The sequence below is a fragment of the Python bivittatus genome, unplaced genomic scaffold (genome assembly GCF_059951505.1).
Source record: "Python bivittatus isolate LINGU-HERP-01145 unplaced genomic scaffold, Pbiv_v1 ctg000690_np1212, whole genome shotgun sequence".
Lineage (NCBI taxonomy): Eukaryota > Metazoa > Chordata > Lepidosauria > Squamata > Pythonidae > Python > Python bivittatus.
Window position 1 is genome coordinate 18208007 of NW_028277096.1, and position 253910 is coordinate 18461916.

General features: G+C 42.4%; 4 protein-coding genes and 1 long non-coding RNA gene across 12 annotated transcripts; 3 read left to right on the top strand and 2 right to left on the bottom strand.

Annotated features, from left to right (window-relative positions):
* Positions 1-3576: 3576 nt before the first annotated feature.
* On the bottom strand, positions 3577-8159 carry LOC112541037 (uncharacterized). Of its 2 annotated transcripts, none has more exons than XR_015798153.1 (3): positions 8083-8159; positions 6366-6670; positions 3577-5676 (listed from the first exon to the last, which is right to left on the bottom strand). It is a non-coding gene; the product is annotated as an uncharacterized LOC112541037 (long non-coding RNA). The 2 variants fall into 2 exon arrangements; XR_015798152.1 differs by having other exon boundaries at positions 8079-8159.
* Positions 8160-8230: 71 nt separating this feature from the next.
* HNF1B (HNF1 homeobox B) lies at positions 8231-93547 on the top strand. Of its 2 annotated transcripts, none has more exons than XM_007431484.4 (9): positions 8231-8872; positions 32627-32826; positions 42373-42637; positions 48904-49142; positions 73758-73927; positions 78260-78392; positions 80764-80940; positions 83165-83283; positions 92437-93547. In XM_007431484.4, the coding sequence occupies exons 1-9, from the start codon at positions 8487-8489 to the stop codon at positions 92455-92457; spliced, it is 1710 nt and encodes a 569-aa protein (XP_007431546.1). In that variant the 5' UTR covers positions 8231-8486; the 3' UTR covers positions 92458-93547. The 2 variants fall into 2 exon arrangements, with proteins under 2 accessions (XP_007431546.1, XP_007431547.1); XM_007431485.4 differs by having other exon boundaries at positions 42451-42637.
* A 20531-nt stretch (positions 93548-114078) lies between these two features.
* On the top strand, positions 114079-133604 carry DDX52 (DExD-box helicase 52). Its single transcript, XM_007431486.4, has 15 exons — positions 114079-114219; positions 116420-116648; positions 117666-117805; positions 118952-119137; positions 120258-120401; positions 121573-121684; positions 121769-121841; positions 122043-122246; positions 124266-124356; positions 125372-125494; positions 126251-126401; positions 128738-128813; positions 129267-129338; positions 130664-130756; positions 133437-133604. The coding sequence occupies exons 1-15, from the start codon at positions 114133-114135 to the stop codon at positions 133516-133518; spliced, it is 1863 nt and encodes a 620-aa protein (XP_007431548.1). The 5' UTR covers positions 114079-114132; the 3' UTR covers positions 133519-133604.
* A 1847-nt stretch (positions 133605-135451) lies between these two features.
* On the top strand, positions 135452-210416 carry SYNRG (synergin gamma). Of its 5 annotated transcripts, none has more exons than XM_088152517.1 (23): positions 135452-135796; positions 142634-142671; positions 143443-143561; positions 145761-145891; positions 146654-146759; positions 147076-147187; positions 148157-148459; positions 149765-149998; positions 152768-152845; positions 153476-153672; positions 156670-156918; positions 157342-157478; positions 161943-162043; positions 164554-164616; positions 172614-173561; positions 186456-187049; positions 190270-190415; positions 191202-191255; positions 192865-192961; positions 195160-195308; positions 200625-200735; positions 203633-203668; positions 205405-210416. In XM_088152517.1, the coding sequence occupies exons 1-23, from the start codon at positions 135651-135653 to the stop codon at positions 205534-205536; spliced, it is 4281 nt and encodes a 1426-aa protein (XP_088008643.1). In that variant the 5' UTR covers positions 135452-135650; the 3' UTR covers positions 205537-210416. The 5 variants fall into 5 exon arrangements, 2 of the variants coding, with proteins under 2 accessions (XP_088008643.1, XP_088008644.1); XR_015798228.1 differs by adding an exon at positions 139316-139547 and having other exon boundaries at positions 135658-135796; positions 200625-203668; positions 205405-205542; XM_088152518.1 differs by lacking the exon at positions 149765-149998 and having other exon boundaries at positions 135456-135796.
* A 5352-nt stretch (positions 210417-215768) lies between these two features.
* On the bottom strand, positions 215769-231886 carry DUSP14 (dual specificity phosphatase 14). 2 transcript variants are annotated; one of them, XM_007438795.4, is made up of 2 exons: positions 231757-231886; positions 215769-217132 (listed from the first exon to the last, which is right to left on the bottom strand). In XM_007438795.4, the coding sequence occupies exon 2, from the start codon at positions 217011-217013 to the stop codon at positions 216417-216419; it is 597 nt and encodes a 198-aa protein (XP_007438857.1). In that variant the 5' UTR covers positions 217014-217132; positions 231757-231886; the 3' UTR covers positions 215769-216416. The 2 variants fall into 2 exon arrangements, with proteins under 2 accessions (XP_007438857.1, XP_025029320.1); XM_025173552.2 differs by lacking the exon at positions 231757-231886 and adding an exon at positions 231248-231378.
* Positions 231887-253910: the final 22024 nt, after the last annotated feature.

Sequence of the window (253910 nt, forward strand, 5' to 3'; positions counted from 1 at the left end):
CCAACTGCCAAATTATTGCAGTATGAGTTTCGGGATTTATCCCCCAAATAAAGAATCAAATAAACGGGTTAAGCTTCTGATAGCCATGTGTTTTGCTACGGAGTGGGGTGGAAATCCTTTTCCTCTGCAAAACAAAAAACAAGCAAAAATTCTAGCCCTCTTCCTCCCTCCAATATTACCATATCTCTTGTAAATGTTAGGGGCAAAAAAAGGTGAAGGCGCTTTACCATTGATCTGCTTACCAAAAGAACGTTGCATGTTGCAGAAGACAAAATGCCTTTCGAGCAAGTTGCAAAAACTCTCAGCCTTAACGTGGTTCACAAACATGCTAAAGCACGGTTTATTTCACTGGTGTATTGAACAAGCCACAATTGGTTATGTCATGTATGCTAAACCATCAACTATATCACTTGTGCCAGAGGCCCACTATACACCCTACTAAGCTGTAAACCATAAACCCCAAACTAAGATACGGTTTGCTTGATTCGAGGCTAGGGTGCTGGGTGAACTTAAACCATTTTGTCATAAGGACCTGATAAAAACGTGGTTACCTGGGCAGGTTTGCCCCATGTTTAGGTGGAAGTGGGAGAAGGCCTGTTATATTTGTTGAAGTCAGAGGGCTGTGGCTTACAACACTGGTTGTGAGTTGAGCAGGGTGTTATCGTATTGCTACTTGTGAATTTTGCCGAGATTTCAAAGGACGAAATGTATGAAAAGGAGCACTTTTTAAGTGGTTAGTTACTTTTTCAAGGGTTAAAGAAGAATGGGTTGCAAGCATAAGATGGCATGAAGAATATAACGTGAATGATGTTCATGGAAACCAGATTTTAGCACATTTCCTTCTCCTTTCTCTTATCACCTCTCTTGAATTCCTCTGCCTCCTATTTCTTGCTCCTTGTTCTGCACCACCGTTGAAGCTACGCATACGTCTACTCACATGAATATAGGAAAAAGAACAAAAAAATCGTAAGAGGCCCTGTGGTATTCCCCAACTTGGTGCCATCCAGGCATGAGGATTTCAGCTCTGACTGATTGTTCTTTCGGGGGTGGGAAAAGGATGAGCATTGGCTTCACCGTCTGGAGGGCACCACGTTGGGGAAGAAGGATGGTCTTTCTTAGCCTAACCCACTCCTGACCTGTGTAAACATCCCTCTGCTATGAATTGGTCCTTGGTTTAAAGCACCAATATTTACTGATCCTAGGCTGGGGTCTTTTCGACTCCCCTCCCCAACTTAGTAAGGAGACAGAAAGCCAATCTTGCCGGTTGATCTTGATTAAAAAGGCCTTGCTTTTTTTTCTGTGAGTGCTTTGATTTGATAATTGGGTGGAGAAACAACATGATTCTGAGATTCCATTGTATGGTTATCTCTTAATTTCTCCCTCTCTCTCTCTCTTTTTTTACTCTAAGCTCTAGCTGTTTTGCAAGGCCTGGGTGATTTTCAAATCTGTTTCAAACTTTGGGGCAAATATTCAATACATTCTCATTTTATTTATATATATTTTTAAGAAAAAAATAAACCAAAGAGGCCCACTCTTGCAGATTTTCTAAAGGTCTTCCCATTTATTTTTTCCTCTGCCAGTATTCAAAGATATACTGCAATGAGATGTGGAGGTTCATATTTAATCAGCCTGGCCAGGTAATAGGTAGCCTTGTTGCTCTGAAATGTAGCTGGACATTGCTTATATTTTGCTCGGTGCCCCACAGGCTGCTCTGTAAGCTTTTACTAACTGGGTTCATGCAACCCTTTGAACCAATTCAGTTAAAGATTTAAGAGCTGCGTTTGCACAACATGCTAAGTTTGGTTAGTGTTAACCTTCATTCATGGTCTTTGTTGGGGTTTGTAGTTGGCTAGTTTCTGGTTCAGTGTACTGTGGAAGACCCAAATCCAGTAATCAGGCAGAACAGTTGTGTGACAATCCGGCACTATGTCATATGCATGTCAGGTGTCATACTATGTCATAAGTATATACAAGCAAGCTGCCTGGGGAATTCTGGGAGTTGAAGTCCACGTGTCTTAAAGTTGCCAAGTTTGAGAAACACTGTTGTAGCTCCCCAGTTCATCCAATCTTTACCATTTTCCTCTGCTGACGGCTCTGAGATATAGAACTCCTAAACACGGAGGGTCCATTTGCTGCATTATTCCTCTATCTGCATCTCTGTCGCCTCTAAATCAGCTGCCCAAAGTTGGGAACGACAGGCAGCGAAGTCCAGCAGATCCAGATAATGCTCGGACATCTCATATTATTAAATAATAACAGTAACCCCGCACGACAGCAGGCAATTTAGATGTAAGCAAGCAAGCAAACAAACGGGGTCTCGCGCCCCTAGGATCTTGCAGTCTCAATGTTGACGGTAGAGCTGAAGTCCACAGGAAGATGAGGCAACAAAGAAAGGGAGATCTGAAGATCCACCGATAAGGAAGAAAAGGGGAACGGCGTGCGCTCTTGTTAATTGGAATGTGTGTTTTCTTCTGCAGACGCTGATCAAGGTATGCCTCTCACACTGATTATTCTCTATTCTGCAAGCTTTCACATTCCACAGAAGTCTTTGTCAAGGAAGAACAATGGGAAGTCACTATGAGACTTGAAAGGTTAGCAGATTGATTATGCCTACTTGGGTGAACTAAAGCCTTTTTCTTCAGAAGTAGAAAATGTCTTGACTTGTTCACCAGACTCCACGTTTTAGCATTTCAGCTGGATGTATCTAAGTGTGTAGATTTTTTTTACAGATCTAAAAATATAGTCCCTTCAACTGATTGATTGACTGATTGATTGATGTGCCATCAAGTCGTTTTCGACTCTTAGCGACCACATCGATAGGTTTTCTCCGTGAAAATTACCTAAATTACTCTTAAATGGCTTGATAAGAATATGCATGTGACAGGGAAAGGATTTGCATCTGTGGCTGAGTCACCGGAGCTGGTGGTGACCCCCCCATCTGTTGGAGTATCTCGCTAGACAAGAGCAGGTAGGCTTTCAAGGGCTCCAGCAAGATTAAAAGTTTTGGGCTGGAGTGGAAAGTTGAAAACCCATCCTGGCAGGAAGAATAGCCAGAACGGTTTTGGTCCTTTTGCCAAGAAGGCAATGCAGACATCTCGGTGAAGTCACCAGAAGTCAAGACTGTCGTGAAGGAGACTTTCCCTTTTATGTGCAAACACACTTGGAATGTGGTTTATTAATAGGAAAATCATTTGCAGAGGGAGATCCTCCGGGAGCCCAAACGCCACAGCCCCAGTACGAGGAGGAGATACCAGGAAGCAAACACAGGGGGAGCTCAAAATTTGCAGAAGATTTGGGGAACCCTAAGCAGTCAAGTAAACAAGTATCAGAAGGAGTCTGCAAACATGGAAACTGTCACGAAAGCTTCTGGCTTTGAATGACATTTGTTAGTTGGAAAAAGTGCAACCTGACACATTTTTTACTACCATAGACTCACAGCTCTCCTCCTACCCTGTAAACAAGTAAACAAGAAGGATGGAATGCTGGTCTGGACCAGTGTTCATCAACCTCAGCAACTTTAAGATGTGTGGACTTCAACTCCCAGAATTCCCCAGCCAGCATGGCTGGCTGGGGAATTCTGGGCATTGAAGTCCACATATCTTAAAGTTGCCGAGGTTGAAAAACACTGGTTTGGACTATGGAAAAATCTGTGGATGAAAGAGTGCATATTCTGAAAGGAAATCTGGTTGGTCCCTTGCACAGAAGCACTTTGTGCTGCAACATTTTGTTGCAGATGCCAACTGTTTACAAGGGCCAGAACCTGTGTCATTTTGCCTCCTTTCAGAGAAGAATCTGGGGAGGATAAGGAGAGCAAGCTCTGTTGCCTTTTGAACCCACTTCAAGCTCTCCCAGGACGTAAGTTGAAAAATAAAAATAAGTTAGGACATCTTCGGTGTTTCCTGATCCTAGCCTGATTTGCCCAATGAGATGGTATCGCTATAAATATAAATGTGTATTGCATCACTTTGCAGAAGCTTCTCCCCCCACCTCCATAGAGAACTGAACCCCACGTGTGATCTGCAGAATTCACCAAAGGTTTCTGAAGTGTTTTTTTCCCCTCGACTTTCTTTCCGTTGTATGTTTCCCCGCTTCACACTGACAGCAGGGCCTCCTTAATCTTCAGCATTGTTTCCAAACAACCATTTTTGAACTTGCTTTTCATGTCAGTCCACCTTGAAACAGTGACTGTCCACTCGGTGGAGTTAAAACTTGCTTTCCGTGGAGAAAACAGCCTGACAACTTCAGGTTTCGGGCCATTTCTTTATTGCATGCTATGTTAAACGGCTTCCTTTCCCACCACGGGTTCCTGCCCTGGTCCCCGCCTTCAGATAAACCTGAAGTTAACACTGGAAAGCATTTAAACAAACCCCGCTCAGATTCTTTGCTCTGCTTAGATGGCCTTGAAATCAGCTATGCCCACATAATGTCTCCCCCTTTTAGGCTAGGTAGGTAAACATACCTGAAGCCAACAGAAATTCATTTGTGGCTTTGAAACTTTGTGCTGATCTCTGTTTGTGATTTAGGGCAAAAAAAAATTTTTTTTAATCACCAATCCTTTTTCAATTCTAGAGTTGTTGTTGTTTTAATTGGGAAATTGAATCTCCGTTCCCAAACTGAGTGCATTCTAATTGAAGGCTGTGTGATTTTACACTTGGATTTTTCTTTTTCTAAATGTCTCTGGGAACTACAGGTGTTTGTGAGAGACGAGAACACACATCTCTCCAGCGGCTGTCCAAAAAACATTCTATTTTATAAACCAAAGGGCTCAACAACAGCAGACTGGGCTCAAATTATAATTATTCATTATCTATCTTGATTTGATTTATCTGCCGTCTTGCAGCAAACCAAATGCTCAAGGTTGCTTGAATTCTAAACAATTTTAAAAATAAGGACATGGAAACACAAAGAATTTCCTGCAGATGCTAACTCTTGGATAGGTTCCTTAGGCTAAGACAGTCCCTAAAGTAATCAGGCCCTGGGCTATTTGGGGCTTTAAAGGTTAACTCTAACCATTCTGACTGTGCCCAGAAAGAAATAGGATTAGCATTCTGCATTCTCTGTACCTTAACCTTAGCCCTAACTCTATTCCAACTGCAATTTCTGGAGAATTTTCCAGGGTAGCCCAAAATAGTCAATCAAACAGTGAATCACTAAAGGTGATCAGCTCAAGGAATGGTTGCAGTTGGTGATGATGCACTGAAATTCTGCAGTGCTCCTAGCCTTCGCTGCCTCCCCCCTCCCCAAAATCCCATCAGCAGCTGAAAATCAGGTATAGACTCGCTCTTTTAGAGGGAACAAGGTCCCCTCTGACGCAGCCTGAATCTCTACCCCAAATACAATGTCTTATTCGTCAACAGCATCTCTGTTTTATCGGGGTTAAATTTCAGCTGGTTCTCCCTTATCCCACCCGTGGTGAACATAGTATCCTTGAACATGGCTTCTTGGGAACTGGATGGAAAGGAGAGTTTTTTTTATTCATTTATGTATTTATATTTCAAATTTAGATACCGCCCATCTCACCAAAAAGTGACTCTTTTGGGTTGGGTGCATCCTGGTGCTCCAAATGGCCTTGTCTTCTTGCTCACCTTCTAATTCTTCCAACGAAATTGATCCAACGTGTTTCACAGGCATAAGATCTCCTGGCAGGGAGTTCACGCAACATGCTTATCTTTAAACCTAAGTTTACAAAACACAGCAGTAAACTGTATTACGGGTCAGCGTGAGGGCAGGATGTCCATAAGAGGCTAACGCAATGGCTCAACTACAAACAACTCAGCCTGACTTTAACCTAGCTTAACAGGTTGTGTGAATCCAACCATTGAGATGAAAACAATGCATTCCTCCAAGAAGTGCACCTGATTGCAATAAAAATGTGCAAATATTCACCCAGGACTGCAAGAACCACATGGGAGAGAAAAACCACCCTTACTTTTTGTGTACAGAAAGTAGACAGCTGCATGCATCTATTAGTGCTTTTAGACTGAAAGAGATATTCTACCCCAACCAGTACATCTTTGCTTGCTATCTTCCTTTAAAAAAAAAGAAAAAGACCTACCTTTAAATTATAAACATTTTTCTTTGGGTTTCTCAGTTAATATTGAGAAATATTGGGGGGAGATAAATTTAATAAATAAATAAATAATATCTGATGCTTTGTTAACTGATTCAGACTGTAAATATTTGTGTATGTAAAAGTAAAGCCTCTTTGAGGTGAACTCTCCTCCTGGTGAATTCATGGACACATCCATTAGATTTCTTGGCAACCTCTTTTTGTATTGTTATCATCTTCCAGGAAGTATCTGTATTATATATTATATAAATAACATATTTAACATATTCAACATATTATATATTGCACATTATACCTATTACATATTGTCTATGGTGCGTGGTACATTATATTCATCAGCTAAAGATTGCTGCCCGAATGGTAACATTTGATTTCCTAATCCTGCAGCAGCATTTACTTTCAGGGAAGTATTTTTCGAGTGGCTTCAGAGATGGACGTGAAGTCTGTACACAGCTTTCAAAAGTAGCCTGGCAGCAGTTCACATGTTGCGGTGAACCTGTTAGGCACGCCCATCACCTCTTCACCCCTGGCATGACCCTGCCATCTGTGGCCACATGGAAGGCTGAGCCTTTGATTTATCGCTGTTTTCTAGATAAGCAGCTGAAGTGAACAAAAATAATTGTCAATAATAATAACACCAGCAACTTAATAACAACCCAGTTGTTCTTTGGGGCACATTCAGAAAGGAGCAAAGAAATCCAAAATTAAATTGCACAGTCCAATCAAATTCAACCATTTTAAGCATACGTGTGCATATACCCATATACACACCTTGAATTTCAGTGGAACCCACTGAAACCAGCTGTTGCAGAGCAGACACGCACTGATTTCTTCTGTCTCATTCATTTCAATAGGAGGAAAGTTAAGCCTCACCACATACAATGGGACCAATTCTCATGTAAACTGACACAGGATTCTAGCCCAGATCCATCCTCTTCATGTTTACTCCGAAGTGACTCAAGGAACTATACAGGTCTTATTTCTAATTACACCCCCCCCCCGCCCCAATTCAGGTAGTAAAAACGTTTAACAATTTAAACAGGCTGTGACCTGAAATATTTATTACAAAGAAGAAGAAATCCAGAAGATTAAAATTAAAATGTGCAACACTGAGAAACATTTTTCTAAACTGAGAAATATCTTTCTATACGTGAACAAAAAGGTTATTTTAGGAAAAACAGGAACATGTTATGGACCTGGCTTCTGAATAATTTTAATTTTAGAGTTGTACCACAAATCCATTCTGTAGTTTTTAGAAGAAAAAAAAAAAAGATCAGCCTGGATAAGGAGAAAGGGCTGATAAATGAAATGGTCCAATAAATAAAAACTAGGACCTTCTCAGTCACGCTGTGTGTGATTCATTACAGTTCAAAGTTTCCGTCTGTAGAAAGGTGTATCTCTTACTGTACTGATCTTATCAAATTAAGTCTAATTCTAGATTATTTTTCCCCAGAAGGGCACCAGGAAATTGAAAGAGAGAATCTTACACAAATCAACAGAAAAAAGTCCGATCTCCGATTTTGTCGAGAAGAAACCGAGAAGAGGGAAAGAATCGGAGGGAGGGAGCGAAACGGCGGACAGTATGGATAAACACAGAAAGTGAAATTAACCAATTCTCTCCCTTAAATCATTTCCGAACTCTCCGCGTGCACGCCGACGACGGATTTAACCCCAACCCCGCTTTTTAAAGCAGGGTAATCACGGAATTTGACTCTTCTTGCATAGCTCCAATTAGTTTTCCGGCGAAAAAAAAAAGAATCAGAAATCTGTTTGCATGTTGCAAAGAGGAGGCAATTTAAACCGGCTTAATTCTTCTTACTGGTTTCTAGGTTCGCCACCCCTTCTCGTCCGGGACACACAGAGTTCGTCGTAAAGGCGAGACGCCCGAGCCCTTGGGAGAGCTTCCCCCCTCCCCAAGCCCGCTGCCTAAACAGGTTCAAAGTGCAGTGAAGAAGGAAGGAGGGGGACCCGGCGATCTCTAGAGACAACCCCCCCCCCCGCTTCTGACCTACAGCCTGAACGCCGAGTCCACATCCCGCCAGGCGAAGGGAGCCCACGCTCTGCAGTCTGGACGACCCCTCCGCGCCCGTCTTTGCCCTCCCCTCCCCTCCCCCCCGCCCATCATTTGCATCCTGCGCGAAGGCCCCCGCCTGCCCACTTCATTTGCATATCTTATATGGCCTAATGGAGAGCATCAAGAAGGAGTAGAGGCCCGCCGAGGCATCTGCAGTGCAGACCCGCCGCAGAAACAGGTGTCCGCGGAGAGCTTTGGGGCTTACCGTTGCAAGCCGAACACGGTGGTCTGGGGAGGGAGGTTTTTTGGGGGGGCTTTCCTTCCCCCCTTCCCTATCCTCCCCCTCCCCCTTTTCTTTTTCTGTCTCTCTTTTTCCTTTCCCTCCCTCCCCTTGGGCTTAAAATGGTGTCCAAACTCAGCGCTTTGCAACACGAGCTCCTCAACGCTCTGCTCACCTCGGGAGTCACCAAAGAGGTCCTGATCCAAGCTCTGGAGGAACTGATGCCTTCATCTAGCAGTACGAACGCTCCAGCAGCCGGGGGCGGCTACGGGGTGAAACTGGAAAACTTGCAGCTATCTCCCGGCGGCGGCGGCGGCGGCGGGACGGAGGCGGACAGCAAGCCCATCTTCCACACCCTCACCAACGGGCACAGCAAAGGCAGGCTGTCAGGGGACGAAGGGTCGGACGACGGGGATGACTTTGACACCCCGCAGATCCTCCGGGAGTTGCAGGCGCTCAATACCGAGGAGGCGGTGGAACAGAGGGCCGAAGTGGAGCGGATGATCAGGTAAGCGAGGCGGGAGCTTCGGGAGAAATAGAGCGAGAGGCCCCGCGGGCGCGCAGGGGTCGGAGGAAAGAGGGGGGAGGTTCTCCGTAAGGGGGTAGAACGTTCGGAGCGGAACGTTCGGAGTAGAACGTTGGGATAAAAGGAATGGAACGTTCCGGTAAAACTGGATAGAATGTTCCAGTGACGGAATGCTCGAACTCGGTTGCAAAGGTGCGTTTCCGCCGCCCTCCCCGCCTCGGTCTGGCCACCCCTCGCCAAATAACACCGCGTGTGGTTTAAAAAAATGAACCACGGGTCAGGTTTGTCTCCAAACGTTTTCGCCCGACGCCCCCTTTACTTTGCGCCTTTCCATTAAAAGAATGAATGACTCTCTGTGTGTGCGTGCGTGTGTGTATGTGTGTCAGGCGAATGCATTCACTCGTTTACACAACTTTGTCCGTTGTCCCCACGTCGTTAGGCTTGGGGAAAAGGATGACTGAGCCACGTGAGAGTTTCAATCGATTTTTATCTCTTTCTCTCGCACACTCACAATCAAGGACAATTGCCAGTTTAAAAAAGTACATAGCACGGAGATAAATTTCGTTTTAACTGATTAAAATAATCCCAGAAAAACGAAATCAGGGTTTTTGGTCTCTCAAGAGCAGCGCAATCCTTTTAAGTATTTACTCGGAAGGACTTTTCGGATTGCCACCATCCCCTGGCAGAGAACGTGCCGCTTTTCATGTTCCCAACGATAACACCAGCAGGAGGTTAAATAACAAAATTAAGATTGCAGTGGCGCTAGAAATGGGTCGTACTATAATGATTATTTTTTTTACTTTGTTTTTACTTTATTTTATCAAACGGGAGCAAAAGAGTCCTTGGAAGGAAGAGGTGAAGAACTTGGGGGTGAAATACCGTTTTGTAGAATTAGCGCTTGAAATCATCTCAGACCCACTAAAAGTTCGAGTTGCCCCCTTTTTTTTTTTTTTTTGCTGCTGAGTTGGTTTCGTTTGTTTGTTTTTCCTTATTTATTTTTTTTACCTAAACTTAGAATTTTTGTACTGTTATCTTGACGCAAAAACATTATTAGAAACTGTGTAAAAATTCTCTAAGGTAAAGATCAAATCAGTGGAGGGAGAACCCTGGGGACAAGGTTTGAAATACAGGATGGAAAGACACCTTTCATGTGGGTTTGTAGAAATGCACAAAAGTTCCATAATACAATATTTTATACAGAAAAAGAAAGTGGATGGATAAGTGTGTAAATTAAATATTCCATGCCACACAATCCCTCAAACACAGGCTGTGCTGAATTTTTCTGCTTTGAGAGGGTACTAAACTGCTTCCCTTCCAAGCCCCGGCCAATCTGGAGGCTGGCCGAAAGCAGCCACATCTTATTCCACCGTTCAGACGTAACACATGCAGACACGGTTGGTTGCCTTGAGGCTTTAATCACCGTGGGTTCAGACGTTCCTAAAGCTCTCTCAAATACTAACTGGCCATATATGTGTGATGCGGTGTGTGTGTGTGATGCTATAATTCTGTAATATCCTCCATGTGTATGCGTGTTATGATTCTTTATTGCATGCTCTCTAGGAAGCAATTATATTTTTCCTTCAAATAACAGTTAAAATATAAAGCTAAGGGGGAATGACTTCGTATTCCCACATGCTCCCGTTTAACGGGCCATTGACTTCACTGGTGCTGAATAAATAAATAAATAAATAAATAGACTTGCATTGACATAAGTTGCAGTAGGGGAAAAAGGGGGTGACTTCAAATGAACATTTTGAGGGCAGGGCTCTTCAAACGTCATCTATGTATTCCCCCCCCCCCCCCACACACACACACAATATCACATCTAGCCAAGAATCATTTTGGCCAGAGTAGTAATAGTAGTAGTAATAGTAATATTGGTCACATATGAATTTCTAGAGATAGGCTTTGTGGAGAGAAAGGTGTGAATTTGATGAAAAGGAATCTAATAATAATTAACTCCGGGTAAACCTTTTTGCTTCCTAAGATTATTTCCCCCTCCCCCTAGTATCTTTTGTCCAGTAAAAAACTTTCATCGGCTGCTGACTCGCCAATACGAGACACCCTTTTTTTTTGTTAGTTTAGGTCCTAAACATGTGTGCGTGTGCGTGCGTGTGCAAAAGCGCTGGCGCACACGCACATACATATGTGTCTTCCAACTTAAAGAGTTGAACGGCTTTGACAAGTTGGTTACTAATTATCCCTCGCCGTTTTACGGCGCGTTTCCCCCCTTCCTGCCCTCTTTTAGCAAAATATCAACTAAATAAACTGCTATTTATTAACCTACCGCTCAGTTTAAAGAGTGGCTGGGGATTTATTCCTGCTTCTTCGCAAGTCAGTTTAGGAAGCCGTCCGTCAAAAACGGCGCTTTTTTTGGCCTTTTTTTGCGCAAGCGAAAGGTAACTTTTCCTGTCTCTTTAGATATCTGTTTCCAGATCGATCCTGTTTACAGAAACTCTGATCAAAATAATTGGGGTAGGAAGGAAGAGAAAGCCAGAACGAATCTCTCTTTTAAACTCTCCCCCTTAAAGGGGGAAAAAATGAAAGCTAAAAGGGGTTTTAGGATTCAGTTTGGTGCTCCTAAACCCATTTACCAGAGAGTAAGTGCTCTTGAATAAAGAAGGGTTTAGCTTCTCAAGAAACATGCTCCGGACTAGGGAGGCTCTTAAACTAAAAGAGATGACGGGGGGGGGGGGGAATTCTGGTTATTTCCTGAGTTCACTCATGGAAACTAGTTTGCAATCGGGAGGGGGACTTACTTTTCAAAGGGAGGGATTGTTTAGGATCGAAACCGGCGTCCTTGGCCCGCTTCGTACGGAGTTGCTTTCTGGACTCAGCGCGGCCCAGAATTTTGGCCCGCTGATTTGGGGAGCGGGGGGCGCTTCAGAGCAAACCCGGGCAGGACCGGGCCTCTCTTTTGGTTCTTGGGAGTCTGGAGAAAAGAGGACGCGAGCGTGTCTACTCGGGAGTCGCAGGCGTGGATTTCCTTGGCTTGGCGCCGGAGGTGGGGCGGGGGGGAGGCTGCGATCCTGTCGCACGCGTTGAACAGACCAGCTTCGAGGGCTTTCGGCTTAGGGACCCCACTCCCAGAGCTGGGGACCGGAGGTTTGAAAACCAAGGAGGGCAGCGATTGGGTGCCAGCCTTCCCGTTCTCCTTGCTTAGCGCGATGCGACAGGAGTCTGCGGGCGTCGGAACTGAAAACACAAGCTGGGCCTATAGGATCGCCTTTGAATTGAACTGAATGGGTTTATTATAGGCTTTGCCCATACTCTTCTGTAACAACAACGACGACGACAATCTTCTTCTCCTTCTCCTTCTTCTCCTTCTCCTTCTCCTTCTCCTTCTCCTTCTCCTTCTCCTTCTCCTTCTCCTTCTCATTATTATTATTATTATTATTATTATTATTATTATTATTATTATTATTATTATTATTATTATTATTATTCCTTCTCCTTCTCTCCTGAAAGGCTGTAGAAACATTTAGATTTATTTTTTTTCAAAGCCGGTTCTCCTTCAGCGGGGGTGTCTCTGTCTCTGTCCCTCTGTCTCTCTGATGCTTAAACGGTGTCCCTGAGTCTTAAATCGGTTTATTCAGTGGAGACAGCCTAATCGTTCAGATAAAAATTGCCCTGATTTTAACGCCCTAAAGTTCCTCGTTCGGGGGGAAGAGAGTGAGGGGTGGAGGAGAGAATAAAAACAGAAGAAAAAAAAGTAAGTGCCCTTCTCAATCCGGTTTCCTCCGGATTAGTCCAATCACCTTAGACGGAGTGAGGGAATGGACTATAAATCGTCTGGAAGGGCCCCTTGAAATTTTCCAGGGCTTGCCAAATGGAAAACTTCTGAAAAGACACACTCTGTCTCTGTCTCCTCCCCCAACTCACACTTCGCATTTCCTCCGTTTACACGGCTCCCTTATACCGGAGGGGTTCCGGAATCCTCGAGAGAGTTTTTCAAAAAAGGTCCGGAGGGAATTCATCCCCAGTTCGAATTCAAGGCGACTCGGATCAGCCACACCTTTATGGGTGGAGTAACTGGGGAGCCTTCTGGGTGGTCTTGGACTACAGCACCCATCTGCCACTACCGATGCAATCCGTGGCAAGGTGGGCAGGGCCCTCTAGTGCAAAGCATCTGAGAACCTTCCTGCCGCGGTCTTCTAATGCGCTGAGGCTTTACTTCTGAATAGATGCAGTGATGGCCGAGCGCAAAAGGGTTGCTGTTGTTTTTTTACAGCCACTTTGATGAACTCTCTCACCTTATTTACATGCCTGATTTTCATTACCTTTATTCCCAAGGGTGCTCTGGCAGCTTCTGTACGTTTCAGCACACCCTTAGGTAGGTCAGCTCAAAAGTAAACCCCATTGAGATCAAAGAGCCTCAAGTATTTGTTTGTTGAGGACAGTCTGCAACTCAAGATAATAGGATGGAAACCTTCAGAGAGGTATATCTAGACTCCCGGTTGGGTGGCAGCCACAAAACCTTCAGCCAGGTCAGTTTGCCCAAGGTGTGCAGTTTGGTTAGCTTTGACTTTTTAGCTTGGTTTGTCGTTGAGTGGCTTAATGGGTTGTGTGAACCCCGCTGCTTAGGTTATGCTTCAGTATGCTGTAAGTTGAAAATGGCGTGTCACCGGTTTGGAGTAGATCTACTGACCTCACTTGATTGAATTAAATCTACCCAATTGGTTTTACTATAATTAATCTGGATTTAACTTATTGGTTTGAATACTATCTCTACTTTATCAATCCGTGCAAAGCCATTCCTTGACAAAATCCCAACCTGGTACTGCATTTTAAAGCCAAAAATACTTAAAGGGGTTGACCATAAACCTACTTTGAATCTTAACACAGCCTACAATATCTGCAAAGGATTAATAATCAATTCAATTTCATCTATAACTGTATCTTGAAATTCCTCTTTTGCTTTATTTTATTTTGACCCATCCTATAATTAACTTTTAAGGTTTAAGTCTTCCTTCCCTTTTGCTGTTTATAATCCTTAAAAAAATGCAGACACACAGCAAACATGCTGTTATATGGGGGGGGGGGGATAAATAATATAATGGGTGTAAAACTGAAGAATAGGGGGAAAAATAAATAAAAATCAACCTAACATTCCCTTAAGGAGTTTTCTGCAATTAGACAGGGTCCACCTCTGCAAAAGCATTTTCCTTCTCAGGGACTTTCAATTATATTTTTATTCAAGCATTTAATATGACTTTTTTTTTTTTTTGCCAACAAACCCATTGACCAAAAATAGCAAAATAAAACATAATAAAAGATGTATTTATTTTAAACATTTTAATCCCATTCCTCAATACTTTGAAAGGCTCCCAAAATGGCATGAGAATATGCAAGACTGGAGAGTTCCTGCCTTCAGGTTTACAATCTCACCTTTTCAAAAAAAGAGAAGATAAAGTTGGGAGGGGGGAAGGGAAGGGTTCAGGCACTCATTGTTAAAACAAATAAAACACACATCTGAAAATCAAAAGGAACCAAGTCAAACAATCATACGTTTAAACAAGCATCCAAAACTTAGGGGAGTGAGAATGATTTAGCATTGCGGATGAGGCTAGTCCACAAGATTGTCATTTCTATAATGCTTTATTCGAAGGCTGTGCTTACCCCTAGTTAATTCAACTGTGGTTTACTTAATTAACCCAGCCTGTTTCTTTCAAAATCAGAAAATGGAAGGCAATATAGGCTTGTGTTCTGATTTGAGTAGCTTGGCTAATTGCCTGATACAAGTAAGTGTTTAAGAAGTAAATTTGTCTCTTGCGTACTTGAATCGCACCATATAAACTTCCAGCACGTGGGGATCTGGCTGTTATTAATTTATTTCTATAAATCATCAACAGAAAGATACACAAGAACTGTGATTTTTTTTTTTTTTTTAAAGTGAACGATTCATTTGCAAAGTTGTAAATCCAAACCAACCAGAGGTTGTATACACACAGTGTATGTATATGTGTGTCAGAATGTTGATTGAAAAGGAAAAACTCCAAAGAAAGATATTTTCCCTTTCTAGCCTTAGATAAATAAATCATCTGTTATTTTATTTAACTCTTGTACGCAGCCCAGAATCGCTTTGTGTGAGATGGGCGGCTATATAAATGTGACATATAAATAAATAAATAAATAAACCAACAGAAATGTGATCGTTTTTGGTACTATCCTGATGAGAATCGCCTCAAATATAGCCTCAGCCTGACATGGGAATCTAGCTGTGTTTTCCCAGGACAGAAAAATTACCATGCAATTGATTCTTAATCCAGGTGGTGGCGAAGCTCATGCAGTATCAGGTCTGGACTGGAATTCAGGGATTTGACAAAAGGAGAATCAACTTCTGGTTTCCAGGGAAATAGGAGAATGCTTTAAACAGCAATAGCAGAATCTAAGAACTCCGGAAAAGGCTTGGTTTAAAAAATATTGCAAGCCACAAAGCAAAGGCAGGCATATTGCTTCAGATGAAAATCATCCAGAATCCATATGACTGGCTGCTGGGTTAGTAAAAGTCGAACTGTAGGGAGTAAATTTTTGAGTACCGCAGAACACTTCGACTAGTTAAAGGTGGCTTTTTCGCACATACACGCTTCCTTCCCATTTCATTTAATATCTAGCGGGATGTAGAATTCTGCCAAACACAAACGCTTTCTTGTTACAGTATACCGTAAGGTTAAGTTGGCCAAAGGAAAGAAATTCTGCAATTTGGAGTCCCAACAGATTTAAAAGGTGCCAGGTTGAAGGAGACAATGACAAACACAAAAGGAAATTTCATGTTTTGATTGCTTCCAGTCCTGTGCTTTATTTGATTCATAATGTCTGAAGCCAAATTAAGACCTGTCGCTCTTGAGATCTGCTTGGCCTGCAAACACTGGTCATTTTCCCTTGCAGAAGGGGAAGAATAGAGGATCTCTTTGCATTCCAGCTTTGAATTATTTATGCAACGGACTGTGGCTCAAAAATCCATGGTACTGTATAGCATAGTATGAAAATCCAGTTTTTGTATTAATGGATCCGGAATTGTACGCTTTGTGTGAGATGGGCAGCTCTATAAATATGACAAATGAATAAATGAAAAATAATTTGTGGAAATGTCCTTCATCTTAAGGGAACATTCTGTCCCTTTTAGAAAAAGGGATACATTTGTAGAACAGGGTGAGTTGGGTGTGGTGGGAGCATAAGGGGCTGACTTATGCCGAGACAGACCACTTGTCCATCATGTTGCAGAATGATGGCGTTTGAGCAAGGTGGTCTTTAAATTGGCCCCATTTTTCTGGGGTTTCACTCATCCCCAGTCTGGACTTTGTGACAAAGCTTGCCCTCGGCACTGAAGGGGGACAGCCTTGCCCGTAGCGAAACAGATCAGTGCGTGATGTTCTTTCTTTAAAATGTAGATAGGGTAGGACTGATATTTCTTAGGCAGCAACGTTTCAAAAAAGAAAGGTTGCAGAAGAACAGAAAAGGAGATTCAGATCAAAGATTGATTTGCCCTGATCTCAATCCCGTGGCTGGCTATTCTTAGGCTGACCCAGTGGGCCTTGGAATGAACCAAGTATCAAAAGCCATTGTTCTATTCACAGTTCTAAATGTTGATTATCATCTTCTGTTAGTTGCTTTGAATAAGTGTTTAAGGATACCAGGGATCAGTGCAACGGTATCAGGCAGAGCATGTGTCTCAACCGATGTTACGATAGAGTTATTTGCAGAAACGCTCTCTTGTTTTTCCTTGTTCGAAATCAGTCCCTGTGTGGGATAGTAAGACTAAACAGGTGACCCATTTTGAATCTGAATATTGAATATTCAGCGGGTGACTTTCCTGGCTACTGTTTCCAAAGAGCTAGTTATGCTAATCCAGACGCATACCTGGGCTAAGCCCAAATCTGGTTTGTTGGTTTGCAGCTGAGTGTCCTGGGTAAACCCAGTTTGGTTTGTAAACCTTACTGATTTATTTTGGCTGGGCGGGTTACCTAAACATGGTCCCCTGTGATTTGTTCCATAAATGATGGTTACATTGAGGACCATCTGTGACCCAGGTCTTCATTTCGGACCTTTAAAAACTTAGAAGTCTTGTGCATGTTGGAGACTGAGAAGAAACTGAGTTTTCTACTTTAGACCATACAACTACATAGGATAGCCCCATAGGAGGTTATTGCGGGGGGGGGGGGGCTTGTTTGCTGTTCGCCATTTGTGGACTGTGATTGCTTATCTATACCCTAGATCAGTGTTTCTCAACCTTGGCTGCTTTAAGCTGGGTGAACTTCAACTCCCAGAATTCCCCAGCCAGCCATGGCTGGCTGGGGAATTCTGGGAGTTGAAGTCCACCCAGCTTAAAGCGCCAAGCTTGAGAAACACTGCCCTAGGTAAACAGTGCACCTTTTAAAACTTCCTTCCAGTATCTCTGTCAGTTTTTCAGCAGGGCTGGGTATTACAATTTGTGCAAAATTTTAAATCCTAGCAAAGCAAAGGTATATGGAGGTTTTGCCACCTGTCCTGGGCACCAAAGAGCCCATAAAATGGCTGTACTGAATAGTATTGGGCTCTCCCGGCGATTGCATTGTATGGATTTTTAACCATTTTCATGTTTTGTATTGCTTGTACGGTGGTTTTATTTTTGGGGTTTTTTTGGCATTGCTCCTGTTTTCATGGTAAGCCGCCCCGTGTCACGAATGCGAGACGGGCGGCGATATCCATGGAAGAAGGAAAGAAATATTCCCCCCTTTTATTTCGAACGCCATGAAATGCCGTTCAGCTCCTGCAGAATTCAGTTGGCGAAGACAAAGGGTGCCCTGCTGATTGGAGAGGGACCTCCTCCGCATTTTACACTCAAAAGCTCCAACTGGAAATTTACAATAAGACGATAGCCCTAAGCATGTTGATTTAACTCCATTGCTGTTAAAAGGACACGTTTCAGAAAAAATACCCTTCAGGGTTAGAGCCTTCAAGGGAAACGGAAGGTAGAGATGTTTTGTCTAGCAACCATCACGTAGAATGGTCCGTTGGAGACTCGAGAGAGATCTCAAAGCCCATCTAGCCGAACCCCCTACTCAACGCAAGGATGAACAGCACAGGATGCGACGTGCGTTTTGGCCTCAGCGCTGCCCCTCAAGAGGCTGTCTGCTACTGTCAAATAGTTACCACCAGTCGTGCGTTTCTTCTCATCTTTCACTGAAAGGTGCTTCCTTCTCATTTCTGCAAGACATTGCGATTTGACTGGTTCCGCTCCCTGGACCGACAGAATTCTTTAAAGTGATATTATGTTAAAATCACCCCTTCCCCTTGCCCATCCCACTGTACCTTAATCTTCCTTCCTGGCAAATATGTATTTTAAATCAAATAATTCCCACCTCACTTTCAGTTCTTTATAGTAATGCCCCCTTGCCCCCCTAGTAGATAACATTGTGAAATAAATTGGTTGGATGACTTAGTTCTTCCACTATCTAGCACAGTTTTCTCCAATTTGACAACTTAAAGGTGTGTGGACTTCAACTCCCAGAATTCCCCAGCCAGCATGTTGGCTGGGGAATTCTGGGAGCTGAAGTCCATTCATCTTAAAGTTGCCAAGTTGAAGAAACACTGTCTAGCAATTTGTGATTAGGAAAGGCATGCAAACCTTGGACTATTGTTTCATGGAGTTTGTTGGGAGATGTTCTGCAACTAACCCAGTCTGTAACATGATCTCCATCAGACCCAATTCTAGGGCCTGTAGGGTTGCCTCTCAGTGCTATGGGATGGTTTAGAGGGGACAAGGGCAGAGGGAGACTTGTGACATTGGAGGGAAGAAACCTATATTAGAGGCCTCTTCCTACTTGCCTTTGAGAACTTATTTTGCCAAATCCTGGATTTTAGGAACTTAAGATGAACTCCCTGCATTCCAAAAGTCAGGGATTTGCTGAATCCTTGCCCTGGGATGGGGGGTTGCCGTGCCCTAAATAAGTTATGAAATTAATCAGATCAGATCAAGACCAAAAAGAGGGGTGGGCTTTCCCCCACTCCTTTTTCCATCAAGTTAGATGAGTACCCCCTACCCCAAAGCTGGAAGAGCAGGGAGTGCTGTTTAGATCTATTGCTAAATGCTGGTTTGTTTTTGACAGAGCTTTATTAATTGCTTTATGAATTCACTCCAGCCGAGGCTCTGTTCTGTGCTTCTGACGGCAACAACCCTGTTGTATTCCACCCATAAGCAACCATCAACCGTCTTCCAAAGGCCCTTAAAAATCAATAGCAGTTCATTCTGCAGAGGCCTAAAACTCAGTAGCTATGCCCAGGTATCACTCTTAAACAGGTTAGGTAAAGACTGAGCCAACGCCCAACTAAGTTCGTTTTAAACTTGATTCGATTTGTGTGTGTGTGGTTTACTGTGCTGGGTGACTCCAAGCAATTTGGTTAGTAAACAGCTCCATGTATTGCATGAACTCAGAAACTGGGTTAATTAAGGAACCAGGTTCCACACGCAGCCAGTTTTCATCGTAGTAACCGAGGCAGTATAAAAAAGCTTTATACTGTATTCAGTGAATCAAGTGGAGCCAACTTCTGAACAAGTTCTCAATGGTATTGCCTAAGGGAGAGATTTGATTAGGAAGCTTGGCGGTTTAATGATTATCCCCATTGAGTTCATACACTGCCCACTGGGAGATTTATTTCAGGCCTGTATAGTGCTTTAGGTTCAGTTCCAGAAAGCAGGTGCCAGCTTTCAAGAGTTGCGGCCAGGCGCTATGTTCACGTCCCTACATACTCCAACAAAGCAGTTTTCTGCAATTAAATCTGAAGTCCTCCACAGCCTTGGCACGATCTTTCCACCCACCCCTGCAGCCTCTGGCTGTGAATAAGCCAGCGCATGATGATTTATTCCAGAAAACAAAGTTTTAAAAATCATAGCTTAATGCAGTGACCATAGTAGGGGATAGACACGGGATTTGTGTTGATAGTTTATAAATTATAGTCTTTCTTAAAAAAAAGAAGAGGGTATATTATCTTGGAATTACAGTTCGGATGGGGTATGCCAAGTCTTTGGGTGTCAAAAGCACTGGGTCAGTGCAAACAATTGTTACCATTCCCTGGTTATTAGAAGCTAAAATTATTTATTTATTAAATTTATAAGGCCCTCTAACTCACAGTGACCCTGGGCAGTGTACAGATTAAAAACAAAAGCCAGTACAGGAGGAGGAGGAGAAAGAGAAAGAGAAAGAGGAGGAGAAGGAGAAGGAGAAGGAGAAGGAGAAGGAGAAGGAGGAGGAGAAATATAATCCAGTCCAGTTAGACATACTCTTCCACCTAGTCCAGAACCAGGGAAAAACTATGTCTTCAAGGCTTGACTAAATCAGAGTTGAGTCAAGACTATTTGAAACTCTGGGGGGGATACTATTCCAGAAGGCAGGCACCACAACACGAGAAGACACACATCCTAGCCCACATCAGGTAGCACTGCTTAACAAACAGGACCCGGAAGGTGTCCACACTATTGGTTCTTATGGGACAGGCAGAAACAGTGAGATACAGGCAAACCAGAGGATTTGTGTGTGTGGTTAAATAGTGCTGCTGTGGTCAATTCTGGGGATATGAATTCATCATAACAGCTTCTATATCCATGTCCTCAAATATCATTCGCATTGTTTCAAGCCTGTGTCTGTATGACTTCTTTTTCTATTTAATGATCAAAGGAGCCAATGCTTCAGTTGAAAACTCCCCCGTGAAATAGAGACACTCAGTACAAAGACATAAAAACTCAACCACATTTTCTTAGCATGGCTACAGTTCCATGTGGAATAACATGGGAACAATTCCTTCCATCCTGCCACCTCGATTTGCTCAGGTGCATCCTGGAAGACATGGACCAGGTTTGTCTGATGTGGTCAATCGAGGGAAACCCTGGATTCCCTCAATGAATTCACTCTCTTTCCACACATGATCCAGAATGGATGGGTTGATCAGCAGGAAGCCACATTTGATTTCTTTCTATCGGAGAGGGAGAAATAAAAATAAAACTCTTTGGAGAGGGTGTTTTTTTTTTTTTTGAATCCATGATGACATGATTGGGTACCACTATATGAAAGTATGTTCAATCTGCACATCTTTTTCTCTCTTCACCTCCCTGTGTTGGATTGCTTAGGCAGTACCCATTTTTCAGGGCCTCTTTATGTCTTCATCCCAATCATGGATATCAGATGGGAGAACTAACCCTCATTGATGGCATATAATCAATCAGTCGATCAATCAGTTAATCATGCAATGTGCATGATATGGGGAGAAACAACTGACTGCTCTAGCTTCAAATAAGTTTAGAGCAGTTGGAGGCTAAACTTCATCCCTTCTAAAATAAATAAATAAATAAATGACTTCCTAGATCAGTTATCTGGGTTTTAAAAGTTGCACCACGCCCCTGTTATTCAGTTAAGCATGTCATGCGAACAGACCCACTAAATATGAAAGGATGATTTTCAGCCAACTGAAATACAAATACTCTTGTGCAGGAGACACTATCTTTTAAACTGCTAGCCTGAAATAGTTATTCCATCAAAGGGATCCTTTGTATCTGCCTGATGATTTCCTCCCTGCTAACCTCTCCTCAACAGTTGCAAAACTTGAAAGCCGCATTAGTACTCCATTCAAGGAAAATGCATCAATGATGTCACCAGATGATAATGTACCTGGGGTCTCTGGTACAAACAGAGCCCTTAAATCAAAGGTGGGCAATGTATGACCTTCAAAAGATAATTGATTGCAATGCTCATCATCCCTCACTAGATCACACATGGTGTCCAATGTAACCATCATTTATGGAGGCTGGTTAAATTGAGCATTATCTGGAGGGCCACAGGTCTTCCATCTCTACTCTCGAAATGGGTTGGGATTTGGAGAATTCCCACTGGGGATTTGGGGAGTTGTTGTGCCAAGCCATCTGGCTTTCTCCTGGTTGAGGAAGACAAATGCAATCTTTAAACCGAAACTAAGCTCCTGTCTTAAAATGCCTAAACAAAGCAACGCTAAACTTTCCTTTGATAATCTGTAAGGAAGGAGATTCCCCTGGGTTGGTTATTCATTAGTCACACTGATAAAAGGTCTTTCCTTGAAGTTTAAAATCTCCATTCATTTATATACTTGGGTGTTGACCAAGTTAAACCACAGAAGATAATCATGCCAATTTGAAGCATGGTTTGCGTGCAAATTGTTTGTGAACTGTTGCTTGCTGATTTGCTTCCTTTTGTCCCGTCCATTTCTTGAGCATCTATTTGTCAGTCTGCCACCATCTGTGGGAGCAGAGCAGGTGACTTTTTCAGAGTCACATGGCCCAGGGTGGTCATGAACTGGATTGGACTGGAGATGCTGCAGACCAGCCACCTGGGGCAGCTGAGTTTCAGAACCAATTCTAGTGCTTGGAGAGGTGGGTGGGGGGTCACGTCACCTCTTACGACGGAGTGGTATTCTCATGGCTCATAAAGCACAGGCCAAAACAGCCAAATCGACACAACATCATTGAAACACAAATGCTTGTGATTCAAAAGCCATCCTCAGATGTCCCTTCCTGGCTCTTGAATCAAGAAGTGGAAGAGAATGCCAAGGTCATCTGGACCAATTCCTTACCAATGCTTTTGAAATTGGTCATGTTTATTTGGGGAGCGGGTGTGACATTAATCAAAGGAGAGGGCTCGGTCAGTCTAGGTTCCAGGTCTGGAAGGCTTTGAGACAAGATGTTTTGAGTGGACCCACCTTCTTGTGATTGTTCTCACAACTCTCTAACCGTTGCAGGCATTCAGCCTGCTGATTTGGTAGCTGAAAATGGGAAGGGGGTGAAATCCTACATGCAAATCACCAGGAATACGGACTTATCATCAAGGAAAATTTGTGGCTTCTTTCTTCCAGCTCCTCCACTTAACACAGGCATGTGGGGGAACCAAAAGGATGGACCATGCCCTCATTTGTCTCTCATATGAGCAGGCTGAATGCCATCTAGCTCTCTGCAGGTCTGGATCCACGGGACCAGGAAGAAGGAAAGCACAAAGCAAAATATGTTGCTTTGTTGCTCCATTACTGCTAGCATACTTTCTGCACATTGCACGTGTGCCAGCCATGATACATTTAAATTGGCTAGGGTTAGTCCGGGGATCCCCAGTGTGCAGCATGGGGTATCAATGTGTCCAGAAAGATTTTCTTGATATCTACCTGAATGCTTTCATTTGTACAAACACTGAAACGTGGCAACTGAAGACTAAAGGGGCAGCCCCCAGCATCTTCCCCATTTCTCTCTGGGACCCAAATAGGTTCCAGGGATTTTCTAAAAAAAATAAAATTGACATGCCGTTGCCACTCAGGGCTTAGCTTGGAAGGATGTCCGCTTGTGCAGAAAAAGGCTAAAGAACAGCTGGCGTGGTTGTAAAGAAGTTTGTGGCAGATCAGATGTGGGTAAATCGGTGGTTTGTAATGGGAATGTCTTCCGTGGTCATTAATTGGCAAAACTCAGCTACATTCTTCAAGAATACCCAGAACATCATGACCAAAATTTCAGATAGGTCCACCAGATCTGGAGACCTCTGGTTTAGCCGCTTGGGCAAACCAAACAAACTGTGATTTGTAAACTGTTTTACGGTCTTAGCCACAATGTGATGCCTTACGCTTTGCACTAACTCAACACCATGTTGATCAAAAGCACATGTGAATCCAGGGCAGATGAACAGACATTAAGAGCAACAAGAGAGAGAGACTGCCTACAGAATGTATCTATTTATCTAGCTGGTTTGCAGCAGTTTAGCAAAGATTTCTGCTCCATTTTTTTTTATTTTTAACCATAGCAGGAAGAAAAAGTTTGCTTTCCTTAAATTATGCTGGGGAAACAAAGAAGGCTTGGAATAAGCAGGCACAGATTTTTGTATAACAAGACTGGCAGTCTGATTCAGTTTAGTCATTCATTACAAATTCCTTTTTGCCAGTCCTCAGCAAAGTTGGATAAGTTATAGCAAAACCTGCCCCAGAGCAACATTGCTGCAGAAACTCCTCCTTTGCCTGCCTGCATTGTGGTGCGGATGCATCCTCAGATATCACGGAAGCACATCTTGTTCCTTGCTTGCCAGCAAAAAACAGGCCGGCTGGCCCATCTGGCTTGTTTTTTGCTGGTAATTGTTGTTTTATATTTGTTTTAACTGGTTATTTTATTGTATGCCACCCCAAGTCACATCGGTGAGATGGGAAGTAAAGTAAAGTAAAGTAAAGTAAAGTAAAGTAAAGTAAAGTAAAGTAAAGTAAAGTAAAGTAAAGTAAAGTAAAGTAAAGTAAAGTAAAGTAAAATGGCAAGTGCTGGCCAAGAGCAGGCCAGCTACAGCCTTCTGTTGCTAGCCTGTTTTTTTACCAATGTGGAATAATCAAAGCACCATTTTTATTTCTACCTTTTGCCCCCCTCTGCTTGGATTCTTTTGTTTTAAATTTTCTGGGAAACAAGTTACATCCAATGACTTTGCAGGCTATACTGCAGCAATCCTTGCTGGATGATAATCTTAGAGTTTTAATTTTAAAGAATAAATCCCTGCTTCCGGATTATTCTTAACCTTGTTTTTCCGAAAAGCAAACCATACATAGATATAGAAAGTATGATCAATAAGTAGTATTCTGATGTCTAGGCAGAGACGTATCCCAAAGAGGAAAATGGCTTTTGAATTTGTGAGAATGGTACCCTGTTGCATGTTACTTTGGAGTAAGGGGAAAAATGTGTCTCACTGCCACCTGCAAGGATGTAATCTGGATTCTCAGCACCTATTTTTTAATTTCCCCTGCTTGTTCTTTAAATGAGCTTTTCATGCTACTGAGCGACGGTTTCTTTTTCTGCTGTAAGAGCCTGACCTCCCCATTTCAGTGTGTTTTTTGTGGCTTGGCTTTACTTTGTTGATGGTGACTTTCATCTTTCCTTTTAGGGAGCCGACCCTGGGAATGCATTGAAGGAGACGTTAGAAATCCCCTCCGTAAATAAATAAATGTAAACTTTAACTTGGTGGTGAGGAGAGGGGAAGAGAAGTCGGAAAGGGAAGAGATGTTTTCCTTAGCCAGAATATCAGGAGGGGACTGGTGGCCCTTTTTCCAACTAACCCGTTTTGTTGGAAGCCAGAAGTTTTCGTGAATCTTTAGCCTGGTGTCCTCTCTTACCTGACAAGTTCAACCCTTCCCTGTGCAACCAAGACCTCAGCACGTGCTTGTTCTCCGAGATCCAGGGTTGCAGGGCAAAGTTTCTCTCCTGTGCAAACATGAATCATGGCCCTGAAGAGACTTTGCTCTCAGCTTGCTGTAAGAGGGACTATCGCTAATGTGAGAGTGGCTTTGCCCACTGTATGCTGCGGTGTTTCTCAGCCTTGGCTACTTTAAGATGGGTGGACTTCAATTCCCAGAATTCCCCAGCCAGCCATGAGATGGTGGGGGGAATTGTACTTTCAGACTTGCAAGATTCTGTTAAGTAGCCTTAAAATAAAGTAGAATTAGCTCATTTCATCGTGTTTCCTGTCTGGTCTACCTGGGAAAGCTGACATCAATCTTGCAAGTCTGAAAGTACAAATCTCCCACCGTCTCTTTTACAGCCTGATAAGTTAGGGAGGTTCCTTTCTGAGTTTCTTTCTCTGTCCGTTATGCAGCTGCGGGCTATGCCCCCTCTTATCTGATCATTCCCTAGGCAGCATCTCTTCTCCCCACCTCCCAAGGTCATTCCCACATACCATTACAAATGGGCAAATTCTATTTTGGCAAGGTCTTGCCTGATGTAACCCGTTCCTACACCATAAAAGGCTTTAAAGAGGATGACTAGCACCTTGAATTGGGCCCAGACGCCTACTGGACGTCAATGCGGTGACTTCAAACCTGTTTCATTGTATACCAGTGTTTCTCAGACTTGGCAACTTTAAGACATGTGGACTTCAACTCCCAGAATCCCCCAGCTGGGGATACACTGATGGGGCTGCTCTATCAGCAATCCACATTTTTTCTAACTCCAACTTCCAGGTTGTCTCCAAAGGCAGTCCCTCATGGAGTGCTTTACAGTAGCCTTAACCCGGTCAATTAAAAATTAAGCAGCCCCATTCTCTAATATGCTAAGTTTCATTGGTGTGTTAACTTTGTATGGGGGTGGGTGGAAGGGTTGATGGTTTAGCATGTTATATCAGCATAGCCTGTTGGGTTGATTTAGGTTCAACATATTATACACATCTTGAAAATGGGTTAATTCAGCAACCAGGTTGTGAGAGTTCAGGCAACCAGCTTATTTGTCCATCACTTGTCTATTATTTATTTGTCTACTATTATTAATAATATGGCTACACTTCTCATGAATGGCTCAAAAGAATAGCCTAAAAAAAAAAGCTTCTTAAAATAGACTGGCAGGAAGATAAAAGGGCTGGTTGGTTTCCAATTTTATTCCAGGTATATAAAGTAACATGTCTTAAAACGCTGCCTAGAATCTGCTTTCCACTTCTAAAGTAACATTCCTCTCTCTGCCACTCTAAATCTGGAAATGGTTTCCATGTCTTATACAGCGATTTTGCAAAAGCCGAAATGAACAACAGCTTGGGTGGGACAGTTTTAACAAAGAGTAGGGTGCAAGGCTATGCATGTATTTATTTTTAAAAAGACACGATTGAGTGTGATACCCCAGTGTTGTTCCTCTTTCCTGGTACTGTGCCTTGGTGAACATGTTTTTGCAGGACTGTATTTGAGAATTCTAGAATTGTTTGTTTAGAATTTATAGACTGCATCCATCAAATTATTCTAAGTGGTGGTTATTCAAGAATATAGGAAAGACCAATTTAATTTAGATCAAACTAAAGGCTTGTCTGTGACTGCATTTTGTCTCCAAAGCAGTTAATCAGTTATCTCTAAGAGGATTCATTCATTCATTCATTCATTCATTCATTCAATTAATTTGTATACTGCCCAACTCCCAATGGCTCTGGGCGGTTCACAAATAAAATTCATGAATATTCCTTAACAACTGTTACTCAGAGGAAAACTTTCTGGATACAGAAGATGTATGTCTTCCTGAATTAAATTAGTGTTGGTATTGCTGACACTAGGATTAACCTTATTTTAGGTATGTCTACTCAGCGGTAAACCCCACTGACTTCAGCAAGGGATTGGATCTTCTGCCTGCAAAGATATTTCTGAAGTTCCATTGAAAGACTATTGCATATGGAAAAAAATTCTCCCTCTCCTCCCTCCCTCCCTCCCTCCCTCCCTTCTCCACCAAAGTTTCTCCCCCTGGTTTTTCTTCATTCAATACCCAGACTGAGAAAGGATTTTGTAAACCCAGGAAGTACATTTATTATTTTACAATTTTCAGAAGGTTATAAGAGAGAGATGATGCTGATGCTGGTTTTGAAATCTATAGTGGACCAATATGCTTATCTATATATTTGTTTTCCAAAATGCTGTAACAAATCTCTTAACTAGACTTACATGTTGCCCTAAACTGTTATTTGTTTTGATGATGATTTGTTAACGTCATTGTAGCCTAGTTCACACACATTACAAAGCCATCCAATACGGTTTATGGTTTACCTTAATATGTGAACAACCTCTTGGGTTCTGTAAAGTGTAGGGACCAATTCTCACAACACACTTAACCTGATTGTTGACTTAACCCATTTTGGGAGTTTATATAAGTACCGTACACTGAAACATAAACCAATCAAATGGCTTGTGTCCATACGCAACATAAGAAGATACAAAAAACAAACCAGGGTTAAAACTAATCAGTTTAGCATATTGAACAAATGCATTTACTTGGTCAGGTAAAGAATACTGTATTGTGTGAACACGGCCAGTACATTCTGAAATTGTTCTTTCTCCCTCAAATGCACAGCATAAATGCCATTCTCCTTTCCTTCTTAGATCCACTGCTATATTGTCACAATACTCCTGTGAGGTAGGACAAGTTAAAAATAAGGACAGGTCTAAGGATACCCAGTGGATGAGTTTGCAAAGGTGCCAAACTAAGCCCAAATTAATAGTTTATAGTTCAACATGTTGCAGAAACTAATGTCTAGGTCTGATCTGGAAACCAGGCATCACATTAAGTATATTTATTTGGGCATAGTAGTTCATGCAAATACAGCTACTGTGCTTAGTTAAACTGGGTTTAACACATTTTGTGAACCCAGCCATTGTGGTTTATAAACCATGATTGATGGCTTACCATGATGTATAAACTAAGTCACTGCTGTTAATTCAACAACCCATGGTTTAAAACATGGCTGAATGTGGTATGTGCAGGATATACACATCATGCTAAACCCAAACTAAGCAAATCACACTATTGCCTGGAGCAAGAGATCTTATCTACCTTTGACCAGAAGGCAAAATAACCTTCCCACTACCTTCTCTTGCTTCCTTAGATGCTTTCTGCGACCTCTGATTACCCGTGTCATTTTTTCCACGCAGGAGAGAACACTTCCAAACTGCGTCCTGCATTTCCCCATCCTTTCATTTTCTAAGGATGCCTCGGCGTCTCACACAAGATGTGCACCCAAACCAACCGTGTTATAGCTTAATGTATTCTGTGCATTGCTTGTGTCTGGTGGCCCAAGGCAGAAGCGAATTTATTTTTGCTTAGATGCATGCAAGTTATGGGGAAGGGAAAATGGGACCCTGAGGGGAGGCAGATGAAGGGGGTGGCCGTGTGGGGCCTGGCAGGACCCCCTTCGTGTGTGTACAGAGAGATACAGATTAGATTGTTTGTTTTCACCGGAGAACTGGGGGGTTTATAATCCAAGAGAATAAATTCTTGGCATATTTCTTGGAGGGATGTTGCTGAGTTTTATTTACCGACTCCAGTGCTGAAGCTGGTTAAGTGGAGAGTGGAAGAGGAGACCAGGTAAACTTCCATACCAAAGGGACCTTTTTGGAAGAACGGTTGTCTGTTTTTGTGACACTGAGCATGGGAGTAATCACGTGTTTCAGTGACTCAGCAAACACCTAACTTTGATCCAGGAACCTGGGTACACAAGGAAGACAACAGTTGCATTTTTTTTAAAAGGCACCACTCTAAACTATGTACACAGTGGCCGCATGAGGTATTAACCCTTGCTTTATGCTCAGAGGTGACCTGACATGTCATTTCTTCCCATCTCCCCTCCAAACGTGCACATTGCTTAGAAAGGTCCAGCTGTATTATTAAGTTGCAACAGCAGCAACCCAAGAATTTTGTGACTCTATCAGTGACTAATATATTCATTGCGACAGGATGTTTTGTTTGCTGGTTTTTATGTGAGGTAGTTGGGAGGTGACAAATGATGCCGGAGGTTAATTGAGTTAATTCTTATATGGCATAACAGATACTGGAGGTAAATAGCCAAGAGTTGCTCTCTCTTATTTAAATAAGAACAATGCTTAGAAAGTATCTAGTATGGGAGATGATAGATAGATAGATAGATAGATAGATAGATAGATAGATAGATAGATAGATAGATAGTATTTTGCTCCAGAAAGCTTCAGTGAAGTCAAAAAAACAGAAGGTGTTGCACCCCAATATTTGTCAGTTTCTACCACAACGGTTCATTCCAGCTTCTTATTTAACATTTATTACCATTCTGAAATTTTGCAAAGCTTTCACCCTAGCTAGAATGGACGCATTGCCCTCAGCAGTCCTTTTTGGACGTTTTAAGGGCATTCCCATGCACCTTCGATCATGTCCATGTGGAGATGGCTCAATAAAAACATTAAGCCAGTGTTGTCCAAACTTGGCCACTTTAAGATGAGTGGACTTCAACTCCCAGAATTCCCCAGCCAGCCATGCTGGCTGGGGAATTCTGGGAGTTGAAGTCCACTCATCTTAAAGTGGCCAAGTTTGGACAACACTGCACTAAGCCATATGCTTCTATATTGCTCCCTATATAAGGATTCTAGACAGATATATATATATATACCCGATATTGAAGAGATTTCCTGGCAGGGAGTGTGACTTCCATCTAATGCTACTTCTTTCGGACAAGGACCTGGAAATCTCCTCCCAAGTTGCCCGGTTCTGTGCTACCATCTGTACAATATGCTCCACCATTATTTAGAGTTAAAATTCCACAACATAGTAGCCTACTTTGATATATTTTAGCACTGTTATTTTAATTACTAGATTAAATAATATTGTTTTGTTTTATAGATATATATCAATGTAAGATGGTTGTTATTGTATATTTTGATTGTATCTGGCCTTAGGGCTGTAATAAATGTGTGTGCACCTCAGTGCATGAAAGCGTATGATTTTAATAAAATGTATCATTCAGAAAAGGGGCTACCAGACTCCCCTTGATTTTTTGCCACCCAGACTAACAGGGCTCTCCTCCTACAGTGTCCATGAAGTTATGAGTCACGGAAGTTATGATATTAAAGGAGTAAGCAGAACCAAATTTTCAGGTGGTTTGAGGGAGAGGGATTGAGATGTGAAATGACAGCCTTAAGTATCTTCATGGCTTAAAGCATCCTTATTGCTCCTTGATCCATCTGCCTCTTCCCACCAAAAAGTTAAAAAATAGAAAAACTAGGGATACTTCAGGGATTGTGAAAGGGATGTTGGGGTCACAGGAGGCCTTGGGCTTACCGCTTGTCCACCTGTGCTTGAGTCTCCAGTCGGGGGCGGGGGGAGAGATTTGCCTCTGAGTTTCAGTTTAAGGCATTTCAGTAAAAGCTGCAAATATAAAATTCTGGTTTTGTTTGCTAATATTGATATATACATGGTATTTGGGCTTCCTTTCCTTTCCTTTCCTTTCCTTTCCTTTCCTTTCCTTTCCTTTCCTTTCCTTTCCTTTCCTTTCCTTTCCTTTCCTTTCCTTTCCTTTCCTTTCCTTTCCTTTCCTTTCCTTTCCTTTCCTTCCCTTCCCTTCCCTTCCCTTCCCTTCCCTTCCCTTCCCTTCCCTTCCCTCCCCCTCCCCCTCCCCCTCCCCTTCCCCTTCCCCTTCCCTTCCCTTTCCTTCCTTCCTTCCTTCCTTCCTTCCTTCCTTCCGTCCTTCCTTCCTTCCTTCCTTCCTTCCTTCCTTCCTTCCTTCCTTCCTTCCTCTCCCTCTCCCTCCCTCTCTTCCTTCCTTCCTTCCTTCCTCTCCCTCTCCCTCCCTCCCTCCCTCCCTCCCTTCCTTCCTTCCTTCCTTCCTCCCTCTCCCTCTCCCTCTCCCTCTCCCTCTCCCTCTCCCTCTCCCTCTCCCTCTCCCTCTCCCTTCCTTCCTTCCTTCCTTCCTTCCTTCCTTCCTTCCTTCCTTCCTTCCTTCCTTCCTTCCTTCCTTCCTTCCTTCCTTCCCTCCCTCCCTCCCTCCCTCCCTCCCTTCCTTCCTTCCTTCCTTCCTTCCTTCCTTCCTTCCTTCCTCTCCCCCTCCCTCCCTCCCTCCCTCCCTTCCTTGCCTCTATTTTCACTGATTCAGAGAACTGAAATTTGGCCACCATGGTGTCTAGGACATACAACAATGGTTAGGATATTTAGTTTTTAAATAATTTATTTTTCCAAATGTATCATTCCAATTATTTATTTTATTTGCGCCTGACAAACAGGTTGCTTATAGGTGTAGATAAAGGATAGATGATTACAAGGAGACATGGTGATCCTTTACTGAAACTCTGGTATGGAATTTCCTATATGTGTATGAGAAGCCTGATATGTACCATTTTGGTTCTTGCTGTATTGTTTCCCCCCCCCCCTTTTCTATCCCTGCATCATGACAAAAATGCCATTTTATATATACACACACATACACACACACACACACATGTGTACAAACACACATATCTACGTATGCACCTGTATGTCTGTGTGTGTGTGTGTGTGAGAGAGAGAGAGAGAGGGAGAGAAAGAAAGAGAGAGAGAGAGACAGAGAGATTGTAATTCCACCCCTTAAAATGGTGCATGAAGAAAAGCAGCATTTGAGCGTGGAGCAAAAATGGCCACCCTTGAAGAGAGACCTTATGCTGTCTCTTTTCCATTGTCTCTTTCCCGCACTTGAGTTTTTCCTGGCTTTATTTAAAGGAGCCCTTAAAACCTGGCTGTTTCTCCAGATCTTGGTCTCCAGTGGGCCACAGACCCCTTGTGGAATGGTTAGCCTGGTGGGGTTACTTCTGGATGTTTGTTTTTGCATGATTTTAAATTATTTCATTTTAATTCTTTCATGCTGTACTCCCCCCAGAGTTGTGATGGAGCTGGGTGGCCCATCAACTTGATAAAAAAGAATGAATGAATTAATGAATTTTTGGTAGCAACTGGAGACATGACTAAAATCATTTACCCACATAAGCAGTATAATTACAGATACTAAAGTGAACCAAAGATGGCTTAGCTGGGGAATTCTGGGAGTTGAAGTCCACCCCTCTTCAGCTTGCCAAGGTTGAGAAACATGGCTTAGCATGTTGTGTGAAAAAGGACAACCAGTACTATCAAAATGACTTCTTGGTTTATTTTTTCTTTTAATGCCCTGATTTTGCAGATTATAAATCCACCTCTCATGGCTTCCATCACTGACTGATTGATTATGCACCATCAACTTGGTGTCTACTCTTAGCGACTACATAGAGATATTTTCTCCATGAACTTCCATCATAGTCATTTTCAAATAAATTTTATATATATTTATAAACACACACACACACACTTTCATGGGTGGGGGAATAGGGGAAGAAAGCCCAATTTCTCTTCCATGTCCCCAACCCCCCCCTCCTGAATTTCCAGATGTTTTACGTACTTAAATGTGGTTCCTTCCACACCTCCCACTAACCAAAGACTAACTCTATTTCTTTCCCTCCTTTTAGTGAAGACCCTTGGCGAGCTGCAAAGATGATCAAGGGTTACATGCAACAACATAACATCCCCCAAAGGGAGGTGGTGGATGTCACTGGACTGAATCAGTCCCACCTTTCTCAGCATCTCAACAAGGGGACGCCTATGAAAACACAGAAACGGGCAGCGCTCTATACGTGGTATGTCCGGAAACAGAGAGAGATCCTCAGGCGTAAGTAATATTGCGGTTCGAGACATTGGGATGGATGTTGTACGTATGTGTGGGCATAGATCACTTATCAGTATCTTCCCATGGACGCATCTGTGAATCTGAGACTCTTGTCTTCTGAACATGAACATGGAATGCTTTTCAGTTAAGGAAACTCCAAAGTTGTTTTTATTGCAAAATATCCATAAAAGGTTGAGAAGTGTGGGTATGAGAGACCATGAGATAGACAGACAGACAGACAGATAGAGAGACATGGGTAAATTAAAGCTATGAATCAGAATCCAAGGTATATCTAGGAATATAGGGTGATGCATTTTCCTAGCTGAGTAAAAGTTGATTTCGGCCTTGCCCACCAGCAACTGGTAGCCCCTAACAGAATGCCCTCAAATGAAACACCAAATCACATTGATTAGTTTCATACAGGCATAGTTTTATGTACGTATTTAATCCAATTTGCACACCATCCAACTCCCATCAACTCTGGTTGGTTTTCATCAAGAGGTGGTTCCATAAACTGGAAGAGCTGGGTTTGTTCACCATCCTACACCAAAATAAAATAAATCTTATGGAGGTAACACGTCAAATGAACTCAGTTAACTCATTTAGTATGATTTCCCTGATTAGTAGGGGCCCCCAATTTTTCCCAAGCATACTTGGAAAAGCCAGAGATATACTGCCAAGCATGCATTGTATTGTTGAGCTGTGCCCTCTTTAGCATAGATTCCTTTCCTTTCAATCTGGTGACTTCATGCACAAAGCTTGTGTGGTTTTCTTGGCAATAGGATAAAATTAATTTGTCATTCTCTTCTGGGATTTTTTATTCTTTCCCAGTGTAGCCTAGAAAGTTGGGATTCTCTGGAGCAGTGTTTCTCAACCTTGACAACTTTAAGAGGTGTGGACTTCCACTCCCAGAATCCCCCAGCCAGCCTGGCTGGCTGGGGAATTCTGGGAGTGGAAGTTCACACCTCTTAAGGTTGCCAAGGTTGAGAAACACTGCTCTGGAGGTTTCCCATGTACTGACCAGGTCTGACTCTGCAAAGGTTGGCTTTGACTAGTTGCTGTAGTTTTGCGTGACTCCCTCTCAGCAAACTTGCTCCGGTTCTGTTTTTGAAGGTGAATCATCACAAACATTCAACATAAAAGAATCGTAACAAACATTCAGGAAGCCGATGGCTTCCATTCTGAGATAGCTGGCAACGTCCATTTTGGGGCAAATGGGAGGCACCGTTTTAATTCAGAATAAGGTGTGCAGTTAAATACATGAGTGTGTACGTGATTATGCAGGTGCAGATTAATATCAGATTAATACATGACATATAATATGACATTAATATATTACAGGATCATAGAATCCCAGTCTTCAAATTTTCTAATAACTCTTCAGGATTACCAGGGCTATGGGTGACAATTCCACTGGGAATATTCAGTAGTTGTTTAAAGACATAAAAATAGTGGGCTGAATTAGACTAAAAGCAGTTCTGCTCCTTAATTCTGTTCTTATGTAATTCCTTGTTCTGCCCGTGCCCCCCCAACCCCCAGTCTTGAAAGGGTCTTGCCCAAAAGCGGAAGTGCCGAACTTCAATGTTTACTTATTTAATTAGGTTTAGAGATCAATTTCTAATTCGTAGATAACATTCATGATCAGTAAAAACAGAAAAATCTAAGTCAGTCATAAGCAAACGCCATACAAGAGCCAGGGACCATCTAAAGAGGCACACAATTTAAACGGCTTGAAAATAAATGATTTGATCATGTCAAACCAAGGCATTATGGCACCGTTATCAGAACAAAATGAAATTATCCTCCCCATACTTGATATTTATTAACCGTGGGGTTAGTTGCTACGATCAATGCACAACAATGGCTGTGATCATATACCACACTGAGCTATGGTTTGCTTAACCTTGGTGGATAACCGGTGGCCCCACACCACATGCATTCCCAAGTCCCCTTCTTGTGGTTCTGGAGCTCTTTCTCACCATGACTCTTGAAAAGTGAAGCCATCATTTCCTACCCTTTCGATATGGGAACTAGTTGAAAACTGCCACAAAAAGCCTGAAATAGGCCCAGCAGAGTTAAAAATAGGGAGGGAAACAACAATAACCCACAATTTTTAAATAATAATAATAATTATTATTATTATTATTATTATTATTATTATTATTATTTGGATTTCTCCCCCGCCCATCTCCCCCACAATAGAGGACTCTGAGTGACCCCTATTTCCCGCAGCCGAGCTTTATTCACATGGATTAAGGCAGTGAATACATTCATAAATAAATAAACGTGATATGGTCCTAACTTTACTTCCCGAATGTTATATGTGTCCAGCAAAGATTGTCCAGCTCTCTGTTTTTTCCCTTTTTCCACAAACCATACTTGGACAAGTTCACACAACAGGCCATTAATCCATCTGGGCTGGATCGCTCTGAGATTTCAGCTAAAGATTTGAGATTTACTCTATTAATTGGGGGACTAAATTCTAAATTCCTGTGTATGTATGTGTGCACACCAGTGGGTCAGTGTGGACGCCTGGGCAAGTCTCTGTAGTTTTCTTGGCAACCTTTCCAGAAGGCTGTCTTCTCCTTCCCAGGACTGAGAGAGGAAGTCCAAAATGGCTTCATGCTAAGGCAGAACTAGAACTCAGGGTCTCCTGGTTTCTAGCCTGGTGCCCTAACCACTACGCCAAACTGACTCTCAATTTCTGCAACTTAGAGGTTCTTTATCCCCCATCTCTGGAAGGTGTCATTTCCACCCCCACCCCCCACCCCCCATCCTCTTTCCGATTTCTTTTCTTACCCCGAGGAGGAACCGGAGAAAGAAGGAGCTTTCCTTCTCCTTAGAAATGTGTCTCCAAGTTATGGGTAAACTTGAATAGGCTATTGTGTCAAATGCAGCCAGCAATCCTTGGGGGAACAATGTCGCTAGGACAAAGTGATCCAGTTAGCTGGCTACAGTCTTGCACATCCAAAGATAAACCTGTTGACTTTTTGTTTATGGCGCAGGATTTAAGCTGAATGCGAGATACCAGTAGGTGTTGCATAGTCTAATTATCACTGATTTGATGGGTGAGTCTGAGGTAGGGCAGAGGTTCCCAGCTGCTGCACGTATGAGCTCTCCTCCCCCCACCCAGCTTCCCCTCTTCTCCTTTGTAAGCCAGCTTCTTGGTCTTTATCAGCAGCAGAAAAGGTGAATTTAGAAATCCCCGCTAGTGCATTTTCTTGCCCAAAAGAGGTTTATCTGTTGAATTTCTGGGGTAGTCTTAGGCCAAGGAGGGGAGGGGAGGGGAGGGGAGGAGAGGAGAGGAGAGGAGAGGAGAGGAGAGGAGAGGAGAGGAAAGGAAAGGAAAGGAAAGGAAAGGAAAGGAAAGGAAAGGAAAGGAAAGGAAAGGAAAGGAAAGGAAAGGAAAGGAAAGGAAAGGAAAGGAAAGGAAAGGAAAGGAAAGGAAAGGAAAGGAAAGGAAAGGAAAGGGATGACTTTAGGCAGTACTGTGTTTCAAATTGAGACTTGACTGAGGATTGGTGACCTAAGCCATTTTACTCTCTCCTTTTTGATGCTTTGGGAACGATCCTGCCTTTCTCCATCGCTCACAAACTATTCTAGAGAGTACAGTGCCCGGTGGAACTGTAGGTTGCATAAAAAGGTCAGTCCAGTCTTTGTTAGCAATGGGTGCTGGTAACGGGTTGCCCTCAAGGCGCTTGATGAATTCAGGTGATGGCGCAGAGCTGGGTCAAGGTTCTTTTCGTTTGGGGTGTTCCCCATATTGCACGGCACATGCAGAAGAATCTGGGCACAGCCCTACAGCCAAATGCTTTCTCCACTTTCACCTGATCATGGCACCGAATGCCCACCCCCCTTTCTGTTCTGCCGTGTGCCCATGATGCTGTTTTCATCGTGTCTGCAGGCCAGGAAGGAGATGGCCTTTAATCGTCCTTAGCTGTGCAGGTGTTAAAGTAGCTTTTCCCCACCTTATTTCGATATCTAAGCCCTATGTGAAGGTATGTAGAGACTCTGTTAGGGTTTCTTACCAATTTCCTTGGAGGGGACTGGCAGTGACGGGGAGCAGAGACAAGAGAGATTTGGTAGAGATCCAGCAAATGTCATGTTGGAATAGTTTTCTGACAACTCTCAGAATGGCTTGAGATAGGGGTGTCTGCAGGGGGGTCAAAAAAGTCAAGATGGTGCCCATGACACTACAATTGAAGCTCCAACAGTTTTTTATGGGCATCTGGCTTGACAGCACTGTAGCTCAGCAGTGTCAAAAGACCTCAAATGTAGATGAACCTACAGTTTGAAGCTTCTTTGTAGACTTATCCAGCCATAAATCTTTTCCTAGGCATTCCTACTCTGCCACTCATTTTTGTGTGGTGCCAGGGAATGAATAATAATACTAATTAGTTAATTAAATTTATATGCCACCTGACTCCCAGTGACTTTGAGCAGTTATGGAATGGCACCATGAACTTCCTGTCCATACAAGGATTTAATGTGCCAAAGCCAAGGGATTCCCCCTGGTCTCTGTGCCTCTCTCCCATTCAGGAAGCATTCATTACAACCCTGAGACAGAGAATTAACTCTCTCCCAAAACTATAATTCTGAAGGATTACTGATTAACAGCCACGCTGATTAAACAAGGGACATATAAGTTGGCTTTGGACATAACCCTAAACCAGTGTTGTCCAAACCTGGCCACTTTAAGATGAGTGGACTTCAACTTCCAGAATTCCCCAGCCAGCATGGCTGGCTGAGGAATTCTGGGAGTTGAAGTCCACTCATCTTAAAGTGGCCAAGTTTGGACAACACTGCCCTAAACCATAGTTTATTTAAGCATAGTTACTGAATACAGATAGACCTTGTTTAACGATCACTCATTCAGGGACTTTTCAAAGTGACAATGATGCTGAACAAGTAGTATTTACAACTGGTCCTCAAAGTTCTGGCTGTTGCAGCACCCCTGTGGTCACGTGATCATAATCCAGGCGCTTGGCAACAAGCTCGTGCTTAACAACGGTCATGTATCCTGCGGCCATGCGATTGCCATTTGTAACCTTTCCTGCTGGTTTCCACAAGCAAAGTCAATGGGGAAGCGGGCAGGGAAGGTCACAAGTCAGTCCAGTAAGTCGCTCACCCGGCAGCAGTCACTTACCCACCTGCTCGCTTAACGACCCATGATACTTGCTTAACGACTACAACGGAGACTGCTGAGATAGCCATTGCTAAGCGATGTGGCCATGTGACATGCTTTATGACCGCATCGCTTAGCGATGGAAATTCTAGTCCCAATTACCGTTGTTAGCCAAGGACTACTTGTAAACCACAATTCTTTGGGTATCCGCTACCTATTACACCACAAGCCCTCATTTGCAACCATAGCAGTTGGACAACCACAACCTGCTAAGTCAAAATCAAGCAGGCCACATTACGCCTGCATTATAAGTTTCTTTAATGTTTTATTCTTTCCTCCCCATCTCTAGCATCACACAGGACTTCTGCTTGCACTTAACAATGGCACAATACTCCTTCTAATGTGAGGGAAGGGGCTTCGACTGCTCTATTACAGCCGCCATCTTGACTTTTTGGACACTTCCTCTCTGGATGCCTCTGCCTTCTCCTCTCTGGTCCCTGGTCATCCTCTTTGTCCCACTGTTGTCTTCCTAAAAACCTGCACCAATCTGGGCTGTTGCCGTGTCAATGATCCATTGGATTAGTGCAACAGCAGTAGGTCACTCTATCTGGTAGTGCTTGTTTTACTGGTTTTGTGCAAGAGTGTAATAACGCAACAGTAAAAGGTTGGGGCCAATTCTCTCTCCTTTGGCTTCTAGAACACAATATCTAGGAACCCACGTATAGATGGAATTCTACAGAGAAAATAAAGGAATGGGAGAGCGATCCTAAATAACTATGCTCCCCAAAGAACCAGTATTAGCAATTCAACTCTGTGATTCTTTCTCCTCTTTAATACAACTTGACTCTGTTAGGAGAGAACAGGATCCAGGAGAAGGGCAGTTCTGGGGCCAGACCACCCCGTTTGTGATGCAGCCTTGTGATTAGTGGAGGTTTTTCCCGCTGGCTGGTGACATGCTGGAGAGGAAGGGCAGCGAAGTCAGGCAGCTTAGAGGATCGCTTGGCCAGTTATGCGCTGCGCATGCAACACCAAACAGCAGTTATGTCAGAAGAGATAGAATAGAGCAGTGTTTCTCAACCTTAGCAACTTTAAGACGTGTGGACTTCAACTCCCAGAATTCCCCAGCCAGCATGGCTGGCTGGGGAATTCTGGGAGTTGAAGTCCGCATGTCTTAAAGATGCTAAGGTTAAGAAACATTGGAATAGAGGCAAGATAGGGAGAGTCAAAGGGGGTGACAAACTGCACACGGGTAAAGTTTTTTGTTGACTCACGGATGGGTGGATAGCACTGTAACTTGGTGACAGGGAAAGCCTTCCATCTGATTTTAATTTACATTAAAACATCTCTTTTCAATATCTGTCTATGTGGTCGCTAAGAGTCGACAACGACTTGATGGCAATTAATTTCAATATCTATTAATTCCATGTATCAATTACTGGTTATGTATCTCTTCCGGCAGTCTATTGCCATTTGGTACCCTCTGTTCATGCTTAATCCTGGCTGGAATTCCTCTACATTTCTTTCCTCCCATAGATTGACATTTTTGCAAATGTTGAGAATTTACAATCTGATCATATGGTTTTCTTGGTCCTGGGTGGTACCATTTGGGCCAAATTAGGATTTTTTTATTCACAGGATACAGAATATGTCACATTAAAAGACAATACACCCCAAGCTTTGGAAAGTACGTGAAGAAATAAGTCCCAACAATGTGGTTACACCTCAAAAGTCTTTCTAGAATTCTAATCTAAATGTTGCAACTTGATTGATACATCCAAGCCTGCCTGAGTCTTAAAGTCATTTTCTCAGACCCATCTGGTACTTTTCTACCCTTTCCCCATTTGAAATTATGGTTTTTTTGGTGCCTTCTGGCAACTGCCTGGACGAGTCCCTGGAGTTTTCTTGGCAAGAATTCAAAAGTGGTTTGCCCTTGCCTCCTTCCTAGGTCTGAGAGAGAGGGCCTGGCCTAAGGTTACCCAGTTGGCTTCGTGCCTAAAGCAGGATTAGAACTCACAGTCTCCCACTTTCTAGCCTGGTGACTTAACCATTACACCAAACTGGCTCTGTTATGATTAGAGACAGGATATTCTTCATATGTGGGTTTTTCACTCATGGTACTCCATATTCAGGAGCATGCCTGTTACCAAATCTGATGTTCTCCAGTGTCTGGTAGAGATCTCTCTTATTTGTTCAGCATATCATTGAAGGCAATTTAATCAGTGTGATGTGGTTTTATTGCTTTGCTGTATCATGGCTTTTCCTTTCTAACGTTTATTATATATTGCAGATTCTTTGGTCATTGTTTTGTTTTCTAATATGCCAGTCTAAGAGTTTTTAACTGTAGAGCAGTAAACCAACTTCCTACATTGAAAACCTAGGAAATCAATAAAATGCACCATTCAACATATCTTTGAGCAATAGGCTCCCTTGCTAGATTAGAAGTTTTCCAGAAACATTCTTACACTGATGGTTTTCATTGCAATCAAATTTATACCATGGGAAATGTCCATGGAAAGAGTTGCTGATGGAAGAATATAAGTCCTAGACTCTTCCCAGCGCTTGACTCCAATGGGTTGCCTCCTGGCTAGGCCTTGTGTGACGGAGCTAGTCAAATGCACAAGAGGTTCGACCTCTATACCTTAGAAGCAGAAGGAACTTTAGCAAGCAACATAGAATGGAATCTCCCTCTTCTCAGAAGCATTAAACATTCAGGTTTTTTACAGCTGTGGCCCACCAGAGGAGTAACCTGGAGGGAAAACTGGTGGTGTGAATGCAAATTAGTGGGCAGAGAAGAGAATTGGGTTCTTCCTGGTACTTCATTGGCAATTGTGTCCCTTCCTCACTGCAGTGTGTTTAAAGAATCATCATATGTTATTATCTAGGAGATCTTGCCTGCAAGGATTCAGATGGTAGATGGCAGTAAAGGGATACAAGGGGCGTTTAACTCTTTGCTGCCATCTAGTGGTCATCTGGATTCTGCTTTTCTGAAACCTTAGTGCAGGGTTGCTCAACCTTGGCTGCTTGAAGATGAGTGGACTTCAACATGGCTGGTTGGGGAATTCTGGGAGTTGAAGTCCACCCATCTTCAAGCAGCCAAGGTTGAGCAACCCTACCTTAGTGTATTTCCTTAATATTTTGATGAAGATTCTCAGTCATCCAGGTGGAATTATCTGGAGGTTGAGTCATGGTAACTGGACTTCTTTTCTTTTGGTTTGATACATTTCACTGCTTGTCCAAGCAGCTTCTTCGGTCTAGAAAGTTGGTTAGGGGGAACCCCATAAATGTCTTCCAGGGTGGCTGTGTTTCTCACTAACATGATGGGCTTGTTGAAGGGACAAAACCCTAACCCTGTTGTCCCTTCAATGAGCCCATCATGTTAGTGAGAAATGCAGCCACCCTGGAAGACATTTATGAGGTCCCCCTAACCAACTTCCTTAATATTGCAAATCATATGGAAGGGGAATAATAATGCTTATTGCATAGCGAGCTACTGTAGGTTCGTTGCCCAATTGGATTTTCAAAGGTTGCTTTTATGCATGTAAAAAAAGGCAAGGCTTTGATCGCATGGTTGTAGATGCCATATTGACTTTTTTGACCCCCCAATAGATATTCCTGATTGCTTCCTGTTTCACATTGTTCCCACTGAGAGAACGTTATTCCCCCACTGAGGCAACTGCTAATGCCTCTCTTCACAGGGCTGCAAAAAATCTAAACAACTTTTTTTTTAGATGAAAAAAAAGAGATGTAGAAAACTCCCGCAATGGTGTTGATTTTTGCAACCCAGATAGGATAGCCTTAAAAAGTTGGCATTAAAATAGGACATTATTTGAAGTGATAAAAGATCAAGATTGTTAAAAGTAAAAGGAAGGAATGTAAAGTTGGTTTATTTGATCAAGGTTAAAATAGATATGTTGTTATTTCTGGTAACCCTTAATGGACTTTTGCTGATCAGGACTGAATGACAAGGTTTTAAGAATGTGTTTATAGATAAGAGATGAAATATGGGAAGAAGAGATCATTTGTTGTATTTTAAGAGGAGGTGACAAGTTACTAAAATTGTTTATAGCTGTCGTGATGAAGGTGGAAGTAATTTCTTTATATATTTCTTTTCTTTTTCTTTCCTATATTCTTATTTTCCTTTCTTTTTTATTTTCCTTTCTATTTTTTAAATTCTTTTATTTTTTTTATTTTTTTTAGTTTGTATTAGTTTTTATCTTTTTAATTGTAGTGCTTAATAAAATTATTACCAAAACATTGGCATGAAAATGGCTGCCGAGTTGATGGCTGAACCAGCCACGCATGCAAAGAAAACTCGTTCTAGGGCCCTGAGACGTTCCTTAAAGTCAACTAAATCTCTTCATACAGGTGTCTGTCGCACAACCCTGCCTACAGGCCCAATCAAAATCTACTCCTTTCTCTTTCAGAATTCAACCAGACAGTCCAGGGTTCTGGAAATATGACAGAAAAAAGCAGTCAAGATCAGCTGCTGTTTCTCTTTCCAGAATTTAACCAGCAAAACCAGGGTGTGGGCCACATAGACGACTCTTGTGCTGAAACGCCCAGCAAGAAGATGAGGCGCAACCGCTTCAAGTGGGGTCCTGCTTCCCAGCAGATCTTGTACCAGGCCTACGACCGGCAAAAGAACCCCAGCAAGGAAGAAAGGGAAGCGCTGGTAGAGGAATGCAACAGGTAAAAGCTCTGAAACAGAAACGAACAAAACAGCATCTTCCCTTCTGGTGCGTCGAATCAACCAACAGCTTGTTGGCAAAGAGCAGAGCCTTTGTTGTTAAACCAAAACCCCTATTGTGTGAAGGGTCTAGCATGTTCTGGGTCAAAGGGAAAAGAACCTGCTATCCTCACCATCTACCTAGGCAAACAACTGTGTGTGTGTGTGTGTGTGTGTGTGTGTCTGTGTGTGTGTGTGTGTGTGTGTAAGAGGCCTGCACAGTTTGGGACTGAACCTGCCAACTAGGGAAGCAGAACCTACCCTGGGCATTGTTGCCTCTGTTGGAGACTTAACAAAATCAAGAGAATGACTGCTTCTCTGGTTGACTTGGTTCAACTTGGTGGTCACCATCTGTGCAGGCTTTGGGTAGGTCACAGACAAATGGGCAACCTTCTTGGAGTGGAGACTCATTTGGGGTTTTGAGAACATAAGGTTGTGCGTTATAAGATGACGGCCTGGGAGACTTGCCTGCTCACAACATGATCACCATGGTGGGCACGGGCAGAGACAAGACACCATCTGCTGGAAGATAAACTTCTCCCTACAATGCACTTCACGTGTCACATTCTAAATAGGATTTTTGAGGGGCGCAAGGACATTCTTGTAAATACATATGATACTAGACGCTGGTACTTTGCTTTGTAGCATGCCCTATTTAATTTTTAAATTAAAGGCATATTTAAAAAAAAAAATCAGCTGGAGCAGGGAGTCTGTTGGGTGTCAAGAAAGATGGCAAAGAGGCACATTAGTGGGTGTGGGCCCATATTTCCTTTGTTTAAGATAGAACAGTGTTTCTCAACCTTGGCAACTTTAAGATGTGTGGACTTCAACTCCCAGAATTCCCCAGGCTGGTCCACACATTTTAAAGTTGCCAAGGTCGAGAAACACTGAGATAGAAAATCAGCTTAGCATGTTATAATTGGGCCCAATGAAATAATTGTGTGCTGTCTTCTTAATAAAGTCCCCACTGTCAGTCTCACTGCTCACGTTCTTTCTGTAGACTAGCAACGCCCCCTCCCCACCAGACCTGTTTTAGGTGCCTTAGTTGGAGATCTGTAATACATATGTTGTTAATACATTTATTAGCTAATAATATTCAGTAGTTCCTGAATCAGTAGTCGTAACTGAACAGACTACAGGTAGTCCCTGGGTCAAGAACACCCAGGTTACAGACGACCCATAGTTAAGAACAGAGCCTATTGTAGCAAATTCACGTTAAATACACCATGGTTTGACTTCATTACACGGTACTACTTATACAGTATTATACAATAATACTGTTCCAGCTTACATACAAATTCGACTCAAGGACAGGCCTTGGGAACGGAACTCATTCTTAAAGTGGGGATTACCTGTATTCTTCTGGGTCCTGCAAGAATCTGGGATCCGTCTAAGCATCTATATTGATTTGGTTTAACGCTTTGTATTACCAAGAGATTGCCCTCCCTCCCCAGAGTTAAGTTATCTTTAACTCTGGTGGTGTTAAAGTCACGTTTCCCCCCTTAAGGGCAACACAGGTTTTGCGTGTGTTATAAGAGGATGCTTGGCATAGTGGTTAAAGGCACTGGGCTAGATGTCAGGAGACAGAGTGTTCTAGCCCTGCCTTAGGCAGGAAGTCAGCTGGGGGCCTTTAGGCCAGTTGGTCTCTCTCTCAGCCACAGGGAGAAGGCACCAGGAGCTTGAAGGCACTGCACTCACCAACCATTCTGTGGGTGCCAACATCCAGTGGAGTTCTAGGGGATGGGATCAGCCTGGCATCTATTGGCTATTTTATGCTCCTTTCCGAGTCCTGCAAGCTACCTTCCAGGCAGTTCTGGAAGTGGGAAAGTCAGCTGTCTCTCTCCATAACATGGGATGGTGCCAGAGGAGGAGGTGAGTTTTGATAGAGAGCTGGACCAGCATAGAGTTTATTGCTATTCTAGCATTACAGGTAGTCCTCATTTAGCGACCAGAATTGGGACCAGCAACTCGGTTGTTAAGCAAAGTGGTCACTAAGTGAAACTGCAACTATGCTTATGATCTAACTTCAGCTTTCCTTTGCTTTACAAACCTGCAAAGGCCGTAAATGCAAGGATTGGTTGTAAAGTTAATTTTTTATCACCGTCTTAACTGTGAACAGTCACTAAACAAGGCAGTCACTAAATGAGGACTACCTGTATTCCAGAATAGCCCTAAACCCATGTCCAATGAGAACTTAACTATCAGTCTTAGTTTTAAATCAGATTTTTGTCCTGTACTCAGGAAAACTCCAGCTCTGAAAACTGGATATGCTTAAACAGCAGCTAAGTAGCAATGGTGATGGGTGGAATGCACATCTGGGGTATGTGTGGGGGTCCTGCTTCATGGCACAACTCTCCATGAACCTGTCAGCTCTTATGCCTGCTGCTTCTGAGCATGGGTTTAGTCCCCTTGTGGAATAGGCTGGGTTCGTTTGGGATGCAGAAGCAGTTTAGTACTATAGTTGATATCAAAACTCACCCTGATGTTGCACAGCTGTATTCAAACAGAGCTGAAAGTCAAATCCCCTTTGGATACTGGTTTAGCCTTTAGCACTATTCCCAGAATAGCAATAAAGCCTATGCCAGTCTAGCCCTCTATCAAAATTCACTTCCAGCTCTATCCCATGTTAAGGAGAATGACGGAGAGCTGCTTGCCACCTGGCTGGTGATGTTTGGTGAGAAAGGAAGGGAACAAAACCAACAGAATCCATCAATCCATGTCCTTAATGTGTGCTATACAGTATAAATAAGAACAGTATAATTTGCATGCTTCATGCCTATGGCAGGGTAGGGATCACCTGTGGGTGAGCAGATTTTATGCTGATGTAATTTTCTAATTAATATCCATGAGGAAGGGCCCCAGATCACCAAACAAGAAATCACTTAACCCAGCTCACCTAGAAAGAACAGTGCTGCATAGCTCTGCGATAAAAAACAAAAACAAAAAACCAAGTATTAACCAATAACGGACCAAATAGAATTAAGCCAACAGGAATCAACCTTTACCAAAAGCCTTTCTTAACACAATTTTCAAAGTTTCTTTTCCACATTAGCTTTTCAATTATAGTAGTCCTTGACTTATGATCACAATAGGGACCGGAACTTCCATTGCTAAGCAATGTGGTCATTAAGTGAGTCATGCCTGATTTTACAACCTTTTTTGCTGTGGTCATTAAGCAAATCTGGCTTCCCCCATTGACTTTGCTTGTCAGAAGCCCCCTGGGAAGGTTGCAAATGCTGATCACATGACCCCAGGATTCTGCAACTGTTGTAAATACATGCCAGTTGCCAAGCACCTGAATTTTGATAATGTGATCACGGGGATATTGCGACAGTTGTAAGTATGAAGACCAGTCATAAATCACTTTATCAGTGCTGTCATAACTTTGAACGGTCGCTAAATGAATGCTCATAAGTCAAGGACTACCTGTACAGTATTTCTCCCATTTTCTTATACTTCTTCTCTATGTTATATTGAGGACCTTCGTGCATCTCAACAGAACTTCACTGAGGTGTCTAGATATAATCTTCTGTATTTTCAGATGACATCTGCACCCATCCTTGCAGAGACATGATAGTTCTGTATTCCCCATAACAGCTTTTGAAATCTGCCCAAGATACAGATGTTTATCATCAGCCCACCCTATCCCATTCCATCACCAAATACTCTTTCTCTTATCTGGCCTAGCTTTCCTTTGTATCACCATACCTCCTTCATCATTTCATATCCTGTTTATTTCTTATACATCCTTTTTTCACTACCTCCCCAAGATGGTTTGCAACAACTATAGACTAGAGTTCATATGCAGTGTAAAGTCAGAAGTTGTAATAAAAATAGTCCAGTACGAAAACGAAGAAGATAGTAGCTAGGAACATCCAAGGTGTACAACCGAACCAACCATACTTCTGTCTCATATCTCATCCCTAAAAACCAGCAATGAAAGAGAAGTACACATCTTGAGTAGGAGATCATTCTACATCTTAGAGCAACTGATTGAAAGGTCTTGCTTTAAAAGAAACAACTGATGTACCATAAACTAAGTCCAGGGTCTGATTAAATGGATTTGATCAGCTTTGATTAAGGTTCCATGCCTTTAACAAAGCACATTTTAGGGGCATCTGCAGGGGGAGTCAAAAATGTCAAGACGGTGCCCACAACCATGCAGTTGACCCCCCCCCCTTTAATATGTGTCACCACGCACATAAAAAAGGCATGAACTTCCACTGCCTGGTTGAAACTGCCATCTTAACTTTTTTTACCATTCCTGTAGAAGGCCTTACAAGTTCCAATTCACAAATGATTTGGCTACAATCTGTTTGAGATACCACTCAAGTTTTCCGGGTGTTATTTTTTAGTTTCATTTTTAAAAATAAAACCCCTAATCTGCTGTTGCTTGATAAAACAATCCGGGTGCAAGGATACCAAAACAATCCAAACGGTGGAGGATAAAAAATGCTTTAGAGTTAAACCCTCTCAGACATATCCCACCTCTTTAGAAAGGATAAAGTTTAAACACCCACAAGACAGGACTGAATCAACAGCACACAAAGCAGAGTGTAAATTAAACTCCACACCTTGGTGGACAAACCTATTCCTGAGAGGTTCAAGGAATATAGCAGGCAGGAAGAAAAAAAATGCCTTGGCTACCTTCTGAAATTTATTGCAATATTGGTCTTTTTGTGACTTCTGCAGTGCTTCAGACTCAAAAGAAATTCAGTCGTGTGTTAGATGCATAAATGTGAATGCCACAGCCAAACTGTTGCAAATCAAACAACTGAGGCAACATTGCTAATTTCCCCTGTGATGCTAGAGTTAATCTGTAACTTGCAATATTTATTTGCAACAATAAATCATTAACATATTTTAATTAGCTTAATGTTCTCAGGGTCAAATGAGACTAGGGGTGCACAACCCACTTAGACTGGGTGGTTTGCAGTTTAGCGTATTGTGGGAATCTGGCCATTATTTGAGCCTGTGGTTAAACCCTAATATGGGTATCACCTCTTAGGTGAACACACAACTGGGTTTTGCTAACTTGGACTTGGGGTTTAGCATGGTGGGTGAGGTCAGCCACTGCACACCTCATAGCCACAGCATATGCTCTTTTTTTTTTACTTTTTAAATTTATCCCCTTAATTTCCTGATTTTTCTGCCACCCAACCAGACTGAAAAATCAGGTGTCTGGCAGCACCTTTTTTGACTAACAAATTTTATATATAAAAAGAAAGCTTTGGGGAGTTGCAAGTACAAGAGGCAGTTGCTAGAAAACATTACGGTGCAGAGCACCTCTGTTCAAGCTTCCAGTTACTCCCCTTCATTCTCTCTTGCTGATGTTCTTTTTCCTGCTTCCTAATAGTCTGCATTCTTTGTCCAATGAGATGTTCATTGATTTGGAACTTCCCTTCTCCCCTTTAGTTCCCCCCCCTAAAGATATTGTTGTTTTTCTTCAAACATTGTGGCTCTGCTATCCCTAGCCAGCTTCTGAGATTTCCCTTCTTGTTTCGGTGATTGATGAAGAAAGAGATCTTGGAGTAATGGTAAACAGTTCAGTGAAGGTGTCAACCCAGGGTGCATCCACTGTAAAGATAGCCAACAGCATGCTTTTTAATTAAATTCATTAGTTAGCTTTTTTACCTCCATAGACTACCACATCTCTCCTTCTACAATGTCTCACCACACTAAGAATTCTAGAGAACCTGACAGTCAGTGTGGTCCTACAAACTTTCAGTTTCAACTAGAAAACTGAGCATTAAATTAAAATTAATTACTAAATTAATAATAACTAAATTACTAGGCTTTTCCCAAGTAATCTTGAGAGCTGTGCTTTAATGAAGTACCATGACTTATTTAAACAAAATAAATGTTAGCTCACCTGCCCCAGCTACGGATTGGGGATGAGATGAAGCCAGTGTAATGAGGACACATCATGTAAAAATAGTTACCGAATTCTGTTACTGCAGCCAGGGTGATGTAAGGACAAACCTTTAGTGATAGGGTATATCCTTTGCATGCAGAGAATTCCTAATTTGATGCCTACTTTCTTTTTTTTAGATTTCTCTTTTTTGGCGACAGATCATAGAGAGTTGCTGCAAATCAGAATAACAACATTGAGTTAGCTAGACAAATTGCTTAGCCTGGTAATAGTCTTAGCAAGTTCTCCTCCTGTATTAGCCCAACATCCCATTCCAACCAACCCTTTTCTAGGAATCTTCTTAATTTTCTCCTCTAGGGCAGAATGCCTCCAGCGAGGTGTGTCACCTTCTAAAGCACACGGCTTGGGTTCAAATTTGGTCACAGAAGTCCGCGTCTACAACTGGTTTGCAAACCGAAGGAAAGAGGAAGCTTTTCGGCAGAAACTAGCCATGGATGCCTACAGTACGGGGCAGCCTCACACCATGAACCTCTTGCTGTCCCATAGTTCACCTCACCATGCTCAACCCAGCTCTTCTCCGCCCAGCAAAATGCCAGGTAAGTCAAAACTAGAATCTCCTGTATCCAAAAGAGGTCAAACGTGGTTACCATTTTACAAGTGGCAGCTGCTAGAAAACATTATGGTGTGGAGCGCTTCTGTTCAAGCTTCCAGTTACTCCTCTTCATTCTCTCTTGCTGATGTTCGTTTTCCTGCTTCCTAATAGTCTGCATTCTGTGTCCAATGAGATGTTCACCGATTTGGAACCTCCCTTTTCCCCTTTAGTATTTCCCCCTAAAGATATTGTTGTTTTTCTTCAAACATTGTGGCTCTGCTGTCCCCAGCCAGCTTCTGACTTTTCCCTTCTTGTTTCGGTGATTGATGAAGAAAGAGATCTTGGAATAATGGTAAACCGTTCAATGAAGGTGTCAACCCAGGGTGCATCCACTGTAAAAATAGCCATCGGCATGTTAGGGGGAGAATAAGAAACAGTATTGAAAATAGAGATGCCACTATCATAATGTCCTTACGCGGTATGACTGCATCTGGAATATTGTGTGTGATTCTGGTTGCTGCAGCTCCAGAAGGAGATAGTGGAGCTAGAGAAGTTTCAGAGGAGGGCAACTAAGATGATCAAAGGGCTAGAACAGCTTCCCTATGAGGAAAGGTTGTGACATTTAAGGTTTTTAGTCTAGAAAGGAGGCAAACTAGAGGGGCCATGATGGAGGTGTACAAAATTATGCATGGTGTGGATAAAGTGGACAAGGAGAAACTATTTTCCTCTTCCCAAAATACTAGAATCAGAGGTCACCCAATACATTGAATCCTGGAAGAATCAGGACAGACACAAGGAAATGTTTTTTTTTGTACAGTGTGTAATTAAATTTTGGAATTTGCTACAGTGAGAAGTGTTAGCTACTAGCTTCGTTGGCTTCAAAGAGGGTTGGACTAATTTATGGAAGTTCAGGGGTTATTAGCCTTGATGGCGTGGGACTGCCTCTGAAGGCCACTGGGAGACTAGTGGACTTCCTGGTGCAGTTGGTTGGCCACAGTGAGCACAGACTGCTGGACGAGATGGGCTAGGGGTCCAGTCCAGCAGGCCATGGCTTCAGTTCTTATGACTGGGTAAAACCATTTATTCATTAAGCAACAGAGCTTACAAACCCAAGCATTGGAAATAGAGGGAATGAAAGACTTTTAAAACAGTGCTGTCAGGACACGTTTATTTTTCCTTATTTATTTATTTATTTTGTAGTACTTTTATACCACCCACTGCAGTTAAACTCCCAGCAATTTGCAAAATATAAAAAAGTGAGGATGGAAAATAACCCAAACAGAAACAATACAATATGATGGTCACCCATATAGTCACCTAAATCATCTAAACCCCAAATACCTGTTCAGTTAAGCTGGGTTGATTTCCTGCAGATGTTTCATTACCAGGCTAAGTAACATCATCAGTTGTGGTGTTATACTGATGATGTTACCTAGTCTGGTAATGAAACATCTGCAGGAAATCAACCAAGCTCAAAGAATACCAAGAACCCAACAGTTCAACCCTGACCTACAGAAGGTCTCTACAGTGTTGAAATAACTGTTTTAACTAACTTGTAGAAAGTAAGAGGGAGGTTGCTAGGTGAATCTCCAGGGGTAAGATTTCCAAAGCATGGGGGCCACCACAGAGAAGGACCGCCATCAAGTCCATGGTACTTTGTATTCAGCTGAAATAGGATATTGGCAACCCCTCCTTCCATGCATACCTGAGGATGAACACCATGAGAGTAATTAAAAAAAAAAAAGCAGATAGTTCCTGTCTACACTCATTTTACAACCCAAACAATGGGGAAATAAGAAAGAACAGAGAATACAACTTGGTTTGCATTGTTATTTCTTTGTAATGATTATTTATCTTGTTATCTCCCACTTTCAAGGAGCTTAGTGACATGTATTGTCTTCCACTCTATTTCATCCTATGACAGCTCGGTGAGGTGCACTGGCCCTCTTCCCACAACACACACACAATCCAGTCATCCCCTAACCAGCCACACTTCCTTCCTGCTGGTTGTGACAGCACACAATCACACACACCAAGCAAAAAACCACAATTCTGGAAATAAAAGCCCTCCACTTCTAGGAAATGCCTACTGTTAAGGCTGTAGGCTACAAACACCTAAGCAATCAAAACTGATAGTGAGAATTATGAGTTTTCCAGATCTCTTTGCTGCCATCTAGTGATTCTCTGGATTTTTGTAGCTCTGCCTGGTATCTAGTGAGCCAGGAGACTCCTGGTAAGACTTCGTGATGTCACTAGCCCCATCCTTGTTGGCCAAGCAGCAGCAGTGAGTGGCACTTGGCCACTGCAGCCAGTCAGGGTTAGGTACAGTCCTGGTACAGGTGTCATCTGGACCTGTTCTTCATCTCTTACTCTTTTGACAGTGTAGACCAGAGTTTTCTCAACCTTGGCAGCTTGAAGATGCGTGGACTTCAAATCCCAGAATTCCCCAGCCAGCAAGGCTGGCTGGGGAATTCTGGGATTTGAAGTCCACGCATCTTCAAGCTGCCAAAGTTGAGAAACACTGGTTTAGAGAAACCAGTGGGCTATGCTGCAATGTATCTTCCCTCCCTTCGGCCAACCAGTCATGCTCCCTGAAGAGGGCTGTTCTTCCCCCTTCTCCAATTTTCCCCAAGTGACTCCAGTTTCTGGGACAATTTAAATGCAGTTCAATCCTCAGTGAGAGTTGGCCTCTTCAGAGTTTGTTTCTTGGTAATTTGCACTGTGATTATATTTCTGTCATCCTATTTATCAACCACCTGAGTTCACCGTTCCAGGGAGTGGTAGTGCCCCTTTCCATGAAGGTTTCATTGAACTAGGATTAGTAAAGTGCTCCCCTCCTCCATATTCAGATTGTGCAAGAGAACAGGGGCAGTTGACTTGTGTTTAAGATGCTGTTACTTCTCGCTGATATGCTACTGATTGCCGAAATGTTCATTTCTGCTGCGGACATTGGCTGAAGCATTTAAATACAGTGGTACCTCTAGTGACGAATTTAATCCGTTCCGTGACTCTGGTTGCAACTCGAGTTGGTTGCAACTCGAGGTAAAGTTTCCCATAAGGTTCAATGTAAATACGGTTAATCCGTTGCACCCTCCAAATTTGGTCGCACCCCGAGTTAAATTTCCCCCATAAGGTTCAATGTAAATACGGCTAAACAGTTCTGAAACATATGCATTTTATTTTTAAACCTCAAAAACCTTCCAAATGCCACAAAAACCTTCCAAACGCCACAAAACACACCACAAGCCTCACCGAACGTCTCCTTGCTACCGCGATCTCGCCCACAGGAAGCTGCGACCACGTGGCAGCAGGGAAAATGGCTGCAGATCTGGTTCATAACTCGAGGCGGAGTTCGCAAGTAGAGGTAAATTTTTGGGGCCGGAGCTGGTCGTATCTTGAAAAATTCGTAAGGAGGGGCATTCGTAACTAGAGGTACCACTGTACATCTAATCTCAAAATTCTTCAATGCACGAAGGCATTCCAGGGTAAAACCAGAAGGCTACCCAACCAAACAGATTTGAATGCCAACAGGGGGCCTGTTTAAATACAACCCAGCGGAGACAGAATCAAATCAAATCTTTCTTACAGTCATAGACCAGCATAAGGAAGGTGGAATACACTCATTAAAAAAAAATAATAAAGGATACGTCAAGAGTGAAAATAAAAATCTAAAAAAAACATGAAAAGCTGTAAGATATAAAAGATATATAAATTAAAAACTAAAAGTATATATTGGAGTCAGTTTGGTGAAGTGGTTAAGGCACCAGGCTAGAAACCAGAAGACCATAAGTTCTAGTCTCGCTCAGGCATGAATCCAGCTGGTGACCTTGGGCCAATCAGTCTCTCTCAGCCCCAGGTAGGAGGCAATGACAAACCACTTCTGAAATCTTGCCAAGAAAACTGCAGGGACTCATCCAGGCAGTTGCCAGGAGTCAACACTGACTCGAAGGTGCACACACACACACACACACACACACACACCTATATATAAAAAACGAGAATCTAAAATAAGGGGTAGGAGCATTAGATGGGTGTAGGGGAGCATAAAAGGTTAGTATGTGGAAGACTGTATCCAGTGACAAAGCACTGTAATATGATGAACTGGGTGCTCATTAAATCTCAGTTATAGCACATCGTCTGACAAATTTTGAGTGCTGCTGCACAAGACCTGGGATCATTGTATGTTGTAGCAGGGTTGGTATCTGAAAGCAACAGGGTGGTGTAAAATTGTCCCACGAGCCCTGGGTATTTATGCCTTAATGGTAAGATGAGGCTAGTACGAATGTCTCTCTCATACAGGCAGTGGTGAAGCACATGCTTTGCTGGCTGGTGTGGGTCTTCTGGGCTGTGTGGCCGTGTTCTGGAAGTTTTGTTTCCTAACGTTTCGCCAGCATCTGTGACCGGCACCTTCAGAGAGCAGGAGCAACAAAACTCCCAGAACACGGCCACACAGCCCGGAAGACCCACACCAGCCATCGTATTCTGGCCGTGAAAGCCTTCGACAACACATGCTTTGCTGTTTGTGTGTGTCAGTCACAGGAGCATCGTCTCTCCAACTAGAGAATCTTCCTGTATCGGCCTTCAAGGACAGCTGTGGGGAGGGCATGACATCGTGCCAGAGTAAAGACCCCTTGGGGTTTAGATACTTCGAATTTAGTTAGTCATGCCATAGGGGAGGCAGAGTACCTGTTAGAATAATTTTATTTTTTTGCATAAGCACTCTTCTTTTCCTTCCAGAGGAAAATGAAATAACTGGAGGAGCGTGTATTCATGGTAACTTTTTTCTCATGTAGAGCCATGAGGATTGTCTCAAAGGCACGCTGGCAAAGCCGAATTAGATACAGTAAAAAGGACAAAGCTTAATCTGGAGAGAAGCTATCTGGAGGGAGTGGTGTAGAGCTCTGAGCATTGTTGGGGAAAACAATCCCCATTGTTCTTCTACCTGTAATCTACACACCAAAGTCCCTGAGCAAAAGGAAAATCAAGCATAGGGTCGCATGGGGGTCAGTGTGGGGTCACCAGCCTTTTTATGTTGGGTTTCACCGCTGGGTCTTTAAACAATGAAGCATCCTCGATGCCCCCCTACCAACACACACACTTTAGAAACTGTGGAGGGAGAGACCAGGCATGCAAACCAACCTCATCTTGGAACGGGAGGCTGCCAGACAGGATGGAAGAGCTGCAGAGAGTCCCTGGCAGCGCTGTGGTCCTCAAATAAGGAAGAACGATGAAAAGAGCTTGACGTTTTGTGAGCTGCAGTCCCAGGACAGCTGATATGCTCTTGGTAGCCAAAGGCTGATATGTAATGCCTCTTTCTGTAGCTAAGAGTGACAGCTTAACTCGATCATTGTAGGAAGAGAGCCATGTTTATCTATGGTAGCAGAAAGTCAGGAGTCCGGTAGCGCCTTTTCTGACTAAGATGTTTTATTGAAACACAGAAGATTGTGTGAAGGGTGTGACTCATTCTAACTTAATTCAAAGAAAAACAGGCAGTGTCAGTGACTGTCTATGGAAAGGAACCCTTTGCTTTTCTCTCCAAACTGCACTTCCCAGCACCCTATGGATGAAGCCAAGTCAACGAGATGCTAAATTCATGGTGGCATAAGGTTTTATGGGCCAAAAAAGCCTATTTCGTTTGAGGACATCTTCATAGAATGTGAACTTAGATCCATTGCTCCATTTGTCTTTAGGTGTTTCCCACTGATGAATGAAGTGTTCTCCACACCCCCACGGGTCTGTCAAAAACAATACTAGCATGAAAAAATGTGCTGTCCCCATTGTCGACCCTTATCCGTCCTCTCTTGCCTTTCTTCCCACTCAGTTCTGATCATCTGACTTCCCTCCAAGGTAATGGGTGATGAAGTCAACAGATTTTATTCACCTTGAGGCTGCCCTTGGATGGTGTCAGAATGAGTGAGAAAAGAATATTTAACTTCAGTACAGCTCAGGATTACATATGGCTTTCTCACCTATGATCTGGAATGAGATGAAGGCCACATCATGGGGTCACAGAGAACAAAGATGTAGCCAGAGCAAAGGCCCTTGATATTAATACCAATGATTAATAGCAGTTCTCCAAAATTTTAGCTTTAATTATTCTTTTTTTTAATGTTTACATCTCGCTCTTTAACTGAAAAGATGTCCAGAATGGCTTATTGTTCAATCAAACAAGCAAATCTTATAATTTTGGAGAGGACAACACAGAAGGAAAAAGAACAAGAGGGGAAAGGAGAAATAGGCACCAACTCTTAACCGAAAGACAGAATTCAGAATTTCTTGCATGCAAAGTATGTGCTGTTGCCTTAAGTTACTGTTCTTAATTCAGACATTTCATTATTATTTTTTTTAAATGGCTGTTTCTTGTATCAAAAGTCTCTAATTCTCTACTGTCTCTCAGAGTATGAATGCATATTGTCTCTGTGGGTTTTTTTTTTTTTTTTTTGGTGCTCCAGTGATTGAAAATTCAGGACAGGACTTGTTCTTCTAAGGCAGAAATACATTAGGAAAAGCGCTCTCGTAGTTTGAAATATATACCTCTGAAGCTGCTGCTTATACAGTGATGGGCTGTAAGAGACTGTTTGATGCTCATGGCTCATATGCAAGGCTCCTGAGAAGTCAGTTCCATTAATTTCAAAGGAATTTACTCTCAAGTAAAGTTTACATGGAATCCTTCCCCAACCAATGTGTTAGGTCTGCCTATCCCAGAACCGTATGTGTTACCATTGGCTTTAGTAGGAATTCTAGGATAGAGGTCCAACGTATGTGGAGGTACCAGTCTCGAGAAGGCTAGCATGTAAGGTCATAAGCTCAAGATGCATGGACATTAATTTGTAGGCATGTGTGCTAGAGGCTAGAGGCAATGCCCCAAGATCAGGCCAATCCTATATTCCTTCTCCAAGATGCACCTTCTCAAGACTTTGGAACAACGGCAAACGAATAAGCTAGGAGATGCAAACTGCCTAGCCTAATTCTTGGCAAGACATTTTCCAAATGATCAATAGGCCTTGTGATTTATCAGGGACTGGCAAAGGCATACAAAAGTCAGGGCGGCTCATTTAGAGCAGAAGCAGCAGCAACATAAACATCTGAATGTACTTTCTAGCAGTTGTCTTCATCTGCTTCACTCTTCCCACTGACCACGAGGTGACCCTTGAGGTGGAATGTCCTAACAATGCTAGTGGCCGAGTGGGGAGCCAGCCCTTCTGTCGAGGCCTGATTGCTTACAAGATGCCCTACGAGCACATTGTCAGCAAAATCAGCTGTTTTCAGTGTTTTCTCCCGCCTGGCTTTACAATAATACACCAGCATGGAGTCTGGGGGTTGTCATGGAATTGTTTTCCTCCTATTCCCAGTTATGCATCCTTAATTGACAATTAAAATGGGGCTTTGAACCGTTCCGGGTGCCTTTGATGTGCCTTCTGTGTTCCTCCAGCATCCTATGATGCTCTTTTGTTTTCCTCTATTAGAGGCCACTGGGATTGTCCTAACCAACGTCCATTTTATTCAGAGGGGGTAGAAAGGACATTAAGATTGGGCCTTTTGGTCCACTTTCCCCATCCCTCCCCCCACCCTTTTAGTTTAGCCCTGGACTTTGGGTCAGGAAGAATCTATCCCTTGCTGCAGACTGTACAGCCTCAAAAGTTAATTTGCAAGAGAGTTGATGACTCTCTTGAATGAGTCGTCCACTGAAGGTAGAAGTAAACATTACAAGAAAAGTAGTAGCCATTATTGTAGTCTTTTTCTGGGAAAACAGGACATTGCCTTATATTGTACCAAAGGACCATTGGTCTAGCTAACTCAGGGCTCCTCAACCTCAGCAACTTTAAGATGGGTGGACTTCAACTCCCAGAATTCCCCAGCCAGCCATGCTGGCTGGGGAATTCTGGGAGTTGAAGTCCACCCATCTTAAAGTTGCTGAGGTTGAGGAGCCTTGATCTGGCTTAATATTGTGGTCTAGTGGCTGCTAAACTGTCTATACCCACCCACAGACCCACAAATACATATGTGTTTCAGGCAAAGTTTCTTAATTCCCTCATGCGGGGAGTAAAATATGGAATGTTGTGCAGGCAAAATGCACCCTGCCATGGGCTACAGCAATTTTCTCTCCCTATCCCCCCCATTCTTAATAATATCTATTCAATTAAATTTGTGCTGGCCCTTCCATGGAATATTACCCTCAAAAATTATTTTAACACCATACATGATATGTTAATGCACTTATGTGCTTCACCCCTGTCTCTGATACCCTGGAATATGAGGTGCAATGCACAAGAGAAGTACACATGTGTTGCTTTGATCTGGGGCATGGGAAGATAACAGACACAGCACACACCTGGAATTATTGTATTGTGTTGTGGGGGCTCTCACAAAACGACAAAGAGCAAGGCCAGTCAGAAACCCTTCTGTAGCAGAAGGACACCACTGAGTTTGCTCCTAGCTTCTCAATGTATCTCAAAATAAAACACGTTTTATTTCTGAACAGGAGGAAATTGTGCTGAAATCATAGCATGATTTGTCTAAGCCTGTCTACAGGGTCTAAGTGGATGCCCTGGGGCAGTCATTTCAAGATACCACCCCTTCTTGCGATCTTATTTTGTAGTATGCCAGCATCCTATTTTCTTATTTTTGATTAAAATAATCCTTAAAGCAAAGTAAATTCTTTTCTAGGGGTGGGGGAGTAGCCTGGGCTAATGTGCTAGATGTTACCAAAAAAAAAAAAGGAAAGATCAGCTATGGATATTCTACATTTCTAAATTCTAGTTTTGCCCTGAAAAGAAAGAAAGGGAAGTCATCAAGAATGATTACGAACTCCTGGCTGAGGAACAGTGGCTAAAAGTTTGGAACTGAACTGAGGGTTGGACTGGTGACAATTACTAATGTGATATAAAAAGCTGCATTATGCAAAGCAGACTCTATTTCATCTACCTGGGGTTTTTTTTTATTATGGTATTTGTTTAACTGGAGACATCAGGAAACTCTATTTGTTGGAGACATCAGGGACTGAACCTAGGATATTCGGTATGCAAAGCATGTGCTCAGCCAGTAACTGGCAGTTCCCCATAATGGGTGCATAGCTTGTAAAAGTCATCACGAGATGGATTTTACATTTATGTGTATGAGATTTGCTGCCGTAGGATATGAAGATGCCCCCTAACTCAGGTGGCTTTAAAGAAAAATACATCAGTGAATAAAGCAGGGCAAGGTTATCGTTTTGATTAACCATCATGTGGGAGCTTGATAGATTAATCTTCATCCAGCGGTATCTGGCAGATGTGCCAGGACATTCTCATAGGAATGTTGAGGCTTGCCATTTGAATACATCTGGAGGGCAGCCGGTTGGCAAACGTTGCTTTCAATTGCGTCCATCTCTGAAAGTTGGAATATGGTTCTCTGCTCAAAAAAAAGCACCCCAACTTTGCATAGGAAAATGCATACCTTGACATGAAGTGCACCCAAGTACATTTCAGAATAAAAGCTGTGCAGCGAGGTGCATTTTCCTTCATTCCAAATGTTGGTGCACTTTTTCTTTTGAAGAGTTATGTGAACACATAAGAAAAGGGCATAGCCTTTGCCGCACCGACTACAAATAAATGGATCTACTGAACCCTATGAAACAAGAGATGAGTAAATGGGAGAGACCCTTGACTTAATGCTCTAAATTCTCTGCAATATGCATGCACAATTTCCAGAGCAGAAAAACTGAGGTTCAAGAGATTTCAGTGTGGCTGCTCTAAAAACCATCTCTTCAGCGTCTCCATTGGAAATGTATTACCCCAGCTTTAATATCCTCACGTGCACCGTGTGAGGCAGAGTTGATTGAGGGAGGGGTGTGCTGCAGTTTCAGCTCCCCACACCAGCTGTTTTCTGACCCCACTGATGATTCTCCATGCTGGGATTTGAACTATCCTTGCACTGTTTTTGTAGTTTTTTGTCTGGAGCACTAAATTCCTTAACTGTTTAATAGCGTGCCTCAAACAGTAGGTTGGCAGGTCTCTCCACCCACTTTCGTTTCAAACAATTGTAACTCATTAAAAGTTATGTGCATTGGCAGGACACCGAAAGATTTTAATCGAAGGAGAAACTTTAGAACGTTTTTTATTGATACGCACTTAATACATTTTTGTGGCATCTTCCTGAACAGGAAAAAAGAAGGGCGTCATTTATTTATTGCAAAGGCAATCTGGCAATCTTTATTGTATTTATCATCCCCATAACCCAGAGCATTACAGACTTAGTTTTGCAGACAGGGAGCTAAGGATCCAGAAGTTCAAAGTTAGTAGTGCAGATCTAACCTAAGATACTTTGTGCCAGATGGCATCTTGTGCCTTCATGCATGCGATTTATCATGACATGCAATCCCTAATACATATTTTATATGTTTTAAATGCATCAGTTCCTACATTTAAAAAAAGTTTAGGAGGAAGAGCTTTCCAGGAAATCAGGCTGGTGGATCACATTGGCTCACTTTCCCTGACATTGCTAAAGGCATTCAGAATCTTAAGATGGTGTTCCTCAAGCTGGGATGGTCTCTAGTGGAGTTGGGGCTACAGCAACCAAAAATCTGAGTAGGTGAGGAAATATCAGTACAATTTGTAAGACTAATCTGAGATGTATCGTTTCACAATGCGAATGGGGATTTCATAATTAAAGGCTCCTACAGTATATAGAAGAACTGTACAAACCGCTCCAAATATCGGAGGAGTAGTTAGCCTAGAAGCCATCTTCATGGAAGAGTTTTCTTTCATTCAGTTCCTGCAAACCCCCCGCCTTCCCATGCTATATCTGGATGGGAAACCCAGACATACAGTATCTTTATCAAAGCAATGATTAATTGTTTTGGAATTTTAGTTATGCTCTATTTGCATTCAAGATCATGAGAAAGTCAGTGTAGATAACAATGGATCAAACACTGTTGGTTTCAGCTCCTGCTTGCCTTGGGTGGTACGGCCAATGGTGAGAAATCATGAGAGTTACATCCAAAACCATCTGCAGGTCTACACATTTCCCCTTTTTGCAGTAGAAGACAAATTCTTTTGTATTTGTTGTCTTATGTCCCCATGTGCAAAGTATACCCCAGTGCAAAGTACACCCCAGTGCAAAGTTCCATGCATTCTATTCTATTATGATTAGAAGTATTTGACTCTCCAGCTAAAAAGATGACCCTAACATCTTGCAGGCCTTCAAGAACAAATCCATCCTTGCTTGCTGCAAGATGGTAGGGTCATATTTTTGGCTGGATCTTTATATATATCTCTATCTATCTATCTATCTATCTATCTATCTATCTATCTATCTATCTATCTATCTATCTATAAACACACACACACACATACATACATACATACATACATACATACATACATACATACAAAAAGAAAAAAGGAAAGGAAAGGAAAGGGAGATCAGTTCTTATAATGATCAGATGTTATGGAAAGAGCAAAGAGAAGAGGAATCAGATGGGGCCGATTTGCTGAAAAGCTGATAGAATGGGGCTGCTCTTCATTGACTTCTGTTGTAGGTTCCTTCTTCCTCTTGATTTTTCATTCTGTGGCCACTTAGTCCCCACTGGGCTACTTTGAGGATCACCTGCATGATTGTTTTTGGAATCCTTGGGGTTCCTCCAGGCCTATTAACATTCTTTCTCATGGGGTGGTAATGGTGTTTGGGCTGTACCATCCACAGCCTAAAGCAGTGTTTCTCAACTTCAGCAACTTGATGTGTGGACTTCAACTTCCAGAATTCCTGGGAGTTAGCTGGGGAATTCTGGGAGTTGAAGTCCACACATCTTAAAGTTGCTGAGGTTGAGAAACACTGGCCTAAAGGTTGGAAATAAGAGGATTAATTACGATGATGATGATGAAAGCCACTGAGAAAAATAGTGTCTTGCTGAAAACCTAATGAGCTCACCAAAGGGCATATTAATTGTTTGTAACAAAGAACAAAGAGACTTGTGGCACCTTTAAAAAAATGAACCCACTTATTTGCACATGAGCCTTTGCAGATCACAGCCCACGTCATCCGAAGAATCTGCTTTTGTGAATCGCATCCTACTTGTGCATCAAAGCTCTTTGTTATTTATGAATTCAGGAGATGCATTAAGATTGGAATCAGGCCTTCTATAAATTGTAGCTCTGTCAATCTCTCTTGATAATCTGAGATGTCCTTGATTTGAACTGAACCATTCAGCTCTGATTTTTAATACATCACGCATCCTTGTCCCTACAAATCCTTTCATTGCAGTGGCCTACTTTCTGTGTGCAGTTTGTATAAGATGGGAAGAGATATAGGGGACTCCCTGAAGAAATATAAAATGTGCTCTTTTTTTTTTCTTCAACCCAGACTAATTAGAACAGTGTTTCTCAACTTTGGCAACTTTAAGAGGTGGCTGGGGAATTCTGGGAGTAGAAGTCTACACATCTTCAAGTTGCCAAGGTGAGAAACACTGAATTAGAAAATGCTCAGGGATACCAGACTTAGAGGAAGAACTTTCAGGGAAGACGACTAGGTGTTTCCCAGTAGAGATCAACCCTACCACCTCTCTCTCCTTCTCTCTAGAAGGGAAGCCATAATGGCCAACATATAGCAGCAAAGAGTTTTCCACCTAGTTCGTGCAACCTCTCCATGATGAAGAAGCACACACATATTATGATGTGTTTCTGGGTCCTCAAGTCTCAGATTTTCATATCCCTGGGAGACAGGCAGTGAGGTTGGACTTGAGTGCACCCTCTGGGGCTTCCTCATTCTAATGCCAGGGGGGTGAAAGAATGCCAGATTCAAATGCCCAGTGGGACCAGGCTCATCACATTTTCCGTTTTATGCTTTCTTACTCATGAGTGTGTTCTATCAGGCCAACAGGTTGTTTAGGGACCTTTTCTCTTTTTATTGGGGATAATTAGAGATTTATGGCATCATCTGAATGACTGCAGGGGGGCAAGGGGCAGTCACAATAAACTGGTTTATAATAGACATAAACGATTCACCGTACAGCCAAAGGACATTAACACTTTCAAGCACTTTTGACAGGCAGCTCTTGTGTGTCTGTAAAATCCATTTGTTATGGGGCGGGGGGAGGTTCTGAAATGAGATATTAGGAAGATAGAAAGTTTGTTTCATCAACTTACTTTTGAGGGGCAAAGAGTTTGTCTTCCACCAGACAGAGCAGTGACTTGGAAGAACGTGTTGTTCCTGGCGAAGTATTATTTCCAAATGGAACAAAAAAACAGCCTGTATTTTTTTAAGGAATTAGAAATAACCCCAAGTACCTTAATGCCTTCAATTAAATCTGGGGTGAGGAGTTTTTAGTGAAATACTTGCATTCAGTTCTGATTTCACTATCCCCAAGTGGACATGAAACAGATAAGAAAGAAGATAGACCTCAGTTTAAACTCCATTTGGCTGTGAAATACCAAGCTTAAGCCATTACAAATTTTCAGGCAGGGTTCATAATATGGTAAGCTGTGGTTTGTTTAATCCTGATTTGTTGATAAAGTCACAGTTGGATGGATTCACACAATATTCTAAGCCAAATCCTAACAAACTGCATTTATGCCATAGTGTATTGCATAAACTAATTTTTAAGTCTCATCTCCCTCAACGGTATTGGGAGACTAAAATGGGATGGGGTAGGATGATATAAACTTTTGTGAATAAAGGTAGGATCTAAATGACAAATAAATAAACTAAGGAAAGGACTGAGGAATTGCTCAGGTTTATCATCTGATCCATGATGTGAAAAAATGGAGGCAGAACAACTTTGCCTTCCACTCTTGGAATCCTAGAACTCAAGATCATCCAATTACATGGATGGACAGTAGATTCAAAAGCGTTCGCCCGGAATTAGACTATCAAACTGACAGCCAGCAATATGGAGATGGTCATTTTTGTAAACTGAATTATGACTAAAATGGAGCCAGACCTAGTGCAATGCTGCAAGGTTATCTGCATTGGGAGGAAGGACATATTAGTGATGGCCAGAGAATCTCTTTCCTTTTCCATGTAGACATGGTCTTCCATGGAAAGCTGGAACGAGACATCTCATGGAGTGCTCTGCAAGCATGTTCTAAAATGAAGCAATTGATCTGTCAGTTGAATAGGAAGCCAGCATGATGATGTGACTGCTAAACAAGCAACTGTAATTTAGGCTGCATCGCTGGAAGTAGGATTTCCAAAGAATGCGGAGTTGCAGTTCCACTTTATTCTGCACTGGTCTGAATGTATTGCAAGCATCTTGCCAATTCTGGGTGCCATACTTTTAAAAAGATTCAGAGAAACCAGAATAAGTGCAGAAAAGGACAACTAGGAGGACTAGGAGAATGGAAAGTTGATCTTTTGAGGACGGGATGAAGGAGCAGGATAGGCTTACTCTCAACCACAGTACTTTTCAAGTACCTGAACATGACATAGTGGCTCTTCTTCGCTGGATGTGTCCAAGAGAGGCTGGGCAAAAATTTGGATTTCTGCACCAACCAAGAGGTTGGACTCAGGGGCCTATCCATCCTTCCCATCGTATGATGCATGACGACTGAATTGTTTCAGGATTTGGCAACCTTGTGAAGTTTCACTGATTTTCAATCATTTAAATGTGTCAGTGTTTAATTAGGAGGGGCTCCATGGAGATGTGCACTCTAATGTTGAGCCCCACCTCTAATCCAGTTTGAGATAAATTCTGTCTCTCAAAGTTGTCCGTTCAGCCCACGTTGTCTGGAACTGGCATCTCCTGTGCTTTGGTTGAAACTGGCAGCAAGAAAAAGAAAAAGAGGGAGGGAGGGGGAGGGGAGGGAGGGAGGGAGGGAGGGAGAGAAAGGGAGGGAGGGAGGGAGGGAGGAAGAGAAAGGAAGGGAGGGAGGGAGGGAGGACATGGAGGAGGGAGGGGGAGGGAGGAAGAGGAAGGAAGGGAGGGAGGGAGGGAGGGAGGGAGGACATGGAGGAGGGAGGGGGAGGGAGGAAGAGGAAGGAAGGGAGGGAGGGAGGAAGGAAGAGAGGAAGGAAGAGAGGGAGGGAGGACATGGAGGAGGAAGGGAGGAAGAGAAAGAAAGAAAGAAAGAAAGAAAGAAAGAAAGAAAGAAAGAAAGAAAGAAAGAAAGAAAGAAAGAAAGAAAGAAAGAAAGGCATTTGTGGGCTTTGCTATCCAATGTCAAAAACAATTGGGCAGGTCCCATAAATGAACTTTTATTTTCTGTCAGTAATTCTAGTAAAACTGCCTTTGTGAGCCACGCACTGTAAACTTCCCAGAGGCAGGACCGCTGTTGGCTGAAGCCATCCCAACGTAATGGGAGTCGAGCCCAAGGCTATTTCTCTCCACTGGTACTGGCTCAAGCTGTGGTAGGGGAAGAGGGTGCACAATAAGGCCGACTTTTTCCATTTGCTCGGGTTCTCCATAAACCACAGACAATATCCTTTGCACCATACATTATCCCAAAGCATTCAGCAGCAAGGAAAATGTTTGCCTTCTCGTCTGGCTGGCATAGCGTTTCCATTTTGCTGAGTCAAATGTACCATCAAATGTTTAAGGCTTTCCGGTTCTTAATCCATTGCTTTTTCTGGCTGTGATTGTTGCTAAAGCGAGTCCTCTGACTAGCCAAAAGGAAAACACATGTAAAACTATCACGATATCTTTCAGTTGCATTTGTAAGATGCATAGTCTCATCTAGTTCTAAAAGTAACACCTTTTAGAAAAATCTGTGCAAGAAATGGGGGGAGGGACACAATTAGATAAAAACAAATTTGTACCTCCCCCACTCCCATCCAATGGTTAAAAAATAAAATTGATGCATAAACTGAGAACTATACATTATTGGTTAAGGACACCTCAAAATACATACTGTGTGCAGGTTGGAAAGAGGTCTATATCTAGGTCTAGGCCTAAATACAGGCAGTTTTAATATTAGTCATCCGTATTAAATAATGTTGGGTTTTCAGATTGTATCATGGATATTGTAACAGCATTATTTATTCTGTGTAAGCTATCAAGAGTCTTTTTTGATCACGGGCATAGAAATATGATTAATAATGAAACAAATAAAATAAAATATCCCGCTTTTAAGGATTTTTCTTCATCTAGCACTAACATGCCTTAAATGGAGGAACATTCAGTTTTGAAGGCAAGTCTGTATGCATACGCTGGAGAGAAGCAAAATGAAGTAATCATTTACTGTATTTATGTTTCTATTTAAAAAAGAAAAAAGCCAGGCCCTCAAAACCCGACTCCTTTGTTCTCATGATCTTTCCTCCCATTGTTCAAACAATGCTTTGGCTTTTCTGATCTGTCCCGAGCCTAGGCGCCCTTTGCATGAGTTTAGGAAGTACAATTCAAGAATGTGGTGACAACGCTTCCAGTTGAGCAATGTTTACCCTGTTCATGTCTGCGATGTCCACTTCTCCTGGCCAGAGTCCATTTTTCAAAGAGTGTTCTTCCATTAGAAGGGATGGGAAAACAGAGGGAGCCAGAGACCTCTGCAGAAGAAGGCATCTTGAGACCTTTGAGCTCGTGAGGTTGGGTCTGTGCACGCAGCCCTAGATCCTGGATGGAACTCCATGCAGTGAAGATCTAGGGCAGGAGTGATTCAGCTAGCATTACTAGTTATAGGGCTGGATCCTCTCCAGAAGCCAATGAACATTACTTCTGATGGTCACTTGATACCATTGCTAGGCACTTGGTGTGGTTACTTTGCCATACACAGCTTTCATGTCAGGGTTAAGCTACCGTAGGAAGCAGACAAGATGCTTGTAGGTTCCTTGTTGTTTTTTGGGGGGTGGGGAGGGAGGGAAGGGATTTGTCTTAGGTGCAAAAGTGAGGGGTGGGATGAGGTACCCCTTATTGGCCAACAGTTGAGCCCTGACTGGCTGAGACATTTCTGGGCTCAACTCTTGACCAGAAAGGGAAAGTTGCAATTGTGCCAATGTGATTTAAGGGTTAAAATGTTGATATAGGACTAAGAGGCTCAGGTTTAAGTCTGTCCTCAGCCATGAAAACTCACTGGATGACCTTGGGCCAGTCTGCCTCTTTTATTTTAATCTACTTTGCAGGACTATATGGGGGAGGGAGGAATAAAATGAAGAGGATCCCCCTGTAAGTCATTTTGAGCTCCTGGAGAAAAAGCAGGCTATAATCTAACAAATACATAAATAGATGGATGTTGGCTCTCTGCAAGCATTGATCCCACAAACAAGTGAAAATGCTTGTTCCCGTTGCTTCCTGATATCCAAAAAATGTTAAAACGCTCACGCAAGGGCTGCTTTATTTTAATTGTGACATCAGGTGACTTGGAAGAGTCACTTTTTTGTGAGATGGGCGGTATCTAAATTTGAAATATAAATAAAATGAATTAATAAATAAATAAAGATGGAACCTGGGGATTTCTCCCTAGATAACAAATCCTGGTGCAATCCAACCAGTGGTCGGTCTGTTCCTACCTCCTGATTTGTAACCTGGTTTTGCTGGGCTCAAAATGGATGAGTTTGATGGATGGCCAGGTGCTGTTTTTAGCCCACTTCCATTCAGCCCTTAGCTTAATTTCAAAATCCCTTTTCCAGCAAGCAATCCCAACTTCTGGCAATTGCAGTGTGTCTCTTTTGCACAGAGTGGAATAATTGGGGGGGGGGGGATGTTGAAGGGAGGAAAAAAAAGGGAGGCAGAAAGAGAAAGATGAAAGAAGCTAGTCCTGACCTTTTTCCACTCTGGCTCACTGCCAGCATACAATCCCCAGAAAATTAAACCCAAGAGAATGTGGCATTCAATAAAAATGAAATATTATCCCTCTGTCTCAATGGATAGCTACTACTGTACAGTGATATACATAAATGAATAGCGATAGGGAACATTGAAAGCTTTGAAAGATTATGATGGACACACTCATGGGAAATCTTTGATTATTCCTAAAAGTGTTGCGATAGAATGAAAGTTTTGGAAGGAATTTTGGAGATCAAAGGGCATGAGAAAGTATTGATTTAAAAAACAAATGCAGTCCCATTTACCAGGTAGCAAGCGATGATGTTGCTTCTCACCTTTTCCTTAATCTAGGATTGGCATATTTCGGCTGCAAAAATATAGGGGTCTACTAGAGGGCAGCAAGATGTATAGAAAAATCTAGCTCTTTATTGACATCTAGTGGTTGCCTATGTTTTGCAGCTCAAATATGGCAACCCTACCTGAGACCTACAGGCTTTCAACTGCCCTACCTTACTTCCAAACTAAACATGTGGTACAACCAGCCTCCATGTTTATATCTAATAATCTGGGGTCCAGACACATTCTTGGAAATTAAGGTGATGCATCTATTGAGTTATTTTTAATTCAAATAATCTAAACCCAAATGTTAAAGTCAGAGCAGACAGCTTTGTGGGATACAGAGGACCCCAACTCTCCTGGCCTCTCAGAGGGCTGTGAAGGCATGGTTCTTCCCCCAAACATTGCGGCCTGGATGGTAGTTACTGGAGCTGTGGAATGGAGGTATGTGTGTTAAGTGTGAATTGAGATTTTCATGTGGCCTTATTTGGTTTCTTTTTGGTGTTATGGATGTTCTGGTTTGATTTGTTCACTGCCCAGAGTTTCCTTGGATAGGTGGACAGCTATAAAAATTGGACAAAGGAAGGAAACATATCTAGGGCCTTGCTGAGATCTGTAGATGTGACACTGCTGCTTGTGTAACTGAGAAATCCTGAGATTAAGTTCAAATCTCATTTGGACACCATGGCAGAATAGCAGAGCTAATGATCTGCAGGTGTTCAGACCAGGATCAAGTCTTGGCATTTCCTGCTAAAAGGATTTTATAGAGAAGATGGTGGTAAAGGCACACGACACAAAGACACTGTCAGATAGAGTAGATAAAACTGAGCCACCTAACCAACTTTGATCCCTAAGCATGGTCAGACATTAATACTTGGATGAGAGTTTGCCAGGAAATACCAGGGATGCAAGCTAGATTGGAAAATCGAATCACCATCCCAGGAGGTGGCAATGAGCAAGTACTTCCATATTGTTGCCAAGATTACATGGCTGTGCCCATGAAGTCACCAGGAGCTCCGCTTGAATTGAAGAAGACTTTGTCTGTGATGGACCTATTGGTGTCTGCAGGGGTGGGAGTCAAGAAGGGGCAGAATGGCAAAAGCAGCATCGCAATGCAAGCCCTGCCCTTTTCTGTACGCGCATGGCAATGTCTCATGCATGTGCGAAAAGAGCGAAGCTTGTGGCACAATGGCGCTTTCATCATCTGGGCGAAAGCAGGAAGCTTCTGCAGATGCCTACAGAGCTGCTGTGATTGCTAAATAGACAGAGACAAGCATTTTTGGTTGACGGTATATGGCAGTTTATAACAAATCACTTTTGAATCCCAGGACTGATAATAGGGATTTTGTTTCCCAGCTGGGCTCCTTGGTTAATTATTTCTGATCTGCTAAATGTGCTTCCCAGTATGGCATCCAGCAAGTTCTGTGGTTGTCTCTGAAGGCTTGGGACATTTATTTTTAACTAAGTTAAACACCTCTGCAATGAATCATTTCATACCTACTTCGGCGCACCTGTTGAACCAGAGGCAATATCTGTTTTTCTTCACAATTGCTTGTGGGTGCAATGAGCCATCAATTTAAGAATGCTGGACTGCAGACCTTAATTTTTGTTTCATAAGATACGTCCAATAGATAAAATAAATGGTGAAATGGGAAGAGATGGTGAAATGGGTGGTGAAATGGGAAGAGATGTCTATGCATTACATAAGTTAAACAAATAAACACAAAAGCATACATTTGACATTTTGCAGAAGGTATTCTGTTCCCACTCAGCATCTGGTGAGAGAAACACCAGCTGGTGACACTGTCCTCCAGATTAGGAGGTGGCATCTTTCTTGAGCCCCTCTTAAGATTCATTAAGCAGTGCCTGGTCAAAGAGCTGGGCAATTTTTTTCAGGCCTGGGTCCCCCTGATACACTTTTGCAGAATGACCAGGCTCTCTTCAAACCTGCTAAATCTCAAAGAGATTGGGTGAGATCTTGCACGATTTCATGAGACCACCTCTGTAGGACCTGTGTACTGTAAAAAAAAAAATCAGTTTTTATAGGATGAAAATAGTTCCTTTGGTAGTGTAGACGTGTCATGTGTTTGTATATAGGTGTGTAAATATTCTCTTTTTTCAATCTTATTCAGAGCGACTGCTTCCCCTTCTTGCTAGTGCTTTAACAGTGCATTTTCCCTACACGTTTGAATTAGTTATATGGGTGATCCTCTCCAACAAAATATATTCGCATAATAATAATAGTAGTTGTTTTATCTTTCATGCTCCTCCCATTCAGCAGAGTTCAAAATACCACCACCAGCAGTAGTAGTAGTAGTAGTAGCAGCTGTTCTTGTTTTATTTTTCAAGGGAAAAGGTCGGGAAAGAAGTAACTGAAAAAGGGAAAGAAAGACAGAAGCCCTATTTAGATAATACAAAAGGTTAAATTCACCAGATAAACAGCCCCTCCCAGGCATCAGCTAAACTCACGGAGCAGTTGGAAGATGCCACAAAGTTAAATTAGCTATTCAGACTGAGCTGCGGGATGCCGTGAGCGAGGACAAATGACGGCAATTGATGCTAAAATCTCTGGTTTGGGGATTAGTTACAGGAGGAGAAAGAAAGAGATTAATTTAGGCGTATATGTTCAAATATGTGACTGTGAGGAAGCAAAATATAAATAAGCAATGGTAAGGTATAACATTTTTAAATAGTTAAAAAAAAGTCCCAGTTGCAGATAGCCTATCCGAAAAGGCAGGAAGACCCCACAACCATGCTGAAAAACATAAGATGAAAAAGTCAACGGAGAGCCACAGGGATCCATTCATGTAGCAAATAAGGCACAAATAACCTTGGTGAGTATTTTTCTCAAGAAGGATTAAGCGTTTGGTATTTATTTCACTCTGCCCAAAACATGAAAGTTGTGATCTCGGTGGCAAAAACTTAAACGTTGGAATTTTAAAACAGTGAAGATGTAGTTGGTTCTGATCTTAGATGCTACAGCAAAGAAAGTTTCAGAAGGGTACATAATCTCATAAGACATAACTCTTGGGCTTGGTTGGTAAAAAATATATATAAAGGGGTGGGTTTACGCTGTTGGTTTCCATCTCATTGTGGGGAGCTATTTCCTGATCCATCAGGAACAAGGTGGGTGAATAGAAACATTTCAGAACAAGTTTTTTTTCCTTGAGCAGTCGTAGCAAGACGATGGGCCACCAGTGTCTTTTCTGCAGAGCAAAGATACTAAGAACCATTGAAGATAGGCCAGAATTACTGTCCCCAGGTTGGAGGGCTGCAACTGAGTGTGTCTTCATGAGAAGCAGCCGCGATACGTTTAAACAGAGATTAAATTGGTTTCTTGATTCAGAGCTTGGGGTCTTAGGGCCTTCAGCTGTTTGTCTCCCACATGTAACCAGCTGGAAATGAAGTTAACTGAAAAAAATCTTCTTCCCCTTTGGCCATGCTGATGGCAGATTTTCCATCCAGACCCTACCTGCCGTGGCCCCTGATTGGAGGGTTTCCCCTACTCGCCAAGACAGCAAGCACCAATCACCTTCCTTTCCATGGGGGGCTTCTTTGAGATCTACCACCCCAAGAGTTTTACAGCGTTTCCTGTTATTTCAGCTAGAAGGAGACGCTGGCAAAACCCTTGCCCGTTTCAACTGGTTAAAAAACGAAAACCAGGCCCTCCCTTCCCCTGCTCCACTTTTTCATCAGTGAATTGGTAAAAAAATTAAAACCTTGCCCTGTCACCATCTCATTGGTGTAGTGATGGAACAACAAAAAGCTCAGCCTTTTATTGGTCTGTTGGTGAAACGAGCAAGCAAACGAACAAACAAAGAGGTCCACTCTTTTCCATTCAGAAGAGAGCAGGCAGCTGATCCACCCAAGAGGAAAGGACGAGGAAGGCAGGGCCAAAGGGGAGGGGCATTCCTGCCACAGCACACAATAGCCAATCAGAGGAGAGGCATTTGCCTACAACAGAATCAAATGCAGCAGACAGGCCACACACCACCATTTGTGCTGGAACAAGCGGGAAAACACTATTTTTGATGTGTAGCAAGAAAAACCATTGAAGGCTGCCTTCCCAGGGGGCTGGAGGTGGATAATGTTGTACATTCCTGCCCTTAGTGTGATGGAAAGGAATTATGAAGGCCAAGCTCAGGGAGATAAGCATTTTCTTAGTTCACAGGAACCGCGTGGGAGGAACAAGAGGATGAGACTGGCACCTCCCTGAGGAATTCACACTGTTGTGGCTGCAGGACTTTGGGAACTGGGGTTTTAGTCTGGGAAGATTCTTGCTAGAGGTGGTAGCTAATAAACATAGCTGGACTGAATTTGCATGGTCTCTTGGAGTTCCTTGGGCTAGGCCTGACACTTAGCAATTATTAATGGCCTGTTCTCACCCTGGGACAAGCTGGTCATGCAGATCAGCCCTTATCTTCAGCTATGAACGTGTCATATGATTCTAAGTTTTTATGAGGTTTTGTTGGAACTTTGCAGAGCTGTTTTTCTTTCAAAAGCGTAATATTTTATTATGCAATACCAACTGGGGAAAGAAAAAGAAACAAAAAGGGGGGGGGGAATTGCAATGTATGGAGCAACCAGAGTGTTGCACATGCCAATTGGAGGGGGCTTTTAACATGCTCAGTGACCTTGCTCAGAGCTGGAACTTCAGCCAAGGGAACCACCGGTTCACATTAAAGCTGTACGGGCCAGTAGTACAGCATAGATCCATTTCTGGGTGTGCGGTAAGGGCACACAGTGGGGGCAGCAAGATTTGGGGTGGATTTCCTGCTGGCTGTGGATTGGGAGGGGAATACAGCAAAGCAGCTATATGGATGTGGCCTAACTCACAGAGAAGCCCGTAACCAAGCATGAAGTGCAAATACGGACATTGGGTCTTTAGCTGACTTGATTAAATGTCTCCTATGAACACAGTTAATTCATCTCTGCTAAGAGTCTGCTCTGTTTCCAGAGTTTGGGGTGATTATCAAGGCATAGGTAGCCAGAATGGCAGCTCGTACAGACCAGAGGGAGGTATCACCTCCTTTGGGGGAGTTTCAGAATTTGCTGCAGCAACAACCATCTGTCCTTTAGGAGAGGAACACCTAGGAGAGGGAGCATCATTTAACCAACCTGATACTCTGTGGCCAAAAATGTGGGTTTGCACAGTATTTAGCAACTGAATTAACTGATTTTCTGGTTTGCATAAGACACTGAATCATGAAATAATAAATGGATGGGTTAGCCCAACACATTAAACTGCAAATTGTCTGTCTGTCTGTCTGTCTGTCTGTCTGTCTGTCTATCTATCTATCTATCTATCTATCTATCTATCTATCTATCTATCTATCTATCTATCTATCTATCTCCTAGCTTATAAATTGACTATGCTTGGTATTGTATGCTATGTGAATATAGCCAGTAGATTTTTAACTGGGGGGGGGGGGGGGAATTTAACTGTGGAGTTCTTGGTGGTCTCTGAGCTTGGTGGTTTGCTTGCAGGCGTTTCATTACCCAACTAGGTAACATCATTAGTGCGAGGGAGTGTGGGGTTTGCTGCCTGTTTATCTATAGTAGCTTGCCCTGCCAGTTTGGTGGGGGTGTGGTTTCCTCCTTGGTGGTTCCCTGATTAGAGTATTGTTTTCTGCCTGTTTGTTTGGTGTTAGTCTGATTTAAATGGAGCAGTGGGGCACTTGCTCTAGAAAATGATGTTGTAGGTCCACTGCTGTCCTTATCATTCTAGAGAGTTGCCTTCTCTCTTTATGACACTGGGCGTATTGACTGCTATATGTTGAACTAGGACCTTGGAGTTCTTGGTTTCAGCAGAGTGTCCCTGAATTCCAGGAATGGTTGCAACAGCACTCTTGTGCATTCCTAAATACTTTTCGGGGGACTGAATCCGAAATGCTGGAGGACCCTAAGATTTTGTATAATCAGTTGCGCAATGCTTTGGATTCAGTTCGGAAAAGCAGCAATATCTTTTCCTTTTTTCTGCCATAACATATATTTTTACACAGCAGAAAATCAGTGATCAAAAGCCAAACTTTCTTGCCTCCACCTCCACCTCCACCTCCTCCTCTTCCTCTTCTATTGTCGCCCAACTCCAACTTGACTACAGTATAAGGTGACATCCACGCAGAGCCCTTGATTTCATCTGAATTCTGGATATGTCCTGCTTCTATATATTGTAATAGTGTAAGGAAAAATAACCCTTCATTTACACCTTCACATAATCCTGTCATCACTGTTCCAATCCCTTAGCCGTGAAGTTTACTGGGTTACCACAGCTTTGAGCCAATCCCTAATTTCCACAATTCCCTATCTCACATGAATGTTTTAGGGATCAAATGCAAAGCAGAGGCATTTACAGGATTCCCTTTCTGCCTCTTTCATACTTGTGAGCAACATCCCAATGCCTGTATGAAAGAGTTGGAGCTTGTGGCCTGACGGTGCAACACAGCATTTGTCATTTGTCACATACTCCCCTGCAGACACTTCTGGGGATGGCCAATATAGCTAGTTTTTCACTCCTTTGAAAAGGTGGGAAGAATATCAAGATACTTCTGCGTTTATGCTAATTTATGCTTGAAAATGCTATGATTCCTTCTATGGTGATTGCTTTCTGCGCAGGGGTCCGCTACAACCAGCCAGGTGGCCATGAAGTGACTTCCTCTACTACCATCAGCCATCATGGTAACAACTCGATGGTGACCACCAGCCAGCCAATTCTCCAGCCAGTGTCTCCAGCCAGTTTGGATCCAAGTCACAGCCACAGCCTGCTGTCCCCCGACGGTAAAATGGTGAGCACACCTGGGCTATTGTGGCTCAGGTGCTGATAAGATAAGTTGGCCTAGGAGCTAAAAAACAAACAAAACTTTCTTTTTTTCTACATCTTTAAAACTCTCCTTTTTTTTTTTTTCTCACAAGACCTACATTAAACAATGAAGTGCTTGTAGGCATGGGGAGGGGGAAAAAAGTGAGTGCTGTCAGGAGAAATAGCCCTCTGACCTTCTCTTTCCCTGCTTAGGCATTGAAACATGCCAATAAAAACTGTTCTCAGTGTATTGATCGAATGCCTTCTGAATTGGGACAATGGGGTGGATCACTGTTTATTCTTCACTGCTGATGACATTCCTCATGATTAAAAAAAAAACTCCCACTAAAAACCTGATTAAGTCATCCCAGATTCCACTTAACCCTTCAAATTTTATAATTTTATTTAGCAAGCTTCAACAGTCCTTTTTATTTCCTTCCATTCTTCAGATATGGACATTAGACGGAGTAAAGGATAATAACAATGCTTTTATCACTGTAGTACCACTGATACTTGAGCGTTTGCTGTAATATAGGAATGGATTCTTCAGTTCAAGACATTGCACCGTGATAGAAAAGTTGGTTTCACGGTGTTTTTTGGCTGTGAGACCTCCAGCTTGATGCCTGATTTACAGCTGCAATGACAGACATATATTAGGGTTCTTCTGAAGAACTGTATAAACAGAAAACACCGAGACAATATTTGATTATTGGGCAGATGAAAAGTATAAAATCATTTTCTTCTTCTTTTCGCCACTTTTTCAGGCAAACGGTCTCCCTTTCTCCTACCACTTGTTTTCAGGAGCAGAGCATATATGTCGATTTGTTTATACTCTTGCTTAATAATAATGTTAAAGGATTTTAAAAAGAAACAAAAATCAAGCACAAAACGGTTCCAGGGATTACTCGTCAGTTTTCCCTCTTCATAACCCCCATGTGAATTGGGGGTTCTGCTTTTCCTATTGATAGTTGAAATGGAAGGACCTTTCCTACAATATTTTTTCCCCTGATCTGGTTGGGGGGAAAGTACACTTGCACTTTTTATTTATGATCACAAACAGGCTGGGAACGTGCACAGGGCTTTACACCATCATTCTGTGCACACTCATCTAAGACTAAAGTCAGTAGGGCTTGCTTCTAAGCAAACAGGGTTAGGGTTCTACGATCAGGATAGCGAAAAACAAGCTATGTTTTAAAATGTGTTCCTGGTCTAATAGCAGGTGAAAGCGTAAATAAATCAGAATTTGCCCTGGAATTGGGCATATGAATTATTCCAGGGTTTAATTCCAAGCACGGCTTAGGGGGGCCATCATTCCAGAGAATGCCGTAGTGGGTTGGTCTTTTATCACGGGGTTTAAATTCTTTCCCAGTCAAGTGATTTCCCCTCCCTTGGCCTTATTAATTCATATTTTTTTGTCCTAATTGTTTTTCCAAGATTAGCTGGGACCTTATGCTGGCTTTTTGCAAATAGGTTTTTTTTTTTAAAAAAAATTGTATTATGTATGCATGCCTGGCCGAGGAATGTCTCCTTCCTTAGGGGAAGAATAGAAGGAACAATGTCCTGTGCTGAGGAACGTTTTTATTCTCTTTATATTTTATGGGCAGCTTAGGGTGTGAAATATGACCGTCTGATCCCAGGTCAGGAGCTTTTAACCTTGTTCTGCTGAACGGTATGGTTTCTAGGAAGCAAAGACAGGTCTATCCCATTGGACATAGGGAAACAACCAGCTCCCTTTGTCAATGATGGAGATCACATTGTCATTCTCCTGGCTGTTCAGCTATTCTCCTCGATGAGCACCGAGTCCTTAAAAAGCTAGAGGTGGTTGAAGGACTCTCTTCTGTCAGCAACCTTTGTACCCATGGACAAGAAGCACCATCTTGTCTATTGCTGTTGGCAGCAAGATGCCTTGGATCAACCCTGCTTAGAGGTTTCTTTGAGGGTGATATGAGTGTAGGGTTACCAGATATCTGAACAAGCAGACATGGACAATTGGAAAAGAAGACAAATGGAGGGGGAAAGGAGGACACATTTAACTTTCTTGGCATTCATGACAAAAATTACTGCAAAAAACTAAAACAATGTACTTAGACCTACAGGTTTATGAAATTACCTTTTCCAGCATCAGAAAGACTGGTTTTTCAATTGCAACATTTTTCCAATCAATCTTTATTTTACCGATAGAAGAGAATATGTGTAGCTCAGGGTTGAACTGTGGTGTCCTTGGGGTTCTCTGAGCTTGGTTGCTTTCTTGCAGACATTTTGTCACCCAGCTAGGTAACATCTTCAGTGCTAGAATGGAATGGGGTTTGTGCTGAAGATGTTACCTAGCCGGGTAATGAAACGTTTGCAAGAAAACAACCAAGCTCAGAGAACCCCAAGGACTCCACAATCTTTATTTTCAAGAACATATGCTAAAGATAATACAGAATCGACAACAATGTGCTTTTTAAATTTCAGCATAGAAATGTATGAGGAGTCATGGGATCTATAGACTCCCGTGATTGTAGATTTGAAGGGGCTGGATTGAAGCCAATTGCTGGAATCAGGAAATAAATTAAGTAACGTAAATTATTGAGTTGTTGGGTTGAGTTGAGTTGCTGTTGAGTCTGTCGACGGACAAGGGAAAAAAAGAAGCAGACAATTTATAAGGTCACAATAAACAAAAGTTTGAATGACTACTGTTGTGAACACAGTTCCCCCCCCCCACAAAAAAAAGTCACTCAAAAAGCTGGACAATATTTGATGTTAAGGCTATGTCTGCTGGATGGAGGACGTGAGGACAAATAGGAGGACACATCCTCCTTTTGCCAAATACCCAGTAACCCTACATGAGTGTTCTCTATGTCAACAGAAGCCTCTCCCTGTCCTCTAATGTATTTCTATGCAAAGGTGGGAACATGTTGTTGGCCATGAGGAGCGTCAAGCCCTAGCCATCCAACTGTTCTTTCTACCCTGTCTTTGTGGGGACAGCATAGATAATGGAAATGCCTCCTGCCTAATAGAGAGGGGAATCTGAGGCCATGAGGTTGGTGGCACCAGGCTTGATGAACTTCTCTAGAAAACAGTTTGCCTACCACTGTTGATCTTCCCATCAGCCTGTTGGCAAGACGAAGGGAGACCCATCCTTGACCAATGCCCCTGGGTGAACAAAATATGTACTTTCAGAATTCAAGGATGCCACAGTGCCAGACCATTAGAACTGACAACAAAAACAGTCAATGCTCTGATGGCCTAAAAACCTTTCCTGTGAACAAACTTGGCAAAATACAGTCAATTTCAAACATCTATCACTTCATCTGAAGTCTGTCTATATTTATTTTCTTTAACTCCTTTGTACTATTATATCTGTTTTCTTCTTCTTTGTTTGGGCTCTGCCAACCCTCGGTGGCAGAAGACTGAGAATATTTTAGCAATTCATCTGGTGGGGTTATTTTTCTTGGCCTGGCTTGACTGATTCATGTCACACTGGATGGTTTTTATAGCCTTTCTTTCTCTCTCTCCCTTGGTTGGGGATGCATAGTTCTTGACTGAGACAGCCTGGTCTTCCATCCAGAAAGTCATTTTTGACTCTCTCAGCCAGGGTCATATGGGCCTCCAGACAGAAGGTTGCCAAGGATTCCCACCACCCCCTTCAAGTGAAATATGAGGCATATTTCCAAGACAGTCTTTTTTTCTCAAGTGAACCGCTTGTAGGAGTTGTGAAGTTGAAGGAATTTAAAATCATGCTTAGCAACATATCTCAGGGGTTGGGGGAGGTTGTGCTGAGTTTCACTTAAAGCAAAATGCAAGCCGTGTTTGAATGGTCTTGTTCAGTTGAAACAACTACTTTACAGCAAGAAGCAAAGGACAAGGTGGCGCTCCTTCCATTCTACATAGAGGAGGCAAGCAACAGGGCTGGTAGTTGAAATTTACTCCAACTAGAAATGGAGTGGGATCTCATTGATGGCTTCAAGCTAGTTTAGTTGGTGCAGGATAAGCTCTGTCCCCCATAGGTGAGGAATAGCCTGAGCACCAGAAGAGACAGCTAGAGAGGGATCACAGCTATGCCTATCATCTTCTACTTGGGACAGTTGTTCACTCTACCTAACAGTAGGGCCAATCATGACAGGGCAAAGATGGCACTGCAAAGTTCTGTGTACAATCTGAGGACCATGGGCATGCTGTGAATATTTTGGATAAACAAATAAAATATTTGTTGATTAAAAACGTTTGGATCTTGCTACTCTGCCTCAACAAGAATGACACAAGATGAATAATAGTGTGTTGTTGACGGTCCACGCCTTAATTCTGACTGGTTCATTCTTTCTTCCCTTGACAGATTACAGTTTCTGGCGGTGGGCTCCCTCCGGTCAGTACCCTTACCAATATCCACAGCTTTTCCCATCACAACCCACAACAATCCCAGAATCTTATTATGACACCTTTATCAGGAGTCATGGCTATCACACAAAGTAAGTGCTTTATTCGTTAGACAAAAGTCTTCTTGTTTCCATAATTATTCATGATGACCCCTTTCCTTATATAGCACCATCAGGAAACATGGAGCTTTATGGAGTCCAAGAGGGCAGGATCCCGTCCCAGCGATTTTGCAGAATATTTACTATATCTCCCTTTCTTCTTCCTGCAATTGTCACTGACTGTCGTAGCACTGAACTGGCTTTAATTGGTGCTAGTCTCCCATTGCTCAGTAAATATTCAGAGAGAGGAATATTGATTTTTGTGTTTTTTGAGGAGAGGGAAATTGGGATTAAGAAAATGAAGCGGTGATGGGTTCGGAAGAGGCTTTGTGAAGAAAGCAAGAAAGAGAGGGGAAGTGGGAACCAATGCTGTTTGCACACCTCTGCCATCAACCCAAAAGGGGCAGCCCCATCCCCCAGTTTGCAAGGGCCTCTGCAAGGGGAGGGGTCAAAAAAGTCAAAATGGTGGCCATAGCTCTGTGATTAAAGCCCCACCCCTTTTTCTATACTGCAAAAAGAGGACAGAGCTTTGATCATGTCAGAGATGCTATGTTAGGTTTTTACCCCCCCCCCCCCCGTAGACATACCTGAGCAAGACCCTTTGTGGGGGGCCTGCATGACATTGGTCTCACCACTCCTCTAGCCTGGGCAAGAACAGAAAAGCCATTTATCCAAGGGCTTAACCTTAAAGCTTCCATTTTAGACACTTCCTTTTTTAAAAGAACTTAAAAATACTTAGGCGGTCCAGTTTGTGTGTGGGGGGGGGGGGAGTACTTCGTTTTTCATGTGCTATCATTTTAATTTTTTTAAAATGATAAATAGGGGGTTTAAAATTAGGATATGGCCTCTGAGCCTCCAAGAAAGGCTGAATCTAAGTTTCCCCCAAAAGATGGTGGGTAGAGTTTCCATTTTCCGTTGTATGTATACGTACATATATCAGCACAAGAGGAAAACACAGCGTGAGATGGCGTCTCTACAAGAAGGGATCTTGTTGTTCAAAGTCCACCGGCTCCAGTAACTGCAAATATTGTACCAAGACAGATCCTAGATGCAAAACTAGTTTAAGATCAAATGGATATTTCAGGCGATATTTGCTGTTCTCAAAAAACAGATGTCTTACTGCTATTAGTAGCAAGAGTAGTAAGAGTAGCAGCAGTAGTAGCAATCTCAGAAGTAGCAGCCACCCCTAACCAACCTTGGTTGATGCTGGAAGTTAAATGAAGTGGGACCTGGTCAGGTGGATGGGGAAGAACCTCTTTTAAATATTCTTGGGAGATCTGACTCTTGCTCCAGATTCTGGCTGGGGGGATGTGGGATCCCTCTGTCGGGGGCTTTGTGGCTCTTAGTGGATGTTTGTCCCACGAGAGTCCCTTTTCTGTTTTGTTTGGTGTTTTACACCCTTCTTTTTCATTCTGTATGCTGCCCAGAGTCTTTGATGAGGTGGGTGGCCTTATTTTTTATATGATTGTAAATTATATTTTAATTTTAAAATTATAAATGAATTATAAACAATTATATTTATAATTATTATAAATATAATAATATATTTATTATATATTATATATATTATTATAAATTATAAATATAAGAAAGAATTATAAATAAACAAATAAACAAATAAACAAGCAAATCACCTTGGTATTGCTATCAGAAAGATGGCATGGATGTCAAACTTGACTTAAAGATGTCGTTTCCTTTTTTTTTTTTTTTTTTTGTGGAAATAGGGGTATCCCACCATTTTTTAGTATAGGTAGTCTTTGCTTGATGACCACAATTGGGACTAGCAATTCCATTGTTAAGCAATGAGGTTGTTAAACAAGACAACATGTGACCACGATAGGCTTATGACCTCACTTCTGCCATGGTTGTTCAGTGAATCACCCACAGTCATTAAGCAAAACATCACGTGACCGCTACTTGCGACTTCCTGTTGGCTTCCCCATTGACTTTGCTTGTCGGAAGCCGTCTGTGAAGGTCACAAATGGCAATCCCGTGACCACGGGGATGCTGCAAAGGTTGTAAATGCAAGGACCGGTCATACAGTTACTTTTTCAGCGCCATCATAACTTTGAACGGTCGCTAAGCAGGGCTGTTGTTAAGAGTATATCACACCATTGCTCAAAAACAATGTGTGCAAGATTCTGTTTTAATGATCTTTAGCCAAAAGCAACTGAACATCCTTGCAAACAAAAAAACAATCACACTCCAATGAAAAAATAACACCCTGGAAAATCAGGTTCTGGACGATGGAAAGAGTTGAGAAATTTTGTCTGGGAAGTTGTAGGGATGCTGTGGGTCTTACAAGGCAAACCTGAAGGATCTGGGCCTTGCATCAGATGCCTCTCATTGTCTTTCTCTCTTTCAGGCCTAAACAGTTCGCAGGCACAGAGCGTCCCCGTTATCAACAGTGTGGCCCTCCAGCCAGTCCAGTTCTCCCAACAGCTGCACAGCCCACACCAGCAGTCAATCATGCAGCAGTCAACCAATCCAATGGCTCAACAGCCGTTCATGGCTGCCGTGACACAGCTGCAGAATTCACACAGTAAGGATCTTGTGTTGGCTGAGATAGAAAGATGGCGGCTGGGGGAAGTGAGATGCGCGGCTAATAAATTGAGTAAATAAATAAAATAAATAATCAGGCGTGGGAAAAAGGGCTCCAATTGCGCGGTTGCACCTGCCATCTTCACTTTTATGAAACGACCCTCCCGCTACACAGACACACAGACACACACACAGACACATACACACAGATGCCTCTGCTGGTTAAAAACCCAAGGGTGGACCCATTGACAGCATCCTCCGTTCCAAGGAAACAAACCTGCGGAATCTGATCCCTGATTTCAAACCCAACAGAGCAGATAGATAGATAGGTACAGTTTATTACAATCTTAGACCAGTACTAGAAGTTTGTTCATGAGTGACCTATGCTCACTTATGAAACTATGAAATATTTAGATAACATTTAATACATATTTAGGATACATATATAAAACAACCTGGCACAAAACCATAGGTAGAATTCAGACGAAGCAGTCTGCGTCTAAGATATAAGTAAGGTAGTATCTGAAATTTACCTAAAATTTAATAACATCTAAAATTACAAAAATTTGATGACATCTAAAATGTAATCATGATATCTAAAATTATATGGAATTTAATAAGGTCTAGACTTATATAAAATACAACTATATAGCAGGACTAGCAGATCTAATAGTAGAATTTAATACGGTCTTTGACCAACACAAGCAAAAACCCAACAGAGCAATCAAATCTGCTCCTCATAGCCACATTCAGGGCTATATGTTTTTTAAGTAGGGGAGAATTAAAAAATTAAAATATGTCAGTTATGTTAAATGTGCCTTATCTATTTCATCATCATCATCATCATCATCATCATCATCATCATCATCATTTATTAAATGCATATGCCACCCAACTCCCAGCAACTCTGGATGGTTTATTTACTTCTCCTACTTATATACATCCAGCATCCATAGATTCCTGGCTGTTTACAGCAGCAAAAACACAAAACAGGACAGATGAAAGCAAATAAAAACACTACAGTATTAAAACTCAAATCCATTATAACACAGTTCACAATCATCCAAGGGCTCCGATCAGCATCTGGCAACCTCAGCTTGCAATGCCCTGTCAGAATAGTATGGTCTTAACCACTTTTCCAAACAGATCTACTCGCCAGAAAAAGGCTATTTGTAAGGTAAGAGCATCATACCATTTTTGGAGCCAGCATTCTGCAATGTTTAGTTCTGCAGAACTTCTGCTTTATAAGGAGAAGCAAAGAGCGTTGCAGGTAGCAAAGTATTATTGAACACCTTACTTATACATGATGTCTTAGGGCAGTCTTTCTCAACCTTGGCAACTTTAAGAGGTGTGGACTTCAACTGGCTGGGGAATTCTGGGAGTTGAAGTCCACACTTCTTAAAGTTGCCAAGGTTGAGAAACACTGGCATAAAGGCTTCTGAGGATGGACTTAGAATCACAGAATTATAGAGTCAGAAGAGACCGTGAAGGCCTCCTAGTCTAACCCCCTGCCCAGGGCAGAAATCCCTAGGTGGAAAAGAAGGAAAAATTCATTTTGCAGGACATCTAGCATTTAATGATCAGGAAATCAATGTTCATGGTCCCATTTGTGTTTTATTCTTTTTTTATATAATAACTTCATTAAATTTTTAAACAAGAAAGATAAATACTAACAGAAACTAATATTTGAGATGAGGGAAAGAGAAAAAGGAAGGAAGGAAGGAAGGAAGGAAGGAAGGAAGGAAGGAAGGAAGGAAGGAAGGAAGGAAGGAAGGAAGGAGCCAAAAGTGCAGAAAAAGAAAGAAAGAAAAAAGAAATATAAAGAAATGATTTTCAATTTTCTTTTACAACAGTTATAGATATAAATTTAAATTACTCCATGGTTACAACACAACTTTCATTTTTTTTCTATCATCTATTTTTTCTAATCATCAAACCCGTATATCATCCTTTCATTTTTTTCTATTTCACACAAAAAGTCCAAAAGGGGCCATTTGTGTTTTATTCCAATTACGTACAATGAAGCTTTTAAAAGTTGCTGATTTATCCCTTGAAGGTTCTGCCAATTTGGTTCTGTAATGAGAAGTTCTGTGGGAGAGCAGATTATGGTTGTACTCTAAAATGGTTGTCATTCTCTCTATCCATCCGATCTCGATCTCTCTCTCTTTCACACACACACACACATACACACACACTACAGAATGACTGTTGACCTTTCTCCACAGTGTACGCACACAAGCAAGAATCTCCTCAGTATTCCCACACATCACGGTTCCCTTCAGCCATGGTGGTCACGGATACCAGCAGCATCAGTTCATTAACCAATATGTCTTCCAATAAACAGGTAACAGACTCAGCATTATTGGGGGGAATTAATACTCTCAGCCAGGGGTGCCCAGGTTTTTCAAACTGAGGTCTGCTCTTGCAGCAGTCTGTGGTTGTGGGGAGGCACTCTAGTAATTGAGCAAGACCAGGACTAAAGTGGAAATGGATTTACAGGTAGTCCCCAGTTTAAGAATGAGTTCTGTTCCTGTGATGGAATGGAATTATGAAGGCCAGGCTTAGGGAGATAAACATTTTCTTAGCTCGCCGGAGGAGCGTGGGAGCAACAAGAGGATGAGACTGGCACCTCCCTGAGGAATTCATACCGTTGTGGCTGGCTGGCTTGGAAGCTGGGGTTTCAGTCTGGGAAGATTCTTGCTAGAGGTTGTAGCTAATAAACATAGCTGAAATGAATCTGCATTGTCTCTTGGAGTTCCTTGGGCTAGGCCTGACAGTTCCCAAGATCTGTCCTTAAGTTGAATTTGGATGTAAGTCGGAACGATGTTATTGTATAATACTGTATAAGTAGTATTGTGTAATGAACTCAAACCAGTGTGTATTTAACTCAAATCATTGTGTATTTAACTCGAATTTTGCTACAGTAGGCTCTGTTCTTAACTGTGGGTCATCCTTAAACCGGGCATTCTTAACCAGGGACTGCCTGTAAATTAAACTAAATTAAATTAAATGCAGTTACATGATTACCCCTTGTCAATTAAACAATTCAAATTAACCACAACTTTAAAAGGATCCTGGGGGCTGCATCCAGAGCTAAAATAAGTCATGGGTTCAAAGCATTGTCTGGGGTGATCTAGACCAGTGTTTCTCAACCACCTTTCGCCCATGGCCCCCTTCCAACCTTGTTTTTCTCCTATGGCCCCCCTCTCCAGGTCCCATTACCAGATACGGACATGAGACTGTAATTGGTGCCTTTTCTGGCGTCAACAAGACAGTATTCACAGTATAATATGCTTTGCTTTTCTGTGGCCCTCTTGGCACATGCCATGATCCCCCTGTTACATGTTTTCACCTGGGGGCCCCTTGAGATATCCTGGGGCCCCCGGGGGGGCCACATGGTCGCTGGTTGAAAACCACTGATCTAGACTGTTGACAATTGATAACAATGCCTTCAGCATTCAAAATGAGAGCACTGGCATACATCTAGGGCACTGTTTCTCATCCTTGGCAGCTTGGAGATATGTGGACTTCAACCTCCAGAATTCCCCAGCCTGGCTGGGGAATTCTGGAGGTTGAAGTCCACACATCTTCAAGCTGCCAAGGATGAGAAACAGTGATCTAGGGTGAATGGTGAAGTTCATGAGCTAAGGCATATGCTTCTTTATGGAAGAAGTTGGGTGGCCTGCACCCGGTGGATGCCAGTGGATGAGACGTAGCTGATAAGAGACTCACTTTGCTTAGCTGGTACCCCAGGTTTGAATAAAGTAGGCTTAAAGGGGAGCAAATAACACAAGATGTCGTGCCAGACCCAAGCTGTCTTTAGCTAAAAGTGAGAAGAACCACAGTTTGGTGCAGTGGTGAAGGTCCTGGATTAGAAACCAAGAAACCATGAGTTCTAGTCCTGCCTTAGCATGAAAACCAGCTGGGTGACTTCGGGCCAGTTACTCTATCTTAGCCCAGCCTACCTCACAGGGTGATTGTTGTAGAGAAAACAGTAGGCAGGATTATTACGTATGCCGTCTTCATGGTACCTAATAAAAGTGGGATAGCAATCTAATAATAAGAAGAAAGACTTCACAGAAAAAGTGGACCTTTCAGAGAGATTGGACCTGTACGAGCAGCTGTATTTTTTCTCAGCAATAGGATAGGAGAGAAAACGACCTAAATTTACACAAAGTAAAAAATATGTGAAGGCGTCCTAATCTTTACACTTCTTGATATTACAGAATTTTAGCACTTGTATGAAAAATAAACCCCGAGAGTCCTTTTGTGTAAACCTGTCCGATCCTTTTTTTTTTTTCCATGAAAAATCATTCTAGAGCAGACAGAAAGACCTCTTTTCTTCCTTTCTTTCATTTTTCAAAGGCAGCTTTGCAGACTGTGGGAAATATGCGGCCTCTATCGATTGTTAGATAGTTAGAAGAGAAAACCTTGAACTTCTCAACAGATAAGCTGGCATGGCTTTTCTTTTTTTCCTTTTAGAGTCCTGTGCCAAAAATAATAATAACGGGGTGTGTTCACCAAGGTTTGGAACGCACATTTGGATTCTGATACCAGTCTAGTGTTTTCTGACGTGGGTTAAAAAATCAGGAGCCCAATGAGGAGACCTTTGTGGACCCGTCCAACTAGGTTCAGCACAAGTGACAAAGGCATCAAATCAATATTTTATTAAGCCTTTACAGCAATGGGCAGTATAACCCAACACAGGTCTTTCTCATTTGGTGAGAGATGTGTAAAACACTTGAGGAGTTTTGCATTTACAGGTAGTTCCCCGTTTAAGAACAAGTTCCGTTCCCAAGGTCTGTCCATAAGTTGAATTTGTATGTAAGCCAGAACAGTATTATTGTATAATATTGTGTAAGTAGTATTGTGTAATGAACTCAAACCATGGTGTATTTAACTCAAATTTTGCTACAATAGGCTTCGTTCTTAACTATGGGTCATCTGTAACCTGGACGTTCTTAAACCAGGGACTACCTGTATTTATGTATGCTTTTTTTTTTTTAATGCAGTTTATCTGTTACCTCAATCCTTATGTTCTTCCTGCCAAATTAATCAGATATTTTCAACAAGGATAAGAAAAAAATAACCTTCAATTTTTTTGCCCAAATTCACAACTCAGGGATATCTCAAAACACACGAGTATATTGTTTGTCTTGCGAATGTGTGTTTGGTTCTTCTAGAAATTGAGAAAGACCCTCCCATTTTCACTTCAGGTTTCACCGGAGTTAAAACGTTGAAAGAAACAAGCATTGCTGAAGGCAAGCAGGATGTCATGGGGGAACCCCAGTGTTGTCCAAACTTGGCCACTTTAAGATGAGTGGACTTCAACTCCCAGAATTCCCCAGCCAGCCATGCTGGCTGGGGAATTCTGGGAGTTGAAGTCCACTCATCTTAAAGTGGCCAAGTTTGGACAACACTGGGGAACCCTTATGATTTGAATTGTTATAGCAGGTAGCAGTATCTGTCAGTTTTGGCTAATCTTGGAAAAGCGAAGTAATGCCAGATCTGGATGGGAGACTATCAGGAAGTCCCAAGAAGACATGGAAAACCACTTCTTTATTTTTGTGAAGAGAACAACATGGATGTGACCGTGTTGTCCTCAAAAGTTCAGCTCGACTCAAGCGAGGCTTTTCTTGACTTATAATTTAAATTATACTTGGGATGAAAGGACCATGGTTTCTCCATTATTTGTGATGTTCCCTTAGAGCAAGGAGGGCCATAATTTATTCCACATGGACAAGGGAGAATCAGAGGATGGGCTTTCCAATTTCACATGAAAGACCCTTCCCCTCCATCCCTGTAAATGCAAGATGTTACGCAGCGAGATTTCAAAGTGTGACCTTTTTCCAGACAGGGAACTGTGGCCAAAAAAGAATAATTTACCTCAGACGAGTCATGATGGGGTACACGTAACCACTGTTTGCTGAAAAAGCCATAAGTGGTTGGGACCTCAAATCTTGCTAAACCAGATTGTCCACAAAACAAAGATACATTGTGCTTCAAATCCAGAACAAGCCATCATGTTCTGGACTGAAAGCTCTGCCTCGCTGTTGTGGACTGGCTATGATTCGACAGAAACAACCAGCTTTTGGGGTTGTTCCAGGTTTGGACAAAACAAAACAGCATCTGGAGAGGCCCAGTATGATTTTACAGGGTGAGTAAGGTACATGGGAATGAAACGGCCCCATTCTCTGTCATGTACAAACTCAAACATCCCAAACACGTATTTTGCTTCTGGCACGGAGCATCCAAAATCAGTGGTTCCATGCACAGAATCATTCACACACAGAATGTTTTCTGCTTCCCTGGGGGCTTAGCCAAGTGTCCTAGGACAGAAAGCAAAGGGGACAGGAGTAATGCATGAACCCCGCCAATAATTTTTTTTTTAATTACTATTAAACCAGTGTTGTCCAAACCTGGCCACTTTAAGATGAGTGGACTTCAACTCCCAGAATTCTTAAACCCACTCATCTTAAAGTGGCCAAGTTTGGACAACACTGTATTAGACATTTTAAAGAAGTTATATAAACAGACATTAAAAAGAAACAAGAAAAAAGATAAAGGAATAAAGTACAAATGAAGAATGAAAAAATATTACAGAGATTATTGTTTTCCAGGATATCATTCCTTAATTAAGAATACCTGAATATGTTATATCATTTTCAAAGATTAAAAATTGCCGTTAAGCTCTAAGTTCAATATGAGTATCAAGAACTGCGATCAGCATAGTATAGCTCACCAAGTGTCAGGTTTAGCCCAAAGAACTCCAAGAGACAATGCAAATTCAGTTCTGCTGTGTTTATTAGCTACAACCTCTAGAAAGAATCTCCCCAGACTGAGCCCTAGCTCCCAAGCCAGCCAGTCACAACACCTTGAATTCCTCAGGGAGGTGCCAGCCTCATCCTCTTGCACTTCCCACGCTCTTGCGGTGAACTAAGAACACGCTTATCTCCCTAAGCCTGGCCGTCATAATTCCATTCCATCACACAAAGTAAGATTATGTACTACAATAAATTGAATCCATGTTATTTAATTTGGATACAGTGGTACCTCGGGTTACGAATGCCTCTGCTAACGAACTTTTCAGGTTATGACCAGCTCCGGCTGCAAAAATTTACCTCGGTTTGCAAACTCTGCCTCGGGTTACGAACCGGCTCCGCAGCCATTTTCCGCCCCTGACACGTGGTCCACGGCCATTTTCCGCCCCTGACACATGGTCGTAGGGAGGGGGACTCTCCCTCCAAGCAATAGCTGCCTCCCTGTCCTCCACACCAGAACGGATTAACGGTAATTACATTGAACCTTATGGGGAAATTTCCTTCGGGTTGCGACCAATTCGGGATGCGACCAGAGTCACGGAACGAATTAAGTTCGTAACCCGAGGTACCACTGTACCCTGTAAATTAAGTCTGATATAGAATTCCATTTAAACTGGAAAACAGTCCTTGACTACAACTTAATATATCCAATGGTAGAGAACGTAGCTCTGGGTTGAACTGTTGGGTTCTTGGTGTTCTCTGAGCTTGGTTGTTTTCTTGCAGACGTTTCATTACCAGGCTAGATAACAACATCAGTGCAAGGGAGATTGGGGTTTGCTGGCTGTTTTTATGTACAATCTTGCCTTGCCAGTCTTGACTGGGGTATGGTTTCTTCCTTGCTGAAGGAAGCAACGCACATAAACAACTGATCAGAGCTTCAATTGCACGACTGTGGCCAATGTGGATTTTTACTATCCTGGGTAATTTGGTAATCTGGGCAACCTGTCTCCTCCAGTGGTTGGGAGGGTAGAGTTGAGACTTTGAAAGAAAAATTGAACACACCATGTATGTTAAAAAGTTCTTCCCAAGGCCCATTATTCCCACTGGGTTTTTGAATATGGATACAGATGGAAGACCATGAGTTTCAGTCCTGCCTTAGGCACGAAGCCAGCTGGGGGACCTTGGGCCAGTCCCTCTCTCTCAGCCCTAGGAAGGAGGCAAGGGCAAACCACTTCTGAATTCTTGCCAAGAAAACTGCAGGGACTTGTCCAGGTAGTCTCCAGGAGTCAATACTGACTCAAAGGTACAAAAATATAGCCTCTGGGTGGCTTGCAGTATCCAGTAAATACAATATCCAGTATTTTCACCCTATGTATGGAGCATTAGAAACCTTTAACCTGCCTATCTTCATCAGTCAAGCAATCAGGCACATCCAGGCTCCTGGAGATCATTTCCTTAGAAGGCTCTGTCGATTCATCTAGCATGCACTCAACCCTAACTTTGCCCTTGATAGATGATTCTATCTTGCCCTCCTGTTAACTTTGATGCTGGCTTGTTTCAACAAGCCTGCCTCAATTCAGGAACCATTTCCTTCATCGAAACTTAGCAAGATGCAACTTGTTTGGGCTTTGCTGGGGAATCAAAAGCAGATCCTGAGTAGCAGAGGAGAAAATTCAGCCTCCTTCTTTAAAAAGAATTACTGGTCATGATCGTATGGCGGTCATCGCTTGGGCACTTCCGGCTTGATGTTCACCAGATAGGCTTATAGCTAAATTTCTACATGCAGGTTTACAATCTAAAAAAAATGTAATAGCACAACATGGAAAAGAAAGATGAGGAGGGAAAAAAAAGCAAATTTCTGCATTACGTCTTAAAACATCTCTGGTTCCCATAGCTAAATCTACTTGCTGGTTCTTATCAGCACTAAATAAGGGAGTCCGCAAAGCAAAAATGCCTGGCTGGGCCCAAAGTAAAATTCAGACAGTAGGTTGATAGATTTCAGTTCCCTTTCAAGACTAAACAACTTAATTTCAAACGGTCCAGTAAGGAGTTGGGAAATACTAATAGTATTTTAAGAGTTCCATTGTTTGGGGTCAAAGTTGTTGGGAGGGCTTCTTTTGATTATTGTTAGAGAGAGGACTGTGTCCTCACCTGGAGTCCAGCATGATTTGATACCTAATTAATGAGATCTTCTTAAATCAGTGTTGTCCAAACTTGGCCACTTTAAGATGAGTGGACTTCAACTCCCAGAATTCCCCAGCCAGCATGGGAGTTGAAGTCCACTCATCTTAAAGTGGCCAAGGTTGGACAACACTGTCTTAAATGAATCCATTTGGAAATTATTTGAAAAGATTCACAGAGATTGGAGCCTTTCCAATCGTGTTTTAAATCATCTTTCCAAAGCTTCTGGAACCACTGCTTCCCACCCACAGAACATAACCATGGAATAAACACGTTTCAGCCCTCTCTTTTTTTGGCCCGTCAGCACAGCGTAGTGTCCGTCTCATGCTCAGTCCACAGCTGAGGCAGCTTAATATCATCCTGCTGTTATAATAATGCTTTCCCCTTTAAGCAAGCAAGAAACTAAACTTCCACTCACTTCACCAGTGTCATAGTCAAGTGACCCTTAAGGGTCGGGATCAGCCCAGCACTTACTGGCCTTTTTACGTTGGCGTAGGCCAGCCCCTCTGACCCTGGCTTAGAGGCTTGGGTTAGCCTAAGCAGCAGCTAAGAGCAGTGATGGGCATTGGGCTGCAGGTTAAGGTGGGAGGGAGACAGCCAGAGCTCTCTGCTGTTTCATGGCACAACTCTCCCCACGCCTCTCAGCTGTTTGTGGGCTGCTTCTGAACTTGGGTTGAACAGACTTCTGGAATGGTGCTAAACCCATATCTGACTGGAGCGTATCAGCTGATCTGAGCTGATCCTCCGACTGCTTCAGGACAAACCCAGCAAAACTATTGTTGTTGTTCAGTTGTTAAGTCGTGTCCGACTCTTCGTGACCCCATGAACCATATCGCTCCAGGCCTTCCTGTCCTTCACTGCCTCCCTGAGTTTGCTCAGTTTCATGCTCATTGCTTCAGTGATGCCATCTAACCATCTCATCCTCTGCCGTCCTCTTCTCCTTTTGCCTTCAATCTTTCCCAGCATCAGGGTCTTTTCCAAAGAGCCCTCTCTTCACATTAGGTGACCAAAGTATCTGAGCTTGAGCTTCATTATCAATCCTTCCAATGAGCAATCAGGGTTGATTTCCTTTAAGATTGACTGGTTTGACCTTCTGGCAGTCCAGGGGACTCCTAAGAGTCTTCTCCAGCACCACAGTTCAAAGGCATCAATACTTCGGTGCTCAGCCTTCTTTAGGGTCCAGCTCTCACAGCCATACATTACTACCGGAAAAACCATAGCTTTGATTATGCGGATCTTTGTCGGCAAGGTGATGTCTCTGCTTTTTAATATGCTGTCTAGGTTTGCCATAGCTTTCCTCCCAAGAAGCAAGCGTCTTTTAACTTCATGGCTGCAGTCTCCATCCGCAGTGATCTTGGTGCCCAAATAAATGAAGTCTGTTACTGCTTCCATTTCTACCCCTTCTATTTGCCAGGAATTAATGGGTCCAGATGCCATGATCTTAGTTTTTTTAATGTTGAGTTTCAAGCCAGCTTTTGCACTCTCCTTTTTCACCCTCATCAAGAGGCTCTTTAGTTCTTCTTCACTTTCTGCCATTAGGGCGGTATCGTCTGCATATCTGAGGTTGTTGATGTTTCTCCCTGCAATCTTAATTCTGGCTTGTGATTCTTCCAGCCTTGCATTTCTCATGATGTATTCTGCATATAGGTTAAATAAGCAGGGTGACAGTATACAGCCTTGTCGTACTCCTGTCCCTATTTTGAACCAATCGGTTGTTCCATGACTGATTCTAACTGTTGCTCTGCTGGTCAAAACCATCTGCCCAAACTCACTTCCTCCCCAGCTTAAGCTGCAGCCCTATCTCACATTAAGGACCATGACTGGTAGATGTTTTCTCACCAACAGGGAGTGTTTAGTGGGAGGGGAGGGAAACAAAGCCAGAATCAGCCACCAGTCTTGGTCCTTAACATGCCATGTACACCATAAATAAAAACAGTACCATTTGGTGGCATCATGCCTGTGCCAGGGTAGGGATCATCAGCAAGAGGCAGCAGGTTTTCTGCCAACTTAAGAACGAGTGAACAGCCCTTTAACTCAGCCATCAGGAAGAGCCCCAAAATAGGGATGGCCAATCTTTTGGGGGTGGGGACTGCTTTTATCAAGTGACAGTGTCATCTAGAGCAGGTTAATACTGAAAATGAGATAAATGGGATGGGATTTTCTGTTATCTTCACTCAGATTTTGGGGAGATTGAGGGATTATCCAATGGTGTTCACACGGGGGTCAAAACAGACAAGATGGCGATCAAAGCCACCTCTTTGTACATCTGTGTGATGTTGACACTGATACAATAGAGGTGGGGCTTTAATCATGCTGCTTCAACTGCCATCTTTGTCTGCTTTGATCTGCTCCCCCATGGAGCTTATATACAGGCAAGTGTGTATTATGTTAGAGCTTATATTTCAGTTTTGTGTTTCCTGCCTCAAAATGATGGGAACCCAGTCATTTCAGAGGATGTTTGATGAGTTACAGGCACCCCCAAAAGCCTTGATCCATCCTGTTCTAAGACACTGCCTTGTATTCTAATCTCTGTAATCTTCTTCCCTTTTTTCCAGTGTCCACTACAAGCCTGGTGATCCTTCACCCAGATCCCTGTGCATTTCGCAACTGGAAATTATTCTTCCACAATGTCCTGCCTGACCATGATGAGATCTTGGGGCTGCTGTAGCAAAGCCTGAGCAGCTCGCTTAGCATGATCCCAAAGAGATCCTGCTCAGCCTGGAGAGCGGATTAGAAGTTCCAAAAGACAGCAGCTGATGTGACTTGTTTTAAGGGGTCCAGAACAGTGTCTGCCAGACTGAGCATTTCCCATAGTATTTTCCAAGACTTATTGTCTTAAGGATGTCAAAGTATTTTCCTTCTTGAGGATATTTGTTTCTTACAAACACAAGAACAAAAGGGATGCTGAATGAGAAGCTTGGAAAGAACGTAAAGCTGGAGATCAATCATATTTATAAAGTTACATTCTTCTACTGAAGAGGACTAGAGAGAGGACTTGGGGCTGTTGTGTCAGGTTCCAAAGGAGGAGCCATCTGTGCTGTTGAACTGAACCAACTGAACTGTATATAGAGGAACTCCATATTCTGGCTCTTCCCTCCTCTCCCCAATGCCTATCCACAGAGATTTATATTAAAAAAAAGTTAATGTTGTCTAATGGATGTATTAAGAAATTAAGTGCAATGCCCCCCACCCCACCTGTACATAGAATCACAAAGTCTCCTATTATGTCTCTCTTTGTTTTTGTAAGGACAACATTTAAGTTGCAATGTTCCTTGGTTTTGGATTAACAAATCAGAAGAATGAAAGAAAAAAAATCACTGGCAAACAAACATTGATTTATCAGCATTTCATAAATTCGGGCCACAAGTCAGTGCCTTTTTGCAGTTATGGGCTGGCTGATTTCAAAAGGAGGACAGGAACCAAAATGTGGATGTTTGGAAAGAAGGCACAAGTATTTAATGGCTGCATTCATATAACACACTTAGCCTGGTTATGGAATTAATCAATTTCCTGGGTGTGCATAACATAAGCTAAGCAAATAGGTTGGGTTGATACATGGTAAGCCACAAAACTAAACAACTAACCCCAGCTTAGCATATTTGCTTAATGTATCTACCATGTCTTTACTTAAATGTATTGTCTAAACACAAACAATGAATTGGTTCACACTTTGCACTAAACCATGGTTTGCTCATCGATTGTTTACTGAATAATCTATCTGTTGATTGTGGCTTTATATATTAAGCAACAAGCCATGTTTCCAAACTTTACACAATAAGCTAAAATCCAACCCAAGATGTTATGGCTTAGTGTGTTGTGTTAACCAGCTCCTAAAAATACCAGTCCCTATTTTAGCCATCAATGCTGTTGTCTTCTAAAAACAGATGTGAAAAAGGCTGCATCAAAGAATGGGTTCATACGATCCTTCCTGTGATGGGTAGAAAGCTTGGCTTTGGGTTTATGAATAACATTCCTGTTTTGCAAAAAGGGACCCAAATCCTGGTTGACAGATTACAGAACCCAGTTGCTGAAAACTCCAAGATAATTTGGCATGATCCTGACACCTTCAAATCTGCTCATACAAGGCATTTTACCTGTGTTCATCCTTCTGTCTTCTCACTGGAGCAAGGAATAGGTTAGGTTAGGCAATTTTAGGGCGCTTATTTCTGGCTCAGTTACTGTGTTGTTCTTCCATCTAGGGAGAGAAATATAAGATGGTATAGATTTGTTCTCCCATTGTCTCTGTTCTGGCTTGCAGCTGGAGGATGGTGTCCTCATATCCAGGCAGAGCATTTGCTCAATGCCACCCGCACTGTGGTAATCAGCAATAATTATGACAGATGGGTAAACCCACAGATTTAACCATCTGTCAGAAATTGCACTCTGTTCACCCACCACCTCTCCCAGCCTAGAACTCAGCTGCTTGGGCTTGGAGAAAAGACCCTGTACATCCAATTCCTGGAGACTTGGATTATCCCAAACAGATGACAAACCAAACCACAACTGACAGGAAGGAGGGAGATAGGTTGAGCTGGCTCTTCCATGTCGAAGCACAGCTCCCCGCAATACCTGTCAGAGGTGCTTCAGGTTGCTTTTGAACATGAGTTCAGGGCTCTTTCAGAAGAGGGCTAAAACTGTGTTCAAAAGCAGCCTGAACAACAGAAGGGATGTCCCATGAACTGGCACAGAAAAGGCCATCTATCTCCTGCTTCACTGTGCAACACTCCACCACCACAACCAGTCAACTGTTGCTTTGAACTAATGCTCGTCTCCAAGCTAGCTCAGAGACGTGGCATGTACAAGGCCAGAGCTCAGTTTGAAAGATTCCCATTGCCTGAAGTAGAATGGCCCTAGAGGATAGAGCCAGAAGGGGTTTCCACATCAGCTTTAAGCGGTCAATACATGCCAGGCTGATCATTCTCCTTAGGTCATCTGACAACCCCATTGACAAAATGGTTGGTAAACTGCATCAGTTTGTACCCACAGTAACACTGCCACAGCTTGTTGGTGCCAGCAACAAGGCAGACCAGACTAGTAAACCAAAGTCATGCTAATACTCCTTTTATTATAAGATTATAGTAACAGAATCTTGCAAGTCTGAATGCACTCCCCTCCCCCCCCCCCGCTTTTATCTCCATGAAAACTAAGGAGGGTCTCATCTGAGATGTTTTCTCAGGTTACAGTTCTGCCCTGGACTCAGGTTTCTTTTATTTGATTGTTGTTTTGGTAACGGCTCTTCCTCTTGTCCCTCAAGGCCATTCCCTGTTTCCACTAGAGTTGGCTGCTTAAAAGGGAGAATGCTACTTTACCACCAGAACAAATAAGGGTAACTTAAAGCTGATTTAAATATGGACTGGGAATGACATAAAACCAGCATCATGGGAATATGGCCACTAAAAGTGGTTACTAGGTCACATCCATATTGTCATTAGATGTAAGTGAGGAAAGGCCCTTACAGAGGGAACAGGAGTCCCCCAGGCCACGGATCAATCCATCTTTTCACAGTCTTCGAGAAGAGGGTGGAGTTTGGAGAAATACGTCACTGGAGTTGACACTGTGTCTGAACAAGTGATTATCCAGCAAACTCTGGCCCAATGTCTGCATGTAAGTCAATCCGAAATAATCTGTTCTCATGTAAAATCATAAAGGCAATGTAGGCTCCTCACTAGATCTTCTGCCTGCTTTGCAGTCTGTGAGCAACTCTGTCCAAAGGACAATCTGGAGATCTCAGCAGAGAATCCTCAAGCCTAAATGACAAGCAGGAGTCCATGGTTGTAGATCAAGTCGTTTGTTTCTTCCTCTATAACTTTTAGTAAACCATTTCTGGTGTGGGAGGGGGAGAAGCCACTGCTTGCTACTGATAGGACAGGAATGGCAGTGGAGAAAACGGGACAGTGGATTCATGCCACTTTTCCAGATGCTTTAGAAATGAAACCACTACTCTTAATCTTTAAACCATATTTGGCCCTGGAAATCTTGATCCATCCTTTAACAGCCATTTGAATAAATCCAGGGGAAGGGACCTTTGGCAACCAGGAGCTATGTTATTTTTTGGTTATTGCTTGTTTTACTATGTCCTTGGCCATGGAGGGCCACAGCTGCTACCTAGAATGGTTTTGATGTCATGGAGAGACACGGTTACATTGTAAGGGGGCTCCTTGCTGTTTCTAAAGCAAACTAATGGGGTAGACAAGAGTAGTAGACAATAATTCTACTCCTATGCCACAGTGAGCCACAGAGTTTTGGTGCCATATTCTTAGTGATCCTAGAAACCACCAAGAAGGTCCTGGGGTTTGTATGTTGCTTGCAACCGTATCTTGCTTCAGCAGATTGTCTTCTCTGGCTAGACTCACCACACAGCCAAACTTTCAGAGATGTTCCCAGAATGGGGGTCTTCTCTGAGGACCATCAACACAAATGGACAACAACCTCAGAGGTCTCCCTGTTGCTCTTTGGTGATGGTGGTGGTGGTGATGCCACCACCACAGGTGCGGTAACCTTGCTATGACCCATTTGATCTGCCAATCTCACTCCTGCTCCTACAGAACAAACACTATTGCTGTTGACAAAGGGGATTTGACTGTCTGAACAAGAGTGGACTGGCCTTTGCTTTCTTCTAGGGATAGTGAGCGAGTAAAATCAAGTACAAAATAGTCCATACATATTTTCTTGGTTTATGTAAGTCCTTGTTTCCTTTTCTCCCTAGGAAGATGAGTAGTATTTAAAGAGTCGATTATTTGACCTATCACAATATCATTATTATCATTAGGAGTTTCTGTCCCTCATACCAAAAATAGGCAACTGACTGCTTCAATGTATTACTTCTTCCAAGCATGAAAAGGTGCGCTGGGGAATTTCTCAGCATGCAGTTCAGGAAAAGAAGGTAGGGATTGTTTCCCAGTGTGCCTTGCAAGGAGAGATGAAACAATTGGGAATTTTTGCAAAGTATATGGCAGAGAGTGACAATTATTTTGTTTGTTTGCTTATAACACTATTTAGCTTCCCTTTCATCAGCAAGAAAACAACCTCAGAAACCCATACAAAATTCCAAAACCTAAAGCCACGAAAAAAATTACAAAGATTAAAACGGTAAAAAAGTTAAGGAGGTTCAACTTCATGAAAAGCCACAAAAGTTAAAACCATAAAATAGGACCAGGACGTCAATGACAGGACACAATAATTAAAGCAACCATAAATTCATCCATAAGCCTAGATGAAATGGTAGATACTGAAACTGAACTAAGTTCTATTTCAGTTGTAAATGGGCAGTGAGGAACCCCCATAATTGGAGTACCTGGATCCGATTTGCCACCATATGATTATCTGGGTTCAAAAGTGCAGCATCTTTTGAAAAAGCAACGAGGAATTTCCTACCAGGCATTGCATAATTTCAATAATGACACTAAAATCTCCCACAATGCATTACAAGTAGAGATGATCCTTGTAGAGCCCCAGGTAGCTTCCCAGCATACCTTGTGGTGAAAGAGGACATTTGAAGTTCATCAGGGAGAAGCTATATTTAAGAAGATCCCTTGAACGTCTTTGAGGACAATCAATACTGAAGCATTTCTAGGAAGTTATGTCCAGTTCTACTTTCCTGCTTCTCTGTCATCTGTAGCTAAATGGAGCATCAAAGCTCCTTTGATGAGGAATTCGTTGAAAGAGAAAAAGCACTGTGATTCTACAGCAGAACAGCAAAAATCTACTTTTCTTGGAATCTGGTGAGGAGCATTGATTAGTCAGGTCCTCTACTTTTCTGCGCCATACAGAGAGGTATTCAGAAGAAGCACTCACCAAGACTGGCCTCCCTTTAAAGGCATTCTTGGTAGGGCCTTGGAGCATAAATGGATTAATAATAAATATTACATGCACTGTTATCTGTGTAGATGTTGAGGTCTGCCAAGACCCCACCTGCCGCACATATGGGATAGACCAGTGTTTCTCAAGCTTGGGAACTTTAAGATGGGTGGAATTCCCAGAATTCTGGGAGTTGAAGTCCACCCATCTTAAAGTTCCCAAGCTTGAGAAACACTGGGATAGACTGTTCTACCTGGTTCATCCTGTTTCTAGCTCATGTTGTCTTGATGGCTTAATTGAACTTAATTAATTACTTGAACTTAATGGCTAAGCCATTAGTTCCAGCAAATGACAGCAGAGATCTGGCACAGACTTGGCAACCCTTAAAAGCCTCTTCCCTTGTGTGCAATCTCAAGACCAGGCTGTGTTCCCCTAGCACGCTAAGTCGAGGTTGGCTTAATCATACTTTATTTAGTACCCCACAGTTAGCTGGGTCCACAGATGCTAAGCCACAGCCCAGGGTTTGCAAGACAGAGAATACCCCTCTACATGGCATGGGAAGTAGAGAATCAGCTAGGAATATGCAGAGAACGTTTGAGACGGTGCTTTGTATGAACCTAGCCTATCTCTGGATTCCTCCAAACTCTGTGGGCCTCATTTTTTTGTGCTTTCCTAATGGTCCAAAGGCATCTGTCTCTCATCTTTGGCCAGCTCCTGACTTCCTTCTTCTCTGGTGACACTTAAACTTCATTTTATTATATCCCAAAACCACAAGTCAGACTTCCTGGGTAAACCTTGTAAACCTTTTCTCACCAAATTCTTCTGTTTACATCTTAAGGCTCACTTGGATGTTCCTCCAGGATGACCACCTCTTTTCCTCCACTTACTCCTGGGGCTGCTAATTGGGCCAGATTTCTACCCCAGATTAACAGGGCAAGACAAACCCTCTCTCTTTAAGGGGCTGCTTTCAAAACCCTCCAGTTTAATTGTTTGACAAGTTTATGCTAATGAACATGGCATCTCTAAAAGGGATGATTCTCCGGGATGGGTTGATAAGGAAAGGAGTCACTTCAGAGTTCTCCTGAAAAGGAAACTGTGCAAGGGGGGGTGAGGGGGTGGAGAAGAGGAGAATGTATTTTGGACAGTCTGGAAGAGGAGTGCTCATATAGTCCATCAGCCATGAAGCTCAGTGAGAATCAGTAACTCTGGGGCAGGATTCATACGATAGGCTAAACCAGTGTCTCTCAACCTTGACAACTTTAAGATGTGTGGACTTCAACTCCCAGAATTCCCCAGCCAGCATGGAATTCCATGGGAATTCTGGGAGTTGAAGTCCACACATCTTAAAGTTGTCATGGTTGAGCAACACTGTGCTAAACCTGCCATCTGGGTTAGCAAAGCAGACTTGCAGGGTTCGCATGGCAAGCTTTGCCTAAAATTATGGCTTAGTGTGACAAGCGTGCTAAGGCAAAGACTGCTTCTCGCAATACACAAAAACAAACTAGCCCACCTTATTTTAGTCTAGTCCACCATTTGTGGGAACCCAAGTTTGTATAATTTACCTCACTGGGGGCTGGTGAGGATAGTAAAAGGGGGGCAGCCCATTTACGTTGCTTTCTCTTGCAGAAAAGTCCAAAGGTATTTAATAAATAGCGCACATACCCTAGTACACGGTTTCTCAACTTTGGCAACTTTAAGACATGTGGACTTCAACTCCCAGAATTCCCCAGCCAGCATAGTCACCTTATGGTTTTCTAAAATGAGCAGTTGGCTGTTTTTTACATCTCCAAGAGCGGTAGGATGCTAGCACAGGGCACGCTTGAAGCTCAGTAGAAAATCAGATTCAATGGGGAGCAACTTCAGGCACAAAAGGAAGAGAAAAATCTGCTTGAAACTTTGTTGGTGCTGGCAAGACTGAGCTATATCGACTAACAGTTGACACACGACATAACTGTATTCAGTGGTGAATAATATTTTATTTTCCATAAGGGGAAACATGTTTAAGAGGGTGGCTACCTCCAGAGATGTCCGTACATAAACTGGGCAGAGGTTCGAAGGTTCTTGACTTTTCTGCCCTACCCTGCAGACACTCTACATCACAGGCTTAGTTGCAGCAGCCCAACTTCAGCACATTTTCCAATCAGCACCACCAGGTTGGGAGAGGAGGAGAAAGCAAAGGACCCATCGGATTAAAGTGGTTAGCGGCCTCCTCTTTTCTCTCTTTTTTTCTCAACAAGTTTGAGCTGAACGTGCCATTTCAGCAATAGCAATCACTCACAAGGATCCACAGCCGTTTTTAACTTGCCGGGCAAAAGATGGCAAAACCAGACCAGAGACATACCCACGTGACTCAGAAATTTCAAGCCAGGTCTTCAAGTCCCTCTGAGACACCGGTAGAGAGGGAGCCACCTGGATCTTGAGGGGGAACCTCATTCCAGAGGGCAGGTGCTGTGACGGTATTGTTCCCTGCCCAGGAAAAACCTTCTCCAGCGATCAGGACTTGACTCAAAAGTCTGCATTCCCAAGTTACCCTAACCACAATTAACCAATCCTCACAGCTTGGGCCAACTCAGCTGGCATGGTTCAGTTAGGGTTCATTGTGTGGTTCAGACCCAGAAAGTTGGATAATCAAATCCCAAAGAGGTAAATTAATCAAGATTGCACCTTGTGTGACACAGCAGTGGGGTTAAGTACATTTTGGACCAACATGAGGAGAATAAGCTGAACAGCAAGAACAGAGGGACCTGGAACCCATAATGGGGAGGGCTTCTAACCTCACAGGTAGATTTCAGAGAGAAGCTGGACATCCAAGGGATGTTCTCTGGCTGGATTTTTTAAACAGAATTGAAGGATGGAGTAGGAGGTCTCTTGGATTCCTCCTCATTCTCCCTTCCCTTATCTGACCTCATTGTATTCCTAATTTCGCTTACAACCCTGGTTGGGAGAACCTTAGAGAGAGGCAAGGAATAGAATCTAAATCTTAGGAAGCTTCAGGTCTCTTCAAGGGGGGAGGAAGAATACGTATCACTCCTCCTTTGTGTTTTCTACTCTTCTATGCTGTGCACTGCTGGAGACAGGCAATGTAGATCTCTCTGGTTTTCAGCCATGCTTCTCGTGAAAAAAGGCCCCTGTCTTTCTTTCCTGCTAACCTCAGCACTTACTCAACAGATTTCTTTGGGGCTCAGGAAAGTGGCGTAGAAGCAGGGCTGTCTTTTTACATGACTGCGCAAATCCTTTGTCCCCCTGCTTCCCCTAAAGCCTCAAAGCACCTCTGGAGTTCCTTTGAATTCCCCAGAGATTTTTACATGAGGCTTGCTTTGTCTTCACAGTACGGGGAGCCTTTTAGAGAAGCAACTCTAAGCTTTCTGGGGCAAGGATCTGCCTTCTGTGATTTTGCACCTAGATATAGCACCATTCAGATATGATCCTGCTGTTTTCTGTTGAATTGTTCATTGCCAAGGCCCCTTTCCCCCGAAGAAGCTTTATTTGGCATGGTTTATATATAAGCTTGAGAGCCAGTTTGGTGTAGTGGTTAAGGCATCAGGCTAGAAACCAGGAAACCGTGACTTCTAGTCCCACCTTGGGCATGAAGCCAGTTGGGCAACTTTGGGCCAGTCCTTCTCTCTCAGCCCTAGGAAGAAGGCAATGGCAACCCACTTCTGAAAAATCTTGACAAGAAAACTTCAGGGACTTGTCCAGGCAGTCTCCAAGAATCAGACATGATTGAACAAGCTTAAATGAGCTTATCTAGGTTTGGAAGATAAGCAAGACAAGTTAGTAATTGGATGGGGGACCACCAGAATATCCCAGGACTGCAGGATAGTGTCTATGAAGTCACTCTCAATTTGAACGAGAGAGAAAGGGGGGGAGGGAGGGAAATAAGGAGAAAGTTTCTGATCATAAGATTTGTACAACAATGAAGTAGTCTGTCTGTAGAGATTGTGGGTTCTCCATCTCTGAAGAATTTTAAGAAGAGGCTGGACAGCCACCGCGTGAGGATGAGTTGCTTGCACATTGCTGAGGATTAGCAACGTATCTCACTATCTGAGATGATACTAAGGAAGGACAATGTTTGGAAGGTGACACTTTTCCCAATGTTCAGAACAAGAGTCCATCCCCAACAGATGGATGTCTGTCGGTTTGCTGCTTGAGCCCATCCAGTGAAGGGGACCCCACCATCCAGTGATGTCTTCAGGATTTGTCACTTTGTCCAAGTGATGAAAGCAACGTTGTGGTGTGGTACTGCAAGCTCTCCCCCTTTGGGACTTGTGTGGAATCTCACAATCCATGTAGAAATGAAGCAGGGCTGGCATTGCCATCCTGTGATGCTGCTTTCATCAGTCTGGACACACAAACACCCCCCCCCCCGTTGCCTCCCTGTGCACTCCACCGCCTCTCCTTCTCTGGCTCCTTGGCTCCGCGATCAAACTACTACAACTCTTAGGAAGTTGTTTCTAACATTGAAATGGAATCTGCCTTTCTGTAATATAAATTTAATATTCCACGTCCTACACTCTAAGAGAGAAAAACATTAACCTTGTTCAGTCAGGCACCCAGCATGCTTAACGAATTAACCCATTTTCTGGGTTCCTGCGGTACGTTGGCCCATAAACTCGCCCAAACCGGTTGAGTTCCCCCAATACACTAACTAGGCTTAGTGTTCTGCAAATGCAGCTGTGGTTCTTTCAGTGACTTGGTAAATGTGTTGCATCAGGACAAGCCAAGAGGAATAGGTTATCTGAATCTGTCTGGTGGTTGTTTAGGGGGCTCTAGAGGCCCCCAGCCTTTGTGGCCCCAAACCAGCGCTCTGTCATCTAGCTCTAATGGTATCACAAAGTTAAGTATCATAAACATCACTATGTTAGAAGAGACATTCTCTCCTCTTGCACAGAGAGAGAGCGCTTCTAAGAACATATTAGCACATGCATTTTACACACCCACACCCCCGAAAATCTGCTGTTTGATGAGGTTCCTCGCCCCCATAAGTTTGAAAATTCAGTCTGACCTGCCACATCGGATCATCAGAATAGTTATTCTGTTGTCCATATGTGCTGCTGCTAACAGCAAGTGTGACCATTGCCTTCCAAATCACAGTTTGTTCTCTTGCCAACAATCAGGATGTAAGCACTGGGATATGTCTCAAACAGAAGGAAATTGTCCTATGGGCCTTGGGTGGAGAAACCTCAAAGGCAGCATTTCTCAACCTTGACAACTTTAAGACATGTGGACTTCAACTCCCAGAATTCCCCAGCCAGCATGGCTGGCTGGGGAATTCTGGGAGTTGAAGTCCATACATCTTAAAGTTGCCATGGTTGAGAAATAGTACTCAAAAAAATACCAAAATCCCAGAACTTTAGGGAGAGCGATTTGAGCAAGGGGGCATGTCCAAGGCAGTCAGTGAACATAGCGCAGGGTCATCGAACCCATGACCCGGATTGCTTGAAGTGAAAAAGCAGAACATGGGCAGGACAGACCACATGGAAGATCCTGCCAGATGGCTGGCATTCAACGTTATGAATCTTCAACAAGGAGCCCTTGTGGAAGATTTATTTATTTAATCCTAACATGTAAATCTTGCCTTCTATTCAGGAGCTCAGGCTCCTCCTGTTTTTCTCCACCTCTACCTGTGAGGTAGGTTGGGCTGAGCGAGAGAGGTTGGCCCATGTTACTCAGGGAGCTTCCATGGCTGAAGGGGAGTTTGAATCTGGGTCTCTCTACTCCTAGTAGAACATTTAACCTCATTAAATTAATACTCCGATTCCAAGGAGCTCAAGGTCACAAACACCTTCTCCTTCCTCTATTTAATGCTCTGAAATAACCCTGCAAGGTGGAGATTATTGAGTTAAGAGTGTGCAAGATGCAATCCTTCCTCTCTTGTATTCTCCATTCAGGTAGTTAGTGGTGAACATCAGCGCCATTGAGACTTGACTATGTCCCCACATTGTTTATTGCTTCAAAGAGTCTGCCCCAAGAGTCCACCTCACTCCAGGACACAGTGCAAGGGTGACTGCCGCCCCAGCAGACCTCCTGCCCTTGAAGGTTGGGCCTCTCCCTCTGGGCAGCTTCATAGTATCCCAGAGTCCTGGGCTTGGAAGGGACCTTGGAGGTCTTCTAGTCCCACCCCCTGTGCAGGGCAGGAATCCTCAGACCCTCCCAATAGAATTGATTCCGTCAGACCATCCTTGCCCAACAGCCTTTCCCAGCCTGAAGCCACTCAATGGGCTCTTGCCATTCCTAGCCTGCAGGCCCTACACATCTGAAGGGAACCAGGTTGAGGGAAGCCTCTGCTGAGGGGGGGGGGAGGAGGAGTGGGAGCAGGAGCAGGAGGAGAGAGGGAAAGGGTGGGATGAGATGGATGGATGGATGGATGGATGGATGGATGGATGGAAGAGAGTGGGAATGGGAGTGGGAATGGGAATGAGAGGAGAGATGATGGGATGGGATGGGATGGGATGGGATGGGATGGGATGGGATGGGATGGGATGGGATGGGATGGGGGAAGGAAGGAAGGAAGGAAGGAAGGAAGGAAGGAAGGAAGGAAGGAAGGAGGGAGGGAGGGAGGGAGGGAGGGAGGAAGGAAGGAAGGAAGGAAGGAAGGAAGGAAGGAAGGAAGGAAGGAAGGAAGGAGAGTGGGAATGGGAATGGGAATGGGAATGGGAATGGGAATGGGGGAAGAGAGGGAGGGGAGAGGAGGGGAGGGGAGGGGAGGGGAAGGAGGAAGGAAGATAATTTTGGAGTGATAAGAGCAAAGGTTGCTTTGAAAAGGGAATTGAGGCAGTTGAAAAAAACAGCAGTGGAACAGACTCCCCCCTCGCCCCCCCCCGCACCCCAGAGGAACAGTGAAGCTGATCATGAGCTCCTCTGGAGAGGACAGGAGGTCAAGAAGTAGCAAGATGGGTTAGCAAGACGGGAAACAGCAGGGCAAGACAAAGGACGCTGAGTGGAAGGAGGGGGCGGTGAAAGCGGGCAGCGTGTTGCCTTGCCAAGAAGAGGATGGAAGTGACATCAATACACACTGAGGGCCGAGGGCCGGGGGCCGGTAAAAAGATGGGGGGCACAGCAGGGGTCAGAGGTCACCAGGGCAATAATGGAGATGAATTAACTGACTGGTAACAATTGAGAGGGTGTTGGGGGGAGCGAGAGCAGGATGGAGACAAAGGTTGGAGCAATCAGTTTAGTGCAATCCATGATGATGATGATGATGATGATGATGATGATGAAGCAAATCATGTTTTGCAATCTGGTCCTAAATACATTATTAGCTGCTTTTTTTTTTTAATTGAGGGCCCAATCTGGCTGAAGTAAAACAGTTTTGGGGCCCATTGAGGTCAATGGGAGATATCAATGACACGAGAGATGTCTGCAGAGTATGGTCAAAAAAGTCAAGATGGCATCTGTGATGTTGTGGTCAAACCTTTTCTTATTTGCATGTGCAATGCAGCATGGTGGTCACCATCTTGATTTTTTTGACCAGACCCTGCAGAACTTTCTCTCTCTTAATTGCATTTAAACTGAATGCAAGTTGAATGGAGGATCACAAGCCACGTGGGCTGGAAGGATTGTGCACCTAAGCAAATGCTGCATGATGGGGGTAAGGGAGAAATAAGGGGGATAAGGCTGCATCTTCTATACCAGGGGAAAACTATATCTTGCCAGGGTTTAGGAGTTTTGTAGTCCAACAACACAAGGAAGCACTATAAGTTTAAGATACCTCTTAAGCACTAAAAGTTGAGATACATCTTCCTATGGGGAGCTGGGTCCCACCCAATATTCTGGGCATGACCCTCTGCGTGTTCTTTGGTTGCAAAGGAGACTCAGAGGAGCAGAAAATGTCCTACATGAGCCAAGACTCCCTATCAAGAATCTAGCCTAACGGGTTTAGCCAGCAAAAAAAAAACAGATTTTTTTCCCTCTCTCTCTCTTTCTCTCTCTCTCTTTCTTTCCTCCCCCCCCCCCCATTGTCTCCCTTTTCATTGTCTCCCGCTGTGTTGCTTGGCCAGTTTAATGGCGCACTGGATCATAAAACTGTCCGGCGTTTTTATAGTCCCAAATTGGCATTTGTGGCCTTTGTATAATCCCAGTTGTGAGTTCATCCCACCAACCTCCTTGCCTCATTTTTCAGACAGAAGAAAAAGCCGGACAAATGTCACGTCCACCTTTGCCCCGACAGAGTTTTCAGGGGCTGTACCAGTGTGTGTGTTTACATGACCTGACACGGGTGTGCTATTCAGAATCCGATCCATCAGAACTGAGCTGAACAACTGCTCCCTCTAAGACACTTCCTTCTGTCCCTTCCCACGTTGGGTGTCTCTCGTCATTCTGTGTTCAGTCGTTCCAGAGGAGACATTATACCAGATGAAGCACTAAGTAGGAAGACAAAGTTGGAACATTTGGGACACGTAATGCAAAGGCAAGAGTCTCTTGGGTAGTATCTAGTCAAGATGGCAAGATGCTATCACTGAGGTCACTAATGTGAACGTAGAAGCAGTTGCTAACACAGTCCCCTTGCAATGCCTATCTGATCACAAAGAGTCAAAAGTGACTGAATAACTCAGCAACAACTATTCCTATTTCTATCTCTTGGAGAAGCAGGTGGGAGACAAGGTTATTTTTGGTTGGGTTGATTATGTGCCCTAAATTCGGTGTTGACTCAGTGACCACATAGATTTTCTCCATAATTATCTGTCCCTAACCTGGGACAGGTTTTCCAACGGTGCCCCCATTGCCACTGTAACTGAATCCATCCACCTTGCTGCTTGCTGGTCATCCTCTTCTTCTCCTCTTTCCTTCCACCTTTCCCAGCATCAGAGCCTTCTCCAGAGATCTGGGTTTTCACATAATGTGTCCGAAGTACGATAATCTGAGCCCGGTCATTTGTGCCTTGAGTGAGAACTCTGGGTTGATTTGTTTGATGATCCATTAGTTTGGTTTCTCAGCTGTCCGTGGCATTCTCAGGAGTCTTCTCCAACACCTACGTTCAAAAGCACCAAGCCTCTTCCTATCCTGCTTCTTCAAAGTCCAATTTTCACTTCCATAGCGTGTCACAGGGAATAACATGGTTGTGTAGGTATAGACACATCCTGGCATCTGACGATCTTTTCCAAAGCCTTCATGGCTGCTCCACCAAGTGCTCATCTTTCTTAACTGCTGGTTCCTTCACTTGAAGACAAGGTTATACAGCTCACTTTTTAAGTGTGTTTCTTTCCATCACTATGACTGGAGTTAGCCCAGCATTAACCAGAGGCATTGATGGAGGAGGCGGAGCCACAGCATCTGCAGCATCAGTGACCAAAGCAGCACTGTGTCATTGCACAGCAAGCTCCACCCCTTTGGGGCAGGCAGCACATAGAAAGGGGTGGGGCTTGTGTCCCAACATTACAACATTCTAACCCAGTGTTCTCAACTTTGACAGCTTTAAGATGTATGGACTTCAACTCTCAGAATTCCCCAGCCAGCATGGCTGGCTGGGGAATTCTGGGAGTTGAAGTCCACACGTCTTAAAGTTGCCAAGGTTGAGAAACATTGTTCTAACACTTCCTTACTTCCTATGGATGCCACCACAGTGGAGAAAAATGTTTTGTCCCCTGTCCAAAATAATTGATGTATTGACTACGTCCATCCCTTTTTTTTCCTCTGAGAGTCTGGCACAGCTTATCTCCCCTAGTTTTAACCCCATAGTAACAATCCTGTGAGGTAGGCCAGGCTACAGAAGAGTGGCTGGGCCAAAGTCTATCAGGCAACTCCAAACAGAGACTTCAACCAGAACTTCCCCACTTCAACACCTTCATTACTATATTATACAGATTCTTGCTTTCTCTTATTCTTCACTGGGTAACCGTTTATTCATGAACTATAACTACTTCTACAGGCTCTGTGCAATTCATTGTCTAACTTTCTTTTAATCCTTTTGTGATATTACTGGCATGAACATTTCAATCTACTCACCTGTAAGGCATTCCTAGTCACCTCAGGTCATCAGGCTAGGGATTAAACGCCAGGGCTGTTCTAAAAGTTGTAACATAGTTGAGCAATGAGAAGAAGCAAAGCTCACAATACCCTAAACAATAATGAATTTTAAACAAATAAGGTGAAACTTGGTGATCCAGGCATTTGAGGAATCAGACAGCGTGCCTCATTTGTGCCTTGTAGTCCAACCTTACGTGGGTTTACTCAGCTGTAAATTTTGTTGTACTCTGTGGGTCTTGCTCACAAGTAAGTGTGCAAAGACCTGCAAGGTTGCTTCCTGGTCACTGTTGCTTTTTAGGAAATGTAATTAAACAGGTGTTGATTGCTTGGATGGGAAGATTTATCGCGGTTATCGTTCCTTTACGTTGACTGCTTTTAATAACAAGCCACTGGGTGAAAAATCACATTGCTGCTTCCCTCCCTTTCTGTCTGCGTTTTTCAAATGAATGGCCACCTTTCGCTGCCAAACTTTTGACTCCTGGAAGGGGGAAAAGCAAAGTTGAGAGTCTGTTCGAAAGGTTGGGTGGGCTTTGGCCAATGCACTCCAAATCAGTTTCATTTGGACCTTTTTCTCTTTCTTTCTCTTGAACAGTGACAATTCCTCTCCTCTTTTTTATTTTCTTTATACTGAAAACAAAGAACAGCCCCAGCACAAGAGAGCAGTTTTCCACAAATCCCCATCAGGGTTATTAACCAGAATCCCCTCTTCATTTAGACAGATGATGACTAATGGCTGTTGCAAAGTACAAGGAAAAAAAGGGGGGGGGATTTGTGTAACAAAGATCCATAAATCATCTTGGAAACCCAGGGAGAATCCATCACTGACCGGTAAAATACAGTCAGAGGGCCAAGGAAGTGCAGAGAACCCCCTAATTGTCTCTCAGCATCAGCTGGTTTCTGGGTTGGCCCCCTATTCACTGTTTGGGTGGATCAGTCCTGTTTCAGAAATCTCATCTGTAAGAAAGAGAACATGGATTTTGAAGGGGGTTAAAGGTGTGTATATTTAATTTGTGGGTGATATCATGCAGGAAACACAACCGCTGGTCAAATGCATGAAAAGAAGACTTGGCCTGTAATGAAGAAGTTAAAAAATATAGAGGGAATACAAAGATGAAAGAAAAAACGGGGAACAAATTTCTTGCAGAGTCCCCCACCCCACTCCAGCTCCTCTAAAAGCCATGCTGCCAATAAGAATGCCTTCATGCAGGTCCAAACCCAGGAGAGTCAAAAAAAGTCAAGACTGGGCTATCTTCCATGAAAGTCACTCATGCCCTTGTCACTTCACAGCTCAGCTACTGCAGTGCATGGGGCTGCCCTTAAAGACCACTCAGAAGCTTCCATTGGTCCAGAATGCAGCATTGCAAGCATTGATGGGATTGCCCCAGTATGGCCAGGTGACACTTCTGCTTCATGAGCTGCACTGGGTGCCAGTAGGGGTTCCAGGTGCAATTCAAGGTGCTGGTCATCACCTATAAAATCCTACATGGCATAGGGCACAGTTATTTGAAGGACCACCTATCTCGTGTGGTTTCTGCCCAGCCAGTGGGAGTCAACAGAGCGGGCACACTCCAAGTCTCTTCCATTACACCGTGTCATCTAGGAGGACCTGTAAGAGCCCCTTCTTTGCAGTAGTCTGCCCTATGAAATGACGTTCCCCTGAGATCTGTGCGCTCCCACCCTGATGGCATCCAGAAGGCTATAAAGACCTGGCTATTCTCCTGGACCTTGGGCAAGGATGGATGGAGTACCCTGTTGGTTGTGTTTTGTATATGTTTCTTCTGGGGTACTTGGCCAGATTTCCTGTCCTGTTCATGATTTATTTTGTATTGCATTTTTTACCTTGTGGTGCTGTATTGTGGGCCTCCCAGAGTTGGTTTGGAGTCTGAAGTCAGATAAATAAATAAATAAATAAATAACAATAAAAACAACGATCATGACTATGAGAACAAAGACTTCTTGACATGTGTTGCATGTAAAGCAGAAGAAACAGCTCTCTCAAAATCCAGGGAGAGAACCCGTAGTAGCATGCAACTTCTCAAGGTGCCCTGCCAGCTGTTTGACAGCTGCAGGGAAGGGCTGGTACCCCAGAAGCCAGCGGTTCTGCCTTGCTGTTCCTCTCCCAGGACAAAAATAAGAGGTGCCAGAGGTAGGGTTACCAGATATGTGATCACACAAAGGAGGACGTGGACAATTGGAAAGGAGGCCGGGGGGGGGGGGAAGGAGGACCCACAAACTGTTTAACTTTCTTGGCAACTGCAACAAAAATTACAGCGAAAAACTGCAAAAAAAAAAAAGTACTTATCCTACATGTTTGTGAACTTACTTTTTTCAGCATCAGAAAGACTGGCTTTTCAACCACAATATTTTTCCAACCACAATATTTTTCCAACCAATCTTTATTTTCAAGAACATACGCTAGTGATAATACAGAATCGACAATGACATGCTTTTCAGATTTCACCATAGAAAAATATGAAGAGTCATGGGATTTCCAGACCCCAGTGATCATAGATCTGAAGGGGCTGGACTGAAGCCGACGGCTGGAACCAGGAAATAAATTAAATAACGTAAATCTAGGCTGTTGAGTCTGTCCACGGACGAGGGATAAAAAGAAGCAGACAATTTACAAGGTCACAATACACAAACGTTTCATTAACTAGTGAAAACAGTCCAAAAGAAGAAAAATTAAGACACTCAAAAAGCCAGACCATAAGGTAGTCCTTGCTGTCCGACCACAGTTGGAACCAGAACTTCAGTCGCTAAGCGATGTGGTCGTTAGGTGAAACATTACGTGACCGCATCCCTTAGCAACTGCAATCCTGGCAATTCCAGTTACCGTCATTAAGTGAATGCCCCGGTTGTTAGGTGAGGCAACTTCACCTATCAAGTCAGTGGGGAAGCCGGCAGGAAGTTGCAAGCCCCAGGCACTGCCCGGTGGGGGAAGGAGCGAGGAGATGCATGGGGGCGCATGGGAGGGTTGGGTCAGGCACATGGAGGTGCGGTGCAGCTCGTGCCCCCAACCCGCACTGCACTCCTGTGTACCCAACCCAACCCCTCACGCACCCCCACATGCCCCCCCTCTCCCTCCCCCACCCGCTCCCTCCTCCATCTTCCACGGCTGAAAATCCTGCTTGGATTTTCAGCACAAAGCTTTTTCAGGCAGCTCCAAAGTCCCCCAGCTTCGTGCTGAAATCCAAGCAGGATTTGGGCGGCTGCCTGAAAATGCCCCATGCCAAAATCCCACTCGGATTTCAGCACGAAGGTTTTCAGGACTGCCTGAAAATGCCCTGTGCCAAAATCCTGCTTGGATCTTTTTCAGGCAGCCCTCGGAGATGAGAGGGAGTCCTCTCGGCAGGCGGAAGTGGCTTGCAAACTTCCCTGCTGGCTACTTTCCCGGCAGGCCCCAGGTAAGATTGCAAACAACGATCACGTGATTGCGGGGCTCTTGGCAACCAGTCGTAAGCGCGAACCAATTGCCAAGGGCCCACATAGCCATAACTTTGGGTCAATTCATAAGTCCCTTTGTTCAGCGCCATCGTAACTTTGAATGGTCACTGGTTAGATAGCAAGGACTGCCTATACAGTGGTACTTCGGTTCACAAACTTAATTCGTTCCACGACTCTGGTCGCGAACCGAATTGGTCGTGAACCGAATCAAATTTCGCCATAAGGTTCAATGTAAATACGGTTAATCCGTTCTGACCCCTACGAATGTGGTCGCCAACCGATTTTGGTTGCCAACCGAATCAAATTTTCCCATAAGGTTCAATGTAAATACGGTTAATCTGTTCTGAACCATATGTTTTTTTTTAAACCACAAAAATATGACACAAAGTACAGTACAGTACAGGATGAAGAGAGAGAACGCTAACCTTGCTTGAGGCGACTTCTGGCGTGGAGGACAGGAAGGCAGGTGGGGAGGCGGTTACTGCTTGGAGGGAGAGCCCCCCTCCCTACAGGAAGCCATGACCACGTGTCACGGCAGGGAAAATGGCCGCGGGTTGTGTTCGTCACCCGATGCGGAGTTCGTGAACGGAAGCAAAATTTTGCGAACAGTGCTGTTCGTGAACCGAATTGTTTGTGAATAGAAGCGTTCGTGAACCGAGGTATTTGTTTTTAAGGCTATGCCTGCTGGCCAGAGGACTTGAGGACAAAAAGGAGAACATGTCCTCCTTGTGCCAGATGCCTGGTAACCCTAGCCAGTGGAGAGGGCCCTGGACTCAAGGGGATGGGGCATGCACAACAGTAGCTCAAAGTAAACAGAAGACCAGGGACTCAAACTCCCCCCACCAGTCCCTGACTGTGTCACTGCCAACATGGGCAGCCAGGGGTGTCCACAGGGTGCAGTCAAAAAAGTCAAGATGGCAGAGCTTCAATTGCATCAATGTGACTGCCATCTTAACTTTTTTGACCACGCCCTGCAGACACCCCTGTGGGCTGCAAAGCACGGCAGATTTTACATCCCAACCCTGCCATTCATTTCAACCCTGGTGCAGCCAGCCATGACTTAAGGACGTCTCACACCTGGGCTGAAAACACAATGAAGGCAACATCACAGGGACACCGCAGAAAAATAGAGATTGTCAGGGCATGTTGGTGCTACTGTTAGCTGCAAGTGGGGCGAGGTCTCTTCAGGCAATGTTGGAAGAGGAGGGATACAAAATTTGCCTTTATGCCTCTTTTCTTCCCACAGTCGCTGGGGATCAGCATCAGAAATAAGTATACATACACTGAACGGCACAACCAAGTAGCTGGCATTGTGTACAAGAACATCTGCACAGTGTATGGGCTAGGCCCTCCCAAGTCCAGAAGGTCCACAGAAGGTCGTGGAGAATAACAGGGCTAAGATCCTGTGGGACTTCCAGATCCAGACAGACAGGCAGGTACTGGCCAATCAACCAGACATCGTGGTAGTAGACAAAGACTAGAAGACAGCGGTAGTGATAGATGTAGCAGTGCCAAGTGACATCAACCTCAGGAAGAAGGAGTATGAGAAGCTGGAGAAGGACCAGGGCCTGAAGGAAGAACTAGAGAGGATGTGCGCAGTCAAGGCCAAAGTGGTCCCAGTGGTGGTAGGAGCCCTTGGGGCTGTGACTTCTGAGCTGGGAGAGGGGCTCCAACAGAGCCCAGGAATGACATCAGAGCTCTCTGTCCAGAAGAGTGCAGGGCTAGGAACAGCTCAGATCCTGCACACAGCCCTCAAACTCCCAGGCCAGTTCATTTCCAGTTCATGGCAAAGTGCTCCTGCAGTCTGGCCTCTAATATTTAACACTACTCCTAAAAACATATGGGGATTTTGAGACATTTCTTTTGAGGTATTGGTGCAAGGCAGTTTTTGACGTCTGAGCAGATGAGTATCTAGGAGGGAAAGGAAGTATCCTTTGATAATAGTAATAATAATGATGTTTATGTAAATTCTGCAATTTATAATGTGCAATGAACATCTGCCAGTTACAACCTTCTGGCTTATGATACTTATTCATCAAATTGTAATCCAATTTGTGCTCAGGAAATGGAAGGAGCATTTTGGAAATTAATACGTGATGATTCATGCTATTAAAAGGTTAACCGCTGGAGAAATTCCTGCTTTTTCAGGAGAGTTAAGTTTGTTGTATGCCTCAGGTGCCCCCTCATGGTGCTCAGAAGACTAGTACCAAGAAATGCCTTGCACGTGGCTGCAACCCTTGAAAATAAGGGGAAATTATCTCCAAGAAACCATAAACCTGATCCTTCTAGGTCTCAGTTTAAAGAGCAGAGGATGGAAGCCCAAACAAAAGAGTGCATTACAGTGGGACAGCTAATAAATTAAAATTAAAATAAATTAAATTAAATTAAATTAATAAAATAAAATAAAATAAAATAAAATAAGAAAGGGCAGGGCAGGAAAGCCTAGATGGAGCAGGATAGGAGGGCTGGTTCATTCTTTCTATATTTGCTTTCAAAGAGAAAGTTGGGAGGTCTTTAACATTTTCTGAAGATGTTTTAGGAACATAGGAGTAAGCCCCACTGAATTCAACTGAGACTTTATCTTTTTAGAGGCATATATAATACTGCGCTCTAAATCTGTATCCCTACATTGTATATCAGTGTTTCTCAACTTCAGGAATTTTAAGATGTGTGGACTTCAACTCCCAGAATTCCCCAGCCAGCATGCTGAAGTTCCTGAAGTTGAGATAAATTGTTTTATATACTTGCTTGGTGGGAATGAATCCCAGTGAATGCCATTCATAAGTGCGTGTCTGCATAGGATTACACGATGAAATATTTAAGAACCTCAAATGGAAACCGGAAGTCTTAAACAGCCTTGATTATGTCTAAGCCTAAAAAGGACGGAAGCCTATTCGTAGGGGTGACTCTCTCCCTCACCCTCTCTATGGCTCTTTTCGCTTCGCTTCCTCTTCCAATTGGTCCTTCGCTCCCGGTTGCCGGGCAACGCGTGTGCGCCCTCGCGGCCGCGCGTTGGATGCCGGGAAGGGGAGAGAAGCGGCATGGATGCCCATGAGCTCTTCCGAAGACTTGGAGCTGGAGCCAAGTTCGACGTGAGGCGCTTCAGGCGGGACGCGGAGCGTTTCGGGGTGAGGGGCAGAGACCACGGCCTAGATGGTTGGGCAGACGTCCATGGCTGAACGAGGGAGGCTGTGGGGCTGATAAAACTGAAAATTCCCCCTGAGGCCCAGTGGTTGCGGTTCAGTCCGAAGTGAACGGATTCTCCCCTCCCCAGAAACCGTTTTGCTGCTAGTATTATTTGAGAACTGTCTTTTCTAAGGGAATCGAGTCAGGGCAGTTACTTCTCTCCTTCCCCTTAGTTTTGTATCGCCAACAAAATGGAAATGATTTTTTTTTAGAAATAATTTTTTAAAAAATATTCCCAACAACCCTGTGAGGTAGGCTAGTCTGAGGCAGAGACTGGCCCACATGCGCCCATTGAGCTTCATGGCTGAATGGGGAGATAAAGAGCAGTGGTGGTCTTGGGGCTCTCTGAGCTTGGTGGTTTGCTTGCAGACGTTTCATTACCAGACTAGGTAACTTCATCAGGGCAAGAGAGTGTGGGGTTTGCTGCCTGCTTATATGCAGTAACTTGCCCTGCCAGTTTTGGTGGGAGTGTAGTTTCCGCCTTGGTGGTTCCTTAATTATCGTTTTTTGTGGAGTTCTTGGTGCTCCCATACCAGGCAACGTGCAGGCCCCCAAATTATTTTGTTGTGAACTTAAACCACAACTCAGCCAATGTTTGCTGTACATTACCTTGCCATTTTGAGGCAGCAAACCCATGTTTAAAAGTAGCATACGCTTGGACACAGACGTAACATTTATAAAACAGGGACATTATGCTAGAGGGCAGCAGGCCAGTATGTGACTTAAAAGATGCTACCTGAATTCACTCTTTTTTTTCTTTTATGCCATGTCTTCTAAATGATAACTCTGGACAGGAATGTCTTTTTTTGTTATTGGTCTCACTTAAGCTGCTTCTTAAGTGCCTCAGATACACAATGCTTATGTGAATGAGCTTGTCAGCTTTTGGGTTAAGAAGTCTAATCAAGGAACAACCAAGGAGGAAATCAAAATGTTAGGGCATGCTATTGCCTCTGAACAGCTCCCACACTCCCTCGCACTGAAGATTTTACTAGTTGGGTAACGAAACGTCTGCAAGCAAACAACCAAGCTCAGAGACCACCAAGAACTCCACAATTCAACCCTGAGCTACATATTCTCTGCTATTGTTATAAAGAACAGTGTAAGATAAAAGTCTCCCTGAAGTTGCTCTTGACTTTTAGTGGCTTCTTAGACATGTTCATGAAGTTTTTCTGTCAAGGAATAATTGGACATTTTTTTCCTTTGGGTACGTTTTTTTCCACTTCACACTCTGCAGCAGCCCTGGGATTTCCTACCAGCCTCCCATCCAGACCTTGCATAAAATTATTTTTATTTTGTTATGATGCTTTTATCTTGTTTTTATGTATTGTTAGTGGCCCAGAGTCATAGATTTTAGATGGGTGGCCATATTAATCAAATAAATAAATAAATAAATAAATAATAAACTTCCAAGCACATACCGAAGAGACTTTACAGGATCACTCATAATTTATATATGTGTGTGTATATTAATTTGCATCTATATTAGGAGTACTGGGTGTTTTGTTATTGTGCACCCCTGTATGTGCAGGAAATAATGTTTTCATGGGAGGAAAAAGTGTAATATAAACCCTCAGCTATATTGCTAAATTTGCAGTCTGCTGCTAGATAGGAACTCTTAACTCAGTATTTCTCAACCTCAGGAACTTTAAGATGGGTGGACTTCATCTCCCAGAATTCCCTGGCCAGCATGCTGGCCAGGGAATTCTGGGAGTTGTAGCCTAGGCATCTTAAAGTTGCCAAGGTTGAGAAACCCTGTCTTAACTCCAGAATTGCTCAGGATGGCTGGACTTGCATCATGTTTTAAATTACTGAAAGGGATTTGGAAGATTTAAGTGGTTCAGCTGCTGTGTGGACCAAACCATTGTGTTAAATTATAATATGGGTCATTTGGGGATAGCAAGTCATGTGACACAGTAACTGTATTTTGTTAATCTGAGTGTAAGATTAAGTTTGTTGAAATAATCCAACTATACAAAATAACCCTGTAAGGGAGATAAAGTAGGGCAGTGTTGAACTGTTTTTTTGCCCATGCATGTTATTGGTCCTTAGTTCTCCCTGGGAATAGTAGTTAAGTGGAAACTGCAAGTAAGGACTCATGTAAATTTTACACTGGAGAAACTGTGTGGCTCTATTTAATTTCAGGTACTCAGAACTAAAGATGAAGCAATTGGAACATCAGAGATTCTTGGAGCTCTTGATTTTTTTGGAAAGAAAAGAGAAAAAAAAGTCCATGAAGCTCAAACCGAAACACCGGAGCTGTCTAATTTGCACCTTGAAGAGGTAGCAGTAGCACCAAAAACAGAGGCTGCAAAGAAGAGAAAAGGAAATGGACAAAGCACTGAAGGGAGGAAGAAAAGGAAAAAAGGCCAAGGTAATGAAGGGGTAGCTACCCATTATCTTAAAAATATGAATTTATTTCTGATTTTCATTGAGATGTATGGCCAACCTTGATGTTTTGGAAGCTTCTATTAGTGGGCCAGCAATTCTGAAAGAATTACGCTGGCTATTTGCTGCTGAGTTCAATTTAAGATGCTGATGGTTCCCTTTAAAACCTTAAGCAGCCTGGCATCAAATACCTTTACAAGCTTGTAGATTCATCCTTGTTCTGTATTCTTAACCTCTTCAGATGAAGACTTTGTCTAAATACCTTCAGTATGGTAGAAAAGATCATGTGTCCATTAAGGAGCATCTTTGTGCATACATCCCAGCTCTGAAATACTTTTCTCAAATATGTTAGACTAATGGCAAAAGTATTAGTATATTTGGCACCAGGTCAAGACATTTTTCACAGCCCAAGTATTTTATATTACCTATATATTTTTTGCTTAAGTATGCATTATTAATGTATCTCTCTCCTTCCTTCCTTCCTTCCTTCCTTCCTTCCTTCCTTCCTCCCTTCCTTCCTCCCTTCCTCCCTTCCTTCCTCCCTTCCTTCCTTCCTTCCTTCCTTCCTTCCTTCCTTCCTTCCTTCCTTCCTTCCTTCCTTCCTGTTTTATTACAATTTTGACCTATGTCGTTTGGAGTTTATTTTGGATGAAGGTGGTTAGAGTTCTATTTTATATAAATTTACATATGAAAGTTGACCAGAACATATAGGTAACACATTTTCATGGAGTTAGAACCACCACCTAGGCCATTTGTCCCAAAATTGGTGTCTTACAAATACACGCGCGCACACACACACACACACACGGTATAAAATGTATATATGTGTATAAAATGAAGTGCAAGTCCCATTAATTCTCAACCCACATGTGTTGAAATCCACTGTACTTGAAGGAGACCAGGTTGCAAAGGCTGATATAAAATACCTTAAATGGTGGCCATGCAACAAATTAGTTTTCATTTTTATTTCAGGCTTAGGTGATGGTGTTCTTGTAACTTTCAGAAACAGTTCCTGTAATTCCTGGCACTGAAAATGATGGTATATTATGGATGTCCACTCTGGAGGCAGAACTCAACATTCCAAAAACCAAGGGTGAGAAGGAGCCCGTAGCAGAGAAATTAAAACGAATTAGACAAGAAAAGGTGGGATGCTTCTCTTTGGCATGTACTCTGAAAAGAAATGATTAACGAATGAAGATAGATGTGTGCTATTTTTTCAAAAGAATACATTGGTTGGTTTAGTTGGATGATTTTTAGAAAGAGTGAGATATATTTCACTGAACACCCCCCCCCCCGAGATTTGGGTTATGAAAGATATCACAAGCTATAAAAAATGCTTAATTTCTATTATATTGTAGCCTCCTAAGTGTTTTGAAATTGGTGGCTGTGGAAGTTGTAACTAAGAGGGAGTTGCAAAATTAAAGTCCTGAGTCAGCTTTGAGGGCATGCCTTCTTTACTTTTTAATTGATGATGAATGTATGCAACACAGACATAGACACAGTGAATAATACTCAAGATTATATAGGGATTGGAGAATGTATATATCACAGGGGTTATTAAACTTTGCGGCATTGCAGCCCTCCACCACAACCTTACCCAGGCAAAACGAGGAGGAAAAGCATGGAGCCAATTCTGATTGCCCTCCTGCTTTGCCTAGGTAAACTTGAAAGGGACACCGGTAATACTGCAAAGTTTGAGGACCCTGTGATGTCTAAGAACGTGATTATTAAAAGTAAATGATCTTTCTTGCCTAACCCTAATCCAGATGAAATTACAAGTTTTATTCAAGGGGGTGGGGTTGCGTACATTAATAATTTGAGGTCATGTAGTATGAGTTGAAGGTGTTTTAGAGGAAGCTAAACAGCTACCACTTGAGCATGGTTTAACTGGTTTACTTACATATCACGGATGGTTGGGCTAGATGATCCTTGGGGTACCTTCCAAGCCCACAATTTGATGGTTCTAGCCCCTGCTGTAGCCAGTCTTAATAATTAAAATGTCTGAAGTTAGAGATATTTGTTAAATACGAGCTACATTTATTATAGCAGGAAACCTATATTTTAAGAAATCGTGCTTTTAATTAATTAATTAAGCAAATTTATACATCGCCTGTCTCACTATATAAGTGGCTCTAGGTGGCTTACAAATAAATTTGTGCTTTTATTTGTGCTTTAATAAGGCATTCATCTAAAACAGAGATGCAATTTTTATCCTAAGTTACTGATAATATTTAATATGTAAATTATATTAACTAAATAATATTTAATATTTATCTTGCCATTTCCCAGATAAATCATTTCAGAAATAAGCACAAAATCTACATTCAAGGAACGGATCTTCCAGACCCAATTGCTTCCTTTGAACATCTTGGAAGAGAATATAAAATCCACTATAAGATTATGCAGAATATTGAAGCTGCTGGATTCCAGATCCCCACACCAATTCAGATGCAAGCTATTCCTGTCATGCTTCATGTGTGTCCCAATTATATTTCACTCTCAGAGAAAATGGTGATGTGGTTGCAAGTGACATGCTTTAGGTTAGAAAAGAAGAATCACACACGTGTGCCCAGACACGTGTGCACACCCACATGTATTAATAGTCAGTTATGCATGAAGAAAGATGGCTCTGCATACCCTTGTTGCATGTGCAAAGCTGCTGATGTTTATGGGCCCTGTTCACACATGCTTGATTGGGTCATGTGAGGTTTAACAGTAGTGTGAACTACAGAATAAAGTCAGTTCTGGGATGTTAGATTTGACTATGAGCAAACCAAGTTTTGTTTAGAGTTAATCTAACTCTGCCTAGTCAATTAACTCTCTGTTGTTTGAATGTTTTAATGCAAGGTTAATCACTTCCCCTAATATCTGTGATCAAGAGAAAATCCTAGAACAATTTTGTGGAAATAAGATCCCAGATTTTTTGTTCCTGTAGTCAGCCCAGTTCTCCCCTCTGCTCCCCACACACAGTTATTTGAAGTCCCTCTTAAACCTGATTGCAGCAGTGCCAGCTTCATTTATGCTATCACTTTTTCATGCATGCATGCATGCTTACTATAACAGAGGAAAGAAAGGCAAATGATCAGAAAAACAGCAGCCTCCTTGCACTGGCTTTTTGCGTTATGGACAAGCCATCCCTGATCATGTCCCGTTGGCATTTGAAGATGGCCCGACCAGGAGACTGGACAGCTAAATTGCTCATGTATCTGGGTACTGAATAAACCCATTTTCTATGTTCATCCTATACATGAGGTATAAACTAGCCAGATACATTGAGTTTGTACAACATGCTGAGCTGCAAAATAACATTGAAAAAAATATAAATACAGTGCAGTAGCTGCCGCTGAGCAAGTATAGCTATGTTGCATTTCTCCTAGTGGAAAGATTGATGGGATCTACAGTGCAGGACTGAATTCAGGTTGATTGGCATAATTGTTGCGAATGCTTGGTGCCCTGCAGCGGGTGTTAGAAATGATTACCAGCCTGGAGAACTGAAATTTGCCTGCCTGCTATGGCCCTTTCTCTGCCACTTTTAGTGCACCGTTTAGATATTCCATGTTCGGCTGAATTTTGTTGCTTTCCTTTTGCATTCTAGAGTCGTGAGCTCCTGGCTTGTGCTCCCACTGGCTCAGGGAAGACGTTGGCTTTTAGCATTCCCATTTTAACCCACCTTAAGCAGCCCATGAATAAAGGTTTCAGAGCTCTTGTACTGTCACCCACGCGGGAACTTGCTAGTCAGGTAAGGCAACTTTAATCTTCTAAATTTGACTTAAAGACATGTTGAAATATGCAGTAGGCTGTTCAAGCGAAGCGCAATAAGAATAGCGGGGTGAGGAAGGTGTTAGTCTAGGAGCAGGAAGGCCCAGGTTCATGACGACTCCCAGGCACAGAAGTTCCCTGGGGGGGCTTAGCCCAGTCACTCTCTCTTCGCCCAACCTACACCACAGGGTGGTGGTTGTGGAGAAAAATAGGAGGAGAAAGTGTTCTTCCAGTGTTCAACTTCCAGTTGAAACCTCCAGAGAATCATCCCCCATATGAGAAGTTTGTTTGTTTGTTTTTTTATTGTACATGGTTTGTAGAAGTTGCTTTATTGTATGTTGGTGGCTACTTGTCCTTTATTATTCATTGCCCAGAGTTGGACCAGATTGCAGTAGTCTACAAATATTGTTGGTGGAGTATAAATCTAACAAAATAAATACATAAATAAATATATACCCATGTAAGTGACCCTTGCCTTATTTATTTAATGAATTTATATGGCCGCCCATCTCATATGCATGACTCTGGGTGGCTGACAGTTAAAAACAGAATAAAAACATAGTAAAACAACCAAAGTTAAAAAGCAACAGAAATAACATAATATAGCAGCCAAGAACACTCATTTAACTCAACCACAATCAAGAAACGGGTTCACCCGTACTACCAGGGCCCCAGGCTTAATGGCAAAACAAGGTTTTCAATGCCTCGCAAAATATCAGCAGGGTCGGGGCAAGTCTCATCTCTGGGAGAATGATGTTCCAAAAGGCAGGTGCTGTGGCAGAAATGGCTCTCTTTTTGGACTTTGCCAGATGGCACTCGTGCAGATGGGGTCTGGAGCATGCCTTTCCTGCTAGGTCTCGTGATGAGTAGACACCACTGGGGGGAGACAGGTGGGAAGGATAGTCACCCAACGACTATCCCCCAGCTAATGTAGCAAACCATAGTTGACCATCATTTTAAGAGTCTTTGGTCAGTATCCCAGTGAGCAGCGAAGGACTTCCATTCCCTAGTCTTCTGCTACAATGGTCCCCCTGTTGTATTTATTTTCTGTGTTTTGTTTTTCTGCCTCAGAAAATTCTCTGCCCCTGATATTTAAATCCATATTTGGGTTGTGTTCCAATAAATATGTGCCTGATTCCTCTCCCTTTTAGACCCACCGAGAGCTACTTAAGTTGTCTGAGGGTATTGGCTTCAGGATACATCTGATCCACAAAGCTGCTGAGACGGCAAAGAAGTTGGGACCAAAGTCTTCTCAGAAATTTGGTAACGTAGGAATAAACAGGGATTCGTATTCAACTCCATCTACTTGTTTCTTCTAGCTCTTCTTAACTGTTGATTTTTCTACAGATATTTTGGTGACTACTCCAAACAGACTTATCTATCTGTTGAATCAAGACCCCCCAGCAATAGATCTGACCAGGTAAAAAGGAATAGAACTCCCATTTTTTTCTCTATGCTCATATTTGGTAATATTTGCTAAAGGATGGACCTGCAATGTTAGTGGTGTTTGTAGACTTAATTAAGAAGGCCACCTGGAACATGGCAGTGGGCAGTGGTCTGATCTTACTGTCTATGTAAGACATGTATCACCTCCTAATTGCAGCCTTATGTTCTGTTCTAGAGTTGAATGGCTGGTAGTTGATGAGTCAGACAAGTTGTTTGAAGATGGGAAGACAGGATTCCGAGACCAGCTGGCTACCATCTTTCTGGCCTGTTCCTCCCACGTTGTCAAGAGAGCCATGTTCAGTGCAACATTTGCACATGATGTTGAGCAATGGTGTAAACTCAACCTTGATAATATCATATCTGTATCCATTGGAGCAAGGTGAGTGCTGGGGTTAAAGGTTGCCTCTCCCTGACTGAGGGTTGATTGCTCTTGGCAGATGGTTGGTTCTTCTTGTCTGGTCTCTACTCCAAGGGAAGTCACTTGCCCATTTGCTTCCTGCTCTGGAATCAAATTCTTCCCATGGAGTTCCATTCCTCCTCTTCCTATTCTGTGCAGTTTCCACTGCTGTTGCTTGCACTGCTGAAGAGACAAGCAGCTTTTGAGTTCAGCTGAAGAAGTTGCTTGGCTTTTTGACATGCAGTGGAAATTTCTTGGACACACCTGGGTCTTTAACATTTCTTCTGCTGTTTTTATCATGTTTCAAAAATGGCCTGAAAGTGCATCAGGCAGCACTGCTTATGACTTGCTGCATTAATCACGAGATCCAGTTTGGTGTGGTTAAAGGCACTGGGCTAGAAACTGGGAGACTGTGACTTCTAGTTCTACCTTAGGCAAGAAAGCAGTGGGGGCTTTGGGCCAGTCCCTGTCTCTCAGCCCTAGGAAAAAGGCAAGGGCAAGCCATTTCCAAAAATGTTGCCAAGAAAACTGCAGGGACTTGTCCATATAATCCCCAGGAGTCAAGGCCAACTCAAAGGCACGACCCTCCCCCACCCCCACTTCCCCACCCCCACTTAGCAGTACTTAAAGTTGTCTGTACATCTATCCATCTGTATTGCACTTTTCTAGGATGCACATATCAGGACCTGGGTGAGGGAAAGGGAGGAAATGGAAAAGGGCCCTTTTGTTTTGAGTATGTGGAAGGTGTCAGCCCTTTGAAGTAGTCCAAACAAGAAGCACCAACCATGAGTACTAACACTACTTTTATTGTAAGGTTACAGTAACAGAAACTTGCAAGTCTGAAAGTACCTCTCCCCTCCCTTACTTTTACTCTCCCAAAAACTAGGAAGGGTCCCTTCTGAGATGCTTTTTCCACTCCCACCCCTCCTTTCGACTCAGATTTTGTTTATCAGACCGTTGTCAAGACTGTGGCTCTTCCTCCTGTCTCCCAAGGTCATTCCCACGTACCATTACAGAAGGGGAGCAAGACTGTTCTAAGTGGCTGTTGATGCTAAGCTGCTTCTTATTCTGTGAACTCTGCCACTGAACTCTTTTTATTTTGTGGAGTCCTTGGTGCTCTCCTTAATCTCACAATACGTGGATAGATTCAACCATAGTTTCAACTGGGAAACTGAGCATCCTAGACCAAGCTAAATCCAAAAATGCTAGGGAATTCCTGGAAGCTTGGCATTCAGATAAATCAGCCATCAGTAGACACATTGTGATAAACCACATTTACACACCATTCAAAAGAGACAATAAAAAAAGCTAAGAAGGAAACAAAAAGACCAGAATGCACCCTCTCCAGCAGCCAACACCCAGATAAACAGGGATTAACAGCTAGCAAACAATCAAGCAGAAAACAATACCCTAATCAAGGAATTACCAAGGAGAAAATCACACCCCCACCAACACTGGCAGGGCAAGCTGCTGTATATAAACAGGGAGCAAGCCCCACACTCACGAGCACTAATGAGGTTACTTAGTTGGGCAATGAAACATCTGCAAACAAACAACCAAGCTCAGAGAGCATCAAGGATTCCACAGCTCAACCCTGAGCTACATATATGCTATTCTTTTTATTTTGTTGGTTGTTCCAGGTAGAACAAAGCAACAAGTTGCAGTGTATACTGGAAGATTGCCAATGTAAAATAGGCTGTTCTTTCAAGGTTTTGACATCTGTGAAATATAACTAACAGCCATTCTGTTGAGAACAAGGGAAGGTAGATTTTTCTCCCCAAAGATCATTCTATATGCATTATCCAATGTGTTAATTTTTAGCTGGGGAAAGGGGATGGGAAAATATTTTGATGAAAGATGTTTTCTGGACCCCATGTAAAATTTCATGAATGGCATAAAGCTAATGTAGAAAAATGGTTTATTTGAGAGTTCACCTAAAAAAAGCTGCTTAAACCTGGGCTGTCTTCGGAACTGACGCAGCTCCTTGACTTTCTGCTTCAGAAATGCTGCAGTTGAGACGGTGGACCAAGAGCTCTTATTTGTTGGATCAGAGACAGGAAAATTGTTAGCTATGAGAGATCTTGTGAAAAAGGTAATTTTCTTTTTCATGCTAAGATTGTCTATTTGGGAGCTTTCTGTGCTGTATTGATGTGCTTATAGAGCAGAATAAGATAATAGAACGCCTTGAAGGATGCAGACTTTTAGAGGAGGAGGGTAGAAGTTGTGTTAGAGATACATAACTAGAATGGTCTGACCCACTTTAAATGGCAAGTGAGAATACTCTTTCTTTAAGGTACCTTCAAATTGAAAGGAAGGAGGGAGAGAAGTGGAGGAAAGACCCATGCAGACCTCAGGTTCACGACAAATCATTTTCATATCAACAAGCCATGATTATTTGTTTCATGTGATTGCAGCCTCTGAGTACATCAAAGCAGAATTTTGGAATGAGCTTCATTAATTTTTGTGTGTAATCTTTCTTCTGCTGCTGTGTGATGTCAGAATTAGAGTATCCACTTGAGGTTGTGAGACACTTAACAAAACTCTGCTGGTTCTTGTGGGTAGTGGGTAATCTTGGGCCACCCTCTTGAAGGATCTTGAGCCTGCAACACAAGAGGACATGCTGGAATGCTGCCCTGATCTCCTTGAGAATAAAATAAATGTTCTCAGTAACTTAGTCTGTTGATGTACTGTTCTCTCTCTTTCTCTTACTTTTTCCTTCTTTCTTTTTTCTCTCTCTTCCTCCCTTCTTTCTCCTCTCCCCTCTCTTCCTCCCTTCCTTCACTTGCCCACCCTCTCTCTCTTCTTCCCCTGCCTTTTTGCACCAGATTGGGGAAAGCTGATATGTATTGACTGCCAATGGCTCTCCAAGGTGTAGACAGGTTTTTTCCCCCCTCAAATAGATCCCAAACCCATGAGCCCAACGTTTTATAACTAAATTGGTTATTTCAGAATACCTTGGATTTGTATGGATTGTAGAGTCAGTACTTTCTGTGTCTGAGGAGCGAATTGACTATACTGGCTGACAGTCACAGTATTACATTCCTTCCTACCTGGGCTGTCACCTCACCTCACCTCAGCTCTCTTCTCTCCTTTCTTTTTTGTTGCAGGGCTTCACACCTCCAGTCTTGGTTTTTGTCCAGTCTATTGAACGGGCTAAAGAGCTATTTCATGAGCTTGTTTACGAAGGCATCAATGTGGACGTCATTCACGCAGACAGGACCCAGCAGCAGGTAGGAGAGGCTTTTTTGAGTGTGAAAGAACATTTTATAAGCTGTTTCCTGCTTGTCTTGGTTTCTTCCTGGCTCTTGCCTTTTGGAGAGCTTCAAGAGGGTGTGCTCTGAGGTCAGGCGGAAGAGATGCTGCTTCTGGAGGTTAACTTCAGACGTCAAGTACTGTACTGCTTTGCTCATATTCACAGGCAGATGAGGGATGGGTATAATATTATAGTTAAGTGAATTCCCTGAGAATTCAGAAGAGCCAGAGCCCAAAATGGCAAGCACTAGAACACCAATGATGGTCCCAAGCCCATCTGAGTCAGCCAACCGCAGAGACCGGACCAGCAGGACAAGGGAGAGGTAGTTGGTAGTGACAGTTGGGAAAATGAGAACATTAGAGATTGTAAATTGAACGAAAGTCATAAGATTAGACAGGAATTAAGCAGATAAGAATAGGAGCTAGGTGGTTACTGTATAACATAGAGAAAGCCATGGAAAAAATAGGAAAATAGCAATAGAAACTGGAATAATGATAAAAAAGAATATTCTAGAAGACATAGGATGCAGAAACTGTAAATAAGAAAAGAATAGGCAGTCCTTTTTGTAATAAACACACTTTTAAACACTTTTCTGTTGATGCAAGTACATTCTGTACCATCTCTGAACCTGTGATGGCAGCTCAACCAATTTCAAATCGGCACTACCAGGTTCGAGGGAAAACAGCTTTCATTTAAACCATGGCTTACATGAGGATTTTTTTTTCCTCCCTAGAGAGATAACGTAGTCCACAGTTTCAGAGCTGGGAAGATCTGGGTCCTTATCTGCACTGCTTTGCTGGCTAGAGGGATCGACTTCAAAGGAGTGAACATGGTTATCAATTTTGACTTCCCAAGTAGTGCCGTGGAATATATCCACCGGATAGGTGAGTTTGGGGTTCTGCGTTTTAAATAAGAGCATTTCAGCATTTCAACATTTGACTTGGGGGAGCAGGAGAATGCTGCCGCGCCTTTCAGAGTTGAGGCTCGCAGGAAGTCTCCTGCGTGTTTTTGTCAAAAGGAAATGGTACCTATCAGTGCTTGGAAAGTCCTGCCATTGTGTCCTATTTGTTCCAAGGATTGTCATAATGTTTCAAACAATGATAGAGTTAGAACAGTGTTTCTCAACCTTGGCAACTTTAAGATGTGTGGACTTCAACTCCCAGAATTCCCCAGCCAGCATGCTGGCTGGGGAATTCTGGGAGTTGAAGTCCACACATCTTAAAGTTCTTGAAGTTGAGAAACACTGATATACAATATAGGAGACAGAGGTCTTGTTTCCTGGGCATAATTACAAGAGAAATGTTGCTGGAGCAGATGCCTCGGCACTTAAGCCTTCCTGACTTAGCAGTCAACATTTTTCACTGCAATCTGTAATGGAGCACTTGACTTCTTTTTATAGGTCAGCCTGCCCCTTGGAGCTTTTCTGATTTTTCCCTCTCTCTGTCCCTTCCTTCAGTTCTTTTTTTTAAGGAAGATAAAATAGTGACAAGACTGATCTGTTGCTCATCAGCTGTGTAATCCAGTAACTGGGAAGTACAAAGTTGGGATGGCCCCAGTATTTTTTAAAATTATTTTCCTTTAGCTGACATCTCTAGCTAGCCGTCTGATACAAAAAAAAAGGAAGCATGGCATTCATTTATTATTTGGTTACATTTAAACAGCATGCTAAACTAGCTAAAAATAGACGTAACATATCTTCTGGGCCTAGTCCTTGGGACAAACCATGGTAAAGAGGGAGCGCCTTGCCCACAGTTTTTATTCTAGGAGTGTATAATGTTACTCACCTTAACCATGGTTCCTAATGTCATCTCATGTGAATCAGGAAGGGAATTTACTTTGAAGTTAACCCTCTAGATACAGACATAGGGGACCTAAGGGTAGACCAGATAGGGCTATTCCATCTTCATAGTCTCTTTTTTCCCATTTTATTTTCATAAACCCCTCCAGGTGAGTTGGGAACAAACTGGGGGCATAAGAAGATGATTCAGATGAGTGTGCTTTTCCTTGCTACTGTTTTCACTTAAGGTTTTTATAATTGAAAACAAAATAAGTGTGGTCACAGAAACACTGCAAAGGTATGGTTGATATACTGACCAAAATAGCCACTCCATTGCAAACTGGTACTGCCCTTCATTTGTTGAATGTGCTGCACTCAGGCAGCTGGCACATCTAAGGTTTGTGCAAGATTAGGCTTGGCATTTCTGTAAACATGCACTTTTGGTTTGGAGTGAGACAGAATTTCTTTCCTGCAAACAATTAGGACCCTTTTATTGTTGTTATTATTATTGTTGTTTTTGTTGTATGCCACCCAGAGTCACACTGTTTGAGTTGGGTGGCCTTCTAAATCCATGAATGAATGAATGAATGAATGAATGAATGAATGAATGAATGAATGAATGAATGAAATTAATCAACAGGTAGTCTTTGACTTACAACCACAATTGGGACTGGAACTTCCATTGCTAAGCGATATAGTTGTTAAATGAGTCACGCCTGATTTTATAACCTTTTGCTTCAGTTGTTAAGTGAATCACGTCATTAAATGAATCCAGCTTCCCCCATTGATTTTGCTTGTTGGAAGCCTCCTGGGAAGGTTGCAAATGGCAATCACATGACCCCAGGACATTGCAACTGTCGTAAATACATGCCGGTTGCCAGGTGCCCGAATTTTGATCACGTGACCGCAGGGATGCTGCGATAGTTGTAAGTGCAAGGACTGATTGTAAGTCACTTTTTCCAGCACTGTTGTAACTTTGAATGGTCATTAAACAAATGGTCATTAGTCAAGGACTATTCAAGAAAAAAGAACTGGTTCATTAAGAGAAGGTTTTCACAGACATCAGGAATGCTTATGTGCTTTAATTTATTAGTTAGCTTTGAAGATGCTGCAGTGCTGTTTCATCTCAGGAAAGGAAAATTGAAGGATTAAAAAGAAAAAAGAAAACACTTTCACAGCTCGAAATGTTCTGTTGGGATATAATTGTGGTATCTGGCTAAAATCATGAGCTCTCTTATTGGATCAGACCTGGTAAGGACTCTTTCAGCAGCAGACAATGGCCTCCAGATTGTATTGGCATTCTGAATTATGGAGATCTAGTATTCAGAAATGTCTTTGCTCCCTCCTGCTCATTCTGTCCCTGTGTCTGTGTGCAGAAGCTCCCTCTTTATTGTTACATAGGCTGAAGAAGGTGAGCCTCTTTACTGCTCTCTCCTGTAACAGGTCGCACGGGGAGGGCAGGACACACAGGAAAAGCAATTACCTTCTTTACTGAAGATGACAAGCCATTACTGCGAAGGTACCTCTTCCACTCAGTGCTTTGTTTACCTTTTTCATGAGCTTGACCATTGTTTAGCAAGTCATGTTTTAAAGAATGAGTCATGGGCCAGCATGACAGCATTTCCCCCTCCCCTTCTGATCTGGAAAAATGGCAAAAGGCCCTTGACCTAACTGTCTGTGTGAATTGCAGCAGACCCCATATCTTGACTTATGTGTAGAAAGAGGGCAGGGGTTATTTCCCCTTCCTCCATTTCCTTGTACATGGAGGAGTGATTCTTGGAATGGGATATTTGAGAAGCCATTAGGGCAAGTTTGGGCCCAGATTGCCTGTCCCTAATCTCTGCATTGGCAAGGGCATGAATGAGCTTTTGATCCTGAAACTTTAGAAAATTAGCTAGGAATTGTCAGCTTTAGCTTTGTTCTCTCTCCTATTTTCCTCCCGCCTTTCATCTCTCGTTTTCTTATCTTGTAGCATTGCCACCGTTATTCAGAGAGCTGGTTGTCCTGTGCCGGACTACATAAAACACTTTCGCAAACTGCAGAGGTATGCTCTTTGGGGTCAGGGTGAATGGAGAAACTAAGACGAAAGGCCACAGTGTTCTGGGTGTTTCCTCTTGCTTGAAATCACATCAGCTCTGTCCCGACCACTGCTGAAGCTTCAGTTACAGGAAGATGCTCTGGGCACCCCACATTTTGCTCTTGAGAGCAGGCAGGGAGGGAGATCTGCCAGTGTTAAGAAAAAAATTGCAATGACGGCCTGGTTGCTGCTTTACATATTTATTTCTGAGATAATTCTTTGCTGTGTTAGCCCCCTGTGCGGGATTCCTAGGGGTATAGTCCAAGGGAGCGATGGGGACAAAAGCCTACAGCTACATCCTAAGTGTATAGCTAGAGCCAGACCTAAGGAACCCATCAGTCCCAGAGTCCTTAGAAACCTTGCTTAATGTCTACCAGGCTCCCTGTTCCATATGATCTTTTTAATGTTTCTTTTAATAAAACAAACTAAATAGGAAGTGGGTGTGCTACAAAACCAAACTCCAGGAGCATCATTAGTTGGCAGGATTGAGTGCTACAGTACTCTACATCCTTTGGGATGGTAGAGTCATGCTGGGCATTGGGATGGTAGAGTCATGCTGGGCATAGTGGGGACTAATTCTAGTAAACAGGCTCTTTGTGACTATGGCAACCATTTTGTGTTAAGCAAGTCTTCTACAGCAGCCGTCTTCTGAGCGTGCTCCCTACATGCTCTCAAAATTACAAATATTGCCCCAGCTCAAGGTGTCTTTCATTTAGTTATTTGCCTTGAATCCTCCCCAGTTTCCTTTCCCCGCTTAAATAAAAGTGAATATTGTTTTTCTCTTTTTAGTTTCCAGAGTTCCCCTCCCCCCACTCCCTGCCTCCTTTTAGGAAATTGAATGAGTGAGATGGAGAGGCTGCTTAGAATTGGTGCGATATGTACCAGTCTTATGTGCTGAATGTGCTACCAGTAACTTCTTTAGGAAGTTTATTCTGTGCACTGACATAAACATTTGCAACTGAATTTTCACACATCTAGTTCAGGATGACCAAAACAAGCTGTATGCTTTCACCCTTCCTCCATCACTCTTTTCCTTTTTTTTTTTTTTGTTTTGTTTTGTTCAGGGGTTCCTCTAACCAAATTATAGTTTGCACTGACTGCCTGGGCCAGAATGAGGAGCTCCACTCAGATCAGCTCTCTGGTTGATTTGACAGTTTGCCAGTTCAGGTTCACAACAGGGAACAGGAAAGAAAAAGGGAGCAAGGAAAGAATTTGCACTGTAAACTTTGCTAATGAACTGTTTTTATTTTATTTTTCCTTTCTTTTTCCTCTGCCCTAAATGTCATACTCAGCAAGCAAAAGAAGAAATTTATAAAGAAGCCTTTGGAAAGGGAACACATCCTTACATCTCCTAAGTTCTTACAGAAAAAGGCCAAGAAGAACAAGTAAGTAAACAGTTCAGTGTCCAAAAGATTTTAGAAAAGTACTGCATATAGATATAGATATAGCTGAATGCAGGATCCAATAAAATAACACCATGAAAGTTTGAGAAGATTCCTAGAGACCTAATAGTAAGGTGCTTTCAATTTGCCATTTTGCTCCCCACTCTGAGTGTAAATCAGCTGGTCTCTCTCTCTCCCTAGTTCCACAGGAAAGAGGGGAGAACAAACAAGAAGTAATATTTCTACTTTTGTGTGCTCAGGTAGATGTAACTAACTGCTAGGGATGTGCAAAGCACTGATTCAGAAGGGAACAGCATACCCTAGCAAATGGTTGAGCATGGTCCTGAAGGAAAATTTCCTGGGCAGACATTTGAATCAGAGACCAGGACACAATTACATTAAAGCACAAATTGGTTTATGGACAGGATCAGTATTGAAAACAGAATGGAGGAGCCTAAAGGGAGGTAGGATTACAAGCCCTGTTTTATAGACATGTATAAATTATCCTTTTATTTGATAGGTTACAATAACAATGACAATTGTCATTAGTCATGCAATAGGTCGTAGCAGGCAATGTGATTGATAAGGTTAACCTTACTGATTGGGTTAATTCGTCTGTGTATTGGAATACGTAAGAAGGAGAGAGGATGAAGTATTACATCCCCATAATAATGGATTCTTTGGATTGCACAAAAGGATCTAAGAATTGGTGTTTAAAGTTGTTATTTTAGCCTAGCTGCTCTCTAAAATTGTTGAGTTTCCAACGCTCATTGTTAATGCTTTGCAGCCAGGTCTGCATTCCTGCAGTTAACACTTTCACTTATCTTGTGAGCACCTTGTTACATTGGGTGTGCCTGAGAATTCCTATCACCTGTTTTTTAGCTGAGCTAGTGATACTGTTTCTGCAAAGAAAGTATGTGGGTTAGGATCCAGAGTTGGACTCCTCAGATATTCTCATACAATCCAGTAGGGAAACAGTATTTTCCAATATTGAATCAGTGAGTTTTCCACATCCCTGCAACCTGCCTTAGATTCACAGATCCCATATATTTCAGACAAGATTTCAAGCTAAGTCTTATCTAGAAGAAAATTTGACTGGCAGAAAAATTCCAGGGAGTATTTCTCAGGAATTTTTCCCAGCCCCCTGGGGCCATTTCCCACGTACATAAATTCCAGTACAAGCAAGAATATTATAATACCTCTGACTGAGCAGAAAGTAAGACTGCAGGAAAAACACAGGAGGGGTCTCTTTACATCTAGCTTTGGGGCAGGGGGAAGGAGTGTAAAGATGAACGGTAAGATGAATCTTATGTGTAAAAGATTCCAGGTTCAGTCTCTACTAGGTGATCCAGGAGAATTACTGTTAATATTAAGCTAAATAAATAAGCAACATGAATAAAAGGGGATTGGACAAATTCAGAGAGGACAGGTTTGACAAGGGTTGTTGGATTGGAAAACCTCTGGGCTAGGGGCAGCAGACCTCCTAAAACAAGTTTCAGAGGAACAATGGCAGGAGAGGGTACATCTCCATCTGTTGTTGGAGAGCACCTCTTGAGAAATATAATACAAGACTCAGATGTGCCCCAGCCTGATTCAGAAGGTCTGTTCTGTGTTCTTACTTTATGTAAATATCCCTGGTTTGCAGTAAAGGAGCTCCTGGTATTCTTATAGTCTTAGTCCTAAGAATTTGGAATATTATGCAGAACAATTTAAATTAACTCACCTCAATTAAAGAGGGAATATAACATTTCCCTGTGGATACTTATGAATTGTAGATCTGCAGCGGAACCATCTCAAGTGATTGCTTTGGATAGTACAAGTCCCCGGTGTGTCAGAAGCCTCATTAACATAGCAATAGATGCAACTATTTTGTATAAATCTGTCACTCTTTGGGTTGGCTTTTTAAAAATTAGCTCTTAGTAGGCTTTTCGTGCCAGTCTCTTCTTCATTAGCCAATAGGCACAGTAGCTCTGTTCTGTTTGTTCTACTTTGCACTAACATTTCACAGACAAGCTACTATGTTGTAAGTGGTGTTAAAAACAATACCGTTCAGTTGTCTTATATTGAATACATAAAATAGCCTCAGTCTATTGTCTCTGGCTGTGGCTGTCCAAAGTTTTGAGTCAAGGTAGTACAGGTAGTCCTCATTTAGCAATTGCCTCGTTTAGCGACTGTTCACAGTTACAATGTTGATGAAAAAGTAACTGCAGCAATCCTCGCATTTACAACCTTCGTAAGTCTGTAAAGCGAAGGAAAGCTGAAGAGATCATAAGCAGAGTTGCGATTTCACTTAGTGACCATTTTGCTTAATGACTGAGTTGCCAGTCCCAATTGTGGCCACTAAATGAGGACTACCTGTATTTCCAAGGATCTGTTATTCCTTTTGGGAATCAATTTTGGAACCATCTGAATACAAAGTAATGTTTTCTAGTACTGATCTTTGGATATTCACCTATAAAACAAGCCACCCAGAGTCACTGGGAGTCAGGCAGCATACAAGTTTTTTAAAATATTATTATTATTATTATTATTATTATTATTATTATTATTATTATTATTATTATTATTATCCTATTGAAATTAGTACAACCTGCTACATGAACGTTAGTGTTTGGTTTTTAAAAGTTCAAAAAGTTGGCTGTGGTTCTTATAACTTGGTATTTGTTCATTTTACTTTTAATAGGGCCCTTGTCCAGAAAAGGATAAAGAACTCCAAGGAAGTCCAGAATAACAATTCTCAGGCGCAGGCAACTCCAGAAAATTGATTCAGCAGCTTTGTCAAAATAAACAAGGAATCTTTGATCTTTGCAAGAAGAATAAATCTGAGGAGCCCCTTCTTGATGGACAAATACTTTGATTTTGTTTCTTTGATGTGTGTGGGTGGCCTTTTTCTATTGTAGCTTTAGCAGTAATAGCAAGGGTACCTCATCCCCCAGCCCCTGTTATGGGTGGGCTTGAATCAAACCATCCTCATTGGTGGCAGTGTGATGGTACAAGGGCCTTGTCTTCCTCCTCTGATGATAAATGACTCTTAGCTCATAGGAGAAGGGAGAACTTCTACTAAACTTTCTTGTCATTGACTATGGAAGATCAAATACTGAAATGTAGTAACAGGTTCTGTGGTGGGAATATGAGGATAAGACATAACTGTAGCGATCGTCTTGTTGGCCACAGGGTGACCAACTGATTGGGGCACGCTTTTACCCAGTGCAAGAGAGAGCTGAATTACACACAGAGTCGAGGGAAGGCTTTCACACTATTTCTGTACATAAGCAATGGGGCGCACTCAGGACCAAAATCCAAATCGAGCGCCCAAAGGTGTGTTGTCCAAAGGTTTTTATACATTTCACTAAGCAGGTAACATTCATCACAATTCTTATTGGCTAAAACAAATCCATGGGTGTATTACATTATGCACATGTGTACTACAACTATGTACCCCCATAATAAGCCATCGGGGGGCTCATTAGCATCACGTTTACTCCCAGGGGTGTGTTTTTTACTATTATAATGAGGCAAAGGATGCTATAGTTCAACTTTTAAACAGTCACGTATCAAATCAAACCAGAACAAGCCAGAGAGACACAGGAAATCCCTAATACACAAACAGCAACGCCCCTTAGGAGGCCCACAGTCTTTTGCACCGTTATTACATGAGGAGGAGTGGATTTAAAATTTATGGAAAGAAGGTGTCACCTAGGAAAAGAACTCTTCTGCAAGTTTGCAAAAATTAGGAGCCTGGTAGTGCCTCTTCAGACACACATTTTATTAAAAGGCAGCAGCTTTCATGCTTTAAAAAAAAATTAGTCTGAAAAGGTGCTATCAGACTCCTGATTTTTGAATACCATAGATAAACATAGCTATCCTCCTGTGGTTTGCGAAAAGATACAATTCTCTTACAACTGATCTTTGGGGTTATAAAACTTAAACTCTATTCCTCTCGATAAACTGGGTCCAAATGGTTGTGTTGTTAAAATATCGCTTTGCATTTTGGCGTGTGTGTATGCATGCAGTTTTGAGATCAAGCGTTGTAGAAGTCTGGCGTTTCAAATGTTGCTGTTGCCAATCGGTCCCTGTTGTCCTGACCTTCAGCTGGGATCGCCACGCCGCCTGGCCTAAGCACGAGATTTACCTTTCATGTCCCTGTCTTTGTTCGGACAATCTCCTGTGCTTTTAAAGCTCTGTGCTCAAGGAGGGAAACAGATGGGAGAACCTGCACCAAGACAGATGAATTTCAAAACTGGCGTGATCTGTCTGCGTGCATATTTTCCCGTTTAGATTGATTACAACGAACTTAAATCGCAGTCGGTTCCACTGTGTTATCTGAATATGTGACCAGTCTGAGTTCGCCTGACATGCTGGCTGGGGAATTCTGGGAGTTGAAGTCCACACGTCTCGCTAAGTTTGGAAAACACATGCCTGTTTCAGAGGCGCGCGTCATGCAAGCCCGGCGGACGGAGGCTGCACGACCTTTGTGGCGCTCGCTCCCTTCCTTCCTTGCAACCAGGGTGCCTTCCGGGGCAACTCTGGCTCCCATCATCCCCAGCCAGCACGGCCCCTGCGATTATAGGGTGGGCGGAGGGTGTCCGTCCGCCACAGCTCAAGGCTGCAACGACTCGCCCTCCCGCAGGTGCTCGCTGCATCCGCTCCGGGCGGGGGCTGCCGGGGACGCTTGGATCTGGAGTCCTTTCTGTGCCGGGGACGCTGGCATCGGGAGTCCCTTCTGCCCTGACCGGAGGGGTGGCTGGGATGGCCTCGGGGAGCCCCGCCGGCCCCGGACCGATGAGCGCAGCAGCCCGCGCGCAGATTTGCTGCCCCGCCCGCGCGAGCGCGCGCCGGCTCTGCCCCGGAAGTCGCTGCGGCGGCCCAGCTGAGGGGAGGCGGCGGCGGCGGCAAGATGGCGCTGCGGCCGGCGGGGTTGGGGGCCGGGGCAGCCCCTACCGTTGCTACGGGCGTCGCGGCCGGGCCGCCGGGGATGGCGAGCGCAGCGGGCGGCGGCGCCGGAACAGCAGCAGCAGCAGCGGGGAGCCCTGGGCCCGCCAGGTAGCAGGCCGCGGAGGGGTGGTTGGGCCGGCACGCAGAGGCTGGGGGGCCAGCGCCCCTCAGGAGGGTCTCGGGGGCTTCCGGCGTGTCCCCGGCTCCATCTGTGAGGGGGGCGTGTCTTGGCCGCTTGGGGAGGGCCGAGGGGGCTGAGACGGCGTGGATGTCCGCTGACCCGAGCGCGGTGGGGGGAGCCCAAATCCAGCCCTGCCTTTTATTCGAGGTGGGATGGGGGGGGGGGGTCAATCCAGTCCGTGCCCTGCTCGCCCGAGTGCAAGGGCGGGTTCCAGTGCTTTCGAGGACACGTCAGAAATCCATCCCGCTCCTACCGGGGGTGAGAATTTCTCTTACACACACAGTTCATGTATGTGTGTGTGTCTATATATGTATATATGCAGTCACACTACTGTAGTAGGCATGTGGATGGATACACCTGCACACGGTGTAGACTTGTGGAAAGTCCATCTGGGTGTTTTGTTGTCATTCACTGGTTGAACATTTTTCTGAATGCACTCAGGCACAGTATGTATAAAATCCCACCCCGTGGATGTGTATGAGTGTATGTTTGTTCATTCAATTTATACGGGCACCCATCCCAGATTCATGACTCTGGCTGGCTAACAATGCCATTAAAACATGTAACAGTAATGTGTGTGTATGTTTGTGTGTGTATGTGTATGTGTATATACACATACACACACACACACACTCTAGGTGAGCATTTTTCTGAATGCATTCAAGCCTGATATATATAACTCCCCCCCCATGAATGTGTATTGGTTTATTTATTCAGTTTATATGGCTGACCATCTCAAATTCATGACTCTTGCCAGCTCACAACAATTAAAAACACCATTAAAAAATATAGCAGTTAATACTGTCTCTCTGTGTCTCTTTCTCTAGTTGAGCATTTTTCTGAATGCATTCAAGCTCAGTACATATGAAATTCCCACCCTTCCCCCATGAGTGTGCCTGGGTATTTAACTTGTATACACTGTTTTTGAAACTGTCAGAAATTTATTAATTTTATTTTCTGGATGCCATCTAAAGAGATAGAATCGATGAGGGATTTCTCTTTCTTTCTTTCTCTCTTTCTCTTTCTCTGTACACAAATCCCCAAAGAAGGAGGTGAGATTTTAAAATAAAACTTTGTTATAAATAAGCAAGAACAGTTTAATGCCCAAGGCAGCTCTTATCCCTTCTTCATGTCAATCAGAGAGAAAGAGAGAGAAGTGAGATTTCAAAATGTGTATGTTTACTTACCTATTGACTTATAGGTTAGATGTTAAGGGAAGGGGGAAATCACTTGTTTGCCCCTGTATTTCCTGTACTGGCCAGATGTTTCCTGATAAGTTGATATCAGAACTAGAGTTTAAACTCTCAGCGCAGGCTCAAGGCTAAATACATCTTAATGTCTTTTAGCCATATAGTTCTCTTTTCAATAATAGAGGTTGATGATAAAAATAGAATGTTGTCTCTTCTTTATGCAACATATTTGCAAAGGAAGTGAGGATTCCAAATCTTTATAGCAATACAGGTAAAGTAAAGACACCTCCCTCCCCCCAGCCCCCACCCCCAGTTGAGTTCAACTCATGGTTTGTATAGCAACACATCCATACAGGGCTTTTTTTTGGTAACACAAAGGAAGTGGTTTGCCATTACCTTCCTCCAGGATTTCTGTGGGTGTTTGTTTTTTACTTCTCAGTCTAACCCAGTGTTTTTCAAACTCTGGCAACTTTAAGATGTGTGGACTTCAACTCCCCAGAATGCTGACTGGGGAATTCTGGGAGTTGAAGTCCACACATCTTAAAATTGCCAAGGTTGAAAAGCACTGACTCTAGCCTTCAGCTCTGGAATTTCCTGGTGGTTTCCCATTCATGTACTAAACAGGCCCAATAGTCACCCATACTCTAGTCACCTCATTAATTGACTACTGTAGTGCACTGTACATGGGGCTGCCCTTGAAGATCAGTTAGAAGTGACAGCTGGTCCAGAATGCAGCAGTGCAAGCAGTAATGAGCATGCCATGATATGTCTGTGTGACACCCTTGCTCTGTGAACTGTACTGGTTGGCTCCTGTGTGTGATTCAAAATGCTGATTATCACCTATAAAACTCTTCATGGGATAGGGTTTGGTTATTTGAGGGACCGCTTGTCTCTGACAGTTTCTGTCCATCTGGAAGAATGGATATGCTTTGAGCCCCCTCTATTAAACAGTGCCGCCTATTGGAGCCTCGGAGACTTGCCTTCTTTGGCACAGCACCTGCCTCTGGAAACAGCATTCCCCCCATTTGGTTCCCACTTTGATGATGTCCTGAACAGTGTTGAAAACCTGGCTATGCTCCCAGGTCTTGAGTCAGGGCAGTGGGTGAACCCTTGTAAGATTTTTTTAAGTTCCATATAGCTTTTCTGGACACATATCTGTTTCTCTGTCTTATATTTCTGGCTTTTTATTATGTAAAGCACCCAGTTTCAGTTGGAGTGGTTTTTTTTTTTTAATCTATGTAACAAATACAACCGTGGCTAGCTTCTGAGACAAAGCTGCAGCTCTTTACTAAGAGATTGAATGATAAAGAACTGTATATATGAATGGGCTAATATGTGGGGCACAGTATGCATATATGTGGGGTATGAATGGGACTCATTTGTTTCTTCAGTTCAATGGCTATGGGTCTTATAAACATACTGATTTCAGTACTGGTAACAGTAACAGTGAGCAGTACCATATTTCAAATTGGTAGGATTAGTGAACTATTTTCCCTGAAAAAACAACATTGTAGTCCTATCCACAGTTAAGCTGCTTAAAATCCCCAAAATTAATTTTAGCTTCTCATCAAAATTCTTTTGAAAGTTCAGCCTACCCTATTGACACATGAGCTAATAAAAGGTTTTGTGGGCAGGTAAGCTTTTGAGAGTTTGATTAATGAATATTCATTTCCCTCTACTATAGAGAAATAGATTTTTAAAAGTATCCAATCTTCGCAAAATGACATTGCAGACTATTATATGTGTAAACAGTGATCAGTTTTAATTAAATACAGTTTAATTAAACACAATCAGTTGCAGATTGTATGTAATTTTATAGGTTCCTTAGCATCAGAAAAATAATAGTTTAGCATTATCTTTTTTTCTTTAACTTTGAGTCTAATTAAATAGAATGTTTTTGTCTTCTGCATAAGCTCTTATAAATAAGTTACTACTTCTTTAGAAAGCCATGTATGTTTAATGATTTGTCCTTTATTTCCTTCCCTCATTAAATGGCAATGGGTAAGGCCAGGCTGGGTTGCACAACACTTCAGATCACCTTTTGTACATACCTGCCTTCCTTTTCCTCCTTGCTGTGGTCACCACCAGCACCATGGGAGTCTCATTCAGATATCAGTAGGGGGATATTCATATAATATGCAGGTGTGAAGTCTGAAATAAGATGGGTTGACCTCTGCTGTAGATTTCATATGATTTATCAAGCTACCCATGTATACGTATGGTTATTAACTTCTGCTCTTTTGTATTCTGAATTAGGTCTGCTATACTAGTAGATCAGCTTTACCCAACCTGCCTGATACCCTCCAGAGATATTGGAGCCTTTGGCTCCTAGAATGAACAGCTAGCATCACTGAAGCAATGAGCATGAAACTGAGCAAACTCAGGGAGGCAGTGAAGGACAGGAAGGCCTGGCGCAATATGGTTCATGGGGTCACGAAGAGTCGGACACGACTTAACGACTAAACAACAACAACATGTGTATACTGGGGTGGGAACTCATTTCTTTCTCTAGTTCATTTGTTAAAGGTCTTGCAAGATAGCTGGCTGGGAATTTGGGAACCGAGTCACCATATTTGGGAGAGCGGTACTTGATTTTATCAGTGGAGAAAGATTTGTTTCCTATAAAAATGTTGTGATGCTTGGATTGATGCGTATGCTCACTGCTCTATGGCTTTAACATTTGGTAGCATTTTACCAGCATTTGGGGGTTGCTGTGTGGTACAATTTAGAAGCATCTGAACAAACATAGTAATCTATCCAAGTATAGAGTATGTTACTTTTCTTAAGCATAAACTTTATTAAGGGTAAACTAAGAATGTGTGGTGGTGTAAGACTGGTCAGAAGACAGAATAAAATAGAAATAGTGTTGGGACAGTCTGATGTTGACCAAGTGGAGTCGAAGTTTGAAGATTTTGCACTGGTTCTCTTTCTGTGGAAAAGAACCAGTGGCCAGCAAGAACTGGTCACTTGAGGAACTCATGTAAGAAATTACTTTTGAGGGGACCCAATCTCTCCTTCCCCCAAATTGGTAATAAGTCATTTAGAGCAGTCATAAATTTTTATGATGCTGATTAATGAATATGGTTGGAATATTATTCAAGATCACTAGACAGTTGAACAAAGAATGTCCATTCATTGTGAAACATGAATCAGAGGAGTGACTAGTCAGTCCGAGAAGGATATGAAATAAAAGGCTGTGACATTTCACACAATCCATGAAGGATGCTTCTGAAACCTGGAGACTCCATGAAATCTTGCTTGACCAACTCTGGTCTAGAGCAGTCTTCCCTGACCTGATATCATCTGGTTTTCCTGGATTAAAGTCCCATTATTTCCCGGGCTCCATGGGAGTTGTAGTCCACCAAAGCTTGAGAGCTCCAAGCTGAGAAAGGTTGGTCTAGAAAGATAGTTATTAAAACAATGGGAGTCCCTTCCCTGGCTATAGTCCAGAACAATTATAAAGCACATCTACTAGCTTCTTAAAAGGAAGAGGTATATCTCTTGAATCTGCCCTTGGACTGAAAAATGGCTGTTTTCCATATTGCAAACTCATGACAAAGCAATCAATAAATAGCTTGAGGTGGATTCAGATGTCTGGTTTTTCCTAACATTGAATAAACTCAGGAACCTTATCAGGTCTAGGATCTAGAGAGAAACCAATTTATACATTTCACTTTCTCATCTTTCAGTCCTTTTAATTAAATTCATTGCATTTTCTCCTATTGAATGACAAAAATCCACACATCGTTTAAATTTTTCTCTACACTCTTCTGATCTGCACATTTTATACACAGTGCTGCCCAATATAAGGCTATTCCTTTTTTCAAGCAGAGCTCATCTTATGAAGTGTTTTTGTATGTTTTCTCCTAATATTTTTGTCCATTTTTTTTAAAATTAGAGAACTGTACTGCAATATTTGTAAAATACCCCAGAAAACCAGTCGCCAAGGAGAAACAGCAGATGAGACAAGTATTTGTCACCTGGGGATTTGAGAGGCATTTGTTTTGCCATTATGGAAACAAATGCTAAATTTTGTTCACGTTTGCTATGTCATAAAATACAGGGAATTAGGACAAAACAAATAAGTTATAATAATCTAATTTTTAAATCAGCAACAGTATAGGAGTGAACTCTGCCTTTATTAATACTTTTTTTGCCTGTCCTGTTTTTACACTTTTCTATAAAGTTTAACCAGAATAAAACATTTCAAGAGCAGTTAAATATTAACATATGACTACTTTTTATTTTTCTGTCTTAAGAGCCAAAATCCTGGCTGACAGTTCTCTCCCAACATGCCATTATTTGCAATTAGAGCTGTTGAACTGAATTTCCTTCCTGTCTGTTAAGAAGGCTGTATGATGTTCCTGGAATTAGTTCTTATTGCTTCAGGCTTTTGTGAAACATATTGCTTATTCTTTTCCTGGCTGCTCAACTTTCATGTTTTTCTAAGGGGTGATTAAAATGGCATTAATTGCATTGCTAGCAATTAATATAATTGCTATCTATAATTAATAGCAGGGTATTGATGTTAGGCTTATGTAGCTTTGGTTAAAATTGCAAAACCCTGGAAAAATGCATTAAAAAAGAAAAGGGAATACATGTATTAAGTATTTGCATATGGTTTCCAATATTCCACGGTTTTTTTTCCCCTTTGGGAAAAAAGAACAGAGAAAAGAAGTTTTCCTTTCCCAACTTTTCCAGTTTCATTTTCCAGGACTCTGCATATCAAGCTATGATAGCTACCTAGTGACTCAACATCAATTAATATTAGGAACTGAGGTTAATGACCAGTAGGTTTTGTAGTTGTACACTGACTTGGAGCTAGATTGCACATAGTCAGAAACGTGGCTCTTTGGGTTTAAAAGGAAGCAAATGGAATTATTTTACATCAATGGACTGAGTCACAGACTGGAAGGATTCACATTGGGTGCCTTGTTTAAGCCATGTTTTTTTCCTAAGCCATAGTGGCTTGGCTGACCTGGAACACTTAAGTCATAAAGCTTAGTTGACTACCCATCCAATGCTTGGATTCATACATTGTGCTAGGTCAGTTAGACAGAGTACTTTTTGGTTTAGCACAATGTGTATCCCTGGTTGCTCATAAATAAATCATCCTGAACACTGTATCTTGGTCACAGTAGCAATAACAGAACATGAAGATTAAGAAAGGTGCAGACTAAATGAGGGGGTGAGGGGATTTGTAAAATATTTGAGAGGGAGGAGGGACAATAAGATAATTATCTGTTGAAAAGAAGGTCAGAAGTCATTTATATATTTCTTAACTTTAGTTTTGTTTTTCTTTTCTTGCACTTTTTTCTTTCTTTTCTTTTTTTTCTTTTGATTCATCTTTTATTATATGAAGATTCTTAAATATACATTTTAAAAAATAAATTCTGTATTTCCCCCCGGTGTTTTCCACAATCTGAAAAAATGCTTACCAATTTTTTCATCATATAGTGTAACTAATGGGATATCCCCCCTACTTCACAAGGGCAGTCATCTGTGTGGAGGATTTTCAGCAAGGGGTGTTCTTTTCCTTAAATGTTTTTTTTTTCTCTCCTCTTCTTGTTTCAGCTTTGTGTTCCCTGTAGCTGGTGGTCTCGGCCCTCAAGGTAAGTAAAAACCGGAAAGGCTCTTGGACTTGAAAGAAGAAGGGTGGGGTATCTTAAGTTAGGTGTCCTGTAACTCAAAACTGTCAATATTGGAGTGGTACTTGAGCTTTTAGAGTTTCACTGTTTTCTACTGTGGGCAAAGTGAGGCTGTAGCTGAAAGATGAGGATGCTGGGAATTGAGTGACTCATCCCCCCCCCCCCGTGCCTCTCTGCTTAAAGACTAGAGTTCCTGCAGTTTTGGGGAGAGAAGCCAAAGGACTTGGCGGCATGAGACTGATTCACCATCAGACTTAACGTTCAAAGACCTTCTCCTTTGATTTTGCAGCTTTAAATCTGCATGGCAATTTAACCAAGGATAATACCAACTAGCTGCTTTCAAACTCTTGATAAAATCCTTGGAAACATCCTGAGAGGTCATGTAGTCCAACCCACTGCTCAGTGCAGGATCTGTTAAAGTGGACACGAGGCTAGCTATCCAGCCAGATTATTGTTGGGAATGAAATAATATAGGAACTTGGCACTGCTTGGAGCACTCCTGCAAGGTAAAGCTGTTGTCTGAGGAGGAAGACCAAGATAGATTGCTTCATTGAAACCCACTCTCAAAACAAGCACCAGTTTTTGAGAAGCAGGAAGATCTGTTTGGATCCCCAGCCCCTTCATTACAGCTGATAGGTTGGCCCAGTTGTATCTTTTCTTGCCCTGAGCATTGTATATTTAGTTGTGGAGTTGATTCAACGTGAACCCTAACCAGTGTTTAATGTCTTGGTGTAGGGATGATTCCCGTGCAACAGCAAAGCTTCCCAATGGTGTCTGTCATGCAGCCCAACATGCACGGCGTGATGGGAATGAATTACGGCTCTCAGGTGCCTCCTGGAACTATGACCGTGCAGGTTTGTGTTGGGTCGATTTGGAGCTGTCTGGCTTTAATCTGTATCCAGACGGTTAACAGTAATGTGCAACCCTTTTGAATTGTTTCCACTTCCATTTTTGATTTCGATTCAGATCAAATCAGCAGACAGTTGCTAACGTATCTTGAGCTTAGAAACATAGCTGCGATGAGAAACGCTGCGTTTCAGGCTCACAAGACTTCCAGAATGCTCAGCGCAGCCTGATTTTACATGCCAAGCCAGGCTGGGTCAGACTGAGAATTGTTCAGATCAAAACCTAGTCATTAGCTAGATTAGGTTAGTGTCAAGTTTAGAGGGAAAGAAACATAGGTGAGGCACGTGGCAGGCTTCACACTCTAGGATAATTGTGGCATGTTAAATATTTTTATTCATATCCTGTTCTTTCTCCAAGGCATGAGGAAACAATCCCCTGAAGCAGAACATCCAAATTTTTTTGGGCCAAGAGCTGCCAAACTACGCCCTCAAAGGTGGCAGGGCCAGTCCAGAAATCTGTCTATTCATCCATTAGATTTGTATGTTGCGGTATCTCCCAAGATTCCTAGCAGTTAACAACAATGAAACCATCGATTGATTGATAATGTGTTGTCAAGTTGTTGTCAACTCTTAGCAATCGCATACGTGGATCCTCTTCGTGACAATCTGTCCCTAACCTGGTCTTTCAGGTCTTCAGTGAAACCACACAATTAAAATAATTAATGTCTCCACTAAAAGTATAAATCTATAAAAGAACATGGAGCAACAATTGTTAGCAATTGACTCCATTTGAAAATGAAATAGAAGAGGTTACAAACCAAATCAAATAGAAAAGTATCAGGCACAGATTAAATACTAAATGAATTGTTTAAAGCTGCAGGAGAAGAGACACTTAAAGTGCTAATAGCCCTTTGTCAGCAACTTTGGAACAGTATGTGATCTAGAGTTCGGAAAAGACTGGTACATAATGAAAAAAAGAATTGAAAGAGACTAAAGCAATGTTTTGCAAACTTGGTAACCTTTAGATGTGTGGACTTCAACTCCCAGAACTCCCCAGCCAGCATGCTTAGCATTCTTCTGCGAGTTGAAATCCACATATCTTAAAGTTGCCAACACTGGACTAACCATTGCATTAATTTGTCAGGCAAGCCAAATGAACAGTCTGGTTTCAGAAAAGTTAGGGGAAGATCACATAGCTAATCTAACAACTAACTAATTAATCTCCCCAGTATTGGGGTAGAAATTTATTTCTTTATTACGTTTATATCCTGCCACAATCCTGAAGGAGTCTCAGCAGTTTACAGCCCAGACAGTAATACCAAAATCAGTTCAAAATTAAAACATACAAGGGTTGAGTTTTCATTAAATGTCTTTGCAATAGACTAGTGAGACTCTGTGCTCTTGAAATTTAAGGATAGCAGCTGAATTAAATTTTTTTCTATAGGAAAAGCCTGCTGTGAGACAAGCAATTGCTGTAGCTTTTCTCTAGCCAATTGTTTAACAAAACTATGCTTGTGTGGGGAATAAGAATTAAGAGCTGTTAATTCTGAACTGATGGATTTCTTATGTTTTGTAAAAACACTGTTATATCTCATAGAGTAGTGTACTATGTTTGTAACATTTTTAGTTTTTATAATTCATATAATTTATAAACATCAAATAACTTGGGCAAATAATGGGCATTTATTTGCAGATGGTGAGACTTCATTACAGGTAGTCCTCACTTAACGACTGTTCATTTAGCTACCGTTTGAAGTTACAAGAGCACTAAAAACAGTGACTTATAACTGTTGCCCGAAGTTACAACCATTGCATCACCCCTGCCATCATGTAATTGCGATTTAGGCACTTGGCAACCAGCTTGCACTTAAAACAGTTGCAACATCCCGGGATCACATGATCACCATTTGCAACCAAAATCAGTGGGGAACCCTGTGATTCACTTAATGATCATGGTGATTTGCTTAATGGCCACCACAAAAAAATCGTAAACTCAGGTTTGGTCACATGATGATTCTCTTAATGACTGCATCATTTAGCAATCTAATCCCAGTCCCCGTTGTGGTCATTAAGCGAGGACTACCTGTTTAAGAAAGTTCACATACATTTTGAATCTCCTGAGACCCACTTTGCTGGATCATTTACCAAGTATTTCTCTCCCTGTCTCTTTTTTGTCATTTAATATTGAATTGCTAATTTTGCTCACAGGGTGGCATGCCCCTAGGTCCAATGCCAACAGCGGGAATGCCATATATGGGACAAAGTCCCTTCCTTGGAATGCGTCCATCAGCTCCTCAGTATACCCCTGATATGCGGAAGCAGTTTGTTGAAGAACAGCAGTAAGTGAGCCATTCTGTTGCAGTTGGTCTTATTTATTATTTTTTTATTAATTAATCCATTTATATAGCTGCCATACCCAACACACGACTCAGGGCAACTTCATCTGATCATGTCTCAAGGACTTGATCCTCTCTCAGGAGACCTTATGCTTACAGCTACCAGATTTGCGCTGCAGAAATCTGGACCACCACTAAGCAGGAGCAGAGAAATATATATATAATATTATTACTCTTTGCTGCCATCTAGTAATTGTCCAGAATCTTGCAACCCAGAACTGATAGGCCTACTTAATCATGAATTAGGATCAGGAGGCAGGACTCATACCTTCTAATCCCTTGTTTGTACATTACCATCCTAGTATTGCCTGTACCTCTGGTACTTGGTAGCCTTGAAATTTGCACCCAGACCTTGTAGGTGTGAAGGAATGTAGGCCTGGCCTTGGGAATTCCAGAAATGCTATTTTATTATAGTCAAGTAGAATAGCAGAATCTTGAAAGCTCTCCAAGTTTTTCTCTGCCCCATCTTATACTAAACAAAATCAAGGTGGAGTTAGTTTGAATGTCTTTCTCACACTTTCCTCCTCCTGAGGACTGTGTCATCTTTTCTCAAAGGTGACTTAGATTGTTCCTGTTAGATTAACAGATTGCCCAAGGCCAAGTCTACGTCCCTTCACAGTAAGGTAGAGTACCAAAGTGACAGAAACAGCAACTAACCATAATGCCTAAATCATGTCTGTAATCAGCACTGATTATATTTTGTAGGAAACGATTTGAACACCAGCAGAAGGTTTTGGAAGAAGAAAGAAAAAGGCGTCAGTTTGAAGAACAGAAGCAAAAGCTAAGGCTTTTAAGCAGCGTGAAGCCAAAGGTAGGCTGTGGCAAATATACTCAGCGGCAAGCCAGTTGGACTGAAATTAATTTCTGTTGAGGAGAGAAATTAAAACAATGAATACAACTTTTAAAAACTGACAGGTATCAGTATTTCAACAAAACAGTATATACCAAGATATTAAATGATAAGCTATTTTTAGATAAAAAGGTTTTTGCTGATCTGGTTTTCCTTGAGGAGTTCCATCGTGAGGAACCAGTTTGCTTTGTTTTGGGCGAGTGATAAATGGTTTTCTAAGATAGCTGAAAATTCTGTTAGACCTGTTTCATAATAGGACATATCAATATGTTTTCAGATGGGCGAGAAAAGCAGAGATGATGCCCTGGAAGCCATTAAAGGGAACCTAGATGGGTTTTCCAGAGATGCTAAACTCCATCCCACACCAACTGCTCATCCCAAAAATGCAGGTATTCAACTTTGAGAAGAGATCTTGGAATAAAAATGCATGCAGCTTTAGGATAAACAGAAACTTTTGGGGAAACCAGCCAAAGAGAAGCATTTATAAATTCTGTTGGTTTCCGTGAAAAAATATAATCCCCTCTTCAGTCATGAACAGCAGGGCTTAAATGTGCTTAATTTTAGTTGGATCAGGACTACAGCCGTATTAGGTTACAGCCAAATTATGCTCAATCAGCTGAGCATGTGTGCATTTTGAAGGTTAGCAGCATTTTCAAAAACCTTCAAAATTTTCAAAAGCTCTGTCAGTATAAGTTGCAGTTGCAGATCCTCATCTTTCAAGAGCATTGAATTTCTTTTTTGTGGTCATTAAAATAAAAACCGATGTCCTCATGAAAATAAAGTGCATACGAAAAGAAGGCAGGCATCGGAAAATAAAGATCTATATTGCCTGTGTGTCAGTGAAAGCTGACTTAGAATATAGCAGCTGGGGTCCTTCTGGGTAAATTCTCAACTTTCTAAAGGAGTTGGTCCCTCTTCTCTCTCTAGCAGGAAGCCCAGTTGTGAATGTGCCGTCTAATTGATAGAAGTCCTCTGTGCTCTCAACATTTGAAACAATGAGAGCCATTTTAACTAAGGCCTTTCTGGGTGATTTTAATGTGTGTGAGAAGCTGGAGTGGGGACCATAGAGAGGAAAGTGCTCCTGCGCCTTCTCCTTTTCACCACTTGCTGAAGAAGCAAGTTATTTTTCCTTTTCAATGGGAAATTCAGAAGCTGCTTGTCTCTTCAGCAGCGCAAGCGAGGAATAACATAAAAATACGGGATTGTGCATCGCTAGGTGCACGGTTCCCTCTCAATACCACCTTGTAGGTCCTAGAAATGGGCACTTTTTTTTTTTTTTTTTAGCAACAAGGCTCGTTTTCCTCCAGGGGTTTCCATCTTGTGTGAATGTACATGTCTGTGTTCATTCCATTTCACAGATCATCCCACACCATCTCATTCTACTGTGTCTGTCTCCCAAACTACTGCTTTTCTTGACGACGAGGAGTTTAGTGACTTTATTCAGGGACCTGTCGAAACCCCACCATTCATGCCTCCAACCTCTTCCCAGGCTTTTCAGTCTTGTCATCCTGCTTCTAAGGCTGGGCAACGGCTTTCAGAGAAGGCTGTGGCCCTCGCTCTCCCTCCAGTCCAGTTTCCTGTAACCTCCATCCTCCAGGGTACTGTGGGACCAGTACCCTATTTCTGTCCTTCTCCGGCTTCACAAAACACTCAGAAAACAGGTAACACACCATGTCTTTCGGGGAATAAAATATACTGGTGCTGAGCCTGAGAACCAACTTTGTGTTTTGCTTTCATTTCTTCAGCTAGGTAGAATTCAAGCGTAGAAGGACAGATGATTTACAGATGGGATACTATCTTACACACATTTAATTTGGAGTAAGTCCATTGACCACAGCGGAACTGCTGAATATGTGTTTGTAGGGAAACTTGTGGTCAGTTTGTTTAGGTTATTATTTTTAATACAAGTATCATCCCACCTTTTATGTGGAAGACACTCAAGACAACTAAATTCAAGGCATTTGCTTATTTTAGTATACCTAGTTTTCTTTCTCTCCTATATAGGTGGAAGTGCCTCTTTTGAAGTGGCCCCTATTGCAGGAACAATGAAGATATTCTCTCCCTCTCTCTAATCCTAAATTCCAGCAGAAAAACAGTACCTCTAATAAATTAGAACCAAAGTTTTGCAGAAAGAACAGCAATCGTAGCCAAGTTGTTCCACGAGAAACAAAATCCAAAATTCACAGTAGGGTTATAAGGATCAACTAAAATGGCATGAAAGAGCATGCTTGCTTTTGAGTTTCAAGAGCTCTTTGTCAGGGAAACCCCCCCCCAAAAACGGGGGGAGAGGAGAAGAGAGGGGAATTTTAGAGCTATATCTGTACTAGGTCATACTGTTGAGTAAATTGTTAACCTTCATGCCCTGAATCTGAGTTTTAACAAATGCAGAGTAGTATTAGGTTGGAATCAGACCTTCCCCAAACTTGCTGGGAAGCAAGTGGAAAGCGAACGGCAGCCCCCCCCGCCCCCCCCAAAAAACACTCTGAGAAGACAAAGGGTCTTTGATTTCCTATATTTTTCAAAGCATTTGCAAAACAGACTTCTGACCTGATAGAGAGTAAAGAAAGAAACATTAACATTTTAAAGTGTTCTAATAGATAGAAATCGATCACGCCAAATTTGCATACTTGGAGGGGTTAGATTATTCTCAGTTACAGTCCTGTACTTTCAGAATGTAAAAAATCCTCTTCACTTTTTTTTAAAGGGCAATACATCTCTCCTCCTCCCTTTTCTTCTCCTGCTGAGTTCTGGGTATGCTCAGTAGTTGCAGAATATTGTGAGTCAGACAGAAAGAAAATATTAAAAGAGGGCCTGAGTTTGGCCCTGAGTTTGCATCAGTGTTGCTTATTTGTAGGGCTGTTGGTACCTTTGTGTTTTCTTTTTGCCTGTGGGATTCAGGAATGGGACAAAGCTCCAAACTGAAGTGATTCAGCAAGTACATCTAATTCCTCCTTTTATTTATCCAGGACATTTCTTAGAAGACAAGCCTTTGCCATGTTGGGCCTTGAGTGAATTTGAGCAAGCTCAAATCAAACTTAAGGTGCCTGAGGTTGAGTTCAGCGCTGCAGCTTCAGCTGTAAATAGCACTGATCCCAAGTTAGCAGCCAGTGGCAGGAAGTCCCTAGGGGCCCTCCCCAAGGGAACCCCCTTTCCAGAGGCAAACAAGGCTTCAGAACAAAACCTGCCAGTTGAAGAGTGTGGTGAGCAAATCTGTTGTTTTCAGCAAGGTGTACGCTGCTTCATTGTTCTAACCGTTTAATGTGAATGCTGGGTAATTTTGCTCTGAATCCCTGCTTGAATAATAACAAGGAAGCATCTTTTATCCTGACTTACATGTAATACTTGCAAGATCTGTCAGTAATGTAAAAACTCAGACTTAACCAGCTTTTTGCATAAGTTTTGAGCCTGTCATCTTTTCCAAGCAAAATGTCATTCCAGTCATGCATGCTGCTGCCACCGCCGCCGCCTCCTCCTCCTTTTTCAATTCTTGCTGTCATTTACCTTGCCCAAGGAGAATTGGCCCTCGTTTGATCCGAACAACTTTCTCCAACATGGCATTCTCCAGATGTGCTAGGACTACCACTCCCAGAATTCCAACCCTCTGGCTTTTTGCAAGCCCAACTTATCTGGAGGGTGCTAGGTTGGTGGAGTTGGCCTAGCAATGATGCAGGGTGAAGGATGTATGCGTTATAGTTGATAATTTATGAACAGAAGTCACATGTCACCCGTGTTGGAAAGGTCACCCATTGCCACTGACTGGCACTAGGCTCGCCAGTGGTGCGTAAGAAACTTTCTTTTGACCCTTATCTTTAACACATCTAAAGTTGCCACCTTCCCACCTGTCTTGTGTTTAAAGGGCTGCTCAGTTTTAAAGATTAAAAAAGCTAAGGAGAGGCAGGAACTTGAAGTTTCCTATTAGCATTAGCAGCAGTCGGCCGGGAGGCTTAACAACCAGCAGAGCAATCACCTGATCACATATTGCAGGTTATTCGTTGTATATCTGTTTTGGTGGTCTTTTCACTTGCACCAATACAGTATGTCAGCATTAGCGCATGCAAAGTTTATGCCATTCTGTGCCCTCTTGTTCTCTTTGATCAGTGTTTCTCAACCTTGGCAGCTTGAAGATGGGTGGACTTCAACTCCCAGAATTCCCCATCCAGCAAGGCTGGCTGGGGAATTCTGGGAGTTGAAGTCCACCCATCTTCAAGCTGCCAAGGTTGAGAAACACTGTCTTTGATCATGCATAAGTTGCGAACCTAAATATATCTCAATTTCAAATCCTTTTTAAGCACACTTACAAAAGATGATGGTTTGGCAATGGTATTTCTGCCTGCTTTAGTTATCTGGCAGCACTTGGACTGCTGAATGGATTGTTGTTGTTGTTGTTGTTTGATAACAATGGCAATAGGCTTGAAAGGGTTGCTGGAATTCAGTGAACCAGCTATTTAATGAGTACATAAACTAACAAAGTCACTTCAGTTATTTCTAAAAGTAGACTTGGAATGGACTTCATAAAATAGGAATGGTTTTTCCAGTTTGGAATGTAAGATTGTATCAAAATAACAGTGAAGTGCCATACAGGTAGTCTTCGACTTATGACCACAATCGGGACTGGAATTTCCATGGCTAAGTGATACGGTTGTAAAGCAAGACATCACATGACTGCATTGCTTAGTGACCGCAATTCCGACAATCCTGGTTGCCATCATTAACTGGGAATCACGGGTTGTTAGCCGAGGACCCACCCCAATCCAAGCCATACTGGGCTTGGTTCCTCCCAGCCCTGAACCTCAGTAAGGTAAGGGACTGCCTCCGACTCCCCCCACCCGCCTATCTCCCCCACTATCTCTGCCCTTTTGGTCACCCTGCACCCTGTCTTGTGGTGCCTCACAGCTCTGGGGCTGCAAGAAGCCTCTGAGCCTCAGCACAGCAGGAAGCTGCAACCACCATGCAAAGGGGAGCCACGTGTAGGAAAAATTTGCCAAAGAAGCTGGGTCTGTGGGGGCTGGGCAAAAAAGGCAAAAGGTCGTTGTGGGGAACTGGGAGAGAAGGCAGCTGGGCAAACAAATGCTTCCTAGGGTGGCTTTGAGCAGTTGGGCTGGGGTGGCTGCAGTTTCATGCTGTGCTGCAGCTTGGGCTTCTTGCAGCCCCAGAGCCACACGGTTCTGGGGCTGCTTGCTGCCCACAAAACAGGGCAGCCAAAAGGGCATAGATGGGGGAAGAGAGGCAGGTGGGGGGAGTTGATGTGACCCTGCAGTCAAGTGCAGGCGGACTGCCAAGTGCCCAAATTTTGATCACGTGACCGTGGGGGTGCTGCAACGGCTGTAACTTCAGGCACAGGTCGTAAATCCCTTCGTTCAGTGCCATCATAACTCCGAATGGTCGCTGAACAAATGGTTGTAAATTGAGGACTACCTGTAATATTATCTTTGTGATAGACTTTGTAGCCATTGGCCTGTGCATGTGTTCATTTCTTTTCCACCTTCCAACTCAAAAAATGGTAGTTGCCAGTTTTGGATGTGAAACCACTTTAGTACCATTTGTTTCCAATGCAAGACAAAAAATTACTCTTGATCATGACAAATATGGTTATTTGAACCTTAATCTTTTATTGTTAGCTCCTCCAACAGAAATGTCTGTGAGACTCACAGATGATGCTATAAACAATTAGTTAAACAGATGATTATCAGACATTCAGTAAATAAATCCAACTCTGAGGAGTCTTTCATCTCCCTGAGAGTGTTTTGCAGAAAGTTACAGCTGTTGCTATTTGCTCCAGAGCTCTGATCTGAATGCAGAAAGTGCATTTCCTTCTTTACTTGTTTTTCTTGAACCACCCGCTTTTAACTTATTTAACTGCCTTTGGAGAGCTGATTCTTTCTTTGAAGTATTTTGATAAAAGTGTCCCAGATGAGTCATTTGCTTTAGCTATTTTCTAAATATATGTCTCTTTTTGTGTGTGTCTTTAGGTGTTGGAGTTTTTCCTTCACAGGATGCAATCCAGCAAATGATGCCTCCGTGGATTTACAATGATAATTTAGTTCCAGGTAATAATTAGTAAAATGATGACGATGAAGATTCAGGCAGGAAATTTCATTTTAGTGTTATTATCGGCTCATTTCCCTTTTGTTTTTTGCCGAAGTACTGTGCTACATTTTGATCAGGCAACACTGAATTTTAAGCTGGATCCTGTTGCCAAGGATGTCATTTTACAAGGATTAAAAAAAAAATAAAAAGCCAGTTTGGTGTAGTGGTTAAGGCACCAGACTAGAAACCATGAAACCGTGAGTTCTAGACCTGCGTTAGGCCCAAAGCCAGCTGGGGGACCTTGGGCCAGTCTCTCTCTCTCTCAGCCCTAGGAAGGAGGCAAGGGCAAACCACTTCCAAAAAATCCTGCCAAGAAAACTGTAGGCAGTCGCTAGGAAAAACTGACTCAAATGTGCATGTGCGCACGCACACACACAAATAGCAGCTATCCTTTCAGAAGCAGGTACTGAAATTTACTAAAAGGCAAATTCCAACCACATTTAATGAAAGTGCCCTCTTTGGACCAGTTGACTTTTGATATCTGAATTCATTATCTTTGCCAACAACTCAGATTAATGTTTGTTGGCAGAAAAGGCATAGAGCTTGAATATGGAGTATTCAGTCTCTTGGACCAACTGTTTCCTTCACAGATCTTTATAAGAAGATTTTAGAAACCACCATGACACCATCTGGGATAGATACCGGCAAACTCTATCCAATTCTGATGTCATCTGGGCTTCCCAGAGAAACTCTTGGACAAATCTGGGCCTTAGCCAATCGCACCACTCCAGGGAAGCTGACAAAGGAAGAACTCTATACCGTTTTGGCTATGATTGCGCTAACTCAGGTAGGAATCAATCAAAGGCAAAACTGGGGGGAGGTCACCTCTCTTCTATGGCTGTCGGGGAAAGGTTTTATATGTAAATACTCACAGCATTTATATTCAGTCAAGATTACCAAAATTCCCCTGTGGGCCATAAGAGTATAATGGAGATGTAAAACTTTGACATTTTGAATTTCATAAAAAGACTGGGGACAGGCTACACGATTGCAGAGAAACAGATAAGCGCACAAGTTCCTCAGTGATGAAACCTAGTGATATCATTTTCATTAAGGATTAAAGTAAGTTAAACTTCTTTATAACCAGGTTTTGCAGGTGGGTTGTATAAATTAGAACAGGAATCCTGCTTAGCAGGGAATAGTGGTTAAAGTTGGTAAAGGGCAGTGGAACTTGAACACAGGAGGGAGAGAATTGGGGGAGAACAGCTAGATACCATAGCTTCCTCTCTCAGGATCATAGCTAGGAATCAGAAGGGTTAATAATTTGCATCAGTTGAGAGAATGGCTTTAATGTCTTATGAAAGAAATCTGTGGCATGGGACAAGATTGGCAAAATACTAGAGGGGTGCAAAATTTTCTGAGTTTGAAATACTCCAAAGTGAAAACAGGTTTTGAGGGTTTTGAGCTTGGAACAAGGCACCTTGGATTCCAAGGTTTTGCCTTAAGCTCAAGCCACAATGGCAGATGAGGTGGTACCCCATGATGAATATTACTTATTACTCAGCGTTCAAACAGAAGAACAGTACTTCTTGGTCTCTGTTGGGAGGGAAAGAAGGTGCTCTTCCACATTTAAAAATATTTACAAAGTACAGAATTATGAAATGTAGTCTTAAAAAAACATCACCCCCGCCCCCAGATTACTGTGTTTGTTAATCAAAGACCTTCTGCTTGTGGATGGCATTTTTGAGTCATTTGGGGTAGCCATGATTAGAACTTTGAACCATATCCCCACTTAAAATCCCTCCCGGTGCTTTCCTCCCATTGCAGAAAAAGGCTGCGGGATCTGTCTCTTGCCCAAGGAAAGGAGAAAACTTCAAGGGAACCGTTTTGAACCGAAACATCTCTAGAGGAAGGAATATAAAGAAGTCCCACCTCCAAAATGCTCTGCTCAAAATTCTAGCCAGGAGCTGCAGTTTCTATAGAGCAGTGTTCTCAACCTTGGCAACTTTAAGATGGGTGGACTTCAACTCCCAGAATTCCCCAGCCAGCTGGCTGGCTGGGGAATTCTGGGAGTTGAAGTCCACCCATCTTAAAGTTGCCAGGGTTGAGAAACACTGCTATAGAGCTTTTAAAAAAAGGAAAGAGCAGGTCCTTACCCAGATATCTCACTTAAGGAGCTGTCCAAGGTCTGTTGCATTCATAGGTTGGGTTCACACACGCACAAATTCATAATGTGAACTGCTTGGTTTGGGCTTGGCGTGAGTTCCGCGAATCCAGCCTTTGCAGCTTCTAAACTATACTTTATGGCGTAACCTGTACCAATTCAGCCAGCGGTGGCTGGTTGAATCCGTGATGAAGTAGGAGCATACGCAGCCATATTCTGCCTCTCAGAGATCCTCGTGACATTTGGTTGGCCCCTGTGAAGCAGAATACTAGGCTAGATCGGCTTTCGGTCTGACCAGGCCTAGTTCTTAGCCCATTCTTGCAAAATAATAATAATAATAATAAAATTGTATATTAATGTATGAAAGACAGATGTATGCCATCTAATTCTGTCATTTTTTAAAATAGTATCCGAAAGCAAAAACTAAAACGGGAAAATAATAAAAATAACCAGGATAACTACAGTAACTGTAAATATAGCATCCTGGTGGGAAGAAAGTCCACTGCATCCTCAAACTCCCATAACGCTGTTATTTATATACCACTAGTTATTAACCACTATAACTAGTTAGTTATTTACCACTTCTCATATCTGAAAAGCTTTTGCCCGCTAATCAATCAACGCACGATCCTTATTGTGATTTACAGCATGGGTACATAGATTTGCAGAGGTAACAGTCAACCATCAATCAGTAGCCCTAATCTTAACCCACTTTGGAGAGTACTTGGAAGTTTTGGCTGGTACAGAATGCAGCAGCATAGGCAGTTACGTGTGTTTCTAAAAGAATACACGTTATACCTCTGCTGCGCGAGCTGCATTGGTTACCAGTTTGTTTCCAGATCCAGTTGAAGGTGGTGGGTTTGACCTTTAAAGCCCTCCATGGCATGGGACCAGGTTACCTGAGGGATCGCCTCTCCCCGATTTCGTCTGCCCATCCCACCAGATCCAGCAAAGGGGGTATGCTGCGGGCCCTGTCCGCTAGGGAGTTCCTTTCGGTGGGACCCGTGCGGTGGGCCTTTTCTGCTGTGGCCCCTGCTTTATGGAACATCCTTCCCTCCTGAAATGAGGTTGGCTTCATCCCTTTTGTCCTTCCAGAAGTCCCTCAAGACCTGATTGTGCCGTCAGGCCTGGGGACCCCAGCGGACTGGCGAAATAGTGAGGTGGCCCCACTGTTATTAGCAACTGCTCTTCGCCCAATATTTTTTATTTTTTTCTTTTAGTTTTATACTTTATCATCTTAAAGCTTTTAACAATAACAGTATTAACAATTGTTTTGTATATATTAATTGTTTTTTTAGCTTTGTTGTACGCCACCCAGAGTCACTTGTGTGTGAGGTGGGCGGCCCTATAAATTTGACAAACGAACAAACAAACAAACAAATAAATACATTGGGGGGGAAGCGCAAGGCATGTGAGGTAAGTGGACTTAATTGATGTGTGAAACTCACTGCTGAGCAAAAAGGTTTCGGTGGGCAAGAAAGGAACAAGAGCCCCCCATAGCTGGTTTTTTTCTGCATTAATTCATTTTCTGGGTTTCACAACACACTGAAAGAAACCAGCCAAGCTGGTCCACCCAACGCATTAAGCCAAAATGAAAGCTCTCACCAGCTCAGTTTTACATGGTGCGCAAATGCTTTAACTGACTCGGTTATTTTCTTTTCTGTCTTTCTCCTCATACAGAGGGGAGTTCCAGCCATGAGCCCTGAAGGTTTAAACCAATTTCCCTCTGCCCCCATCCCTACCTTAAGCGGGCTTCAGATGGCCATCTCTGTCACAGTGAGCCAACAGCCTTTGATGTCTCCTGCGCCACCAGTTTCCATGCCGCTTAGCATAGGACCGGCAGTGGTGGGGATCAACGTGGCAGCGCCAGTGGGTGGGGCCACCACACAGGTTTCCAGCAGTTTCATTCAACCTTTCCCTGCAAACCAGGTTGGTGCTGATATATTCCCCATCGTAAGGTATCCTTATTCTTGGTTTAAGGCAGCTTGTTCTTTCAGCTCTTTAGCTTTATTTTAAGCCATGGAATTCAAGCATCTGTCTGAACGTATTATCCAGACCAACTATTTTAGAGCAGCTGATTAAAAGAAAGGGAGACAGACTTGTGCAGAAAAGTGACCTTTTGCTTTTCAAGGTTTATAAGTTTTTATCTTGAACTGTAATAATTCACTGCAGAATTGCTGACTGCTTCATATTGTTTTATTGTATATTTATACTGAAGCGAGGTAGCACGAACCATGCCTATAAAATAGAAAAGCATTAATACAGAATATATAAATAAAAGAATAGGGTTGCTTTCCCTAAAAAAATGTGGTTCGCCGCCTGGAAAAAGCTGTCATGTCTCCTACAATCCAGGTTGCAAAAGGAGACGATGATGACTTCCAGGAATTCCAAGATGCTTCTAAGTCAGGGGGACTTGATGACACCTTTACAGATTTTCAAGGGGAAGTGCCTGGATCAAACAAAACGTTAGCAACACAGCAGCGGAGCAGGTACAGAATTTGACCCTCTCATGTAACTATCAGTTTTTGTATAATACTTTTTAGTAAAGTAGAGAAGATATAGACCAGGTCACTTTAGGATGTGTGGACTTCAACTCCCAGAATTCCCCAGCCAGCCTGCCACACATCTTAAAGTTGCTGAGGTTGAGAAACACTGGACTAGGTTACCATTCTTAGTTGCACTCGTGCCATGTGCAGTATTCTCAGCTAATGGTAAGGATGGTAGCAGTCAGCTTCAGACACATTGGCCAGTATGCCACAAGGGCAACTAAATCAGATTTATCCCAAGCATGCTTATGCTATTTTATGCAAGCTAGGATCTCTAATTTAGAGACTGCCTTGCAAACTAACCTACTGTTACCTGCATTCCACCATTTACATACTGTATGAGGTACATGCGGTGTACTAATGCACACTCAGAACCCAGATGATTATCAGTGAATGTTAAATTGATTGTATGATGCAACAAAGAGGGTGGAACTGCAGGTGACCTGGGATGAGACAGGTCATGTGAGGTATGCATGATTTTCTGCTCTGGTCCTGACTCCTTTAGAGCAGATGCATGTCCAGGTCAAGAGGTTATAGAAGCACAAATGCTGCATTTATCTTAAAGTGAGAATAGCATTTATTCTTTTATATTCACTAAAAGCAGGGGCAGACACTCTTTTGGAGACTGGGAGAGCAGTTTCTGACAAAGAAAACTGGAAACTATGCCTAGGTTTTGTGGCAATGTTTGGCGGCTTAGTGGTTTCAAGAAGAGGACCCACAAGTTGCCTATGGACCTTAGATTACCCATCCTTGCCATAACCACTATGTGTGCAGTGTATGATGACTCATACAACCAATTTAATAGAATATCTCTAGCTCTGTAGGGTTGAACTATGGAGTCCTTGGTGCTCTCTGAGCTTGGTTGTTTGCTTGCAGATGTTTCATTACCCAACTAGGTAACATCATCAGTGCTAGTGAGTGTGGGGTTTGCTCCCTTTTATATACAGTAGTTTGCCCTGCCCCTATTGGTCAGGGTGTGGTTTTCTCCTTGGTAGTTCCTTGATTAGGGCAACCTAATGTATATAAACAGGGGGCAAACCCCACACTCACTAGCACTGATGATGTTACCTAGTTGGATAATGAAACGTCTGCAAGCAAACAACCAAGCTCAGAGAGCACCAAGGACTCAACAACCAATTTAATATTTGCTGCTAATCATCATATCACCTAAACAGGTTATTTCCAGGATGTGTGTGTACGTCTGTGTGTGTGTGTGTAAATCTTTTATAATCTTAGAGTTTCTTTTCTTCTTCTGCAAACTCTGGGGGGTTTCCAATCCTTGTTAAGTATTCTTCCTCTTGGATCAAGTCTATGTTAGTGAAGATGTGGCTGGGATTTTCTGTATTTCTCTGGAAGTTTGGTGGTGGTAGGAACAGCTCAAAAAGCTGCCAGTTTACAGCAGCTGTGGTCAGAGGGATTCTGTAGACCATAAAAATGATCTTTAAGAGTTGCATGCAGCCATCGTGGATAGTGTTGAGTCAGGAAGCTTTCCCAAAAGGATTTCTGCTAAGTCCAGACTTATCAGCCATGCATTGTCCTTTTACTTACTTCATTTCCTCTCTCTCGTATCCTGCCTCTCCTCACTTGTCGTTCTCAAGGTAGCTAACAAAGCTGAGTAAAATGATATGCAGATAAATAATTCAGCAACACAGCAGAATAAATGCAGCATCTAAAGCAGTATTAAAAATAACAGCGCTACCCTGGAGGCGTTAAAGGGATTAAAAAGGGCTGGGAAAGTAAAAACAAGAAAGAAATGAAAACTCTTCCCTTACTGTCTAATAATGTTTGACGCAAACAACAAGCGTTCATCTCTAAGCTTAGTAAGATGCTGATGCTGGTGATTTTAAAAGCCTCAATAACATCATCATCATCATTATCGTTGTCATCCTTGTAGGTGTTGATCCGAATGGCAGTCTAAATCAAATGAGTTGGCACATTTGTCACCGTTGGGAAACAAGGTGTTTCTAATCAGTCTCCTTCTCAGGATTAGTATAATTGTTTACAGTCTAGCAAGATTAATTGCTTAAAAGGCTTTTGTTTGGGACTGCTGCAGGGGAGGCTTGATCAGTGATTAACAGTTTGATCCATTATAAAATATCCTATTTAGAGACCCAGCATGAAACTGAGTCACATTTCCATAAAGGTAGCCTTTTGAATTGTGCAACGTTTTTCCCCATCATCAAGCTTCACAGATTGCTGTTAGCATGCATCCAGAAAATATTTGACTTGTACAAGCTTTGTAAGCTACTGATAAGGAGATTTGAAACAGCAGTAGGAAGATCCTTGTTTCTGATTCTGTTTTTTAAAAGGAAGAGTAAATCAGATGCTTACAGGAGTTCAGATGTTTGCTAGTCTTTGCATTTAATGGCTGGGACTTGGGTTCAAAAATTGTTTAGTTTAATGATCAGAATACTGTGTAGGGCTGCCAGGAGAGAGATAAGAAGTGGAGGGAAAGGGAAATCAATGTGCTTTTGCTCTGTGAAGAGATACAAACACAGGTTCAGGTGAGTTCTGTAACCTCTAACATAACCAGTTGTATTTGAACTGGGAATTACGGACTTGTTTCATCTCTTAAGTCAGCAAGATCATCAGTCTTAAAAACCGTCGAAGGTTAAGGAGTTCAGCTTAAAAGGAGGCACAGTTCATTGGACTGCAGATCTTCAAAAATAATTTTTTTTAATGAAAAAGTGAAATCTATAGGTAGCCAGACCTATCTAAGCCAAAACATTTCCTCTTAATCACATAGGAAAGCCGTGACTATTTTACAGCCGTGGCTGTTGTGTCTAGGTGAACATGAGCAGGTTTCATCTTTTATTTTTAAAGACACCCTCCTCTTTTAAAACGATTAATTTTCAATATATGTAGATGCATGTGGATTTTGAAGCAACTCAGGATTCATGATCTAAGAGTTCTTTAACTGGGGACAACTTTAATTTGCAATCCCCTCCACAAAAGACAAACAGGTAGCATGCAAAATCATGCTTTGTTTTGACTCCTTCCTGCAGAACTGGAGTTCATCTGTTTTTTTGGAATCCACATATCTTGTTGAGTGTAAATTTGCCTTTTTCACATTTCCACATTTCCTTTTCAGAGGGAAAAGTTAAGGGACTTTTCTTAGTGGAGCAGAGCAAGCCACTCTCAGATTCATGCATTACACTGATTATAGAACCAGAGGTACAAAACCTAGAGATCAGAAAGAGCCAGCCTTATTAAAGAGGAGATACACATTTCTAATTTATCCAGTTTAAAAGTGAGCCCCCAAAGCCCCATTCTCCCTTATTAAATTAAGATATGATCATCAGAAGCAGCCAAAGGAAGAGGGAAAAAGATGGGTGTGTAAAAAAGAGAGAACAGGTGCATGAGGGAAAATAGGAAAGTGGGAAAAAACAAAACAAAAAATACAGAAAGAAATATTGAATGGAAAGGAAAGAGGAATTAAAGGAAGAGGATAGATTTTCTCTAAGGAAGTTATATAAACCAAGTAGGAAAACAAGCAGGGCATGGCTTCTAGAATTTTTTTCAACCCTTGAAAAATAACTGCTCTAAGTCACATGAAAGTGAAAGAAGCGAGAAGGGAGCCTAGAATGGAGCAGTCGGCAGCATATGAGCCAATACCAAGCTGCCTCCCCCATAAAAAACTCATTGGGGGAGTGTGTTCTGTTTTTTGTTTTTTCGCTCTCTGCAGCCCCCAGCTGGATCTGGCCCAATTTCAGTCTTGATATTTCTTTTGTTGCCTTCTCCTTCCATGACAAATTCGGTTGTATTGTGTTCTATTTTTGGAGGGTGGTCATGCTCTGGGACAGGCAGACAGTCCTGAGTGCGTTTCCATAATTTCTTTCCAACATTCTGCGGGATGTGAAAGAATAAGAAGACTTTCTCCACACAAAAAAAAAAAGTGGGAGAAGAGGGATGATGGGATCTGCAGGTAGAACATGGCAGGACCACTTCTGGCATCTCTTTCTTGCATACCCCTTTGTGCTCTTTCCAGTAACTCAGATGCAACTCTGTCCCTCCCTGCGTATTATGATGCAGGATCCAGCCCCTTTTTAAACATTAAAAATAGACCATTTGAAAAAAGGGCTGTAAATTTGGGACAGAATGTTTGTAGGTGGCAAACTGATTTTCCACATTCTAATCAGTTATTCTGAAAATATTTTCGGAGAGTGTTTAACATAAAGGTTGGCAGGCATTGGGTGTATTTGTTCTATGTGGCTTCCTTCATTCTGATAATATGTCTGAAATATCCATATCCCATATTTCACTCTAAGTAGGGCTGCATTCTGGCCTGATCAGAACTGATGTTGATCATGATTTTTCCAGATTATTTTTTTTACTCATGTCTATCCTAATAACTAATACCCCTCCTCTCCCAACTGTGCCCTGACTTCTCTTTTTTCCTTTCTTTAGTGCTCCTTCAATGCTGATACCCCTTTCAGGCCCCAAAATGACATCTGCCGTGGATAAATATGCTGTTTTTAAAGGGATTGCATCTGACAAGCCTGCTGAAGGTACTGCTCTACTTGGAGATTAAAAAAAACCTTACATTTATAAATGTGGTAGTTTTCCCTTCCACTTTTCTTACAACTGGGTTGAACCATACTGTCAGGCTTCTCTTTGCAACTAGGACTGAGAACAGTCACAAGCAAGCATTCTAATATACACATCTCGGATAATTTAAAAAAAAAGTCAGTCAAGCCAGTATGAAAGAATCTCAATGACTGCTAGAAACAGATCATGCATACATGAGTTTTTAAGCCCTCTTAGATGGATCAGTACCAAACAGCTCTCACAGACAGTAGAAACAAGATGATCAAGCTGAGATACTAAGGTGTCAGCCCCACAAGGTAGACCAGACCAGGAAATCAACTCCACAGGAAGGCTAAAACTACTTTTATTGAGATGGGCTATAAGAACAGAATCTTGCAAGTCTCGTTGTGCTGGACCTCTTCCTTCCCCTCCTTATAGTTCAGTGGATTAGGGAGGTGTCTGCTTGAGCAACTTCTGAATGTTATTTGGACGTTCTAGACTTTAAAAATGCTTCAGCCCCTTTTGCCTATGCAGCAGAGCCTGCATATCTCCATCAAGATCACCTTCCTTGCTTTCTACATAAGACAGGAGCCCAGAATTTTTCAAACCTTGGGAATCATTGTATGCATCAGAGCTCCAAACTTGTATTTTACCCTATCTGCAAAATAGGCTCAAAGTCCGTCTGTTTTGGGCAGGACCATTTCCCACCAGTTTTGATAATGGACCAATTTGGGTTGAGGTGGTGTGCTCTTGTCAGAACTGGTTCTCACAAAAACTACTCCAAGAGGGCATTTTTCATATGAGTTGCAGGCATGGCCACCACGTTTGAAAATGCACACCACATGCAATTCATCCCTGGAATCTAGGTATCATTCTTTCTGTTTTGTTTTTGCATTACTTGCAAGCCACCAAGGGCCCTTTTGGAACTGAGTGATGGTGATACCCTTAGAGAAATGAACAAATAATTCAGCATAATTTTTGCAATAGTGGCCAATAAGGTATAGTAGGGAATCAATAGCCATTACCATTCAGAGGTGTAATGCTTTTAACCAGAGGGTTCCATGCTACCATCATTGGTTAATATCCTCAATTGTCTTCTCCTTCCTAAAACTTGTGAATCCTATCTTAAAGTCAACTGTCTATGTGGTTGTGTGGATGTCTTGGTGATATTAGGATGGGAGAGAAGGGAGTGTATTCTCTTCTTTCCTGAAACACTTAACATAGCAATTCAGGTAAGGGTATCCATTGGATCTCATCCTAAATCCCTAAAATATGAGACCTTGTCTTCAGTGAAGTAATCTACCCATGCTGTCATTTTGATCTTTTCAGGTTATAGAGTGATTTTGATTTTGTATCACTCACCTTGCAACCCTTGATGGTTCACACCAATGAGAAAAGCAACAGGAAATCATCTACAGTAAATTAAAGTTTAAGTTAAATTAAAATTGAAATCTCATCACACAACCCTGAGGATGTCACAACTCACCCCAAAGCCCTCCAGAATAACTGGGTTTTAACTAGCTTCCAGAAGGCTGTTATCAGTAGGGCCAACTTCACCTCAGAAGGGAGATTGTTCCAGAGGAATTGAGTTATTATACTCATGACATTTTGCTCAAGGTAATACGAGAAAAAGAAGGTGCCTCCTTGAATATATGTTTATAAGACTGATGGAAAAAGATGAAGGTGGGAACAAAGCTCTTACAAGGACAGGGCAGTCTAGAAGGACCTGGAGAAGAAACCCTCAGCACTGTCCTCTTCTGACCAGTCGCTGAACAACCATCTCCATTGAAGTTCGTTGGCATAAGACACATTGGAGCTATAGCAAATGCATAACCAGTTTCACTGAAGCTTGCCTATGAGTATTCCCAGGATTCCTTTTGTTCCCATCCCCTACTCTGTCATCTCCAGTAGCATCTGAAATGTAGTACTTGCAGCACTGATTCCCTTTGTCCCATGGTAAAGAATCATAGAATTGGAAGATATCTTAGAGGTCATCATCTAGTCCAGTGTTTCTCGACCTTGGCAGCTTGAAGATGTGTGGACTCCAATTCCCAGAATTCTGGCTAGGGAATTCCGGGAGTTGGAGTCCACACATCTTCATGCTGGCTAGGAAATTCCGGGAGTTGGAGTCCACACATCTTCAAGCTGCCAAGGTTAAGAAACACTGATCTAGTCCAACTCCCCATTGAGTGCAAGCAACCTGTTCTGGCTTACAGTTCATATGGTCAGGAAGTTCTAAGTTCGGTCTAACCCAAACCTCCTTCCTTCTAGTTTTAACCCCTGACTTTGCTGCTGCCCTCTACAGCATTAGAGACTAAATCCAGTCCCGTATATATGATGCAAATAGAAACATTCAGTAAGGTATTGGGGCTATGTAATTTCCTTGTGCAGGAAAGCCTTCCAATATTGGCCACCTGCTACTATGAAACAGTAATTTTGTGGCGCTCTATCAAAATTTTAACTACATTCTCTTTTTAAATGTGCACCATAGATTATGGAGATAAATACAGTGCTTTTCGAGAACTGGAGCAGCCATCCGAAAGTAAATCCATAGGTAAGTTTCATCCAATGTAGAATCTTCAAGATCAGTCTTCCTTGGGCTTTCTAGGAATCTCTGTCATTGGTTCAATTTGTGTCTGGTGGAGATCCTAGAATATAAAGGGTTTCTTTGGAGGTATGCCTTTCAACAAAAGCAGTCTTTGTGGAGCTTCTGGAAGCAGCTTTAGTTAAATTATTTATATTCCAATCTAGAGAAGTTCCTAGAATATCTTGCAAGTCAAAAAACTGTTCCCACATGTCAGAACAACTAGAGTGCCTTCCATCTAAGTCCTTCTCCATCCCCATTATCCAAAGGCAGACTCATCCACGCAAGAGTAATTTTTTTCAGCAGATCTTCCTTTTTTGTAGAGTCCCTTCCCACCAGAGACTTGTCTGGCTCTAATTCCATCCATTTTGTGGGCGTAAAATCCAGGCCTGGCTTCTCTTTGTGGCTTTTGCTGGTTTGAGTTAGTTGATTTTCTAATTGACTTTCATCCATCTGAACTGATGTTTTAAATGTAGTTTTCAAATTTTGGCTATAAATGACAATTGCATTTCTTTTTGTCAGCTGCTTTGAGTGCTTTTTAGTAAAAAAAAAAAAAAAAACAGAATCAAACCTCTTGAAATAAATTTAAGAAAAAAACAGTTTGGTGTGTTTAGCATGAGAAGTGCTGCAAACACCTCTTGATGTGACTTTCTGCTTGGCAACCTTGTGGTGGTGCTGAAGCCCCCAATAATGACTGATTGAGATTCCAACATTTACCAAGATGGCAAATGACAAGATTGCTTCTGACTGCTGTTGGTGATCAAGCAGATGAAATCTTATGGAGGCCAGAGAAAGAGATTCTGGTTAGAGAGAAAGAAGAAGTCAGGTAATTTACTTTTTTCGGAGAAAGCAAAAACACCTTTCTTCCAAATGGATTTCAGAGCAGTCAACAAAAACATAAGCTTCCAGAAGAACAAGTATAATGCTATAAAAACCGCATCATACAAACAATAAAACAAAGAGCCAGCAAACTATAAAAATATCTAATGAGCAACAACGACAGGCCATGCAAATCAAACTGTCCTGACCGCACATTTTCCCAACGACAGAATTTGGAAAAGGTCTACATTTAGGAAGTACATGTTATGAACTTCATGCAGAGGGAAGAGGCACTATTTTTCCAAAAGAAGTGGGCAGGATCACAGAGCCTTGACAGGAAATGAGACAACACAGCAGGGCTGGAATAGTTAAGAAAGAAGAGGTGGAAGCAGACAAATTGTTGATTATCTTCCATTAATTGGTTGGAAACATTTTAAAAGATGAAGAAGTTGTCCCAGTTAATTGAATGGCCCAGTCTGTTTAAAATAAATACAAGCAGTCAGAATCTCAGCTGGTGGGTTCTGTCTTAGATGGAACATCTCTTTACTGTTGTTGTTATCACAGTAGGGAACATTTCATCTGAGTTTTTCCTACTGTGGTATGTCTGCATCCTCTAAAAGCAAAAGCTTAGAGCCTTTATAAGTGAATTGGTGCAGGTACACCCTCTTAATAGTTAACTAATCTAAGCCTTCCAGGAGAAGGAACCTGAGGCAGGGAGGGATAGGTGGTGGAGGAATGGGCTCAGTAAAGGGATGATATGGCCAGATGTGGTATAGGCAGCGCTGTAAGAAATCTGAAATAAATAGCTGCGTGATTGGTTGCAATTTGAGTTAAGTGAGTACCCGGGAATGTGACTGTAGTTAACTGCTAGACAATATGCATTGAATCCCAGCATCTCCAATTAAAAATGGTCAAGGTGCTGGTGCTGGGAAAGGTCTGGAAAGATGGTAGATTATCTCAGGCTGTTGATTATTTCTCAACCTAGTTCTACATTGCTAAGTTGTGAGGAAATAATGTAGTGGGAAAGAAAGGTCATATATTGCCCCAGTCTCCAAGGAAATTGGGTGAAGTGTACCTGCAATGTATAAAAATAGATCAGTGGTACGTTTCTTGATTTGCATACAAAAGTTCCCAGTTCAGTTCTGTGCAATTCCTATCTCCTGGGGTTGGAAAAAGACTGTATCTATTAGGAAAAGTTTTTTATGTCTTTATTCAGGACATTCATATGCTGTCTTTCATAATCTGCACCAAAAGGACAAGGTTGCAGTACAAATGAAAAGTAATGAAACAGAACAAGAGAAATTCAAGTACTGTTTTTGATTGATGAAGCAGTTTCTAGAGCCAGTAACGTAGAAGAATTGTCTTGTATCCAGAAGGTCCCAAATTTCAAAGCTCATTATCCTCAGTTAAAAGGGAGGGAGTGTCCTTCCCATTATGAGACTCTGAGGATCCCCCAAAAGTCAGAATAGACAACAATGCAACTTCTGATGAGCTTGAGCTGAGCCACTGAGAAGAAAAAGCAATCTTTCTGTAGAGCAGAACATATAGGAACGTGTTTCAGGTCAGTGCCAGTTCTTTGGAATGGGCCCAAAACACTGTAGAAAGCTAATACATCCTGTGGCTTAAATAGTTTCCAAAACTATAAGCAGCTGAAAGCATTCTTTCTTTTTTTTTTTATTGTTGCAAGCTATGGAGAAACACCAAACCCATCTCCATTTATTGTTATTTATGTAACTGCAAGAAATGAGTTTGGGAGAGTGGCATTTTTAATCTTGGTTTCACAGCCAGATATTGTAGAAAGTAAATCATATGGGGATGTAGAATGAAATTGCAGAAATCAAGACTGCTTAGCAGACAGACAGGCAGATGGGAGATTCAAAAACCTTTTGGTTTGTACCATCTGACCAGTGTGTAGCACAGGAATGCAGTCCCCAGAGTCACCATAAGCTTGCACCATCAACATTCAGAAGCACATTTATCTTCTTACTTTCACCCCCCAAAATTAGGGCTAAAATAGGATTTGAAGCCTCTGCTAGGGGCTGAAAGGGGCATGAACCCTCTTATCCCTTCTCTGGGTCTTGGAGGGAGAAAAAATACTATAAAAAAGTGAGGACCCCCCCACCCACTCCCTGGATAAGCATAAAGATTGCTTCCGTGTTTGATTTCAACATAATTATAAAAGGGTGGCAGGAGTCAAGAAACAATATTCTTGAAAATAGTAAAACAGTATCCTCGACTCAACCATTTAAAGTACTTTTTTTTTTTTGCTGTGAGTAATGTTAACATGCTAACATTTTAACATATTAAAATGATGGGTTTGTTGGACAGCTACAGACTTAACTCAATGAGTTCAAAAGTTTTGCAGCAAAGTTGGACCCGGTCCAGTATTTCATTTTACTGTTCAGGAGGCAGAGACAAGTTGATTTTGAATTGTGGTGTTGTTTTTTTAATCACTTTTAACCCTTTCACCAGCTTATGGAAAAGCTTGCAACCCGTCTGTAAGTCAAGTTTTGCTGTGCCCATTCCTTGGTCTGGGGTACCGTCAGTTTCACAAATGACCTTCTGGAAAAGGTGATACTTGTACCACTTTTCAGGAGAGAGTCAAGGAATGTGCTTGAAATGTCCTACTTGTCACAATTTACATCTCTCTGAAAGACTGATCTGTTGATTTGCTTCTGCAGCATTTGTGAAACTGACTTGGCTGGGTGTTTTGTTTTTTGCTTTGGTGATGGTAATTTGAATAATTTTTAAAAAATGAAGTGTGTGCTTGCCCATAGATGTGGCTGTAGCGGCATAGATTCAGACATAAAGAACAAGTCCTAAACTGCATTGCATTTTAAGTATTTTCACCACCCTTTTGGTGTTTTTATGTCCTGCTGGTGAATGGGTTAAGCCACATTTGAAGAAGTTAAATAAACACCCCTTTTTAAACTAACCGTTCACACGTGATTGATTACATTGATGTGATATCAAATCAATGTAGACTCTTAGTGACCACATAGATAGCTTTTCTCCAGGATGAACTGTCCCCAACCTGGCCATTCAGATCTTCCTACAATGCCCCTATCACCACAATAACTGAGTCCATCCACCTTGCTGCTGGATGTCCTCCTCTTCTCTTTCTTCCACCAAACAGTCATACGTAGATTATCCCAGAAGGACAAATTGGCAGACTTTGGTGCCCACATTTCCATGAAGGCAAAAAATAGCTTACACGGGAGAAAGACTGCACCTTCAACTTGTCTTAGGGCCATTTGCCAAATGTAGGTTTTCTGTTACAGACTGACTATGGTGCTATCTGCACATTGTTACAGGTGCTGCTGCTTAATCTTCAAGCAGTAGGGTCTTTGGAAATGGTACTGCTGGGTTTGTTTCCTACTGGGGAAGAGAGTGTTGCTTTTTTCTGGAAGCAACAGGGATGTTTTTGGGTGGAGCAAACCTCCACCCCATATCTGACCCTCAGAGAGGTCCTTGCTGGCTCAGTATACCTCCCAGCCCATACGTTTCCACTCTCTGTTCTCAGTCCAGCCCTCAAAACTCCTGTGATTACAATTTGTATGTACACACATAAACATAGAGGAGTGAGCAACATGTGGCCCTCCAAATGTTGGACTGCAATTCCAGTTATCCCTCACCATTGGCTGGGACACATGGGAGTTAGAATTGAACAGGATCAGGAGGCTTAGTTATTTCTGCCTTGATAACTAAGATAACTTGATCATCTGCACTGATGATGTTCCCTAGTTGGGTAATGAAACATCTGCAAGCAAACCACCAAGCTCAGAGAGCCCCAAGGACTCCTTATCTCTGCCTTGCCTGGAAAGGTATAGATTTTTAACAGGCTCCCACAGATGAGAAAATGATCTCCTTCCTGGCCTATTCTTCACCAAAATGAGTGACCCTCCAGTTCAAAAATTTAACCTAATAACTTACACCATATCACATCTTAGGGGATAAGGCATCAGTCCTGGAGAATAAAAGTAAGGCATTATGCAACCTGCTGTGATCTTGTTGGCAGTAGGTGGTAGTAAGAGATGGAGAGAAAGAATGCACATGCAGACCTACTCAGACACATATGCACGCCATCTTTTTAATGTAAATAAAAATAAGCTGAAATCTTATTTTTTTAAAAGTATTTCTACTGATTTGTTAAAGTAACACAGGTGAAAGATTCAATATGGACGCCTTTATAATAATGCTTAGGTAGGCTGAGCCCTCCTTTAAAACAGTCTTCCCCAACCTTGCATTTTCTAAATGTGTTGGGTCTTCAACTCCTAGAATTCTTAGCAACGGTCCTGTTACCTAAGGCAGTGTTTCTCAACCTCAGCAACTTTAAGATGTGAGGACTTCGACTCCCAGAATTCCCCGGCATTGGGGAATTCTTAAAGTTGTTGAGGTTGAGAAACACCGACCTAAGGAATTCTGAGAGTTGCATTCCCAACATATCTGGAGGTTAATAACCAGGAAGGCAAGGCCTTCATTTGGGAATTATTCCTGAATTAATAAGATTAGGTATGTTGGTCTGTTGCAGCAGAACCAACAAAGGTTGATCTCATAGATCATGCTAAGCCTTGATTAACTTTTTAAACAAGCCATAATTCACTAGGTCCACACACCACACTAACCCTTAAGTTCTTGCATGCTGAGATGGGTACTTAGGACCTCTTCTTGGCACCAAGCAAAGGCTTTTTTTTTTAAGAAAATTCTCTAAGACCTTGAACTCCACTGTATACTTTTGTCCCAATGCAATGTTTTGTTCAGTAGTTTTATCTCCCTAAAGTTGTAGATGTTTTTAGGAGGTTTATTTTAGTTTTTGCTGCTTTTAGCTGATTGCTATCTTAGTTTGCATGGTTTTTTATTTGTTTTATATGGATTTTACTGTGTTTTGATTGTGTCTCCCACAAATGTATTGACTAAAATTAAAGATTTAACAAAATTTGTAAGAAAGACTCTTTCTCATACATAATACCAACAACTCACTCCCACTGGGAAACAATTCTTAACAGAAATTTGGCTTATGGTAGGAGCTGACCTGAGAGACTTAATCTCGGTCACTCCCTACCTCCTCCAACATTATATTTTCATTTCTCTCTTTTTTTAATTAATTGCAATTTGTGCTTTTAGAACTCAAAAAACTGTGGGTAGTTGTAACAGTGGCTTGTTTCAGACAAGCTACATTCTCACTTTCAATTTTGAAATTTGTTTCAACAAAGCAACATTGAAATTAGCCACATTTTATATTCAAATATAATACAAATATAATGAAAAACTAAAACGGAGCAGAAAGTTTGTTTTCCTAATGGCTGCATTCAGGGCAGGGAAGGAGTGCATGAAACCTTGGTGCATTCAGGCTTCTTATCATGCCAGAATCTTGACATAGTATGACACACTAACAAAGGTAATGGGAAAATATCAACAGCATGGATACTTTTTCTTTACTTGAGGCTTCTGTGCCTCCCCAGTCACAAGCAGCACTAAGCAGCTTACATTCCAGATGCAGTAATTGGATTAAAAATCAATACAGTTCAAAAGTAACCTCTGCACACAGTATTGCATAGATACCACATTTCCAGATAAATTAAAAATAAACCTCATCCCCCAAAGGTCCTCCAGAGGAACCGGGTTTCAGCTCTGCTCTTCCCATTTGTGTGGGTGGGGGGGAGTATATGATATTCCAGAAGAGGGGAGGCACCATGTATGCAAGCTACTAACAGTATAAAAGGTAGTACAGTGATTAAAAAGTAGTTATGGATGGGTGCTCTTCATTGTTAAACGCTTTAAGGAAACCAGTTGATTTAGTATGTAAAAGGTAATATTGGTGATGCCAGGTGAATTTACCTAGAAGGAAAACTTGGGAGCCAGCATGCCATTGTGGGAAAGGTCCAGTATATGCTATCTCCCTGCCTGTGAAGGTGGGATCCCAAGGAATGGTATCAGATGAAGATTTCAGTTAAAAGGTCCATCACAATACAGGCTTTTGGAAGCTGTGGAGCTATTGTAGTTTTTTAAAAAAAGGAAGCAATTATACTGATAACACCACCCTTTATATCGCTATTAGAAATTCAAGAATATTCCAGTACCAAATAATGCACTCATTCCTTTCAGCCTGCACCCCTAGGACTTCACAAGGCCTCCCAGATTCTTATGTCCCTCAGAAACCCCTTGGGTCAAAAATGTAGTTTTGTGGGAATGGGAAACAGACACACCTAGTAGCATTCTGGAAAAAGTCACCATCACCCAAAGCAGTGGCACAGGCAGTCATGGGCATGTAACACCTCTGCTTTGTGAACTGTGCTGAATGCCAGTAGGCTCCTGAGTGGCATTGAAGGTGCTAGTTATCACACAAAAAGCCCTGTGTGGCAGAGGGCCTGGTTATTTGAGGGAACACTTGTCCCCCATAGTTTTTGCCCATGCCACACATTTGGCATGTTCCAGGTCCCACTGCTTGAACGATATCACCTGGTGAGAACAAGGAAGTGGGCTTCATCTGTCATGGCCCCTGCCCTCTGCAACACCATCCCCCCGAGATCCATATGGCTCCCACTGTGATCCTGTTCAAACAAACCATTAGAGTGTGTGATGTTTTGGTCTTCTGAAGGGTCCTTGGGTTTTCCAAGACATTCTCCTTCTGGCAGTGTAATTCTTTGTTTTTCATCTTTTATTCTTTATTGTTGTATTCTGTCAGCTGCCCAGAATCATGACAGAAGATCAGGGCGGTCTATATATTCCACAAATAAGTTTTAAAAAAAAGAAATCAGAAGGTCCAATCATAGCTTATTGCAGCCCATAGGTCCACAATGGACTGCAATAACTTAATGTTAAGCGCTCTGGCTGGCTACCAGAAAGAGGGGAGGGTGCCTAAGTACATGTTTTATATATTTTCCTTTGGAATCTGTAGAATATTCAAATCCTTAACTTACTTAGTTTGTACTTACTGCCTTTTTGTTACACTTTTTTTAAATATTAAAAGATTATTTACCTTGAATCCTTGTGAAGAAGTAACATGGAAACTAGACAAAATAGATTAGCCCCCCCCACCCCCACCCCGAGCCATTTTAAACATGTGTGAATTAACGGATATGTTGCTTGGTTGAGACTGTTAAAATGTTCAGAAATACTACTGACGTTGCTGTCTGTTCTGTTTTCAGGAGACAGCTTTGCAGATTTCAGGTCCCCAGGAACAGACGATGGCTTCACTGATTTCAAAACTGCGGACAGCATCTCTCCACTAGACCCACCAACAAAGGACAAACCATTTCCCCCATCTTTTCCTTCTCTTCCTATACCGTCAAAACAACAATCCCAAGCAAAGCCTTCTCTGAATTTGGCAGACCTGGATCTGTTTTCCTCAGCCTCTACTGGAGAGAGCCAATCTACTCTCTTTCCAGCTGTGTACAGTTCCCCCAAACCAGCTCCTTTTGCTGCACCACCACACACAATATCTGCCACCGCCACTCTGCCAATGCCAGGCAACAGTTCAGTCCTGGCTAGCGACTTTGCCGACTTCAACCTTTTTGGAGGGTTGTCAAGTTGTACTTCGGCTGCCACTCAGGATGAATTTGCAGACTTCATGGCTTTCAATAACAACGCTGTCTCTCCGGAGAAGCAGCTGGATGATAAATACAGTGCCCTCAAACAAGATTCCAACTCCATTCCCTCAGCTGGCTCCTTAGTCAGTGCCGTGAAGAATGGGCAGAGTCCAGTTGCTGCTTCCAACAAATATGACATCTTCAAGCAGCTGTCTCTGGACAGCCCCGGGTTGGGATTTGAAGAACTAAAAGACCATACCCCTTCATCAGTTAAGAGTGAAGACGACTTTGCTGATTTCCACTCAAGCAAGTTTTCCTCCAGCTCAGAAAAATCCCTTGTCGACAAACTGGCTGCTTTCAAGCACGCCAAGGAGGATTCGGCTTCTGTCAAGTCTCTTGACCTGCCATCCATTGGAGGCAGCAGCGTGGGCAAGGAGGATTCTGAAGATGCCCTCTCTGTCCAGTTTGACATGAAACTGGCAGATGTGGGAGGAGACCTTAAGCATGTCCTGTCTGATAGCTCTCTGGATTTGCCAACGGTTAGTGGTCAACATCTACCAGCAGCAGGTGAGGAACTAGTTAGATTGCTCTGGTAACAAAAGCTATGGGAGAGTCCCAAAGTGTTGTATCATGAGCTGAATTTCAGTATTCTGTGCTGATCCTCTAGTAGGAAAAGCCTTCTGAATCTGTATTTTTGGCTAGCTTCTAATCTCCTAATCGAGCAGTATTAATTGGTGTTCTTCTATGTAATTTTTAGATTGGCTGGTTTTTGAGGTAGATCCTGTCTTGCACAGTATGTCCTCTTAGCAACCCCAGTTTTAGGCAAAATACTCTTCTGTTGTGTCACTAACAGTGTAAGACAGACTAGAACCAGTAAGAGGCTGCTTTGGGCTTAGCTAACTGATTTGAAAGGGGTCTGATCCCATTGTGTGGGCATTCCCTTTTTCCAAGGCACAAGTCTGTCCTTTGAATTTTCCTGCATCTGCAAAGATTTGTAAAATCCCAGTGTTGGAAAGAAATTACCCAGCTCAAGCTCCTAGGGACATAGGCAAGAGCTGGTAGGGGTATGTTTCTCTAAGCTATGAGAACAGCCTCCAACTCCTTTTTCCTTAATCCCAATGAAATGGTACCTCAACCCCAGTTGTTAAATCAATCAGAATGTCAGCGTAACTGGGACTTTAAAGGCCAGTTTAAGTTATGGTTTCAAATCAGTATTAAATCAAGTGATAGGTATTAAAGTACTGTCTAACCAGGTTAAAGTAATGTGTGCTTATGGGGTCAGTCCCTGTTAATTTGGCCACAGTTGAAAATACAGCCAGTACTAACTTGAAATTCTGCCTCATGCAATTTCTGCACCACAATATCCTTTGACTAATATAGCTGCTATATCACATTTGCACAGATCATTAGATTCATCCCTTTGTATTCCGGAAGAAATTAGCAATAATACTAGAAGTTCAGGCCATAGCTGTGTTTAATGCTAGAAATTGTGATTTTTTTCCCCCCACTGTGGATGGATGGCTGTCTTGCATTCCAGGTTCACACAGAGACACACGTGACTCCTTTGTAAACCCGGAATGGTGCTATTAGTGCATTTTTTCACTCTGGTATGCAGCCTGCAAAGTAGATTCCCAATACTGGCATTGAAATATTCATCGATGGCCTACCTGCCTCAATATGCAAATAACACACCTCGATATGAGAAAATATAACATTGAGATCGCTATTCTAGTGAATATTGATCCATTTGCATCAGCTGCTAGTAAGTTGGAAGCCATTCTTCCATAGAAAGGTGCCACAGAATGTCATTGTCTTCTTGAATACCAGGAATAGAAAGCTGTGGCCAACTGCGTGGGTTTTCTCATGTGTATTAAATTATGATGGGTGAGAAGGACATATAAGATTGGTGCCTGCCCATATGGTCTTTGCATTGATTGGAACTACACTGAAAGGCAACAGACACTAATCTCTCTGTTAATTGTCCTGAATGAAATAAAAGGCAAGGAATTCTTGTACTGAATTCCTTTTTGTTAGTTTTCTCCTTTTAATTTTCTTCAGGAAATTAATGATACTGTAAATGAATTGGTTATCTCCAGTTTAGTTGTAAATCATTAAACTAATTGCCTTGTGAGGTAGTGATTTTTTTTTGTTGTACAGTTTCTATAGAGTGGGGGGATCACTGAATTTTGTGGCCTTTAAAAACACAGAGAAAAATCACAATATTCCAAAACAAAAATGGGTTAATCAGCATTGGTATAGGTGGCAAGGAAACAGTTGCTCCCAAACCATGTACTTCTACATCAATTGCTATTTCTTTCTCTTTCTCCTCCATCCCACCCCAGGTCTTAAGTAAAGAAAAAAAAAGGTAATTGTACTGTAATCTTACATTCTATTTTTAAGTAGGGAATGTAGAAACAAACCCTTTGGTGGCTTTAGAAAAGGGGAATTTCTCTAACAGGGTGTGTGAAATATCAGGAATAATTTTGCTTTGTGAAAAATTAAAAATTTTTTGTATGTTAAAATGTTTGATCTGGTCTGGTTGGTTGTCCAGTCTGGTTGGTTGTAGCCTGGTACCGACCATGCTTGTTCTTGAAAGTTTTTTTTTATTTTGGGTTTTTCAAAAGCACTTTTTTCCTACTATTTTTCTAAACTTTCTTGGTGGTAGTTTGATGAATTAGTTGTCCATAGCAATTCAAGGATTGATGATTGCCATTCAGTTTGCATGGAGAGATGCATTCTGGATCCTGAGATCAGTTAAGTCAATACAGTGTTTTGATGCTAAACTTTACAGAGAATGAGTTCCCCATTCCTTCTTTTCCAAAAAAAGTATCCATCTAGTTTCTGATGCCAAGGACCTGTTCAGGATTAATATTTCCATCTCCCAACCATGATTAAGGGATCAAAAGTGGGTGTCTCTCTTCTTTCAGTCAGAATTCCAGAATCCATACCCACAGCTTGCCATTACAGCTGTACCAAAGAAATGGTTAATGACAACCAAGATTAACTGCTAAGTATTTCAGTTATTGGCTAGGAATCAAGCTTAGGTAGCATTTTCCATGGTTCCTTTTGCTGCAGACTTAATGATAAAATGTAGTTAAGGGTAAGAAAATTTTACACAAAGTAGAAAGGGAACGGTGAGTCCTCAGCTACATTTTGATCCCTTAGATCCTTACAGTTAAATGACAAGGAAGTAATTTCATTTGCTCTGGCTCCAAAATTCCTTCTTGTCTAAACTTACTTTGAACTTGCTGTCTACTGTTATTTGTTAAATCAACTATTTTTCTGTCCTGTTGCTTCTCTTTCTCTCTGTATATATATTAGAGATATGGAGTGGTCCAGATTTGATTCCAAAGAGGAATCATACAGGACTGTGGAAGTAGCACCTATCTCCACCCTTTAAAGCAGCCACATCTTTTCCCAGAATCTCACAGCTGCTTTCGAGAGTTGCAGACAGGTACTGCAAAGCACCTTTTCTGAAATATGTTCACAGCCCTAAGGTGTAATATATATATAGAGAGAGAGAAAAAAAAACTTTTCAAGTTCTGAATTGGTAATGTTCCATAAATCTCTATCACTTTAATTGAAAGTAGATTTCTTTTTTCTTTGCTTGTTTCTACTTGGTCTGTAAACTGAATTGTCAGAAAGGGACAGTATTTCCTTTTTCCATTCCCTGGGGGTGCTTTTCTGTTGGTTTCAGAGAGGAGTTCCTAAAGTTACATTCACATTGGCATATAGGACTTCTTTCATCTGGTTATTCCAGTATTAGGATTGCAAACAAAACTAGCTTTTAATCTTTCCATGCTGAGAGTTTATGCGAGCAAAACTGAATTATTATCAAGGACAAGAAGGAAGGAATTAATGTTTGGATGGTGAGGGGAAAAGGGATGTTTAAATCAATTACTCTTCAGTTAAGTGCTGTTAACACAGCAGGAATGAGGTGAGAGACTTTTTCTAGTTCTTTCAAGGGGATACTGTCTCTTTAAACTTTGTTCTTTAATTCTGTGAATAGAAGGTAGCCAATATGAAATGCTCTGGCTTGATTGTGGAGTTAACATCTGACAAATGTTTAACCTTCTATGCATCTCTGCTTGTTAATTTCAACCTGTTGCTGCTTTTCTGCTAAATTTTAACCCTTTTCTCAGTTCTGTCTGATTGAATTGTCTGGCCTTGGGGTCTCTTCCCATTCCCCTGATTTGCCTTCATTGAACCTTTTTGAAATGTTGCAGTGCGATTAACAGTTGGAAGATCACCCAATTTGCTGAATTTGCAAACTGGCAGAACTTTTACATCGGAAAATACTTTGCGAATCAGAATCGGGGTAGAGATCTTCCTTTCAACTGTCTCTTTTCCTCCACTCTGATGCCTTTATTTCAACTTGACATTTTCCTGTGTGAATGTGCCTTTCCGAATCTGCTTTGATATCTCTCTTCTGCAAAGACTGACCTGCATGCTTTGATTCTGATGACTCCCTTTGAGCTCCTGTATATCATTCTCTTTTGTGATCTGTAAGTCCTGCTGTGTTTAAATAAATATTTATCTTGGCATAATTTGAAAGTCTGAGCATGTGTGGTTTTTCCTTTTTCCCTTTTGGAGTCCAGAAATTTCTGGTCATCAGAAAAAAACATATATTTAAAGTTTAAAGCAATTGTATCCCCTTCCATTTGAAAAGTGTCTCTCTCTCTTTCTCTCTTTGGTGGCTAGCAGGGCTAGAATAAGTAGGAAAGGGAATTATGAGATTAGTCAGAAAAAGGTGGTTGGTCAAGCAACTATGAGTTTGATGACCATAGAACTAATTGCTCAGGTTTGAACATCTACTAGGACTAAGTGGAAAATGATGTCCTCTGGGGTAGAGATGCAAAGACATGGGGAAAAATGGAAAATTTGTGGAAAACAGCCCTTTTATTTATTATTCTCTTTTTTGTTTTCTTTTGAAGCCTTTTTTCTTCTTTTTCGAATAAATGGGAAACACTGGCTTATGAAATATTTAAATGATACAAAAAATGGTTAAGAAAAGTGTTCATGTATTACCAAGTAAATTTTGACAGAAGCATCTATTGATTTCTATCTATATAGGATGTTAGAGTAATAAGTATTGCATGCATTTCAGTTTGTCCTTGAATGTCCCTTTTTTTCCCAAAGAAACACACAGAAAAAAGGAGTTTCTCATTCTTTCAAATGTCAGAAATTTTACATCTCAACCTTGAGTCTGCTGTGACCTTGTGGTAGTTCTTTCAGACTGTCCTCACCAATAAGGCATTACAGATGACCTCCATCATTTCTGGTGGGCTGTCCTAATAGCACAGAGAACAAGGCATTTATCAGATTCACTATCAGATCAGATATTCCTGGATACTCATGGCTTAACTAGGTTCTACTTGACTCAAGGCTCTTAGACACTCAACCCGGGCAAGGGTGCATAAGAATCTCTCTTGCTTATTGGAAAGTAGCTACTAAAATAGTTGACAGTCCTATGTCAATGTGAAGCTGTAACTCTCTTTTAATTCTGGCACTTCTTTCTCTCCATGGTATAATAGATGTTTGGTTTTTGCCCTGCACTTCTCATCTTTTAAGCTATGCAATGTTTTTCTACTGTTCCCATCAAGCAGCGTGATTGCTGGTTGACATAACTGCTGAAAAGAACTTTTCCTCCATTCAAGAGGCAGGCAGTGGGTGCATGGCTGGATTGAGAGAAACAGACTCAGATTTTGTTGGAGCACCCTGAGCATGGAACCCAGGCATATTGTGTGTCTGTTTTGTTTTGGGGTCCTGAATTTTTGTATTGTCTTACTGTCACAGCCTAGCTGCATCCTTTGGTCTTCTAGTACGCTCCATTTAAGATGGGCTAATTACTTTACCATTCATTACTACAATGGGGAATAATGGGAGGACGTTTCATCCCACTGACAGGCAGGCATTTTTTTCTGGTCCTGCTATGTAAAATCCTCTTACCTGGACCTGAAACGTTTGATGGAGAAAGTGCATCCAGATGTTCTGCATTGACTAGTTTGATTGCATGTAATTTTAATCTGTCTTTCAAAGGTGTCAGCATTAGACATCACTAGTAGCAAGTTGCCCTTAAATCTCTCAGTTTTAAAAAAAGTAGGACAATTTCTGTAATACTTTATCCTGAAATCATTGCACTTGTATGCAGTTGGGAGTAGACAGTACAATGTGTCTGCCCACCTTTGTGTGTAAAGCAGTTTGCTGTTAGTAATGCCTTTCCTTTGCCTTCAAACTTCCTTTTGATTCTATTAATATAGTCTTTGGGCTTCTGATAATTGTTATACAACTGAATGTAAATGGTAAGGGGCCCAGTACTAGCCCTTGACACACTGCTTTATATCCTGAACAGAACATGTTTGCATATAAAGTTAGAGCAAAAAGAGGACCGAGTAGTGGTAAATAAAATGTTTAAAATTCAGAATGTTTTGAGCTTGAAGTGGTTTGCTGTGAATTCAAAGAACTCTGGTCCTACTTCAAAACAATGCTTCCAACTTTACCAGAAATGTTCTGTTGTGGAAATGTTCCAAGCTTGAAATGGCTCCATTTTGAGCTCAAAATAACTTCTAGAATGTTTGGATCAGTTTTGGAACCCTTCCAGAGAGGCCAGAATTTATCCTTTGAATTTGAAAAGTTTTGCACACATTTCAAGAACAGAGCAATAAGGGGAAGTGCTGCAGGAAAATGGCTGGACACAATTATCTCGCCACATCTTAACGTACATTATTTGGCTTTGGCTCATTGTGATATGTAAACTTAGTTATTATGGTTTGTAAATCATGGCATGTTGTGATGGGCAAACCATATCAATATTTTGCTGTGTTATCACCTCATGGCAGGAAAGCTGTTCTGTAAAGTATCAATCATGCTTTTTTCAAGCATGCTACAAGCTGCATCCATTCAATATTCGATGGTTTTGAGCATGTCCCATCTTCATTGGAACATTTTTTAAAAGGAGGGAATGGGAAATCTATCTCCTAGAGACATGTCTGTATTGTTATGTGTGTACATGTGTGTGTGTGTGTGTCTGTGCAAAGGTCCCTTCAAGGCCCCAATTTTGGTTCCATTCATTGTCACTCACTATTAGAGGAAGAGGTAGCAATTTTTTTTAAAACCAAAATGAAGATTTCCTTGAAAATATTTATCCACAGCTCAAGGGTGAAGGCATTTCTAGAGCTTGTAAATATCAAAGCATAATTTAATTCTTATTTGATAAAGCAAATTGATTCTTGCAGAATCAAGCAAGTAATGTCACAATCCATTAGGGTTCTCCTCATTCTTTGTCTTATGAGCATCACTCTAACTCTTCCTGGAAGCTGCAACATTTGGACCATTTTCAGCTCCTTCTAAGTATGTTAAAAGCCAACTTGCTGTACTAGCAAAGGAGCCATGATTTGTTAGATAGGTCTGATAGATTACTGTGGCCACTATGTGCATTTTTGTGCCTACATAATGCGTGCTCATGCAAATTAATTGGTTTTTGAAAAAAATGTCCAGATGAACCTTTTATTGCTGTTTTCCCCACCTTCATTTTTAGAATTTTATGGACAGTCCAGACACCCCCATCCTTCTCTATAGCCCTGTCTTCTTTTCTCACCCCTTCTTCCAATAGAAAAAAGCTAATTAAATAAGAAAAACAGAGTATTGGAAACATTATGAATAACAAAAGGAGCTTCCTTTAAAGTGATACTTAACACTTTTAAGCTTAATCACATAGTCATTTAGATGTCCTCCTCCTTCTTATCCTGTATAAACAAAGGAAATTATCAGCTACCCTGCTCTTTGATGCTGAAGAAGCTCTAGAAACTCTATTAAAAATTTAGTTTTTTGTATTACTAAAGGGTAGTATGATGGGAAACTGAGATTTAACGTTTCCCACATGACTCCATGGCGGTAGTACAACTACTATGAGTCTCCAGAACATTTCAGTACACCCCTAGAGTAGGTTGGGACATGTGAAATGGCCCCCTTAAAATTTTGCCCTTTAACCCCCATTTGAAAAATTAAGGTCTGGGCTTTTAAGGCATCCATTTCTCTCTTTAAAACACCTTCAGCTTCACACACACACACACACACACACACACGTCCCCTAGAGGATTGCAAATGTTCATGCTGTCACCAGGCACATTTACTATGGCTCCTGGAATCCAAAAAAATTGAAGGTACCATTTTCAAACCCAGAAACTGTACACCTCTGAATAGGTGGGAAATGTTAGAGTGCAGACAGAGCTACCTAGTTCATAAATTTTAGGAAATGTTTGATACCTGTGGACCTAGGCAGGGCACTGAGATCTTGGCAGATGTTGTTTCTGCTTGTCACAGTAATGTTGGGGACCCATAGAGCTGCTCCTTTTGTTTGTGTGTGTTCTTATATTTATCATCTCCTGATCACAAAAAAATGGCTTCCTATTCACTTACAACAATGCAGGTTGGAAAGTTGGGTTGATCCTGCCATAGGTGTCTGTTGCACTTCTGGATGAAGTTCTGCTCATGAGAAATCCAGACTATACAGGTTCCACACGATGGAATTGATATACCACATAAAATATCTCAATTGGTTGCACAGTTTTGGGCCTGTATGCATTTGCTTTTCCTCAGATATCTGCTGAACAAAAGAGGGAAACTCTCAGGATTTGAAAGATACACATGGTGTTGGGGATATTGGCCCAATGCCATCCCAGTTCTCTCATCACGTGTAGCAAGCCAACTGATCAGAATTGGGCCAAAACAGTAGTTGTTAATGCTGAGGAACCAAATGCCAATCATGCAGGTTGCTTATTCCTGATGTTCCATGTGTGCCTTCCCCCTTCTAAAAAAATAAATAAATCCTATCTGAATTTGGGTCTAGCCTTAGAACAAAGAAGGAAACAAGGTTGCTTGAGCAAAACTAAATTATATCAGGTTCTCCATTGTTGGCTTTTAGACAAAGTATTTTGCACCTGGTTGAGCTACATAATGATCAAGTGTGTGGTGATGCTTCTGCCATTTATTCCAGAGGGGCAGGGGGGTGGAGGCAGAATAGAAATAGGAATTCCAAGGAAAAACAAGGTGGGCCCCCAAATTCCATAATCAGAAGCTTGGAATGACATGTAATTATCACAAAATGTATGTGCACAAGTGTGTTTGTACTCATTGCCCTAAATAATAGAAAATAGGAAAAGATAGCTGCTGTTTGTTTATTTATTTTATTCCATTTTGATGCTGCCCGATTCCAGCCGCTTCTGGGTGGCTCACGAAGTAAAAAATAGCATAAATAAGAATACAATAAAATTAATCCCAAAAAAGAATTACAAAATAGTTATAAGATGGCAATCCAGACAACACATCAATCAGAGAGAGGTCATCCCAAAGCCTGGGAGGAGAGCCAGGTTTTTAAAGCCTTTCGGAACATCATCAGGTGGGAGCCATACGGATCTCGGGGGTGATCTCATTCCAAAGGGCATACGTCAGTACAGAGAATGCGTGCTTGAAAGATGACATTGTTTAGTTGAGGGGACCTAGAACATGTCCACTCTGCCAGATCATACTGGACAGGCAGAAACTGTGGAAGACAAGCGGTCCTGTAAATAGCCATGCCCTATGCCATGTAGGGCTTCATAGCTTATTACCTGTATCTATTACCTATAATTTACCTATGGGATCACCTATCTCCAGTTGTTTCTCCCCCTTCCCCCCATATATGTGGGCAGAGTGAGTATGTTCCAGGTCCTCTCAATTAAACATTGTAATCTTGTGAGACTGAGGAAGCGTGCCTTGTCTGTAGTGGCACCTACCCTCTAGAATAGCATCCCCCAGAAATACATATGGCACCCACTCTCCTGGGCTTCCAGAAGGCACTTAAGAACTGGCTCTGTTTCCAGGCTGGCGGTTAATGTGTGTATGGAGCCCTTGTCATGTTTTTTATTGTTACAGTTGCTTTTTAGCCTGGACTGTATGTTTTGCTGTCATGTTTTTAACTGTTTTAATTTTATATTTTGATGTTGTAAGTTGCCCAGAATGCTTTGGAATGGGCAGTCATGATAAATCTTAATAACAACAATGGCCAGAACCTTGAATCATATGCAGAAGCACACTGGTAACCAGTGCAACTCAGAGCAAGAGTGTCATGTCACCACTGCCTGTGCTGCTGCACTCTGGACCAGTTGAAGGTTCCAAGTGATCTTCAAGGGCAGTTCCATATAGACCACATTGCAGTAGTTAGAGCCATGAGGTGACAAGGGTGTTGGTGACCTTCTGGAGGTCTGATCCAGGAAGGGATGTAACTGGCGCACCAAATGGAGTTATGCGAAGGCCCTCTTGGCCACAACAGCTACCTGCTTTGAGTAGGAGCTGTGAGTCCAAGCTGACCCCCAAGTTGCACACCATCCTGATTGGGGAAGTACAATCCCATCCAGCAGTAAAGGTGGAAAATCCCCAGACCTAGGTAGTCCCAGCAACCACAGCCACTCAGTCTTGGCAGGATTGAGCCAGTGTCAGTTCCTCCCCATCCAGGCTCACCTCAGCCTGCAGGCACTGGCACAGAACCTCAACAGCCTCACTTGTGCAGCCTGGGGTTGAGATGTACAATTGGGTATCATCAATATACTGATAATACCAGATTCCAAACTGGTGGATAACCTCACCCAGTGGTTTCATGTAGAAGCTGAGAGTGGAGAGAGGAGGGATCTGGGGAACAATCTCCAACCCCACCCCCGCCTACATTGACTGGAATCAGCCAAGAAGGAAGGAAGAAAACCCCTGCAACATTGTGCCTCCCACTCCCAACCCCCCACAGCTAGTCCAGAAGGATACCATGCTCAACAGTATCCAAAGCTGCTGAGAAATCAGGGAGCACAAGGGTGGATGCAACACCCTCATCCTGACTCTGCCACAGGTTATTGACAAGCACAACCAAGGCTGTCTCTGTACTGAATCCCAGCTGAAATAATCCACTTCCTCCAGGGTCCTCTGTAACTGCAGCCCAACCAACCTAGCAGATCGACCCTAAAAAAGGAAGGTTTATTTATTTAATTTATTTATTTATTAAATTTCTCCCCGCCCATCTCCCCCCAATGGGGGACTCTGGTTGGAGATAGGGAAGTAGTTGTCCAAAACAGTTGGGTCCAGGGATGGTCTCTTGAGAAGGGGAAACACCACCATCCTCCCTCAAGGCTACTAAGCACCACCACCTTCTTCAAGGAGACCAACACCATTGCATAGACCCAACTATAGGTCACCTCTGTGGCTACCTTAACAAGCCAGGAAGGGCAGGGCTCCAGCAAGTAGGTGGCTGTAGACTTCCTCAAGAGTCACTGACTCAAACACATCCCAGATCACACCACCAGAGTATGCCCCTGGTGCCTCAGTTGGGCCTGCCTAGGCGGAGTCCAATCTGGTCCATATCTGAGAGACTTTATCCATTGCATAGCCAGAATATTCCTCACGGTGGCCTGCAAATGGTCCTGTGGCCCATCCCTACCTAGCAAGGACCAGGTCACATTAAAAAGGACCACTGGGCAGCTGTTCGTCCATGCAAGAAGGATGGAGAAATAATGATTGCTTTGCCACCTATATCACTGCAAGGTAATCCCTAATATGGGCTCTTACCTGTCATTGGTCAGATTTGCTTTGAGACTCCAATGGTGCTCCAGGCTGTTGCTTGCTAATGTTATTGTTGTGGGAAAACTTGGAGGAGGGAGTGATATATAGGCCCTTGGAGGAAAAATGGATAACAGTCTAACAAACCAGCAGGACTATGGGCTGATTCAGATAAGACATCTTCTACACAGGAGCTGAATCAACTCCCAACTATTGCCAGGGTTCTCTGTATTCTGTAATGTGAGCAGGTAACCTGGATCCCTCCATTTTTATTTGGATTCAAAGGGTGTTTAAGAACACACAGAGAATGTGTCTGTAGTACCTCTTGACTGCTCCTTAAAGCAGCTTTCCTGGAATGGAATGGCTGTCCTCCGCAGATACAGCATGATCCCAGGAAAAGTCATGTTTAGTTTAAATTGTTGTGGATGGGTGCTATGTGTGAACTCAAAGCACCTTTTCCCCCTTTCGATCCAAATATTTATTTATTTGCCCTTCTTCCAGTCCACTTGCTCTTGGTCAAAGAGACCAACATCCTAAGTAAAATGATAACAGTGAAAAGCACTTAAAACATCACAATAAATTAAAAATAACAACAATAAGCAGGCAGTACAATTCCTAAATTGCAACTTTAAGACCCTGGGTCATAGTCTTAAAACCACAGATTCTTTAGTCTGCACAACCCTGGTTTCTTATCCTTGGCTAAGGGTCATAAGCTATGCTTGTCGAAATCACATAAGCCTGAGAGAGAATTTCAAATCTAAAGAACATCCTTTCCCCTCCCTTGATTGAAAAGAAAATGAAATTGTTAAAACTAAAAAAAAAAAGTTGAATAAGCAGTGTGAAATAGAACAAATGTATTCATTACCAGGATCTTTGTAGGTCACAGAATGGCTTTTCTAGGCCAGAATTGGGGCTCGAGGCATTCTGGCAACCCTCCCTATCACATACATCCAGAACCACCTTTCCTTGTCTGTTTCTAGCAATGTGCTGATACCTCCATTAAGCCTTCTCATGGCCCCTGTGATTGTTACTTAGTTCAGATATTTATCTCTTACTCTGTTTAAGGAATGACATTATCAAGAAAATCATACAACCACCTAAACATTATTGTACAATAAAACTAAATTTATACATTTTGTAGGAGCAAAGCCATCTGAAACAAAAAAAAGGTAAATTCCCCCAAGTCAAGCTTGAGTCCTGGTACAATAGAGAAATAGTTTGCCAATGCCATCTTCCAGGATGTATTTCAACTTCCTAGTCTAGCCTATGCTATAGCCTCCTGGTGGTCTTTCATCTGTTAACTAGGTCTGACACTGCTAAGGTCAATTAGGTGGTGTCGCATGATTGAGGATGTTTGAAATGGTACCTTTATCCTAATTCAGCAACTTTTGGAAATGTTAGGAAGTTGTACCCTGCTCTCAGCTCCATAGCCAGCACATTGAGGTGGTGGTTGGGGGTGATGGGAGCTGTAATCCAGCACCTGGGGAGGGAGCAGATAGGAATTGTTGTGTTATACTGAAAGGCAGAGCTTCATGTAGTCCAATGGAAGACAAAGTTAGAATCGGGACAACTTCCTTGGGTGGATATGTTCTCTAGTCTCCTTGGTACAACAAAAAATCTATTTCTTTAGGCTACCCACCATATTTCTGGTAGGAGAGCATGGAGGAAGATTTGGGAACTGACCTCATGTTTGGGTGGGAGGAGCAACTTGAGATTCTCAACTTCACATACACCTGATATTGTCTCCTCCTTTGGATTTGATTTTTTTTTTTAGATTTTTTAATCCCATCTTTATTATTTTTTATAAATATCTTTTGAGAAAGGTTTGCTGAGAAGATTGGCCACCACTGCCTTAACTCTTTGGATTTTTGTTGCTCTTTTTAGATCTTGATGACTTGAAGTGTGCCCCCTTTGGAAGTTATAGCAATGGCTCTGTTCTGAGTAGCTTTCCAAGCTATGATTGGTCTGATAAAGAAGATGCCTATCAGAGCAGAAAGTCTATCCCCTTCTCCCTTCCTGCAGGAAATGGATCCTCCCTAGCTACCTCTGTACTCCAGAAGAAGGAGACATTTTTTGGCAGCTCTGAAAATATCACTGTGACCACCGTTTCCAAGGTAACAACCTTTGCTAATGAGGATGCTCTCCAAGATGTGAAGTTCTCATCCTTTGCAAACTTCAGAGATTCCAGTCCTCACTCAGTGGATCAAAGTGATGATGATATTGAAGACTTTGGAGAGTTTGCCAGACCACTGGGCGATGGCTGTGAGAGGCCAACCACAGGTGGACCTCAAGAGACTGACTCTGCCCCTGTTTCCTTAGAAGCCGGAAAAGAAGTTCTTGATGACTTTGGCGAGTTTCAGAGTGAAAAGCCAAAGATCAGCAAATTTGACTTTTTACTGGCAACTTCCCAAGGGAAAATGAAATCCAGTGAAGAAATGATCAAAAGTGAGCTAGCAACTTTTGACCTCTCTGTTCAAGGTGAGAATCCACACTAATATTCTGGTTGTTATTATAGTTAGTTTGTGATTGGTTATGCGTCCTTCTAAGTCTCACCTAGTGCTGGAGGTGGAGGGAATCCAGGTTGCCTCTGGAATATTTTATGATTTGATTTCTAAGGCTGCCCACTTGCCAACAACTCTGGGCAGAGAGAGAACAAACAGGCACAGGTCAGAAATTAAAGTGAGAGGTTGCAACAGAATGATGGAGCCATCTTAAAGTATTAATTATGTATTAATTTTAGCTGCTTTTTGTTCAGAAGCTTGAGGCAGCATGCATAGTACTCCATCCTCTTATTTTTAAAGTATGTTGGACTGAAAGAGAGTGACAAGCCTAAAATCAGTCAGTGAGCTTCTGTGGCTGAAGGTGGACTAGAGCCTCTTGGTTTCTAGAACAAGGCCTTCAACAATACACCACACTGGCTCTCTTTGGATTTGGATACAGAAGGCCTTAAAAAGATTTCCAGTGCCAAGCAGAACCACCATCTGCCCATTTTAGTCATATGAACTTGAGTGCCATTCAATTTAATCAGTTAATTAAAAAAATAGTTTAGGTGCTACAAGTAACTAAATGAAAGAAGAGTGAGAATTTTTTGAATACACTGCTTTCAAAAGGTATTATTTTTAATTTACTACCATTTTACTACATTTCAAGGTGTCCTCTCTCTTCTGTCAAAGAGGAGAAACTCTTCTGAGATGAATGGTATAATATATCCACAGATCATCTAAATATTAACAGATCCCGTTAGCTTCTCAACTGTTTGTTTTCCTGATGTACAAGAAATGTAATTGATTCTGTTGAATTCAATCTGGTAGATAAATCTTAGTGGATCGATTGTATGCCAGCCCCAGTTTGAGTTCATTGATCAGTTCGATGATCGAACTGATGTAATTTATATATGAAAAAAGCGGTAGTTTTAATGGGAAAAATTGGGTTTTGAGGACTACCAAAGGGACATGAGTTTTTGTTTTGTGCTTTTGAGTCGGTTTTGGACTCCTGGCAACTGCCTGGACTAGTCCCTGCAGTTTTCTTGGCAAGGTTTTTCGGAAGTGGTTTGCCCTTGCCTTCTTCCTAGGGCTGAGAGAGAGCGACCGACCCAAGGTCACCCAGCTGGCTTCATGCCTAAGGAGGGATTGGAACTCACAGTCTCCCGGTTTCTAGCCTGGTGCCTGAACCACTACACCAGACTAACTCTATAAAGTGTTAGTTCTCTATAAAGGAATGTGCATTATAATAAAATAAGGGGGGGGAAACCCCACAGGAATATAAAAGAGCCCCTACAAAACAGGTAGCAGACATAACATCAAGCAGTCTCTCCCATCTGGGGGAGATGGGCGGCATATAAATTTAATAATAACAGCATAAAAGCAACATAAAAATGATGTGTAAAATTTTTGGAGATTTTTTGTTGTTGGGTTTTTGTTTTTGTTTTTTTCACCTGGTGCTTGGATGACACACACAGCTTCCTTGGGGAAGGTGTTGCCCTGGCAAGGCCGCATCTTTGAAGAAACTTTTTTCTGCTGCAGACAGCTGATACTCTCAAACAAAACCTCCCTTGAAGATCAGACTTTACGGGCTGCCCACCATGGAAGAGATCTCTGCTTCAGATATCCAGGCCTCCTGGCTGTTGGTGAAATGCAGGCAGAACTTCCCTGGCTACATTTTATGATGCCCATATGCTTTTCTCTCCTCGCACTAACTCAGTAGAGCTATTTCTCTCTTTCTATTGCAAAACCACAGGAAGAGTGCAAGAAGATCATTCTTTTCTGTAGAGCTAGGGCCAGAGTCCAACCCTCTGCTCAGTTCGGCAATCCAGCTGAAAGCATCCCAAACAGATGTCTCTCCAGCCTCTGGTCCAACACATTCAAGGAAGGGGAACCCCCCCCCCCCCATCTGCCTGGGTCATTTGTTCCACTGTCAAACTGCTCTTGTTAGGAAGATGTTTCTGACATTCAGTTGGAATCTCCCTTCCAGTAACTGAAATCCATTATTACATGCCCTGCACTCTGAACAATGCTGAACCTTCTTTTCATGTATTTGAGGAATGCTGTCATATCTCCCTCAGTCTTTTTTTAAGGGTAAACATGCCCAACTCGTAGAATTGTAGAATCACAGGGTTGAAAGGTGCCTTGAAGGTCTTCTAATCCAACCCCATGCCCAGGGCAGGAATCTTCCTACTATCCCAGACAAATGGCTGCCCAACCTTTGCCTTTGAACCTTTGAAATTTTGCAGAGATGGAGCACCCACATCTCCAGGAGGCAGGCTGTTCCACTGCTTCATAGCTCTTATGGTCAGGAAATTCCTCCTCCTTTCAAGTTTGGATCTGTAAAACTTCCACTTGTTGGTTCTTGTTTTACTCTTGGGTGTTCTGGATCCACCTCCATTTAACTTCCTCAGCTTAAGACCAGCATAGTATGAATGTACAAATAGGACCAAGGCAAACTGTTTTTCTCAGCATTTCCTATTTGTCCACAACCAGCACACCTATGGGAGGAGCCATGTCTTTTAAAACACAGCTGGCTAACCCGTGGACCAGACAAAGTCTCTTCAGGGAGCTAATTATGTGCTTTTCTGGGAAAGTCCATTTTCCTTCTCTTTCCCCTTTCAGTTTTCTTCACAGTTGCAGACCCATTGAACATGTTCAGTCCTTCTTGCACCTTTTTTTACAAAGTCCTGCCCTCCCCATTCCAGGGTTGCCCAAGCCAACAATACCCTCTTTTGGGAGTGTTGCTGTTTGGGCTACAGTATACAATGGCCCTCTGTCTCTGACCTTTCAGTTGCACATAGCTGAGAAAGAAGCTACCTTATGTTGAGATCCCATGCCGTCTCTGTGGTTAACCCAGTGCTGTTTAGTCTAATTGGCTCCAGAGCCATCGGCTTCAAGTTCTGCTTGTGAGAACTGTTTGAGCTTCATAGCAACATGAAAGTGGTGGTGTATGGGAGTTTGCAGTTCTGGGGGACAGATTACAAACCTTTGTGGGTCAGAATTAGATGCTATCTTCCAGCTGCCAGTCCAGAATATGCACACTTTCAAGCATAACTTCATTGTGTTAAACTTGGAACGTTTGATTTTCAAGGAGCCAAGAGTTCAAGTTCTGCTTTGCAAAGGAACAGGATTTGCCAATGTTTTGTCCCTCTACAGCTTTGGGGTGCCTATATTCCTGGACCTGACCACACTTTAAGGCCTCTATTTCCTTCCAGGTTCTCACAAAAGGACCCTAAGTTTGGGTTCCTCACCTCTACCACCCCTGGAGCAACCCTTTAGAGATAGATCAAACACTCTGAGTGAGAAGCCTTCACTGCCGGTTATCCGAGACAAGTACAAAGATCTTACTGGGGAAGTAGAGGTAAGGAGAGAAACAATAAAGTAAATGTGGCTTGGCATACCTGGGCTGAAAACAATTGCTTGGTTAAGCAGGTACCAAACTGCAAATGCAGGTACGGCAAAAATCCTTGTGTGCAGAATTGAGAGGTGTTGAAAGAGAGGCAAAGTTGTAGCTGGCTTGTTCCCCTGATATGCAAAGCTTTCACAATGATTCCTTCATTCACTTATTGCTTACAATAAACCTCAGCAACTTTAAGATCTGTGGACTTCAACTCCCAGAGTTCCCCAGCCAGTGGCTACAGATATTAAAAGTTGCTGAGGTTGAGAAACACTGCCTTACAGGCATATTTGTATGCTGTCCAATTCATTCCAGATCTTAGGTGTTATACAATCAACAAAATAAAATACAAATTAAAAATAATTCAGAACAGCCTAAGGCTTATCTCTACCAAACCCACCTGCCCCTGCTCAGCCACATTTTCCAATCAAGGGGCATCATGTACACCAAAATTTCTTTGGAAGCAGCCTGTTTTAACATTCTTCCAAAATGACAGTAGGAGGGAACCATTTGAGCTAGGGGACAGTGACCAAGATGGCCTACTTGACTTTCACAACTCGACGGGAGGAGACCCACATCCTTCCCTCCCAAACTGTTGTGTGCTATTATAGATAAAGGAGAATTTGAAAAGTTTCTGATTTCCCACATGTGAATTTGGCTATCCCATGTAGGAAAAAAAATCACCCATAAAACACCACCCTATGCTTTTTGCAGCCGTGCAAAATTATTTCGTTTACTTTCTCCCATTAGGAAAGTGAGAGATATGCCTATGAATGGCAGAGATGCTTGGAAAGTGCACTGCAAGTAAGTAAACAGTCACCATCTACCTGAATAACTTCTTTTCCTTTTTGATACCTGTTGCTTGGTGATTTGAAAAGGGGAAAGTTAGACATGACATCTGTAGAACAGTGAGAATGGTTTGGAGAACTGCCTTGAGTTTATTTCAAACGTATCTACGTTATAACTGCTACTCACCGATAGGAGGCGCTATGCAACACATTTCTGGAAACACATAGTACCTCCTGCTGGTCAATAACAGTTATAACATCTGTAACAACTGTAGGAACCATTTAAAGGGGGAAATGTTAAGGTCTTTGGCATGAGGCCAGGGGCATGAGCACAGTAAGCTGTCTAGTCTGAGAGTGTATAAGGAAGGGATCTATTGCAGAAAATTTAGCTACACATCACAACCATTGGTGGGTAGGAAACTGAATTCTGCATCTTTTGGGTGTGTTCTGGTTTGAATTACAAACAGAGGTGATTAGTAGTAGTCACCTGGGATGCTACCAACTGCACATGGGGGTCACCAGAACAGTTTTGCAACTGTTATAAAATGGGGGGAGGGAGCCTAATAAAATGCGCTGTTATATGTAAAATAAGCAGTACAGGATAAAAATTGGATAAAATTTAACAGCTGAGCGAATGTGTAACTTTGCATTAAACTGTAAAACCTTGATTTAAGGGACTAGTTGGAAAGGAGATTTCCATTCCTGATTATCCATTAAATACAAAAGTACACAGTTTGCTTCAATTTATTTCATTTGCATAAATGACATCATTCAATGAACATAACATAAGTTGCTGTTGTAAAATTACAGTAAAAGTAACATAATTTTAACTCTCTCATCTGAACTACTTTGGGTGCGGCAGACTCATCCGTTACTTTGTTAGGAGTTCTGAACAGAAAATTGACCCATTATACTTAAAGTCTTCTAAATGGGGATCTGTTATCTATATCAGCAAGCTGCAAAATTAAGCCTGTACCACAGGTGGAAGAACATCTCTTGACTTCTACTCAAATGTTAGTCTATCTTTAACTCCAAGGAGATGTTGGCTGCACGTTCCCAGATGACCATTAGGTGGAAGCAAAGAGAGAAAATTCCAACTCTGTTGTCATCTAGCGATTCTCTGGATTTCTGCAGACCAGATGTGGTAACCGTATTTTTAGGTAGTCAGTATGCAAGGTTGCCTTGTATTGAAGCACATGCTCTTCCATGTAGCTGAGTATTATCTAGTCTGGCAGAAGCTCCACGAGATCTGACAGAGTTGTTCGGTTCTCAAAGATGCATAATGGGAGATGCTGGGGACAGACTATTCTTTCCTTCCTTATAACCTAAGAAGCAACCTTGCTAATTCCTGATGATGTTGCCCTCTCTTCTGCTTCATGCTGCCAGTTCTTACAAACCTGTTCCCCCCCCCCAAGAAGCAAAGAGGCTGTCTGTGCACATATGGGGGAGCCACTTCTGAAACAGCTGCACAGCCTGGAAAAAGATATAGCTGTTTTAATAATTGGAAAGAAGATGCTTTGTGCATGCTCCCTCACCTTCAAAAGCATCTCTTTTGAGAGATTTGCACAGGCCTGCTCAGCATCCTCCACTCGAGTTTCAAAGTAAATGAACTTCTTTTCTGATAGGTCATCAAGAAAGCAAATGACATCCTGAATGGAATCAGCAGTTCTTCTGTGTGTACTGAAGTCATCCAATCTGTGCAAGGCATGGAATATTTATTAGGTATAATTTTATTTGACTTCACATCTCAGTAACACAAACAATTAACATGAATTAAAAATGCCCAGGAATTTGCAGGGGGTTGGGGGTGGGGGGAAGGAAGAAGGGAGACGTGTCCTTATAGGCACAGATTTCTAGAACAGTGACTAGAGAATTTCTTCACATCTCTTTCAACCATATCGCCCATCCCAAAGTTATAGGCAAATTCGTGACTTTCTTGCTACCTTCCTTTGAAATGTTGCTATTTCAAGCAAAATTGCTTTTGTAAATCATAAGTTTTTTTTAAAAAAAACATTGTATTAGTGATCTAACTCATCCAGGGTTGGATCCACAAGTGGGGATCAAAGGTCATCAAGACCTAGGTCAGTGTTTCTCAACCTTAGCAACTTTAAGATATGTGGACTTCAACTCCCAGAATTCTGGGAGTTGAAGTCCACATATCTTAAAGTTGCTAAGGTTGAGAAACACTGATCTAAATAATGGCAAAGACCTTCCTCTCTCTGAGACTCTGAAAATCTATCTCCGGTCCAAGCAAACATTAAGGCTCTGTTTACATGACACATTTAACTGGGTCGCTGGGGTGGGGAGTAGACAAACTCTGTAAACAATCTGCCCCTGCCAACTGCTACATGCAAATCATACCAGGGTTCTAAGAGACTCCCAGATGAGCAGTTAACCAATAGGTTGATTTACTTCTTTCTCTTCCATATGATAGAGATGAAGTCCTAGAGAAGTCCTCCCTGCAAAAATGGTGCTTCTCTTGGCCATCCATCTCTGTGGCTATTTTTCACTATCATCACCACTACCTGTGGCCACTTAGGTTGAAAAGAAGGCAGGAAGGATAGGGTGGGACATCTTCCCATCCTCTCAGTGTGATATCAAACCTGATTGTAACACTGGAGATTTTTTTTAATCACTCTGGCAAAAAAGGAAAATACCGACCTCCACTCTCCTTTGGTGCAGCTGGGAGGAATGTAAAAATGGCCAATTCAGTGGTATAGTGTGCGCTGCCAGTGCGTGGAACTGAAGTAAGTATGGTGGATTGAGAGCCAGTGGTTGCAATGGTTAAAATGTTGGACTGCAACTAGGAAGACCTAGGCTCTGGTCCCCCCTCAGCCACAGAAGCTCCATGAGGGATTTTGGGCCAGTTCCACCCTCTCAGCCTGGGAGCCAGTGCAGTGCAATGATGAAGATGCTGGACTAGGAGGGGGAAGACCCAAGTTCTAGGCCCTTCTTAGCCATGGAAGCCCAGTGGAGGACTTTGGGCTAGGCGATCTCTTAGCCCAGCCTACCTAAGGGGATAAAATCAAGGTGGCTTACATGGGGATAATTATATTTTGCTTGGAGGCAAGGTGGGATATATTAGAAGTGGGGATGTCTCAGTCAGTTGTGTCCTGCGGAGATGGGGATTGTTTGTTCCATTGGAATGCAGTTTCTTGCAACTCTTATTTAGAGGTGGGCTTCAGGAGAACTTCCCACAACAAACAAGGAGATAACTTCAAACTGTGGAGTGCAAAACTTGTCAGAAGAGGGCCAGCCCTTTGCATATGCCCTGAAGAGGACAGAAGGTTGAGCCAAAACATATTCTAGGCCAGAACTGAAATTTGCAGAGGGGACAGTGCTAGAATGCTGGTAGTTCCCTCTTTGTCTTGGCCATTGCCAAGATACTGTACTTTTCTGTCTTCTCTGTAGCACTAAGTGTGCAAGCTTTTCTGGCTGAAATTCAGTCTCAGCCTTAGAGTGGTCATCAGGGTTTGCATTCGAAAAGTTGACACAGCAAGAACTAGATTTGATTAATATGGTTTATACTGCACTAAAATTAAGTTGCATCGTTTAGAGGTTGTCAGTATAATTTGTTGCCATATACTTAAGAATTGTTCCCCTTCGATGATATTGCAAATTACAGTTCAGTGGCAAGTTTTGGACAGACCACATTCAAGGTTTTGGTGGGGGATGGCCTTTAGAGGTAACATGAGAAATGGATGCCTGTGCAAAGATGGTGAGCCTATTGCACAAGAGTATCAGTGGGGAATATAGATAGTATGGATTTCCAGTCTGCAAACTTGGTTTCTGTAACAGCAGGTTAATTTCAGCCCAGTTCTGCTTCAGTCAAAATGCCTTCTGAGCTAAGCTGCAAACACCCCCCTCTGCCCATATGACCTCTTGGTATGACCCTCTGCCCTTCTTCACATTCCTCATAGGGGTTGTTGAAGTTTATCGCGTCACCAAGCGAGTTGAGCTGGGTATCAAAGCCACAGCGGTCTGCAGTGAGAAGCTCCAACTGCTCCTGAAGGATATTGATAAAGTCTGGAATAACCTGATAGGATTTATGTCCCTTGCAGCATTAACGGTAAGGCACTCTTGAACAATGGCCTCGTCTGCTATAGGAGGTAGGTGGGGCCAGGACAAAAGTTGAATTGGATTTAATTTGCATAGCATCTCATTAAGCTTTTATGATTAGTGTCTGTGGGCAGGTGGCAGCATGTATCTGTGTGTGGCTAATTAAAGAAAGCTAAGTAGGGTTGGCTTTAGATCATGCATGGATGGGACACCTCATCCAGTTATCTAGACATACCAAGAAAAGGCAGTGACCAATCCCTTCCCAAAGGTTGCCAAGAAAGCATGCGGACTTGTCCTTGCAGTAACCAGGAATCCAGCTCAACTCAAGGGGGTCATTTTAATATAAATTCTCCCCTAGTATGTCCTAATTTTCCCTTTCTGTCACATTAAAATTTTGCAATTTGATGGCAACTTTTTAACGGGCTCTTAAGGATTTCAAGTGGTGCCAGTTTGGTGAAATGGTTAAGGCATCAGGCTAGAAACCAGGAGACCGTGAGTTCTAGTCTCTCTCAGGCATGAATCCAGCTGGGTGACCTTGGGCCAGTCAGTCTCCCTCAGCCCTAGGAAGGAGGCAAGGGCAAAACACTTCTGAAATCTTGCCAAGAAAACTGCAGGGACTTGTCCAGGCAGTCACCTGGAGTCAAAAACTGACTTGAAGACACACAGACGCACACACGCAAAGCATTTCAAAGGCAGCACACAGTCTTGATCCTAGTTAGGCAACCCTAATTTGAGTAAAAGTTAACCCATTAAGCATATATGAACAAGCTATGAAGACAATTCTTGTATTCAACCTTTGCACTGAAGGTTCTTCAGCAGTGAATTGGTCTGGGACCTGTAGAAGTTTTAACTTGCTCTTTAGGGAAAAAAAAAATACACTCACATACATTCAGACAGAATGGAACAGGAAGCATTGGGTTGGACTTTACCTTGTTTTATCTTCTCCTTTTTCTCATTGCTTCATTTAATTTAAATTCACCTCTGTCATGCTGCTCCTTGCTATGAGATGGGGAAATTCTCCTCTTTACTAGTCTGGAACCAACAGCCATTGAACTTCACTGGGTGATCCAGAGTGTTCAAATACCTTTCCTCCAAATCTGGCTGTTTTTTATAAGTTGCTATGATGTCCCATTCTCTTGTGCTGCCTTTGTTTTCTTCTCAACCTTTCCCAACCAGTGTTTCAAATACAGCTCCTATCATGCTTAATTGTTGGCCCTGCTGGCAAGGATGATAGAAATTACAGGCCGGAGCATTTGAATTTTGGTTTGGGAAATCTGTTCCTCCAGTCTTTCCATTTTGATGTTCCCTAGTGGGAATGTTGGCTTTTTTGTCCTTTTTTTCTCAGTACAGTGAAACCTCTTTTTAATGGACTGATTTGGGAGGACAAGGTGTCTGCTATTCATAAATGTTAAATATAAAAGTATATCATTAAGGTCATGTCCCTGGGCAAATGGCATGTATCATTGGGGAAACTGAACCTTCTATGTGCAGAGTCTGGTGTATTGTCCAGTAAATTGAGGTTTCGCTGTCCTATTCCAGGCAGTCCCTGGATTATACAAGGGTTTCATTCCAGGAATCCCTGCCATAAGCTAGTTTTCATGCAGGTCAGGTGGCATGTTGCACACACATGCAAGACAATAACTGACATTTTTGCAACCCTGTGGCTAGTGTCAGACTTACGTAGTTAAGACTTTTGTAGCCTAGGGACTGCCTATGCATACAAAAAGAAAAGGAAAAACCCACAACAGCATACATCACTCATATGCTTTAAAAAAAAAACCCTTAACCCTACATATCTATCTTAATGCACAATTAAATTAATATGTAAGTCAATTCACCAAGCAATTAAAAAAGAAAAATATCTAGAATAAAATATACCATAATTCTACATCATCTTTTTTTTTTTTTATAATGTTTTTTTTATTTTTACAACAAACACAAAACAAACATGAACAAACAAAAACATAAAAAGGCATAAAAAAGCATCTTCCATTTTATACCGTGTGTCAACCAGTTAAACTCGTTGGTGCCCCTTTCATAATCTTAAATTCTCATATCTATTCAAAATATACTTGTATACTTATCAATTAACAATTATTAATCATTCATATCTAATCTATAAAATCATATATTAGAAAAAATTTTAACTTTCAATAGGATTAGTAATACATCTCCATCTATCTATTATATGTGTATATATATAATAATTAATATCAAATTTCTATTATAAAATTTCCTAATCTATTACATTACTATATTTTCTCATCTAATCGTTAATAAAAACAAATCCCGTGTCATATAAAATTGCTTATCTTCTTACTCTAATTTCAAATCTCAATTTAACTCATCTCTGCACATTCCATAATTTTGAATAACTTCCTCCTGCATAAGTACTTTTTAATTTTTCCAATTCTTAAGAGTTACAATTCTAACCAATATCAGTTACAGTATCAGTTACAATTCTAACCAGGTTACAGTTCTAACCAAATTTCACTACATGTTATACAATTTTTAACTATATATCTCAGATTTATACTTTATTCCAGCGCTTGCATAATTTTGAGTTCACCCTTTTCATTCAATATCCCAAAATATCTAGCTGTTCATTCCTTTTTTCTATATTATTGGATAAGAGAAAGCAATAATAAGTGTCCTTTTGAACATTCTGCTTTTGGAAGCTTCTGTCAGTTCCATCATTGTTGTATTCCCCTGATTTTCTCTTTAAACATCTGCAATAATTTCTTTCAATATTGTTTTACTTCTTCTTTTTGCACATTCTCTTAGTACAATTTTCCATTATAATCTTGTATAATCTTTTTCTCACCCTCAGTGCCAAGAACAAATCTGTCTCTCTTCATTTATCAGTTGATTAACCCTTTTAATTCTCAGTTTATAGGCCTCACAATAATTCCGTTTAATGTTTCTGATTTCTTGTACTATTTCTTCCTTTTCCAATGATCCCATTTTATGTTTAATTAAGTCCATTTTAGCTTTAATATCTTTTTTTTTTTTTTTTTTTTTGAGAATTTCTGCAGCTCTTCTTCCAATTTTTTATAGTCATCCTCAATAGTTTAAAGATCTTTTTCTGCATTGTGTTTCTCGTATAGTCTATTATCTTGATAAACCTTCATTGAGTCAAAGGATTCTTTATCTTTGTTCTTGCCAAAAATAAGAGAAAAAAAGAAGCAAAAGGAGAGAAAAAAAAAAAGAAGGAAAAAGAAAAAGAAAAAAAAAGAAGGAAAAGGCTAAGCCTCTTTAAAAAAAAAAAAATCCATCTGGGGGGGGGAATAGAGAGCAAAGCAGAGCTTCTAGCAGAAAAAAGAGCTACTGCCACTAATCAAGGCTCTTGTGACTAGCTCAAACTTTCCATCTTAATGTTTTCAAAATCGCTTTCAACTCCACTTTCTTGTTTATAGTTACGGATGGCACCTGTATAAACATGCACATCCCACTATCTTTTTAGAAAGCACAGGGTCTTTGAGCGTGCGTCACAATGAAAAAAAAAAAGCGCTAAGTCGCGCCTCTAAATGGCAGTGCAACTTTCTTTCATTTACTTTCTCTTAACTCCACTTTCCCCATTTCAAAGTCAAAAAGATATAAATTTCTTATAACAATAAAGAAGTCTTAGTAAAAAAAAAAAGGCTTAAAATAAAGAGTTATTGAGTATTAAAAAGAGAAAGCCAATCCAATTAAAAATATATATTTTTTAAAAGAAAAACATCTTGTCAATTCCACTAAAAAGGGAAAGTTAAAAAGAAAAATTTTCTCCCCCTTCTTTTTTTTAATAGGGTTCAATCTCGCCGCTTAATCCACTTTTCTTCACTTTTAAAAATCTCTTTAAGTTACTTAAGGTGTTCTCTAAGAATAGTTGAATAGTAAAAGTCCATCTCACCCAGTTGACACCCCTCTCTTCCATCTTCCTTTGGAGCTGTCCCGGCTTTCGCAGCCATTTTTGGCTGCCTCTCCTCCGCCGGCTTCAAGAGCTTCTCCCCGGATCGATCTGGGACTTGCGGCGTCCCTGAGATCCGCGGGACGCGCCCTTTGCGTTCGCCATCTCTACGGGACGGCTTAGGTCCATCGGGACCGTCCGGGAGAGGAGATATCGGCTGCCATCCTGGGAACCCAGGATCGCCCGCCGTATCGCCGCGACGCCAGCTCCGCCCTCCAATTCTACATCATCTTCTAAATGGGCCCGTTGGCAGCAGTGTGTGTTCTAATGTAGACGGACAGGTGAACAGTTCAGGCTGCTGTATGTTTGAAAGTGTATTTGTGTCGTTGCAATTTTCTAGTATCAATTTTCGTGGCCAGAAAAGCACCCAATATCCAATTCCTCTGTGAGTTTTAAATTGTTGAGGTATAGAATTCCAGAGAACATAAGCATTGCCCAAAAGCAGGAACAGAATTAATATGCAAACCACATTCTGTCTAAATGGAAGGCTGTATGGTACACAAGCACATCGCATGAACCAGGGCTAGAGATATATACAGTATGTCCTTAAATCTTTGCCTGGATACCACAGCTCCTCTCCTGAAAACAATCATCGGAGCTTCAGTTGACTTTTTTTTCCCTTCAAACGAGGAGAAGTCAGTTTGTAAACACTCATGCCTATCTTTTTTATTAATACCTACGTTATTACATAAGAAGGGGCTGGGCAATATACTGAAAATTCATGAGTGGTGGCACAGTTGGGTTTGACAGAATATTTGTGGCAGTTTTGCTCAGGCGTCGTGGTAACAGCTGTTGACAGGCACTCCCCTCTATTAATTTCCTTAGTAAAGTCAAGTTTCCCTTGAGCCAAGATTGACTCCTGATGCCCACGGGAACAGATCTTTGAGTTTGTTGTCAACAGCAGAGAAGTGGCTTGGAACTGCCTTCTTCCCCAGTGCTTGTTCAGCTTCTTGGTCTAGTTTACATCCATGGGATTTTCTAATGCTCCCCCATCCAAGTACTAACCATGAGGTTATACAATTATTGAATATATAAAAAAATTTTTAAATCCAACCTCCTTTTTTTTACAATCATCAAAGACCAACCGTTGGGTCCCTGGCTATGTCCATTAATCTCCTTAATTCGCATCCTGTGGAATTACCATCTCATGAAGGAATGAAGCTCAGAGGAAGAACATCTGCTTTATATGCTGGTCTCTGTAGGACTAATCTTGGCAGCTCAAGGTAGAAAGAGCAAGTTATGAAAAAGGCCTCTTCCTACTTGAGATCCTGCACAGATGCATCCAGGCAGAGGAGGCCATGCTAGACTAAAAAGTTTGATTGGCTGTTTTCTTTGTTCCTCTGAGAAACGTTACAGTTTTCCTCCTTCCCTCTGCAGCCTGATGAAAACTCGCTGGATTTCTCCTCCTGCATGCTTCGCCCAGGAATTAAAAATGCTCAGGATCTGGCTTGTGGGGTGTGCCTTTTAAATGTAAACTCTAGAAGCAAGGCAAGTAGAGTGGCCATTTTTGTCTCTTCTTCCCCCACCCCCACCCCCATCTCTCTTTAAATTTTGCTGTCTTGGTTTCTTTTTTCTCTTTGTTTACTGTGCTCATTTTAAAAGGGATTGAACTATACAGTCATGGACTGCATTCACACAACCTGCTTATACATTGAAATAAATAAATAAACAAACAAACAAACACTGGTTCTGAACTTGATTGGTTTTGAGAGCTTGCACAATACAGCAAACTAAATTAACCAGATGGTCAGGCTAAGCCACCCAAAATGTAACTGAGTGTTCTACTAGCCAAGAGGAGCAGTTTGTGTGAATACAGCCACTAGGTTTGTAACTGACAGGTTGGGTAAACTCAGCCAGAGAAGTTCTTCCTGACATTCAATCAGAATTTGCCTTTCTGTAACTTAAATCCATTTTTCCATATCCTTCACTCTGAAACAACAGAGAGCAGGCCTTTTCTGGACGACACTCCTGTAGGACCTTGGAAACTGCAAGTCCACAGTCATCATTTTTCAAAGCTAAACAGATCTAATTCTAGGGATTTACAAAGCTTTCTGTGCCCCAAACAGCTTTGGATGTTTGGGTTCTATTACAGACCAAAATGTGGTGCTCGGAGCAGAAGTGGTTTGTGGGAAAGCAGAAGAGTGACAAAACCCAGGGCTGCCAGAAGAGGGAGGGTAGGGAAGGGAAGGCACTGGGAAGATTGTTGTTTTTACTTACGTTAATTATTTGTTTTAATCGGTTTTTATATTCATTTTTAATACTAGTTGGTTTTATCATACATTGTCCAGAGTCACTTTATGTGAGATGAGTGGCCATATAAATTTGATATAAAATAAAATAGGAAGGCAGGCAGGCCAGTGAGAAATGCCACTCTGGATGCTTATTTGGCAATTCCTGATGAGACTGTCACAGTAAGGAGGAGGTAGACAGACCAGGATGGTGGCAAGATCAAGGCAGTGGGCAGGCTGGTGAGATCTACTGCACTGCGGTATCAGCAGTGGCAAAGAAAGAAAGGAAAGCGAAGTCCAGGGAATGTGTGTGATGGGCAGTCTGGTGCCCAGGCTCTGCAGCAGAGGAGGCAGTGCATGTCAGCCTTGCCTGGTTCTCCTATAAAAATCATTCTGGGTTCCCTCCAGTTTTTGTTGCAACCAAAACCTGGAGCAACCGGAACCTCTCAAGTTTGTCTTCTGCCAAACCATGACAGATCCGAAAGAGCTTGGCAGAACTTTGGAATATAATTTGTTTTGGGTTCAAAACAAAATATATTCCTATTTCACACACATCTCTCCTCATTTTCTCTTTGTGAGGCTGAACTTCCAATCCTCTGATTATCCTCACTGCACTTGTTTGCAGCTGTTTAAGTTTTTTAGAATCTTTCTTTGAAATGTAGTTCCCAAAACTGGGCACAATACTTGAGATAGGATCTGACCAATTGCAGAGTATAGCAGAACAATTATTTTCTGTCATTTGGAAATAATACTGTTGATGCAGACTGAAAATTGCATTTGCCGTTTTAGTACAGGTAGTCCTTGACTCATGACCACTTGTTTCATGACCATTCGAAGTTACAACAGCACTGAAAAAAGTGACTTACGGCCAGTCCTTGCACTTACGACCATCACAGCATCTCCGCAGTCACGTGATAAAAATTCAGGCACTTGGCAACCACCATGTATTTATAATGGTTGCAGCATCCCAGGGTCACGTAATCACCATTTGCGACCTTCCCAAGGGGCTTCCAACAAGCAAAGTCAGTGGGGGAAGCTGGATTCGCTTAATGACCATGTGATTCGCTTAATGACTGCAGAAAAAAGGTCGTAAAATTGGGCACAACTCACTTAACAACCACATTGCTTAGCAGCAGAAGTTCCAGCCCAATTGTGGTCACAAGTCAAGAACTACCTGTAGCCACAGTGTACCGCTGACTTATGGCTTGTGATCAACTACAATTCCAATTCACACATAGCATTACCAAGCCAGGTATCACCCATCCTACAGTTTTGCATTTGATTTCTTTTTCCTAACTGAAGACCTTCCCATTTGTCTTTGTTAAAATCCACTGTTATTTTCAATCTACTTCTCTATCAGACCATTTATTTGTGTTTTCTAGAATAATAGTTAACCTACCCAGTTTTGGCTCTTCTGCAAATTAGATAAGTATTCCCTCCATCTCTTCATCCAAGTCATTACTGAACATTTTGTAAAGTAGCAGATCCAGGACTGAACCTTGTGGCCCAACCTCTAAATCACTTCTAGTTTCATGAGGAATACTTGAAAATTCTTTTGGACTATGGTTTTCAAGCCAGCTGTGGAATCACCTAACAGACTTGCCATCCAACCCATACTTAACTACCTTGCTAACAGGAGTGTCTTGGGGTACTTCGTCAAATGAGTTGCTAAGTCAAGGTATATTGACAGCATTCCCCCAATCTATTTAGGAAGTTATCTGATTAAACATGAAATAAGATTTCTCTGACAAGCCTTTGAATCCTTTGAAGCATCAGGCATCTTTCTCAGCTAGCCAAGTTAAATCAAGCTGCTTCTCACTGGTAGAGGATATTAGAAGTTCTGTAGAATGGGAAGGATTTCCTCGATCTACAGAAATCCCACAGACAGAGGACTTCTCAGAAATAGAGGCTGTGCTCTTTTCCCAGTGATTGGAGGATAACGCTGAAACAAAAATGGCTAGATTTGGCTTAGCATGTCTGCGCTTATCATGGCAAAATGAAAGGAGGTATAGGTTGGCAATCTCCAAATCTTGACTGCCAGTGGGATGAAGGGTCACAGTGTGGAGCAGAGTACTGTTAAAAAATTTGCCGGTCAGCTCCTGTGTTTTGGCTATGGTGTTGCTGACTTTTTTTTTTTGGTTTCGACATTGTTTTCAGAAAGAAGAAATGCCTCTGGAAGAACATCCTAGAGAAGTACGAATTCACAAAACCTGTCTGGTTTTTCTTCCCCCGACCCCCCTTTTTTTTTTCTTAATTGTGTGTCCAAAACAAGATGTTGGCATAGCTTTGGGTCATTGCTCTCCAACCACAATCTCTGTGACCTTCTCACTAACCTTTTGATTTTAATCGACTAACGCAGCACCACCCAAGTCAGAGCACTTTCCTCCTGTTGGTCTTGTCAGCATGCTGGTTCCTCTGTGAGTCGCTTGCTTTGTGCTGGTGTCTCTTGTGCAGTGACTGTTGAGTTGTTGGTTCTGTAGTCTGCATTATTGGTTCTTGTGGGTCTATTAGGGAATCCCTGAGCTTGGTGGTGCCTTCTTATTACCTGGAGAGGGGTGGGTAGAACTTTTTACTCTTCCTTCCATGGGGTGGGGGGTGTGTGTTATACTTCTTTAAGAATCTAAATTCTCAGTGTTTTGTTCTTGCACTATTTCTGTTGCCATTTACCACCTAAGCTTGCTGTTGTAGGGCATAACATAAGTTACGGAGCATATAGGTCAAAAAAGCAAATAGCATCCCTTTCAAATGTACAAGATAGTAATAATGAGTCAACAGTGCCTTAATTTTGCAGGGTTTTTTTTATTTTTAACCCTCATTGGTCAATTAAATATTTCCTGCCAGTGGGGAAGGGGAGTATTTGGTCCAACCTCAAAATGGGACATTCTGTTTTTAGTTTTATTTTATAGAATCATAGAATGGAAGAATTGGAGGGATCTCGGAGAACATGTAGTCCAGCCTTCTGCCCAATGCAGAAATCCAGTAGGACAGTGTTCCTCAACCTCAGCACCTTTAAGATGGGTGGACTTCAACTCCCAGAATTCCCCAGCCAGCATGTTGAGGAACATTGCAGTAGGACATTATCTTAATAGATGGGCGGTAGCCTCTATTTAAACACCTCCAGAGAAGGTGCTTCAGCATCATTTTGTTTATAGGCTTTTACCTGTAAGAACATGCATTACAGACATCTCTCACACACACGAATGCACATATTTTAAAGACACCTGTTGGCTGATTAAAACAGGGTTATCCGTTTAGGCATGAATTTTTCAACAACATAATCTGATCAGTTCAAGCACTACAATTCTCCGACTATGAACTAGTTTGATACCTAAACATGCTTATTCACCCCACCCTGAGACATTCCACCAGTTTTCCTGTTTTTTTTCCATTTTGGCAGATGGTGGATAACTGGGCAATAATGATAATAACCAGCTCTTGTCAGGATTATGAGAGTACACCTTGCCTGGTAGACTACTCGGCAAGATTAAAATTGTATGTAGAAAGCTTAAGAAATGGAAAGAACTTTCCTGATACTGAGAAACCAAAAAGATTGCAGGGCAGTCATAAGACTTTGCCAGAGTGAGTCACCAAGAAGGACTCCTGTCTGGTAGCTTATCTCACCTCACCTGGCAAGGAATACCTTCAGATCTGCAGTAGACCTCTTTGTCTTCCTAGCTTTATTTGGTAGAGCATCTCTGGATTCGATTTTGATTAGATGCCATTGAAATTCAGGGCCATACTTGGTGGGCTTCATCCCCGAGTGGTTCACTTAGGTTAGACCTTTGCTCAAGAGCACTTGAGAGAAGTTAGAGTTTTGAAAGCACCTCTGGTGATCATAAGTAGCCAGCCCTTCCTTCCTTTGAGGTCAGTGAGCACAAAAATCCCCCAAGGTGTTTCTCATGTTGTGTTCTCATTTTCCTTCTCTCTAGGCCTTTAACTCAGAAACAGACAGCTTCAAGCTTGCTTATGGAGGGCACCAGTACCATGCCAGCTGTGCTAACTTCTGGATCAACTGCGTGGAGCCCAAACCTCCCGGCCTTCTGTTGCCCGACCTCCTTTAAGCAGACTGTCGTTGCCCGGTCTTTGGTCTTAACAGGGGAGCAGTAGGCCAGAGGGGGGGAACTGAGGGCTTGAGAAGCAAATGTGAAACTGTGCTGGTGCTTAGGGTGCTTCTAAAATGTTCATCCTAAACTAGCCGTTCTCTTGTAAAGGGTGAAAGCCACTGTTTTTTTTAATCAGCAAGAGCCTCACGAAGACCTTGGCAAGGATTTGGAGACATTCCCTGGCTTTTTTTGGCAATTTTGCACTAAGGCACAAGTTCTTTCTTGAACCGGACTCACACGGCCTTTCAGGTGTGGCAAAGCGCTGATTCTTTTTGCTAAAGCTAGTGATATTTTCCTCAAAGGACTAACTTCCATTTCGAATATTGCAAGGCTCGAAAGAGTGAGGCTTCGTTTGCTTTTTTAGCACGTCCACCCTTTTAAAACCTAAATAACTCTGGTGGCTTTTCCTTATTTTTCTCCTGAAAAGGAACTTTCAACTTGGTAGGTTTCCTAAAGAGCCCGTGTATCATTTCTCAATCGGGATTATCCCTCCTAAAGAAATTCTCCGAAATGGATGAACATATCTGGCTGGCACACACCCACACCCTTGCACCCCCATGTGTACCAGCCTCCCTCCTCCCCCCCGCCTTGCCGTGTGAACAAGATCCCCAGTTGGGTAGAGAGATCCAGGCACGCTTGACTGAATGCAAATTGACCTTCTGTCCTTAACTCTTTTTCTTTTTCAGAACTATTGTTTCCTTTATTTTGGGGCACAGGCTGTGGAAGTGCCCCGGCACCCTAAAACCAGTTTACATTTATTATGGTGCAGGCCTTTCTGTTGGCCTGCTGTCCCTCCTTGTTTTACTGTAGAAAAAGTGCAAACGGGAAGTGGTGGTGGCTGTGGGAGGAGGGAATCTTCTAGTGTACAGTCGTATGTTTTCTCTTAATACTGTACAGGATTGTTAGTCGCTGGACGTGATCGGTAGAGAGCACTTGTCCTGCAAACCTATTGTGGTGGAAACTCTTTCAATGCATCCTCAGATTGTGGAGGGGTGGGGAAACCTCTTCGCTCCCCTTCTAAGCAGAAGTTGATATTCTGGTTGCCACCTGGGCAGGGTGATGATCAAAGCCACAGAGCTGTAGCAAAGCAAAACCCACTGCCTATTTTCCTTTTTCCTACTTCCAGCCTGCAAGCCACGGTGCTAAAATTGAACAGGGCCTTTTTAAAATCAGGTTTAATGAAGCAAGAGTCGTAATTATAGCCCTGAACCATGACTCATCTTCCCTGTTTAGAAACTGGCTTACGGGTTGATAATGCTTTGATGTGGAGGGAGACATCGGTCAGAGATATGCTTTGCATCATCTTCTCTGTGCTCTGACCTTAAGCCGTAGCTGGCAACCAGATGGTGTTCTCTGTTGGCCCAAAATATAAAACAGCCAAGCCCAGTGAGTTGATCCTGGCTACCACTGCTCGCCACTATGACTTTCCTGTTCTCTCCTTGGTGGCACCCCTGAAGAGTTTGTTTCTATGCAGAAGGCTTTGAAAGAGCCCCCCGCACCCCAGGGCTGCATTTCCCCCACGGGGCAACTGGAGAACCAAACCTGCAGAAACAGCCTCAGCGGCGGCGCATGGCAGCCAGGCCCCTCAGGGCCCAGGACTCCTTGAGCAGACCCCTGGAATGGTTGGCCAAGTCCAGGTCTTTCCCAGTGGAGTGCTTCTGAGCCAAGGAAAGGCCTGGCAATCAGAGATCCCCCCCCCACACACACACACGTTATAAAAACAGGAGAAGCAAGAGAAAGTAGGGAGGGGGCGGGAGATTGCAGGACGTGATTGCATTTGCCCCCGGGATTTTGATTTCTGTGGAGTAAGGAGCATTGGAGTTACTGTTTTCTTTTTAAGGAAGCGCACCTTTTTAAGCTGATCAAGAATCTCTCTCTCTCTCTCTCGAGTTGGCTTTCACATGGTTGGGTATTGATTGGGCCTGGTCAGGCGTGGTTGGAGAGAGGTTCTCTAAGCCCCTTGGGGTGCATTCAGACAACACAGTTGCTTCTCAGTTGGCACAGGGTCCTCTTCCTGTGGTGGCTATAGCCACATCTCCCAAAGCAAAAGGAGAACATGCTTCTATGTAATAAAGCAGCTTTGGCCACAGGGCCCAAATTGCTGCTCATCCATAAGTTGGCGGCCCTGATTCTCCTAGGATCACACGATTGAGTTTTCTTTCACTTTGCTAAGTCCCTGCAGAGCGTAACCTATTTCCCTTTATGTAGACACACAACTGTTAAGTCTCTGCAGAATCTCAAAGCAGATCTCCCTGCAAATGGGCCTAAAATTTCAGCCCTAAGGCCCCTTCCTTTCAGTGGTGGAACTACATCCCTGCCATACCCCTAGCAACCCTTGGAGAGTAGAAATAATAAAGTACCATCTTGGCTAGAATTGATTATCCACCTTTCTAATCAAATGTGGTGACTCAGATTCTTCCTTGGTGCTGTAGGACAAACAGTCCTCAGCTCTTGGAAGTGTCTGGCATCTGAGCCAACATCTCCCCCCCCCAAAAAAAAAATCACTACAGCAGGCTCACCCAAGTAATAAAGTTGGGTTTTCAGCACTGAGATTCCTATGGGGAAATGGTGAAGTCTCTTGAGTTCAGGTATTGGCAGATCCAACCAGCGTATATTCCAGGCAGAAAACTAAGCTCTAGGCTTGATGAAGCAGACCAATTTGCAGCTAAGGGGGAAAGGAGGGGTTGCAATAAATGCATTTTTGCCAGAAGAGCATTCACGTCTTTAATGGAAGGAAATTGAAGCTGTCTTAGCCGCAGCTGGGACAATCACAGAAGGCTGTTGCAAGTTGCTCCTTGACTTCTTGCACGGATCTTTCCTCTAGGTCAATGTTTTTCAAACTTGGCTACTTGAAGAGGTGTGGGCTTCAACTCCCAGAATTCCCCAGCCAGCTGGGGAATTCTGGGAGTTGAAGCCCATACCTCTTCAAGTAGCCAAGTCTGAAAAACACTGCTCCACATCCTTGTCTGCACTGCAAGCAGCGGAGAGGGCAAAGGGCTGGAGATGCTCCAATTACAGGCAAATTTACTGAACTGTGACCGTGCGAAGGCCCCGGACAGGGAACAGGAGGTGAAACTAGCCAACCCACTTCTACGATTCATAGCAAAACCTCTCCCAAAGAAAAGCAAGCATGTAAGAAAAGGGCTGGGGAAGATAATAAGGCACCTTTCTTGCTTTGGGGGGATTGCATATCCCCCCACCCACTTTTTTCAAGCCGTTGCACTGGGCCAGGCTCCTAACACAGCCTTCCTCATTCAGCTGCTCGGTTAGCCAATGCGCCCCCCCCCCCGGCCCGGTGTCCTTGGAAACTGTATCCAAGGTTACGGTATTTCCTCAGACTTCATTATCTTCTGCTCCTCTTTTTCTTGCTTCAGGTCCAGGTTTGCAACACGGAAAAGGGTGGTTTGGTTTGTTTTTTGTTTTTTAACCCAGGGTCTGTTTCTATACTTTTACAAAACCATTTTGCTTAAACAACAACCCCCCCCCCCACTTCCTTTGGTGGGAAGAAAGCAAAAGGCCCCGTCGATACGTGGTGAGTGCTTGTGTTGCATATTTTCTGCACCGTCTGTACCCGGTTGGGCTTTCCGATCCTGGTCTAAACCACAGCTACCTTTTGCAACCGTTCTCAAGTGGCATTTCGGTGCCGCTCTTTCCCTATTCCCTTGACTTGATATGAACCCCAGCATAATTTCTTAAGGCTGTACCTTGAAAGCGCTGGAGACAGATGTGTTTGTTGTGTTGGAGACAGTGGTGGTGGTTGTGACCGAATTTGGGGTGGGGTGGGGGGAAACAGGCCAGTTTTAAGCCTAAGATGCATTCCTGTGATCAAAGCACAAACATCATGTTGGATCAGTGGGTTCCCTTCCTCCAAACCGTGGAGGATAGGAAGAGGACGTCGAACACAAAAGAGGGCCAGCTACTTGGGAGCTAACACGTTTCCCATGCCCCGTGAACGCTGGAGCGGGTCGTGCATCAACTCTGCGGATGCAGGCCTTCCAGATGGGCCCTGGGCTTCTCCATAGTGGGTTTCCTTCCACTTCTTTCTTCCACTGCCGAAGTGGGAGAAGGCAGCCATACAGGAACGTCACCCGACCCTATTGGAAAAACAGTGGAGATTTTCTGCATTTAAATCCATGCCCTTCAAAGCAATGCAAGGAGCTGTGTTCATGGAAGCCTTGTTCCTCTTGAAGGGGCTGGCCTGTATTGGATTGATCTGCTATTTTCTCGTATGTTTCAGGATTTACAACACAGTGGGTAGTAGTTTGAGTCAGAAGGGGGAAATTGACGCTTCCTTGGCCGACCTTGTAGCAAATACAAAATGGCAAAAGAGATCAGAAACTTCAAACTCCATGTATATCCAGTTCTATTCATTGCGTGCAAATGGCGTACATTATAGAATTAAGGCTCAAATCTGCCACTCCACCTTCCCTAAAGCAAAATGAAATAAAGCTGCTATTTGTCTTTGACTTGTATAGGTCATAGGTTCCCTGCTCTGTTATTTAATTTTCTTTTTAGAGATGGTTTAAAAAAAAAAGACCACTTGATTGAGAAGAGCTGCTGCATCTCAAGAGAACTTTTTTTAACACGTCTGTTCCTTTGGTAGCCATCTCAGATGCCTCCAGAATGGTGTTTGTGGTTGGCATGACTGTGATGTAATGTCTTGCTTGACTTTGCTATGTGGTGGTGTTGATACTTTTAAAAACTGAGAATGATTGTTTTATTTATAACTATTTATATGTGCACAGACACAGACAAATAGAACTTTCCTTCATGATCTGTATGCTGCATTGATTTATGTAAAATCTTTTGACCCTCAATAAAGTGCTGTTTCCTCTCTCCTTCTCCTCCTCTTCCTCCTCCTCAGTGGTTGGTGAGCTGCTGAAACAGAGATAGATGGTGATCCTTAGCCAAACAAAATCTCCTTGGATGAAGATGGTCTGCATCTTCAGTACCAGGTGGTGGAATCCAATGACCAGAGAAAGCTCATTCTCTGTAACTCTCTAGAGCAGGGGCCTCCGGCCGTGGAGTCACCTGCAGCCTCCGACTTGGTTTTTGTGGCCCATAACGATGCTTAAAGTCAGTTTGGTGTAGTGGTTAAGGCATCAGGCTAGAAACCAGGAGAAGGTGAGTTCTAGTCCTGCCTGAGGCATGAAGCCAGCTGGGTAATCTTGGACCAGTCTTTCCCACTGAGCCTTAGGAGGAAGGCAATGGCAAACCATTTCCAAAAGTCTTGCCAAGATAACTGCAGGGACTAATCCAGGCAGTTTCCAGGAGTCAAGACTGACTCCAAAGAATGACACACAAAAACCTTAGTAGACACTAAAGGTGCTGCCCAGCATGGCCAGGGCACTGAGGCACAAGGAATGGACTGTAGGAAAGGAACCTTAAAGAGGAATGGCCTGGCAGTGGTGGCCTCCCACCTCACCTTACTTGGTGGTCTCCAGCAGGGCCTGGTCAACCATGCAGATGGAAGATGGGCCGGATGACTGGAGCTGCCCACAGGAGGGAAGGAGCAGGTGGCGGAAGAGGAGGGCCAGGTCCAACCATCGCACCTGGAGAGTCTCTCCGGCGGGCAAAGAGTAGGAAAGACCATGAGGGAGGAAACAAGTCAGATCTTTGCTAGGCAGAAGAAGGAAAAATGGAGAGAAAGAAAAGAGAGGAATTTTCCAATACAAGGAGAGAAAAAGGAAAAGAAACAAAAGATTCAGAAATATCACTGCCCGGCAAGGAGAGAGAAGAAAGAAAATCAGGATATGGGATGGATTTCCTAAATTATGTTCTAGATACAATGTTGAAAACAGTTACTTATCAACCCAATGATAAAAATATTGGTGTTCTGGTTAATGGAAAATGCTGTCCACTGGAAAGAGGTCAGTTCCACAAGTTTTGCAGTGAACTTTTCTTTGAATTTAAGACATTTATATTTAATGGCATTCCATGATCCTCTCTCTTTTCCATCATTTTTGATGCCCTCAAGACCTTTGCATGAGTGTATGAAAAGGCTTCAGGGTTGTGGCCTCATCCGGTATTTGTGACTGAGTTTGAGATCTGCCCTAGAACCCCTTGACTTCTGTTAATCTGATCCTTATATTTCCCTTTTTTTTCCTCCTAACGCTGAGCTGCCTGCAGCCAGACCACAAGGGCCTTTTTTCTCCAAAGCTCCAGCTCATAGACGGGCACTTGCAAGTAAAATAAGTAGATTGATTGGCACTTGCACGGGTAGCATTAAAACCCACGCACAACCCAAAGTTGCCATGATGCAGTCGGACTGAACATCACCTGTGTCCCATATTTCTGCAATGCCCCATTTCCTACAACTCTCAGCAAAAGACATCTCGAAGGGGTCAGCTTCCTTGCTGCATCCTGTATCTGCATATTCAGAGTTTTCTTATTTGGAAGCTGTGAACAGCTATGCATCAATAGTTAAGTGCACATTCAAATTTGCAGAAAGCTGCCAGGTTTCGCTTTGTACCATACAGAGCAGTGTTTCTCAACCTCGGCAACTTCAACTCCCAGAATTCCCCAGCCAGCATGAGGTTGAGAAACACTGATATAGAGGTTGCACCAGCTTTTGTTCACTGAAGGAGCCCTTGAAATGTGCAATTATTCCTGGGGTGTCAAAACTTTAGCAGGCCACTGGAGGGTTGAGCTCCTCATTTCAGCTGTCCCTGCCCCAGCCAGTATCTTCTGTTCCCAGGCTTATGCGATTTTTATCATTCATAAGCACTAGAAAAGTGCTCCTCAAAAATGGAATTACAAGAATCTGTTGCAGATCCAGTGTGGCACTGCAAAAAAGCTAAGCTTAGTCATACCACACCTCTGTACTTGCTTATTTATTTACACTTCCTTGGAAGTTACAAGCAGTCTCTCAAGTAAAATAAGTGCTGCTTTGGAGCTTTCATCAACTCTTACTCAGTTCAGCTTGCAAGCTTTGATCTGCGATATTAGAGATAAAAACAGGTTGGGCAGACTATCATACAGGCTCAGAAGGGCCTTTCAGCTTCACAGCTGGCACTGCCCAAGTGTTGACAGAAGTAGGCAGGAATGGAGAGGAAGAAGAATCTGCAAAGGCAACATGAAGAATAATCTGGAATTAGAATGCAGATGGCTCTGCTCAACCAGGATTACCGAGAGTGTTGCAAATCTGGCACCTGCATTCACGCAACATGCTTAACTGGGTTAGTTCCATCTTGGGTAGTTGCTTTCTCAGTTGTGTGAACCCGGTTTGTTTATTGTTCAATCTATTGTGCAAATCCAGAAAAACAAGTTCATTTAGTACCCAGGTTAGGTGTTTTGAAAGAACACAGCCAATTTGCTCTTAGGGTGCCCAATGTAAGTAGTGTTATCCCTCTGAAGCATATAAAAAAGGCGGTGGTTCTTTCCAATCACACAAGGATATTTTGGTTTTACATAGACACAAATGTCCTGGGCATCTTGTTCCATCTGACTTCATTTTTTAAAATGCGTGTTTTTAATTAAGAATAAATTAAGCCAAGTTCTAATCCCTGATCAGCCACAGATGCTCCCTGGAGGTCTTTGAGCCAGTCCCTCCCCCAGCTCCAGAGCCAGGCTGGTGTAGTGGTGAAGATATTGGACTAGGAGTGGGGAGACCCAGGTTCTGCTCCCTCCTCAGCCATGAAAGTTCCCTGGACTTTTCCTCCTTCTCATCCAACTTCCCTGAGGGTGGGAGCACTGTATATATTTCCTTGAGCTCCTGAATGAAAGCTGGAATATAAATCAGATCAATAAAGTCAGAAGTCAAACTCTTCCCTTGCCAGTATCTTGGTTTTCCAGCAAGTGCCTGAGTTTCACAAAGACCTCATGCCCTCTTGGAAAATAAGACTGGTGGAGAACTTGTAGGGAAATGTTCCTACCAGCCCAGAAGGAAAGGTCAAGGCAACCTACTTATGTCTGCAAGCATGGCTAAAATCACATCTATCTTGTTCTTTGTGTCTTCGCTGGAACAAATTGTTCAAACTTTATAGTTCTCCTTCATTAGCCAATCACTACTGTAGAATGATAATCAAATTGATAGGTGAGGCATAAATCCAATTAATTATAATAGAGTAGAAATGATTATGAGGATGACAATGATGATGATGAGTCCTACCATCCCAAAAGTAGAAAGCCTGTATCAAAATTGGTCTATTTTTACCTCCTAATAAAAAAAAATCTTGATCAGGATTCCAGGCTGTCACCCAGCCATGTCCTATTCTGGACTATTCTATGCCAGATTCCATTGCCTTTTACCCTCATCCCAATGTCCCCTTATTGCTCAACATGGCCAATGAACATACCAGATTCCATTAGTAGTTTGGGTAAGTGATAAGATTGCTTTCCTAATTCCATCTCGCCCGCCATATTTCTGAACATCTTGGGGATCTCCAAGAACCTATGGAACCTTTCTCTTGTTCCTCAGTGGCTCCATTTATGGCTTTATTCCAACCCAATCAGCACTTGCATGGAAATGACAATTTTGCTTGGCACCATTTCAGACAACAGGAGAGAATTGTCTAATTGTCTATAAGTCAGAGCAGGGGTGACTACAGGGAAGAGCTCAACAAAGTCAAGGTGATAGTCATGGTGCAGGTAAAAAAAGTGGAGGCTTCAGTCATGTGGCTGGGACTGCCATCTTGATTTTCTTTGATCCCATCCCACGCAGAAGGGGCAGGAGGCAGGAGAAGGCAATTTCCACCCGTTTTTGTGGCCTTTATGAACTGCCTGAGCTTGCTTGCTGAAAATAAATGGCATTGTTTTTTGCCCTTTTGAAGTTGGAAGCAGATGGAAATTATAAGTGCAAAATTAAGCACATCACCATTAAAACCTGAAAAGCCAATATTCCCTTTGAAAACATCCTTCTCCCACCACGCTCGTGATCTCGATGCATCCTTTCTGTGGCTTTCACGCCATTCCCCAAATGTTAAGTACGGCTCTAAATGAAAGATTTTCTGCATGTAGTACTTTAGCATCTCAGGAAAAAAACAGTCCAGGATTAGACTTCCTGCCAGGGGCGTCTGCCACTGGAGTCAAAAAAGTCAAGATGGCAGCCTGAAGGATTCCAGTGAAGCTCTGTCCATTTGCAACCCGCATAAAATGGGTGGATGTTCGATTGCACTATTAGAACCACCATCTTGACCCTTTTGACCATACCCTGTGGATGCTCCATGCTATTCTGATTCATTATGCGCATTTTTTTTTTTTAAGTTTGCTCTTCAATAATATATTAATTTAAATTGTGCACTAACAACCAGTTACAAAGTCTAAGTGCCGTATCTATGAGCATGCTGGGACAAGAATGGGATACAAAAATCTCTCATCCTAAGACTCTCTCCCTGTATTAATTGTATTATTTTAAGCTAGTTATTGGCTATTGGCTTGCAAAATTAGGCAGTATATATATAAAATTAATTATAATTAATTAATAATGTCTGTCTGTCTATCCATGGTCTGGAAAATTGAGAACCAAAAGCAGGATTTTCCAGTGATGACGTTCAGTGTCCTGCACAACTCATATCACTTCCATGCAACACGCAGAAACTGATATTATTCAAAATAAGTATGTGATGTAAAAGGTTACTTAATATACATACATGGCAAACTGTCTTGGCTTTTTGGTGCAGAATTTAAAGAACACCGTGAGTGTACAAATATCATGGAAAGACATTGGATGTTCTGGGTAGAAAAACAGCCCAGCATGAAATCTGGTCACCTATTGGGAGAGCCAACGATTGCTGCTCAAGCCAGCCCAAATTTTCTAATTTTTACTCCAACTCCCACTGCCATCCAGGGTTGGGTGGGCAATGACATGGAAAATTATGCTTTCAACTGCTGAAAAGCTCACCTTAGACCCACTTTTCTTTCTTTTGGGCACCAGGAAATGGGCTTTTTTTAATTAAAAAAAATAATTGGCCAGGCTTTCCTGCCCATTGAAAAGATCATTTTCATTGTTCACCCCTTTCTACTGAATGAATGCCCCTGTTTCCCTCTTTCAGATTTTACTGCAGTGTTTTGTTGAACCACTTTTATTCATCTCATTAACTATACCCTGGGAGTTTGCACTTGAGCAGTTCACAAATGTTCCAGATAAAATAAGTCAATAGATATTTTTAAAAAAAAAAAAACTAACGTAGAGCGGTGCAAATTCAGGAGCGGTTAAGAAAAGAAAAAACAATGTAATATCTAAATTGTCTAAATTATTTTATTAGTGGCCGATTGTCCAGTTGACATAACTCCCCCTCCCCTCAGTTTTGCCCCCAAAACTGAAATTCAAAAGCTGAGCTATACATGAACAGAAAGGGATGGAAGACCTTTCCGACTAAATACTTATATTTAAAATAAATGCCTTATTTCCTCTGTATTTGGAGATGGACCATTACTTTCTTTTTTTAAAAAATCCCAAATTGTACAGAGTATGTTCGCTCCTTAGGAGACTGTTTGCCGAGAAAGCATCTACTACGAGTGAGAAAATAATAATAATAATAATAATAATAATAATAATAATAATAATAATAATAATCCAAATAGCTACGACATGGGTTGTTTCTTCCCCCCACTTAAGTGGTTTGGTGTCATGAATTCTTCTCATTGAAATGGGCTTGCAGAGTCCACTTTGCAGACGCTAAAGGCAACTTTGCTACAAAAGTGAATCTGCAGGACGTAGGATTAAGGCCCCCCTGATTAAGAGGTTGCTGGTTTAGTGCTTTGAAAATGCTTCTGAGGTTCAGCTGACATGAAAGAAGCGGGCCCCGAGAGGTGGGGTGCTCTCCGAAGAGGGTGGAACGTCCTCCAGTTCTGGCCAGTTTGGGGAGCCCCCCGCCTCCTGCTCCAGCTTCCTCTCTTTAGACTCCCCAGTAAGGCACAAAGACCCTCCTCTCCCTCACATAAACGTCCGGCATCATCCCATAAGGAGTTTGCACCATTTTCACGCTGTTCCGCCCATACAGCTCCCACTCGTAGTCTATCAGCTGCCTCCAAAAGCCCACGTTGGGGCGTATGACGGGGCGCCTGGATTTCACCCAGTGGTAGGCCTCGTACAGGGTGACGTTTTGGTACTTCATCAGGTACGCGATGCACAGAGTGGCGGAGCGGCTCACGCCGGCCGCACAGTGGACCAGGGTGACGCCGTTCTTCCGGGCAACGCTTTGGATTTTGTCAGCCACGCTGTCAAAGTAAAGGGAGATGGGGGCACTGGGCATATCGGCCACTGGCACCCGGACATACTCAAAGTCGGGGAAGTTGAGGTTGGGGAGTTCGACGGTCGCGTTGATAATGCAGGTGATGCCGCGGGCTAAGAGCAGTTGGCGGTTGGAGGCAACGCTTCCTTTACTGAGGTACAGGAAGGGGGTGATTTGGGCAATGCCACCCATCGTCCCTTCGGAGTACAAGCGAGGTGTTATGAGAGTTCGTGGAAGAGTGTAGGGCCTTCGCGCGGTCATAAGAACGATGGCCTGGTTGCTCAGATCTCCATGCCAGATGGACTCCCTTGGATTCTGTCTTCTTTCCTTTCTTTCTTTTGTTCTTTCTTGATAATCTGCCAAGTTCTGCTTCCCTTCACCTGCCAAATGCAGAGGAATACCAACTTTAGAACACATCTGCATACAGTGGGAAAACAGCTGTCGCTTCAAGTCAAAATTGTCCCTGCCTGGTTTGTATCTGCCAACGCTGATTAACAGAAACAATCCAGCAAAATGTGCCAGGCCCCATGGCAACTGGAAACTATGGGCTTGGAAAATCTATCCTGCTGGCGGCCCACATCTGATCTGGGATAGTAAAAGCAGAAGGGCCCCCCAACAGATCACTGGTTTCTCCGCTCCCTTCTGCAGATGTGAACGTGAATTGTTTTTCCCAGCCTCACTTAAGCCGTTCTTTGCCCATGAAGACAAGAATCCTTCAGTTCTTCTTGGTTATTGGGGGGCAATGGTGTTTCCCTGCACTGTTTTCATCATTTCAGGACCTTCTGTGAACTTCAGGGTTCCCCAAAGGATGCTGCTAACTCCTCATTTTACAATGGCTCCATTTACAAGCCAGTTTTGTTGACACAGAATTCAGCAATAAAGAGGCTGGAATAAGTAAACAGTATTTCTGAATCAACAAAGCTAGATTTGGGCTAATAATTTGTCCTCCTCTCCCCCAGCTCCCCACTGTCCTTGTCTTAATTTATAGACCTTTCAGATTTCTCAAATAAAAACAATGTGCTATTTTTATCCAGAACACATCATCGGCCACAGCTACCTGCCCGCTGTGCGCCGCCACAAGATTGACCCATCCGTCTCAGCTCTGTTCATTTAGGGTAACTTGTTCCCTCTGAACAAATTTGTTCTTTTAACTTAAAAGTACAGGACGAAAAAGATTAGTGTAAACCAAAGTGTTGTCACCGATCAAAATACCTTTCGGCATCTACCGAGTGTGAAAATTGGCAGGTTCTTTATCTACAGTCATCACTGTGTTAACAAAGCATTCCCTGAAAAGTGAAAGTATTACATCATTTTAAGGTGGCTTCACGTGTTTTCTTTCAGGAGTTTTCAGCTGCGATGCCCTTTAGCTCGTCTGCTAAGGAATCCCCTAACTTAGGTGACGTCTATATCTCAATACTGCACCTGTTGGATTTATATCTTCCATGCAGATGCTAAAGGAGAAAGAAAAACTCAACCAATATTTATTTGAAGAAAGCTAACTCTGGATCAGATCTGCTCAAATGTTTGAGTTCAGCCAAGCTCAGGAAGGTGCTGCAAATGTTTATTAACGCTCCAAATCTTGATAGTTAAGTCAACTTCATCTGGACAATCATTCAGACCATGATTGGGAGGATCCAGACTAAACCATGATCTTATGAATGTCCCTTTTTTCTCTCTTCTTTATTTTTATTTCCAATCTTGGTATACGTGCTGTTTACACATCCAACTGACTAAGAAGAATCTGAAATAAATCTTCCTTTCTGAAGTTAGGAGACCTCAAGAACTGCATGGGAATCAAAAGGCCTAGATGGCAGCTTTACTTATGCTTCTGTGGCCATTATCTTGACTGTTTTTATTCCTCTCTCAGACACCCCTGGGAGACCCCTTTGCTTATACATCTAAATCAGTGTTTCTCAGCCTTGGTAACTTTAAGTCAAATGGACTTCAACTCCCAGAATTCCCCATGCTGGCAGCAGGAATTCTGGGAGTTGAAGTCCATACATCTTAAAGTTGCCAAGGTTGAGAAACAGTGATCTAAAAAATCCAGTGTTTGACTATTTCAGGGCAAAACATGCCAGTGCTAGAAAAAGGAGACAACTCTCAATGTGGTTCTTTGGAGTTGCAAAACGAAGCTTCTTGTGTTGATTTTTTGATTATGTAAAGTCGGTGTCCACTTTTAGTGACCATACAGATAGACGTTCTCCAGGAGGATCTGGCCCCAATCTGACCTTTGAAGCCTTGCGATATCACTTATATTGTCAAGGGGCACACACTGCAGGGATAAAATAAAATTATCCTCCCCACCCCCCAGGGTCAGTCTAGAGCAGTGACTCACACAGAGTTATAACAGGCATTCTTCTCCCTACCAGGGTGGTGCTATTTTGGCTACATAAGAATTCCCACCAGTTTGTTGTTAGTTAGCTTTATTGATTGACAGTCAAAAGCAATAAAACCAGTGTGTTGTTAAAATATGGGCTGGGTTAAGGATATAATTGATCATGAGACATCCCTGAAGCATAAGTCATAATCTCTCTTTCTTTTTTACCTTTTTAATATAACCTAAATGTAACCTAAATCCTATGAAGGAGCAAGAGGAGATCAGTTCTTGACTGAGAGGGGAAAAAGCAAATTTATCTTCATGCATTTGTTTTCTGTAAGCAGGATTCCTAAATGTCTTGCTTTTTCCTTTTGGCTATGTGCTGATGGTGAACATTGGAGAGGTGGAGCTGAGATTTCTGGACCAGGTCTGCCATTATGCTACATGCCCCCCCCAAAAAAATCTCCTGTATAAAAAATGTAAGCCATTGGAAATAAACTGCCAAATTAACAGCCATACAGTAGTTTGGTTGTCATGTAGGCCTCTGTTCTGGAAGGCTGATTTCATTCCAAACTGCAGGTGGATAGTGGTTGCAGGACCAAAAGTTTGCATAAGCAACTCATAATGGAGGGCCAAGGGCCCAACCTCGCCCCTCCCAGCTGCCTTGACTAGACCAGCCTGCTCAGAAGGGAGTAGAACCACCATAATACAGAATCTTCAGTTCTCAACCCTCATAGGTGGTCCAGAAGATTATGGTAGTAGCAAGGATGGTTGTGCTTCCTCCATCCAAGTTCTGCTACAAGTCATCCACAAGAGCAAACAATCCAGGTTCTGTTCCATGCCCATGTCTGAATCCAGAATACCACAGGTCCAGGTGATCCATATCTTCTGGAGACCTCTGTATCTTTAGGCCCACCAGCTTCTCAACAACCTTCTCCCAAAAGGTTGGGAATGGAAGGGACTTGTTCATTACTAATGGATCCAAAACTCTCGACCCGAGATGGAGGCAGACCAACCCTTCTTTCAAAGCAGCTGAAATTTCCCCTTCCCTCGAAGAAGGGTTGACCACCACCTGGGTCCAACATCAAGTTCCCTCCCTAGCTACTTTGACCAGTCAGGTGAGACAGGGATCCAGTCCACAAGTGGTGGTGCTAAGATCCCAGGGAGATCCACAGGTATATAAAATTTCCAAACAACATGTCAAGTCATCTCTGCAGATTCCATCCAACTGATTTCCAACTCAGAGGAAATGTGAATAATTTTATCCGTGACATTCCTCACTCAGACTGCTCCATGGGGCACTGCAGCTTTGAGGTGGACAAACGTGATGACACCACTCTCATCATCTCCAGGCTTAGCCTCCCATTTACAAAGTACATTGTATTGAGGTGAATGTAAGAGAATTAGAATTGCATTAAATGGAAAAGAAAGGTCATAGAAAAATAGAAATGTTTCATCCAATAATCAAGGAATCTTGATTATGGGAAACCCCACCACAAGAATGTGGCATGTGAAAAATTTAGTAAATTCTTGAACCAGGGAGAAATTTTCCCATTCTTCCTCCTGGTTATTATATTACCCCCTTTCTCGGGCTTACTAAGGCCCCAATACTGCTGATAAACCATTGTCCAAATGCACTGCAAAATTTCTATCCTTGAAGGATTGGTGGAGAAAAATATACCGAGAGCCTAGTTGTTCACTGGATATTCCAAGAATTCATTCAGTATCTCAGGATTCCATACTCTTAAAATATTGATTCAAAATATTCCATACTTCAAAAGGTATGGAACCAGGGGTGGGGGGGGGGTGGATACGGACACTGAACTAAAAACCAGTCAGATTGTACCACAAAATGTCTGAAATCATTAAAAAGTGATGTTAAATGTAATAACACTTTTTGCACAACCCTTTTAACCTGGTTACTAAATTAACCACATTTCTGCCTTCAGAGAATACACTCAGCTATAAACCAATCAGATGGGCTTGGCTTGAAGAAATGAAAAGCTGAAACACAGAAACGCTATCCAAGCCACACACGTTGTGAGAATCCAGCCTCTAGAATTATACCTGATCTGGCTAAACACGTCGTGTGAACGCAGCCCAAATACGGATGGTTTAGTTTTCATTCAAGATTGTTTCCCACACCTGGAGGCCACCAGCAGTGCGTGCAGGGAGGTAGAAGGATGAAAGCAACTTCACACCGCCACACCACCAGCCTCCCCTTTCTTGTATGCGCGTACGGACATATATAAAGGGGCAGAGTTTATAGCCCAACAGCACAGCTGGAAATGGCAAGAATTGAAACCAAGATCATCTTCACATGGAGCAACACCGCACTATTGGTGAACACAGCTGCTCTGGGCCAGTGGCTTACAGTACAGTCATATCAAGAACAGGAAATGCCTCAAATGCTCAGAGATGCAAAATCTTCTATTGAGGACAGTCACTCAAGGTGTCTCTCATCTAGATTATTGTTCCTCGTTCTACATGGGACTGCCCTTGAAGACTACCTGGAAACTTCACCTGGTCCAAAATGCAAAAGCCGGTGGGATGTTGACCTGTTACACCATTGCTGTGAGAGCTGCTGTATTGATTGGCAATATGTTTCAGAGGGCAATTCACAGTTCTGGGTGCTCCCTTTAATGCCCTAATTGGGGCCTGGGTATGCCAGAGAGTATCCTAGGAGTCAGAAAACACCTGCTTGGGATGTGACAGAAGGGAGTCCAGAGGCAGGTGTTCTCTGTAGCGCATGGTGTCTGGAGCGTATAGTCAAAAAAGTCAAGATGGCAATGGAGGAATCACAGCGCCTGTTTTTATGTGTGTCTCACAGCTGGAGAGCACCAGGCTGGAGAAGGGTGCTGGATGTTGGGCTATCAGGCCAGCATGCAAATAGTTTTAAATATCAATAGCGAGAGTTAATAGTGTTCAAATCATATAGTGTGTGTGTGTGTAGAGAGAGAGGTTTGAACATCAAATAACTATGATTTCCACTGTTCTTTCATCAACAGTTGGGTGTGAGGTTACCACCTGCTGCTCTGTGATTTGCCATTTCAAAACACACAAAGCTTTTGACTTCTCACAGACACACACACACACACAATTCACTGTGTGTCTTAGACTCTGTGTCTGTTGCCTAGCCCCTCTGATGCAATCTGATCCAGAGAGTGCATTGAGTACAGCTTTGCCTCCGAGGAGAAACATTTTAGCCTGAGCATACCAGACTTGGGATCTATGCCAACCGAATGCTACCCCTGGGATCTGGGATTAGCAGGGATAGAAATAAACCCAAAACAACAGAATGAGCATCTTTCATTATTTTTATCTTTCACATGCATGCAACAACAAAAACCCAAAGTGAGAAAAATCTGCAGATTTTTAAAATAGCAAATGGATAAGAATGGCTGCACTTGGCTAGTTCCATTGGCTGGCAATTAGCCTAGAACAGTGTTTTTCAAAGTTGGCAACTTTAAGATGTGTGGACTTCAAGTCCCAGAATTCCCCAACCCTAGCTGGCTCGGGTTTCCTGGAGTTACACTTCCCATTATCCCCAGCCAGCTTGTCTTACATAAAGAAGTGCAGATCGTGCCTACTTTTAATTCCACCACACCTTGGAACCAACCCAAAGACGTTTCCATATCCCATAGGTTCTTTGTTGTTCCCCACTATGAAGTCACAGGAAGCATGTCCTAGCCCCTGGAATACCTGTATAAAGAAGTCAATCCGTATTTCTGAGCAAGGACAAACCAGTGATTCTAACAAACTAGTTTTGGAAAGGGAAAAGAAAAACTTTTTGAAGTGCATTCAACCAGTATTCTTCAGAATCCAAGCCCTATCCACCACAGTTACCCTAGCTCTGTCTTATGCCACCTGTACTCCTTCTGGAGAAAATCCATCTAAAGTGGCCACTAAGAGCTGACGCCAATTTCCTGGCACACAACTAATCAATCAACTTTATATTACTCCCCGTTGACTCCCCATGGCTATGTCCATGAAGTTAACGAAGTCAAGCTTGACTTGAAGAAGATTTTACTAATTTACTTGGAATGTTTCAAGAGGTAGGAGGACCCAGCCTAAAGCTGGTTCTAATTAGAACTTGTATGTCCATGTCTGTAGGCATGGGAAGAAAAATCTTGGAAGAAGAAGACAAGGGCAAATCACTTCCACACTATTGCCCAAAAACTCCTGTAGAGAAGTATCCATCAAGTCTCTAGGGCTTGGAGATTTTCCTATTGCTCAGTTGGGTGGTAGCACCTAACTAAACTTGATTGATCTAAAAAAGCTAAGCAGAGTTGGACTCGATTAGGAGACACCGGGAAATACCGGGACTGTAGGCTAGACAGATAGATAAATAAAAATCTGGAAGAAGGCAGTGGCAAATCATATGCTGCCAAAACAACTGAATGGTTTCCACAAAAATCAGACTTGACTCATGGACCTCTTTAACCTTTACCCTGTAATAAATGTCAGTTCCTCTGTGATGAAACTAAAGCTATCCTTTAAAAAAAAAAAAAAGTAGATCAAAAGGAAGATGACTCCTCTTCAGGATGCATCTAGGCTCCAAGTCAGTAGCTTTCCTGCACCTGCAGTTTTCAGATATTTTGGACTACAAGTCCCACCAGCCTCTGACGGGAGATCTGGGAACTGAATTGCCCAGCTGGGAAATAGCTGCTGCCTGCATCTTCCCCTTTACTGTCTCTTCCCCTCTCCCAATCCGGCATAACCGAACCCCCAATAAATGGAAATCATTGACTTATGTCCATTAAAAATCCCTGTTCCTGGCTTCTGGGGGAGGTATGGCAACCTGAAGACGGCTCTGGAAAAGCAGAACCAACGACTGTGGCAAAGACCATGGAACCGGTGAATAGACCGGTCCCTCAGAACCTCTCTGGAGAAGGAGAAGGCAGGAGATTGCCTATTTGTGCTCTGGACAGCTGCTCCTTGCAAGGAGACTGCAAGACAGCTGTTTTCTGCAGGCTTGAGCACCAGGAGACAATGGGATTAGCCATCTTGCTTGCAACTGCGGTGGAGACTTTTAAAGGACACTAAGTTCACGAACCTCACTTTCTAATCACTTTTGGAAATTGCCTATTAACTATTCTAAAGCTATTAGAGAACTTCAGAACAACAGGTTTATCTTCAACTCTGAGCAAAAGAAAAATTAATTACCAGCTTAAGAAATTAAAGAATTTGAAATAAACAGCAAAAAGCTAAATAAGATTTTGATCTAAGAACGTTATAAATGGGTTAAGGGTCCAGATAAATTTGGAATATTGACTTTTACTATAAGATTTTGGAATTAACTATCAAAAATAACTTCTCATGGGAAACAGACTTATTTTGGTTACTCTGGCAATTGCAAGTCATAACAAAAGATAAGTGGTGATTTTAGAAACTGGACACTAGAGAGGACTAAAGATTTTAGGCAGCAGGAAAAAAAATACAAGCCTGATGTCAATTAATACAGGGATTTACAGAATGATACAAAACCTTGTAACATTGGAAATATTAAAGGAGATTTTGAAGAATAGAGCCAGAAGTTAGTAGCCACAATATTAACAATGTCGGTAATGTTGTCTGCTTCTATGAATAGACTATGTCTAAAAAATGTTAATGAAGGAATGACAGATGTGGAACAAATTTTATCTGATTAGATAGATCAAGTACAGAATGTAGAACTACAAATGACAGGCCGAGAGAATGATTTGGAAAAGGACACTTTACTGGATATACAAAATAAACCTGGCTGAAGTTTTAAAAATTAAAAGGGAAATACAAATAATAAGCCAAGAGAATGACCTGGAAAATGTTTTCTTATTGGATTTACCAAAGAGGCTTGTTAAAGCTCTGAAGAAATCTGTGTAATGGGATAAAGAAGAATTGAAGAGAAATCAAATCCTACAACAATATTTGATTGAATTAAAGATTGGGACTGTTAGAAGTAAAAGGAAGGAATCTAAAGTTGGTTTATTTGATCAAGGTTAAAATAAAACTTTTTTTTTTTTTTTTGCAATGTTCTGGCAACTGTTTATGGACTTTTTGCTGACACCAGGACTGGAGAGATGACGTTTTATGGATTTGCTTATAGATAAGGGATGGGATATGTGATGAAGAGATATCTATTTAACCTTGTAGAGGGTGAAGAGTTATTAAATTTGTTCATATTTGTTGTGATGAAGGTTGGAAGTCCCTTCTTTATATAGTTCTTTTCTTTTTCTTTATTATATTTTCTCTTTCTTCTTTTTTCCTTTTTTCCTTTTTTCCTGCACTTTTTCTTCTTTCTTTCCATTCTCTTCTCTTTCTCTAAGTTTAGTTCATATTAGCTTTTACTATTGTAGTTAAACATTCTTAATAAAAGTATATTTTTAAAAATCCCCATTCCTCTTTTTCTTAAAGACAAAATTTATGTGTTTTCTTTAGCAGGAGAAATTTGTTTTTTAAAGTAGGTGACGGGAGGGCTACGGCATCTGGGCTGCAATCACCCAAATCACCACAAGATGAGCAAAGCATCAATTTTCTGTATTTTTCTACTGGTGGTTTGGACTTTTGCAGCCAAGATTTGATCACCCTAGAAGGGAAATTGACTCACACCTTTTTAAAAAAAGACAGAGGTGAAATAGTATTTAAATATGTATATATTTAAGTACAGCACATTTGCAATGTAGAATATCTCAGCTGCAACACAGAGGTCTAATTAAATCAGTGTTTCTCAACCTTGACAACTTTAAGATGGGTGGACTTCAACTCCCAGAATTCCCCAGCCAGCCATGCTGGCTGGGGAATTCTGGGAATTGAAGTCCACCCATCTTAAAGTTGCCAAGATTGAGAAACACTGAACTAAATGAAGGATGAATATTGGTATGGCCTAGTTTAATGGTCACAGCACAAGCTCTTCCTTGTCTGCTGAATGAAAGAGCAAAATGTGTTAATGCCACAAAATAAGGAAATGAGTATAGATTCCCAGTTTCTTAAATTAATCTGTTTGGGTTGATTTGGAAAACGTTTTTGTTGCCCCCTAGCTAAAACTCCCAGAGCAACACATGTATTCAAATCATAAAATACAGTCAGTTATATCAATTAGAAAAACGTAACGTTAAGACCATTAAAAAAAAAGAATAAAATTGTGCACATCAATAAAAGTAACCAGTTAAAAGCTTCAACGTGTGCTGGAAAGTTTGGACAAACTTAAACCAGAAAAGATTTGCCCCAAAGCGTCTTTGAACGCGGAGTCTGAAACCTTTTCTGGGGTTGGCATTTGGTATTCTGAGAGCTCCAGTTTTCCAAAAATAGTTTCAGACGGTAATACAAAATGACAAAGCACTAACCCTGAAAAATATTCACTTCTTCCCCATCTTTCAAAGCCACAGGGAGATCTGCAGGATCGCCTTCTGTTTTTAATCCAATCCCACTTTCCCTGGACTGGAGACTTGTATAAAGCACCGAGCAAGAGCAGAACCTGGCAAATTTGGGTGAGTCCAACCGTAAATTAAGAATTTTTCCAGTTTCGTTGTGCATTGTTTTTCCGGAATCCAGTAGGAAACACTGCCTTCCACAAATTAAAAGCCCATTCAGGATATTTCTCAGAAAGCAATGATTTGCCCTGGCTTAAGCATATACCCAGGACATTTTAAGCTCTGAAAGGCCTAGAGGCAGAATATTAATGGGAACCTTCCCTCCCTGACTGCCCACAAGTTTCTTCTCACGGGAATATCTGTCGATGCAAAGGTTTTGCTCAGTTTGCCCATTGAAATCAACGAGCCAGGAACTAAGAGGGGGTGGGGAAACCCCAAATCCTGCAGTAGCACTCAAGTTACATCTCACACTAATTTTACTGCTTTGCACAAAAAGGATTGATGCAGGCAGTGTTTCTCAACCTTGGCAAATTTTAAGATGGGTGGACTTCAACTCCCAGAATTCCCCAGCCAGCTGGCTGGGGAATTCTGGGAGTTGAAATCCACCCATCTTAAAATTTGCCACGGTTGAGAAACACCGGATGCAGCCCTCATTTCAAAGACTGAAACAGATCTTGTTCTTTCCACCAAGCCAGAATAGTTGCCCCTGTTAAGATAAAGTGTCTCTTGAGTCAAGTTCAACTCCTGCTAAGCATATATTGCTTTTTTGGAAACAGTGTGTGTGTTTTTTCAGTGTGTTCTTTAGGATTGGCTTTTGGAGTTCCTAGTGTAACCTACAGCCAAGATCACCCAGTGGTCTCCCATCCAAGCACTAACAAGATCCTTCCTGACATAGCTTTTTCAAGAACAGCCAAGATTAGCTAACTTGCCTCCTGCTGATTACCCCCTAGTGTTCATCTGTTTAAAAAAAAAAAACGACGGGGAAGCCTAGATACACAAAGCAGGCAAGCTAAAATCGATCTCTTCTGCAAATAGTCAAAGAAGTATGTATACGGTGTCCACCTCCCCACACAGACACACAAAGAGGGTTGGAAACAGGTTGTCCACAACAGGGGAGGTAAAAAAAAGTCAGATCTTTGCATGCACTACGCCCATAATGGGCAGGGCTTCAATCACATGGTCACCCGCCACCTTGACTTTTTTGACCCCCTTGCAGTCTGCTCCTGGTTGGAAATCTAGTAAGACTGTGAAATAGTTTTTTAGAAAACTGGCCAAATGCAAGCGACATTGGTAGATACATTATTTCTTTAGCGTGCATCTATTGTACAGTAATCCTGCATTAGCGACAGGTGTGAAAGTTAAAATTCTTAAACAACGTCCGTTTCAGATATTAAATTCAGGTTTAATCCACACAGAGCGCTAATATACCCCACGTCAGTCTCCAGTTTGCCACCTGACCAACTCCAGAATAAGAAACATTTTTAAGATTTAACATATATTACATGTCAGCACATAAAACTACTTTATTAGGCGGTAGTCTATTACATTTATTAAATGTATTTATATACTGATTTGCTTTTCTAAGCAAGGCATTCCTATCCTTCGTGGGGACCGTCCAGACGAAGCTGCACTGAAACTAACTAATGAGATTTAAGTTTATTATTATAAGTAATTGCCTCAGTGGTATTTCTCATGAGTAACTCAGTTAATAAACAAAATAGCCATTTTGAAATAGCATGAAAAAAACAAACAAATCTTGATTTCAACAGCATTTCCGATCATTCAAAGTCTGAATTAAAGGGGTTTCAATTAAATTTAATTAAAGTTTGAATTAAAGTTCTTCTCTGCAACTGGAGTGTACCTCCAACCAGGCCCAAAAAAACTGAGCAGGAGGTTAAGATATTAACTTTTAAAGGGGCACTACATTTTAAACTCAAACAAGGAACAGTTATTTAATAATACGTAACTGATCTATTCTTATTAAGTCAATTAGTTATTAACAGAACTGGCAGCAAGTCTCAGTGGATTCACACAACCCATTCATCCAGTGTTTCTCAACCTTGGCAACTTTGAGATGGGTGGACTTCAACTCCCAGAATTCTGGGGAATTCTGGGAGTTGAAGTCCACCCATCTCAAAGTTGCCAAGGTTGAGAAACACTGCGACTGCCCCTAAACTTTGATTTTAAAAAGACAGTTGTTCTGTCCTCATAACATGCTAAACTCTGTGATGGCTTTAACCCAATGGCCAGGTTCACCCACGCCAGAAAGGTTGCATTCCCACAACATGCTAGCTGCCCTCAACCCCATTTGAGCTTTAGTTCATAGTATCTTATGGAAACCCCGTCTTTCCGTGAGCAACAAGCCATGGGAAAACGTTGCCCTTGGGTGCCTGGGTGTGTGCATGTGAGTGTGCGCAGCGGATCTCTTCTTCCTTTGCACACTTGCATCTATGACAGAGGGAGAAGCAGAAGATTCCTAGGGCAGGTCACCTTCTGTTGTCTCTAGGTAACATGACAGCTGCTGAACTAGCCCTGATGGTTGGGGAGGTCAACTCAAAGGATCCTTTTTAGCTCTTATTTCAGGAGACAACCTGTACCTGTCCAAATTCCGCCTTTGCTATAAACCAAGGTGTGTTTTGCTGATTGCCAAAAGATTGTTACCTAGACTGAAGGAACCTTGGAGTGGGGGAAGCCCTCTTCTTGGGGGGCACCCAAAGAGAGGTCTGTGGGTGAGCAATACCCAGGGGCACCCACGTGTCTGCTCTAAAGCTTTTTCTCAGGGCACGTGGAAGAGCGGCTGCAGAAGAAACGGACCAAAATGTGGGATCCCCCACTCCAGTTTTAATAGTATTATTGTAATTTCTTCGTTTGATTGTGGTGAGCCATCCAGAGCCGCTGGAAATCGGCCAGCATACAAGTTTAAATCATCATCATCGTCGTTGTCATCACCATCATAGCAACCACAATCAAAACTGGCTCGCAAGAGCTCTGGATTTAACCAACAGAGATCTTGTTTCAAAACAACCTTTGGCCCATGATCTGTTTTAATCGATGAAGAGTTTTCTTATCAGGTAGCCAAAGGCATTCATCAGCTAAGCACTGCAAATGTACTAAAACTGGATAGAGTAGAAACGAAACCCCGCAAATCCCCCAAACCATCTACTGTTTAAAAGGACTGAAATTACATTGCAGAAAAGGAAAACACACTAACATTGTGGGCGTAAGAGCAGAATGTCACATTTCAGTGGTCATCAAACTCCAGTAGATTGGAGGAGGGTTTCTCCACCTTGGCAGCTTTAAGCTGGGTGGACTTCAACTCCCAGAATTCCCCAGCCAACCATGCTGGCTGGGGAATTCTGGGAGTTGAAGTCCACCCAGCTTAAAGCATGCTGGTTGGGGAATTCTGGGAGTTGAAGTCCACCCATCTTAAAGTTGCCAAGATTGAGAAACCCTGCAGTAAGTAAATATATATGTGTATTGAAAGAGTCTTCAAGCCGCATTCTTGCAGCTTGCAATCCTGCAGTCCAGGTGCTGGGGCAAGCTGGGACTCTCCAGTTGTTGTAGACCCCAGACCCCATTATCCCCAGCCACAAAGTCAATAGCAAGGGATTGAAGGAGTTGTAGTCCTAAACAGCCCCAAAGCACCAAGCGGTATGTCTCTAGTCAAAATAATTCAGAACATGCTGAAGAGAATTGGGGTGAGGGGGTGTTGGGCTAGGAGTGGGGAATCCCTGGTTCAAATCTAGGCTCAGTCGTGGAAGCTCATGGGATGACTTTGAGCCAGTCATTCTTTTTCAACCCAGCCTACCTTGCAGGGTGGTCGTGGGAAAAAAATAAGAGGAGCGAGTCCTTTGTACGCTGCCTCAAGCTTCTGAATACAAGGCAGGATATAAATCTAAAATATAAATAATATTTGAAGATACCCCATCATTTGTGTTCCTATCTCTCACTCTAATTTCCTGATCTGTGTTTGTTCCCTCTTTGGCTGGGTTCTCACATTGAAACAAACCCTGGCTTAATGGGCTGGGTGAACCTAGCCACCTTAGCTTGTAAACTGTGGTGTGTGACTTAGCAAGATGATTGAACCCAGCCAATAATGGCTTATTCAACAGAACCCAAATGGGTTAACACAATGCATCAACTCAACCTTTTTCTCTTTGACTCTTACTTGATAAAATAAAATGTTTCCCCCCCCCTTCCTATCTTTCTCTCCTATCTTCGTCTCTCTAAACTGGGAAGACTGACCTTTATTCCCGGGATTTTCCTGAAAATCAGCAAGCCTTACGGAAACCAAAAAAGCCTTTTGGTAGAGGGGAATTCTCTATTCAGCATTAAATGCTGCTTATCGAAAACAATAAACATAAACCTTCTTGGAAAGTTTGTCGGAGGCTGGGGATCACGAAAAAAGCACCGTTCCGCAACTACTGGAATCAGCGACAAACAACAGATCATCTGCGTTGCCTGGACTAATGCAAAAAACACACCAAAAAACAGGATGGTGTGAGCGGGGGGGAGGGGGGGGAACCAGCATCTCGAAGATACTGTGCTCTGCTTCTAACATGTTTAAAAAGGCCATATAATTTAATTTTAATTCGTTATGCCAGAGAGGAGTAGACGTTTCAGAAATTCGATCTGGCAAAAGCGTTGCTGCTTTTCCTCTCTCCCCTCCCAAAAAGTCATCACAAGGCAATGAATTCCATCTAAGAGCTCTGCCTACTTTATCAGCTCTTTCAAGGACTCTTTGGGGCAGCCTCTCCCCACGCTCCAAGACAGGCTTGAAAGTACAGGGTGGACCCCAGAACCACGTTGCTCCCCCCAGTAAAACTCACGACAAAGAAACGGGCTACAGAGCAAATGCCTTCTTCCCCCCATCCTGGGTTCTTCGCTAGGGGAAGCCGAGCCAGTTTCACACCAAGTCTTCGATTCTTGTTTTTCCCAAACCAAACTCAAACCCAACAACATCGCGTTTTCTGCAACCTTCCCCCAGAGCAAAGGACTCGGAGGTGAGGGGCCGAAGGGTTATCAAACTGCTGGATGGTGTTTGCCCACGAGAAGCGTTAATGCCCAGAAAATCCTCCCCCCTCTTCCCCCCCCCGCGCCACATACTTCCACTCACCCTGCCAATTCCCAGAGCAGCTGCGCCGAGCCTTCGTGGGTGAGCTGCATCTGGGGCAGTCAAAACACAGGCTCACCTTGCTTTCCCACTGCTGCCCCTTCCCTTCGCCCTGCCCGGATGGGAGAGAGATTGACTTTGTTCTTGCTTGCCTGCTTTGGGGGAACGGGGCTCCCCCTTTCACAGGACCCCCTCCCCCAAGCCACTCGCCACCCCATGCCTTACCGGTCTTGGAGATGCGCCGGCCAAAGGTCCTTCTGTCTCCAGGCTCCCTGCAGGGGCTTATGAATGGCTGGACGCCTCTGGTCTTACCGAGCACTTGGGAATGTGCTTCGGGTTGGCCCTGGCAGCTGACAGCTCACCTCCCAGGCTCCGCCTCCTCTCGCAGCTCTGAATGTGTTTGTGAGTGTGGGTATGTGTCTGAACTACCCAGGGTTACTAAGAGACGGCTGTTTGCGCTGAACCTGGCAAGCGGCCACGGCAGTAGCAACAGCCGCGTGGAAACATGAATAGGATGAGTCAAAGCGAGTTGAGCGATGTTTTCCACCAATGAGGCAAGGTTGGCTCTCCGCGTCTCACCAGGCCTCCTTCTGAAGCCACATTGGCTGGGGCTGAGCCCCAGCAGCTGTTGCAACATCCCAGGGACCCCAGTGGTGAAGTCATCCGGGTCCCCTGAGTTTTGACAGAATGGCAGTCAGGTGAGGGCTTGGCCTGACAACGGAAGGGGCAATCAAGGGGGTAAGGACAGCCTTTGTCTGCTTGATGGAGGTGGGGGAGATGGAGCTGCTGAATGCAGGTGAGCAGCAGGCAGGAGTCCCCCCCCCCAAAAAACCAGGCACGCACCCCTAGACCCAACCCACTTGTCTTGCACGATAGAGATGGAAGAGCCACTGAAATAATCAATACAGATGGGAGAGCTGACAAGATGATGTGGTGGCCAAACACTCATTCAGGATCCTAGGATGTCCTTCTAATCCTATTTCCTCTTCTTCCCCCAGGTTCCCCACACACACAAACAAACGGACACAAGTCATTTAGCATTTGGGGCACTATTAATGGGCTGAGACCTTGAGATATTTGGGGGTTCTCCTTTCTGGTTTCCTTGCCCATTCACTACTTTGGGGGCTCTACCCTCCTTCCTGTTAACTTCTCATGAATGGATCAGGGTCTCTGACCCTGGGATCCTCAACCAGGGGACAACTTCAGCATTATTATATAGGATGTGGTGAGACTCATATCCACCAGTGAAAGCCTTGTATTTTTCACTCTTTGTCGGCCATCGCACGGAAAGGCTCTCTTGCGGATGAAGAAAAGGAGCCTATAAGCTATTAAAATAATAATGCAGCTTGAAAAACCTGGAATTCAGTCATTCCAGGGAGGTGGAGAATGTCTGCATTCAGCGAGGAAGAAAAATTCCCATAGAAATAAGAAAACGTTGCACAGACAGCTTGTGGGAAGACCAAATCCTCTGGGGCCTAGTGGTTGGGGTCAAGGAAATGCAGAAGCTTCCATTGTTTTCTGGGGGGGGGGCAAATGTGAAATTTGAAAAATGGATACCAACAGCATCTCTGTCCCCTCCCCTCCCCCGCCAAAAATCATGGTATTTAAAGGGCCAGGCTGCTCCTCGGTATATACTTGCAAGTATTTTTCAGGAGGACCTTAGCGTAATGTTGAGGCCCATCAGTCATTTTTCAGCAGGATAGAATTTAATTTGCCCCTAGTGCCGCAGAGGACATTACACAATCCTGATTTCTCAAAAGTTGTATAGAAAAAGGTCTCTCTTGAAAATCTCCCCTTGTTTTCAGTGGTTGTTTGAAACTGGAGCTGGAGGGGGGGGAAAAGTATTTTCTTGGCCGGGTGAGAACCCTGTCATTGCTGCTTAAAGAAAAGGCATTGTCTGTCCTTAAGTATGTTCTCAGTTAGTTACAGAGGCAAAAAAACCCCAAACCATCTCCCCTTTTCCACCAGCAGTTATTTTTTTTTCTAGGCACCAGGTACAAGAAACTTACTCTTAAATTATACATGGCATCTGTGTAAAAAGGCAGAGTTGCTGGTGTGTATTTTTTAAAAATTAATTTGCTCTTTAAAGCAAAAATAAAAACACCAACATTTGTGGAATTCTCAAAAACAGCATTTTAAGTGATCTATACACCCATATTCTGCAAAATCATGCATGTGGTTCCCGAGGCCTCCAAAACTTGCAGGAACAGCGCCTCGCCCTGTCATCTGTCTTCAAATAAAGGAATATTAAATTAATCAGAGGTTTACCCTCGATTGAGCAAAATCTAACAAGATTTGGCATTCCTGCACAAGATCTTCCGAGAGCTTGGAATGAAAGATGGCTAAATCTTGGGAGATCTGGGCCATTTAGTCTGATGGCACCGAACACACCAGCCATTTGCTGATTTGATCCATGGATAGAAGCACTCAACAGCCAAAGTAGATTCAAAGTCACTCAGGAAAATCTATTGATTATTCTCTTTGCACTAGATCACCGAGGGTTTCTGACGGTTTAAAAACAGCAACAAAGGCTGCGTCTCCCCCTGCCCTACCCAAATGAGGCCAATGAAATAAAGGAAGTGGTAGAAATGGCATTTTTGTCATAAAGGGTTCTGAGGGTGAAGAAAAACAATTTTATACCTATTGTGTATCGATGCATTGCCTTCACTTCAGAAAAAAAATTAGGGCTTCACTTCTGTGAGTGCTGAAAACTTAGTCCCTAAAAGCCAATAAATGTGTTTCTCAAACTTGGCAACTTTAAGACATGTGGACTTCAACTCCCAGAATTCCCCAGCCAGCATTCAATTCTGGGAGTTGAAGTCCACATGTCTTAAAGTTGCCAAGTTTGAGAAATGCTACTATAAATGCTCCTTGAGGCTGGCTGGCTTCTCTGTGTGTGTGTGTTTTTGTCTCTTTCTCAGTCACAGCCTAAAAATTGCAGTGTTTGGGGTGCATCATTGTTTCTTGGAGATGGAGAAGAGGATGTGATAGACTTAGAACTTGTAGGCATAGCCAAACGCAAAGAAAAACTGTATCTTTAATAGTTGAAACACAAAATGCTGGCCTGAGCTGCAGATCTGGTTAAAGCGGTTGCTTCAACATCCCTTCCTGCCTCGTCATCACCTTGAATTTCCTTTAAAAAAAAGAAAATAGAATTAGAGAATCATGGGCTCCTGGAGATGAAAGAGACGGTGGATTGATTGCTCAGTGCAGGAATCCAAATTAAAATTTCCCTAAGAGAGAGTTCTCCAGCCTCTGGTTGAACCTGGCCAGCAAAGAGGAGTCTACCACTTTTTAGGGTGATTGATGCCACTGTCAAACTTCTCTTAGTATGAGGATTTTTTTTCTAATCGGAAAAAAAATGCCTTCTTGCAACTTAAGCCCATTATTCTATCTTTTGCCCTCTAGAACAAGCCAAACCAGGTCTTCTGTGCAACAACTTTTCAGGGATCTTGTGTCAAGTGAGCCTTCTCTTCTAAAGCTGAGCATAATCAGTTCCTTCAACTGCACTTTACTGGACTTAATTTCTAGTCACTTGATCATCCGGGTTGCCCTTCTCTGACCCTGCTCCAGTTTCTCTTCATCCTTCTTCAGGCCTGATGCCTAGAATTTGTGGTGTGCTGTGACCAAAGCGGTACTCGTGAAGCGGTCTGACCAAAGCAAAATAATACAAAGCAATTACTTCCCTTAATTTGAAAATTATGCTTCTGCTCTTTCGATATAGCCTAAAACTGCATTTGCCTTTTCTGCAGCCATGTCACGCTGCTGGCTTATATTCACTTTGCCACCAAGTCTATTCAAAATTCTTCTGGAGGTATGCTTGGCTCCTTCAGGAAACAATCATTATTAGAAACTAGACAGAGGAATTATATCTTTCATATTGAGAAAAAAACTATATAATGGTTTGTTTCTCCTGATCATGTGCAATATCCTTGTCATAGTTTAATGCATGGATGAGAATTTCCCAGCTGAATAAATCAGCTAACTGGGCTTCAGCAGTTCCAATAAATTTCAGAGCTTCTAGTTAGGAAAGGATGTTCTAACAGTCCCCTTTTAGAGGATCTTAAAGTTGCTGAGATTGAGAAACGCTGTCCTAGAGGTTGGCAAGGCACTGCACAGAGGATGCCTATCTTATTTATATTTTATTTTATTTTATTTTATTTTATTTTATTTTATTTTATTTTATTTTATTTTGCAAATGTACATGGCCACCCATCTCATTAAACGTGACTCTGGATGGCGTACAACCAGCAACAATTAAAAACAGTATCACAACCGTTAAACAATGAAACATAAATAAAAGATTGTGGGAGAATAACAACCATCTAGGTACAATACAGCCGTCTCGCAGGCTCCCCTTCTTCGATTACAATCCTGTCTTAAACTTTGGTCCACTCAAGATGACATACAGACTCAATGCTCCCACCTCCTTTTTTCCCCACAAGAACCCTGTGAGGTGGGCTGGGCTGAGAGAGAGGGAGGGACTGGCCCAAAGTCCCCCAGCTGTTGGCCGTTACACCAAACTGGCTCTCCATCTTGGGTTTCCTTTTGTTGGTGGTGTTGTTTCTAACTATTTTTATCATCTTGACTCCTCCTGCTCCTCCATTTCTCCATTCCAGACCGCCCAGCATCCTCCAGAATTCCCGTTGGGTACAAGAACCATCAGTTCTGGAAAAAAAAACCCTTTATTTTAAAATCGTTTAGTTATTGACTTTTAGTAATTCACATAAAATAAATAGGAGTTTATTGATTGATTTATAAATAAAGAGACAAATTCTGCATGTTCAAAGAACTGAACGCACAATGATTTGGGAGCAAATGCTGCATGCTCTCAGGGGAGGCAGAATATCACAGTAGTTGAGGTGTTGGACGTGAGCCACAGGGTAAGGTAAAGGGTGAGTTGAGTTGAGTTGAGTTGAGTTGAGTTGAGTTGAGTTGAGTTCAGCTCAACTCTTGGTGACTTCAGGGACATATCCCGCTAGGTTTTTTTCTTTTTTGTCAATAGTAGCCATTTGCCACTTCTCTTCTTCTGGCATGCTTTTTTGACTTCCAGTCTAGGCTAGCCCCAGGATTTCCTGGGGTTTTCCCAGCCTTGTACAAACTAGGGCTCTTTCTCTTTTTCAAGATCAGCCAAGGTCAGCCCTGTGCTGCTGCTGACCTGTTACGACTTCGTACCAGGGAGAGAGACGTTCAGATCTTCGCTTGAGTTTGGAACTGGCTGGATGACTCGGGACCCATCCCTCTTTCCATCCTAACCTACCTTGCAGGATTATTGTGGAGACCCAATTAGGTGAACACCCTGTGTAAGTAGCCTTCAGCTCCCCAGAGTAATTAAAACAGTTAATGAAGGGGGGAAAAAGGTTGACCGACAGTATCCCTCGGCACTCATGGATGGGAATGAGGAAGCTGGTTTCACCAAAGTCATTTTTTGATGTCAGGGCTGTGGTGGAACTTGGACCCAGGATTTCCTGTTTGGCTGGCCTCAAGCAAGCATCTCATACGGTAAATACATGTTGGTTTGTGCAAAGAATGGCATTTAGGCTTTCAGTTCGGAGCAGCCAATAGCCTTGGAACGATTGACAGCCAACTCCTTCCCTTACTCAGCCTGCAAGCTCATGTTTTCACACGTGCCAAAACACAGCGGACTTCCCCATTTTTCCTCCCAGTTGTCCTGGTTACCAAAACAATGGACTTTTTCCTCCGTCCTCATTGGCTGGAGGCGGGCGGAGCTGAATCAGCCTCCCTCTGACGTGGACCAAGCCGGCAGAACGGCTGGAGCAGGCCTTTTGCCTAAGGAGTCTTTGGGCCAGCTGCAGATGTTTGTCTCTGCAGCTGGTCCAAGAAAACGAACAGGGTTGCAATCAACCTGAGCCGTTCCCTCCTGCTAATCCAAGGTTTGGGGACCAAACGGCAATGCTGGTTGAAAGCTTTGGACCAAAAGGCTAAACCCAAACTGGACCAGGTTATCACCATAAAACAAAACCCAACAACATCTAACTTCTGTAGCTCAGGGTTGAACTGTGGAGTCCTCGGTGCTCTCCGAGCTCGGTGGTTTGCTTGCAGATGTGAAACATCTGCAAGCAAACCACCGAGCTCGGAGAGCACCGAGGACTCCACCCAACTGCATTTCAGCATGATGAAATGTAGTCATCGTTGTCATCATCATCATCTTTTTATTATTATTCATTAGATTTACAAGGCTGCCAAATCAGGTGATGGCTGCATCACCACCATGGCCTTGAACACAGTCCCTGTGTTAAGAAAAAGTACGGATCATGGCTTTTCAAGATGTGGTCCTAAACGTGTGTCTTTCTTTCTGTCTTGTCCGCATTTGTACCCCACTACAATCCAGAGACTCTCAGCAGCTTACCTGGAGTATAAAACCCAATAAAACACCCCCGGTATAACAGTCATTGAAACAGAAAAACCACACCACCCAAACTGCAAACTGCAGACAATAAAAACAGAAAATAAAGAGGGCTAGATAAAGTCAGGAGAAGGTTCCTAGGAACAATTCCATCTTTGCAACTTCAAAATGTCCCCAAGAATGGAGAGAGGCTGGTCTCCATTAAAATGCAAGGTGCCGCCATGGAAAAGCACGCCTCATCCTCCCCAAAACGTAGGATCAGTAGCAGTTTCTCTCTGTTTGATCATTTATGTCTTGGTTAATGACAGCACATACTGTCATGAAAAAAAAAAAATTCTGTTTGCTGTTTTGGCTTCTGTTCTTCAGAGAGCTGTTGGGGTTCCCTGCTGAAACACAACTTGTAAATTTTCCTTTGGCTTCTCTTCCCCTCCACACCCATCACAGTCTCTCTGCTTGAGGTATTGCTTGCTGGTCTCCTTTTACTGGGAAGACATTCAAATCCTCCAGTATCATGCCCTAAAGGCTTCCATGAGCTCACCTGTTTTTGTCTGTCTGTTTTGATAGCAGGCTTAGAACCAATGGCTGAAATAGATTTGGGGGAAAAAGTTTAAAAGAAGATAAGAGCCATTTTGACCATGATTCGGGGCCACCACCAGCTTGCCTCCAACCTTTTCTTCCTGGGGAATGTTGTGAAGAAAGTGGTGGGTCTGCCTTTGTAGCAAACACTGGATGAAATGGGTTAGTTTGGCCCCCATTCTCAGTTGGGTTTCAAACTAAGATATACATTGACACGACATTGAATATTGTCGTGGATGCCCTTTGGTGGAACAGCGGTGGTGGGACCCTTCTAATCTTGCTGGACCTCTTGGCTTTCTTCTATACCATTGATTTGATCATGGTTTCCTTCTGGACAGCCTGCAAGGTTGGCAGTGGGTGGCATCGTTTTGCAGTGGTTCTTCTCCTTCTTGAGTAGGTGGTTGCAGTTTGGGTGGGATGGGGCAGAGGTCAAGCCCTCAGACTCTTTGATATCGGATACCCTAAGGTTCTCCCCTATCCTGCTTAATACCTATGGGAAGCCACTGGGAGAGATCTCCATTGGCACAGTGGAAGATAACATTAGTATGTTGATGATATAGTTATACATTTCCATCCTGGACTAAATAGGAAATGTAGTCAAGGTCCTATCTAAGTGCCAGCAGCCTGTAATGATCTGAATAAGGAGAAATAGCCTTAGACTTAACCCCAATAAGATGGAATAGCTGTGGCTGTGGAAGTGAACAGATTCTGGTGGAATTCCATCTTTGATCCTAAATGGAATTGAGTTCCCCTGTACAGAGCTGGCCTGCAATCTGGAAGTCCTTCTGGACTCATGGCTCCATAAGGTTCTGATGCACCATTGCTAGTGTAGGAGCCTTTGCTAACAGTAACTCATACCTTTGTCTCTTCACAGCTGGACTACTGAAACTTGCTTTGCATGAGTCTGTCCTTAAAGACCATTGAGAAGCTATAGCTGGTCCAGAACGTAGCAGCTCAAACAGAAATGGGTACATCACATTATTTTGGGCCCTGCTTCCAAAGTACAATTAATGTGTTGGTCATTACTACTAAAGCTCATTTATGGTTCAGGACCTGGGTATTTGTGAGACCACTTTCTTCAAGTAGAATCTACTCAACCACTTAAGTCTAGTACGGAAGAGGTTGGTTCCAAACCCTAGGGAATGTCACCATCAAGGACCCCAAAGATCCTTGGCAGCCCCTTTCCTATGGAACAGCTGGAGATACAGATGGCCCCATCCTTGCAACTGCTCTGGAAGGTAGTCAAGATCTGGCTATTCTGGAGGACCTTTGGGGACAGGTGAATATTGAGTTGCTCTTGAAGAAGTAATAACAGGTCTATTTGATGACATAGCTCTGTAGTGATCTATGATCATGATGTGATTGTTGTACCATTAGAAATTTGTTTTGATTTCATTCTGCTTTAATCCTAGTCCTGTAATGAGGAGGGTGAGTTGTTCAGAGTTGCTTTCTGATTGGAGTGGTGTGAAAGTCTTAGTAAATAAATAAATAGCCTCCTCTGGAGGACTAAGCTTCATGTCAGGGATGCTGTAGTTTCATCCTGTAGTGGAATTACTTTGTTTTGAGCTGAGGGTTGGATTGAGTGACTTTCAAAATCCCATTTACCATGTTAAGAACAGGAGAAAAACTTTCTGAGATTCTTCAACCTAGATGTGTGATCATCTGCTTCCATCAGCTATATGGTGAAGTCAATGCCTCCTCAAGGAACTTGGAGGCATCATCAGTGACAAGGCGGATCTAGCATTTGGTACAATTAACCAAATAGTTGTCTGGATTCAACCTATGTTAACAAGACACAAGACAAAATGACTGGGTGCACTCAACTTGCTTTAACATGTGATCTAAGTCTTAGCCATTGCATTTACCTAACATACTAAACTTGGTTACCTTTTCCTGGCTTGGCTTGTTGTGCAAACTGAGCACATTCAGTTACTTCATGATTCAACATATTGCATAAACCCTGAAAGGGGGTTAAATCAGTAATTAGGTTAAATGTTTTTCGGGAATGCAACCACAATGAACTGAAACTTACCTGTCTTCTGGAAGTATGGGCAGTTATAAGTGGTATATTAATAATATATCCTGTCTGCTGAAGCACATGTGTATATTACTCATCTGTTCAGTCTGGTATTTTTAACTTATAGAGCTCTCCTATATGTGTGTATTAAGTGTCACTGAACTATATATTTATTACATATTTTTGCATACTATCCAGCTTACGAGATGCTGGGTGATTTATAATAACCAACCAAAAGATCAACACACAAATTAATAAATAACACAAACTCTGCTCTGACTAAAACAACAATACCTACATAAAACAGTAGCCCATTAACTGATTGATTAATTATGTGCGATCAAGTTGGGATCAACTCTTAGTGACCACATAGATAGATGTTCTCCAGGAGAATCTGTTTCCAATTTGGCCCTTAAGGTCTTCTGATGGGGCAGTCCATCCACTCTGCTGCTGGTCGTCCTCCTCTTCTCTTTCCTTCCATCTTTCTTTTATTGAAGTTTTTTTTTTAACAGAGCAAAAACAATACAAATTTAAAGAAGGAAAAGAAAAGTAGAGAAAAGTTTTAAATATATAAGAAAGAAAAGAATAGAGTCAGAAAAGAATTGTACTTTCCGACTTGCAAGATTCTGTTAATGTAGCTTTTCAATAAAGTAGAATTAGCTCATCTGGTCATGTTTCCTGTCTGGTCAACCTGGGAAGGCTGACATCAATCCTACAAGTCTCAAAGTACAATTCTCCCACTGTCTCCTTTACACCCTGAGAAATTAGGGAGGGTCTCTTCTGAGCCTCTTGCCCCACCCACTATCCAGCTGTGGGCTATGCTGTCTCTTATCTGACCGCTCCCTTGGCAGCATCTCTTGATCCAGTCTCCCAAGGTCTTTCCCATATATCATTACAGGCTGGCTCTTCTCCCAGCCCTGGGGTTAGGGTATCTGTGGAACTTCTGTCAAATCTCTTTTTAACATTATTGGTGCGGTTTTGTCTGGATAGTCATATTTCTTAAATTATGTATTTTAAATATTGTAAGCCACCCAGAGTCAGGTGGCCTCAAAATCCAATAAATTACATTAAAAAATAATAAAATTTAATTTGATTTGTGACCCAAACATTTGTTTAAACAGAACGGTCTTAATAATTCCATAGAAAGTCAATAAGGAGGGTACTAAACACAATTTTGGGAGCATGGTGTTCCCATACATGGGAACTGAACATCACCTTATAACGTGACCCCTCGCATGATCAGGATCCTAAACATCCCTTTCCTGAAATCTGGCACAGGATGCACACAAAGGCAGAATCAATTTGAAGGAAATGGTCCTTAAAATACAACACCATAGTTAAATGTCAAAAGTGTAACTGCAGTCTTTCTGAATCCTTCTGGTTCAATATGTGCTTGATTGATGATAGAAGGACCTTTGATTGCATCAACCATGTCAAGCTGTGGAATATGCTTAGGAAAATGGGAATCTCAGAACATCTCTTTGTCCTCATGTGAAACCTATATACATGTTAGGAAACCACAGGACGGACAGAACATGGCAAACAGGTTGGTTCCAGGTTAGTAAAGGAGTGGGACATTCTTTCCCCTTATTTATTCCACTTATTTGTTGACTGTATATTGAGGGAAACTGGATTGGAAGAAGATAAGCATGGTTTTAAAACCAATCACTTGTGCTATGCTGATAACACTACTCTGGTAGCTGAAAGTGCACGTGATCTGCAAGCTCTAGTAATGAAAGTCAAGGAGCACAGTGAAAAAATGGGACTAAGAATAAATATAAAGGAGACTAAACTAATGACAACAGGCACAGCAGGCAGTCAATGAAGATGTGAAAGTGGTTGACAGCTTCTGCTTTTTGGGATCAACCATCAAGAGTGAAGGAACCAGCAGTCAAGAAATATACTACCGACTAGCCCTTGATAGGGAAAGAGAAGAGGAGGACCTGCACGAAGATGGAGGGACTCAGTTACAGCAGTAATGGGGCACTGTTGGAAGACCTGAAGGACCAGGTTGGGGACAGATCATCTTAGAGAAGGTCTATCTATGTGGCCACTAGAAGTTGAAAATAACTTGATAGCACATAACCAAACGATCAATCTGTTTCCTGATCTGGTCTACCTCAAAAGATTGACACCCTAGTTTAGTCCTTACCCCCCAACTGTTATTTCCTAAAAACCATTCAATCCAAATTTTTGAAGGCAGTACTGCTTATCCCCAGGGAGATCCTAAATACCATCCTCCAGCTAGAAGCTCATGGTGGACCCTTGCATTTGGCTGACAATTTTTGATTAAAGCTTCACTTCTACTCTATGAAGTAAAAGGAGCATCATGAAGCTGACGTTTTTAAAACAGCGAGCCTTGGACATGGAATGGCAAAATGAATTGAATTTAGTTTCAAATTCCATGAGACCCTGGTTTTTGAATTTGAAGCACAGCCTACAGCCAGCCAAAGATCTCCCCAGCTCTGGAAGTCTTTAACATGGCAGAGCTTTCTCCCAAGCTGGATTGGATGTTCTTCCACACATTCTGCTGGAAGCAGATTTCATAGGATCCCGAAAAAAGGGTGCGCTTGTTCTTGTTGTTTGAAACAGTTGGGCATATCCTGTTAGGCTGCAAATATTATAGGTAGCTACGTGGTATGATCATTATGCCCCATTAACAAACTTTCCTGACATCCTGATGAATTCTTGCTTTGAGGACTGGCCACCTTTTCAGCTTCAAAGATAGCCAAAATTTTGCAGCGGCCTGTAGCGTGCAGCCCCAGATAATGAGGGTGGCCAGGAAAACAGGCAATCCATTTTTCTTAACAGAGCAAACCATCACCTACTATTTTCATCTTCTTACAAATGTCTGTTTTATTATGTATTGTTTATTGTCTGGACATTTCAACCACTTATTACATTTTAATCACTTGTTACCTTTGGCTGTAATAAAGAATTAATTAATTAATTCATTCATTCATTCATTTGTTCGTTTGTTTTTGCACTTGTTCATTCATTCATTCATTCATTCATTCATTCATTCATTCATTCATTCATTAATTCGTTCGTTCGTTCAAATGAAGACCCTTCTGGCTTTCAGAAGGTCTTAAAAACCTCGCTCTTCCCTCAGGCTTTAGGGCCAGGATGTTAGTGGAACCCGGTTTGCATTTTTGCCCTGTGCTCATCGAGGATTATATTTTACCTGGCATCTTTTGTAATCTTTTCTATTGTTTTTATATGTATATTTCTGTTTTGGATGACCAGAATTATTCTGTTCTGGATTACCAGAATTATTTCATTTATTGAGATAAAAGGGGCAAGGTTACAAGAATTTCAACCACTGAGCTATTTCTAGTCTGGAACCCATTTATCCCCCAGTACATAAAGGTGGATACTTTCTCAGTTTCTTTCTTGTGGTTTTCTTCTGAACCAATAAAGTTTTGACAGATAATGGAGCAGCGTGCAAGAGGTTGTCTACAAAACCATCTCCTAAACCCTTATCCATCGGTAACAAACCATTACAGACTTAGCCTCAAATAATTTGATAGCATGGTACTAAACAATACAAATTCTACCGCTAATAATGACAGTGCTTTCTCACATTCAAAGCAATGGCCATCCTTCCTGACAACAACCCTATAAGGCAGACCAGCAATATTGTTGCTCTATTGCACATTTGGGATAGAGGGATGGGGTAGAATAAATAAGTGATAACATGCCTATCCAGGCCCTATTTTAATCAGGGGCTCCTGACAGCTCAGCTTGTGTTTGTAAGCCAGTATCAGTTGCAAAAGCCCTTTCTTGCAGTTACTGTATATAGCTGGGCGCACCTTGGTGAGATCAAAGCAAAGGTAACTGGCGAATGAACAGCAGTAGCTTGACAGGTGATGGGCCCATGCCAGATCATGAATTTGATGAATTCATTGACTTCAGATCAGGAACACCTGCCTTCTGTTGCACCCTGCATGCAAAATGTTACTAAACCGGTTGAACGGCAAGCTTGAAGCTGCATGGAGCAAAAAGGCTGCCAATTATTCTCGATCCTTTAGCCTGTTTGAAAAAAATCTCATCGAGCCCCCTTATCCATGGTACTTGACATCAAAGGGTTAGAAGATTATTTGCCCCCCACCAAGAAATCCTTTTTCATTTTTATCAAAGAGATTTCTAAGGATAGCTTAATGTGGACAGAACTGGTCCCTGAATGAAGAAAATGCAATGCCAACAGGAAGTTAAGCTCTCATCATGGATCTCATTAGAGTGACAAGGATCCTGCTCACCTATGCTGACAATCCATCCTTTTTTCAAGAGGAAAATGTATGTGTACCAAACAAGGAGTTTCTCTTTTGTTTGATGCATTTCTCAGTTGGTGGAAGTAGACAAAAGTAGCAGCTTTGTGACTCTTTTTCAAAAAAGGAGAGATGGGTGTCATCCATTGATCAGGATGGGAAAATAAGATCCATTTGGTACACTGCCTTACACTGGGTGTTTTTCTGGCTGATTAAACATGCTGTTTATATCCCTATCTTGTCTACAAACAGCTTAAGGGACCTTGCTTTTTCCTTATCCACATTTTATGCATACAACAGCCCGGTGAGGTAGGTTAAACTAAGGCTGTGGTTCTCAACTTTTTTGAATCCGTGGCACAATATTGAATATAGCAGTAGTTTTGGGGCATGCCAGAAAAGTATTAATTGCATATACATATTTTACAACATGGTCCAAGGGGAAGTTACGCAATGTTTTAAAATATCTGCACTATATTGAATATACAGATTTTACAGAATATACAGAATACAAAAAAATATTGAAAAAATAACATTACAAAAAATGCTTTAATTTCTTTATAATTCAATTATTTTAATAATATGGATTTTGAAAAAAGTTTTTAATGAGACACATGACACACTAGAAATAAGCCCATGGTACCCTTATGTGCTGCGGCATGCCAGCTGAGAACCACTGGACTAAGGGATAATGATTGGCCTGAAATTATTAGCCTTAAGAGACATTTAAGTTGAAATCTCTACATAACCTGAAGCCCATCAGTTGGCTATCATTCCAAATAGACCTAATGGGCAGGGGGTTGGGGAGGACAAAGGAGGGAAAAGCAGAGGAGAGAACCAGTTACATCACACTGACCATCTTGGAGGAAAGTAGAATCAAAAATATAAATCTTAAAAAGAATCCACCAGTGACACTCCCAGCACCAGATCTACCTCTTTCAAGTGGTTCCATCTAGGATCCACCAGTGACCAACCTCTAAGGGAGAAGAGAAGTATCAATTATCCATAACTGGGACTAAGGATTTGTGAGGAAGTTATTTGAGGGATATCATTGGTTAATACCTGAATAGGAGACCACACGGAAATCTCAGGGATGTACGGCTAAACTAAAAAGTCAAAAGAACATCCTGGAAGATGGGATGAACATGCTACCTCTCTATGGTTGCCAACCCCTCCCCCTCAACATGAATAGATTCATGATATCACAAGGGGTCAAAATCAACTCAAAGCAAACGTTACTTCAACTCTTGCTATATGCTATGATTTCCTTCCAAGAGAACAAATTCCTGGCCACAGCTTTAGGATATATTCTATTTTTAAAAAGAGCCAGTAATGATCCTTCACTGGAGACATAATATGTCCCATTCCAAAGAATTATGCATGCCAGAATAACTCTGTGTCCCAATTATTAAAAATGACTAAGATAGTCCTATCCTACAAGCAGTTTTCAACCCCATTGAGGTGTATTTCTTCCTCCCTTGCCATGGCCAATCTTTGTTTTTCGTGGCCTCCCTCAGTTTCCCCCAATCACTTATTAAGCAATGGGGACCTTCATTAAGAAGATCATTAAGCCAGAGTTTTTGGAATCACTCTGCTGTAGCTTGGTTAAACATTTTGGGTGAATACAGCTTGTACGTGTGGTGCCTTCCACATTTGGGCAATTTTGCACAACTCAGCAGGAGATACAGGTAGTCCTCGTTTAGCAACTGCCTCGCTTAGTGACTATTCGCAGTTACAATGGTGATGAAAAACTAACTTTGCAACCAATCCTCGCACTGACAACCTTCACAAGTCTGTAAAGCCAAGGAAAGCTGGAGGTAGATTGTAAGTACTGTTGCGGTTTCACTTATTGACCGCTTTGCATAATGACCAAGTTGCTGGCTTCAGTTGTGGTTGCTGAACTTAACTGACTCCTGGTGAACTTATCTGAGAGTTTTCGGCTAGAGGTGGGAGGGTTCTGTGTGTGCATGAGAGCATTCCTGAGAATGGGAATCTGACCTGAGCAATGATAGGGGAACCAGGTTTTGTAACTTTATAAAAGAAAGGAGATTTGTTTAACGAATTACAATCTAGAGATAGGCAAAGCCTAGCAACTTGAGTAGCGTTTACTCAAATTACTGGAAGACATAGTCACTGAAAATCAGGTCATAATCTGGATTGTGTCACTCAGAGTGAAGAGTTCGCCTGGAACTCAAGCTAAACCCCATAATTGGAAGGAGGAAATTACTACTGTAAATTCCAGAGTGAATTGGAAACAGGCTATTCAAATAGTGAATGGCCATCACAGAATGTACATGTGTAAGACAGGTGATCATGTCTTGTAATCAGTAATTGCAAGAAAAGACCATGGTGTGGGATCATACAGTCTTCATATGCTTAACCTATAAAATCCTAATGAAATGTACAGGGGTGTTGACTTACCCATGGTCCCCAGAGTGACGTGCTAGGCCCATCCAGCGCCTTTTGGCAAGTAACCTGAATCTCTGTTGCCACCCAAAGAGTGAAGATTTTATGTACAATAACCTCTACTTCTTTTTCCTCTTAAATTACCTCCTACAGACCTTGCTAGCTATCTCCTATCAGAGAAGAATCAGAGAGTGCGTGTCCAGTGCAAGGGTTTCTGGGAAGGAAAGCAAAAGGAAATGATTTGAGATTAGCCAACTCATCAACTAAGAGCAGACTGAGTTATTAGACAAAGAGGAGACACAGAGTAAATCCATAACTCTCTATTTGCACCTCATCGTCCTTTCTCATTGGTAGGTCATAAGAGTCAGTGGTCCTTAAGTCATGTTTGCAACATTGGCTTGACCAGCAACCATTGCTATCTAGATCAATGTTTCTCAATCTTGGCCACTTGAAGTTACACAACTTTGAAATTTTGAAATTACACAACTGATAGCTCAGGACACTATCAGTCAGCAGGACAACTCTCTGAGAACTGAATAGAATGGTGCCAAATTTGGTGTGGCAAGAGAGCTCATCAACCCAGAGTTCTCCCTCAAGTGACAAAGGACCAGGCTCCAATTATCCTACTTCAGACACATTACGTGAAGACCCAGTTCTCTGGAGAAGGCTCTGATGCTGGGAAAGGTGGAAGGAAAGAGAAGGAGAGGATGACCAGCAGCCAGGGGGAAGGACTCAGTTACAGTGGCCATGGGGGCACTGTTAGAAGACTGGAAGGGCCAGGCTGGGGATAGATCCATCCAGAAAAAATCTATCTATAAGGTCACTAAGAGTCAACACCATTTTGATGGCACATTATCAGTCAATCAATCAATCAATCAATCAATCAAGGTCAGCAAAAGAAAGTTCAAAGACAAAAATAGACATGATCTGGCTTGGGGCTGCAGAGAAAAATGTTTCCCCCTCCCCTCCCCTCCCCTCCAAAATTCAAGATGCCAAGTTCCGCATGCTTTCGCTGCCTTGTTTTTAGATTAATTTAAATTAAAAACAATCCCACTGGAAGCTGGTGAGTTCCAAAGCAAGCTTCTAATGTCTATTAACAAGAATCTCACTGAGTCCCAAAGCATTCTTCAAAAACAAAAATGATGGACAGAAAATATTAGAATGCAGTTTTTCTCCCAGAGAAGAAACACTTTCCTTTGGTGTTATACACAGCTAGAAAGCACCATAAACGCAGGCTGCATTCACACAAACCCCTTAACCTAGGACAGTTTTATGCTTTATGCTATTATAAGAGATCTCCATGCTTTTCCTCTGATCCGCTGAACCCAGCCAGATATCACACTCCGGAAATGTGCGCCAACAAGTAGATGATTTTTTTCATCCAAACTTTCAAATAATGGCAAGAATGAAGCTGAAATAGGTTGAAACAAAAAACAGCTGGGGAAAAAAAAGGGACATGGAACAAAAAGTAAAGGGGTTGGAGTTCCACCCACCCCTCTCTTCTGATTTTGCTGCTTCTCACTGAGCTGGATCAAAGCAAAGAAAGAGGAGAGAAAATTGAGGATATATTTTGAGAAATATTGAGATCTTCCGGTTGAGCGTGTGCCAGATGCTTGGGAGAAAAAAAGCTTGTGAGAAAAAAAAAAGTTTATGGTGAACATCAGTCCCCATTTAGGTGACCCTGCAGTCAGACGCTTTAACCCAGACAAGGTATATCTGTGCGCGCATACCGTACACATTTGTGGGTCTTGCTCGTTTCAGGCGCTGATGAGCCCCAAAGGAATAATATTATGTTTCAGCCTCTGACCCTGCTTTATTTTCTTTTTAAGTTATGGAATAGCGGCAGGTTAGCAAGGCTGTTCAAATAAGGCCTGCTTACTCTGCAGGCATTAATCTGGCTGCCAAATTGGCCTTTTCGCCACAGCTCTTCAAGCCTTGCAATGGGCAATAGCTTCACTGCTAGAGCGCTGTTGCATAGCGAGCCACCGATGCCCAGAAGGGGGGGGGGAATCCTTCTTTCCTAGTTTTTCATCTCATCTTATTTTTGCTGTGCTAACGGCACGCTCCTGGGCTACAGCTGAGAAATGTAAAAATAGCGCTAGGCACAGCCAACAATGACGAGGCGTTCTAAGGACCAGGCACAAAAGCAGAATATGACAGTCTCTTAGTTTCCAGACTGATGGCCAGGATAAACGGGGAAGATGCTGGCTTGTTCCAAGGGAGGCATTCCCTTTTCCCCAGCTTCTCCCTGCCTTATTTCAATTCAGCAGATCTAATGTTTGTCTTCTTCCCTATTTTTGTGGCAACTGTCACTTTCATCGTTGCATCCTGCAGAGATCTCTCTTTTTATAACACTGCTGGGTTCCAATCCGCACGTTCTGTGCTTAGAAATAAAACTCTGCTGAATTCTTAGGCGCTTTTTGGGGGGTGGGCGGGGTGTGTGTGTGATGATTAAACTTTTGCATTAAGAGAAGGAGTCAGCTTTATTTGGGGAAGATTGATTTTTGTTTCTTAATTAAAATAGTACTCTGCCAACTGTCAGGCAAAGCACCTTCGGGCTGTTTACGATGTCCCAAAGACATTAATACTTTATATAAAATGGTAAAGTGCAATCTGAAAAATGGGATACTAGGGAAAGAATAGGAAGAAATGTTGTAGAGGTATTCAAGTTGTTTGGAATAAGAAACATTTAAAGCTCTGTTTTAAGCTCAGAGTGGGCTGTTCGGACCATGCAGAAAGTATTCCAATACTGTTCCAGCTCAAACTGTTTGGGATTGAAAATGTTTTGCACACATCTAGAGTTTTGTGCACTGCATCTCCTTGGCTGTCAGGTTCCCACAATTGATATGCCCTTCCTCTCTCTTCGCTTTTGAAAATCTGGCCGGATGGGATTCTTTTGCCAAGTTTTGAATGGCGAAGGATTGCATCGTACATGTTTTAATTTTCTATGGCCATGTTTTTTGTGGTACTCTATACTGGTGCTTCTGTGGGTTTTAGATTGTAAGCTGCTGGGTGTGTTTCTTTGGGATAGAAAATGATATATAAAGAAAGTGAACAAAATAAATAAAAATGTAAGATGATATTATTATATCATTATGTTATTTTTGGTGCTTTCTGAGTTTGGTGGTTTGCTTGCAGACATTTCATTGCCCAACTAGGTAACATCATCAGGGCAAGGGAGGGTGGGGTTTGCTCCCTATTTATATACTGTAGCTTGCCCTGCCAGTGTTGATGGGGGTGTAGCTTTCTCCTTGGTAGTGGAGTCCTTGGGGTTCTCTGAGCTTGGTTGTTTTCTTGCAAAAGTTTCATTACCTGGCTAGGTAACATCTTCAGTGCTAGAATGGAAAGGGGTTTGCTCTCTGTTTATATACTGTGGCCTGCCTTGCCAGTGCTGGTGGGGGTGTAGGCTTTGTTTTATTTTTTCCCTCTGGTAGTTCCTTGATTAGGGTATTGTTTACCGCTTGATTGTATGTCTGGTGATAATCTTGGAGTTAATCTCTGCTTATCTGGGTGATGATTGCTGGTGAGGAGAAGTTCTGGTCTTTTGTTTTCCTTTCTATTGTCTCTTTTGAATAGTGTGTAGATGTTGTTTATCTCTGTGTGCCTGTGGATGGCTGCCTTGTCTGAATACTAAGCTTCCAGAAATTCCCTCGCATTGTTGGATTTAGCTTGGTCTAAGATGCTTATAGTTTCTCAGTTGAAACTATGGTTGTTTCTCCATGTGTTGTGAGAATTTTCATCATGTCTTCTGAATGCTAGTTGGTGTTCATGGATGTGCTCTGCCAGTCTTCTGTCTGTCTGTCCTACATAGTGGCTGCCACGATCCTTACATTGCATGGTGTAGATGACTCCTGTTTTTCCTTCTTGGGCTACTGGGTCTTTTGGCTTACTCTTAAGATGTTTTGGGGGTCTTTAGTTGGTTTGTGTGCTACAGTGATGCCATGTGGCTGTAGCAGCCTGTTGGTTGTGTCTGGGATGTTTTTGATGTATGAGAATGTATTATATTTTATTATATTATATTATATTATATTATATTATATTATATTATATTATAATTAACTTCACCTAGCCCTTTGCTGAAGGAGAGTAAGACCCCTCACTTCATCATGTTTGCCATCTTTTATCTTTATTTTTTTTAAGTGTTATTGATTTTATTATAATTACTTTGTTCGTTGTGAGCTGCCCAGAGTCATTGAGAGTCAGGTGGCATACAAGTTTAATCAATTATTAAATTATTATGATTATATCTATCTACTTTGAGGCTTTTTTCTGTCTGTCTTCCCAAACCTGCTGCTTTTGATAGGACATTGTTTTATCAACACTGCTACTGCTGTCTCTTTGATTTAAACATCACATTCTCTAAATCCTACCTTGTCTGCAAATTTATTAAAAACTGCAGCTTGGACAAAAAAATACAGCAGTGCCGCAAAAACGACCTACAAATAATTTCAATAAATGGATTGACCGAAAGTTGCGTGAGCTTTAGAGATAAACATTTCTGAAGCTGGTTCTAAAGACAGAAATATTTCAGGTGTGGGATCTAAGTATGAAAGGTGAAACCAGATTTACCCAACCAAGCATCTTCCAGATGTTGCTTGGGAACTGTGGCCAGTGCCGAGACATCTGGAGTGTTCCAGTTAGAGGAAGACTGCACTGAGCTGTCCATGGTTCTTCCATCCATCAGGCTTCAAACGTATAATGGTCTAATTTCACTCCATGTTGTTAGCCTTGCATCTTTTAGATTGGCTGCCTTCAGATGACGTGGTTATCCGTAGTGAAAGGTTGGAGAAATATTTGGAGAAATGTATGAAGAACAATATGTTGAACCCAGAGAAGAGAATAATTCAGGGAGACATGAGAGTGGTCTTCAAGGTATCTGAAACTATTTCATGTGGAAAACGAGGGAAGGCTTGTTCATCGTTGTTGCAGAAGAGAAGACAAGAAACTGTAGGGTGAAATTACAAGTAGGTTTCAGTTGGACATCAGGAAGAAGAGTTTGTCCCAGGAGATGGTGGACTCCCCTTTGCAGAAGATAGAGGAAGGATGACCATTTGTAAGGGAAGCTGAATAGTGGACACCTGCATGAGGCAGTGGGTTGGACTAGATGATCTTCAAGATCCCTACCAACCATTACATCTATGAATCCAGTTTTTTAGGATTCACACTGAACCCTAACTCATCACGCAGCCTGGATCTGTAAAACGACTCCAGGGCTAACATACAGTCAGCTAGTTTATGGTTCAGTGTTGTATGCACACGCCCGTTGTCTGATCCAGGAGCCATACCTCAGTGACAACCCTCTTCTGAGCCTTGCTCTGCCTTAAGAGATGCACTAAGGGGGTGAAGCAGCAGGTGCACCTTTCTCGCCCTGCCTTTGAAAAACACCCAGCTGCTGAATTTATTCCCATTGCACGGCTTTGAATGGCACAGGAGTTATATTTAGAATGGTGGCGACACTTTCTTTGGTGGGCTGTTTGTTTGCAGCAATCGTGATGTCACGGGGAAACTTGTGGTGTGCAAAAGCAGCTTCGTATAGTAAATGTAAAGGTGAAGACTCCCTCAGTTTGTGCTGGACTCTTCGTTGTTTTTCTGACTGCAGTGCACAAGGAGTTTTCCACTGCTTTTTTTTTTTTTAAACTTCCCAGCCCAGCTTAAAATTTTGGGATTTTAATCCAGCCCAACCCTGCTTAGGTTTTTAAAATTCCAGGCTGACACGGCGCCATCAGTCTAAATCAGACTGTCCTAGTAAATCCTTTATTTCTGAGGAAGCTTTAGGGCTACTGTGCTACTTTCCAGGTTACAGAGCTCTGAACCTGTTCTGAGTTCAAAGCAGGACCTTTTTACCTTCTCGAAAACGGAATCGCTATTGCTAAAGCGCAATAGCTTTAACCTTTTCGTTTTGCGTGGATTTTAATGCTGCATGACAAACACAGGCCAGGCTTGAGGTAGAATTTTGCTGCGCTCTGGGTCGTTTTTAGAAGTTTCACCAGCCGGACTGCTGATGCAGTCTTGGAAAGCAGGACGCGCTTCCTAGCGACAAAGCTCTTTTGGCTTCCTGAAGGGCTGTTAGATATTTATTTTCTAAAATTTATATGGCCACCTCACGATGACTCCAGGCAGCTTACAAGAATAAAAATCCAATACAAAACTGACTCCACCGCCCAGCAACAACACTACACTAGCCATTTGGTGGGACTCTGGGTCGACCTGGGATCCCCAGGCCTGCTGGCAAAACCATGTCTTCAGGGCCTTGCAGAAGAGCATCAAGGTGGGGGCCAGTCTGATCTCTGCGGGGATGATGTTCCACAGGGAGGGAGCCACCACAGAGAAGGCCCTTCTTCTTGGTCCCACTAGATGGACTTCCTTAATGGAGGGGACCCGTAACATACCCTGCCTCCCCGATCTGGTGGGTCAGGCAGATGAAACTGGGAAAAGGCACTCCTTCAAATAACCTGGGCCCAAGACAATTCAGGGCCTCCATGAGCTGTACTTCAGCATCATTTATAATTTGACAAGTTTCTAGTTTTCATGGCTAAAAAGGCACACATAGCTTGGCTAGCTCATACTACAGCCCGAGATCCAAGATGTCTTGGGGAAGCACGTAACAGAAGTCCAGTGCTGATGCTTACAAAGGCTAGTCCTCTGTGCTCAGTACTCACAGCAGGCTGCCAGGATTGTGACCCCAGGAGCACCTACTGCAGTAGTCAAGTAACACTTGGTTCCTTCATAAGTCAATCTCTTTGCTGCA

Bases quoted from the DNA above. Each gene is read 5' to 3' on its own strand.
- HNF1B (XM_007431484.4), top strand. From the start codon at position 8,487: ATGGTGTCCAAACTCAGCGCTTTGCAACACGAGCTCCTCAACGCTCTG. The intron at 42,638-48,903 runs GTAAAAGCTCTG...TTTCTCCTCTAG, and splicing joins CTGGTAGAGGAATGCAACAG to GGCAGAATGCCTCCAGCGAG. The intron at 73,928-78,259 runs GTGAGCACACCT...TTCCCTTGACAG, and splicing joins TGTCCCCCGACGGTAAAATG to ATTACAGTTTCTGGCGGTGG.
- DDX52 (XM_007431486.4), top strand. From the start codon at position 114,133: ATGGATGCCCATGAGCTCTTCCGAAGACTTGGAGCTGGAGCCAAGTTC. The intron at 116,649-117,665 runs GTAATGAAGGGG...TGTAACTTTCAG, and splicing joins GAAAAGGAAAAAAGGCCAAG to AAACAGTTCCTGTAATTCCT. The intron at 117,806-118,951 runs GTGGGATGCTTC...GCCATTTCCCAG, and splicing joins AACGAATTAGACAAGAAAAG to ATAAATCATTTCAGAAATAA.
- SYNRG (XM_088152517.1), top strand. From the start codon at position 135,651: ATGGCGCTGCGGCCGGCGGGGTTGGGGGCCGGGGCAGCCCCTACCGTT. The intron at 153,673-156,669 runs GTAGGAATCAAT...CTCCTCATACAG, and splicing joins CTATGATTGCGCTAACTCAG to AGGGGAGTTCCAGCCATGAG. The intron at 203,669-205,404 runs GTACGAATTCAC...CCTTCTCTCTAG, and splicing joins TGGAAGAACATCCTAGAGAA to GCCTTTAACTCAGAAACAGA.
- DUSP14 (XM_025173552.2), bottom strand. From the start codon at position 231,290: ATGGGGGGAAGAAGGCATTTGCTCTGTAGCCCGTTTCTTTGTC. The intron at 217,133-231,247 runs GTGAGTTTTACT...TGCATTTGGCAG, and splicing joins CTGTAGCCCGTTTCTTTGTC to GTGAAGGGAAGCAGAACTTG.